Genomic DNA, 288,358 nt, shown 5'->3' with positions numbered 1-288,358 from the left:
ATTAGAAAAGGAAACAGCTCATCCCTCTCACCTCAGTTGTAGCACTCTTCACTCACAGGTCTGTTTTATTATTCCTGGAGGAGAAGGCAGTAATGGAGAGGGACAGGACTGAAAGCTGGCTAACATAAGTAGTGCAGCCCTAAGATGCAGAAGACCAAGCCATGGAAATCAACGACATAGTTAAGTCCTTCTTAATCAGAGATGGAGAGACAATGATTCTGTATGACTACATTAAAGGAAGACCCCCTGCTGCATCCAAGGTGATGAGGCAGTAATGAATGCAGAAAAAGAGAGCGCAGCATCTGAGGAGTAAAGAACCATTAAAAATGTTATTTATCATGGTGGCCAGGAAGGAAAATCTGGTGGTCAGTGACTTAGAGGGAATAGGATTGAGAGATCAGGGTGAATTCTATGGCTTACAAAGCAACATTATATCGTTAATTTCACTTAACTCTCAAAACAGTGAAACAAAAAGCACTGCGTATATTTGTACATAATCTATGTCTTTGTGAAAATTCTTGAGTGGGATGACAATTGGAAGTGCTTATGGTCCTCACTTAGCCTTCTGAGGTCATGATATAATTCAATATGATGAGACTGACCACATGAAGCTGGTGCATTTACTTTAACAACTTAGCAGAAGTGAACCTGGTACCGCATTTTAAGAGGAACCCATAGCTATTAGAAATAGATCAAGCATTAACGTGTTACCTTGCAAAAAAAATACTGCTTCAGTCACCAGAACCCATCTTCTTGACAGTTCAATTATGACACCAATTTTCCTGCCAATGAACAAGTGAAATTTCCATGCAATATCATGAATTGGTTGAGAAACAATCCATTTGTTCTGATAACATGGAAGATTAAGTAAGATCAACAATGGCCCATTGTGACGAAAGTAATAATTAAAAAAAAAGGGGCTCCAGGAATTTTCGAACCTATTAATTTAAAGCTGGTTCAACAGTTGGGGCAATTTTTAAACTTCAAACGGAAAGATGACAGTGTACGTAGTTTCATTTCACCATTTTATGTATGAAAGTCTTGAAATATATCCCAGCAAGTGCAATGCCGAAAAGTTGTGGCATTTCTCTCTTCAAAGTCTCAAGGCTAACATATGAAACTGATGTGACACTTGTTTACATTGAACATTTTGGAGTTTAAATTCAAAAGCCTCTGTAAACGGGCATGGTGTTTGTGATGTGCGATTGATGCACATTGAATGTAAAGCGTGCAGCATGCTACCTAAGAGATAATGGGAACTGCAGATGCTGGAGATTCCAAGATAATAAAATGTGAGGCTGGATGAACACAGCAGGCCAAGCAGCATCTCAGGAGCACAAAAGCTGACGTTTCGGGCCTAGACCCTTCATCAGAGAGGGGGATGGGGGGAGGGAACTGGAATAAATAGGGAGAGAGGGGGAGGCGGACCGAAGATGGAGAGTAAAGAAGATAGGTGGAGAGGGTGTAGGTGGGGAGGTAGGGAGGGGATAGGTCAGTCCAGGGAAGACGGACAGGTCAAGGAGGTGGGATGAGGTTAGTAGGTAGCTGGGGGTGCGGCTTGGGGTGGGAGGAAGGGATGGGTGAGAGGAAGAACCGGTTAGGGAGGCAGAGACAGGTTGGACTGGTTTTGGGATGCAGTGGGTGGGGGGGAAGAGCTGGGCTGGTTGTGTGGTGCAGTGGGGGGCACTGCCACAATGATGCCACCCGAAGGTTGCAGGAACAGCAACTCATACTCCTGCACTGCCACAATGATGCCACCCGAAGGTTGCAGGAACAGCAACTCATACTCCTGCACTGCCACAATGATGCCACCCGAAGGTTGCAGGAACAGCAACTCATATTCCGCCTGGGAACCCTGCAGCCATATGGTATCAATGTGGACTTCACCAGTTTCAAAATCTCCCCTTCCCCCACTGCATCCCTCAACCAGCCCAGTTCATCCCCTCCCCCCACTGCACCACACAACCAGCCCAGCTCTTCCCCCCCACCCACTGCATCCCAAAACCAGTCCAACCTGTCTCTGCCTCCCTAACCGGTTCTTCCTCTCACCCATCCCTTCCTCCCACCCCAAGCCGCACCCCCAGCTACCTACTAACCTCATCCCACCTCCTTGACCTGTCCGTCTTCCCTGGACTGACCTATCCCCTCCCTACCTCCCCACCTACACCCTCTCCACCTATCTTCTTTACTCTCCATCTTCGGTCCGCCTCCCCCTCTCTCCCTATTTATTCCAGTTCCCTCCCCCCATCCCCCTCTCTGATGAAGGGTCTAGGCCCGAAACGTCAGCTTTTGTGCTCCTGAGATGCTGCTTGGCCTGCTGTGTTCATCCAGCCTCACATTTTATTAGCATGCTACCTACTCTGCTTAGTACTACAGAGGTCCTGCAGAGCATTTCAGTTCATAGAGATGTTATTTTGGCGCGTGACTAGTCAGTTCTAACACATTTCATACTATAGTATGGCTCAAATTTTGAGAATCTTAATACTGGGTAACTCACCTCCTAATTCCCCTAAGACTGGGCACTATCTGTAAGACATGAGTCAGGTGTGTGATTAAATACTCTCTATTTGCCTTGATCAGTGCAGCTCCAACAACATTCAAGATACTTGACACCATCTGAGTCAAGCAGCCCTCTTGACTGGTTCACCACCCACCACTTTCCACCATCTGTCCCTCCCTTACTGATGTACAATTTTGTCTGGTATAGTATCTAGTCTGGTGTATTCTTCTAGTGTATTCCAACTCCACCCACATTTATGCTCACTGATGCGTAGCTCCAAGTCATCATCAATAAGCTATTCTAGAAGCTCTCACACAACAGATGGAAATGAATTGAAGGTGATTCTGAGGTAGTTTACTGTATAGATACCTGATATGAATGATTCATCTTATGAGGAAAGGATAAACTTGACTTCACTAGAATTTAGAAGGGAGACACATGAGGATGGTTCTGAAGTTAAAGAGAGCAAATTAATTTGAAAAGGCAGGTAAGAGCAAGTCAGAAAATGAGGTAACTCCGAAGACTTAAACTGCACTTATTTCAATGCAAGGGGTCTTACAGATAAGGCAGAAGAACTCAGGTCATGTATAGGAACATGGGACTTGGAAATAACAACTATTACAGAAATGCGGCTGAGTGTAGGACAGGACTGATGGTTCAATGTTCTGGGGTTTAAATGTTATAAGAAGGATAGAAAGGGAAGCAAGAGTGGAGGGGAAGTGGTGATTTTGGTTAAGGAAAACATACTGAGGAATTGTCCAGTGAAGATATATGGATGGAATTCAGAAATAAGAAGGAGATGACCACCTTGATGGTATTGTACTATCGTCAGTCGGAATCTGAGGAGAAAATATGCAGAGAGATCTCAGAATTCCAGATCTGGAAACAGAAATTTCTGGAGAAAATTAGCATGCCTGTGGAGAGAAAGCAGAGTGAATGTTACAGGTTAAGACCCGCAGATACTGCCAGAGCTCCTGGATTTCTCCAGCAATTTCTAGGTTTCTTTTTGATTTCCAGCGTCTACTGTTCTTTGTTTTATTTTGATGAATTCCAGATGTCTAACTCCCTCTGAATTGGAAAGATTTCTTCATGTCCTATTTAATCCTTTTGCCTACCAACTTAAATATGTGCTCCGGGTAATTGATTTCTCTGCTGAAGAAATAAGTCTATCCCATCCAGTCTCTCTTGGCCCTCACAAATTTATACAGTCAATTAAGTCACTCCTCAGTCTTCTTTGTTCTAAAGAAAATGATCCTGGCCTATGCAGTCGTTCCTCATAATTTCAATTTGCAAGCTCTGACAACATTTTTGCTAATCCTGTCTATACTCTTTCCAGAACAAATGTGTCCTACCTAAAATGTGCACACAGATTCTGTCTGTGACCCAATCAACACTTTAGACAGTTCCAGCATAACATCCTTGCTTTTGTATTCCATACCTTGTCCTTAAAGAAAACCTTCCATATGCTTTCTTTAACACTCTGTCAACTGATTCTGTCACCGTCAAGGACTTGTAGAAGTGCACTTCAAGGTTTGTTGAATATTTTACCCCTCTAAGTATATTCTGCCATTTGTTGTGTCTTCCATAACTTTTGTCTTTCCAAAATGCCTTACACCAAACTTTTCCAAGTTGAATTTCATTTGCCACATTTCCTGCCCACTCAATAAAAATCATTGATACTATTCTGGATTTATCAGGTATCTTTTTCAATATCCACTACATAATCAATTTTTGTGTCATTTTTCAATTATGCCGCCAACATTTATGTCCAAATAATTTATATATACATCAAACAGCAAGAAACCCAACTCAGAGCTCTTTGGAATGTCACAGAAACAGTTTTTCAAATGAAAAATATCCATCAACCATTACCCTTTGTTTTCTATTCCTAAGTCAATCTTGGGTCTAATGCGCCATTTCCCCCTGTATCCCATGGGCCTTTGCTTTTCTGAACATTCTGTTATATAGAACTTTGTCAAATGTCATGAAAATTCATGTAGATTACATCCACTGCAATGTTCTCATCAATCCTCCTTGTTACTTCCTCACAAACTCCATTAAACTAATAAGATATGGCATTCCCTTACCAAAAGCATGCTGACATTTTCTGATTAATCTGTGCCTAAGTAATGCTTTATGCCATCTCTCAGACCTGATTCTCATTAGTTGCCCACTGCTGAAATCAAACTGACAAGCTTACAATTATTTTGCCTTTCTCTCACACATTCTGCAATAGGTAAACTGAAACCATACGTTGGATACAAATTGCTCAAAGTAGCTTGATTTGAAAGATCTTTGAATGTCATGATGGGTTCCCAGAAGTGTCAGACACCTAACTAGCAATAAAGTGTGTGAATTTATGGCATTTAAAATGGTAGGTGTGGTAACTTCTGACATTTAGCATTTGTTAAATTTTATGACACAGGCAATGTACATACACGTATACACTCACCTCATTTTCCCAGAGTTAAGAACAGTAAATGTCTGATTCACTGTGTAAGCCTCACTAGTTCTGTTATTTGGTCTTTGTTAAAAGTTCCTTGCATCACCACTGAACATGAGAATTCATCATATATTATTATGCTTTTCAGCAGTAAGTATTGTATATCTTGAATCTTTGTGGTTTCTTTTTGTTTAACTCAAATAATTGATCCATTACTAATGATATTGATATCAAAATAATATCAGTTTATGTTGGCAGATTTATATATGTTGGATTCAGATGTTTGATTCTTAAGAGTCTTATTTGTCTTCCAGCTATTCACAAAGGGGTGGGAGGTGAACAGTGTCAATAGAAAGTACCACATTACAGAAAACAGACAAATTTCACAAAAATGTAATTAATCTGGCAATTTATTGAATAAAATTATGTGACTGTGTGAAAGCTGGATTCTTTCCCAAGCACTGCAGAGGTGTGTATTAACATCTCTGAGCGGGTTGATTAGAAAAATAGGTTAAATATAAAGAAAACTGGAATCTCAGTTCTACTCAGTGACTGGTATCTGCTCCCAGGCAAACATATCTTCTGGGACAAGGTTCATGTTTTTGATTTTACTGAGCTTTACTGTGATATCCATTTTCACTGCAGCTTCCTTTCTGGATGTATTTTCTGTTGATCTGTCTCCTGGACCAGCGCTCCTTGGCTGGAGAGTCAAGAGCTAAGTATTGTAGTTTTTGGATAAGTGGTCAGCCATTAAAGAATGTGACGCATGTGGAGAGATGTCTTCAGAGTATTGTGATTTCTGGGAATTCTATACCAGAGACCTGTTCACTCAGTGTGTACAGATTTTTGAGACAGGCAAGGGATATAATGAGAATTATGGGGAGCCAAGATACTAGGGAGAATGAGGAGCTTAAAGAAATCAGTTTAATTGAAGAACTAGTATGATGGAAATGAATGGGACTAAACGACAATAAATCCAAATGGACTCCAGAACCTGCACAGTTGGTTTCAAATGAAGTAGATGCAAAGACAATTTTGATTTTCTAAATTCTTTATGCTCTAGGAAGGGAGCAAACGTAGGCCCATTATCTTTAAAAAAGGGGGGAAAATGAAAGATGAGATCAACCAATGATGGCTGTGAATCCATTGTTGATTGTCGGAAAAACCCATGTGGTTCACAAATGTCCTTTAGGGAAGGAAACTGCCATCCTTTCCTGGTGTGGCCTAAATGTGACTCTAGACCGACAGCAATGTGGTTGACTCCGAACTGCCCTCTGGGTAAGTAGGTGAAGAAAAGCAGCAGATGGAACTTATATTGAAAACTTTTCATTGATTGTTGTGAAATCCCAGCTGATATACTATTGCTTTGTTGGGAAGGAAAAATGTCAGCTTGGCTGAAATATAACTGCAGTTCCACTGCAACATCCTCTAAAATGACCTCTCAAGCGCCTCAGTTCAAAAGCAATTAAGAATGGGCAAAAAATGGTAATTCTGAGGAAGGGCCACCGAACCTGAAACGTTAACTCTGTTTTCTCCTCCACAGATACTGCCAGACTTGCTGAGCTTTTCCAGAAACTTTGTTTTTGTTCCAAAAAATGGTAGACTGGTCAGTGGCATCTACATTTCATAAAAGAAAATGCGAGAATATCTTACTGTGATTAACCAGATTTGTGAAAGTCAAGAATGATTAACATAAGAGAAATCAGCTGTCAGAGTTTTGTTCAGAATGCAACTAATAGGATGGGTAAGGGTAACGGTTTCCTTTGTATTTGAATTTTGAAAAACAATTCAGTCAATTGCTACACAACAAATTACTCGAGTTTGAGCTAATAAAGCTTGGATTGAAGTTTGGTGAATGAATAGAAAGCAGGAACGTAGAAATGGGACATTTTCAAGTTGACAAATTATAACTATTGGAGTACTGCAAAGATGAGTACTGGGGCTTCAGGTTTTTACAAACCATAACAATCACTTAGGTAATCACTTGGACTGAGAATGTCACAAGCACTTTTAATTAGATACAAGATTAAGTGGCAAAGTAAACAGTGGAGAAGCAGCAGAAAAGCTGCACACAGACATAAACAGATTAACTGAGTGGGCAAGAACATAACAAATTGTGGCACAATGCAGTGTTATCTCCTTTTGTAGGATGGTATGTCGTTAAAGTGTAGGTGAGCAGGCAACATGGTAGGGTGCCAGCCGAGCAGGGTGGTGGTAATGTAGTGTAGTAATTTGTAGGATGATTACAGCTCTTTTGAATGGTTTGAGATTCCAGGTAATTGCTCATCAGAAATCTGAACTTATCAGTTTATTACCAGTTAGTCAGATAAGTCAGAACTTCTGCAAGGTGTTGACTTGCATCTCTATTCCACGCTATTGCAATGATTATCTTCCCATTGGGAGATCTGAGCAAGTGAGTAAATTCTAGATAGACACGCAATGATTTTGAACACTAAAGGAATTAAACGACATAGGGGTAAAGCAGGATGGTGGGTTTGAGCTGGAAGGTGACCCCAGTACTCATCTTTGCAGTACTCCAATAGTTATAATTTGTTGAATGTTAGATCATACTTAAAGGATCAAATAATCCACTCAAACTCCTACTATCCAGCTTCATGTTTTTCTATGGGGACAGTGCAGTGCAGTGATGTTGATGCAAACCATGAAAACATAAAAAAAAGGAGAAATGATTGACCTTGGGCCTCTCATGTTTATTCCACCATTCAATAAAGTAAACTCCACTCTCTTATCTATTCACCGTATCCTTTGATTCAGGTTTGGGTAGATTTGCAGAGCTAAGACTGAATGCCTTGTGGGCATTTTGCTAGTGTTGCTGGGAAAACATTAAACTAATTCAGCTGGATGGGATAAATAGGAGACAATGTTAGAAAATAACTCCGAGGTTTAGAAAATAATCAGACAAACAGATGTTAATAGCTGAGAATTGTAAAATAATCAAGAAATTCAGAAGATGGGCGCAAGAAATGTTGTCTTAAGCATGGATGCTGTACATGACTGTCAGGCATTAACTATAGTAAACAAGATTGGAGAGTTACATTTTCAGATTGTCATGTGGAAATATGATGTTACAGTGATAAGAGAATTGTCTCAAGGAAGGACAAGACTGTGCATTAAATATTCTTCGGTAAAAGGTATTCAGGAAAGTTAGCAAGGGAAGGAACAGAGTAGTCATGGCAGTGTTAAATAAGGAATACACTGAAGTACTAGGGAAAGAGGATGTCTTAGGGGGTTTAAGAACAGAATCAATTTGGCTAGAACAGGTAGGGTGCAATTCCATTGCCCAGTGTAATCTGTAGACAAGTAAGTGATGAGAAGGATGTGAAGGAACAAATCTGCAAGGAAAGTACAGAGACATGCCAATATTATGGGGTAGTTATAATAAGGGACTTTAATTATCTAAATATAGACTGGAACATAGTATGGGCTGGTGAGTGTAAATGTTTCAAATTATGTCCAGGAGAATTTATTATAGCAGTATATGTCCAGTCTAACAAGAAATAATGCACTGTTGGACTTGGTTCTTCAAGAAAAAGGTAGGCCAAGTAGGTCAAGTGTCAGTGGGAAAGCATTTAGGAAACAATGATCACTATGTAGCAAGATGATGGCAGAGAATGACAATGGTCAATCCAGAGTTAGAAAAATAAATTGGTGGAGAGCCAACTTCAGTGGAGTAAGAACAGAACTGTGCCAGACTGGAATGAAAAGTTGTTGAGAACAATTGCAACTGAACAATAAACTATCATCAAAGAGAAGATGGTTTGAATACTCTTAATGTATATTCATCCAAAAAAGAAAACTTATGACAGACATATTCAGAAGTTCCTCAATGACAAAGAAAATATAAATTAAGATAAAGAAGACAAGTGATCTTATGACAGATGTCAAGTAGAAAATACATCTGAGAACTGAGAGGAATACAAAAGTTACAGAGGGGAGCTAAAGTGAAGTATGTCAGTGAATCAAATAGGAATTATGAGAAAAGATTGTCAGCCAATATAAAGGGGTGTCCCAAATTCTTCTTTGGCAAAATAAATAATAAAAAAAAGAGTGGTAGAAGTAGAACCAATTAGGAACCTAAGAGGAGATTTACAACTGAGTCGGGGCATGATTGAAGCATTAATGAACACTAGATGAGGAGTTTCTGTCACTCATAAGGTTCAAATCAATAAGGGAGGTGATAGAATGTTGGTACTTAAACTCGAGAAGACACCACACTGGATGAGATACATCCAAGTATACTGAAATAAGTAAGACTGAAAATTGTAGATGTACTGATCATAATCTTTTAGTCTTCCCTTGACATGGGGGAGGTGACAGAAGATTAGAGAATTGCTTCAAGAAAGTATATAAGAATCATTAATTATAGATTTAAGCTCAGTGGTGGGGAAGTTTCTAGAAAAAAAATATTCGAGATAGAATGAGTAGTCACCTCGGAAAAGATAGGTTGATTATAAACAGCCAGTAGGGTTTTCTTAGGGGAAAATCACACTTAACCAATTTGCTAGAACTTTTTGAAGAAATAAACAGATAGAGTTCAATTTGGTAACGTTGGTGATATGCTGTACATTAGATACATTGTTGCATTATATATCTTGCCACGTAACATACTTGTCAGAAAAGTCACATCTAATGGTATAAAAAGGCCAAGAGCAATTTGGATAAAAATTCGCTGAAAACAGAAAATGATAGTCAATAATTTTGTTTTGGAATGGAGGAAGGTTTGTAATGGAGTTCCTCAGCCATCAGCATTGGGGCCCTTGCTTTTCTTGTTGAATATTAAAAATCTAAATCTTGGTGGGCCAAGCTCTATTTCAAAGTTTACAAACAATATGAAACTTAGAGGCATTGTAAATTATGAAGAGTACAATGTAGAACTTCAACAGGACATAGGCAAGTTGGTGGAGTGGCAGTTAGGTGGCAAATGATGTTTGACACCAAGAATTTTGAGGTGATGTATTTTGGTAAGAAGAATCTGAACAGGCAATACAAAAAAAGAGTAGAATTCTAAATGGAGAGGACAAGTAGAGGAACTTTGGTGTATAAATAGTGAAACCATCTCCAAGGACAACATGCTCAAACTATTGGACCTATGCCTGACCATCCACTTCACTTTCAATGGCCAAACGTATGAGCATATCAATGGGGAACCCATGGGATCACCTATCTCCAAACTCATAGCAGAAGATTTACAATTATGATTTCAGCAATGGGAAAATTCAGTGATGAGGATAGATTAGAGAAGTTGGAACAGTTGTCCTTCTAGAGAAAAAGGCTCAGAAAAGTTCCCAAAATCATGAAGAGCCTAAATAGAGTAAAAAGGGATTAACTGTTTACAGGCATAAAAAGTTCAAGAATGAGAAGGTACAAATTTAAAGTAGTTTGCAAAAGATGCAAATGTGATGTCATAAAACAAAAATTACTGAGTTGTTCTGGTCTGGAATGCACTGCATGGAAACATGGTGAAGATAGGTTCCATTGAGGTTTTCAAGAGGGCAATGGCTAATTATTTAACTAGGAACAATGTGCAAGGGGATGGGGAAAAAAAAACAGGAGAGTAACATTTAGTCATGTCTATCTGAAGTCTATCTATGATGGGCTGAATAGCCTCCTTTTGCACTGTAATACTTCTACAATTCTGTAACACTGACTCAAATAAAGATGGGCATAGATGTCAGAGATCAGCCACCACTACTATAAGAAATCTCAAATGTATTTACTCTATAAATCTGCTTTGTCCTTGCCATCTCCAACTACTTCATTAATAATTGTCTCTCGATAAAATCATAAGGAAGTCGTTATCCACGAACATGGCCCATAACTCCATAGTTCAATGAAGTAGCTAAATAACATCCAAACCGGAGCTGACAAGTGACAAATGATACTTATATATCAGTGTCTGATCGGAATCAGATTCTTTGCTCTTCAATAGCAAGATGATTAGCGATCCTCGCTGAAAAGATTTTGCAGTATTTTCTTTGATCATGAGTTGAGATCAGGATGAGGCTGGTTACTACAGGCTTGGTCATATATCTCTGTTCCTTCATTATTGTTGAACAACAAAACTGCAATTCCATATTTAACAACAATGTGAAAACACCATGACCATATGAATTCATCTTTCAAAGGAAAAGCTCATTACCACTTGTAAAGGACAAATACGGTTGTCATTGTATAGCCTTTCTGCAGCTACCCACAGATAAAGTGTAAACATATTTCAACAATTGCTATGACATTTTTATACTGGAGTTTGCATTTAAAATGTACACTATAATGTCCAGCAGTAAAATTAAATAAAACAACATTATTGGTGACTTTTTCAATTATGATTTTTGCAAAGCTTGTCATGAACAGTTTGGCACATATTCAAGAAAACCTCAATGAAGTAAAGAATGGGATACATCCAGACGTCCAATCAATCATTCAGAATGCCAGGGTATGTATTAATTTCATATTCTTACTGCTTTTCAATAATTTCTATTTTGTTTTATTTAATAAATTACCAATTTCACTGTTCCAGGTATACACTTACAGTTATGGCTAATCATAATTTCTGATGTTCTTTGTTGTCTTAAAGTCCAAAAATCTTGATGCCCTTTCTTCTTCTTTTGCTGAGACTTAATTGTGCCCACAAGAATGATGGGTTTTCATTTTATTCCCATGACTTGTTCAAGTGTCTTTTGACTGTTGCATTCTTTGGCAGCCAATAGCAGGCTTAACATGGCTGTTGCTTGCTTTTGTTGCTGGTGTAAAGTACACCAAAAACAAGGTTCACTACAGCAACTTGCGTTTAACCATCCTTTAACAGTCCCTCCTGAAACTGTGAGCTCTACCACCGCCAAATATAAGGACAGTGGAAATCCAGGACACTATTACCTGCAAGTTTTCCTCTTGGTGACGCACTGTATTGACTTGAAAGTAGATGGGCTGGATTTTCACGGGGCCCAGGAGATTCCCTGTAGGGGTGAAAATAGATGTATGGACCTAATTCTAGGATTTACAACATCATTCCTGAACCTCCTGATTGAAGGATGTTTTGGGTTGCAAACCCACAACTGATGCTTTTAACCTGGTCAGCTCCAACATAGGGATTGGCACATCTCTGTAATTTTTTTGTTGAGTCAACTTTTCAAAGAATTTGGTTCATAGAATTCCAGGGGTGTCAGGAATCATTGTTCCGATGAGGGAACCTTTTGAAAGGCAAGCTTTGTTGAAATGTTTCTCATTCCAAACTACATATTTTCATTGACGCTAATTACCCTTCGTATCACCCAGATCAAGCTAAGGTATTTCCAGGCCTTATCAAAGATGAGGCACTGTTTCCAATAAACTGTATAATGTTAAAGGAACGTGTGTTAAAAAAGTCATTAGTTCACAACAAAATGCTTTTAATTCACTTTAATAGATGTGTCGATCATTCAAACCATTTGAAATATCAATAGCAGAAACTGAAAATACTTGAAATTTATTTATCTTCTACAAATGAATTTATGTAATGATAGATTGGAAGAGCTTTAATCAGGCAATGTTCTTTTTTTCTGGGTTGCAACTGTTTCAACACTTTAATAGATGAATGAACTATCAACAAGCCATCATTATGCTTTCTGGGGCAGCCCTATATCATCATGGCTGCACTATCCTTGTATCAAAAACCTAAAGACTCCTTCCTAACTGCAGTGTGGATTAGCTCACAGCAGATGGATCGCAGAAGTTCAGAAGGGCAACACATGATCATTTCCTCAAGAACATTCAGATAATAGGGGGTTTTCCTACAATGCACATTCTGTCAATGCAAATTGATGACAAAACGATTGATGAATAGGGGAGTAGTATTTGTAAAATGCACACTTTGTGTTGGCTATAACACGATCTCCACAATGTTTAGTATTGGAGGAACTGGGGCAACAAATCAGAAACACAACTGCACGAGAATATAAGAACATAATGTTCCTATTGTATTATTTCAAAAAGTTACATCAAGATCATTACACATGAGCCTGGGTAATTTGACTGTCATGTAACGAACGTTGACCTTTCAAATTCACAATGGATTGGAATACCAGTCAGATTGATAAAAATAACGAAATTAAGCCTCAGTACAAATTGGGCAATAGGTTTCCCAAACAGCAATCATGAGAAAACAGCTTGAGGAAATAAACGATCATCAATGTCCAGTCGATGAGGGATGGTGACAACATAGTGAAATTGCACATTGGGTAGTTTTGCTGGTGACTGGAAGATGCTGTTGGTGAGCAGGTGATGTGATTGCCAGTGACTAAGTGTTGTTGATGTTTCTGACAGGTAAATGGTGTTACCCATGAATACATTTAGTCATTGGCATCAGGGTGATGTAGTTGGCATTTGCCTTGATATTGTTTCCAATTGGGCTTTGCCCGTTGCTGGTGTTCGTAAAAGGGTTGGTGATTGGGATTTGCTCCAATGACTGAGTGATGCTGCTGGAAATTACACCATTATTCTCAGTGACTGTTTTTGCTGTGGGGTTTGATGCTGCTGAATGCTGCTGGTGTTGAGCACTGGGTGATATTATTCCAGGAAATGCAGGATATGGCTGGTGTCCTTGTGTTTCTGTTGGAAGCTGGATGCTGTTGGTGAACGTAGGTTTTATTTTGCTGTCAAATGGATGTTGTCTGTGGTAGTTCAGACTTACTGCTGACAGGTGATTAATGCTGCTGGTGGTAGCTGCATGTAGCTGAGGGTTTGCTATTCGTGATCATGATGATAAGGATCATTGAAATTTGTGGACGAATGTACAAGGTGTTGTTGTGTGGGAGGCAAATCTATGGCTGCAGTGAAGAGGAATCTGTAAATCTGCTCATTACTGTCTGCTTCTTCAAACTGTGATGCTTTTAGTTGTAACCTGAACTCTGGCACTTTATTGATTGTCTCACTTCTATTGAATTAATAACGCTACTTGCAACTGGAAGATGCATGTGCTAAAGACTGGACGAAGCTGATAGTGATGACTGGCACCAACACTTATAGGAGAGTGGTGAGGGAGAATTTTGAGTGATTCTGAGTGAATTTTTTTGGTGGTCTGTCCTAACACTGTTTTTCCCATTGGTCCCGTTATCTATATCGCTTGATTTTCTATAAGGTGATGTTGTGCTGGAATGCAACTATTGAGTTACAGCAGAATCCCTTGTAGGTAATAAATGCAGGCCTGCCAGAGGTGCTTACATCCCAATTAAATGAATGAATTGTTTTTTTTTAAAGGTGGAGCTATCCAGGAATTCAGGAAGATTGTCTATAAATTGCGATCCACCAGTGCAGATTTTGTTGAAAGTAGCCAGTGCATTAATTTCAGGATGGCAATTCATTAACACGGCTATTCATCTTGTAAGGAAAGATTGACGAAAGCTTGAAACTATTTTAATTCTGATTTTAATTCATTAAAGAAAAATTGGAAGTTCTAGTTAACAGTTATAAAATTGACTGATCAGCAAATTACAAAATCAGCTACTGACTGATCATTATTTTCCTTTGTAAACAACTAATTTTGTAAATAACAAAAGAGCAAAACTTGAGTCAGTCAAATTAGAAGGTCATACCTAGCACAAAAGCTTTCCTGCTCCTATGATGCTGTTTGGCCTGCTGTGTTCATCCAGCTCTACACCTTGTTATCTCAGATTCTCCAGCATCTGCAGTTCCTACTATCTCTGAGACATGGTCATGTTTGTTCGAGTCATCTCGATTTCAGAACATCTTGTAGGAGTTTCTCAGGCCTGGGCCCAACCATCTTCAGTTGTTTCATCAATGAACTTCCTTTTGTCCTAAGAGTAGACACAGAGATATTTGTTGATAATAGAACCATGTCCTGCGCCATTCAAAATTCCTTACTGTGTTGATTGTTGTCCTGATGTTCCATCTAACTATCATTACCAGGGTATGTTATTTCATGTTTGTTGTGCACAATTGACTTTTGTACAGTTTTATACATTTCCCTTAGCTGGCTCACCATTGCACCCTGTACATATCTAAACTAATACGTATAGTTGACAGCAATATTTAGACACAGCCTCTGCCTCAGGTGCAACAGTGCAGAGAGTTGCGACCTGTGGTCACGTGATGACATCTTGGTAATGGCTTATTTATGGTAATTGGTAATATTGCACATCACTACAAAGATGATATGAAAATAAGTACCACTTCAGGATGGGAAATAGCAGTCTGGCATGACTGGTCAAGAGACCGCAGCATGGGTCTTCGGGTAAGGCACTGATAGGAACATAAGTCATCTTGAAAGAGAATGGTGGGTTCATGCTCCATAGCACCACTGCCCATCAGTAATCCTAGTAATCAGTTAGAAGACAGATTACTAAAATGCAGCAAGGACCTAGGATCACAAATGGGCAGAGATCTGCATGCAAAATGGGAGCAATCTCATCCTAATGACACCATGAATGGATTTTGCAATCTCTGTTTAAATTTCCACTGCAGCATTGAAATATTATATAACTTTTTATTGTGCTTCAGAAGAAGCTGAGACAATGGCTACTAAAGACTTTCGTCTTTACATTTCTCAATGCAGCCATCGGCTGGCCGCCATTTCCACAGAAGAAAGCATGTGGTCCAAGTTCTTTGTCACAATTTCTACCATATTGGAGACAGGTTTCTTCATACATCTTCACAGTGACAAGGAGACTGTTTGGCAGGTCTGCGGATGTCCCAAAAATCTAGTGCATGTATATCAGCCTTCTCCTGTTGGCATCTCCATCAAAGGTCTACAGATTTCCCTCTGCCTTATTTGACTCTTGCAGAGCTTCTCTTCCGTGCTCCATCTAATCCATTTCTTGGTCAGTTCACAAACAGAGGGTGCTGCAACACCTGAAAAAACTTCGGATGCTGTAAATCAGAAAAGAAAACAGAAGTTGCTGGAAAAGCTCAGCAGGTCTGGCAAAAACTGTGAAGAGAAGTCAGAGTTAACGTTTCGGGTCGCTGTCTCAGCTTCTTCTGAGGAAGTGTCACTGGACCCGAAACGTTAACTATGATTTCTCTTCACACACACTGCCAGAGCTACAATGCTTTTCCAGCAACTTCTGTTTACATTGCATTGCAACAACTGATGTTGCACATGAGTCAGTGATTCATCTGCCCTTTTTCTTTGCTGGCATTACAATCTGCCAAAATTCTAGAACAGTCCTTCCTACTGACTGAGCCTCAGTAAAAGAGAGTTAAAAGTACATCCCTGGCAATTGCTGATCTGTCCTTTAAATGCGTTTGGGTTTAGGGTCCATACTTCAGCACAATGGCACCCAGCAGGGTCCGCAACCCTGCTACCCCGCTTCCATCATGTACTCCCTACCGAAGATGAATTGGGCTGTCTCCTCACAAGATGTCAATATATTGAGTTGGTGTTAAGTCTTCAACAAATCCTAGTTTCAAGCTTTCGTCAATCTTTCCTTACAAGATGAATAGAAAGGTTGACATGAGAGCGGTTTGAAAAAGGGCAAGTCAATCCTGTGTACACCCACTCCCACAGTGGATCAGGACATATGAAGTGGTTATCAGAAGGAACAGCTTTCAGGCTGTTAGGAAAGGTTAGTGCAAAGGGAAGTACAATAAAGTCTTCCCTACTAAGTACCAGAAGACTCTAAAGGCTTTTTAACACTTTGATTGGTAACTCAATGATGGGCAGCACAGGGCTGAAAACCATTTCTAATGTTCTTCTGCATAGGATATTTATGCCTCAACATATTATAATGTTTTAATACAATTCATGAGACTACTGGTGTACTATTTAAATGTTGGACTTTCAAAATTCAGAGCCCATTCATAATCATACTCAAGCATGGTGGTTTTTCTTTTGCATAACTGCGTGTTATCTTGTGTTTGTACCTGTCTCTGGTATTGTAGCTGGAGACTGAGGATCTAGGTTACCTACCAGACAGTCAGGATTCAATTCCCCATTTTGATAATGACTTAGTATTTTTTTTGTGAAGTGTCCAAGTTTCATCAGTAGGTATTATGAAGCCAGTGTGAATGAAACAATCAATGCTAGGTACTGGGTGAAATGCTAGAATTCATCACATTTGTCAGAAGGGACATCCGACCCACTTGTGATTGAGCAGCCCTGATGACAGCTAAGGAATGTTTCTCTGCCTGCAAAAAGGAATACTTCTAGTAAAGGACAGCAGCTACAAAACACAATAGAAAAAATACACAAAAACAATATCAAACAAAAATCATTGAAAATACATTGCAGGGCCTGAGATTGGGAAATTCAAAGGAATTGAAACCACATCAACTACGACGTTGCAAACGAGCATGGGTTCTAGCCACATTTGAAATTACAGAAGAAGATGAAGGTCCATTCCCTAAATTTGTTGCCCAGGTAAGTAACACAATTTGAAATGGAATTAATGGTAAATTAGTGTCAGATCTGCCTTAATATTCCATTGTGGGGAAACATCTGACCAACCCCACAATCAAAATTGAGTGTTAGAGAGAGAAATTCCCAAGAATTTAGAAAATATTTGGAAGTATGCACCATTAAAATTAATAAAAATCAACATAATCTTGAAATTGAGTTAAAATTTACCAAAAATTACCCAATCATGTGTTCCTAGTAGAAAATTCAAACATGGCGGTTAACAGTACCACAGGATTTTCTGTCTAATAATTCCAATTATTTTAATGGAACTTTACTAAAAAAAATCCACTCTGAAACCAACACCCCCCATCCCCTTTCTCATGAAATATAAATTATTGTTTTCTTTGAAGTATAGCATTTTTTTAATCTGAGGAGGTAGTGATGTAGTGTTTGTGTGACTGGCTAGTAAGCTAGAACCTCAGGTTATTCTTATGGAGGCATGGGTTCAAATTCCACTATAGCAGCTGGTGACATTTAATTTCAATAAAACAAACAAAATAAAAAGCTGACCTAATGGTGACTGAGTACTTACTGTTGATTGTCTTAAAAACTCACCCGATTCGCTTGTATTCTTTAAGAAGGGAAATCTACCATCCTTACCTGGTTTGGCCGACATGTAACTTCAAACCTACAGCAAAGTTATTGGGTGCTAACTGCCTGTTGGGCTATTAAAGAGGAGCAAAAAATGTTTGTCCATTCTAGTGATGCCCACATTGGCTAAACAAATAACAAAATAACTGACCTGATGAATGCAAGACAAAAAGCTTCAACAGCATATCGCTCTTCATAGCAATACTCAGGAAATGCTCAACCAAACTATCAAATTATCACAACAGATTTCAAAAATCCTTTGTCTGTGTGATTGGAGTGCAATGCTGAAACTGCAAGTCAGACAATCCTGTTATAAGTATTTAAAAATAAATAGTTAAAGCTAGTGCTTAAATTATTATCTGACTGTACTGTTTTATTAAATATACATGGGTACCATGCTAGTGATGTGACTAAACACAATATTAATATTTACTCTTGAGTATTAGAATGTGCACTGTCATCTGTGCAGAAGCTGTCACTGCTGACACCAACCCAAACCCCCAACCTCCCAGATTCCTCCTAATTTTCGGGGGCTACGCATCATCTGGTTATTACAGAGTTGTTCCTTTTCTAGCTTCAAAATGACAAAACACAAAACTATTCATTGTGGTATAAAATTATGGGTCCTGGAGTTGATCAAGATCCGGAACGTGGCTTATTTGAAATAAACAAGAACAACGGAAACTTATATGTTAATCGTAAAGTTGATCGGGAAACAACCTCAATATTTAAGGTAAGCATTTTTGTTTTCCACTTAATAGTTAAATTCATTTAACATTTCTCTAAAATTGGTTCTCATCAGACACTTGGAATTTCTGTACAGTTCTGTAGCTGTTCAATGTCTTTTTACAATAAGAAAGCATTTGAAATGGGAAACAATTTGAAATACAAGCATACAAGTTAGCAGAAGGAGCAGGTCACTCAATCCCTTGTATCCTTGCTGTTTGCTAAGATCACGACTGATATGATTGTAATCTCAACATTCTCAAATACTCCAGTAAGTTTTCATGAAATTTCTTACCAAGAATTTATTTACATCTGTTATAAAAATCATCGGAAACTTCTCCACCCCACTGTTTAAAGAAAAGAATTCCAAGGACTCAGCACGTCTGAGAGAAAATACTTTTCTGTGTCCCTGCCTTAAATGGGCAACTCCTTGTTTAAACCATGAGCCCTTGTCCTAGACTCTTCCCCAAGAGCAAACATCCTGCAAAAATATGAACATATGAAATATAAGCAGATGTAGCTGATTTCATCCCTCTGATGTGCTCTACCATTTGATAATATTATGTCTTATCTGACTGCGTTTCAAATACCACATTCCCATCTACTTGCAATTATGTTTGGTTTTCTCGCCTTACAGGAATCTTTTTTATTTTTGCCTTGAAAATATTCAACAGAGGATCCACCACTGCTATCTAATGTAAAAAGTCCACACACCGCTTTGAGGAAAAAAGGAAGCTTCCTCATCTCTGTCAAAAGAAGATAACCCCTTTTCTTGAAACTGTTGCCCCTAATTTGGAACTCCACCACAAGAGGAAAGAACCTTTCCATGCCCATCTTGTCTTAATGTTACCTCTTAATCTGCTGAACTCCCGTGGATATAAGCCTAGTTTGTTCAACCTTTTCTCATAAGAGATACCACCAATTCCAAGTATAAATCTAGAAAACTTTCTTGAAACTGCCTCCAATGCATTTCTGTCCTTCCTTGGATAAGACCATTATTGAACTCAGAGCTCCAGATGTAGTCTCACTAATATCCTGGATGACTGAAACATAACCTCCCTACTTTTGCGTACAATTTTCAAAAGAAAAAAAAATTCTAGTAGCTTTCCTAATTATTTGTTGCCTTATTCAGGGACACTCCTGACCATACAAGAAAATTTGAAGTTCTCCGCCATAGCCTGCAGTGCCCAACCTGGCAAAATCTGATTTTTCTCGCTAATTATATCTTAAAGGGTAATTTTTTAAAGCTACCTGTGGCTGCCAGCTACACCTGATTAGCTTTCTTCCAGGTCAATATGCACAGTATTTTAGGTATCCAATATAAGGGATTAAATTTTCACAGAGTCTGCCATCATTGTCAGTTATAATGTCAGAAAAAAAGTCTTTCAATCCCCAGAAAAAAATGGTCTAAAAAAGATGGTGTTTTTAAACAGTTATTTATTGGTTCCACATACTTACCACTGAAGTTACATGGTGGTTGATCAGGATATGGCTCACATTTGCACATGGAGGTAATTGTTAAAAGTTATTTAAAAGAGCCAAGTCCACATTTTCGGTCATTACGCTAGAACCACATTACATTTTTCAGCATCTAAAAGAGTGTCAGAAATTAAAAAAACTGTTGAATTATCTCCATACTAAAATTATACAAACGCTGCTAAAGATGTTTGATTATCTCTTTTATGTAGGTCACCACTTGCCCTCGAGTGATTTTTTTGCTGAATAGTCCCTTTAATGGACTAGCAGGCCTACCAATATTTCTCATTATTATAAGCTTTGTGGGGGATCATTTGCAAACAATCAGCCATTGATCACATTCACAACACTGCAACCAAGTTTCATGGCTGAATTTTATTTGAAGGTGTGAGCTCTGTCAGTTTGAAAGTCAGGGGCTAGCCCATGTCCCCTTGCTTCAGTTGGGCCGAACAACATAATGGCTGTTAATCTGTTTCATGGAGTGGGGCAAGAATTCTGCACCTTCATCAGGAAGGAAGACTTGCTTCCAAGAGCCGATGACCAACAGCATCGCGTCCAAGGTGGGAGCAGCAGTCACTGCTGAGAATGTAAAAGATGGAGCCGTGCAACCAAATAAATCAGGGCCGTGGGACCAGTGCTAAACAAGGGTGCAATGGGAAGTGGGAGTGGAACAGGATCAGTAGAACACATTAGGTAATGTTGTTGGCAGGTGGTGTCCATTTGGCAGAGGGTCCTGAAAAGAATCATTTCTACCTCTCATCTTACCAAGATGGCCTGGAATGTCCTTCCCATATAACCCCCAACCCTTCTTGTCATGTGGATATTTAATTGCTTAGTGTTTGAATAAGAATTTCTGTTGACTGTTCGCTCTGCTCACTGCTGCTGGCCAGGTCTGTGGGTGTGGTTACTATTTCACGATATCACAGGTTCCAGGCCACACAATCACTGTGCCTTTAAGATGGTCACATGACGTCACAGCATGAGACATTCCAGCTTAAAGGTACCTGTCTTGCGTTCAGTCACCCGCTCCATGTAATAGAGTCAGATATGTATGAGCAGCTCTAAGCAAGAGTCATCTAGACTCAGAACATTAGCTTGCTTTCTCTCTACGGCTGCTGCCTGACCAACTGTCATGCCCAGCTTGTTTGTTTTTAGTCAGATGTGTATAATGTGCAGCAACATCAGTTAGGACAGAACCCAGACTATATGTGTAAGCCCATGGTCATGAAACCTTGTAAATAGTTAGTGAAGTAATTGAACTTCAAGATAGCTAACTCAACAACACCTGACCATCTTGTTTCAGCTCACATACAGTAAATCTCAAATAGCAATAGTTAAAGAGAAATGTGACCTAAGCTGGAGTAAAAAGCTGTAAGCATAAAGACGGACATTTTAAAAGGCATTGTCAAGAGAGTTGTTGAATATATACGACCATCTTTGTATATCTCTGAAGCACAAAGCCCAACACAAGCTGTTAGTCTGTGTACACCTGGAATTTGTAAGTGTCCTCTCAAATTTGTTTCCCAGCAAATAGAAAACAAAAACAATTATGAACAAAGTAAAGACCTGTGATCTGGTTTGACTTCTGCATATTGACAGACTTTATAAGATCTAACCAAACCTCAGCAAAAATGAATATTTTTATCACAAATCCATGAATTGCTATTTTCAGTTATATTTATTACCTCTATCAGTTTCACTTTGGAACTACTAATTGTGGTAATTCATTTAAAAGAAAAGCTTTTTCTTACACTTTAATACATCAGGCAATTTGAGACTTGACAACTTCTTATTATGTTGTAGCAGTTGCAATTCTGCTTACTCAGAATCTAAGCAACAATTTCCTCTATGCTATATTTATAACAACAGTAGCACTGTTGTATATATTCATACGTTCATTTTTGAGATTGTTTCGTACAGTGGGAACTCTAGCCTAGAAAGAGTAATCATCAATTTGTATTTGTTTAGCACCTTTAACTTTGGAGCGTATCATAAAAGTGGATCAGTGGAGCATAGTAAGACAAAAGCTAACATTCAAGCAAAGAGGAAATGATATATGTTTCACAATTCTGGGAGCTTTTCAGCACCTGATGAAAGTGGCATTTTTCATGTCTCATCACAAATCATAGAATTTTAGTTTAGCTTCAACATCTTTATGCAGCATGTTTGCCAAATCCAATCAACTCCAAACATCTTCAAGAAAACTAGTTAAATGAATAGATATCCTGTGGGTCTCTAGGCATAACATTATGAAACATGAATAAGGATCCCTCTAATGGCTGCAGACCTGTACCAGAGAGCATTTTGCAATTTGGAGGTATACTTTTTCTACCATAATATTTAAAGAGAGGTTTTGTGATTTTGTCACATTTTATTACTATCTGTTAAGTTTGTTATTTCCATCACATTGTTTTGAATGGTTGCATTCTAAAATCCCAATGCTTATATGCTTACATACAGTTAACAGTTGACGCTTTGCAAAAACGCACTGGAAATATTTTGGACTCGTCACTGATTTACCAGATCAAAGTAAAAGATATCAATGACAATCCCCCTGTGTTCTCCAATGATATTTACCATGTCCAGGTTTCGGAGTCCACTGCTCCAGGTAAATAGTTCCTCTAACCTATTTTTATTTAAATTCAGGATTATTGAGGTGAAGAAAAATACCATGACAAATGGGCCAGGCGGTGGAATCTGTACCATGATAACCCCATGTTCTTTGATGTATCGCATTCGCGCAACCTTATAGGTGGAATTGCTTTCCTGCACAATTATTATTCTCTCTGCATCCCAGTATGCCCCTCCAATCTGCACAAGCAGCTTCCCAAGCTTCCCTATAGCAGCAGTTGCCCCTGACAACCCACTACGCCATTCAGTGAACAGATCCCAGGACACTTTATGGCCCATCTCCCTGGCTAATATGGGTGGACAGCCCAAACTGATGAGCAACTGGACTCCTATCAGATCTCTTTGCAAGTCCCCAATTGACATACTGCTAATCTCCAGACTGGATGGAATGGACCGGCAGGACTGCAGTGGTCCGTTGCAGTTATACAGAATCCCTAACATGGAGGCCCCAAGCGGCTGATTGACTGTGTCCAAGCCCGTAGACTGAGATCTGAAAATGTCCTTGACTGAATGTGATGGGATCCCCGACTGATGACAAGACCTTGACATGAGTGAGGACTACTCCTTTCAGACTTTGAGGCCTGGTCATTTGGCTGAAGGATGTTTGGTGTGTTTACTGCATACACTGCTAGCACATATAGAAGACTTGATATTGAAATAGCATGGCTCCTAACAGTGTATATGTCCACACCCATTACTGATTATATCTGATGACCATGACAGCCTGCCTGGCTATATGTTTGTGCTAAAACAGTAAGGTGATTACAGATAACAAAGTGTGAAGCTGGATGAACACAGCAGGCCAAGCAGCATCTCAGGAGCACAAAAGCTGACGTTTCGGGTCTAGGCCCGAAACGTCAGCTTTTGTGCTCCTGAGATGCTGCTTGGCCTGATGTGTTCATCCAGCTTCACACTTTGTTATCTTGGATTCTCCAGCATCTGCAGTTCCCATTATCAGGTGATTACAGAAGTGCTGTGAGTATTTAAATTCTGAGTGAAACAGTGAGTGAATGCTGAGAGAGCAACTGAGAAGCCCAGTGATGCATCTTGATCAAACCAATGAGATGGGTAACTGTGCCTGCCTACAAAATGCAAATACCTGACATCAGCATTCCAATGAAAGGTATTAGTGCACTCCAAAGTGCAATATTGGAGTGGAGAACTGCAGTCTAAGTGAGTCAGAGTTGAGTTTTGAGGAATGGTGAGGCTGGTGAGTGTGCAATGCCCATCTACGGATAGTGAATGTAGTTGGTTGCTGTCCATGGAGTTGCCCTATAAGGTTGGAGGTTGCTGTCCTCGGTGCCCTGAGGTACAGTCAGTGACTTGTAGCTGCTTGGTAACTGGTCTGATAACAGTTTGGGAATTGTACAATCCAGTTTCTCTCCAGTGCCATTGAGAGTAGGACACAGCGGATGAAATTTTGTAGGTGGTTGAGCAATTTGGATATTGCAAGATTTGTAGCAGAATCAGATAAGAAGTCATGCAAGGCCTATTTTGATGTCAGGAGAATCTCACTCCATCTTGCATGATTTTGCCAAGAGATGAGTTAAGTTTTTCACTAGACGTGTTGTCAATTAAGGGGTTAAAGCTTATTAAATGCTTCATTATAGCACAACTCACCCCACTAATATTCAGCTTCCTATCTTACCAAACTTGCTGAACAAGTTAGACATTGAGAAATCTCAACACGGAAATTAGAGCAGTTATCTGGCAACTTCAGCTTCCTGCTGGCTGCAGAAAACGTCAACATTATCAGGGTACAATCTGTGGATACCAGTCACATGGACCTCTCATTCCCAATCATTGGCACCTGTCATTTAGCGATTGCTCACAACCATGCATGCCAAAAGAGAGAAAGGATGTTGCAGTCAATGCTTAAAATGATAGGCAATGAGTGAGATTGACTGAAAGTTGACTATGAGTGTTGCAGTAGAATGCAGAATGGTGTGGGACATGGTTGTGGGACATGGATGTCTCAACATCCCCAAAGGAGCAGTCCCAATCTTATGGTGCATAATCAAAGATTCTTTCCTTGCAGAGACTCAGCAGTGTAATTTCAGGCATAACAAGATTCATTCAGGCTGTTTCTGCCCCATTGTGGGCTCTCTTCTCCTGGAATGAGCGAAAGGATGGATTGAGTGAGGTGAAAGTAAGTTGCTGTTAGTGCTGGTGCAGGTGGTGGGAAGATAGTGAGAGACAGTACAGATGCCGTGCTTGGTTAGTGGCATGAGGTTTTGGCAAGTGGGTGAAGGAATATGGATAATAGCAACAGTGGTATGGCATGCGTTTTGGGAGGTGGATGTAGTAGCAAGGATACAATGGTACGATGAACGGCTAAGGTTCCTGGGATTGTATTCATTAGAGAGTTTTGAGAAGATTTATAGCTCAGGTTGAGGTTCTGGATGTAAGTTTGCTTGCTGAGCTGGAAGGTTCGTTTTCAGACGTTTCGTCACCATTCTAGGTAACATCATCAGTGAGCCTCCGGTTGGTGTCACCAACACAGGAAATGACATCAACACAGGAAATGACATCACTATCCCAAGTAAACATAAACACATAAATAGAAAGCAGGACATAACACCAGCACTTCATTGGAGTCTCACTGTTGACGTTATCTAGAATGGTGACAAAACATCTGGGAACAAACCGGCAAGCTCAGTGAACTAGCTTACATCTCGAACGCAATAAAGACCCACTCTCTTGTGGACCTTGAGGAGGAGAGTGCTATCTTGGAGGTGAAAGGAGGACGTTGGGCTGGCTGTGCACCCTTGCGACCAGTGGATCTTAATGCTGGCTTTGGCCTAACGCTGGTTCAGGGGAGCAGCCAACCTGCAACGATGGCTGCGGCAAGTGCTCGTGCCCCAGGTCAGGGGGTCCGGAACACCATCCGTGTTTCTGTAAAGAAGGTGGGTGAAGGTGCGCCTGTGGACCGCACCTTCTTCGTGAAGAGGGTCCTGTTGGACTGTTGTGGGTTCGCTGCTGCAGACATTTACTGCCTGCAGTATTTCCCCGGAGGAGGTTTTTACGACATGACCTTCAGGAGTGCCAAGCTTTGCGAGCGCTTCCTGGAGGTTTTCAAGGAGAAAGGAGGTGAGGGCCCCCTCTCTGTATTGACCGCTGTCCCGCTGTTCGTGATGCCAGCGCAGAGGAGCCGTATGGTGACTGTACACATGTACAACTCGCATGTGCCAGCAGGTGATGTCCTGACCTTCCTCGGAAGGTATGTGAAGGTGGAAGGGGACCTAACTGACATTGTGGACCCCTTTGGCATCTGGAAGAGTAAGAGGCAGGTCAAGGTGACGCTGAGGATGGGCGCAGACGGGAATGTCGCACACCCACCGTCCAGCTTCGCACTCGGCGGGAGCAGGGGCTACCTGACCTATGCAGGGCAACCTAAAGTCTGCCATGCCTGTGGTAGGTCAGGTCACATGGCGGCCGACTGCAAAGCCACCATCTGCAGGAACTGCAGGGAGGAGGGACACCTTGCAAAGGATTGCCCACGAGAGAGAAGCTGCAACCTTTGCGGGGAAGCGGGCCACTTCTATAGGGCATGCCCGCGGCGGGGTACCACCTACGCCCAGGTCGCCGGCAGGGGAAATGCGGGGCCAGCCCCCCCGGAGGAGAGGAAGGCACCAGGGCCCAGCAAGGACCCCACTAATGTGCAGGAGGGCCAGGCTGTGCAGGAGGGCCCAGCCCCGCAGGATGGGCCCGAGGCCAGTAAAGCACCCCTGCAGGCTCCGATCCCCCCCGACAACCCGGAGCCAATGGAGGAGGCGACAGGTGACCCAGGGGAGTGGATGACAGTCCGGGAAAGCAAGGAGGAAGGTGTGTTGACGCGCCCAGGAACCGCAACCATCAGGCGGGAAGAGGCAGCTACAGGGGGGCTATAAGAGCTCCTCTGACGAGGGGGATTCGGAGAGGGCCCACCCAAAGCAGCAGTTAAAGGTCTCGAGGGGGAAGGAAAGCAGCACACCGCTTTCAGGTGACGGGAGGCGTCCTGAGGCTCCCTCCGACACCCAGTCAACTGCTGCTGGGGCACTGGAGGGCCCCCTGGAACTTCGAGGCGGGAAGGAGGAAACAGTGTGTCCCCAGCCTGACCCAGAGACGGACCCTCCTGCCTCCGCACCCCCGACCTGGGGATGCCACCCGGAAGGCTGCACGGATGGTTTCCTGAGCCCGGAGAGCGTCCAGCAGTTAGCCCGGGCAATGGGCATGAAGGGACAGATGGAGGGGCTGGACCTTGGACTTGGGGAGGATACTGCGGTCACTGCCCACAATGGGGGTATGAGTTGCGAGCACTAATGTGCGCAGCGTGAAGTCAACCGCGAGATGTGTGTCCACGTTGGCCTAGCTGACCACCATCAAGGCGGACCTCCTGTTTCTGCAGGAGTGTGGGATACCCCACCTCCGCAGGTACGGGAAATGGTCCGGCGCCTGGACCTGTGGGTCTTCGATCTGGCCAGGGGGTAACGACTGTCGCTGCTTGGGCCTGGCTATTCTGCTGCGGAGACGCGACTTCACCATCTCTCAAGTTCAGGAGGTGGTGGAGGGGCGCCTCCTAGTGGCCGACGTCACCTACTGGAACGCTCCACTGAGGCTGATCAACGTGTACACCCCAGTGGTACGGAATGAGTGGTTGGCCATCCTGCAGCGGCTTCCACCCCTGCTGGTTACGTCCAGGCCGGTCATCCTAGGCGGAGAATTCAACTGCATCATCGATGCAGATGGAATATCGGGCGTGGGGACAGTGGGTGGGGGGAGTCAACTGGACGTCACGTCCAGATTCCTGATGGGCACGGTGAAGGACGCCAAGCTGCTCGATGTCTTCAGCACCCCTGCAGACGGAGCGCAGCAGAGGTACACCTGGTCGCGGCCAGCCGGTTCTATTCACTCAAGGATAGACTTCCTGTTTGTGTCACAGGCGTTCTTGGTCAGGCCCATTGGCGTCGAGCCAGTGTACTTCTCTGACCACTGCCTCCTGCTGGCCGACTGTCACTTACAGGACCACCAGCCGGCCGGCAAGGGGACGTGGAAGCTCAACTCGACTCTGTTGACCCCAGAGAACGTCGAGGAGCTTAAGAGGGAGTACGCCGGTTGGAGAACTGTGAAACACCTCTTTGAGTCTCTGGGCGACTGGTGGGAGACGGTGAAGGAGAACATCAAGAAGTTCTTTGTCCTCAAGGGTGTTCGGAAGGCAAGAGAGGGGTGGGGAAAGCTGTCGCGACTCCAGAAAAGAGTGCAGAACCTGCTCCTTCTGCAGTTGATGGGGGTCGATGTCATGGAGGACCTCCGCGAGGTGAGGGGCCAGCAAGCCTCGCTCTTCGCCGCGGAGGCCTCCAGGATAAACTTCCGGTCCGGGCTCCGCTCCGTGGAGCAGGACGAGACGTGCTTGCGTTTCTTCTTTCAGAAGGTGCACAAAGAGAGCTCTGTGCTTAGCCGGCTGAAGGAGGAAGACGGCTCGGTGACGTCGTCTCGGCCCGATGTTTCGAAGATCAGCAGATCCTTCTATGCCGGACTGTACGACACAAAGCCCACGGACAGCACGGCCTCCGAGTCATTCCTGTCGTCTATCACAGAGGTCTTAGATAACGGCACGAGGGAGTGGCTGGACCGGCCGATATCCCTGGACGAGCTGACCAGAGCCCTCAAGTCCTTGGAGAGAAATAGGACTCCCGGGAGCGACAGCTGTCGAGCTGTATTCCACTCTGTGGGACCTGGTCGGCCAGGACCTGCTGGAGGTGTACGATAGTGCGCTTTGGGCAGGGGAAATATGCAAGTCCATGTGGAAAGGCATCATCACCCTCATTTACAAGAGGAAGGGGGAGAGGGAAGAAATTAAGAATTGGCGTCTCATTTCACTTTTGAACGTGGACTACAAAATCCTGGCCAAGGCCATAGCCAACCGGGTCAGATCTGTCCTGGAGTCGGTGATTCACCCTGAACAAACCTGTGCTGTGCTGGGCAGGGAGATCGCTGAGAGCCTCGCGCTCATCAGGGATACAATTGCCTACGTGCACGACAGGCGGGTGGACACCTGCCTTGTCAGCCTGGACCAGGAGAAGGCCTTCGAAAGGGTCTCTCATGCTTACATGAGAGACGTCCCCTCCAAATCGGGGTTCGGGGAGGGCATCCGCAATTGGATCCGGCTGCTCTACGCCAACATCATTAGCGCAGTCTCGATCAACGGGTGGGAATCAGACAGTTTTCCCGTCAAATCTGGAGTCAGGCAGGGCTGCCCACTCTCTCCTGCCTTGTTCGTGTGCTGTGTGGAGCCCTTTGCCGCATCCATCAGGAACGACGTGAGCCTGAAGGGCGTGACTATCCCAGGCAGTGGAGGCCTTCAGGTCAAGACCTCCCTGTACATGGATGATGTCGCCGTCTTCTGCACCGATCGTCGGTCGGTGAGTAGGCTGTTGGACATCTGCGGCCAGTTTGAACTGGCTTCGGGTGCCAAAGTCAATAGGGGTAAGAGCGAGGTCATGTTCTTCGGGAACTGGGACGACCGCTCCTTCACCCCCTTCACCGTCAGGACAGACTACCTGAAGGTGCTGGGTGTTTGGGTTGGTGGAGCTGGGGCGAGCACTAAGACTTGGGAGGAGCGTATCGCCAAATTGAAGCGGAAGCTGGGCAGGTGGACGCTCCGGTCCCTCTCCATCGCGGGTAAGAACCTGGTTGTCAGGTGTGAGGGGCTTTCGGTACTGTTGTATGTGGCGCAGGCCTGGACTATTACCTGGACCTGCGCCGCTGCGGTCACCCGGGCCATCTTCCACTTCATTTGGGGGTCGAGGATGGACCGGGTCCGCAGGGACACCATGTACAAAGACCTGGAAAATGGGGGAAAGGGCGTACCAAACACCACCCTCGCCCTGATGGCTACCTTTGTGTGCGGCTGCATCAAGCTGTGCGTAGATCCTCAGTACGCAAACACCAAGTGTCACTACTTACTGATGTTCTACCTGTCCCTGGTGTTGCGAAGGATGGGCCTGGCCTCGTTGCCGCAGAATGCTCCAAGTAGTTGGACTGTCCCGTACCACCTGTCCTTTGTGGAGAAATTTTTGAAAGGAAACACCTTTGACCACAAGGCCGTCAGGCAGTGGTCAGCACGTAGTATCCTCGAGACCCTTTGGGAAAAGGAGAGGGTGGATCCCGTCGTGTGGTTCCCCACGCAGACTGCCAAAGTCATTTGGCAGAATGCGTCATCGCCAGAACTTTCAAACAAGCACAAGGACATTGCTTAGCTGGCGGTGAGAGGGGCTCTGCCAGTGAGATCCTTTATGCACGCCCGGAATCACTGTGCCACTGCACGCTGCCCTCGAGGTGGCTGCGGGGGAAACGAGACTGTCGATCACCTCCTTCTGGAGTGTGCCTTTGCGCAGGAGGTCTGGAGCGGGATGCAGTGGTATTTATTGAGGTTCGTCCCGAGCAGCTCCGTGACGCGGGACTCCGTGCTCTACGGGCTGTTTCCCGGGACGCACACCGAGACCAACATCAACTGAGCGCGGAGGACCATCAATGCGGTGAAAGACGCTCTTTCGTCTGCCCGCAACTTGCTGGTCTGCCAGCTGAAAGAACTGACCCCGACCGAGAGTTGCAGACTGGCGCACTCCAAGGTCCAGGACTACGTGCTGAGGGATGCGCTAAAGCTTGGGGCAGCCGCCGCCAAGGCGCGGTGGGGAAAGACCACCGTACGAAATCCCTCGTCCAGAAAAGGGAAAAGAACCCTATCTGGTGACTGGGCCCAGCTGGCGCCCTCCCCAACTGGTCAGGGGGCCAACGGGGACTGTGCGGGGTGACGACTGCCGGGGTATTTTCTTTGCTTTGTTTTTTTTTTCCTTCTTTTTTGTTTTTGCCTTCTAGTTGGTATACGTACCCCCGGGTAACCCGGAGTGGCTTGCGTGACTGTGTAGGTGTATAAATGTTTTTTTTTGTACATTCTATGAATAATGTATATTTTTTCCAAATAAAAAAGTGATGAAACAGCTGAAAACTATATTCATTCGAGTTTTGAAGGTTGAGGGGAGATCTAATAGAAACTAATAGAGATCTAATAGAAACTTACAAGCTAATGTATGGTTTAGAAAGGGTGGACACTGGGAAGTTGTTTCCGTTTGGCGGGGAGACTAGGACCTGTGGGCACAACCTTAGAATTAGAGGGGGTAAATTTAAAATGGAAATGAGGAGACATTTCTTTCGCTAGAGAGTGGTGGGCCTGTGGAATTCAATGCCACGGAGTGCAGTGGAGGCCGGGACGTTGAATGCCTTGAAGGCATTCATCGATAAATTCTTGATTTCACAGGGAATCAAGGGCTACATGGAGAGTGCAGGGAAGTGGAGTTGAAATGCCCATCAGCCATGATTTAAATGGCAGAGTGGACTCGATGGGCCGAATGGCCTTACTTCCACTCCTATGTCTTATGGTCTTGTGGTCTTACAATGAGTGTGAAGTAGCAGAGGGAAAGAGTGTGGCACTTATCCCAATGGAAGTGGTGGTTATTGATATTTTTAGGGCACTGCTAGTCATTGCTGTGCACAGTTAAGAGGATGGTGATCAAGTTGACAGGATCTGGTGGCATGTTTTCCTCTGTTTTATCTCTGGGAAGATGGCTCCCCTTCTTTGTAACATCCCTTCGATAAGGGCCTCCATTTTTCTATTGGAGAATCATGTTACTAACTTTCCTTTATCTGACATCTTCCAACTCCATCCTTGACTGACCAAGGTGGGGTCAGAATGCCAGTGGTTGTCTGGATGGACAGCAGGCTTTCAAATATTGCGTGGATGCCAGAGATGTTGGTCTTTCAGTTGGATATCTGGCAAGTCGTTTGGCGAATGTCATCTGAAAAATTTGAGTAGAATTGGATGTAAGGAATGTCAAGGGGCTAGGGTACCCAGATAATGAGGCATGCTTGGCTAACAATCTCACTGGAACTTGTGGCAACAGTCCATCAAAAAAAATTCATGCAACTCGCACTTGGCCAAAAAAACCTAGCCAATAAAATTTCAGCACTGAATATAAATTAATCAAGATTAGTTACTTAGGCATGCAAATAGTGCAAGTAAGTGCATTCAAATAGGTATTTCACTGCTCCTGATGAAATTCAGACCTCATAGTTCAATGTTGGTTGAAGAATCAAAATCTCTTCTCTCAATATCTATAATCTAATGTTTCCAAACTTGCCATTTTTTCCCAACTAACTCATTATATCCCCCATATTTCAGGGGCTGGAAAAATTTTGAGTTGTGGATCAGTTTCCAATAATTTACAAATGAAAAGGATTTTAAAATATTTTTTATTTAATATTACTATTTTATCAAGGTTTGTTAATCTATTTTTTGTACTTGAATTTGCTTCCTTACTTTCCTAATGTAACATCTCTTTTCTTATTCATTATGCAGTTAGATGGAAAGCTGACTAATGGCGAGTGCCTAGAGAGTGTAAATTGACCATGCCTCTGTCATAGACAACAAAATGTGAGGCTGGATGAACACAGCAGGCCAAGCAGCATCTCAGGAGCACAAAAGCTGACGTTTCGGGCCTAGACTCTTCATCAGAGAGGGGGACGGGGTGAGGGTTCTGGAATAAATAGGGAGAGAGGGGGAGGCGGACCGAGGATGGAGAGAAAAGAGGATAGGTGGAGAGAGTATAGGTGGGGAGGTAGGGAGGGGATAGGTCAGTCCAGGGAAGACGGACAGGTCAAGGAGGTGGGATGAGGTTAATAGGTAGATGGGGGTGCGGCTTGGGGTGGGAGGAAGGGATGGGTGAGAGGAAGAACAGGTTAGAGAGGCAGAGACAGGTTGGACTGGTTTTGGGATGCAGTGGGTGGAGTGGAAGAGCTGGGCTGGTTGTGTGGTGCAGTGGGGGGAGGGGACGAACTGGGCTGGTTTAGGGATGCAGTTGGGGAAGGGGAGATTCACTGCATCCCAAAACCAGTCCAACCTGTCTCCGCCTCCCTAACCTGTTCTTCCTCTCACCCATCCCTTCCTCCCACCCCAAGCCGCACCCCCATCTACCTACTAACCTCATCCCACCTCCTTGACCTGTCCGTCTTCCCTGGACTGACCTATCCCCTCCCTACCTCCCCACCTATACTCTCTCCACCTATCCTCTTTTCTCTCCATCTTCGGCCCGCCTCCCCCTCTCTCCCTATTTATTCCAGAATCCTCACCCCATCCCCCTTTCTGATGAAGGGTCTAGGCCCGAAACGTCAGCTTTTGTGCTCCTGAGATGCTGCTTGGCCTGCTGTGTTCATCCAGCCTCACATTTTGTTGTCTTGGATTCTCCAGCATCTGCAGTTCCCATTATCTCTGATGCCTCTGTCACATTTTCTTGGCAACAAGCTTTTTCTAAACATTTTATTTCCCCACAAATTTATACTTCTTAGAGGGGCAGAACTTTTCACACCAAAGAATAGATTCTGTGGTAGTGTAAGCTGAGTGATGGTATCTCAACAACTTAATTCAGAGTTCACCAACTTTCAAATTAATGTTTTGTCAATTTAAATTAATACATGTAAAATCTTGAAGATATGTTTCATTCTGTCTGAATTTCCAATCTCCCCTCACAGTGCAAGAAGTTTCGAGCCATAAATGTGAAATGTAAAATTTAATGATGCATTTATTTTGCTATGCAGCAAGTTAAATAAATCCGGATTTGTTTTAAGAAACTTAATCATTGTTTAGGGACAGATGTGACAGATTTGGATATCCTTTGTCTTTTGTTTAGGTCAATGTGTTTTTAAAATTGAAGCCATGGATAAAGATGAGAAAAAACATCCCAATTCAATTATTTCGTACTATCTTGTTTCTGAACCGGAGTCACCAGCTGGAGCTATGTTTGCAATTGATCAAGAAAATGGAACAATTACTCTTAAAAATTGCTTAGATTATCAGGTGTGGCAAATATTTTATGGATTTATTTTGAATATGTGGGCTGGATTGTAGAATCTCCAATCAAAGTCATGAATAATATATTATAATTTATAGAAAGGAATTGTGTGTGATGTGATATTCTATGAAACATAAATTCTCTTTGGAACATGATGACATCTTGAGGGTCAATGCTTGCATGGCTATGCTGTGACTTCTTTGACAAGGACTGGACTGTTAGATGTCTACAAGTTGATGCTAATGTGACAGTTGTGGAGAATTTCCAGGCCAACATGTTAAGTGTATTTAAAGTAGATTTGCTCATTACTGAATAACTGAAAACAAAACTGTTAGAAATTACTTTAGCTTGGTTAATTTGAAAGTTAGAAATTTCTTTCTGCTAAATTAAGTGAGATATGAAACAGTTTAATTAACGACAATTTTACTGACATTTGGTTTTAGAAAATCAGCTCATACAAACTTCTCATTCGAGCAAGAGACAATGGTCTCCTAATTCAACATTCCTCCACTGCTACAGTAACTATTAATGTGGAAGACAGAAACAATAACCCTCCTTTCTTTGCCAGTCACACTGTAAGTAATGCTTGTTAAGGGCAATTTGGGAGTATTAACTTTTTCAATCAATTATTTTCAAGATGCAGTGTAGATGTCTGTACAGACTTGATGGATTCAAGTGTCTCTTCTGTACGGTATGATTCTATGACTCTAAGATGTGATATAGCTTTTATTTATATAAACATATTTCCTCAATGTACTTTGTTGCTTATTTAACAGGGATTAACAAGTTATGAAATAAAACTACTGAGCACTGCAATGATGCAAGCACTTTAGAAATATATGTCAGAATGATCTTGGAGGTATATACAAAACTGGAATTGGTGCTTTCTGTGCTTAAGTTTTAAATCTCAAGTTGAAACCATAAAATCACAGCAATTGGTATAAACTTATTTCAGTTCATTAAAATCAAATAAAGTTTCATCTTTAATTTTCAGGCCTCAGCAACTGTGTCTGAAAATAACGTTATGGCAGTTATACTAAAAGTAAAGGTGAGTGACGGAGACCAACCTGGTACCCCAGGTTGGAAAGCAAAATATGCCATTATACATGGGAATGAAAAGGAGAATTACCAGATTGAAACCGAACCAGATACAAACAATGGGATTCTGTTACTGATAAAGGTATGCATTTTAATTAAGCTCTCTTCCCATCATATGCCATTTTTCTTATTCAGAAGAAAAATGCACTTTGAAGACATTGTACTTCCTAAGCATTGCCCTTATCTCTTCCTCTCATCTCAGTTCCACGACAGGATTCCTCCTTGTCTTTCCTCATCAGCTGTTATAGTCAGATTTGTCCCTTTCATAACTTCTTTGTTTATCTCAGCTGAGCCAATGCTCAGCAAGAGCCAAATCGAGTGTTCTTTTAGATTTTTGGCACAATGACATGGGCAGAAATCTAACTTGAGGAATTCCAGCATTGTGGTCCAGTAAACAGATTTTAGAAGTGACACCAAGTCCAAGTACTTTGGAGTGAAAGGGAGATTGGAGGTGAAGGTTTTCAGGGACAGGGTTTTGTTTTAGCACAACATTCGTGGTGACAGATTTGAAGGGAAGATGATAAATACCTCAGGAGAGACAGCTATTATCAATGCCTGCTGACATGGGGGCTAGGAAAGGAAATAATCTTGGTAGCAGCTATTCGGAAGAGGTTCGAGGGAGCACGAGTTGGGTCTCATAGATAGAATGAACTCAGAGACAACTTGAGTTGAGACAGGAGAGAAATGAGAGAAAGATGGTAATTCAGGGCCAAGACAGATGGAACTGTATAGGATATTTGATCCTGTAGATTAGGAGAAAGGAGAAAGACAACCGGGGCAGTTGAACAGAACAAAAATAAAGAGCAACGCAGCACAGGAACAGGACCTTTGGCCCACTGAGACTGTGCCGACGCATGATGGCTTTCTAATTTGAAACACTTTTGCTGCTACACTGTCCATATCCTTCTATTTCCTGCCCATTCATATATCTGTCAAGATGCCTCTTAAATGTTGCTACTGTATCTGTTTGTACCACCTCCTCTGGTAGTGCATTCCAGGCACTTACCACCCTCTGTTTAAAACAAAAACTTGCCACACTCATCTCCTTTAATTTTTCTCCCTTTTACCTTAACCTATCACCTTAGTAATTGACATTTCTGTCCTGGGTAAAAGACTCTGGTTATCCATTCTATCTGTGCCTCCCGGGATTCTGTAAACTTCTTTTAAATCGCCCATTATCTTTCGATGTTCAAATGAAAACAAACCAAGTTTTTCAAAACTCTCCTCAGTTCATATGCCCCAAACCAGGCAATATCCTGGTAAAGAGATAACAAGGTGTAGAGCTGGATGAACATAGCAGGCCCAGCAGCATCGGAGGAGCAGGAAAGCAAATCCCCATTTCTGAAGAAGGGTCTAGACCCGAAACGTCAGCCTTCCTGCTCCTCTGATGCTGCTTGGCCTGCTGTGTTCATCTAGCTCTACGCCTTGTTCTCAGATTCTCCAGCATTGGCAGTTCCTACTATCTTTTTCTCAACATCCTAGAAAACCATTTTTGTTCCCTTTCAAAAGCCTCCACATCCTTTTGGTAGTTTGGTAACCAGAACTGTACACAATATTCCAAATGTGATCTAACTAAAGTTCTGAACAGCTGCAACATGATTTTCCAATTTTTATACTCTATGCCTCGACTGATGATGGGAAGTATGTCATATGCCATCTTGGCCAGCTTATGCAAATGTGTTGCCACTTTCAGCAGACTATGGAACTATACTCCTGGGTCTCTTTTTATGTTGATGCTACTAAGAGTTCTGTTATATACTGTATACTCCTCTCTTGCATTAGATTTCTCAAAATGCATCACCTCACATTTGTGCAGATAGTCTTAATCTTAGCAGTAACGATGTTTATGTGCCATCAGTTATTAGAGGTGACAGTTGTGGAAACACAGGAGAAAAAATGATGGTTTTCAGTCAAGAAAATAAGATGGGGATTACATTTACATTCCAAAATAATCCTGCAGTGGTTAACAATTTTGACAGAGAAAGCAGGACTGATGAGGCACAAAGCTCTGAAATTCCCTTTCTAAACATCTCTGCTTTTCCACCTCTCTTTCCTCTCGTAAGATGCTTCTTCAAGATGTCCCAAATATCAAACTTTTTGTCATTTTCTTCTATGATCTCCATAAGTTATCAAGACTGGAAGGTTTGAGTTATAAGGAGAAGCTGGATAGGCTGGGATATTTTACTCTGGAGTGTAGGAAGCTGGGCAGTGATTTTATAGAAGTTTATGAAATCATGAAGGGTGTGGAAAGGGTGAATAGACGAAGTCTTTTTCCCTTCGGTAGAGGAGTTCAAAACTAGACAGCAAACATTTAATGTGAGAGGGGAAAGATTTAAAAGGCACCTGAGGGCCAACTTCTTCACACAGAAAGTGGTTCACGTATGAAATGCATTGCCAGAAAAAGTGATAGAGGCAGGTACAATTACAACATTTAAAAGACGTTTGGACAGGCACATGGATAGGAAATGTTTAGAGGGATATGGGCAAAATACAGGAAAATTGGGCCAGCGCAGTTTAGGAAGTCTGGTCGGCATGGACGAGTTGGGCTGAAGTGTCTGTTACATGTGGTATGACTCTATCCCCCTTTTGCAGCTCTATGTCTAGTGTTGCTTCGCTACGTTGCTGTGAAGTACCTTGAGATATTTGTCACATTTAATCCACAATATGAAAGCAAATTGCTGTTGAATCAGGATTATTCTTCTTAAATTCTTGGAAGCTACATTGATTGTAAATTTTTTTTGAGGAAAGAGACATTGCTGGAAAGAAAAGGCCCTACTAATAATCACCATCTGACTCTTCACCCTCTGCTATGCTACTGTCAATACTCCAATGTTCTTCTCAGTAATGAAGGGATGTCTTGTGTGTGCATTCTGTACTTAACCTTTAATATATGTACAAAACTATGAAAATTGCATCAAACTGTTTCACTGCATTAATTCTTCAGCATTTAGATTATGAGCATGGTCATGAAGGAATGCTTCAGATTGCTGTTGAAAACGAAGAGCCATTATTTACCTGTCTAGGCACAAATGGTGAAATGAGTACTGCAGAATCACAGATAATGACAGTATTTATCAAGGTGTTGGATGAAAATGACCCACCAGTTTTTGACCCACCTGAAATGGTCGTCAAATGTAAAGAAGGTCTTTTACCTGAAGTTGTACTGGGGAGAATGAATGCCACAGATCCTGATAATATATTTAAAAACCATATCAGGTACGTGAGGATGCAAATAAAACCAACATTTTATTAGAATTACAGTGTTCAAGATGTTGTAAACACATTGGAGATTGGAATAGGTTTTATGGATTTATATTTCTTGACTACAGAATGTCACACCCTTGGAATCTTACCTCCCTGTATAAAAGCAATGAAGTATTGCACAGGCAGTATCAGTACCCAGCTCATGCACAAATGAAGTTTAAAGATTGGTTCCCATATACAATTAAATAATAGCCATATGTTAGCAGTGGAAATGTCACCTAACTGATATAGGGACCGCTGAATATTAGCTCAGTAGTTGAAAGGATGGATAAATTAATGCACTTGATGAACCAAATATTGTAGTCCTGACAATAATTTGTTTTATGAATGACTATCTCTTTTGAAAATCTAGCCAAAAGTCACATGATTTAGCTGTTACCAACTTTTCCATGAATGCTAAATATATGTGTATGCAAATCAATGAGTATGGAGCAGTGGAATCAGTCATCACACTATACCTTCCCTTTCCCACTGACTCGATTCGGTTTTTTTTCTTGTCAAGGCCTTCCACTTCCTCATTCAACTTTGTCAAAACCACATAAATGGTTGAAATGTATTTTGAACTACTTTGAAGTCTATAAGCATGTTCTATCTGCAATGTAACCATTGATCTTTAGTTTCAGCAATGCTGGAATTCACTAAGCTGGTTGTCCATATAAATTTTAAGCTGGTAAGTCACGAAAATCAGCTCACTTCAAAAAATGCATTGAGTTATAGTAGGCTAATTTTGTATGAGCACCTAAATATTAGCAAGAACTACAAAATTAGTCATAGAGTCATAGAGACCTATAGGATGGAGACAGGCCATTCAACCCAAATTGGTCCATGCCTACCAAAATGTCCATCCACACTAACCCCATTTCTTTACACTTGGCCCATATCCTCCTCAACCTTTCCTATCCAGGTATTTGTCCCAATGCCTTTTAAATGTTACTAATATGCCTGCCCCAACTACTTATCCTGGCAACTCAATCCATATACATGCCACCCTCTATGTAAAAAAAGTTGCCCCCCCCAGGATCCCATGTATTCTTTCATCTCTTGCATTAAACTGATGCCCTCTAGTCCTTGATCCACATCACTAGGCAAGAGACTGAGTGCACTCACCCTATCCGTGCCTCTCATGATCTTATAAATTTCTATAAGATCTCCCTCAGTCTCCTACACCATAAAGAAAAAAGTCCTAGCTTGTCCAACCTCTCCCTGTAACTTAGTCCCTTGAGTCCAAGCAACATCTTAGTAAATTTATTTTGCACTCTTTCCAGTTTAATAACATCTTTCCTATAGCAAGGTGGCTAAAACTGAACATAATGCTCCAAGTGTGGTCTCAACAACATCCTATACAACTTCAACATAACTTCTCAACTTCTGTAGTTCATGCCCTGACTGATGAAGGCCAGTGTGCCAAAAGCTGCCTTCACTGCCCTGTCTACTTGTGACTCCGCTTTCAGAGAACCATGCACCTAAACTCCAAGGTCTTTCCGTCCCAAGACACTCCTTCAGGTCTTACCATTCACTATGAAACTTGTACAGTGATTTGACTTTCCAAAATGCAACACTTCTCATTTATCTATGTTAAACTGCATTTGCCATTTCTCAGCCCACTTCCCTAGCCGATCAAGATCCTACTGCAATTTTTGAGCGTCATCCGCAAACTTACTAATCATGCCTTGTACATTCTCATCCAATTCATTGATATAGATAACAAACAGCATGGCCCCAGCACTGACTCCTGAGGCACACCACTAGTCACGGGCCTCCAGCCCCACAAGCATCCTTCCACTATTACTCTGCTTCCTACCATCAAGCTAATTGTGTATCCAATTTGTCAACGCTCCCTGGATTCCATGTGATCAAACCTTCTAGAGCAGCCTACCACATTGAGCCTTATCAAAGGCCTTACTGAATTTCATTTAGACTACATCTACTGTCCTTCCCTCATCAACGTTCCTGGTCACTTCATCAAAGAACTTTAACAAATTTGTGAGCCATGATCCCCTACACACGAAGCCACGCTGAATACTCCTAATCAAACCATGTCTATCTAAATGCACGTATATCTTATTTTTCAGAATTTTCTCAAGTAACTTACCTACCACAGATGATAAGTTTATTGGTCTATAATTCCGAGGGTTTTTCTTTGCAGCCTTCCACGAATAAAGACATAACATTCACTACTCTCCAGTCTCTGGGATTTCACCCATGGCAAATGATGATGCAAATGTGTCAGCCAGAGCCTCCACAATTTTGTCTCTAGCCTCTTGCAGGACTCTTGGATATATCTGATCAGGACCTGGAGATTTATCCACTTTCATACATTCTAATACTTCCAACATTTCCTCTACTGTAATATGGATTGTCTCTAACACGTCGCCACTAACTTCCCCAAGCTCCCAAGTCTTCATGTTGTCCTCCATGGTTAACACAGAGGTCAAATACTCATTGATGGTTTCACCCATTTCCTGTGGTTCCAGTTATATTTTGATTTTGGTATTAGTTTTGGTTCTGGTAATACTTTGATCCAAATGCAACTACTCATCTACACCCAAGTATAAGTGTTCATAAAATGAGCTACTTGTCAGAATTATTATGAGCCAGCTGCTATTGCGTGGAAAATACTGGATTTCTCACGTCAATAGCAGGGGCAATCTGAAAGCTATGATGGTTCAAACAACATTACTCTCAATGGCATGGTCCTTCATAGGAGCATTTAGGAACCAGTGCAGATTTAGATTAATTGCCACCAATTCTAAACAAGTTACAGACAATGACTTAGATACAACCATTACCATCCGTTAAGTATGTCAATGCTAGGAGCAGAAGCTAGTTCACCTAAAGATGACATCTCAACCTGGTGAAGCTACAGCACAAGATAACTTGAAGGTAGAGCAGATAATCAGCATGTAATAGGTAACTGGACAACATCCAGGCTCAGGTCGACAAATGGCAAATAACATTTATGTCAAATAAATACCACTAAAGTGCCATTTCCAACAACAGGGAATATAACCATTGTCCCTTAACAGCTAATGGCATTAGCATTGCTGAATTCCCCATTGCCAATATCGTAGGCTGATTACATTTACCGGAAACTACTCCAGAGACCAGTCATATATACACTGTGGCTATAAGAGCAAGACAGAGATTGGGAATTCTGTGATGAGTAACTTGCCTTTGACTTCTCAATGCTTGTCCACTATTACAAGTCACAAGTCAGGAGCATGATAGAATATCCTCCACATCTGGATAAGTGTAGTTTCAACTCATGACAACCCATCCAAGACAAAGCAGATGTCTAATACCTTCAAGGTTCACTCCCTCCACAACTGGTGTACAATGGCAGCAGTATGTACCACCTACAAAATGTACTGCAACAACTTACCTAGGATCGCTAGAGAGCATTTTCCAAACCCATGACCTCCACTAAGGGTAGCAGATACATGGAACTCCGCCACATGCATGCAAACTACATAAAGCCAGAAACGTTCCTTAGAGCAGCTGAAAGTTCCTTCACTGGGATGGGAATAGGATTGTGCAGAGATCATAGAATCCCCACAATGTAGAAACAGGTCATTCAGCCCAACAAGTCCACACTGACTGTCCAAAGAATATCCCTCCCATACTCATACCCTTACCCTAACCCTGTAATCTTGCATTTCACATGGAAAATCCACCTAACATACACATCCCTGGATACTATGGGCAATTTACCATGGCCAATCTACCTAACCTTTGCACTGTGGGAAGAAACTGAAGCACCCAAAGGAAACATGGGGTGAATTTGGAAACTCCAAACAGATAGCTGCCTGAGGCTGCAATTGAATCCAGGCCCTTGGTTCGGTGAGGCTGCAGTGCTAACCACTGAGCCACTGTGCCACCCATGTGTACTTAGTTAGTGGTGAGAGTCACTGCTGTGCCATTGGTCACATCTCCAGACAATTGAATGAGGTGGAGGATTTGGAATGATGTTCTGGTTGGCATTCTGGTTGCCTGCCCAGAGGATAACAATATATCAGTCTGTTAGGAGATGATAGGTAATTTCATTGCTATGGCCATTACCCATATTCTCAGTAGTGCATGGGCAAGAGTGGAGCTCCTTGAAGAATCTGACAAGGCATGTGAATGGCTGAAGAGTGTGGCACAAAATCTCTCAAAGATAACAATTCGTAAGCTTAAACTTAATACCACAACTTAAGCTGCCTGTGTTGGGTGAGGAGGGTGGGAGCCAGGTAGTCAGGGTGGATTCACTAATGCACAATACTAATCCCAATCCTTTTTGTTCTACTGAGGTATCACTGTATACGTTAATAAGTTACACTTAGTTAAGATTTTAAAACGAAATGATCTTCCTTTATTAATTTTTCTTTTTCTTTTCAAGGTATGTAAAAGCATATGATCCTGGAGAATTGGTATCTGTAGATGAAGTGACTGGTGTAGTCACAACATTGAAAGCATTAGATCGAGAGGCACCCTACATGAATGGAAGCGTTTATGATATTATTATTCATGCAGTTGATGATGGCAAGTGATATTTAAAATGACTTTAATAATTCAGAAGTTTTAATGATGGTTTTCAATTGTTTTGGTGAGATAGCCAAATCTGTGACTCAATTTGAATATTTGTCATACAATGCATGGAGAATCTTTAATCAACGTCTTCAAGTGCTGTTTTACTGATTAAAATAGCTGCCGATAAATATCATGGTGATCTTTGTGTTTCCACAACCTTCTATCTCTTAACACAATAGCTTACACTGTTGAGCAATAGTGGTCAACCTTGTGCAAAGTATAACCTGGTATGGTCAGGAGCCAGCCACGGCAATCTCTGCTACATTTGCTACTGATGAGGAGACCAGACAGGGAAAGTGCATTATGCAATGGTTTCTGTTTTTCTCTGGGCCCTCTCATCAGTATACTGAGTTTTCATTTTCTGCTCACCTCTTTTAATGCTTCCAAACAGTTAGCCTCCAAAGGTCATGGCTGTCAGTGACTCTGCCCAGTTGGCAGTGCGTATTCAGGCAACCCTGTTAGTAGAGGTATGGGCAATAAGCAGAGATCATGACCCAGTGACCAGTTCACTGTGCAGAAGGAGCTGGGGTAAAGGGGCATCATCTATTTGTTGAACGTGGCCATGACAGTGCAGACATTATTGGCTTAGGATTAGGTATGATCTGATGGAATTAGCATGCTGCAGGACCTCTGAATTGGTTACTTACAAGAATTACTGAGCAAGTCTGTGACAATAATGATGGAAAATGGTGCGCCTTTGGTCTTGCTCAGCATATGTTGTCTAGGTTTTACTATTGTAGAGGAATGTACTGAAGATGCAGGCTTGGTAGACTCCCAGTTTGGTGTTCGCTGTCAAGGTACTGATGTTCTACACTCTGTTACTCAGTCAGACATAAAGCTTTTGCAATACTTGTATTGATATATGTGATTGTATAGCCAAATTACGCAAAGCTATCACCAAACTCCAGCACCATATTGTCAATATTGATAGATGGCAGTGTGGGATAGATGGTGATATGGCGATAAACTAGCAACTAAAACAAGCTATTACAGGCATGAGAAAGCCATTCCATGAGTTGCAATCATATTCCATACCAAGGAATGCTTTCTACAAGCGTAACCAGTCTTTATCGTTTTCCTATTTGATTTACTACTGGGTTTAAAAATTTCTGAAAGATGTATTTATACAAAGGAAGAGAGGATTATTGTAAGGGAGCAGTTCCCCAGTTATCAGAAAGATAAGTTCATTCAACTGTAATTTAACTGTACAATTTATGCTGTTATCTCAAAGATAACTTGCTACAGTAAAATGAGTTAGGTCTTTCCCAATGAGTGCCCCAAACTTTGAATATCAGAAGTGAATGAATACTCTCATTTCATGCATTTTTCTTCTAAACATATTAAGCTTTCTGATTGATTTTACCGTTTTAAGATATTGTACATAAAATGGAAAGAACATTATTGTTTTAGAAACTGAAAACAGGAACTTATCAATCTATCAATGAAATTATTCCTATAAAATGCATTTAGTAACTACAATACTTCCAATCACTAAAAAACATTAATATTGATATATTTTCGTAAACTTCATTTAAGGTGTACCACCTTTGACTGGGACAGCCACTCTGCACTTACACATGTCAGATGTTAATGACAATGCACCATATTTAGTCAACAAAAATCAACATATTTGCACAAATGGTAAGGCACGCTCCATCACTATTATGGTAGCAGATGATGATGAAAATCCATTCAGTGGTCCATTCACTTTTGAAATACTGGATACCAAAGTATTTGGAAAGGAGATGTGGAAATTATCAACAGCATATGGTAAGGATTCTTAAAGGTTTTAAGATGAGGGTTTGGTACTAAAGTAGAATCTGAGATTTTCACTTTTATTTCTCTCATTGTTCCTCAGTTTACTCATTGCATAGTGATTATTGTAATTCTTTTTTTTAATGCTCAGGTGATATTCAAATGACATAAATGTATATTTATGCTGATAATTAATATTTCTCGTCACATTGCAAAACAGTCCTTTCATCATTATAAACTATTGCTCCATCTACATCTCCATCTACCCAGAAATTATTATCTATTTAGATTCAGCCAGAGAATGGCTACTCTTCTTGACTTTGCACATTTACCTCTGATGTTCTGCAACGATTGATTCTTGGTCCCTTCCTATTTCTCACCTAAATGCTTCCTTTGTAATACTGTACCAGAACATATCATGAGTTTCCATCTGAACAGTTTCTGGGAGTAAGGCTTTTTGGTTATACTAGGGCTGGGGTGGCAGGGTTGACCATTGAATAAATTTCAGGAAGCACTCCAAACAGTATCAGATTGAAGGCCATGAGTGAAGTCAGGGGTCATGGTTTGGGGGCAATATCTTTGCATTGTTTGCGGATTGGTTGGCAGATGTGTGGCAGAGAATAGGAGCGAATAGATTGTGTCAGTCTGCGGCTAGTCAGGAGCAATGCTTGAACCTCGGCAATTTGCAATTTATGTGGTGGCGTGGATAGGACACTGAGTGTCCTGTGTCCAGGCCTGCAGGCAACATAGGACTAGATGGGGGAGTAGTGTTGGTCTGTTATACAATAAAATCGAACTGAATCCCTACCGTGTGGAAACAGGCCATTCTATCCAAGGGGAGAATGAATTTTGGAATGAATGATGTATTAAACTTGCAGTTGCTTCGCAAAAGTGAAGACGAGAATTCAAATTGTACTCATCTTTAGCGTTAATTTTGAAGTGAGACATTACAAATGTATAGCTCATAACTGTACAACCCACTACCAGTGTTCCTATTCATAGGACACAAGTCATTGACCAAGTAGTTACTAACCCCAATCTTATATACTTTACCTTAATGCCCAAAAGTTAACAAGGTGCGTGGTCTAGGGTGATGCGAATGGGCTGTAATGCAGGCAGACATGAGGTCATTCTCTTTATGGAGAGAAATAGAGGAGTAGAATATTTTTGGATGGTGAGAGAAAGGGTGGTGTTGTTTGGTGCAGCCTACAATTCCTTGTACATGGATCCCAGGATTTGACAGGCAGCTACCATGGGTGGTTTAGGTGGTGGACACTGTGCAAATCTTTATTGCAGCGGGGTTTGGAGAGTAAGCTTGAGGGGATTTTTCTGCAATTATGTGTGGAGTCTTAGTGGGACCACACTAGTAATGCTAGGAAAGGAAGTGTTTGTGTTGGAAGGAGTACAGCGAAGGAATCAAGCTGATTTCTGGATGACAGGGAGGTCCTGTGAAGACAGCATGAGCAAACAAAACCTATATTCAATGAAATTTGGCATAATAAGAAATGAATTCATTGAAACATAAAATTTTAAAGTGCCTTGGTAGTATGGATACTGAGGAACATTTCCTATGCCTGGAACACTGAGAATCGGGGTCACAGTCTCAGAGCAAGAAGATGGCATTTCAGACTGAAGGGTGAGCAAGGCTTTTGTCACTCAGTGGGTTGTGTATCTTGCATGCTCTCTCCCAAGGAGGGATGTGGCTACTCTGTTTTTATGTTTATTCAAAATACAACAATGGAATTTTGGATACCAAGAGAATGAAGGAATACAGAATTATGTTAGAAAATGGAGTTAGGCTATAAACCCATGATGATCATAACAAATGATGGCGAATACTTCAAGAAAAGCTGAATCTAGCTCTTATGTTTTGTAATTTTATGACTCCCAGCTCGATCACCTCTTTCAACTCTTCCACTATCTCTAAATTGTCACTACATTCACTGGAAATCAGTACTAGCTGAGGAGAAATTATTCCAACTAAATAGGGGGAATTTTGAAGCCATTGTCTTTAGTCTCAAGACAAACTACCTAGCCATCAACTCCATTTCCCTCTATAGCAACTGTTTGAGGTAGAACCAGGACCTTGGTGCAGTATTTAACACCAAGATGAAATATGGATCACATCTGCTATCAATAAGGTCAAATCTTAGCGCCCTCATTACATTGCCTGATTCTATCCAGTTCCAGTTCATTTACTGCTGAAACCTTCACGTTTCTTTTCTTAAGTCTAGGCTTGACTGTTTTACCACTTCCAGGCAGCATACCATATTCTACTCAGTGAAACTTTAAGCTCATTCAAACCTCTGCTGCATAAGGACTCTGTACTTCTCCATTTCCAGCCTCTTCAACATTCCCAATTTTAATTGCACTGTTGTTTATGGCCATGTTTTCAAAAGTCAATATTTTGAATCCCCTCATTAAATATCTCTATCTCTCTTCATTTTAAGACACCTCGTAACCTACCTCTTCAATCAAATGTTTGGTCACCTGACCTAATATCTCCTTATGTGGCTTAATTAATAACTCCACTGTGAAGTACTTTGGGGTGCTCTAATATATATAAAAAAAGGCTAATTCAAATTATAAGTTGGTGTTATGGAACAATTTGTAAAGTTCAGTTTTATTCATTGAATGTGCTCTGTGTTCAGGCATGTCTTCACAGCTTATAAGTCTGCAAGATCCCCTACCAGGAGTTTATGCTGTGCCTTTTAAGATCTATGATCGACAAGGAATTAGTAATGAGAATGTATTGAATTTGCGTGTTTGTCATTGCCCAGATGGGGTTACATGTGAAAGCCTGAAAACCCATAGATCAGTTGGTGTTGGCACAGCCATTGGTATTCTGTTTGCCTCATTGTTATTACTCCTTAGTAAGTATACAAATATCCTGGATCTCACATTTATATTTAATTCAAAATATGAATTCCAAGTAATTTTCAACTTCATTTGCTGTCTTTGTTGGTTGAGATATTCCATCATTCCTAAAAAAGAAGTGAAGAAAGTATACTGATGAAGAAAGGAAATTAAACAATCCTATTAATTTCTTCAGAGATAGTAGGAACTGCAGATGCTGGAGAATCAGAGATAACAAGGTGTAGAGCTGGATGAACACAGCAGGCCAAGCAGCATCAGAGGAGCAGGAAGGTTGACGTTTTGGGCCTAGACCCTTCTAAGAAACATCAACTTTCCTGCTCCTCTGATGCTGCTTGGCCTGCTGTGTTCATCCAGCTCTACATCCAATTAGTTTCTTTTTTTTAACAACTATTCATATACTAACAGTAACACAAGGAAAACTAAAATAAATTTGATTCAGTTCAATGTCATGAAATGTAAAGTAATAAGTTTGGAGAGAAGGACAGCAAAAGGAAATATACTCACAAGACACTTAACAAAACAGCTGAACAAAGAAACAGCACAACATATAGAGGTATGAGTGTAGATAGAAAAGACAAGCAAAAAATACGTAAGATTCTGGAGGAGCTCTGATGAATAGTCATCTAGGCTCAAAACATTAATTTGCTGTCTATCCACAGAAGCTGCCTCACCCGTTGTGATTTCCAGCATCTTTTGTTTTTCAGCCAATTGGATTCTGGATTTAATATGTGGCAGCAATTAATATAAGGACATAAACACATGAGGAATTAAAACACAAGAAGGCCAAACAACCCCAACCAGTCTGCTCTCGCATTCAATAAGATAATGTCTGTATTTCTACATCAACTCCACTTTCCTAGACTGTCTCTATATCCCTATCTCATACTAGTAAAATTTAACTAGTTAAAACAACTTGCTACCATGCAAAAATTATGTCTTGCAGTTAAGACAAGTGTCTCTCCCTGTTAAGACTCATGAATGCTTCATCTTTTACCACTGTTAACAGACCTAGACACTTTAGATCCAGTATAGAAAGGAGGAATGTTAATTTACATTTAAAACAGTAGAAAGGAGGAATGCCTGCCTGTACTGAGGCAGCCCTGTACACCAAAGATTGCTGGTAGTGGTTGATTCTGCAGATGCATGACAATTGCCACATGTACCAATGTAATAGGCTAAATAACCTTTCAATGTATAGTAATTTGTATGATTCTGGTCTTGCTACTCAAACAAACTTTTACTTCTGGCTTTCTTAAAATATGTAGAGTAAAACTGTAATTAATAGATCAGATGTTACAACTCAATGTATTATCCTTTTCTTTTTTACAGTTGTTTCATGTTTATTTTTGTTTTGTCATTTCACCAACAAGATGCAAACTAATTTAGCCCCCGATGATAAGCCTAATGGGACATTAATACAATACAATGAAGAAGGAGGTGGTGTACCAAGCTCAGTAAGTAATCAAAATTGATTTATTTTCCAAGCTCCTCTTGTTATCAGGAGTCCTGATGAAGGGTGTAAACTCGAAAAATGGATTTTCCTGTTCCTCTGATGCTGTCTGACATGCTGAATTCCTCCAGCTCCACACAGTATTGATTCTGACTCCTGCATCTGCAGTTCTTGCTATCGCCTCTTGTTATCCTTATCTTAATCTGAGTTGTGATGGCAAAAGATAATTTTATAGAAATGTTTTGCGGATGAAATACAATTCCCATCTCTTTTAGTTAGCAAGTTGTTCTTAACATGATTAGCCCACAGAAAGCTGTGGAAACCGCATCTTTTTTTCTGATAGAGTGAGAGAGAGGGGACACAGAGAGAGACGGGGAGAGAGAGAGAGAGGGAGCAGATGGCTGATTGGATTATTTTTTCTGTTCCCATACTAGTAAAATTTAATATTAAAATCGATTGATGTATAATTTCGTTTGGACTTAAACCAAAGATTTTTCAATACTTCCAAGATACTGACAGAAGAATTAGGAGGTGTTAAAATGCGAACTATGGTTTGGTTTCCAGTTCAAAACAGGTTAGCAATGAGGTTGCTCAAAATAGATGCAGGGTAATCTCCAGAGCAATTTAAATACAAGAATGGTGATGACTTGGAAAGAACACATTGAATGTACCCAAATATCTTTCAATCTTAAAATATGATGAGCAGTGCCTTTGCAATTGACTGCTGTGGCACTGATAATTTTATCGCCATCTGTCCAACTTAGGTGATTGTCCCTGATAAGTGTGCTCTGTGTAAGTGTGGGGATAGCAATCCACAGTGGAAATACTGACCAGTGGTAAATGTCATTTGTTTAGAACATGTAAAGATTGCATTACCTATCATGTTCTCTTCCCAATACTATCTGAGTGTTTTTAGAATTTGCAGTTTTTATTTCAGCGTTATCTGCATATATCTCAAACAATTTATTGCTCCATGAGTAATAGGGATTTTCCTTATATCTCTGCCATTCAATGATTTCCATTTGTTGTATCATTAATTTTCTTCATGTTAAAACAAATTCCAGTTCCAGCATCTCCTTATCTACACTTCAACATTTAATATATCACAGAATAAAGATTTCAATTTTAGGCTGCTGGTACATCCAAGGAGTGAATATTGTGGGCAGCATCTTAAGTGGGCCTCAGCTACCTGGACTATAGGTGAGAAGACCGCCAATGCACTCTCAGTCCTGTCATTGTGATGAGCTCTTCAATGCAGACACACAGACAGGCTGCTGGTCATGCACATCAGCAGGGATCTGTCCAAAGGGGATATTGAGATGGCAGTTGAACACCTGCAGTAAGTGCCAGCTGCCTGTGGAGCAAACACACTGCACATGCATTCAACCAAATGTCAATGTTGGGAACTGGGTGAGGGCCAGTTCTCAGTCAGTCAGGGTGTGAGGTGCACTTTTGGTAGGCGGTCCCAATACTGTCAGATAGGAGCACAGTCTGCACACAGGCTGGGGCTTGGCCATGGTCTGTCATCAACTTAGATGATCAGGGGATCTGTGCAGCTGCAGTCTGGGCAATGGTCAGCCCTGAGTGCCAGCACCAGCAGTCAGAGAAATTATGTATCATCAGTCCAGAGCCCCGAAGACAGAGATCTGGGTCTGCTCAGTCATGTCTACGTGCTGTTTGCTGATGCCAGTCGGAGATTGGGGCTGTATACAATCCTGGGGATCTGTTGTTAATTGTTGAGAAGGGAGACCCATGTGGAGAGCAGGGTGATTATTGCCAAAATGAGTGGGCAGTCATAATTGGGAGTTAGCTGAGTCGGAGGTGGGAACAAAGATGTTGACACGGGATGTGATCTTAAGGTGTATAGAAAGTATGTAGAACAGATTGGGAAGACATAGTAAGCTTTGGGAGGATGAAGGGTGAGGCTATTGACTGTGACAACCTCTATGAACATAAAATGACAGGATGGGCATCATTAAGATGTAATGTCAGGGTTCAGGGGACAGTGAGAACAGTTGGAAGGTCCTAATAAATGGGATTGGGTGTAATGAGTTGTTGGGCTAGTGCAAGGTATTAGGGAATATGAAGCTCTAGGTGAAGGTGATACCTGGCAACCAGGTGGGGCCTAGTGCTGGTGTTGTCCACTACAAGCTGACCATCTGCCATCACTTGCTACTCTCTGGTTGTGCAATGCTACTGGAAAATGGCTTTGACAATGACCAGGTTGGGCCAAATCATGTTATCCATGTTAGCTGAAAACCCCGACTACATTTCATTTGCAAGCATCTTTTGACATATGTACAATGCTTGCTAAGTGTGTGTTAAATGGTGGTCCAAGGCAGATTGTACCATGCTATTGATTTTAGCCAAACTAACATAACAATCTCATTGATGCAGAATTTAGCAACAATAATTTAAAAGAATGTGAATGCTGGCAAATGCACTCCATCACCTGTGGAATTGACAAGGGTGTTGTGGGGCTAGGGGAACATTGCTGCATTATATGTCATGTAAGTATGACCATTTACTCTAATGAACAAAAGAGGAAGTTATAGAGTCATAGAATCCCTACGGTGTTGAAACAGGCCATTTGGTCCATTGAATCCATACTAACCTTCTAAAGAGTATAGCACCCTGACCCAACCCCCTATCCTATCCCTGTAACCCGGCATTTCCCATGGCTAATCCACCTAACCTTCACATCTCTGGATGCAATGGACAATTTAGCATGGCCAATCCACTTAACCTGCACATCTTTGGACTTTGGGAGGAAACTCATGCAGACACAGGGAGAATGTGAAAAATCCACACAGTCATTTGCCTGAGGGTGGAATCGAACCTGGCTCCCTGGTGCTGAGAGATAGTGGTGCTAACTACTGAACCACGATGCTGCTCAGTGGAATGATTAATTTGGGTCTGGGATGGAACAGGCTTAGAGTGCAGTGGGCACTTCCTTTGGGATGTAATGTATTGTGCATTCAGCCAATGTTATACTTTCACCAGTTTGGTGCACATGCTATGATCACAGCTATGGTGGAACAGACAATAGAGCTGCTGAAGGTGCAGTTGTCAGCTTGGAATAGTCTGGGATGGTCTTCCAGTATAATCTAGACAGAATGTGCCATACTGTCCTAACGTGTTGTGTTCTTCAGAACCGGATCAGGCAATGTAATAGATGTTGAGTTGGAGGTTTGGAGAAGAATGACAATAGTGAGTTGGAGGAAACTCCTTGTGGATGTCAAAGCACAAATGCATTGGGCACTACAAGTCAGACAAGGACTGAGTGACACCCAGTTCCAGTAGATGCTAGCTGGAAGCTGAAGAACTTCATGGACTTTCAAGGTGAAGATGTGAGCATTTCAATCTCATTATAGGTGCAAACTGCAGTCTCTATTGATTTGTTTTGTTGTCTCATTGCCTGGATGCCAACAGTATTCACTGTAGAAAACGACAATGTTGTCGAGGAGAATACTGAGATACAGGCTACTAGACTAGGTGGGATTGAGGTTCACAAGGAAGAGGTATTAGAAATCATTCAGAGGGTGAAGATAGCTAAGTCCCCTGGGCTGGATGGGATTTATCCTCAGATCCTCTGGGAAGCCAGGGAGGAGATTGCCGAGCCTTTGGCATTGATCGTTAACTCGTCATTGTCTACAGGAATAGTGCCAGATGGCTGGAGGATAGCAAATGTGGTTCCCCTGTTCAAGAAGGGGAGTAGAGACAACCCTGGTAATTATAGACCAGTGAGCCTTACCTCAGTTGTTGGTAAAGTGTTGGAAAAGGTTATAAGGGATAGGATTTATAATCATCTAGAAAAGAATAAATTGATTAGGGATAGTCAGCACGGTTTTGCAAAGGGAAGGTCGTGCCTCACAAACTTTATTGAGTTCTTTGAGAAGGTGACCAATCAGGTAGATGAGAGTAAACCAGTTGATGTGGTGTATATGGATTTCAGCAAGGCGTTCGATAAGATTCCCCACAATAGGCCATTGTACAAACTGTGCAGGAATGGGATTGTGGGAGATATAGCAGTTTGCATCGGAAATTGGCTTGCTGAAAGACGACAGAGGGTGGTAGTTGATGGGAAATGTTCATCCTGGAGACCAGTTACTAGTGGTGTACCGCAAGGATTGGTGTTGGGTCCACTGCTGTTTGTCATTTTTATAAATGACCTGGATGAGGGTGTAGAAGGATGGGTTAGTAAATTTGCAGACGACACTAAGGTCGGTGGAGTTGTGGATAGTGACGAAGGATGCTGTAGGTTGCAGAGAGACATAGATAAACTGCAGAGCTGGGCTGAGAGGTGGCAAATGGAGTTTAATGCAGACAAGTGTGAGGTGATGCACTTTGGTAGGAGTAACCAGAAGGCAAAGTACAGGGCTAATGGTAAGATTCTTAGCAGTGTAGATGAGCAGAGAGATCTCGGTATCCATGTACACAGATCCTTGAAAGTTGCCATCCAGTTTGACAGGGCTGTTAAGAAGGCATACAGTGTTTTAGCTTTTATTAATAGAGGGATCGAGTTCCGGAACCAAGAGATTATGGTGAAGCTGTACAAAACTCTGGTGCGGTCACACTTGGAGTATTGTGTACAGTTCTGGTCACCGCATTATAAGAAGGATGTGGAAGCTTTGGAAAGGGTGCATAGGAGATTTCCTAGGAGTTGCCTGGTATGGAGGGAAGGTCTTATGAGGAAAGGCTGAGGGACTTGAGGCTGTTTTCGTTAGAGAGAAGAAGGTTGAGAGATGACTTAATTGAAACATATAAAATAATCAGAGGGTTAGATAGGGTGGATAGGGACAGCCTTTTTCCTAGGATGGTGACTGCGAGCACGAGGGGGCATAGCTTTAAATTGAAGGGTGAAAGATATAGGACAGATGTCAGAGGTAGTTTCTTTACTCAGAGTAGTAAGGGAATGGAACACTTTGCCTGCAACAGTAGTAGATTCGCCAATTTTAGGTACATTTAAGTCGTCATTGGATAAGCATATGGACGTACATGGAATAGTGTAGATTAGATGGGCTTGAGATCAGTATGACAGGTCGGCACAACATCGAGGGCCGAAGGGCCTGTACTGTGCTGTAGCGTTCTATGTTCTATGTTAAAAGCTAATGTTTGGTCTTATTTGAATGCTTGCCTGTATGTTCTCTTTCCCTCGTCGACAATGACAAGATGCTGGTGACCACTGGGCATTGGGGGAAATAGTAATGAGGATTCAGAAAAGCTCTTCAGGAGGGATGTAGCTAAGAAAAGGTAACGAGTGTGGCCTATTTGTTACATGGTGACTAGAATGAGAGAGCTGGGTAGCATATGGAAACGGCTGTCAGCCATGGTCAGTGTGGCTTTGTGGTTGCTATGCCATTATACTGCCAACAAAGGTCAACACTGGATTGCAACATTTCATAGGGTCATAGCGACATAGAGCCCTACAGCACGGAGACAGGCCCTTTGGCCCAAATTAGTCCATGCCAACCAAAATGTCCATCCACACTAACCCCATTTCCCTGTACTTGGTCCATCTACTTCTAAACCTTTCCTATCTATGTATTCATTCAAATGCCTTTTAAATTTTGTTAATGTACCTGCCTCAACCACGTTCACTGGCAGCTCATTCCATATGCATACCACTCTCTGTGTAAAAAAAAGTTGCCTCTCAGATTCCCACGTTTTCTTTCCTCTCTAACCTTAAACTGATGCCCTCTAGTCTTTGATGCCCCAACACTGAGAAAAATACAGAGTGTGTTCGCCCTATTTATGCTAGTCATGGCCTTATACACGTCTATAAGCCCACCTCAGTCTCCTCTGTTCCTAGCTCGTCCAACTCCTCCCAAAATTCCATCCCTTGAGTCCTGGCAATATTGTTGTAAATTTCTTCTGCACTCTTACCAGTTTAATTACATTCTTCCTATAGCAAAGTGACAAAAACGGAACACAATACTCCAAGTGTGGCCTCACCAACATCCTGTACGACTTCATCATAACTTCCCAACTTCTATACTCAATGCCCTGACTGAGGAAGGCCAGTTTGCCGACTGCCTTCTTCACTATCCTGTCTATCTGTGAATCCATTTTCCGAGAACCGTGAACTTGAACTCTAAGGTTCCTTTATTCCGCTACACTCCTTAAGGCCCTACCATTCACCATGATGCCCTGATTTGACTTTCCAAAATGCAACATCTCACACTTATCCATATTAAACTCCATTGCTATTTCTTGGCCTACTTCCTCAGCTGATCAAGATCCTGCTGCAATTTCTGATAACCTTACTCACTGTCCACAATACCACCTATTTTAAGTGTCATCCATAAACTTACTAATCACACCTTGTACATTCTCACCCAAATCATTGGTATTGATAAAAAAAAGCAATGGCCCTGCACTGAGCCACAACACTAGTCGCAAGCCTCTAGTCCAACAAGCATCCTTCCACTATTACTCCCTGCTTCCTACCATCAAGCCAATTGTATATCTAATTTGGCAGCTAACTTTAGACTCCAGGTGACAATGAAGTCTTAAAGATGGCACGGGCACAAGGAATGCCAGACCTCCAGTAAATATCTGTTGAGCAATGAGTTGTTCTGGGAATGGTGCATGGTGTGAGGTAAGCTGGCAATTTCACCAAAGGATATAGAACATTTGGATTATAGTGTAAATGTCTCATGGATTGTAAGCTATGAAGGAAAATATCTCCATGCAAATGATACAAACATAAGAAAAGTAATATACAATGCAAATTTGAGCTAATTTATATTTTCTTTCTCTACAGGCTGATTTTATTTTGCGATTTTTACCAGAACAAAATGGTCACTTTTTCACCCATGGTTTTGAGACTTCAGGCACTTTGCGAACAGAGGATGAGAATACGTACAAGCATAAAGTAAACAATTCTTTTCCCAAGTGTGAATCCTCAGTAGAAGTCAATTACTTTACAAAAGCATAATTAAAATATTTGACTGACTCACAAATTCTACCTCCCTGATGCAACAACAGTGGAGTTCCACATAAAGTTGCACAAAAATTTTAGGTCAACCTGAATAGTTATTTCAACATTTCAATAAGTGCCTTTCTTTAGTTGCTATTTTCAATACTCAGTTTCATGTCCCTTCATCAATAAAGTGCTAAATAAGCACAAATGTATGAAAGGTAATTTTATAAAATATCTTAAGAAGGCTCTGGCATTCCTGCGACACTAAGCTATCATTGTTACCATTTTAACTATGAATAGGATGATCAGGCTTGAGCTGCACATCTGCAATCTAATCAATGTGACACATGATATTGATTGTCTACCATTTGGCTAGACAGCTCACAATCTAATAAACACAAAATACTGCGGATGCTGGGAATCTGAAACCACTCAGCAGGTCTGGCAGCAGTGTGGAGAGAGAAAAAAAAGTTAACGCTCCAGTTTGAATCTCCTTCAGAACTCAGTTGAGCAGGCAGGAAATATTATAGCTGTCTAGGACTAACCCTTTAATCATTGCCACTTGTCGCACCACCTCCAATATTACGCACAGTTACCGAAACAAGTACAGGATGATAGCAAATGAAACTTTTCTATCAGAAGTCAAGAATACATTCAATTTTAATTTTTTTTCAAAAGCTTTAAAATCTATGGTTTAACCCATGTGGGAATTTTGCACTTATATTTCTATCAATTTTCCAGATTGAGCCACAATCCCAGTGTATATTCAATCCAGATTAGGAACCCAGAAGTGGCCATGTTTGGATGTTACCAATGATCTTTCTGGAGATGGCCAATTTAAAAAAGCCATCCGAGGAGATTCATCCACCATGAGCATCTGGTGGTCCAGTCAATTGGGAGGCTAAGTAAAAGGGCTCACAGCGATGTCCAGCCAACAGTGCCCAATGCGCTGCTGAGGTAGAGATGAGATGCAAGTGGAACTACAACATAAAAACCCTCCCTACAGGATGTAAGATGTTAAAAGTTCTTCCTGACTCATGGTATTACGCTCATCAATGTTGTGAAGGAAACCTGCCACAGAATGTCAGGCTGTAGCTGTTGAATCCAAGTTGGTTCATAAGAAGGTGATTTATAGAAGGCATTAATAGTTCACCACCTCACCTCCTTGGCCTGCTACCGAGAGGCCATCTTCAGTTGAATGTTAGGATTTGGTCTCAGCAACCATCCCAATGGTCCCAGCTATAACCTATCTCCCCAAGCTTGTACAATTATGGGCTTTAATGGACTACCTGCTCCTGCTCGGCCACAATTCCATACAAGTTAAATGTAACATCTCTGCTTTTTAACTCTAGCCCCTTGAAATGGACCTTCGAGTTTCGTTTGTCCTTTTAATGAATTACTTACTTGCATCACAAACTTCAATGGTTTGTGTATCTATGTCCTAATCCATGAGTTTGTCCATCCCATTCACACTATTATTTTCCAATGTATATGTGGTTTTCTTATGCTTCAATATGATTCAACTATGTTACAATTAATTTTTTTTTACTTCAGGGATTCTTCCAGCCTTCAATGGAAAACCTAACCCCAGTGAACTCTTCACCTGGCTATGGCTTCAATAATCAGAATGGCTTGGAAAATGCTGTAAGAACATGTTTATAATTTATTGATGAAGCATCCCACTGCCAAATATTTCCTTTGACATTAACTTCAGTTGTTTGATACAGATAATGCTAGGCCAAATATGTTCAATTTTTTATGCTTAAAGCATCATACCAAAACATAGCATGTGAGAAGGAATTTATATTTCGGGTCATATCTGATGTTAGTTCAAGACATTTTCAACATATACTACTCAATTTAAATTTCTGAGAGAAGAAAGTGGCATTTGTATAAAGCTTTTCAGGGCGAATGAAGTATTTTGAAGTAAAATCATTGTTGCAATTTACAAAATGTACAGGCACAAGCAGCAATGTGACGGCCTATTAGTCTGTTTCTGTGGTAATGACTCAGGGAGAAATATTGGCCAGGTCATAGGAATAGTGTCCTGTTTTTGTTCAAAGTAGTATCATTGGCTGAATCTTGTTTTTGGCTAAGTCTGAATGGCATTGAGCTTTATGGAGGGGCTACAATGAAGTGCAGAAGCATGATGTAAATGGGTTAAAGGGGTGTCATGAAGGTTCTTAGAGGTTGGCACAGAGGCAGTTGAATACCAGTGTCTATGGACATGAGATGCATGTGATTGGTGCCCACAAAGTGTTCCCAAAGTTGTTGGTGCTCACTGTCCATTATGTAGTCCTTCAGAGCAAGTGGCATATTCAATTTGCCAAAGACCTGCTCTGAATTCCATGTCAATTTATGGCTTGTTTTGTATATTTGGAAAAAAAATAAGCTAATTATTAATGAGGCAAGTTGGCCCACTAATAAGGCCTTTCATATGCAATAATCCCAATTAATTGGTAACTTGCCATTGCTTTACAAGAAACGTGCTGTGTCAGTTGTCAAAAGCAAAATGATGGGGCAAGATGCTCCTGATGTTGATTTTGACTTCATCAGATTTCTCACCTAATTCTGCCACAGATTTTCAAGAATGCCTACAGAATGGAAACAGGGCATTTGGCCCAACAATCCCACACCAACTCTCAGAAGAATGCCTACTCTATCCCTGTAAACCTGTATTTCACATGGTGAATCCAGATAATCTACACTATGGATAATTAGGCATGACCAATCCACCTAATATGCACATCTTTCGACTTTGGACTACCATAGTTGATGCCACCCAGGCCCTGATAGGACTCCACCCATGGAATCTTACACAAACAACTGAGCTGGCCATGGGGCTTTGATTTAACATCTCAATCACAGGATGGCACCCCTAACAGTGCAGTGCTCCTTCAGTAATGCATTGGAGTGTCAATCTTGATACTTACATAGAAATCCTGTAAAAGGACTTGAACCCAAAAGCTTGTAACTCAGAGGCAAGACTATGACAAACTGATCCATGTCTGACATTTTATTAGATGTCTGACATTTTATTAGATGTTAATAATGTACTAGAAATAATGAAACTGTATCTTAGGAAGTATTTTAGTAACACATGATAGCATGAAGAAAGAACTTACTATTATATAACCTTATTCATACTGCCAGGATATGCCAGATTACTTCACAGTTAGAGAGTTGTTGTTTGAATGTTGTCATTGTTTGAATATAGGCAGGTGTAACAATTAATTTTCATTCAGCAAGATCCTACCAATAACAATGAAGTAATGATCAGATAATGTGTCTGTTGATTGAAGGATAAATGTTGGCTAGAATATAGGGGAATCTCCTTGATGTTCTTTCATTAGTATCATTATCTAATGTTATCACCAGCACTATATACAACAGTTAATCACATTTTATAATTGAGAAATACATTTTTAATGTAGAGGCAAACTCTGTCAAGTTTATATGACAATCGCAAAGTTACTACTTTCGGTCTTGATCAGATACTTGGAAATTCAGACTGTATTGCTATTCCATTCTACTGCAATCAATACGCTAAAATACATTGATAATCATGGTTTTAAAGGGAAAATGAACTTCTGTCAAAAGTCATTTGAAAAACTACAACAAAAACAATTTGACTTGATTATGTCTTTAGATATATTTTTATTTTAAGATTACACCATGAGATTATCCATTGAAATCACTACGAATTTTGATTAAAAATGAATAATTTATACATTGTTGGCTAATTTGTCCATCTAAATCCTCAGGTTGGAATAAATTTCTCTGAGTCAACTGTGTCTCCAACTATAAACAAAATTGAATCCAGACAAGTCATGAGCAGTAATCTAGGTGACCTTATTTACCAGGTAGGGGTATAGTGATTAGACACAATGTAAATAATTGCTTATGTTGGCACAACAATACAACATCCACTAATGTCGAAGGTATTTTACAACATCAATGCTCTACGGTTGTGCTACAATGTTCCTTTGCTATTAACATGTGGATGGTGAAATGAAGTTGCTATTCCAGAAGTGACCTGAACCCAATGCTATCTTCCAAATGAGCTTTCATGAGCAAATGTCATTCAGGGCTAGATTTTCAAAATGGTATTGTAGACCATTTTCCACAATAAAAGTGGACGAACGTGGATTAAAGACATTTATAGTTGAAGAAGACAGATATTGTTCCCTGGCAATATTTGCGTGGTATTTCTAAATATACTTATTTTCATTGCGTGTGCAGAACACGAACACAACAAAAATTGTCATCCTTTTTACAGGCCTTGTATGCTTATTTAACACCGTTATTTTTTTTAACAGCTATTATCTAATATTTGTTTTCAGAGAGTTCAGTTCTACAATGACAAGGAAGACCTTCAAGACCATTGCGCACCCCATGTTTATATGCATGAGGGGAGAGCTACAAGTATAATATCCCTTGACAGTCTCACCAATCCTGAGAAAAGAGATGACTTCAATTATCTTAAACAACTAAAACCAAAGTTTAAAACAAACAATGAAATTTGTCAGTGATACCCATTTAAAAAATCCAGTGTAATTATAAAAACTTTCTACAGATGACAAACATGCCCTATCATGGTAAGCCGCTGTTAAGAACAAATTTCAATTTATTGCATAGATTTTGGAAAATGTCTGGAGATTTGATCACGCATATCTATGTTTCAAGAGCCAAATCAATTCTTATATATCCAAAAGGGCAAACAGAGAGCAGGAATGCATTACCCTCTATATCAAACCAAATTACACTGTTGGCATCAGAAGCACACAGCAAAACAATTTGAATTCACAAATGCATTACTTAGTTGGTGAGGATATTTTTATGATTTTCTTCTGCCCCTGCACGTGATTCATTACATGCTGAATTGCCTAAGGAAGACAAACTTCAGCTGTTCTGGGTCTTGCTGGAGATTGCAAAATCTTGATGTGGATCATTATACACTTGTGCCCAGTGACTCTTCATGTGTAGGTGCTGATGGTTACTTCTCACGGCAGCTTCATATTTGAATTTGTATATAACCATTTTTGTGAAAGGAAGTGTGTTTTTGACAGTTTTATGAGAAGTTTGGTAAGACTGGCTGCATGTCCAAATGTTAATCAGGAATATAACATGCTTTTTGAAGGAAAGCTGACAGGTCCACACAATGTTCACCCTATCTGTGCATGCCATTTTAAAACAAGTTTTGAATGCTTGTTTCTATTTCCAAGTTAGAATTTGGAGATTCGAATTTTACAATATATCTACTCTTTTCATAACTATACTTGGCAAATAACAAATTCATAAAGGTACTTTCTTACTTTCTTATTTTGAAACACAGGTGAAGGGTCAATATTCAATAATGAAAGTAGTATTGAGGTTTAAAATTTTAAAAGTATAGCAAAAAAAATGTTTACATGATATTAAATGATGTGATGAAAATGTATGAATATTATTGGATAAAGAGAGGACTTAGATGCTTAGATTTATTAGTTTTTCTTGTGACATATTTGCATTTTGCTTTGCTGCTTTAATATATAAGGAGTGGTGATTTTGGTGTTTAGTTTAAAAGGATACTTTTTATGTACTGTATTTGCATGATGAAACAGCTTTGTTTTACCGAAATACAAGGATCTTTCCAGTTCCTTAATATGCTGGAAACTGCAAAATGCGTTAATTGTATTATCACAGAATCTTCTGGGTCATTCTAGATAAATATTTTATGATGTTGCTATGGTGAATTGTTTACTGGGTTTTCTTTCAGATGTATGGACATGTTTTTGGGACATTTTCCAAAAATGTTACTTTTTTGCTGCTTATACAATATTAAACTATTTACTTTGCAATTAGTGGAACATGAACTATTGATTTCAATATTATGTAATTGTGATCACAGTGGATAAATATTTTGATCTTTAACCATCTTTCAGTGGTGGTCAAACACACTACAGCATGATTCAATAAATCTCTGTGCTGGGATTTGGATTGATTTGTTAAATTGGCTTATAATCAGGTGGAGAATAAAAAAGCTGCATTGGTGACACTCTCAGTACAAGTAAGCAGGAAAAGATATCTATGGCAGAGACAAATCAGATGATGGTTCAATAGAGGAAAGGTATTCTGTTAGGACTGGTGAATAGGATAGAGATCTAAACTTCAGCGGCAATGAGAAGAAATATGCTTGGCTCATAATAAGAATTGGAATACTTGCTAGGTATTTTTATTCTCATGACTTCAAATATTTTGAACCTACCCCCAGTTTGTGTAATCTAAGTGGGAAAATGTGGTCATCTCCAGGAACATTTTGGCTGGGACCCAATAACAAGAAGCTATGTTCTTTTTTAGTTGTCTTTGCAGCTTCAGCAGAAGCTCACATAGTTGTCATTGAAACTATGGAGAGACCCTTATACCAAGTAGCAATAGGTTTTCAAGACTTTACCTGTTGCAGTAAATTAACTTGGATTGGTGAGTCTCAAACATATAAGAGTGGGATTCAGATAATAGGAACAATATATCCCTCACCTTTTGGATGTCAGCATATCTACTCTGCCAAATTTTCCAATAACCTCCATGACACCAGAAAGTCAGCATTTATAAACTGCACTGGCAACAACTGAATTATTGAGATGTGATTATCAAAATAATTTTGTTTTCAAACAGTCTCTTTTTTAATTCATACATGGTACGTTGGCATTGCTGGCTGGGCCAGTATTTATTGCCCATTCCTAGTTTGTCTTGTGAAGGTGTTGGTGAGCTGCCTAACAGTGTGATGTAGCTGTGAGAAGCGTTAAGTATTGCAGGGTGAATGTATTAAGACAGCTGTCTGTGAAACAGGAACAGATTTGTAAGAACCATTTGCTGTAATCACCCACCAGCTGGATATTAACTAAGCAATAGCTTTTCCTGCTGAGAAGTGCTCCATTTGTCTTTTGGTGCCTTGATATCTATATAAGTGTTGTTCTTGAATATCATGGACAGGAAGACAGCCAACATCTGCTCCAAATCTCATTTCCTCATTTTGACAGTTTCCACCCATGGGAAAGGCTTAGGCAAATAAGTCATAGCAGATTATTTGGTTCAATTAGGTACTGCAGAGTGAAAGATAGAGGTGAGTTCCCTAGTATCAATCTTGAACAGAGAAACAGGCAAAAATGGTACATTTCTGACATTGTTTCAGAGATAGTAGGAACTGCAGATGTTGGAAAATCTGAGATAACAAGGTGTAGGACTGGATGAACACAGCAGGCCAAGCAGCATCAGAGCAGCAGGAAAGCTGATGTTTCAGGCTTAGACCTCCACTTCTGAAGAAGATTTCCTGGTCCTCTGATGCTGCTTGGCCTGCTGTGTTCATCCAGCTCTACACCTTGTTATCTCACATTTCTGACATTGATAGCTGCCGGCTAGGTATGGTTATCCGGGTCAGAAATCAACCTGTTGGTGGTAGGAGGGTGCACTGACAGTAACTATCATCATGGTATAGCTCAGTTTAACACCCCCACCCCTGAGCTTAGGCACCCCCTTTCCCTGCTGCTGGATCCAAACCTCTTCTCCTGTTTCAACCCTAAACACATTCCTGCTGTCAGACCTAAGCCCAAACCACAATGCTGGCCTCAATTCTTGCTGGTCTAGATTCAATAACATGTGTACCCAACCCATTCTCCATCTGGACCAAATCCTCCTAAATCCCTCTCCTCTCTTTTGGACATGAATCCCCATTCTCCAGGCCCTGACCTGACTCGCCTTTACATACTCCTGACCTGATGACCCTAACCTACCCTGCCCTGGAGTCCCTGGAATCACTCCCTCTGAGAACTGTTAACCCCCACCCCATCACTAATCCCCATCTCCCACACCCAAGGCGCAGAGGTGAGATGCTTGAGATTGCCATTGTTTGAAAAATCCAGCTTGATTATTTCTAAGTAGTTGAGTATCCCTTTAAACTAGATAATGGAGGATAGTTTCAGTTGTAAGGAAATTTATGGAAAAATTTAAAAGGGGAGAGAGCTCAGCATATGTTATCGGAGCTTCCAGGAGAAGTAATAGGGCAGAGAACAGGGAAGGGCCCAAGAATCTAACTTCAGGCATAGCAGATAGAGAGGCAACTATGAGAAGGGAGGAGTCAATAAATGACTGAAGGTGTTGTACTTAAATGCATGCAGTATACAGAACAAGGTAAATGAAGTTGTGCTGCAGATTGAAATTGGTGGGTACAGTGCTGTGGGTATCACAGAGATGTGTCTGTAAGGGGATCAGGGCTGGGAATTAAGTATTGAAGGATATGTCCCCTGTCGAAAAGACAGACAGATGACCACAGGGATTGGGGTTGCTTTGCTGGTAAGAAATAAAATTAAATCAATAGCAAGAAGTAAGATAGAGATGAAGGTGTGGAACAGAGTCTGTGTGGGTAGAGCTGAAGAACAACAAAGGGTAAAGAACCCCCATGGGAGTTGTGTACAGGCCTCCGAGCAGTAGTCAGGATGTGGAGAAGAAAATAAATCAGGAGATAGAAAAGGCATGTGAAAAAAGGCACGATTACAATAATCATGGGGGGGAGCGCTTTTATATGCATGTGGATTGGGGAAATTAGGTTGATCAACAGACCTCACAGAAAAGGATTCATAGAATGCTTACGAGAACATTTATTGGAGCAGCTTGTAGAACCCACTAGGCAACAGGCAACTCTGGATTCGGTAATGTGTAATAAGACACACTTGATTCGGGAGCTTAAGGTGAAGGAAGCCCTGGGGGCAGTAACGGTAATATGATAGAATTCACCCTGAAGAATGAGGGGGAGAAACTTGAATCAGATGTAACAGTGATACAATTGAATAAGGGTAATTGCAAAGATGTGAGGAGCTGGCCAGAGTTGATTGGAAGGGGAGCCTAGCAGGAAGGATGGTGGAGTTGTAATGGCAGGTGTTTCTGGGAGTAATTCGGGACACCCAGCAGAAATTTATCCCAAGGAAGAAAAAGCATCCAAACGGGAGGACAAGGCAACAATGGTTGATGAGGGAAATCAGGTACAGCATAAAAGCAAAAGAGAAAGCATACAATGTGGTGAAGATGAGTGGGAAGCCAAAAGATTGGGAAGCCTTTAAAACCCAACGGAAGATAACTGAGAAAGCATTAATGGGGAGAACGTGAAATTGGGTTAGCTGGATTGTAATATAAAAGAAATTTCCAAGTTTTTTTTTAGATATAAAGAAGGTAAGAGAGAGGGACATGGACTGTTGGAAAATAAGGATGCAGAAGTAGTAATTGGGAACAAAGAAATAGTGGAGGAACTTTGAACAAGTAATTTGCAATGGTTTTCACAGTGGAAGACACCAGCTGTATACCAGAACATTAAGATAGCAAAGAGTCAGGGGTTAGTGGTGAGTGTAGTGGCCATCACTGAGAAGGTGCTGGGGAAGCTGAATGGTATCAACATGGATAAATTTCCTGGAACAGATGGACTATAACCCAGGCCTCTGAGTGAGATAGCCGAGGAGATTGTAGAAGCATTAGTGGTGATCTTTCAAGAGTTACTGGAGGCAGGGAGGGTCGCAGAAAACTGAAAAACACTCCTGTTTATGAAAGAACGAAGGCAGAGGATGGAAACTATAGGCTGCTTAGCCTGACCTGCATTGTTGGTAAAATTTTAGAGTCCATTATTAAGACTGAGATAGTGGAATACTTGGAAGTATACAGTAAATACGGTTGAGTCCGCATGGCTTTGTCAGCGGGAGGTCATGCCTGACAAATCTTTTAGAATTCTTTGAGGAGATGACGAGCAAGTTAGACAAAAGAGAGCCAATGAACATGATTTATTTGAATTTCCAGAAGGCCTTTGACAAGGTGCTGCACAGGACGCTCCTAAATAAGAGACTATAGTGTTATGGGTAAGGTACTGGCATGGATAGAGGATTGACGTACTGGCAGAAGTCAGAGAATGGGAATGAAGAGGTCTTTTTCAGTATGGCAGCTGTTGACTAGGAAGCACCACAGAGGTCAGTGTTAGGGCCACAACTATTCACATCATACATTAGTGATCTTGATAAAAGAACTGACAGCATTGTTGCTAAGTTTACAGCTTAAGAGTTATGGTGTGCGGGTGGGTAAGTGGAGCTGAGTCTCAAAAAGATCAGCCATGATCTTATTAAATGGCATGGCAGGCTCGAGGGGCCAGATGGCCTACTCCTGCTCCTAGTTCTTATGTTCTTAAGATACATAAATAGGAGGATGAGGGGCTGGTGGTGTTGAGGAAGCAGGGCGGTTGCAGAAGGACTTGGACAAGCTGAGAGAATGGGCAAAGTGACAGATGGAATAAAATGTGGGAAAAGTTGAGGTTACACACTTTGGTAGGAAGAATAGAAGCATAAACTATTTTCTAAACAGGGAAAGGCCTCAGAAATCTGAAGTGCAAAGGAACTTGGGAGAACTAGTTTAAGATTGCCTTCATGTCACCAAGCAGGCTCAGTTGACAGTTAGGAAGGCAAATGCAATAGTAGCATTCATTTCAAAAGGGGTAGAATACCAGAGCAGAGATATACTGCTAAGGCTTTGCATGGGTCTGGTCAGACTGTATTTGGAATATTGCAAGCAGTTTTGGGCCTTGTATCTAAGGAAGGATGTAGTGGTATTTCAAGGGGTCCAGAGCAGGTTTACAAGGATGGTCCTGGGGATAAAGGGCTTGTCATATGAGGAACAGTTGAGGACTATCTATTTGTGCTCAATGGAGTTTAGAAGGATGAGGGGGGATCTGATTGAAGCTTATAGAATGCTGAGAGGCCTGGATAAGTCGGCTTGGAGTAGATGATTCCACAGGCAAGAGACACTAGATCCCAAAGGCACAGCATCAGAGCGAAGGGACAACCATTTAGAACTGAGAGGATGCAATTTCTGCAGCTTAAGGGTCGTAAATCTATGAAATGCATTGCCAAAGGATTTGGGGACCAAATCATTGAATGTATTTAAGATAGAGACAGATCGGTTCTTGATTGGTAAGGGGATCAAAGGTTGTGGAGAGAAGGCAGGACAATGGGGTTTAAAAACATATCAGAAATGATCAATGTGGAGCTGGAGGAGCACAGCAGGACAGGCAGCATATGAGGAGCAGGAAAGCTGACATTTCGGGTCAGGACGCCGCCTTCTTTTCTGAAGAAGGGTCCTAACCCGAAACATCAGCTTTCATGTTCCTCTGATGCTGCCTCTCCTGCTGTGCTCCTCCAGCTCTATACGGTGTTATCTCTGAATCTGGCATCGACAGTTTTTACTATCTCGGAAATGACCAAATGGCAGAATAGAATTGATCAGTCAAGTGGTCTTATTGTGTTAATATTTTAAATAGGAGTTCCATTGTGTCAGCCTGTCGCTGAAACCACGCCCACAAGGATCTAAGCAAAAGTGTGGCTGCTGTGGACAGCTTCTTATTTTATTACATTTTTTATACGTGGGCCTTTGAATAAAGAAGTCAAGAGAGATTATATTAATGAGTGTCCATCAATAATACGCGTTCAGTTTAGATAAAGAAAAACTATGTAAAGACCACCACGAAACTTTGCTCCTGTACTAATTGATAGATTATGTTATGAAGCATGTATTATCAAAACACTAAAAAAAGTTGCTAAAAGTAAAGGGTCCAAATTTAGCTCTTACTAAATACTGGAAATATAGAAAAATACAGGAGCAACAGGGAGATTTTGCCCCCCAGTTACTCATGAGAATGATGCCAATTGAAGATTAAGAGTTTGGGGATGATTGCTTTCCAAAATTCTTACCTCCTATTTTACAGGACAATTGGCTAATACAATCACAGAGTGTGATATCTTTGGGAATCATATTTTCCTAAGCCATCAATCTACCTTCTGCACTAACATGCTGTTGTAAGACAAATAGGTTTCTGGTGGTAATCATGTTATCTCAAGTAACTAAAGCACAATTCTCTCCACCATATACCATGAAACCTGACAGTTAAATGATTACCATTAAGAAAATATGCCAAAGAGCAATCTAAAACAGACTACAGGTGAAGGACAAACATTTTATGCTGGAATTTACAACATTTTAAGGTATTTCTTGTCAGCTGTATCACTGCCTTTCCCTGGAGCTCCCAACAGAATTTTTGCTTTCACTGTTGAACAAGATCTTTAACATCCACACCTTATTGCGGGTCATTGCATGACTACCATGGACAGATGATAACGCTGTCCCATTGGTTGAATGTGTACTTTTCCACTACATTTCCCCATCTAAGCCCCTACAATCATAGAATGACCCTTATTATCAAGTCTCTCCTTCAAGTTCTTGCAGCTGTCCTCTCTTAAGTAACTTCACTATCCTTCAGTGATGTTGAAATAACTCCACCCAGGTATCCAATCATTAGGTCACCCATTGTTTACATATGGAGAGTCCTTGACACTATTTCAGCTCCCTCAGAGCCAGCTCTCAGACTGAACAAGATGTCCAATACTTCTGTGCTTATCTGTCAGCCAGGCTCCGTCATTGGAGCATGTTAACAGCCCCAACTAGGGAACTCATATTCTGAGTTCCACCTGGCGGACCCTGTTACAGCAGTCACCTCTCCCTTAAAATGACAAGAACTGAACTGAAAAAATACTTTTGATGAAATATACTGTATAGCACGTTTGATGAATTTTAATGCTTTAGCTAAATAAAGGAAGAGAGAGGTCTACAAGAAGGGTGGCCAGAGCTTTAATTATTCAGCAATTTTACTATTAAATGTTCTTGAGGTCTTCCTGATTCAGATCAAATGTAAATCCTCTGATATTTCTTGATGGAAAATCGTTTTGTGAATGATATGGCTCATCAGAATCTGCAAGCTTATTTATAATTCTAATATGTAACGTAATTGCCCAACTTACTTGTGCATCAAATAAGCTAGAAATCACAAAGAGATTGTGTTCTGGAGTGCTGGACAAAGTGCAGGAGAAACTCAACAGGTCTCGCAGCATCTGTCAACAGAGAAATAGAGTTAACATTTCAAGTCTGTCACAAGAGTTCTGAAAAACAGCCTAAAATTCAAAATGTTGACTTTTTAAAATAACTTCACAGAATCATGATTGGTGAATTCAAATTGAGTAGGTATTAAAATTGAAGGTAACTCAGTTGGTTACAGACAGAGTCTCAATGTTTGATCTAACTAATTAAAATTAGACTCTGTCAAAGCTTTGATTCCAACATGTCTTAGGTTTTCCAAACAAACATTCATGAGCTGAATTTCCACAAAGATATAACAAATAATATTTATGTTATTTTACAGAGCTTCTGTTAATTTTCTACTAAAGTTACAGTCGACAAGTAGGAGTGCAATTTAAACATCTTAAATGTAAACTGAATTATTTCTAAAACATAGTTGCCTGACATATTCTAAGTAAGCATAGCTTTTATTTTATTCAAAACAATTAAAATATATTTTAAAAAGTTCACACAGTTTTATTCCACTGGTGGCTCATTCAATTTTTCTGATGCATTTTACATCTAAGGTCGTTCTCGTGAATAAAAGCAGCTATGCAAAAACATACTGTGTCAAAGCTCAACACACACACAAGAGCCATATTTAACTAAACATGTGCAATATTCTACAGAAGGTCATAACTTCTTAAAATTTATATGCCAAGAATTCCAGTGCTTGGAGTGGAGACTGAGAAATTCCAGAGGCAATTATAGGTGGCTCTAACACTTTACTGACCTATTGTCAGGAGGTAGGGTTGGGGAACTTCAATGGCTACTCTGTGTTCCTAGTCATAGTTCCAACAGAAAATACAAGCGCTAGGAGGTAAGGGTGTTCAAATGCACAGACTTGCAAATATTGTGCATGCAAGCATGCATTGTAATTAGTGCTTAGTATTTATTTCAGTTAGTAGGGAAAGCAAGTAATGTCAGCAAAAGAAATAGATGACTGAGCCTGGACATAGCTGGTTGTGTACTTCTCCTCTGTTCAAGCTTCAGTCTTGATAACTGTGGAGTAAAAATGTGAAATAAATAAAATGAAAGCAGGATGCATCATGGTAGCTTTTCTGAGAACAGATCTTTCTGTCCAACTCATTCCTCTTTCCACTAAAATATTTCATGGAAGCTGAGGTGCAGGTCGTCAGTATGAGAGAAAACTCAAATAGTGACTGATCACATCCTGAGGATAGGCCGACATGAGTACAACAAATGAATTATTTTGGAAGTGCTGTTGATATATTGGTGAACACAGCAGCCTATTTGCCAAGAATAAAATTTCACATACAACGAGTGAAAGGATAACAAAAATAATCTATTTTTAGTGAAATTAACTGAGGAAGGAACCTTGACTTGATTACTCTCTGTTCTTTTACGTAGTGCTAGTGGATAATTTGGCTGTGCAGATAAATTGGATCCAACACAAGTAGCCACTACACTACACAGGTTAAAGCTGGCTCACCAAGCTAGGAGGTACATGGACAGCTTTTGCATGGCATTTGTCATTAATATCATTGACAACCCCTGTGTGGTCATGGGTACAGGCACGCCCTTAGGAATCAATAGAAGTCTATATAGCAACTGTGGACCAATTTCTCTCTCAAAGTAGATCAATGAGCTTTAAGGCAGCTGATATGGATGAGCAGATAACACACACTGGAAGCATTCTGCTTGTTATATTCTGAAAGGTAGAACAAAAGGTGTCCAGCCAGGGAGCTTTTGGCCCTTTACGTATGCAAACAAGAGTTAAAAACTTCTTTGAGGTCCATTTATGAAGGGTTTGTTATCAGCACAAACATTGAGAGAGAATTAATCAACATAGAGAACAACAAGCATTGAGAAATAAGAACCAAAACAATGTGCCATGAAAACTCAGCTTAAAAAACACCTGAATATGGAGCTGGAACAAACGCTAGATTTCCAATTGGTTGTTTCTAATATGAGGAAGCTGTAAGCCTCCATTTGAGCCCATTCCAATCATCCTTAGCCTCACATCCATGTCCCCGGATTGCTTCCCACCTCATGGCCAAGGCAATGCAGTGGGCCGGATTCTAGGAGCAAATTATTGCAGATGTTGGAATTTGTGCTGAAAAAATAAACAATTGCTGCTGATCACAATGGGTCAGACAGCATCATTGGAGAGAGAACAAGCTAATGTTTCAAGAGTAGATGGCTCTTCAGTGCTCTGATGAAGAATCATCTAGATTTGAAACAGTAGATTGTTCCCTCTCCACGGATGCTGCCTGGCCAACTGTGATCTCCCGCATTTGTCCTTCTTGGGCCAGAATCTAGTGTCCATTTGCAGACAAGCAGCCTGGTGGTGGTTCAGCATGTATCTCTAACTTGCAGGTCTCAGCTAAATGAGGCTTCAGGTAGCACTGAAACTAACTGAAGTTGTCCAATCACATTCCCTGCATTCAATTCAGCCAGTGTAACCTTCAGAGTAATCTTCAATCTAGTCAATATCTTCAAAAATGTCAGCTCATCTTTAATTCTTCAACTTCATAGTGAAACTCAGAATCACAACCTCTAACTTTTATCTTCAACTTTGTGACTCAGGGGAAAATAGTCCAACTTCTTACAATGATTTTCTTCACCAATTCAGTTATTGCCTACTCATGTTCTTAATGCTGATCATAGGGGTGATGATGAAATAGTGGTAATGTTATCTGACCAGAAATCCAGGCTAATGTTCCGGTTCAAATCCCACTACAGCAGATGGTGAAATTTGAATTCAATTATTAAACAAAAAAATCTAGAGTTATAGTTAGCCTAGTGGTGAGTGTGTTGCCACTGTTGATTGTCATAAAAACCCACCTGGTTCATGAATGTGCTTTGGGAAAGAGATCTGCCATTCTTACCATGTCTGGTCTTTATATGGCTCCAGACCCACAGCAATATGGTTCTCCCTTAACTGCCTTCTGAGAAAATAGAGAAATGGTTGTCCAGCAACAAATTAAAACAGAGTCATCCACAATTTTGACGAATGGATCAAAAATCCGAGTATACTTTCATCTGCTCATATACTTGTATCCTCCAGGCTTTGGTCATGTTGCAAGAAAATGCTATGGCCCTTTAATGGCTGTAATTGCAAAGGTTCTGTGAAAATGATAGGTGGAATCTTCCAAGCCCCTCAATGCTGTAGGCATTGCTGATTATTGAGAAAATATGGTGAGATTGGCAGAAATGAGACTTCTCAACATTGAGAAAGAGAACAGTTCCATCCAACCACCAAATGTTGAACAGTGAGATGAGAATCTCACTAGGAAGTAGCGAGAGGCCTGTTTCCACGTCATTGTTTCTTAAAACCTCATGCCATGAATACGCAGTTTCCAATTCTCCCATTGGATAGAAACTTTACAGCGACTATGAATGCCAGAGCAGGTATCTTGTGGCTTCTTCTCTGGCACAGCAGTCATTAACATGTTAGGTGATGCTCCATGACTAACGACTATCCAAATTCCCTAACCACTATCGCATCAGACATACCTGTCTTTCAACACCCTCATGGCACGTCTCTGATCCATTTACATTACTGTTCTGTTCTTCTATTCTACACCTTCCGTTACAATGATACTGTTGCATCACTTTGAGCACAGGGACAAGCCCCCAGCTCATGCATTTGACCAGGTTACACTAAGGGCTCTTTGGTTGTTTTCTTAGCACTTACCACACCTATTTATGCTCACAACATTTCTTACCTTTTCACACTTCACTCAGAATTACAACATTTACAATACTTCTGTGTTGCCTTGTCATTTAGCACAGACCTGAAGCCAGGCAGATTTCCAAAGTTGTCAGCAGTAAATAGTCAGAGGGGTGGACCTGTTGTACAGCATTGTGCTGCATCAATGTTATATCTACACAGTGTACCAGCAATGTGCATGGCATATACACTGTATGTGCTGCAACCAAACAACCGTGCCTCAAAGGCTAAGGGGATCAGTCTTCAGCCAGGCCAAAGGAGACAGATATCAGTCAGGGGTCCAAGGCAGGCAGTCAGGCAGGTTGTCTGTTATCAGTCTAGGAAGGTGGACATGTTCAGTCAACATCTAGTTGTGGTTAGGATCAGTGGGTTCACATCCCTACATTCCAGAGAATGGGCTACAAGATATTCAGGATGCATAGTGTAACCACTCTGAGGAGCGATGGTAAGTCAGGAAGCTGTATACAGATCTGTCAAGGTATGGGCCACAGTCAGTCAGTTCAGTGAAAATTAAGGAGTGTTATCAGCGGATACTATGTGGCTGTGAAGTTACAGAAGTTAATTCTGGGGATTAGATGCAACAGTTAGATACAGAGGGGATAGTAATTGTAAAGCGACAACTTAACATATAAGGGGGAAAACATAGTGCAGTGGAGGACATGGGGTAATGCAGCAGGGGACCATAGGTGGTCATCCATGGGAGGGCAGTAATTCACAAGGGTCCTCTGACAGCACCTTCCAAATCCATGTCATTTACATTTGGAAGGACAAATGCAGTAAATACACACCACCTGCAAGTTCCCCTCTAAGCCATTTAACATTCTCACTTGGCAAAATGGCACTGTTCCTTCAGTAACGTTGGTCAAAATCTTGTGGTCTACCTACACCAAATGGACTTCAAAAGTCCAAAAAGAAAGCTCACTACCACCACCTTCCCATGGACATGTGTAATAAATGCTGACCGATGATGCCCACATCCCATGAATGACTAAGAAAGAAACAGTGCAGCACAATGGCTGTTAGGAATAAGCTGTAGGTCTGGGGCTCAGGGGGTGATGTTTGAAGATGAAACTGTAATTCAAAGAGTATGTAGCAACATGTAGAGGCTCAGTACTGCAGCGCTCAATATAATGTTTAAGGAAGAAAGGAGCGTAGAGATCGATGGTGCCCATTGTTTACCAGGCTGAACCTGAGCTCACTATTTACTCTCTGAGATAACAAGGTGTAGAGCTGGATGAACACAGCAGGCCAAGCAGCATCATAGGAGCAGGAAAGCTGACGTTTCGGGCCTAGACCTAAAAACTGTCTGATCTTGCAAGCTTGACTTGTGAGCAATGTGACACCCAGTAAGGAGTAATAGCATTAATCAGGCACTTCCACAGTACAGGCTAAAGTTATGTGTGGTTATAGTATACTGTGTATAGTCATATGTATAGTAAATAAAACGCGTGCATTGTAGGATACAAATCCTAGTCTCAGCCAACTTGACCATGATAGAGTTGTAGCATTGTTTAGTAGGGAAACAAACCCTTCAGTCCAATTTGGCCATGCCAACCAGATATCCTAGATACATTTAGTCCCATTTGCCAGCATTTGGCCCATATCCCTCTAAACCCTTCCTATTCATGTACCCATCCAGGTGCCTTTTAAATGTTGTAATTGTATCAGACTACACAAGCTCCTCTGGCTGCTCATTCCGTACATGCACAACCCTCTGTGTGCAAAAGATGCCCCTTGAGTCCTTTTTTATACCTTCACCTTCTCACCTTAAGGCCATGCCCTCTAGTTTTGGACTCCCTTACCCTGGGGAAAAGGCTTTGCCTATTTACCCTATCAATCCCCCTCATGATTTTATAAATCTCTATGAAGTCACCCTCAACTCCATCATTGATGGGAAAATAGCCCCAGTCTACACAGCCTCTCCCTGTAGCTCAAACTCTCCAAACTTGGCAACATCCTTGTAAGTCTTTTCTGCATTTGTTCAAATTTAACAACTTCTTTCTGATAGCAGGGAGATTAGAGTTGAATGCAATGTTCCAAAAGTAGCCTAACAAATGTCCGTTATGGCTGCAACATGACATCCCAACTCCTACATTCAAGGTACTGGCCAATAAAGGCAAGATTTTTAAAAATTCATTCATGGGATGAGGGCATTGCTGGCTAGGCAGCACTGACTGCCCATCCCTAATTTCCCAGGGTGCAGTTAAGAGTCAACCACATTGTTGTTGGTCTGGAGTAACATGTAGGCCAGGCCAAGTAAGGATGGCAGTTTCATTTCCTGAAGGGCATTGGTGAACCAGATGGGTTTTTCCTAACAATTGACAATGGATTTGTGGTCATCATTAGATTCTTAATTCCAGATATTTATTGAATTCAAACTCTACCGTCTGCCACAGCAGGATTTGAACCCAGGTCCCCAGAACCTTACCTGGGTCTCTGAATTAACAGTCCAGTGATATTACCACTAGGCCTTCGCTCCCCCCCCCCCCCACCCCGCAACTGCTTTCTTCACTACCCTGTCTATCTGTGACTCTACCTTCAAGGAACTATGAATCTGCATCCCAATGTCTGTTTGTTCGGCAACACTCCCCAGGATCCTGCCATTAAATGTATGAGTCCTGTCCTGATTTGCCTTACCAAATTGCAACACCTCACATTTATCTGATATTAGTTCATCCTGACTGATCATTGTCATCTCTGTGAAGCAGAAGTAATCACTCGCAATGCCAACACTGCCATCTGCAATTCACAAAGACTATTCAAGGAGACAATTCAAAGCATCATAGGCTGCACAAAGGCAATGGCATGGAACTGATTTGTTCTCAATTTGAGCTGTACTTAGGGTGCTGTGGGGAATGGGGCTGGGTGTGGGCTATAAGGTATCAGTAATCATACAGCACTTTCCATCTCCTATTGTAATCATATGACATGACTTATGCTGCATTCTTCAGAATAAGGTCCCTATGGCAAAGGCCCATGAGGAGGCATTTCCTGGCCCTCTTTATGGAGCCTCTATGTCCCATTCAGTGGTGAGATATGATTACCCACCAACTGTATGTGATGTAAATGCTGACATCTCACATTAGAGATGACCTTTCCTGTTCCTGCCACTCCCCACACAGCTTTATTCCAACCATGATCGATAGGTCCAGACACAGCAGGGGTCTTCATTGCTGTTGCTGAGATGCAACAAAATTACAGAGAAATTGAAGAGGAACAGATGTCCTAGCAAGCCTAGGACCAGAAGAGGTTACAGCTGTAAGTCACTTCAGGATGTGCTGAGGTTCAGAGTCTAGAGTCCTGAATGCTGTTTTCTTCAAGTGAGTGAAGCACAGTATCACCAGTGACTATGAATGTCCCAGGACTCTGCCAACAAACAATGCCAACTGCTGAGGGATTTGGTGGACATGCTGCTGTAGGGGTCTTCAAGAAGATAGTTGTGCTGTGCTTCTATGCAACTAGCAGTATCCAAGGTTCCACTGGGGACGTTGTGGGATATCACTATCCTCAACGCACCATGGTATCCAGGCTGTTACTGATGTAATTTATGTCAAATCACATGCCTTGAACTTGTTTTCCACTGATGAGGTCAATGTTGCAGCCTAGGCAGTAGGCAGTAGCACATCTCTGGCAGAGTGTGCTGCATAATCCTAACATGCTGTGCTCTGAACACCTGGGGCAGGAAGGAGAAAATGTGCAGGACTCTGAAGGGCTGGGAGAACAACTACGACCTTTTGAAGAGGAAGATGAGGATTGAGCAGGACTTTTTGCTTAATAAAGCACTGTAGGCTCAGGCAAAACAAAGCAGACGGGACTTATGTGATACCCCCATTCCAAAAGTTTTCATTTGGGTGCAGTGATCACCCATTGACTGTGCATTTGTTCCTGCTTGAAAGGCAGGTGTGTCTGCTACTTTTGCAGTTTTTGTTTGCTTGCTGTTGCTGAATAAAAGTGAATATTTCAACCATTTGAGTACTCTGCAGTTTGTGATAGTCACACATTGAACAACGCAAAGATTTTAGGCTGCAGTGGATACTAGCAAAAGAGTAGCATTCCCTTAGATAGGGTTCTAAGATGAGATTACTCTAAGGAAGATTAATCTGCGTTCTTTGGTTCTTAAATAGCAATACTTGTACAAATTTGCCTTAAAGTGTCGGCCAAGCCACTAAAGGCCCATCAGAAACATCTGTTTATTACCCCCACTCAGTAGGTGCACTCCAGAAGAAGGCATTTGACGTGGTGTATGTCTGAGTTTTAAAAATGATGCCTATGCTGATAGCACAAGTGGAGCACCAACGATGGAAGCTAATTACAGGTTCCACAAAGAGATGGCACTGGGTTGGTTGCAGTTTCAAATTGGCGAAGAACATCATGGAGTTTTGGATTACTCATCCAGGAATATTACCATTATGTCACCGCTTTCCCAACTGTAGGGAGAGAGAAGTTGAAGAGCTAGAAAGTTAGCTTTATTTCTTTCCACGGGTCTAACTTGCTGAATTGTTATAGTATTTCCTGCTTGATTTGTAGCATTAATATTGTTTTCTTTTTGCTCTACAATTTCATTTGTTGTTATGTTAAACTATGAGTCATATCTGGCAATAAAACACGACAAAGAAACAGAAGTTAAACATATTCCATCAATGGCCTTACCAGATGAATTGTGATCAACTTCTCTGCTTTATGTAACAGTGCCATCTCCTGACGGAACTAAGCACAGAATGTACACTTAGGAGCAAATTACTACAGATGCTGGAATCTGTGCTTCATGGATGCTGTCTGACCCACTGTGATCTACAGCATTGGGTGTTTCCAATCATCTTTGTACATTTGATCACTACCTAGGCCTCATCTGTTTTTATAACCTGATTGTGATGTTTAATACAGTACTTGGAGTGATTTTTCACAAGGCTTTTCTTTTAACTTTTTTGGAAGCACAAAAAATCAGCGGACGAAACAAAATAAAGAACTGCAGATGCTGGAAATCAGAAACGTAAACAGAAATTGCTGGTCAATGTTCTGAAGCAGGATCACTGGACCAAAATTCTTATCTCTGCTTTCTTTCCACAGATGCTGCCAGATTTGCTGCATTTTCTAGAAATTTCTAATTTTGTAACAAATCCTTTTAAAAAGACATGAACATCACCAGTGAGAGAATCCATTTGCATTTCATGTTTAATAGTGGATCCCTCAGGGTTTACACGCAGCAAGTCAGAATATTCAGCTATCTTCGTTTCTTGCAAGGTCTTTCTTCTGCTGTTCACTCACTTTCGCCTTATCCCTGTTTCTCCACTTTATTTTTCTTCTCTAACTTCCCCTCTCCGAGTCTTCTTGTTTTGTTTAGTTTTGATTTATTTTCAGGTAGGAGTTCATGGGTGATGTGTCATGTTAAAAAAGGAAGGAGTCCACACATTTGAGTCAAGGCTGGAGAATGCCTATTAGAGAGCATGGTATGAACAGGTCAGAAGATTATGGGTGAAGGGAGGGTTTAGGCTGGAATGCAGGTCTACTTTCAGGTTACGAGTGACAGGAGCAGAATTACTGAATAACAGGTACTGAAAAGGGTCAAATCAGGGTCTTCTGAGAGACAGGTACAAGGGATGGGTGTGAGCATATGAGGTCCATGTTAAGAACTGGAAAGGCTAAAAGTATCTATTGGAAGATTCTGGTCTGTACATCCCTGGATACTATGGGTAATTTTGCATGGGTAATCGCCCTAAACTGCTCATTTTTGTACTGTGGAAGGAATCTGGACCGCCTCGAGGAAACCCACGGAGACACAGGGAGAATGTGCAAACTCCAGACCATCACCCAAGGCCAGAATCAAATCTGGGTCTCTGGTGCTGTGAGGCAGCAGCGCTAACCACTGTGCCATTGCGCAACTGCAATTTTTTTTTAAAAAAGGCAATCAAAAATTAGGAAATGGGTTGAAAAGAATTGAACGCCTCACAATAGTGCATTCCTGGACACTTATTGCTGGCGAGTGTGGTATAGTCGTATCTAACACATAGGAAGATGGTTGTTGGACGTCAATAATCTCAGCTGCAGGACATCTCTGCAAGAGTTCCTCAGGGTAGTGTCCACGGCCCAACCATTTTCAGTTGCTTCACCAATGATATCCCTCCTTCATAAGGTCAGAAGTGGAGACGTTCGCTAATGTTTGCACAATGTTTAGCGCCATTTTGACTCCTCCAGTACTGAAGCCGTCCATGCCCAAACGTGGCAAGACTTGAACAACATCCAAGCTTGAGCTGAAAAGTGAGAAGTAACATCCATGCAACAGAAGTACTGAGCATTGGCCATCTCCAATGAGAGACAATCTACCATTCCACCCCTGACATTCAGTGACATTACCATCACTGAATTCCCCACAATCAACATCTTAGGGAGTTACCATTGATCAGAAATTATATAGGGCTAGCCACATAAACACAATGGCAACAAGAAAAGGTTAAAGGCTAGGAATACTGCAATGGGTAGTTCACCCCATGACTCCCCAAAGCCTTTCTACCATCAATGTGCTACAAGTCAGGAGTGTGATGGAAAAATCCCTGCTTGCCTGGATGAATGCAGCTCCAACAACACTCGAAATCTGACACCATCCAGGATAATAAAATGTGAGGCTGGATGAACACAGCAGGCCAAGCAGCATCTCAGGAGCACAAAAGCTGACGTTTCGGGCCTAGACCCTTCATCAGAGAGGGGGATGGGGAGAGGGAACTGGAATAAATAGGGAGAGAGGGGGAGGCGGACCGAAGATGGAGAGTAAAGAAGATTCCATCCCCTATTCCCAATTCCTCCACCTCCGCCACATCTGCTCCCACGATAAGACATTCCACTCCCGCACATCCCAGATGTCCAAGTTCTTTAAGGACCGCAACTTTCCCCCCACAGTGATCAAGAACGCCCTTGACCGCGTCTCCCGCATTCCCCGCGACACATCCCTCACACCCCGCCCCCGCCACAACCGCCCCAACAGGATCCCCCTCGTTCTCACACACCACCCTACCAACCTCCGGATACAACGCATTATCCTCCGACACTTCCGCCATTTACAATCCGACCCCACCACCCAAGACATTTTTCCATCCCCTCCCCTGTCTGCTTTCCGGAGAGACCACTCTCTCCATGACTCCCTTGTTCGCTCCACACTGCCCTCCAACCCCACCACACCCGGCACCTTCCCCTGCAACCGCAGGAAATGCTACACTTGTCCCCACACTTCCTCCCTCACCCCTATCCCAGGCCCCAAGATGGCATTCCACATTAAGCAGAGGTTCACCTGCACATCTGCCAATGTGGTATACTGCATCCACTGTACCCGGTGCGGCTTCCTCTACATCGGGGAAACCAAGCGGAGGCTTGGGGACCGCTTTGCAGAACACCTCCGCTCAGTTCGCAACAAACAACTGCACCTCCCAGTCGCAAACCATTTCCACTCCCCCTCCCATTCTCTTGATGACATGTCCATCATGGGCCTCCTGCACTGCCACAATGATGCCACCCGAAGGTTGCAGGAACAGCAACTCATATTCCGCCTGGGAACCCTGCAGCCTAATGGTATCAATGTGGACTTCACCAGTTTCAAAATCTCCCCTTCCCCTACTGCATCCCTAAACCAGCCCAGTTCGTCCCCTCCCCCCACTGCACCACACAACCAGCCCAGCTCTTCCCCCACACCCACTGCATCCCAAAACCAGTCCAACCTGTCTCTGCCTCCCTAACCGGTTCTTCCTCTCACCCATCCCTTCCTCCCACACCAAGCCGCACCCCCAGCTACCTCCTAACCTCATCCCACCTCCTTGACCTGTCCGTCTTCCCTGGACTGACCTATCCCCTCCCTACCTCCCCACCTACACTCTCTCCACCTATTTTCTTAACTCTCCATCTTCGGTCCGCCTCCCCCTCTCTCCCTATTTATTCCAGTTCCCTCTCCCCATCCCCCTCTCTGATGAAGGGTCTAGGCCCGAAACATCAGCTTTTGTGCTCCTGAGATGCTGCTTGGCCTGCTGTGTTCATCCAGCCTCACATTTTATTATCTTGGAATTCTCCAGCATCTGCAGTTCCCATTATCTCTGACACCATCCAGGATAAAGCAGCCGTCTTGATTGGCACCAGATCCACAAATATCAATTACCTCCAACACCAATGCACAATTGCAGCGTGTGTATCATCTGCAAGATAGCACTGCAGAATTTCACCAACGATCCCAAGACAGAAATTTTCCATATCTACAATCACTACCATTTGGAAGCACATGGGCAGCAGATACATGGGAACACCACTGTCTGCAAGTTCCCCTGCAAGTCACTCATCATCCTGTTTTGGAAATATATCACCATTTCTTCAGTGTCTTTGGGTTGAAGTTCTGGAATTCCCCCCTAAGGGCATTGTGCTAGGAATGAACAATAACACCTGTCCCAATTAGTGACACCCACATCCCATGAGGGAACATAAAAAAAACACAACATGATAGAAAAATAAGGTCTGCATTTACATTGCAACTTTAATGTGGCAAGACATCGAAAGACACTTTGTAGCAGTGTGATCAAACAATATTTGACACTTAACTAGATAAGATGTATTAGTCAGTTGCAAAAAAAAGGCTTAATCAAAGTGGTTTCATAACACATTTTCATAGTGAATACATTAGTTTCTGTTGTTTAGCCAGTGCAATGATGATCAGCACTGGCAATAAATATGGAGAAATCTGCAGCCCAGATACCTTTGCTTTTTTGGCAGATGAATGAACAGCAATAACATAGTCAGTAAAATACACTGAAGATACAGTTGCATTTCTTTGGCTTCTACTCTAAAATTAAGTGGAATTTCCTGTATTCCCTTGCAACCAGACAAGAACATGCACTATAAGCAAAAGCAGTAGAGACCACAATCTTGCTTTATTCTCAAAATTGTATGAGCTGATGCAAACTGATGCATTACATCATCACTGTTTTCAACTTTATTATTCCTAACTTTTACCCATATTCCCTCATTGTGTGAACCCTCCAAGATGCCCTCTCTTAGCACAGCTGTGACATCCTCCTTAATCAGTAAAGCAACTCCTCCACCCCTTTTCCATCCCTCTCTATCAGGCCTGTAACATCTAAAGGCTGGAATGTTGAGCTGCCAGTCCTGCCCTTCTATCAACCATGTTTCTGTAATGGCTACAACATCATGGCCCTATGATCCAGGCTCAAAGTTCATCTACGTTATCTTTATTCTCTTTGCATTAAATAAATATTTTTCAGACTGCTAGTCCTGCTGTTTTCTTACCTGGCCCTGCCTGTTCTTGCAACTAGACTTATTTGATTTAGGCTCTCTCTTCTCTTGAAACACACCACGAGCTGAACTTCTGCTCCAGTTCCCATTCTCCTGTCACATTAGTTTAAACCCTCCCTAACAACCTGGTGCCCCACCAGTTTAGATGCAACCAGTCCTACTTGTACAGGTCCCACCTTTCCTAGAAGAGATTCCAAAGACCTAGATATCTGCATCCTTCCCACTTACACAAGTTCTTTATCCACACATTTAACTGTATTTTCTTCCTATTTCTGGCTCACTAGCACATGACATAGGGAGTAATTCCAAGGGTATAAACCTAGAAGTCCTGCTTTCCAACACTCCTACCTAAATCCCTGGTTTAACTTTACAGGACCTCACCTCTCTTTCTATCATCAGTATCAATGTGGATCACGTTGTTAGGTTAGTCACCTTTCCCCTTCAGAACACTCTGTTGTCTGCTCAGAGACATCCTTGGTCCTGACACCAGGGAGGCAACACACCATCCTGGAGTGTTGCTCACAGCCACAGAAATGCCTACCTGTGCCCCTGACTATAAAATGCTCTATCACTATTGATCACCTACATTTCGACCCTCCTGCTGTACAATAGTGCCAGTCATGTTGCCCCTGATCTGGCCGCTATTGTTTCTTTCCCCTGAGAGGCTATTCCTCCCAAAAGTTTCCAAAACTGTGTACCTATTTGAGATGGAATAGCTACAGGGGGCTCCTGCATTGCCTGTCCACATTTACACATCTTCCTGGTGGTCACCCAACTCATCTCTGTTTGTGTAGCCCTTACTGGTGGTGTGACCAGCTCGCTAAAAGTGCTATTCACAACCTCCTCATGGATGCTCCATTGTGAGTCCATCTGCAGCTCCAGCCACTCCATGCGGCCAATCAGGAGCTACAGCTGAACATATTTCCTGTGTAAGAGGTCACCATGGACACTGAAAGTGTCGCTGATTTCCTACATCTTGCAGGAGGAGCGTTCCTGGGAGCTGAGTTTTCCTGCCATTTTGAACCTTATCAACTGCAGACGATAATCTGGGAAGTAATCACTCAACCTTATCCATGACTTGCTAAGATCAATTTTCACATTCTCACTCTCTATTCCTAACAAACTGCAAATCACAAAAATCAATACTTTACACTCTATCAAGCCCTAGATACGACTTAGTCTCTAGACCTGGTTCCTGAGCAGTCAAGCCTACATCACTTTTTGAGTTGTGACATCACATCCGGAGCTACACCTCTGGATGCAGCTGCACTCCCACTGCCACGTCTCAATCCAGGCCCAGAGATAACAAGGTGTAGAGCTGGGTGAACACACCAGGCCAAGCAGCATCAGAGGAGCAGGAAGGCTGATGTTTCGGGCCTAGCCCCTTCTTCAGAAATGAGGGAGGGGAAGGGGATTCTGAAATAAATAGGGAGAGAGGGGGAGGTGGATAGAAGATGGATAGAGGAGAAAATAGGTGGAGAGGAGACAGACAGGTCAAAGTGACAGGGATGGAGCCAGTAAAGGTGAGTGTAGGTGGGGAGGTAGGGAGGGGATAGGTCAATCCGGGGAGGACGGACAGGTCAAGGGGGTGGGATGATCTTAGTAGGTGGGAGATGGGGGTAGGGCTTGGGGCGGGGGGATGGGATAGGTGGCAGGAAGGACAGGTGAGGGAGGCGGGGATCAGCTGGGTTGGTTTTGGGATGGGATAGGGGGAAGGGAGATTTTGAAGCTAGTGTAGTCCACATTGATACCATTGGGCTGCAGGATTCCCAAGTGGAATATGAGTTGCTGTTCCTGCAACCTTCATATAGCATCGTTGTGGCACAGCAGGATGCCCAGGATTGACATGTTGTCTGAGGAATGGGGGGGGGGGAGTTGAAATGATTCGCGACTGGGAGGTGCAGTTGTTTGGTGTGAAGAGAACATTCGCGTTTTACAAAGCAGTCCCCAAGCCTCTACTTGGTTTCCCCAATGTAGAGGAAGCCACAACGGGAACAGCAGATGCAGTATACCATATTAGCAGATGTGCAGGTGAATATCTGCTTGATGTGGCAAGTCTTCGTGGGGCCTGGGATGGGTGTGAGGGCTAGGTATAGGGGCAGGTGCAGTACTTCCTGAGGTTGCAGGAAAAAGTGCTGGGTTTGGTGGGCCTGGAGGGGAGTGTGGAGCAGACAAGGGAGTCACGGAGAAAGTGGTCCCTCCGGAAAGCAGATAAGGGTGGGGAGGGAAAAATCTATTTGGTGGTGGGGTCGGATTACAGATGGTGGAAGTGTCGGAGGTTGATGCACTGGATCCGGAGATTGGTGGGGTGGTACGTGAGGACGAGGGGGTTCTGTTTTGGTTGTTATTGTGGGGAGGGGGTGTGAGGGATGAGTTGTGGGAAATGTGGGAGACATGGTCGAGGGCGTTCTCGACCACTGACGAGGGGGGGCAGTTGTGGTCCTTGAAAAACGAGGACATCTGAGATGTACGGGAGTGGAATGCCTCATCCTGGGAGCAGATGTGGTGGCGGCAAAGGAATTGGGAGTAGGTGATGGTATTTTTGCAGGAACATGAGTGGAAGGAGGTGTATTCTAGGTAGCTGTGGGAGTTGGTGGGCTTGAAATGGATATCAGTTTCTGGGTGGTTGCCGGACATGTCCTGAGTCAATCCAGGGCCAGGTATCTATCGCTGCAATATTCTCTTCTGTCGCGCGTGGTATTGCTCTGGCGGTAGAAGGCGGCATTTAAAATGTAAATAAGGGCCAAATACTGCAGATGCTGTAAAGCCGAAATAAAAACAGAAAATGCTGGAGAAACTCAGGTGTTGTTGAAATATTAAATCTACTTCTGTCTCCACAAATGCTCCCAGACCTGCTGAGTTTTCCAGGATTTTCTGTTTTTATTTATAAAGTAAACTCTGGTTATCCTCAAAATAGGGCAATTTTAAGCATTGTTGTTCTATTCTTTAAAAACATAACTGACATTCACATGTCAAAGGGACAGTCATCAAGGCCTATTGGAGTTCATTCTTGTGCCATATCCAGATGAAATTTCCAGGAGAGGTTAAGAAATCTATGATAATTATTGAAGTAACAAGATCAGAAAGCTGACCAGAATTAGAAATAGTAGGAACTGCAGATGCTGGAGAATCTGAGATAACAAAGTGTAGAGCTGGATGAACACAGCAGGCCAAGTGGCATCAGAGGAGCAGGAAGGCTGACGTTTCGGGCCTAGATCTTTCTTTCTGAAGAAAGATAAAATAGATGCTACATCTCTTGTGATGAATATTCAGTCCCTACAATCCAAACCTTGTGTTATTTAACATTCATATGGGCAGACTTTATATCTTCACATTCTCAGCACGTGCTGGGTGCACAACAGCAAATTGCATGTGCCAGCCTCTAAACTGATCATTTTCAGGTAAAGAAAATGATGGAACAGAATAATGGGAGAAAATTTTTCTCATTTGATTGATGATATCTTTGATGCTCTTATACTCAATGCACCAATCAATAAAGGCAAGCTTTCCAAAAGCCTTCTTCACTATCCTATCTAACTATGACCCCACTTTCAAGGAACTATGAATTTTCACTCTAAGGTGTCTTTGTTCAGCACACACCGTGGGACCTTACTATTGCGTTTGCAAGTCCTGCACCGACTGCATTCCAAAATGCAGCACCTCACGTTGATCTAAAATAAATACCATCCACCACTCCTCGGCTCGTTGGCCCATCTGATCAAGATCCTGTTATACATTGAACCTTCTTTGCTATCCACTACAGCTCCAATTTTAGTGTCATCTACAAACTTACAAACTATATTTCATAGCCATTTCATTGAAATAAATAATGAAAAGCAGTGGACCCAACACTGGTCTTCGTGGCACACCACTGGCACTGGTCACAGGTCTCCAGTCTGAAAACAACCCTCCATCACCGCCCTCTATCTTCTACTGTTCCTTCTCATCACCCTATCTTTTCTGCCTGTCCTTCCAATAAGTCATTTACCTTTGTACATACATTTCCCAGCTGTGATATTCTTGTAACTGTGTTTCCATGAAAGTGACAGGATCATATGTGTTAACCTATATTTGTTCTGTTAATTCATTTATTTTAGTTTGAATCGTGCATGCATTCAAGTACAGAGCCATTAAATTTGCTGCTTACTATGTTTTACCCACTTCAGCCATATATATTACTGTTATTATACGCTTGTACAGTTTGTCTCTTCCTGTCCCACTTTGAATATCATTGTCCAAATTGCTGCCCTGCAATTCTTCTCTTGCTTTATAAGCCTATACATTTCCTCTCTCAAACGCTCCCCATTAGGTCTGCTCTACAGCCTTAGTTATTCGATTCACCAGGACACTGATCCCACCATGGTTCAAGTAAAGTCCATCTCGTCGGAACAGCTCCCCTCTATCCCAGTAATGATGCCACTGTTATTGAATAGCAAAGAGGCATGCATTGCATAATGGCAGAAGAACTCACATTATTTTAGCATCTCATCTCTCTTTGTATTTAAACACCATGGAGAGTATACAGAGCCCAGCTTTAGCATCACAAGTGCAGTCTGCAAGCATCGAGGTCTGAAGGCAGTGAGTTCATGTTCCAAAAAGTAATCTTCATTAAAATCACATTTATTAGCACTTCAGGTATTCTGAGTTAAAAATGATCAAAACTGCCGAATGATTTTAAGATTATCGCTAATAGGATTTAAATTCAAATTGTGAGCAATACATAGCTAAACTCATAAACCAATGAATGTGAATCATAATCCATTCTGAATCTGACACAATAAGCATAAAACTAGCAAGCATTGTGTGATATCTGTGTGATATTGCACAATGCTGTGTGATATTCATTCCTATAAAACCATTCCCACAATAAGATTACTCATTTCTGAATGTTGGTTACAACCCTATTCAAAAATCAGGGAGGTATAACTTATAACAAAGTGTGGAGCTGGATGATCACAGCAGACCAAGCAGCATCTTAACATGCTGCTTGGACTGCTGTGTTCATCCAGCTCCACACTTTGTTATCTTGGATTCTCCAGCATCTGCAGTTCCCATTTTCTCTAAGGTATATCTTATGACTACAAGCCAATCACACTAACCTTAGTGGTAAGCAAACTCTGGAGATCACTGTCAAAGAGAAAATTATCTCTCACATAGAGAAACTTGAGTCATTAAAGCAAAGCCAGCATAGATTTTTAAAGACAAAACAATTCTGAAAAACTTAATTGAAATTTTTATTCAGTGACAAAGAGGCATATATTCCAGGCATTGCAAGAATGGCACAAGTCCATCCTTAAAGGGCATTAGTGAATCCAATTTGTTTTCTTTTATAGCGATCTGGGAGCTTTCAACCTAGTCTACAAATTATTAATATTTTAACCTCAAGAGCATTATCTAGTTTAAATACATATTCCCATATTTAGGCATAAAATGTTCAAAGTTCAATTTTCAGCTCAAAATTTCAACAAGGAACACAATTGGTCAGAAGCTGGCAGAACAGCTTTCAGCCAAATTTCCATCTGCCTGCCTATAATGCCTGAAATAAAGAGAAACTGTGGCTCAGTGGGTAGTACTGCTGTCTCACAGTGCTAGGGATCTGGATTCAACTCTACCGTCAGGTGCCTGTCAGTGTGGAGTTTGCATGTTCTCCCTTTTTCTGTGTGGGTGTCCTCCCACAGTCAAAGATATGCAGGTTAGTTGGATTACCTGCTGGAAATGCAGGGATGGTAGTGGGTCTGGGTGGGATGCTCTTTGGAGAGTCAGTGTGAACTTGATCAGTTGATTAGCCTGCTTCTAGACTGTAAGGATTCTATTAGGATGGGTGCAAAACAATCCTGCCAACCAGATTTCTAAAACAAAGAGATTTTTTAAACGGTTCAAAGATAGCTTCAAACATCATAAAGTACATTTGTAAATTAAATATACTGAATGCACTGAGGCTTTTTTTTAATCATGCAGGTAAAAACGTTTCTCATTATTTTAATCATTAAGTCTATTGTAAATAGTGAAGTTGATTATCTCAGAACAGCAGTGGTCATGCTGACTCGGTAATTACATACAAGTATGTGGTTTCATGAATTAAATGCTTTCACTTAGTTGAACTGAGAAAAATGTAAGATGGCATCCAAAAGCGCAAATGCAACACGACAGGATTAAAGTGTTACTGAATGCTTGCAGTGTCATTGACTAACAAGGAAAGACAGATCAATGCAATGCAGTTATCATGTAGATAGGCACATTTATTGTCTTGCAAATGCAGATCTAGGATTCTTTCATTATCAGCACCCGAATCCATTTTTAGTTACATTATAGTAGGCATCTGACTTTTTAATTGTTCAAGAATTATTGATGCTTTATTCTGCATGAAGAGCTCTTGATTTACTGTACCCAACATAAACTGTGCCTGACTGTTGAGATAGTATAAAAGAACTATAAACTATTTTGAGGATCAAGTCATCTGAATCAAATAAACAGTTCATTGAAACAATTCATTTATCATTAACATTCAAAATTTGGCCTCTTTAGTTATATCAGAAAATATGATTATGTGTAGAAACACAGTGTTGATTTTGAACTATATCATGAAACAACATCATAGTCAAGCCTTTTGAAGTAATTTGTTTTATAATATGTTTTTCTTTACAAATTCTCAGTCTTCAATATAATTGATTACAAAATTGATGTATAGTAAACATAAAATCCTTAAAATATGATTTCATTACACAGTTAATAGAAGAATGTATTTTTCATACATGGTCAGTCTGATGTTTGTACCTGTTCCCTCTGTTCATTTTCAAGAGTGGACCCCAGTCAGGAGCAGGTTTGCACGATGCAATAAATTTCTGTGCAAAGGATAAGAAAATGGTTGATAATTGGTAGACAATTTTTATTGATTTAAGCACCTAACCAAAAAAAAGTCCTGATCAGGTCATACTTTAATTTATTCAAACTGATTTCTCAATGGCATTTCAACAATCAAACACCCATAAAAGGCTTTTTCTATTTTCACAAGTAACTCGACTGTTCCTGTCAAAGTTCTAGGTAATAATCTCAGGATTAGTGGTAATGATTCATTGGGTGCCATTCAGTACATTACTAACCACACAGTAAGACAGAGAATAAATTAAGGAATAATAGGAATTTATTAGAAAGGTATGGTAAAGTAGGGCTAAGTCAGCGCTGCTTCATGAAGTGGAGTTCATGCCTGAAAAATCTGTTAGAATTATTTGATGAGCAAATTAGAGCCAGTCAGCACTATCTACTTGGATTTCCAGAAGGAATGTGACAAGGTACCGCACAGGAGGCTGCTAAATAAGGTTAACGTGCTGACATGGTTGAGGATTGGCTGACTGGTAGAAGGCAGAGAGTGGGGGAAAAGAGATCTTTTTCAGGATGGCAGCTGGTGATGAGTCGAATTCCTCAGGAGTCGTTGTTGAGGCCACAACTATTCATGTTATATATTAAGAATCTGGATGAAGGAACAGAGAGTATTGTTGATAATATTGCAGGTGATACGAAGACAGATGGAGGGACGGAACGTATTGAGGAAGTGTTGCAGGCTGCAGACGGACTTAGACAGGCTAGGAGAGTGGGCAAACGTAGCAGACAGAACACAATGCGGACAAGTGTAAGGTCATGTGCTTTGCTCAGGAGAACAGAGACATAGACTGTTTTGCGTACGGGAAAAGATTTTGGAAATCTGAAGAACAGATAGTTTTAGGAGCCCTAGTTAAGGATTTTCCTAGGGTTCACATGCAGGTTCAGTTGGCAGCTAGGAAGGCAAATTTCAATAGGAATAGAATACAAGACAGGGAAGTACTGCTGGGGCGATATAAGACTCTGATCAGGCTGCATTTTGAATATTGCGAGTAGTTTTGGGGCCCGTATTTAAAGAAGGATGTGTTGGCGGTGGAGGGCATTCAGAGGAGTTTCACAAAAATGTTCCTGGGGATGGAGCCATGTCATGTGAGGAGCAGTTGGTTCTGTACATGATAGAGTTTAGAAGGATGAGGAGGTTCACAGTAAAATTACAGATTACAGAGAGGTCTGGATAGACTGCATATGGAGAAAATGTTTCCAATATTAAAAGCACATAACCTCAGAGTGAAGGGAAGACGCTTTAGAAATGAGGTGAGGAGGAATTTCTTTACTGAAAGGAGTGAATCTGTGGAACTCATTGCCGCAGAGGCCTGTGGGAGCCAAGTCACTGAGTGTATTTAAGACAAAGATAGTAAGAGGGTCAAGGGTTATTGGAAAAGGCAAGGGTTAGGAAACCTATCAGCCATGTTCAAACCAGCCATATTGAGCCTGGTGCAGGAGACTCGATGGGCTGAATGGTCTACTTATGGTCTTAATGTATGCTAATATCATAGAGGATATGAATCTATATAAAAACTGGGGAAAAAATCAGATACGCAAAGGATATTTACAAAATTATTTTAGAAATGTTTTTAGGATGGTTTCTTAGAACGACATACGTGGGAGCTAACCAGATAGCAGCCTATACTAGACCTAATATCATGTAGTCGAGAGCATAAATGAACTTGGTTAAATAAATAAATAAAAATAAAAAAGGATAAATAGCATAAAAGTTGCTCCTACATAGGCATTTATAGGACCAACGTTTTAAACCTAATGAAGAGCAATTTTAAAGGCAAGGAAGCAGTACATGCTAATTGGCAAATTAGTTTAAAGGATAGATCTGTAGTAATTCAGTGATGAATGTTTAAGAGGATATTTTAGAATACACATAATAAATACATTCCAATGAAAAATTCCAAGGAAAGAACCACCATCTGTAGTAGTTAACTAAAAAAGTTAAAGATAGAATGGTAAATGGTACATTGGTATTCACTGCTAGACGTTTCAAGTACAGAAGCAGGGTGTGTTGTTGCAGTTGTATAGGGCCTTGGTGAGGCCACACCTAGAATACTGTGTGCAGTTTTGGCCTCCTTTTCTGAGGAAGGATGATCTTGCTTTTGAGGAGTGCAGCAAAGGTTTCCAGGCTGCTCCCAGGGATGGCAGAGGAGAGATTGACTAGGTTGGGATTGTTTTCGCTAGAGTTCTGACAAATGAGGCGGGGGGGGAGGGGATCTCATAGAGACTAACAAAATTCTAACAGGACTGGACAGGGTACATGCAGGGAGGATGTTCCTGATGGTGGGTGTACCCAGAACCAGGGTTCACAGAATGAAGATTCGGGGTAGACGATTTAGGATGGAGATGAGGAGACATTTCTTCACCAAAGAGTGGTGAATCTGTGGAATTCATTACCAAAGGCAGTAATTGATGCCAAAACATTGAATGTATTCAAGAGGCGACTAGATATAGCACTTGGGAGTGAATGGGATCAAAGGTTGTGGGGAGAAATCAGTGTTAGGCTATTGAGTTAGATGATCAGCCCTGATGGTGAAGAATGGTGGAGCAGGCTCGAATAGCCGAATGGGCTTCTCCTGCTCCTATCTTCTATATTTCTAATTTTAAACTTTTCGAAAATGTGCTTAACTGTGCAAAGACTAGTAGTGAGATAGCAGATTGGAAAGAACATAAATAAAGAATAATAAATGACTAAAAGATAAATGCAAAGGAAAATTTAGAATAGAAAGAAAAAGCTAGCTAGAAACATAAAAATATAGAAATATAAAAAGTTTCTCAAGGTATTTTTAAAAATGCATTAAAAAAGTGGGCATTGGTTCTACAGAATGTGAGACTGGAGAATCAAAACAGAAAATAAATTGAAATGAACAGGTATTTTGCGTCAATTTTTACTATACAGGATATAAGTGTTACCAGAAATCATAATAAGTTTCGAAATGGAAGGAAAGGAGGAGCTCAACAAATTATAATCTTCAGAAAAATGTCAGTTAGTAAACTGTTGGAGCTGTGGGCTGAGGTGTCACTGAGTTCTGATGGATTTCATTCTACGGTCATAGAGGAAGTGGCTAATGAAACAGTTGATATGCTTTAACTTTCAAAAGTTCACTGGATTCAGGAAAGGTTCGATGAACAAATCTCCTTTATTGAAAAACAAACCAGAAAGCCGGAAACTACAGCCAATTCACTTAAAATCTACTGTAAGTAAATTCTTTGGTGTTTGCATGAAACGCATCACTGCAAAGCTCTTAGAAAAATTCAATTACACAATGTCAACATTATTTTGTGGAGGGAACGTCATTCCTACTATCATTTATTAGGTAGATCTAGGCTGTAGTGGTCTGTATCTACCTCAATACAGGCTGCAGCAATTCAAAATGGCAGCTGCCCACGAGTTCTCAAGGACGATTAAGAATGGGCAATAAATGCGAGCTCTGCCAGCAACACCCAAATCCCATGATCAAATAAACTGAGAGCTGTAAAGTGAGATTATGCCCGCTAGCAGTTTGTAAACTGGCACAGTAAATGGGCCAATTGGTTTTCTCCTTCAGTGTCATTCATTTCTCAGATTCAATATGAATAGTTGTTTCATGTTTAAGATAGTTATACAGTTACCTCATAAATGTTGGAGCCCTTAGCTTGGGTAATTTTCACAACTGCCAAAATTGGAATCCAAATAATACAGAGGAGAAATATACACCAGCCAAATAGCACTGTCCACATTGGGTACTCAAACGATCCATAACGTGGTTGGTGAAATGAGATAGACGACCAGAGTAAGATTCCCTGTTTGAAATGATTCCACAAAGATTAGATGTAGAATAAGTGAGCATGTGCATTGAAATAGCACCACAACAGCCAGGCTTCCGTCACCAAGTCACCCTTTATTTAGACGTGCGCAGTACATGATACTGACCCAGCTAGCTCTAAGCTGGCTCCAAGAATGAGCAGAAACCCTGACACTGCTGTTTTTATCTGTCAGCCAGGGCTCCCTGATTGGACCAAGTGAACAGCCCCAACCAGGGAACTCATATTCTCTGAGATTCAACATTCTGATATTGTTCCACCCACTACACATACACATTTTTAAAAAAATCTTAAATCACTAAATGACGTAAACTTCCTTACTGTTATCAGGCAAGGAGTAATTAAAAACCAACATATTCTCCACCACAGCCAGAAGTACCAGCTCTTTTTACCAATCATCATTTCAATGTCCTCAATGAATCTGTTTCCCCCTGTGTGAGATAAGAAGGAAAAGATAATCACCAACTTTCTTTTTCCGGTGACTGCTTACTTCGGTTGTGTGACACAAATATACATGCAAGAAAACAGTTCATCAGAGCTGCTGGAAAAACAACAGTGTACTCGTACTGAATACTGTTCATAATACTTGAATCAACCAGCAACTTATGATGTAGAGATACCATGTAAATATCCATAAATTATGATGTTTCTTAAATTCCTGGGATGTGCACTGTTAAAGTAAATTCATGAAATCGACATCTTAGGTTTAACCACTTCATGACTTTCATGAAGTTGTTGCCTGTGCACATTAACAAAAATGTAATTGTCTATGGCATATTCAATTTAAACATGAGTAAACTTTCAACAATACAATCACTAATGATGGCCAAAGAATGCCATGTCCAGAAAGTAAACACGTAATTGTTGGAATCTCATTTCTTCACCTTATGAATAATTTTAAGAAAGATTTTAAACATTAAATTTTAAAGCTTCTTTCTTACTCTTGGCTTTTAAAAATTTTTCTTGCTCATAACTCAATTTTAATGCCCTCTCTGCACCTGATTTGACACTAAATTTGCTAGCTTCTATTAATCCTCCTTATCAGATGTTCCTGTTTATTTCTCCTAATTTAATCACATTTAAAGGCATACACAGCTTGCTCTGTTGTTCAGGTTTCAACCCTTGCCATAGTATCAAATGGTTCATATCAAACACACAAATGATACCACATGTGACAGAGACAAAGGCAGACTGGCTCTCCTCATTTTTTGCAAACTGTCTGCAGCTTTTGAAACCACTGTCGGTATCCTACTTTTCCAATACCTCTCCATCATAATTCAGATGGATATGTTTGCACTCGGTTCCCTTAGTATCTCCCCAGTTGGAGTCAGCACATTACCTCCAATGATTTCTATTTCTGATTATACACTACTAGTTCTCATGTCAACCAAAAGCACGTCTTTGCATGCTTCACATTTCTCATCTCCAGGCAGTTCCCAAAAATATTATCCAAAAACATGTTAGGTTCTACTTACACAATGATGACAACCAACTCTAACATACCACCACTTCTCTCCAAACTCCACTGAGTGCTGGATCAGCTAAAATTTCCTTTAACTAAATATTGGAAATACCAAAGTATTTGGAAATAACAAAGTCACTTTTGGCTTCAAATTCTATTCCCTAGCTACGAAACAATCCCTCTCCCAGGCAACTGTCTGACACTGAACCAAATTATTCTTGTTGACCTTCCAATCACATACCCATGGCAATGCTAAAACACTTCTTTGAACCTTTATACATAGCCTCACTCTACTACCGCATCTCATCTGCTGCTAATATCCTTATTCATGCATTCCGAATGATCACATCTAGAAGGAACAATGCATTCCTGACCAAGTTCCACAGTTCAAACCTGAGGCAATCTAAAACATTGCCCTCCCCATATCCTAACTTTCATCAAATTTAATTCCCCTATCATCCCTGTGGTCATTAATCAATATTGGTTCATGATTAGTACCACCTTAACTTCAAAACTCTCAACCTTAATTTCAAATTCTTCAATATTCTTCTCCTTTGTATTTCTCTCCTATTTTACAGATCTATAATATTCTTAAATGTAAGTACACCTCATTTTTTGCCTTTTGAGTTTCTAATTTTAATCAGTTTCCATGGTCCCACGCTAAATTCCCACCTTAAACTTCTCTTTCTCTCTTTTTTCCTTCAAGGCATTCTTATAATCTATTTCTTTTGCCAAGCTTCTGGTCATCCTTCCCAGGATCTCTGTTTATGGCTCAGTATTTTTGAAGAACATCGAGACATTTTGAATGTTAAAAGTGCTTTACTAATACAAATTGTTGCTTTTAATATGTGCCAAAAGCAACTCTGCAGATACTTTTTTAAAAATTTAGTCGTCCATGAACAAGTCTAACAGGGCCATTCAGTGAGATAGTCTGTACCATCGATTCTGGAAAACATTTTAGATTGTTTTGTCACTAGAAACCATACAGTGTAGCAGCAGGCTATTCAGCCCATCAAGTCCACACGGACCCTCTGAACAGCAGGCTGCACAGGCCAATGCCCCTATCCTAATCCTGCATTTCCCATAGCTAACCCATTTAACCTACACATCCCTGGATACTATGGGCAATTTAACATGTCTAATCCACCGAGCCTGCACATCTTTGGACTGTGGGACGAAACTGGAGCAGGTGAAGGAAATCCACATAAACACGGGGAAGATGTGCCAACTCCACACAGACAGTGGCCTAATGGAGGAATTGAACTTAGGTCCCTGACGTGAGCCACTGTGCAGCCCTGAGAATTGTAAACGAATATTTAGCAGTCACCAGGCTCAGCTGGCTTATCTATTTGATTTATTCCAGCCCTGAAGAAGTAAAAAGAAATTTTTGCATTGCGTGGTACTGCATTATACTTACCATAAATGAAGATTATACCAACAAGTTCCAATGCAGCTATTATAAGTAGAGTCAAACCAGTAGAGTAATAATCAAGTAATTGCAACCAGTAAATACCAGCCTAAAAAAGTAATATTGGCAAAAATGTTTAAAAAGTCACACCATTCAAAATATTATATACATTGTACTTTATCAAATTTAAAATAAAAGCTCCTTTGGGCAATGCTGGATAACCACTGGCACATATTTATCAGTATTCTAATCTGTTCATTCGGGTGTCAAATTATTTGCTGTGTTTGTCTTCTAACAGACAGTACAGCACTTATAAAACTTAAAATATTTAGCGTGATTGGTTCATTTCAAGTCAATTTTTGTCAATATCATGGAGCACTTCCTCTAGTGTTAAATTCCATCATGATTCTCAACTACTCATAGTTGATACATCAAACTATGCAGAAAAGCTGTTAAATTATCAGGAACTGCTGGAAAGCTGTTAATATTTATAATTAATGCATTCAATAAGTATGGAAGAACCAGTGATCTACAAGGGGAGGCGATGGCCTACACTATTAATCCAGAAACTCAGCTAATGTCCTGGGGACCTGGGTTGAATTCTGCTACAGCAGATGGTGGAAGTTGATTTCGATAAAAAAAATCTGGAATTAAGAATCTACCGATGATCACGAAAGCATTGTCAGTGTCGGAAAAACCCAACTGATTCATTAATGTCTTTCAGGGAAGGAAACTGCCATCCTCACTTGGCCTGGCCTACATGTGGCTCAGTCCCACAGCAATATAATTGACTCTCAATTGCCCTCTGAAATGGCCTAGCAAACCAATCAATTGCTACTATGTCTCAAAGAAATGAAACCAGATGGATCATCTAGCATCAACTAGGCACCAGAAAAGACAACAACAGAGACAGCTGTCGACCTTCCTCACTAATGGCTAGTGCCAAAATTGGGAGAGCTGTCTCACAGACTAGTTCAGCAAGCGTGTGACACAGTCACACTCATGGTATCATACCTTATAAACAATGTCCCAGACACCACTATCACCATCCCTGGATATGTCCTATCCCACTGACCGGATAGACTCAGCAGACATAGCAGCACAGTGGCATATGGCCGGGAGGGGTTTGCCCTGGGAATCCTCAACATCGACAATGGACTCCATGAAGTCTCATGGTTTCAAGTTAAACATGCGCAAGGAAACCTTCTACTCATCGAGCTGGTTGGATGCTAAAGAACATAGCCAAATGATTGCGTCTACAGCAGGTGGTGAGAGAAACAAGAGCGAAAAACATACTTGGCCTCATTCTTATCTGCCTGTCACAGATTCATCTGTTCACAACAGTGTTCGTATGAGCGACCACCGTACAGTACTTTTGGGGACAAATTCTCATCTTCACATTGAGAATAACCTCCATCGAATTGTGTGGCACTGTCACTGTAGTGAATGGGACACACTGAACAGTTCTATCAACTCAAGAATGGGCATCCATGAGGTGTAGTGGACCATCAACAGCAGTAGAACTGTACTCCAACACAATCTGCAACCTCATGTCTCTGCATATCTTTCACTCAACCATCACCATCAAGCCAGGGGATAAACGCTGATTCAATGAAGAGTGCAGGAAGGCATGCCAGGAGCAGCAACAGGCATAACTGAAAATGAGGTGTCAACCTGGTGAAGCTACCCAATAGGACTATCCAAAGAGTTTGGATGCCAAATAGCATAAGCAGCAAGTGACAGATACAGATAAGTGATCCCACGTCCAATGGATCAGATCTGAGCTCTACAATCCTACCACATCTAGTTGTGAATGGTGGTAGACAGTTAAACAACTCACTGGAAGAGGAGGCTCCACAAACATCCCCATCCTCAATGATGGAAGAGCCCAGCACATCAGTGCAAAAATTAAGCCTGAAGTATTTATTGCAATCTTCAGCCAGAAGTGCTGAGTGGTAGATTCATTTCAGCCTCTTCCAGTAGCCTCCAGCATTATAGAGACCAGTCTTCATCAATTCGATTCTTTCCATGTGATATCAAGAAATGTTTGGAGACAATAGATACTGCAAAGCTATGAGCACTGACAACATTCCAGGACGAGTATTGAAGACTTGTGCTCCAGAACTTGTTGCTTCCTAAGCCAAGATCTTCCAGTGTACTACAATGCTGGTATCTACCCAGCAATATGGAAAATTGCCCAGGTATATGTCTTTACACAAAAAGCAGGACAAATCCACCCCAGCCAATTACCGCTCCATCAGTCTACTCTCAATCATCATTAAATTGATGAAAGGTGTCATCAATATTGCTACTGAGCAGCACCTGCTCAGCAATAACCTGCTTAATGACACTCAGTTTGAGTTCCTCCAGGGCCACTCTGTCCCTGACCTCATTACAGCCTTGGTTAAAATATGAACAGAAGAGCTGAATTCAAGACGTGATGTGAGAGCGACAGCCCTTGAGATCAAGGCTGCCTTTGACTGAGTATGGAATCAAGGAGCCCTAGCAAACTGGAATCAACTGGTACCAGGGGAAAACTCTCCAGTGGTTAATGTCATACCTGACACATAGGAAGATGGTTATGGTTGTTGGAGGTCAGTCATCTCACCTTCAGGACATCTCTGCAGGAGTTCCTTGTGGCAAGTGTCCCTGACCCAACTATCTTCAGCTGCCTTATCCATGACCTTCTCTCCATTATAGTCAGATGTTTGTTGATGACTGAACAATTTTCAGCACCATTTGCGATTCCTCAGACACTGAAGCAGCCCATGCTGAAATGCAACAAGATGTGGACAATACCCAGGCTTGGACACTTAACTGGCAAGTGACATATGTGCCACACAAATTGCAGTCTATGACCATCATGAATAAGAGAAATCTAATCATTGCCTTTGACATTCAATGGTTTTACCATCACTGAATCCCCACTGTCAACATCCTTAGGGTTACTGTTGACCAGAAACACAAGTGGACTCACCACATAAACACAGTGGCGAAAAGAGCAGATCAGGGACTGGGAATACTGTGGTGAGTAACTCAACTCCTGACTTCCCAAAGCCTGTCCATTGTCTACAAGGCTCAAGTCAGGTGTGTAATGGAATATTCCCCACTTGCCTGGATGACTGCAGCTCTAATAACACTCAAGAAGATTGACAACAGGCAGGACAAAGCAACTTACTTGATTAGCACCACAACCACAAACATCGACTCCCTACACCACTGACACTCAGTAACAGCAGTGTGTGCTACCTACAAGATGCACTGCAGAAATTCATCAATTATCCGCAGACAGCACCTTCCAAACCTATGACCACTTCTATCTAGAAGAACATGGGCAGCAGATATATGGGAATGCCATCATCTTCAAGTGCCTCTTCATGCCACCACCATCCTTACTTGGAAATCTATCACCATTCCTTCACTGTTGCTGGTTTAAAATCCTGGAATTCCCTCCCCAATTGCATTGTGGGTCAACCCATAGGAGGTGGACTGCAGCAGTTCAAGAAGGTAGCTCACCACCACCTTCTCAAGGGCAACTAGGGGTAGGCAATTAATATTGGCCAGCCAGTGATGCCCACGTCCCACAAATGATTTTTTTTAAAAAGTGGTTTTATCCTAAAGTACTTGACATCACAGCAATCACTCTCTATTATGAGTGATTGCCCACCTAAACCATCAATCATTCAACTATAACTTTGTTTTATCTCTCCTTCATAATCATAGAGGTACCATTATATTACAAAATGTTTCGTATCAGTCACCAATTAGTGGGAAAAAAAATGATGAAGCACATTTTCAGAGTTCTGCCAGAATAGATGGAGAGAAATATTTCCTACTGATGATGTGGCTGAGAAGCAGAGGAAGGTGTTTTAAGGTAACTGGCAAAAGAACAAAAAGCAATGTAAATTTCATATTTTCTACAGTCAGATCTTGGAATTGGGAATGAACTTCTGGAAACTGTGTCAGAGGCAGATTCAGCCACGATTTTTGAAAGAGGCCGGAACCACTAATGAGAAAAAGCAAGGGGAGTTGGACTATCAAAATTCCCCTTGGCCTCAATGGGTGAAATAAACTGCTTAATGCTGTAACCATTCTGAGGTTCTATGATAATTTTTCAAAAATAATAGCAACTATCCATATTACAGATATTTCTACTGAAAATAATTTATATTTACTGTCTGGCATGGAATTTGCTACAACTTGCATAAAGAGGAACAGGTACAGATACTCAGCTTGTTTACTCAGTTGCAACACCATGTGGGACAGCTATAAATGCCATATATCTTACATGGATAGAATTTACATACCTGATTTAAATATGCAGGACATATTCGTTGAACTATATAAATATTTGAGTTGATTTTCTATGAGCAAATTTCTGCACTTAATCAATATTTTTCATTCTCTTCAAGTAAACATGTCCACAAACATTCCAGGGTAGAAATCACTGTTAATGATATTGCTCGATAAATAATTAACCCCACTAAATTACCATTAAAAATTGAAGAAAGCACATTAGGCCTTGTACAATAACAATAGCTTTCTGCTCATATATCGAATGCATATTTAACGATTTCTAATTGCCCATTTCTTTCAGCTAATCTCAGCGGAACATGCAATGGATCTGAAATGGATCCCTGTGAATGCTGGCTAGTGAAAGGGCACTGCCACACATTAGTAATGTAAGCCAACGGGTAGAAATCAAATTGTGGCAGATCAGCATAAACAGCAACAGAAGCGCTTTAGAAGAATGGACCCAGACTGATAGAAAATCTTGTTACATCTAATACTTAAATATATTCCCAAACAAGCATCTGTTCGAAATTTTCAGATATTTCTTTGGGCGTCAGTGGGATGGCAAGTTGGTGGGGGTGGGTATTTATCAGGAGAGTTGGAGACTGAGACTGTGAGGCCAGACGAAGGGGAGGAGGGTTACCAGAGAGCAGTTGGTAGAATGATGTGCTGGTGGGAGGTTGTGGTGGGGGAGATGCCTATGATGGTCACAGGTGACTTCTAACAACTGCTTCAGTAAAGACTGCCACAGTATCTTACTGGTATGGACTATGGGAAAAGCAGTGACCGAGAGATAAGGTACGTAAGCGTTGGGACATCTGGTTAGAAACTAAATTTTACTCATGCCTCCTCACCCATCAAAACTGCCAGTGAAGTGGGGGATGGGGGCAGCACATAGATTCTGAAATTTATTTGCATGATGTAATACATAGATTGAGAAATAGTGCAGCCAAGTTTGCATCATGGAGGACCTTCAAACATCTGTGGACTTGTCTTTGGCATCCTCTTGTGTTTCATCTCGATAGTGTCCATCAGATGTATTGTCTGATAGTAGAGAGATTTTTCCGTGCATGTGGATGGCACCTCATACTTTTTCATCATTGCCTTTGTCAACTCTTCCACTGTGGATAAATTATCAGATTGGCTTATCTGATATCCTGTACTGGATGAACAACAACTTCTTCCAATTAAACGTTGAGAAAACCGAAGCCATTGTCTTTTGGTTTCTGCTCCAGGCTCCATTTCCTTACTGGGTGTATCCATCTGCTGTTAGCAATGTGAAATTAATCTAGTCTGTTTGCACACATTGATCATAAATTTCTGATCTCATTTTGGTGTCATCATTGAGGCTGCCCATTTCCAATTCAATAAAAAAAAACCTGACTTTATCCCTGCCTCAGCATGTGGAGCTGAAACCCTCATTCATGTTATGTTGCCTCTAAATTTGACAATTCCAACTTACTTCTTGCTTGTCTCTCATAACAAATAATAAATTGAAGATCATCTGATTCTCTCCTGTCTCTACCTTTACTCAAAGCGGTGGATAGAGTTGTTAAGAAGGTGTATGGTGTGTTCGCTTTCATTAACAGAGGGATTGAATTCAAGAGCGATTAAGTTATCCTCCAGCTATACAAAAGCCTGGTTTGGACACATCTGGAGTATTGTATCCAGTTCTGGTTGCCTCAATACAGGAAAGATGTGGAAGCATTGGAAAAGGAGATTTACCAGGATGTTGCTTGGAAAGGAGGGAAGGTCTTACGAGGAAAGGTTGAGAGATCTAGGGCTTTTCTCTTTGGAATGACGAAAGATGAGAGATGACTTGATAGAGGTGTACAAAATGATCAGAGGTATAGATACAGTAGACAGCCAGAAACTTTTTCCTAGAGTGGAGGCAGCTATTACGAGGGGGCATTGTTTTAAAGTGAGTGGAGGTAGACATAGCAGAGACATCAGAGGTAGGTTCTTTACTCAGAGAGTGGTTAGGGCGTCGAATGCCTTACTGGAGAGGGTAGTGTCGGCCTCATTAGGGGCATTTAAATGGCTATTATGTAGGCAGATGGATGATAGTATAAGGTAGGGGTTGAGGTTAGATAGACCTTAGATTTAGGGTAAAAGTTCGGCACAACATTGTGGACCGAAGGGCCTGTACTCTGCTGTACTGTTCTATGTTCAATGTTCTAAAACAAGTCTAGTTACTTCATGTTCCATCCACCCATTAACCTTCATTCACTCCCTGACATGCAGTATGATTGTTTCCAAAGTTTCATTCTTATTTTCAAACCTCTCCATGTTCTCCTCTCCCTATCTCTGTAATCTCCTTCAGCTCCACAACACTTTACAATATCTACGCTCTTCTAATTCCAGTCTCTTGTACATCTCAATTTTAATAACCCAACTTTGATGGGCCTGCCTTCAATTACCTAGACCCCAAGCTTTAGACTTTCCTCTGCACAGTTCTTCGCCTCTTTACCCCATTTTTTTCATTTGACTCTGACTCCAGCATCTGCAATTCTTGGTATCCTTGAGGTCTTTCTCCATTAAGACATCTCTTTGACCAAGTGTTTGGTCCCCGATCTAATATGTCCTCATTTAACTTAGTCTCTTATTTTGTGATGCAACTTGAGACCCTTCTGTACAACAAACGCACTAGACGTGTAAGTTTTGTTTTAATGACATATCAAGTTGATCATAAGCCTGAAAATTCCGATTACCATGTCATGAAAGATAAGACCAAATGTAAGGCAGGCATTGTTGCAGTAATATAAAATAAATAAAGTTTATTCAAAGGTTCTCCATCAGCAAAACCAGATATTAAACTATGTTACTTATAGCCAAAACACATGTGATACAGTCAGTGACTAGGCAAACTACAGTCATATCAGCCTCTACTTGATTCTAGTTATAATGTAAACTGAAGATTATGCCCTAGAGAAGCAGAGACCAAGCCCTCGTTACAACTTCCCAAAACCTATCTAAATTTCCCAGCACAGTTGTAAATTAGTATGTGAATGAAGTCAAAATCAAAAATTGATCATTATTATTAGAATATTATAGCAGCCGATTCCACTTCAGTTTCAAAACTTTTTAAACTGGCTCACAACTGAAACATCTCTAGCTACCATCAGTTCGGAGGACGAGTCACTCAACCCAAAACGTTAACTCTGATTTCTCATCACAGATGCTGCCAGAACCAGTGAACGCTTCCAGCAATGTCTGTTTTTGCTTGTGAAGAATCCCTTTGTGGTGATGGGGCAGCAGATGTTTGTATTCATTCTGAACATATAATTTGAGCCCACAGAATGTGCTGTCTCCTATGTCATTTATCCTTTACTCATGTTTCACCTTAAGAAATTCTTAATGCGAAGAGATTCTCCAGTTTTCCTGAATTTGTTCAATGGGGATTTTTTAACATTTTCTTTGGTTTGACATGGGTGTGAACATTACTGAAGCTTGCTGTGAATGGTACAGGATTACAGCATTAAGAGGTATTGTAACCATTTATGCTCACTTTCCTCATTTATAGTTAAATAAAACATTCTCTGAAAGTAGATGATGCTGGGCATTTACTGCCTAGCCAAATTGCTCTGAGAAGGTGATGGTGCGCTTTCACCTTGAATCATAAATGTATTTATGCTGATGATGTTCCCATGACATTGTTAAGCAGAGGATTTTGCCTGCATAATCCAATAGGTTTCTCTCTAATGTACACTTAGTTTTTTTTTTGGTTTTGTCTGTTGGTTTTTTTCTCCCCATCTACAATGCATCATATGACCACAGAGGGTCTCGGCACATGTTTGTGTGATTATTACATCAGCTTTAACTTGTCATCACATAACTTGACCAAATAATATGCATATCATAATTGCATGAACAATTTGCTAATTAGTGATCACTTAAGTACCTTTTCACTCTGTCACTGTTTTTCTCACAGCCTATACTAGTAGGGTACTGTGGCAGCTTGTACTGGTGCAGTTGGTGGTGTAGCTGTATATATGAACTACTTGGTTTATCAGCCATTGAAAATGTACTAAAGAATAGCATTTATTTCTACAGGTGGACCTTGATCAGTTATACTTATCTTAATTTTAGCAAGTGAAATCTCAAGAATTGTACCTTTCAAAAGTCACATTTTCATTATAGTAGATTAGGCTCACTTTTATAAAAATATTATGTTTTAATACACGCTATTTATGATCATTCTATTTTTAATTTTAAGAATGACATTTTAAAATAATTGGATTCCATACCTGTGTTGCAAATATGAGACCAAGGAAATAGAATGATAGACAAAGGAAGGTTACCACTGAAAAGTATCTTGATTGCATAAAATTTGGCAGTGCATCTGCTATACTTGTTGTAATTGTTTCTGGTAAAAAAAATCAAATATCAATCATTGATTCATTTTCTAGATCATATGTACACTTAATGCTCTTTCTAAGTAATCTAAAACAATGCAAACTGGAAGACAGAATGAGTTGCCTTGCCAAAGCCCAGAGTTCATTCTTCAAAACATGAAAAAATAGTCAGTTTTCATTTTACTATATTGGGGTTTTCAACAAGGGAAAGTTTCCTGTCGTCTGCCAAAATGTACCTAATGTGTAGAGTGTGGTCATTGTACAACTTGTACTTTCAAAATTACATTTTCTAGTTCTGAGTTTTGACATTTTTTGAATTTTATGTTTACTCACCTACTTGTCATGTTTCCTGTTTATAATGCGCAAGACTTTGAATTGAAAAGGCACTTTCCTCTCAAGAAGGAGTTTGACAGGTAAAAGTACATTTCACATACCTCTCGGAGATTGACTGAAAGGGATGCCAATGTAGCAGAATGATCAAAAAAAGCTGATTTTGTGATGCATAAAGTTGGCGTGTTGAGCAGGGGAAAGAGGTCAGGTCACAAGAAGATCACTGTGAGTAAAGGACCGAGTGTGTCTATTTGAGTCACATAAGCCAGCAGCCTCAGAGCTTCTCACGGTCTCTCAGATGTTTGTTTCAGCTTCACGGCTTGGGGTCCCCAAGCTCTTTTTACTTTTATTCATATTTTTTCTTATTCTTTTCCTTCTTTATTTCTCAAGAACAAGTTGTATCATTTGGTCTCTGGAGGCTGCTTCTTATGCCTGTATTGAGATATTGCGATTTTTTTAAACTCCTGCCTTCAGTTTGCCCAGCCTGCTTGGTTTGATCCAGCTGGTAATGATACTGAGATAAGCCAGGTCCCAGAGTGAGACCTTGGCTTTTATTTTTGCTGCTATTAACCATGATGCTTGGTCACTGAACATATTCACAAGTAGCTGTTAATGTAATTTCCACAAAATAACATCAATGTTCATTGCACATAAAAAGGAAAAACAATGAACTACTTTGAACCATGTTGTTATAAATATCAGAAATGAAATTTTGATCCTTTTACCCTCAGCAACAACCTTACAAATAGTCAAACCTCAGGGAAGGGTCATCCTGTTGCACTTTAAAGTTCTTTGTTCAGCTGGTGTGGTTCATTTGATTTCTGCAACTTTCTTTTTCTGACTTCTAAGAACTTTCAGAGCAAGCACAAGGGTTTTCTTTTACTCTTTCATGAGATGTGAGTGTCAATAGCTGGCCCAGAATTTATTGCCCACTCCAGTATGCCCTTGAGAAGGTGATGGTGAGCTGCCTTTTTGAATTGCTGCAGTCTATGCGCTTTAGGTTGATGCAAAATGCAATTAGGGAGGGGGGTCCAGAACTTTTATCCGGCAACATTAAAGGAATGGTGAAATATTTCCAAGTCAGGATGGTGAACGGCTAAGAGGGAGACTTGAGGTGCTGGAATTCCCATGTATTTGCTGCCTGTATTCTTCTAGATAGTAGTGGTCACAGACAATGCTGTCTGAGGAGTCTCAGTTAATTACTATTGTGCACCTTGTGGATGGTACAGACTACTGCTACTGTGCGTTGGTGGTAGAGGGAATGGGTGTTTGTCTGTATGGTGCGAAATCAAATAGGCTGCTTTAGCCTATTTGGTGTAAAATCTCAAGTATTCTTTCAGGCAAATGGAGGATATTCAGTTATATTCGTGGCTTTTAGCTTGCATATGGGGGCATAGACTTTGGTCAGTCAGGAGGCAAGTTACTTGGCACAGGGTTGTTAGCATCTGCCCTTAGCCAGTGCAATCATTTGAATAATCCAGTTCCATTTCTCGTCAATGGTAACCCCAAGATGTTGACTGAGGGGATTCAATGATTGCTATTCCTTAATGAACATCAAGCGGTTATGGTTCGATTCTCTCTTGTTAGAGGTGGCCATTATCTGGCACTTAAGTGTTCTGTATGTTACTCGCTCTTCAGTAGCTTCTTTTCCATTCCAGCAGTTTTCTCTTTCTGGAGTTTTCTTTGAAACCATTCAGGATATTTTCCCCAGCTCTGGCATCTTTTTGGAGACTGCTAAACTAACAGCATGCTTTCACTCTGACTTAGCAGCACTGTGCATTTATTTACTTAACATGGATTGCGGGCATTTTTAAAAAGCAGCTCACCACCACCTTCTCAACAGCAAGTAAGGGCAGACAACAAATGTTGGTTTGACAGTAACACTCTGACCTGTGAAAGAATTGTTTTTAAAATTAGATATTAATGAGCCAATCAAGATGACTGCAACTTGGAGAGCTTGGTTGATGTTTCTACAGATTTGCTGCCCATTCTCTTCTAGGCATTAGAGGTTTGGAAGGCATTATTGAAGGAACTTTGGTGATTTACTGCGATACATTTTGTGGATATGCACACTACTGCACTGGCGTGGGCAGTAAAGGCAATGAACATTTAAGTTGGTGGATTAGGTGATGTTATCTGCGCTTTAGACCCTTGCATCAGTTTATGTATGAAAAACATTTTATCTGTGTGCTCTTGTTGATGAGGCAAAGGTACACAGAATTCTTTTTGCAGTCAACTTGATTTTATGATTAAAATATTCCTTGTTAAAACACTATGTCAGTATTTCCCAAATTCCCACAATATTCACTCTCTGTCTAGCTCTACCCATCTGTGAAATGATATCACCCACAATGATCTGCACGTTTGAGCCGGTTCCATTGGAATCTCCTCCTTCTCCAGCGTCGGGTTGGCACTCTTCTATGAAGCTTGGTCAGGCAGATCTTCTCCCTGGTCTATTTGGATTGCTGCACTGGCTTGAGGCACAAGTCTTGTAAGTCTTCTCTGCGAGTCTTTGCTGAGGCCTCACTGAGGCTGTATCCAGATGTGTGTTTCTTTCTAATTTTGGGCCCATGGTCACTTGGACAGTGACAACTAACTGGCTACTTTGTCCTGCATGGTGTTGAGCTTCTTGACAGCATTCAAAGTTGCTCTCTGTTGGGAAAGAAAATTCCATCACAGAAGCTGCTGGAAGCATCTGTGAAGAGAAATCAGAGTTAAAGTTTCGGGGTCCGGAGATGGTGGCTCGGAAAATGCCAGTTTATACGCACAAGATAAAGTGGGGGAGACGATAAGGACAAAATGATAAGTAGGGATAGAGCTCAAAACAAGAACTGACAGTTAGGCAGACAAAGGAGTGGGTAACAATCTGGCTAGGAGAATGAATGGCTGTTACTGGCGACTGTTAGTGGCTAGCAATAGGCAGTGTGCAATGGCAGACTGTGTGCCAACAAGACCTGGTGTGTGGGGTTGGGCGCGAGGGCACAGGAGAGTTCAGGCCATAACATTATTGAATTTGAACAGTCTTCTCTCTCTTTGGGCTCGATCTCCACTGATCATATTCTCCTTAATCCCTCCCCCCAACCCTACCTTCTGCATATAAACCAACATTTTCCTAGCTACCATCAGTTCTGAGGAAAGGTCATCAGACTCAAAATGTTAACTCTGATTTCTTTTCATAGATGCTGTCAGACTCGCTGAGCTTTTCCAGAAACTTCTGTTTTTGTTTCTGATTTGCAGCGTCTGCTCTTCTTTCAGTTTTAATATTCCATCACATTCTTGCCATCTGCCTTGTAGACATTGGATTGACTTTGAGGAGATAGGAGGTGCATTACTGCCACAAAATTCCCAGTCCCTGACCTGCTTTCATAGACAATGTATTGATATGGCTGATTATGTGAGGTTACTGGTGTCACCCAAGATATTGATTGTGCAGAATTCAGCAATGGTGATGCCATTGTATATCAAAAGGAAATGGTCAGATTCTCTTTAATAACTGATGGTCAATGTCTGGCATGAAAGTCACAAATATTATTTGTGGCTTATCTAACTAAACTGTTAATATTGTCTGAGGGTTGTTGCATGTGGGCATGGATTGCTTTAGTACCTGAGGAATTGCAATTTGTATTAAACGCTATGTGATCACCAGACAAGATTCCTACTTCTGATCTTGTATTTAACAGAAGGTCATTGATGAAGTATCTGAAAATGGTTGGGTCTGGGCAATATCCCAAGGAATGCCTGCAAAGATATTCTGGGGCTGAGATGATTAGCATCACAACCATCGTTTTTTTTGTTCTTGGTGTGACTTCAAGCAGTAATGAGTCTGGCAGTATCTACGGAGAAAGAAATATTTCAAGTTCAATAACACTTCTTCAGAATTCAATGTGCAATGCTGCTATCACTGTCTAGCATGCACACAGTCCGATGTTGGAGCTTCAAGGTTAATACTTCATGTTTACACGTGCTTACTGCTGCCCCTGGTATGCTCTTTCACACTCTTTACTGAACTAGGGTTGGTTCACTGCTTTAAGGGAATGCTTGAGTAAAGCATGTTGTCATACCATGAGGCTGCAAATTGTAGGTGAATACAATTCTGCTGTTACTAATGGTCAATACCACATCAGTGTTGCTGAACAGAAACCTTGGAGTTCAGGTCCATAGTTCCTTGGAAGTGGATTTGCAGATAGATAGGATGGTGAAGAAGACATTTGGTATGATTGTCTTTATTGATTAGAGCATTGAGTAGAGGAGTTGTGGGGGGGGGGGGCGTTGGTGGTGGTGGGGTCATATTGTGGCTGTACAGGATTTTGGTTAGGCTACTATTGGAATACTGCATGTAATTCTGGTCCCTCTGCTGTAGGAAGGATGTTATGAAACTTGAAAGGGTTCAAAAAAGATTCACAGGGATGTTGCCTGGGTTAGAGGGTTTGAGCTGTAGAAGGTGGCTGAATAGAATGGGACTATTTTACCTGGAGCATTGAGGCTGAGGGGTGAACTTATAGAGGTAATGAATAGGTGAAACAGATAAGATTTTTCCCAGGGGTTGGGGAATCTAAAACTAGAGGGCATAGGCCTAAGGTGACAGGAGAAAAATTAAAAGGGATCAAAGGACAGCCTTGTAATGCAGAGGGTGGTGCATGTATGGAATGAACTGCCAGGGAAAGTGATGGAGGCTGGTACAACATAGAACATAGAACATTACAGTGCAGTACAGGCCCTGCGGCCCTCGATGTTGCGCTGACCTGTGAAAACAATCTGAAGCCAGTCAAACCTACACGATTCCGTTATCATCCATATGTTTATCCAACGACCTTTTAAATGCCCTTAAATTTGTCGAGTCTACTAGTGTTGCAGGCAGACCATTCCATGCCCTTACTACTCTCTGAGTAAAGCAACATTTAAAAGGCAACTGGATGGGTACATGAATAGGAAGGGTTTAGAGGGACATTGGCCAAATGCTGGCAAACAAGACTCGATTTATTTAGGTTTTCTGGGCAGCACGGATGAGTTGGACCAAAGGGTCTGTTTCTGTGCTATAAAACTCTGTGTCTCAGGAATGTCCAGTTTGAGATCTGGGGGAGGGGGTGAAACGTCGAAAGCAAAAGGTAAAGTCATCATGTACTTTTATTGTTTAAATCAAATTGCAATGCACTCTGGTTCAGTCCAAGTATGTGTACAAAATAACATACTGCAGCTATGAAGCATGTTTTTAAAATTGCCACTTTTTACAACTTAACATGTCAAAATTCAAAGTGAACTTCATGAAAATCCTTACAAGGCCCATAGGGAAATGACTACTTAATCTCCCTATTGAGATTGTTGAGTGTGAGTTCCCTTGGTAACAGGAAATAGCCTGCCCAGCTAGAATTCACAAATTGACCACTTGATAACGCAGACCCACCTCCTCCAACTCCATTTTAATTTAGTCCCTTTCCTCTCTCCCTACCTCTCACTCATTTGTGATGGTTTGCATTGCTCATACCAGGCTTTGCTGTAAATAACTGATTGGTGATTACTGGTTGTGGTGAATCATTTAAAGCGAATGAAAAGAGGAGTCATGGTGATTTTGGTGATGGGAATGTCAGTTGTGCATAACAGCACCTCAGAGTATACTAAAATTAAAAACAGGCCAACAGATAAAGAAAATAGAGCAGACCTATTGCCCTTAAATGCCTTCATAGAGAGGTACACATCGCGGGGGATACACAGTGTAATTTTCCCCTCCAACTCCATTTTGATATAGCCCTTCCTGCTATCTCTACTGCCCCCATCACTGTTGATGGTTTATGAAATAACTCCACAGAGGCTGGTATCCAGTTATCAAGTCACCCTTTATTTAAGTGGGAAAATCCTCAACCCTGATCCAGATCCCTCAGAATCAGTGCAGCAAACAGGATGTCTGACACTTCTGTTCTTATCTGTCAGTCAGGACTCCCTGACTGAACCAAATTAACAGCCCCAATCAGGGAACTCATACTCTATGAGGTCCATATGGCAGACCTTGTTATAATCACTACAGTTTGCACTGCCCATAATAAGCTTTGAATGTAAATTTCTCATTGGCTGCACCAGTGATTACTGGTGATGACTAATACTTTTAAAAAGTCACGGTGATTTGCTGGGAAAGCCATTTGTTTGTGTATGATGACATTTCCAGGCAAAAACAAAAGTAAGGCAAACCCCAAACCATTCAGTTATGTAAAGGAGCACTTCTGGGTAGAGATAAAATTAAAATAAACAAAGTAAAGCAGTCAAGAGGGTTCGCGTGGCACAGTCATAGCTTCCCTAATACGAGGCCAGAAGGCCTGGGTTTGAGTTCTACCTGTTCCAATATGTTTTTTCTCTCTCACTGGCTGGCCAGTATTTATTCTCCATTCCTAGTTGCCATTGAGAATGTGGTGGCGAGCTGCCTTTTGAACCTCTACAGTCCATGTGCTGTAGGTTAACTCACGCGGCCCTTAGGGAGGGATTTCCAGGATTTGACCCAGTGATAGGAAAGGAACAGTGATATATCTACAACTCACAAAGGTGAGTATGTGTATGCAGATCAAAGCATTGAAGTGGAATTTAGAGGTTGATGTGTTCCAGCTGCCTTCTTAACTTTGAACTGCTCTGCTTTTGACCCCCACCATCCACACTCAACTCCATATGCTCTAAGATGTTAACATTCATGCTTATGGCTCCAGTTCTCTGGAAATGTATTGCCTGATCCCTGTGCTGTGCTTCTTTTCTCCATTTTACTTCAACAATCTCTACTTTCTCTTTACCATGCATTTATTGCTCAAATATAATCCACCCCATTCTCTACACCCTGTTGATCCCTTCTCACAATTATTATGTTTTCCATAAATATGAAGTGCTTTCAGACATTTTTCTGTGATTGACACATTTACAGTTTGTTGCGATATTTCTCAAGTTGACCAATTTCCCAGTTTAGGGCGGCACGGTGGCTCAGTGGTTAGCACTGCAGCCTCACAGCGCCAGTGACCCAGGTTCAATTCCAGCCTCGGGTGACTATCTGTGTGGAGTTTGCACATTCTCCCCGTGGCTGCGTGGGTTTCCTCCGGGTCCTCCGGTTTCCTCCCACAGTCCAAAGATGTGCAGGCGAGGTGGATTGGCCATGCTGAATAGCCCATAGCGTTCAAAGTGGTGTGTGGGTTATAGGGGGATAGGTGTGGGTGGGATGCTGCAAGGGTCAGTGTGGACTTGTTGGGCCAATAGGCCTGTTTCCACACTGTAGAAAATCTAATCTAATATGCCATGCAATTGCTCTTTCAGATGTGGGTTTGCTCGCTGAGCTGGAAGGTTAGTTTTCAGACGTTTCGTCACTTTTTTTTATTTGAAAAAAAATATACTTTATTCATAGAATGTACAAAAAATAAAACATTTATACACCTACCCAGTCATGCAAGCCACTCCAGGTTACCCGGGGGTACGTACACCAACTAAAGGAAAAAAAACAAAAGAGAGAAAAAAAAACAAAGCAAAGAAACCACCCCGGCAGTCGTCACTCCGCACAGTCCCAGTTGGCCCCCTGACCAGTTGGGGAAGGCCCCAGCTGGGCCCAGTTACCAGATAGGGTTCTTTTCCCTTTTCTGGACGAGGGGGCTCACACGGTGGTCTTTCCCCACCGCGCCTTGGTGGCGGCTGCCCCAAGCTATAGCGCGTCCCTCAGCACGTAGTCCTGGACCTTGGAGTGCGCCAGTCTGCAACACTCGGTCGGGGTCAGTTCTTTCAGCTGGCAGACCAGCAAGTTGCGGGCAGACCAAAGAGCGTCTTTCACCGCATTGATGGTCCTCCAGGCGCAGTTGATGTTGGTCTCGGTGTGCGTCCCCGGAAACAACCCGGAGAGCACGGAGTCCCGTGTCACGGAGCTGCTCGGGACGAACCTCGACAAATACCACTACATCCCCCTCCAGACCTCCTGCGCATAGGCACACTCCAGAAGGAGGTGATCGACAGTCTCGTCCCCCCCGCAGCCACCTCGAGGGCAGCGTGCGGTGGTGCAGAGATTCCGGGCATGCATAAAGGATCTCACTGGCAGAGCCCCTCTCACCGCCAGCCAAGCAATGTCCTTGTGCTTGTTTGAAAGTTCTGGCGATGAGGCATTCTGCCAAACGACTTTGGCAGTCTGCGTGGGGAACCACACGACAGGATCCACCCTCTCCTTTTCCCAAAGGGTCCCGAGGATACTATGTGCTGACCACTGCCTGACGGCCTTGTGGTCAAAGGTGTTTCCTTTCAAAAATTTCTCCACGAAGGACAGGTGGTACGGGACGGTCCAACTACTCGGAGCGTTCCGTGGCAACGAGGCCAGGCCCATCCTTCGCAACACCGGGGACAGGTAGAACCTCAGTAAGTAGTGACACTTGGTATTTGCGTACTGAGGATCTACGCACAGCTTGATGCAGCCCCACACAAAGGTAGCCGTCAGGGCGAGGGTGGCGTTCGGTACGCCCTTTCCCCCATTCCCCAGGTCTTTGTACATGGTGTCTCTGCGGACCCAGTCCATCCTTGACCCCCAAATGAAGTGGAAGATGGCCCGGGTGACTGCAGCGGCGCAGGTCCAGGGAATAGGCCAAGCCTGCGCCACATATAACAGTACCGAAAGCCCCTCACACCTGACAACCAGGTTCTTACCCGCGATGGAGGGGGACCGGAGCGTCCACCTGCCCAGCTTCTGTTTCAATTTGGCGATACGCTCCTCCCAAGTCTTAGTGCATGCCCCAGCTCCACCAAACCAAACACCCAGCACCTTCAGGTAGTCTGTCCTGACGGTGAAGGGGATGAAGGATCGGTCGCCCCAGTTCCCGAAGAACATGACCTCGCTCTTACCCCTATTGACTTTGGCACCCGAGGCCAGTTCAAACTGGCCGCAGATGTCCAATAGTCTACTCACCGACCGACGATCGGTGCAGAAGACGGCGACATCGTCCATGTACAGGGAGGTCTTGACCTGAAGGCCTCCACTGCCTGGGATAGTCACGCCCTTCAGGCTCACGTCCTTCCTGATGGAGGCGGCGAAGGGCTCCACACAGCACACGAACAAGGCAGGAGAGAGTGGGCAGCCCTGCCTGACTCCAGATCTAACAGGAAAACTGTCTGATTCCCACCCGTTGATCGAGACTGCGCTAACCATGTTGGCGTAGAGCAGCCGGATCCAATTGCGGATGCCCTGCCCGAACCCCAATTTGGAGAGGACGTCCCTCATGTGAGCATGAGAGACCCTGTCGAAGGCCTTCTCCTGGTCCAGGCTGACGAGGCAGGTGTCCACCCGCCTGTCCTGCACGTAGGCGATCGTATCCCTGATGAGCGCGAGGCTCTCAGCGATCCTCCTGCCCGGCACAGCACAGGTTTGGTCAGGGTGAATCACTGACTCCAGGACAGACCTGACCCGGTTGGCAATGACCTTGGCCAGGATTTTGTAGTCCACGTTCAATAGTGAAATGGGGCGCCAATTCTTAATTTCTTCCCTCTCCCGCTTCCTCTTGTAAATGAGGGTGATGATGCCCTTCCTCATGAACTTGCACATTTCCCCTGCCTGAAGCGCACTATCGTACACCTCCAGCAGGTCCTGGCCGACCAGGCCCCACAGAGCGGAATACAGCTCAACCGGTAAGCCGTCGTTTCCGGGAGTCCTATTCCTCTGCAAGGACTTGAGGGCTCTGGCCAGCTCGTCCAGGGATATCGGCCGGTCCAGCCACTCCCTCGTGCCGTCGTCTAAGACCTCCGTGATAGACAACAGGAATGACTCAGAGGACGTGCTGTCTGTGGGCTTCGTGTCGTACAGTCCGGCAGAGAAGGATCTGCTGATCCTCAGAATGTCGGGCCGAGACGACGTCACCGAGCCGTCGTCCTCCTTCAGCCGGCTAAGCACAGAGCTCTCTTTGTGCACCTTCTGAAAGAAGAAACGCGAGCACATCTCGTCCTGCTCCACGGAGCGGACCCTGGACTGGAAGATTATCCTGGAGGCCTCCGCGGCGAACAGCAAGGCTTGCTGGCCCCTCACCTCGCGGAGGTCCTCCGTGACATCGACCCCCATCAACTGCAGAAGGAGCAGGTTCTGCACCCTTTTCTGGAGTCGCGACAGCTTTCCCCGCATCTCTCTTGCCTTCTGAACACCCTTGAGGACAAAGAACCTCTTGATGTTCTCCTTCACCGTCTCACACCAGTCACCTGGAGACTCAAAGAGGGGTTTCACAGTTCTCCAACTGGCGTACTCCCTCTTAAGCTCCTCGACGTTCTCTGGGGTCAATGGAGTCGTGTTGAGCTTCCACGTCCCCTTGCCGGCCGGCTGGTCGTCCTGTAAGTGACAGTCGGCCAGCAGGAGGCAGTGGTCAGAGAAGAACACCGGCTCGACGCCGGTGGACCTGACCGAGAACGTCCGTGTCACAAACAGGAAGTCTACCCTTGAGCGGATAGACCTGTCTGGCCGCGACCAGGTGTACCTCTGCTGCGCTCCGTCTGCAGGGGTGCTGAAGACGTCGAGCAGCTTGGCGTCCTTCACCGTGCCCATCAGGAATCTGGACGTGTTATCCAGTTAACTCCCCCCACCCGCTGTCCCCACGCCGGATCTTCCAAATGCATCAATGATGCAGTTGAAGTCTCCGCCTAGGATGACCGGCCTGGACATAGCCAGCAGGGGTGGAAGCCGCTGCAGGACGGCCAACCGCTCACTCCGTACCGATGGGGCGTACACGTTGATCAGCCTCAGGGGAGCATTCCTGTAGGTGATGTCAGCCACTAGGAGGCGCCCCCCCACCACCTCCTGAACTTGAGAGATGGTGAAGTCACGCCCCCGCAGCAGAATAGCCAGGCCCGAGGAGCGACAGTCGTTACCCCCCGACCAGATCGAAGGCCCACAGGTCCAGGCGCCGGACCATTTCCCGTACCTGCCGAGGTGCAGTATCCCGCACTCCTGCAGAAACAGGAGGTCCGCCTCGATGGTGGTCACGTAGGCCAACGTGGACACACATCTAGCGGTTGACTTGACGCTGCGCACATTAATGCTCGCAATTCGTACCCCCATTGTGGGCAGTGACTGCAGTACCCTCCCCAAGTCCAAGGTCCAGCCCCTCCATCTGTCCCTTCATGCCCATTGCCCGGGCTAACTGCTGGATGCTCTCCGGGCTCAGGAAACCGTCCTTGCTGCCTTCCGGGTGGCATACCCCCGTCAGGGGTGCGGAGGCAGGAGGGTCCGGCTCCGGGTCAGGCTGGGGACGCGCTGTTTCCTCCTTCCCGCCTGGAAGTTCCGGGAGGCCCTCCAGTGCTCCAGTGGCACTTGACTGGGTGTCGGAGGGAGCCTCAGGACGCCTCCCTTCACCTGGAAGCGGGGTGCTGCTTTCCTTCCCCCTCGAGACCTTTAACTTCTGCTTCGGGTGGGCCCTCTCCGAATCCTCCTCGTTAGAGGAGCTCTTATAGCCCCCCGTAGCTGCCTCTTCCCGCCTGATGATTGCGGTTCCTGGGCCCGTCGACGCACCTTCCTCCTCGCTTTCCGGATTGTTGTCCACTCCCCTGGGTCGCCTGTCGTCGCCTCCATTGGCTCCGGGTTGTCGGGGGGGGGGGAATCGGAGTCTGCAGGGGTGCTTTGTTGGCCTCGGGCCCATCCTGCAGGGCTGGGCCCTCCTGCACGGCCTGGCCCTCCTGCACGGCCTGGCCCTCCTGCACATTAGTGGGGTCCTTGCTTGGCCCTGGTGCCTTCCTCTCCTCCGGGGGGGCTGGCCCCGCATTTCCCCTGCCGGCGACCTGGGCGTAGGTGGTACCCCGCCGCGGGCATGCCCTATAGAAGTGGCCCGCTTCCCCGCAAAGGTTGCAGCTTCTCTCTCGTGGGCAATCCTTTGCAAGGTGTCCCTCCTCCCTGCAGTTCCTGCAGATGGTGGCTTTGCAGTCGGCCGCCATGTGACCTGACCTACCACAGGCATGGCAGACTTTAGGTTGCCCTGCATAGGTCAGGTAGCCCTTGCTCCCGCCGATCGCGAAGCTGGATGGTGGGTGTACGACATTCCCGTCTGCGCCCATCCTCAGCGTCACCTTGACCTGCCTCTTACTCGTCCAGATGCCAAAGGGGTCCACGATGTCAGTTAGGTCCCCTTCCACCTTCACGTACCTTCCAAGGAAGGTCAGGACATCAACTGCTGGCACATGCGGGTTGTACATGTGTACAGTCACCATACGGCTCCTCTGCGCTGGCATCACAAACAGTGGGACAGCGGTCAATACAGAGAGGGGGCCCTCACCTCCTTTCTCCTTGAAAACCTCCAGGAAGCGCTCGCAAAGCTTGGCACTCCTGAAGGTCACGTCGTAAAAACCTCCTCCGGGGAAATCCTGCATGCAGTAAATGTCCGCAGCAGCGAACCCACAACAGTCCAACAGGACCCTCTTCACGAAGAAGGTGCGGTCCACAGGTGCACCTTCACCCACCTTCTTTACAGAAACACGGATGGTGTTCCGGACCCCCTGACCTGGGGCACAAGCACTTGCCGCAGCCATCGTTGCAGGTTGGCTGCTCCCCTGAACCAGCGTTAGGCCGAAGCCAGCATTAAGATCCACTGGTCGCAAGGGTGCACAGCCAACCCGACGTCCTCCTTTCACCTCCAAGACAGCACTCTCGTCCTCTCGGTACACAAGAGAGTGGGTCTTTATTGTGTTTGAGATGTAAGCTAGTTCACTGAGCTTGCCAGTTTGTTCCCAGATGTTTCATCACCATTCTAGGTAACATCAACAGTGAGACTCCAACGAAGCGCTGGTGTTATGTCCCGCTTTCTATTTATATGTTTAGGTTTCCTTGGGTTGGTGATGCCATTTCGTGAGTTGGTGATGTCATTTCCTGTTCTCCAGAACATTTCCAGACTGGAAATGACACCATCAACGCAGGAAATGACATCACCAACCCAAGGAAACCTAAACATATAAATAGAAAGCAGGACATAACACCAGTGCTTCATTGGAGTCTCACTGTTGATGTTACCTAGAATGGTGACGAAACATCTGGGAACAAACCTTCAAGATCAGTGAACTAGCTTATATCTGAAACAAAATAAAGACCCACTCTTGTGGACCGAGAGGAGGAGAGTGCTGTCTTGGAGGTGAAAGGAGGACGTCAGGTTGGCTGTGCACCCTTGCGACCAGTGGATCTTAATGCTGGCTTCGGCCTAACGCTGGTTCAGGGGAGCAGCCAACCTGTAACGATGGCTGCGGCAAGTGCTCGTGACCCAGGTCAGGGGGTCCGGAACACCATCCGTGTTTCCGTAAAGAAGGCAGATGAAGGTGCACCTGTGGACCACACCCTCTTCGTGAAGAGGGTCCTGTTGGACTGTTGTGGATTCGCTGCTGCGGACATTTACTGCCTGCAGGATTTCCCCGGAGGAGGTTTTTACGACGTGACCTTCAGGAGTGCCAAGCTTTGTGAGCGCTTCCTGGAGGTTTTCCAGGAGAAAGGAGGTGAGGGCCCCCCCCTCTGTATTGACCGCTGTCCCGCCGTTTGTGATGCCAGCGCAGAGGAGCCGTATGGTGACTGTACACATGTACAACCCGCATGTGCCAGCAGTTGATGTCCTGACCTTTCTCGGAAGGTACGTGAGGTGGAAGGGAACCTAACTGACATCATGGACCCCTTTGGCATCTGGACCAGTAAGAGGCAGGTCAAGGTGACGCTGAGGATGGGCGCAGACGGGAATGTCGTACACCCACCATCCAGCTTCGCGATCGGCGGGAGCAAGGGCTACCTGACCTATGCAGGGCAACCTAAAGTCTGCCATGCCTGTGGTAGGTCAGGTCACGTGGCAGCTGACTGCAAAGCCACCATCTGTAGGAACTGCAGGGAGGAGGGACACCTTGCAAAGGATTGCCCAAAAGAGAAAAGCTGCAACCTTTGCGGGGAAGTGGGCCACCTCTATAGAGCATGCCCGCTGCGGGGGGAACCACCTACGCCCAGGTCACCGGCAGGGTCAATGTGGGGCTAGCCCCCCCGGAGGAGAGGAAGGTACCAGGGCCCTGCAAGAACCCCACTAATGTGCAGGAGGGCCAAGTCGTGCAGGAGGGCCCAGCCCTGCAGGATGGGCCCGAGGCCAGCAAAGCACCCCTCCAGGCTCCGATCCGCCCCCGACAACATGGAGTCGATGGAGGCGGCGACAGGCGACCCAGGGGAGTGGACAACAGTCCGGAAAGCGAGGAGGAAGGTGTGTCGACAGGCCCAGGAACCGCAACCATCAGGCGGGAAGAGGCAGCTACAGGGGGGCTATAAGAGCTCCTCTGACGAGGGGGATTCGGAGAGGGCCCACCTGAAGCAGAAGTTAAAGATCTCGAGGGAGAAGGAAAGCAGCACCGCCCTTCCAGGTGACGGGAGGCGTCCTGAGGCTCCCTCCGACACCCAGTCAAGTGCCACTGGAGCACTGGAGGGCCCCCCGGAACTTCCAGGCGGGAAGGAGGAAACAGCATGTCCCCAGCCTGACTCGGAACCGGACCCTCCTGCCTCCGCACCCCTGATGGGGGGATGCCACCCGGAAGTTAGCATGGACGGTTTCCTGAGCCCGGAGAGCGTCCAGCAGTTAGCCTGGGCAATGGGCATGAAGGGACAGATGGAGGGGCTGGACCTTGGACTTGGGGAGGGTACTGCGGTCACTGCCCACAATGGGGGTACGAGTTGCGAGCATTAATGTGCGCAGCGTCAAGTCAACCGCGAGATGTGTGTCCACGTTGGCCTACCTGACCACCGTCAAGGCGGACCTCCTGTTTCTGCTGGAGTGCGGGATACTGCACCTCGGCAGGTATGGGAAATGGTCTGGCGCCTGGACCTGTGGGCCTTCGATCTGGTCGGGGGGTAACGACTGTCGCTCCTCGGGCCTGGCTATTCTGCTGCGGGCGGCGCAACATCACCATCTCTCAAGTTCAGGAGGTGGTGGGGGGGGGGGGCGCCTCCTAGTGGCTGACGTCACCTACAGGAATGCTCCCCTGAGGCTGATCAACGTGTACACCCCATCGGTACGGAGTGAGCGGTTGGCCGTCCTGCAGCGGCTTCCACCCCTGCTGGCTACGTCCAGGCCGGTCATCCTAGGCAGAGACTTCAACTGCATCATTGATGCAGATGGAAGATCCGGCGTGGGGACAGCGGGTGGGGGGATTCAACTGGACGTCACGTCCAGATTCCTGATAGGCACGGTGAAGGATGCCAAGCTGCTCGACGTCTTCAGCACCCCTGCAGACGGAGCGCAGCAGAGGTACACCTGGTCGCGGCCAGACAGGTCTATTCGCTCAAGAATAGACTTCCTGTTTGTGTCACGGACGTTCTCGGTCAGGTCCACCGGCGTCGAGCTGGTGTTCTTCTCTGACCACTGCCTCCTGTTGGCCGACTGTCACTTACAGGACGACCAGCCAGCCGGCAAGGGGACGTGGAAGCTCAACACGACTCCGTTGACCCCAGAGAACATCGAGGAGCTTAAGAGGGAATACGCCGGTTGGAGAACCGTGAAACCCCTCTTTGAGTATCCAGGCGACTGGTGTGAGACGGTGAAGGAGAACATCAAGAGGTTCTTTGTCCTCAAGGGTGTTCAGAAGGCAAGAGAGAGCCGGGGAAAGCTGTCGTGACTCCAGAAAAGAGTGCAGAACCTGCTCCTTCTGCAGCTGATGGGGGTCGATGTCAAGGGGGACCTCCGCGAGGTGCGGGGCCAGCAAGCCTCACTCTTCGCCGCGGACGCCTCACGGATAATCTTCCAGTCTAGGGTCCGCTCCGTGGAGCGGGACGAGACGTGCTCACGTTTCTTCCTTCAGAAGGTGCACAAAGAGAGCTCTGTGCTTAGCCGGCTGAAGGAGGACGACGGCTCGGTGACGTCGTCTCGGCCTGACGTTTTGAGGATCAGCAAATTCTTCTATGCCGGACTGTACGACATGAAGCCCACGGACAGCACGGCCTCTGAGTCATTCCTGTTGTCTATCACGGAGGTCTTAGACGACAGCACGAGGGAGTGGCTGGACCGGCCGATATCCCTGGACGAGCTGATCAGAGCCCTCAAGTCCTTGCAGAGGAATAGGACTCCCGGAAGCGACAGCTTACCGGTCGAGCTGTATTCCATTCTGTGGGGCCTGGTCGGCCAGGACCTGCTGGAGGTGTACGATAGTGCGCTTCAGGCAGGGGAAATGTGCAAGTCCATGAGGAAGGGCATCATCACCCTCATTTACAAGAGGAAGGGGGAGAGGGAAGAAATCAAGAATTGGCGTCCCATTTCACTTTTGAACGTGGAGTACAAAATCCTGGCCAAGGTCATGGCCAACCGGGTCAGGTCTGTCCTGGAGTCAGTGATTCACCCTGACCAAACCTGTGCTGTGCCGGGCAGGAAGATCGCTGAGAGCCTCGTGCTCATCAGGGATACGATCGCCTACGTACAAGACAGGCGGGTGGACACCTGCCACGTCAGCCTGGACCAGGAGAAGGCCTTCGACAGGGTCTCTCATGCTTACATGAGGGACGTCCTCTCCAAATTGGGGTTCGGGGAGGGCATCCGCAATTGGATCCAGCTGCTGTACGCCAACATCGTTAGCACAGTCTCGATCAATGGGTGGGAATCGGACAGTTTTCCTGTTAGATCTGGAGTCAGGCAGGGCTGCCCGCTCTCTCCTGCCTTGTTCGTGTGCTGTGTGGAGCCCTTCGCCGCCTCCATCAGGAAGGACGTGAGCCTGAAGTGCGTGACTATCCCAGGCAGCGGAGGCCTTCAGGTCAAGACCTCCCTGTACATGGACGATGTCGCCGTCTTCTGCACCGATCGTCGGTCGGTGAGTAGACTATTGGACATCTGCGGCCAGTTTGAACTGGCCTCGGGTGCCAAAGTCAATAGGGGTAAGAGCGTGGTCATGTTCTTCGGGAACTGGGACGACCGCTCCTTCATCCCCGTCACCGTCAGGACAGACTACCTGAAGGTGCTGGATGTTTGGTTTGGTGGAGCTGGGGCGTGCACTAAGACTTGGGAGGAGCGTATCACCAAATTGAAGCAGAAGCTGGGCAGGTGGACGCTCCTGTCCCTCTCCATCGCGGCAAGAACCTGGTTGTCAGGTGCGAGGGGCTTTCGGTACTGTTGTCTGTGGCGCAGGCCTGGCCTATTCCCTGGGCCTGCGCCGCTGCTGTCACCCGGGCCATCTTCCACTTCATTTGGGGGTCGAGGATGGACCGGGTCCGCAGGGACACCATCTACAAAGACCTGGAAAATGGGGGAAAGGGCGTACCGAACGCCACCCTCGCCCTGATGACTACCTTTGTGTGCGGCTGCATCAAGCTGTGCGTAGATCCTCAGTACGCAAACACCAAGTGTCACTACTTACTGAGGTTCTACCTGTCCCCGGTGTTGCGAAGGATGGGCCTGGCCTCGTTGCCGCGGATCGCTCCGAGTAGTTGGACCATCCCATACCACCTGTCCTTCGTGGAGAAATTTTTGAAAGGAAACACCTTTGATCACAAGGCCGTCAGGCAGTGGTCAGCACGTAGTATCCTCGAGACCCTTCGGCAAAAGGAGAGGGTGGATCCCGTCGTGTGGTTCCCCACGCAGACTGCCAAAGTCATTTGGCAGAATGCGTCATCGCCAGAACTTTCAAACAAGCACAAGGACATTGCTTGGCTGGCGGTGAGAGGGGCTCTGCCAGTGAGATCCTTTATGCATGCCCGGAATCTCTGCGCCACCGCACGCTGCCCTCGAGGTGGCTGCGGGGGGGGACTAGACTGTCGATCACCTCCTTCTGGAGTGTGCCTATGCGCAGGAGGTCTAGAGGGGGATGCAGCGGTATTTGTTGAGGTTCGTCCCGAGCAGCTCCATGACGCGTGTCTCCGTGCTCTACGGGCTGTTTCCGGGGACGCACACCGAGGCCAACATCAACTGCGCCTGGAGGACCATCTATCAATGCGGTGAAAGATGCTTTTTGGTCTGCCCGCAACTTGCTGGTCTGCCAGCTGAAAGAGCTGACCCCGACCGAGTGTTGCAGACTGGCGCACTCCAAGGTCCAGGACTACGTGCTGAGGGACGCGCTAAAGCTTGGGGCAGCCGCCGCCGAGGCGCGGTGGGGAAAGACCATGGTATGAAACCCCTCGTCCAGAATAGGAAAAAGGGCCCTATCTGGTAACTGGGCCCAGCTGGCGCCTTCCCCAACTGGTCAGGGGGCCAACGGGGACTGTGCGGTGTGACGACTGCAGGGATGTTTTCTCTACTTTGTTCTTTTTTTCCTTTGTTTTTTTTCCTTTAGTTGGTGTACGTACCCCCTGGGTAACGCGGAGCGGCTTGCATTACTGGGTAGGTGTGTAAAAATGTTTTTTTTTGTACATCTTACGAATAAAGTATATTTTTTCAAATAAAAATTAGTGACGAAACGTCTGAAAACTAACCTTCCAGCACAGCGAGCAAACTCACATCCAGAACCTCAACCTGAGCTACAAATCTTCTCAAAACTCGCTGCTCTTTCAGACTTAATGATCTACTAATGTTCAATAGTGAGATAAATCTATTTCCAATTGCATAAAATTTAGCATAGCAATTTTAATGGGAGGAAAATACATTTTAACACTTGACGATAAATAAAGGCAAGACATGCTGTCGAAAGATTATTTAAGTTAAAAAAAACACAAAACTGGATTATATAGTTTCCTTTCATAAAGATTGAAACGGGTAGACAAAAATGAAATGTTATTCTTCTTACCCATCATTGCAAACTGACTGTCAATTCCCAGCGTTAAAAGCATGAAGAAAAATATTATAGACCACAGTGATGATACTGGCAGGAGTCCAAGTGCATCTGGGTTGGCAATAAAAACCAAACCTAAACCTAAACCATAAACAAAGTGATATGGACTCATTAACAATCCTTAGGGGGAGAAAGATGTAAACTGTTATTTATCTTAAAACAGAAATCATAAGTGATATTTGCAACACCCAAGGGGTGAAATCTTGTTCACCATCAACAAGTCAGGATTGTCGTGAAGTACTATCCATTTGCTTAGATTAGACTACCTTCAATAAAATTCAAAAAGCTCAACATTTTCCAAGGCAACGCAGCCTGCTAGATTAGCATCATATCGAACAATTTGAATATTCAATCCTTCACTATCACTGGAGAAATATGACAGTAGAGTGCAGTATCTACACAATGCCCTGTAGCAACTTGTCAAACCTCTTTTGACAACAGTTTCCAAAACCATTAGCTTTATCACACAAAAGAACAAGGTAAAATATGAATGGGAACATCACCACCCCACAAGTGCCCCTCTAAGTCACTCACAATCCCGACTTGGAACTAACTTGCTTTCACTGGATCCAGAAGCTGGAGCTCTCTCCCAAAAAGTCGTGCTGATGTACTACACTATATGGGCTATAGGGTTCAAGAAGGCAGTTCAAGTGCAATTTTGTGTAATTTTGGGTGGAAAGTAAAAGCTGATCCTTATATCACATGAAAGAATAAAAATAAACACCAATGCCATTGCAATTTGTATCATTATCTCAAGAGGGTTGGAATATAAAAGCAGCGATGTGTTTCTCAGGCTTTATAAAGCTCTAGTTAGGCCCCATTTAGAATACTGTGTCCAATTTTGGGCCCCACACCTCAGGAAGGACATACTAGCCCTGGAGCGTGTCCAGCGGAGATTCACACAGATGATCCCTGGAATGAATGGCAGGTTTAACGTATGATGAATGGCTAAGGATCCTGGGATTGTACTCATTAGAGTTTAGAAGGTTGAGGGGAGATCTAATAGAAACTTACAAGATAATGTATGGCTTAGAGGGGGTGGATGCTAGAAAGTTGTTTCCATTAGGCAGGGAGACTAGGACCCGTGGGCACAGCCTTAAAATTAGAGAGGGTAAATTTAAAACTGAAATGAGACGACATTTCTTCAGCCAGAGAGTGGTGGGCCTGTCGAATTCATTGCCATGGAGTGCAGTGGAGGCCAGGACGTTGGATGCCTTCAAGGCAGAGATCAACAAATTCTTGATCTCAGAAGGAATCAAGGGCTACGGGGAGAGTGCAGGGAAGTGGAGTTGAAATGCCCATCAGCCATGATTTAAATGGCGGAGTGGACTTGATGGGCCGAATGGCCTTACTTCCACTCCTATGTCTTATGGTCTTATGGTCTTATGACTTTCCTTAGCATACTTGGATATACCTCCTCTAGTCATATGGGCTAATCAAAGTTAAGCTCAGCTAACCTAGCCCATACCTCATCTTAATAATTTTCTTTTTATCTCATCCAGTGTCCTTACTTCTCAATTTTTTACTGAAAGACAAAGTACCCATTTCTTTTTACATACACAATTTTTTCAAGCTTCGTCTTACTTTCACTTTCAACATCGACTGAACTCTGAATTTTTGTCCCTTAAATGAATCTATTTTAACCGTATCAGAACTATTTCCAGTGCTCCTTTGTAATTTTATTTCAAGAGTTTCAACTGTAATTTACCAGAGCTAGATCTGCCCTCACTTTAATGATGTTGACCCTCCTCCAATTGTATATTTTTATTTCACCTGCCCCTTTTTCTTTTCCAAAGAAAACCTAATCATTTAATACCATATTAACTCATCACTCACATAATTTCCCACTACCACCTGATCCACTTTGACCTACTTTAGTCCCTGGTATCAGATCCAGTGATATCTCCTTACTCATTGGAAACATACTGTAGAATTTTCTAAACATGGAAATAAAGGAACAAGAGTAGGTCATTCAGGCCTTATAGCCTGCTCCACCATTCTAGATCATGGCTGATCTATCCTAATGCCATACTCCTAAACTATCTGAAAATTTCTTAACAATATTACTAAATCAAAATCTATCTGCATCTTGAACTGACTTGATGACTAAGCTTCCACAGCCCTCTTAGGGTTGAGAATTCCTAATATTCACCACTGTGTAAGTGTAGAACATCCTCCTCATCTTAGTCCTAAATGGCTTGCCCTTTATTCTCAGACTGTGATGCTCAGATTCTGCTTCCAGATCCCACAGTCAAGTGAAACATAATTCCTGCATCAACTTTGTCTACCTCCAAGAATGCTGCCACTTTCTTTTGGACTGTTTCTCATTCTTCTAAATTCTAGAGAATGCAGACACAGTCCCCTTAGTCTCTTATCATAGGATTAACCCAGAAATCAGTTTGATGAACCTTTACTGTGTTTATTCTATGACAAATATATCTTTCCTCAGGCAAACTGCATACAATATCAAAAGTCTGGCCTCATTGTAGTGTTTGATACAACTCAAGAAAGACTTGTTTGTTCTTGTATTAAAATCCTCATGTGATAAAAGCTAACATGCAATTTGCCTTCCAAATTGTTTGTTGCACTTGCATGATAGTTTTCAGTAACTTAAGAACAAAGATATCAAGGTCACTTTGGACATAACACTTTTCAATCTCCCTCAATTCATGAAAGGCTCCTGCACCTTTGTTTCCACTACTAAAGTGGATGGCCTTAAAGTTAACAGATTAAATTCACAAATTACATACCAAACAAGCTTTTCATCATTTGCAAACTTGGGCTCATTACAGTTGGATCCCAATCTAAACAATTGAATAGACTATAAAGATCTGAGGTCCAAGCACTGATCCTTGTGGTATCCTACTGTTCAGAGCTTGCCATACCAAGAATGACCCACTTATTCCTTATCTCCACTTTTTGTCTGTTAACCAATCCCCAGTTTGTGATAGTATACTCTAATCTGTCCAATTTGTGATAGTACACTCTAATTTGTCCAATTTCAAGTTTATTTACTAACCTCCTGGAGAACTTCATCAAAAGCTTTCTGAAAAGCCAAAACATCGCAGTCACTAATTCTCCCTTATTGGCCCTGCAAGTCACATCCTCAAAATGGTCTAATAGGTTTCTCAAACATGATCTGTACATTTTTTCTGGCCGCTGTCCAGGAATTCCCAGTCACTTGCATACAAATCCACAAGACCAGTCATGGATAAGCTGCTTCACAGTGCAGATTAACATGTCAACATCTGTGAAGACACTAGCTATAATGAGCGTCTGCTTATTTTTGTGTTTCTGGTGGATTTCCACAGGTGCAAGGTATTATTGGCCACACACATAAAGCAACTATGCACACCTCCACATCAACCAGTGACAACTACAGACTAGAGTAAAACAAAAAATACTGGAAAAACACAGACATCCAACCGGCATCCATGAAGAAGAAAACAAAGTTATTATTTCAAGATAAGCTTTTTTTGTCAGAACTTTATTTCTCTTTATTTTCAACTGATACTGCTGAACCCACTCAGTATGTTTGGCATCTGCAATGGTTGCTTTCAAACCACAAGGTATTCCATTTGATTTTTGTTCAATTGGCATGCAAACCAAAGAAAAGTTTTATCTAGTTGTGCAACAGATTATGATATTCTGATAACTCATGAACAATGTAAAAATCCATGTTCCCTGACATCTTTGGGCCTGCAAATAAATTTGAAAGGTGGCTTCTGTTATAACAATAGGTTGGAACCTTGAAACACTAAACCTATTTTAAGCCTTTCATTCCAAAATAAACATTTTTTTCAAAACTGTTACAAACACAAATGCAGGACTAACTTCAGTGGTTAGCTTGCAAAAAATCTGTATGGGATGGATGAACACCTTTCGCGCTGGAGTTATGGTGGTCAAGTTAGGGAATTCTTGCAGAAACCTTTCCCCAACCCACTCCAATCCAGTATATTGAAACTGAAAAAGTTACCTGACTCCACAATTTCTTGAACAGGCCTATTCTGTACATAAGCCATGTGCCCTAGGATAGCGAAGGTGGCAAATCCAGCAAACAGACTTGTACCACAATTAACAAAAGAAATAATGACTGCATCTTTGTAACAATCATTGTTGAATCTGTTGTAGGATGATAATGCAGTTATAGCTCCGAAAGCCACGGAAATAGAATAGAATATTTGTGTTGCTGCATCTTTCCAAACCTGATGAATGCAAGATACAATAAATTAGAATTGAAACAACATAGGCATGCTCTCCCCTGCGTATCAGGAGAAATTATTTTAATACATAATTAAGAAATAAATTAATAATGCAGCTCATTCATTCTGAATGGATTATTTCTAATCGTTACCGTTTTTGCAAATATTAAGATACTTCATCTCAGCCTTTCATTGTTATAAATGCTTAAGACAAAAAGCGTGGAAGTTTTTTGCTTTCAGTATTGATTTATCTGTGGTTCATTTGCTTAACTGCAGTGGTTGCACAGGATTTTAATAATGTGAATATCAGAGAAATAAAAGGGTTGTTGTGGTTCGGCAGTAGCATCCCTATCTCTAAGCCAGGAGGCCTAGGTTCAGGTTCCACTTGTTTCAGATGTACGTAGTATAAACAGTTTGATTAAAAATATCCTACAGGGAGCTAAAAGGAATCCTGTAGTGCAAATTTACTGTCCTTACCTTACAATTCAAGAGGCCCGAGTTCAAGTCCCACCTGCACCAATGGTTTGTCAGAACATTGTCACTTTCATTGGCTCATGATAAACATAGACATCTTTTATCTAACATCATGAGATCACATTAATATGGCTCGTTACTCCATTTGGTGTCCCCTTAAGCCTATGGTAACTCATTATTCCCTATTTGCGCAGGTTGATTAGAAAACACCTGATAGATAAGTAAAGTTGGACACATGTACTGTTTACTTCCAGCCCCTGACTCTCTTCAGCTTTCTTTCCTGCACACTGCTTGGTTTTTTGTACCCTAGTTTCTGTTCTTGTAACTTTCCCTGAAAGTTTCCAACTTAAAAACACAACTTACTATCACACTTCAGACTCCATCAGCTCTCATCCCCAGTCTTCGGAGTCAAACAAATAGTAAGATCAAATTTAACACTACTTATGAAGTATTGCAGAACAGGTAATAAAACCATGAGCAACAAATCCACGCTAATGGAGAGAAGAGATCAGAAAGAAACATTACAACTAACTGAGACTAAAGGTGTGCCACAGATTAAAATGTAACTAAGGTCAATTAGATTGACTAAAATGTGAAGTTTGCAAGTTATATATGCAAAAATAGCTCAGAAAAATAAGACAAAATGTATAATTGTTTCGAAAGTGTTGATAAAATCTACAGATGATTTTGATATGCCTACCTCAGCTTCAGCCAATTTTGAGAAATCTGACTGCTTTCCAATATAGTACTCAATTCCATTCTGGGCACCCTCCAGGGTAGCTCCTCGAATCATTAGCATAAATATAAGCAGGTAAGGGCATGTTGCGGTGAAATAAACTACCTAACCAAGAAAAATAAATTCTTAAACTTCCTTACCATACTGTTGATCTAATAGGTTGTTTAAGATTTACAATTTTGAAAAGCGAATAGAATTATATTTTGAGCTAATATAGTTGTTATCAATGCATGGAGGTTAAATAGAACACTTCTACAGGGATAAAAAGTTTACATAATGTCAAGGCTTACAACAGAAAATTAAACATTAAGCAAATTTATGCACATATTCAAAAGACTACTTTAACAATTAACAAATCAGATACAACGGGCCAAGTACAAAAAACATATATCCAGTCCTTAAACCAATGACTTAAAATCAGTTCATGTCAAATGGAGTCCTTTGTCACTTTCATTGGCTCATGATAAACATAGGCATCTTTTATCTAACATCATGAGATCACATTAATATGGCTCGTTACTCCATTTGGTGCCCCCTTAAGCCTATGGTAACTCATTATTCCCTATTTAGTATTACCAGTGCAGTATGAGACGACATCTAATGGTATTTCAGTAGTAACTAAGCTTCTATCAGCATAAGCAAAAATTCTGCAATTCTAAAAATGAGTCATATCAAACTCAAAACATTATCTCTATGTTTATGCATACATGTTGCCAGATTGGCTGAGTTTCTCCAGTATTCTCTGTTCTTGTAAGCAAAGATTTATTTGGCATCACACAACACTATTACAAGCACAGTATTGTCCAAAATAAGAAAGTTTTATTCATAAATGCATGAAGACTAATGTTCAAATTGAGGTGGGCAAGGAGAAACAGGTCATCCTGGCACCAACAGCAGCTGCCTATGGTCACTGGCCAAGAGGGGATTGACAAAGCAGAGACAGTCAATGCTCAAAGTAATGTACATTAAAAGAGATAAGTGAGAAGATAAGTGTATAAGCAAGGGCGCAGGAATGCACCATCATCTTCATGACAGAAGACCAATAGGTCTCTGGCATCAGCCCAACTGATGAACAAAGATGGCTCTCACCAAAAGACTGCAAGACATTTGGGACATTCGAGAACACTGCCTCTACTCCTGTATTTTACACGATAACTTTGGGGTCAATGGGACATTCTCAATTGTCAGGGTCGTGTACTTTCTTTACCCAATTAACTGAGGTATTTGTAACTAAACTGCCGTTTCTTAACAAACTGAATAAACAACTCCAGATTTGCTATAAATCTTCGACTGCCTAGATTAGATAACTCTGACTATGAACCTCCAAAAATGTCCTCCCAGCCATGAAAAGCTGTACGTTTTAGCACTTTATACAAAAATCATAAACTATAACATGATACAAGCCAAGTGACCTGATCAAGAGAAAGAGAAGATAATCAAGATCCAAAAAAAAAGATAGTTTTGTCTTTCTTCATCACTGTCTCATACACACCACAGACAGAGGAAACAGTTAGTGCGGACTGCACTGCATTTGAAAATTGCCGGCAGTTACTTTATTTTAAATATAATCTTTCATGGGATGTTAGAATCACTGGCTAGGTGTCTTCCCAGATTTGTCAACACACATCCCTTAAATCTGATCACACCGAGCACCTGACTGACTGACTAGGGGTCTAACAGCATAACATCAGGAAATGAGAGATTTATAAGAAAACATATGGAAAGAAATTGAGAAGAGAGTTGTAGACATTCAGAGGTAATAAACATTAGGTGGACAGGACAGTACAATAAGTCAGGGAGGAAGGCAAAAGGATTGGAGAATGAGACATAAAGTGAGACAGAAATCTTAAGGATACAGAAAGAAACAGAACAGTTTTATCAATAAATTAGACATATTGGTGCAAGAATCTACACCTTCTTCGCAAAATTCTAATTCTGTTTTGCTAAATACATTTACCTTTCCTGAAGATCTGATTCCTTGACATAGCACAACCACAGTTATCAACCAAGCCAGAAGGTAGCAGAGGGCTAAATGCCAGACTATCCCACCGGTCTCATCAACTGTATTTGAACGTTGCAAAACTGCTTTACTAAGTAAAATGACAAACATCCAACTGTAAGGATATTGCCCATCACACATTTTCTAGCAAATATAAAGGTTTTGTGTTTAAAAGATAATTGCTTTTTTTTAGATTTGTTCTTTTTATTCTTTTCTGATATTTGGGTGTTGCTGACCACTCATAATTACAGTTACACTGAGTAGCACATTACACCATTTCAGAAGGCAGTTAAAAGTCAACCACATTGATCTGTGCCTGTAGTCGCATTAGAATATTTTCATTTCCCAAAGGACATCAGAATGTGAGCTGGATTTTTGCAACATTAATTATTGTTTCATGTTCACCATTATAGAGACCTTTATGATCACAATTTATGAATTGAATTTCCATTTCATCATTTATCATCATAGCATCTGAACTATTGCCGCTACAGCATTAGCCTCGGCCATTGGATTGCTAGTCCAGTGACATTTCAACTATGTCAACATTTCCCCTTGAAAGTAATGTATTTGTCATAAAATTAGCATAAGTTTGATTCTTGTTATTTAAAGAAAACCTTACATTTAACACATTAATATTGTTACTTCTATAAAACATGCTTGAATATAATACTATAATCACTCAAACCTGTCCTTCCTCTTTCTCATCTAAAAATCTTAAATTATTCACCGAACAAACAGATGCCTAGCAAATTTTAGTTTAATTCCTTATAAAGGTTTTAAATTAGTCTAAAGTTTGGCACTTTCTCTCATAATGCACATGAAAGCAGCAGGTGAATGACATTGAAAATGTTTCTTCGAGGAACATTTTTTGATAGAGTTATCAAGTATTGTTAAATAGTAGAAATCACAATCAATTTGCTAATTTATATCTGTAAAATTAATAGGCAACATAGTTCTGTCCAAATCACCCAATCCTTACTATTCTATCAACACAATATATTGAAATAGAAATAAAGAAATGAAGCACATGTTCATTTTATTGCTTTGGTTTTCAAATGCACTAATAGTGAGGCTTCTTTAAAACAAGATAAAAATTTGAAATGTAAAGTTCCACCATTCACAGGGGGTATATTTCTCAAAAACCTCAAATAATTAATCTGCAAAAGATAGAACGCAAATTTGCACAATGTGAGGCATGCACAGTCTGCATACTTTCTACTTAAAGAAATGTTTCTGTTTTTTCCTTTTTTTAAAACCACAGACAGCAAAGACTGGACTCACAGATGAAATGGTATACAGTAACACTGGCATGAATAGGCAATTTCACAAAAGGTGGTCAGGCAAACAGAGCTTCACTCATTAAAAGTTTTGCTATCTGAGTACAATTTTTTAAATTCAAAATATTTATTCAAAATCATTCCTTACTTTAACATTATTTCTTACTCATTCATGGGCTGAGGGTGTCGCTTTAGACATTTATTGTCCATCTCTAATTGCCCAAAGGGTAGTCAACTAAATTGCTGCAGCTCTGGAGTTAAATGTAGGACAGCCTATGTGAGAATGGCAGTTTTCTTCCCTAAAGGACAGGAGTGAACCTGGTAGATTTTTTCAAACAATTGATAATACATTCATGGTCATCATTACACTTTTAATTCCACCATCTGCTGTGGTGGGATTCAAACCCGGGTCCCCAAAACACTACACAAGCTTCTGGATTAACAGCCCTGTGATAATACCTGTAGGCTGTTGCCTCCACTTTTGCAATTAAAGTTTCATTACATTAAGTCATTTTGTTAGAGTTGTTTAAATGAAACCTTAAAATTTATCAAAAAGCATACTAATTTTCTTAAGTCATCAAAAATGAAATTTCTCAATGCAGGTACTGAGCCATTTTACTTACAGCCAGTATTGTTCACTCGAGCTTTGAGTTATGTAGATTTGACTTTTATTTGCGCAAATTTCACCATGTTGTACTTGAATAGTTTCATTAGCCTGTGTAAAATTGCAGGGAAGATCTGTAGTAGGTATGATAAATAAATTTTATTTTATGTTATAATTAGTTAAAATGTTTAATTTAGCTTGATTATCACTAAAAAAGCCATATTTTGTCAAATTTTTCAACTGAAGAAGAATTCTCAAGAATACCATTAGAAGGGAAAAACATTCATTTCTACCAGAAGTTATAGATATTGTTACAGGTTTCCAGCTCTTTGTGCATATATAATGCTTGGTTCAACTCAACTAAAAGTTGGCAGCCATTTGCTTAATTTCTCTAAGAAATTCCCTAACCAATCAAAATCAATCTTCCTGGTTTGAAAGTTAAATAAATCCTGGCTTTTAACTGGCAATCATCATTATTTGCTGCTCTCACTTGGTAGCACCTCTACCAATCAGGATCCAATTGGCAACCAATCAGCAATCTCCTCTCTTACAGTACAGATCGTTGGTATTACCCTTTATCAGTATTCTTGTGTATTGACGTGACGAGTAGAAAATGAAACGCTTCGATAAGGCGCTTCTTTCTTTTGTCAATACACAAGTTCTGTTGTACCAATTATCTTCCTAAATTGCTTAACTTATATGAAGATTATCAATGGTAAAATTAGGTTTAATGTTTTCAAGCTTCCATCAATTAATTCTTCCCCTACCTTTATTCCCAACTAGTACTTCAGCTAACTTTGAATACCACACTGGAGTATTTTATATTCACCAAAGAAGGAAGGCACCCTAGTTTTATACCCCATCTGCAAGATGCTCCTCTGATAGTGCAGCACAATGTCAGTACAGCAGTGAATTAACAGCGTGAATTATATGCTCAGGACTCTTGAGTTGGCATTATACACAAGATCCTCCAACTCAAATTATGCGAATATTAATAGAATTAAGGCTGATATCATTGGAAAAAAATCGTATGTCCAATTTTCCATTTTCAACATCTTCTCTCTATATATGTTGCCAGACCTGCTGAGCATTTCCAGCAACTTCTGTTTTACCTTCTGATTTCCAGCATCTACAGTTCTTTGGTTTTTCTAATTATCTCAAAATTGTTTTGTGTATTGATATACCAGCCTTCACCATCAGGGAAGATATAAATGGTGATAATTTATTATATATCATGATTGTTTTGCCACTGGAATAAAAAAAGGGTATCTCGACATGTACAGATTAAATTTTCCACATTTGTAATATGTATCATATTGTAGATTTGCTGCTTCCTGTGCCGCTTTTCTACATGTAATCCAATGATCTTCATTATCATTTTCAGGTATTAAGTTGCAACGAGCCTGTTGAAAATCACCTTATGCAGAACAAACTTTCCTTTTGCACTACGAATTCTGAGAATATTCTAATCAGTTGAAAATAGTAGCAATTTAACCTCCACCTTCTCTGCATCTCACTTACATTGTATTAATTGTTTGAATTGACATGCAATCATGTACAAATGTCCTTTTCTGTCTACCTTAGTCAACCTTAATTCAGCAATTACATCCAAAGCATGAACACAAACAAGATTAAACTGCACCCAGGGTGCAAAAGAGTGCCCAGCCATTGTCTGTGCCTGTGAACATTTTCATCAGTGCTTACCTGGAAAAGACAATGTGACAGTTGAGTCTGATCACAAGCCATAGAACATAGAACATAGAACATTACAGCCCTCGATGTTGTGCCGACCTGTCATACCGATCTCAAGCCCATCTAACCTACACTATTCCATGTACACCCATATGCTTATCCAATGATGACTTAAATGTACCTAAAGTTGGCAAATCTACTACCGTTGCAGGCAAAGCGTTCCATTCCCTTACTACTCTCTGAGTAAAGAAACTACTTCTGGCATCTGTCCTATATCTTTCACCCCTCAATTTAAAGCTATGCCCCCTCATGCTCGCTGTCACCATCTGAGAAAAAAAGGCTCCCCCTATCCACCCTATCTAACCCTCTGATTATTTTATATGTTTCAATTAAGTCATCTCTCAACCTTCTTCTCTCTAATGAAAACAGCCTCAAGTCCCTCAGCCTTTCCTCCTAAGACCTTCCCTCCATACCAGGCATCATCCTAGTAAATCTCCTCTGCACCCTTTCCAAAGCTTCCACATCCTTCTTATAATGCGGTGACCAGAAGTGTACACAATACTCCAAGTGCGGCCGCACCAGAGTTTTGTACAGCTTCACCATAACCTCTTGGTTCCGGAACTCGATCCCTCTATTAATAAAAGCTAAAACACTGTATGCCTTCTTAACAGCCCTGTCAACCTGGGTGGCAACTTTCAAGGATCTGTGTACATGGACACCGAGATCTCTCTGCTCATCTACACTGCTAAGAATCTTACCATTAGCCCTGTACTTTGCCTTCTGGTTACTCCTACCAAAGTTCATCACCTCACACTTGTCTGCATTAAACTCAATTTGCCACCTCTCAGCCCAGCTCTGCAGCTTATCTGTGTCTCTCTGCAACCTACAGTATCCTTCGTCACTGTCCACAACTCCACTGACCTTAGTGTCGTCTGCAAATTTACTAACCCATCCTTCTACGCCCTCATCCAGGTCATTTATAAAAATGACAAACAGCAGTGGACCCAACACCGATCCTTGCGGTACACCACTCGTAACTGGTCTCCAGGATGAACATTTCCCATCAACTACCACCCTCTGTCTTCTTTCAGCAAGCCAATTTCCGATCCAAACTGCTATATCTCCCACAATTCCATTCCTCCACATTTTGTACAATAGCCTGTTGTGGGGAACCTTATCGAACGCCTTGCTGAAATCCATATACACCACATCAACCGGTTCACTCTCATCTACTTGTTTGATCACCTTCTCAAAGAACTCAATAAGGTTTGTGAGGCACGACCTTCCCTTCACAAAACCGTGCTGACCATCCCTAATCAATTTATTCTTTTCTAGATGATTATAAATCCTATCCCTTATAACCTTTTCCAACACTTTACCAACAACTGTGGTGAGGCTCACTGGTCTATAATTACCAGGGTTGTCTCTACTCCCCTTCTTGAACAGGGGAACACATTTGCTATCCTTCAGTCATCTGGCACTATTCCTGTAGACAATGACGAGTTAAAGATCAATGCCAAAGGCTCGGCAATCTCCTCCCTGGCTTCCCAGAGGATCTGAGGATAAATTCCATCCGGCCCAGGGGACTTATCTATCTTCACTCTCTGAAGGATTTCTAATACCTCTTCCTTGTGAACCTGAATCCCACCTAGTCTAGTAGCCTGTATCTCAGTATTCTCCTCGAAAACATTGTCGTTTTCTAGAGTGAATACAGTTGAAAAATATTCATTTAGCGCTTCCCCTATCTCATGTGACTCCACACACAACTTACCACTACTATCCTTGATTGGGCCTAATCTTACTTTCGTCATTCTTTTATTCCTTAAATACCTGTAGAAAGCCTTAGGGTTTACCCTGATCCTATCCGCCAACAACTTCTCATGTCTACTCCTGGGTCTTCTGAGCTCTCTCTTTAGGTCTTTCCTGGCTATCTCATAGCCCTCAAGTGCCCTAACTGAGCCTTAACATCTCATCCTAACATAAGCCTTCTTCTTCCTCTCGACCAGAGATTCCACCTCCTTCGTAAACCACGGCTCCCGCACTCTACAGCTTCCTCCCTGCCTGACAGGTACACACTTATCTAGGACACATAGGAGCTTTTCCTTGAATAAGCTCCACATATCTAATGTGCCCATCCCCTGCAGTTTCCTTCCCCATCCTATGCTCCCTAAATCTTGCCTAATCTCATCGTAAAAGCCACCTCAAAGCCTTTTCCTCAAATGGCTATCTGTTCTAATGAATCATTAAAGAATGTTACTCCAGATGTGGAGGCGATCTGGATGTGACACACAAGCAAGGGGATGATATGTACATTGCTGACATACTGTCAAAAGCAGCACTCCCAATGACAAATGTAGAGGGTGCATCAACAAAGTGCAAAATTTTCCAAATCTAACAATAAGCAGCAGCTAATCATACTCTGAAAGATGTCAATCTAGGACAAATGTTGAATGCAAAAGATAAACAGTTTGCTCAAATCAAATGAACTATCCAACAAGATGCAACCAATCAAGCGATGCAAGAAATAGTGATGAAAGGATGGCACAAAAGCATTGAAGTCTCGCTTTTGTCAGAACAGCATATTGGGTGAAAAGGTAAATTGTCAGCATAAGGTGGTATATTGTACAAGGAAAATAGGATTAATGCCTCTAAGGAGCTGAAAGTAGCAATGGTAAACTCTATACATTCAAGCCACAAGGAACTGAGTCAAATCTAAGATAAATGATGTGCTCTCCTAGCTAAGGCTTTCTACAGGTATTTAAGGAATAAAAGAATGACGAAAGTAAGATTAGGCCCAATCAAGGATAGTAGTGGTAAGTTGAGTCACATGAGATAGGGGAAGCGCTAAATGAAGAATGAAATCAAGGACCACATTGGCCAGTAATGAGTATCAAACCGCACAAGCCAGAGAGCTGCTAACGACACATGATATCTGGACAGACCATGGATGAAGCTATGAATAGACCTCTTCACACTCATAGGTCTGATTATTTGGTTGATGTAGTCTACTATTCTCACTATTGGGAGATGGACCCACTGACTGCAATGAACACCAGCGGGATTATGGAATGACTGAAAACAAACTTCAGACATTTCTAACGTTGTGATGAGCGGCAATGATCCTTAATTCACAAGTAAATAATTAGGCTGCTTCATAAGGATTTTGGAAATTGAACACCACACACCATCTCTTCAATATCTGCAGTCAAATGGAAAGACTGAGGCAGTAGTGAACATGGCCAAACGAATCACAAGCAAGCCAAGCAAATCCAGTGCAGATGTACACAAGGCAATTTTCAAGTGCAGAGACATAGAAAGCGAAGGAATGGAAAGTAGTTCAGTACAAAAACTATTGCCACACGATATCTAAACTACCCCAACCAACAGCAAAAAACATGGCTGAAGACTGAAGTAGCAACAGGTGAGAGTGACATTATCAAGGTGGTGTGACAGAAAGCAAATATATTTCGACAAGAATATCAGAGTTGACCAGTGGAGAGACAAAATACCTTATATTCTTTCAACAAAAGTGGGCCAGAGTAATAACTTAGAGCCTGCATGGAGTAGTTGTTACTTCAAATATACAGAAGAGGAGTGAATGACCAGATACACTGTCACAACTGCAGCATATATACACAACTGAAGAAGCTGTTCTTCAACTGCAAGTGGCTGAATCAGGAAAATATGAACTCAACATTCTGTACAACCCACCGATCAAACCAAGAGGGTCCAAAGCAACAGAAACTAAACCACAACAGATACCATGCGACATTAAATGACATAGCAATAACAGTCTTCCAGGGTAAAAACGTCACACAGCTGAACAGTCAAAACTGTTAAGAGATCATTAAGTTTTAAAGAATTTGTACACAGTGCACCTACAGAGATGATGAGAATAATGAACTGTCAATGCATGAGAACAGCCATATCTATCCTGGGTAAAATTGACCAAATCAAAATGTCCATGATAATGCATTCTTTTTTGTATAAAAATGAGTAACATTTAGATTGAAATGAAAATACATAAAAATGCCATTGTTTTGTGACCTGTACTATGAAGTACGCACATCTTGCAACCACCTTACAGGCACTTCATTAAAGATTCCATTCTGACCAGATTATTGCCTTGCAAACACAGAACATTAACTATTACCGATGTACCTCTCTAGTATCTGTCTGGGTCCACTTGAGAGGCAAAAGTTTTGTTTTGGATAATGCAAAGAAAAACAAATAGAAAAACAAAATATTGGGGTTGCTGGAGAAGAAATCATATCGGTCTCAAAATGTTCACTGTTTTTTCTCCTCAGATGCTGCCAGATATATTCAGTTTCTTCAAAGACAAAATGTTAGTTTAACATGCCCATGAGCATTAGACGTATTGGTAGAACAGTCAATATAAGATGTGCAATTCCTTTTTTCAATCTCTTTCCAATTAGCTTTCTCTTTAGGTCATGGCTGTAATTTCTCCACAAGTTGAGACAGTTATTAATGCAGGAAGGCAAGAAATGCTCTTTGTTTGGCAGATAGTTTGGAGCAAACATTTGGGTCCATGAAATCCAGTTAAGAAAACAAATACCATACCAAACAATTTTTGGAGTTATGTGTCCATATGTTAATCATTTATTAGATGCTGCAATTCTACCACTGATATGACTAATGCATTTAAGCATAATCTCCTTCAAATGCATCACTGTAATTAATACCATTAAGCACATATCAAAGCATAAAAGACTAAAAGAGATTTCAGGTTAGTTCTTCACATAGTTCACCATAAATATTGCAGAGAGGTCCCAATGACCCTGCATTTTATTTTTAAATTGAATCATTAAAAAGGTACATATAACTAAAAGCTAATTATTCATATATTTTCTCTGCAAATTCCAACCCATTTCACCTGCCCTTATTTCTCCAGAAACAGAAATACTATGGCTCCTATTCAAAACTTATTGGATTAATTTGTTTCCTCTTGACATTAAGAATCAAAATGGCTTACGATCTCTGAGTAGAAAAAACATCAGTGGGATCTAGGTGTACAGGTCCACAGTTCCCCGAAAATAGCAACATGAGGGTTGTACGGTGGCTCAGTGGTTAGCACTGCTACGTCAGTGTACCAGGGACCCAGGCTTGATTCCAGCCTCAACTGACTGTCTGTGTGGAATTTGCACAGTCTCTCCAAGTCTGTGTGAGTTCCCTGTGGGTGCTCTGGTTTTTCCCACAATCCAAAGATGTGAGGGCTAGATGGATTGGCCAGGCTAGATTACCTAAACTACACAGGCTAAGTGGATTAGTCAATTAAATACAGGGTTATAGGGTGGGTCTGTGTGAGATGCCCTTCAGAAAGTCAGTGTGGACTCAATGGGCCAAATGGCCTGTTTCCCCACTGGAAAGGTTCTGTCGATAAGGTGGTCAAGAAATCATATAGCACTGTTACCTTCACCAATCAGGAAAGTTATATTTCAGCTGTATTGAATTTTAGTTCGGTCACATTTGCAATATTGTGTTCACTTCTGGTCTTCATACTCCCAGGTAGATGTGGAAGTTTTGGAGTGGGTACAGAAATGGTTTCCCAGGACATTGCCTGGTTTGGAGGGTATCACTATGAGGAGAGATTGGATAAACTTAGTTTGTTTTCAACTAAACATCAAAGGCTGAGGGGCAACCCGAAAGAAGTTTACAGAATTATGAGAGGCATGGATGCAATGGATAGTTGAGTCTATCCGGGGTCGAAACATCAATTACTAGGGGACATAGGTTTAAGGTAAACCTAAGGGGGAAATTTAAAACAGATATGAGAGACAAGTTTTTGTAAACAAAGTACCCTTTGTGCCTGGAATGCACTGCCAGAGGAGGTGGTGGAGGTGGATGCAAAAGCAAAGTTTAAGGGATATCTTGACAGATACGTGAATAGGTGGGGAACAGAGAGACATGGATGTGGTCATGTGCATAAAGAATTTTTGTTTAAAAGGGTATCATGTATTGGCACAGTTTTAGTGTGCCAAAGGACCTGTTTCTATGCTGTACTGTTCTTTGGTCTTGTTTACTTATACAAATTATGGCCATTAGAACTATTACATTTTCTTCACTCAAACTGGAAAAAAAGGTCAACTATTCAATTAGCAAATATTTTATTCAAATCAAAACGTCATCAGAATACCTGTTAGCTCATTGCTGCAGCTTTCATCAGCACCCCACCATTCAAAACAGCCTGACCATGGCAAGGGATATTGGAAGGAAACAATAAGATAGTACAAAATGTAGCCTATGATGCAGTTGTAGTAGAGGGCCACAAATGATGACACAAAGACCATTGCGACACCCACACCTTAAAATACACAGGGAAAGAAACTTAGGTGAGAAGTAATTTATTTGTTTGCACCAAATTTTTTCACACAAATTAATCAGAGAAATCAATTTTTCAGTTCAATGAGATTATTGACATTTAATTTTTGTTTGCACAGTACGATTTTGTCAGTTTATCCAATTAATTATCCCTTGAACAAATAACTGCAAATCATTTTTTTTTATACAGCAAAACTGTATTAATTCTAACTGTTGGGTTTCAAAAAGTAACTTCTACTGAAACATATTTTGATTATTCTTCTTTGTGACAAATTGGGTTGATGAGCTGTAGACACAGACAGTCACAAGGATGTAGAGCTCTGCCAACAAAAAAACCTGAATCAAATAAGGGAATAAATGGTCTCTTAAAATACCTAGTTTATAACATGTTCTGTAAGATAAGGAAAATAGTACAAGGTGGATGAGGGCGTGATATTGATAATATTAACTAAAGACATCAGCACTTGGGAATAAGTGATTCAAAAAATCTACTTGGTTAAAATTAGGAAGAGGAAAGATGAATGTCTCCAAAAGGTCATCAAATAGTGGGAAGAAGTACTTGTTCTGGTAAATTGCAGAAAGATGCCACAGTATTAGCATAATGACAATGGGGTCTTCATTTCTCCTGTAATAGACTTGGAAGATAAACTTGTGGAAGGCCAAAAAGGAAGTACTGCTAAGTACCACCAACAAACAACTGCACCTCACAGTCGTGAACCATTTCAACTCCCCCTCCCATTCCTTAGACGACATGTCCATCCTGGGCCTCCTGCAGTGCCATAATGATGCCACCCATAGGTTGCAGGAACAGCAACTCATATTCCGCTTGGGAACCCTGCAGCCCAATGGTATCAATGTGGAATTCACCAGCTTCAAAATCTCCCCTCCCCCCACTGCATCCCAAAACCAGCCCAGCTCGTCCCCGCCTGCCTAACCTGTTCTTCCTCTCACCTATCCCCTCTTCCCACCTCAAGCCGCACCTCCATTTCCTACCTACTAACCTCATCCTGCCCCCTTGACCTGTCGTCCTCCCCGGACTGACCTATCCCCTCCCTACCTCCCCACCATACTCTCCTCTGCACCTATCTTCTCCTCTATCCATCTTCAGTCTGCCTCCCCCTCTCTCACTATTTATTTCAGAATCCTCTCCCCATCCCCCTTTTCTGATGAACGGTCTAGGCCCAAAACATCAGCTCTTGTGCTCCTAAGATGCTACTTGGCCTGCTGTGTTCATCCAGCTCCACACTTTGTTATCTTGGATTGTCCAGCATCTGCAGTTTCCATTATGTCTGTAAACATTATTGCTCAGAGTAAGGGTAGAATCTTTCTTTTTCCTGTTTATGAGTTGCCTCATAAGGTATGCCAACATGATGGAGGGGGGGACATATTAGTATGGATAAATAATTAGGTGGACACCAGCAAACATAGAGAGTAGGGATAAATGCATATTTTTCAGGTTGGCAAACTGTGATCAATGGAGTGCCACAAGTATTCGGTGTGGGCGTCTCAACTATTTAAGATGTCACTCAAATTTGGCAGGTCAAGTATTAAATGTGAAAATGAAAACTTGTCGACATAGGCAGAAAGAACAGAAAGCAGTACATTTTTTAAGGAGAGAGATGACAGAATCTGATGTTTCAGAATGATCTGAATACTGATACTGGTATCACAAAAAAAAATGCAATTGATTAGGAAGGTACATTGAATATCAGGGAATACTAAAGGTGAGAAGTTTTAGTGTAGCAGTACACTGCATTGGTAAAATTGCATCTGGAGCACTATGTGCAATTTTCATCCCTTTATTTGGAAAAAAAAGACAGAATATTATTAGAAACAGTTCATTAGAGGTTTGTTTGACTCATTCCTGGGATTAATGGCTGAACTTAAGGAAGATTGAAAAGCTCGGGTCTGTATATATAGGCAGAATGAGAGGTGATCTGTGCACGTTTTTTGAGGGTACATAATAGGGTCTTAATATTTATTCAAAGAGTTTTGGAGGATAAACAGACAATAACCAGATCAAGCAGGATCTTATTGAATTGTGAAGTAGGCTTGAAGGGACAGCTGGTTTTCTCCTGCTCCTACGGTCCCTAACCAGAGAGCACAGATTTAACATGATTGGCAAAAGAATCATAAATAACAAAGGAAGAAAAATTACAAAGCACATTATAATGGTCCAAAATACAATGACCCTCTCAAAAGGAATCAAATAACTCTTTAAAAAAGCACAATGAGTTTTTTTTTGGCCAGATGAAAAAAAAAGCTAGATCAGCTAAATGATATCCTCCTTCCATGCTGTACTTTCTAAGGTTATCTGACAATAACAAAAGCTTTGGTCCAAAGTGCTATACTGTGGGTGAGGAAAAAATGGACAAAAAAAGGTTACTGAATAGATTGCATTAATCAGTGAATGAAGAACTAAGACTACAAAGTTGAAACAAAAAATACATCTCCATGCATAGCACTATAATTTTAAATAATTCTGCAGCAAATTAACCGATCAATGTGATGCACGTGATAACCAGCAAACCATCATTCCACTAACAATACTATTTTGGCTGGTCTTCTGTTTAATTTATAGGACCACTGACAAAGATGTAGGACATAACATTGAAACTCAGCCATTTTTCTGAACTTTCACTGTGAAAACTATGGACCAGCAAGGGAAGAGATCTGACAGAAGTTCAATAGATGGATTGCAATGTACAGATCTACTTACATACCCTGCTGGCACAGCAAGAATCTAATAACATTGAATTGACTTCAAACAGAATGTATTACACTTATAAAAGCAGTAACACAATTTAAATGCTCTGATAACAATATTGCTACAACAGAACTAAGAGTAACCACAGAAAGCATTGTGTTCATTTTTTGAAAAATGTCATGAAAATGTTCAGCATATTTGCTGCTGTTTTGTATTTCAGTTTGTGGACAGTATTTCATTATATTTAACAATAACAGTCAAACAAAATATTGAAATTTTAAGACGAATTGAAATCACCTGATGTTTCCTTTCTACATTGTTAACCATCTTTACAATCACCCCTTCCCCAAAAAGTAGAGCAAAAGTAATCCTTAAAAAGAAGTGTTGTTGCTTTTCAAAACCTAGTTAAAGACATCTTGCAGAAAATTGTGCAGTTTTCTACTGGATAGACTCAAAATATTACAAGTAATTAACACAGGCCAGAATTGAAGATAACAGAAATATAGAGGAGTTAAACTCTTAGAATCTTAGTGCAACTGTTACATTGTGCAATTTAAATCCATCCTTCTTTCAGGGATTTTTATTGGACAAATCAACCAGCCTACTAATTTGATTTTGGCTAGAACTAACACTCTGCATTCAGCAGCACTTTACTCAGCTCACCACACTTCCATTAGGGGGATCTCAAATAATTGGCAGTAAACTGTTCAAAAATCCTCATGCTACTTTTGCATAGGAGGGGAAAAAAAGCTTCCACTTGAATGTTTAAATAGATCACAACAAGGAGCTAACAAAGTAAAATTTACCTTTAATTCTCAATACACTGTATGTTAACTTGAAGTAAACTTCTGATCTTTTCATGGTCAATTTAAAAATTAAGAGGTTCATCCAGCATGCAAGGGCAAATGTTTCAGTTTTACTGGCATGAATCCATAAATAAATGCTTCAAAATCAAGAAATGATCACAGTTTTAAATATAGTTGTACACATTCATTGCTGAATTTAAATTTCCTCCAGTTTCCTGCAATGCAGAGATGGATCCCTGTCCTCATCTGTTGCTGAAGATGCTATATTCTTGTTACGCAACTGAACACATACAATAAAAACTATTTCAGATGATGCCTGACTAATTTTATTTGCAAAAGAAAAGGACAAAGGAAAATGTACGTATTCAGCAGGAAATCTATTTAGCACTTCCAATTGTTCATATTGAAGTAATTTTTGAAGAGTAAAAGTTAACACACAATTTACAATGATAAAATGTGGCATGTTGCTACATAAGACCAACCTTGTAGGATTGGCACAGCTTTCCATACTAAAACTGGTCCCAAGCTGGAAAACTGTCCAAGTGAACACTCCAAGAAAAAGACTGGCATTCCTGTGAATGCCAGCATGGCTACATAAGGAACAAGAAAAGCACCTATACAATCAATTAAAAAAGAACCAAAATCAGACAGATAGTATGAATAGGTTTACTATTTAACTTTAAAATATAGACTAGAGGTATCATTTCTATGTTAAGCATGAATATATTCCTGTCAATACAACAGTACTAGTCAAATTCAATATAAAGATGATGCTTCATACAATTTTTAGTCATTGAAAGACAAGCGCAAGCAATTTGTTGTCCTCTCTCGTTACGGGTTGTCAAATTATAAGTCTGTTTTTTTGCATGACATCCTTGCACTTAAATGTTTTAAAAGAATTTCTAACACCCATAAAAATGGTCTACTTCATTAATTCAAGTAATCTACACAAAATTAAGTATGTGGGTGTATTGAAAAATAAAAAACACCTCAGAAATGGCATTAAACATAATTTCAAAACTAAAAGCAAGTTCAATGAGCTTCAAGTATGTCAGTACAAAGTTTATAGTAACACTTTCTTTCATAATAAAAGTCATTATTATTTCAGTTAGCAGTACATATTAAAACCCCAGGTAATCTGCACAATACAGGTGAATGTTAAAAATACAACACTGTTTAATACTAGTGACAAAATTAACAGCAATCCTATTGATTTTACCTTGTCTACATTCTGCTCAGATTCTACACATTGAGGCATTCAAGAATTTAAAGCTATTTTTGAAGTTCTTAGCATGAATATACATGAGTCAAAAGGACTCATTAATGTTTGGACAGGATCAGAAAGAAAGGAGGCAAGTGATGGAGCTGAAGCAAGATTATGATTGTGTTTTATGATAGCTTAATACTTTATAAATCAATTTTCCAGCACATTTAATTTGAACATAATTATCTATGACCCTTTTCTACATGAGTTTTATTACAGCACCTCCTCCATTTTTGTAAGTTAGATAAGGGAATCGCCAGATGTTCCCAAGTCCTACAGCGTAACCTATCATTGACAACAAGTAGTCGGTTTGAGAAGCCCAGACATCTCGCAATGCGCTTTCAAATCGTTGAAGTTTAGGTGACTCACTGGAACTCTGAAAGAAGTGTGAAAAAGAAAATTGATCAGGCTTTTCTATAAAATAGCTCAGAACAATTATTATCATTGTAATGAAAAACGTCATAAAGGGAATCGTTAAATCCGTGTCTGACTCTACAGATGCTGAAAGAATTGCAGTGTGCTGCCTGCATTTTCTGTTTTTATTTAATGTTTGCAATAGTTGAAGTATTCTGCTTTCTTATTGCCTTCATGTACCCGCTTAATGAAATTCCACAATCTATAAGCCCTAGGATCAATTCTATGTACTCCAAAGGGAGCAAGATCATATTGAATACCTGCACTTAACTGTAATGTTCAACTGAGGCGAGCCTAAGCTGCTACTGGGAAAGTTAAAGCAATACAAAAAAAAGGACTGAAAATATGTGCAGTGCTAACACTGAGTTCTTGCAGTTATGTCAGAAATCATAATGGCTAAAGACTTCTAAATGACTCAAAGATTATGAAGGAGCAGAAGAGTAGAATATAATTGAGGTATTAAGCAGATAGCAAAGATAATGGTCCATTTTTTTCCAGTAAAAATAAATCAGCCTATCTGCATTCACCATTGTCAGAAAGTACATTGAAAAACTAATTCTAGCAATTCCATATGCACAGGTAAACATGAAATCAAGAAGTCACTGTTGTCTTTCAGAAGTTTCGCTATTGTAGAATCATCTTGAAATAAGGAGGCATGAGGCTGTAGTATTTGCGTGACAGATATCTAATAAACTTGTAACAAAAAATTTGATCTGTCAATTCCGGTGTAAGTTTTATTGATGTGTTTAGTTTCCATTACTAACAAGCAATTTCTCTTGGCCTGAAAATGAATTTGATGTCAGCGATGTTCATTCTTTTATTTTAGTGGCTCAGGAAATTTCCGAAATAAGAATGAAATACATTCTGAGAACATTTTGTAGCAACAGAATTTTTCCTGCCAAAAAGAGTCAGGAGGGAAAGATAATCAGGAGGGTTGGCTTCCCCACTGCTTTGTGTCACCACAGGAATTAGATTCTAGGCACTATCACTAAATGACCCTTAAAATAAACACTTAAGGACGTCTTCATGCCACCAACACAATTAATTCTATTCCCAGCAGGCTATTCTCAGCCAGTAAAGAGCAGTATGCCTGTCAGTTTCATGACAGCATCAATCTGAGGATGACGAGGTCATGAGTAGGCAGGTGAGCAGCAGGAGGGGGCACTGAAAATCACCCCTTGCCCTTGCTCTGACTCCGATCTCCTGACAAGACCTAACCCACAATCCCTCTTGCAAAATTATCTCCTGTGCTCAATGCTCCTGGACTTTGGTTGCTGGATCATTGGCAACTGTGGTTCACACTGTCTGCTGGCCTCTGATTGGCTGGACAGGATATCACTGCTCCCCAGAAGCGATTTTGCTGGAAAGCCCACCATGTGACCAATTAAGCCTAAGATCCAAAGATTTTTCCAATTGTTGCTGCAGGACATTTTATTCCTTTAAATGAGACCCTTAAAGGGTTGATAAACAACCAAAGACCTTAGATATACTTAGAACAAGAAGTTGAAACATATGTCTATTGTCTATATTCTAATTTTTCTTCCTTTTTATTGAGTTTTCTAAACATTATTTGCCATTGAATTAACCACTTTAAAAGACACTTCCTGGTTGCAACTCTATACTTCAGCAAAGATTCTTTAATTTTATTTGGCAAAGATTTCTCAGCTCAGAAAGGAAGCAAATATTCATGTTATGCAGACATAAGTGTAGTTCTACACGGATCTGAGTTGGCTTGATTGCTCTGCACTATCTTTGTTTATGAATGTGTTGAGATGAAATCTAGATTTGTTAATGATGCCAATACGGGTAGTGTTATGACCAGATACTGGGGAAAGGTTCCCAAGCTATTACAGTTCTGATGGGATACTCCAAATTTTCAAGTTCCCAGATATGGGAGAATGAATTGCATTTCCTTTTCTATTGGCCTGCACCCTCATTTGGTCAGAATAAGGTTAATTTATAAAGAATCCACTCCCTTGTAATGCCTTCCTTTTAGAAGTGAGGAATTTATTGTTAAAAAGTAGGTAATTTAAACAGGCTCTCTTATGTTAACAAAGAGTGAATTTCTTTGTTACTGAAGTAAGAAGAAATAATAACACCACACACATACACACAGATTAGAAATGAGAAGTGAGTCTTAAAAAAGATACAAGTCAAAAGATTACAGCTCAGTTTCCAAGACCGGATAATGCAAATAATGCAGTACAGATCTTAAAAGTCATTTGGGTTATAAGAATGGAAAAATCTGGGCTCAAGTTTTAGCTGTCATCTTACATCCTTCATTACGACAAAGCTGCAGATATCCTGGAGTCCAGTGAAGAGTTGTTGTTCCAAGTTGCTTTTCATTGGGTAGCTTATGAGTTTAAGAGAGATGGTGAGAAGACATACAATATACTTGCTGATATCAGTCTATGCTGCTTTCTTTCTCTTTTGCTGCCAAACGATTTCTGTTGGTAGGTCATTTTCTGGGTTTGGGTGCATATTATGGCCTACAGCAGTCCAGATTGAAATGAACAAATTTGATTTGCTTCTTTCAAACCAGTATGCTGCAGCCAACTGTACCACCTACCAAGTGCCACATTGGCTAAGATCAGCTAGTTTACTGTATATTGGGAGTAGGACTTTTATTGTGATATCAGGTGCATGATGTAACACTTTATCAATACCCAAAGTGCCATTGAGATAATGGCTCAATTCTACCTGATTATCAATCTGGGAACTGTCTGTATAGATGTTTTTACAGTTGATACATGAGGGTAAAAGTTTTGGAAGGATAATGACTGCAATAATTCCCAAAGTAATATGTTTCCTGCCTGTAGTCAAGTGGCATCTGTTAAATCTGACTACTTGAGTGACTCTCCCAGTGACTAGTTGGTTTGCCAAGTTGATGAACAAACTATGAAGATTGCAAGTTTAATCCGAGTTTGTGCCAAGCTTTTTGGTGACAATGGCCATTAGAGGATAAAGAAACTGTTTGTTGGAAGGAGCACTTTAAGGATCTCTTTGACATGGGTGCTCTCTATCAGATTCTAAAGCATACTACCACTTCAGTGCAACCTCGACCCGACAGCACTTGGCTTGCTTGCTTCATTGATCAGGGCATTGAATATTTGGAAGTCATGCTGAGGCTGTACAGGACATTGGTGAGGCCACTTTTAGAATACTGTGTGCAATTCTGGTCATCCTTCTATAGGAAGGATGTTGTTAACTTTGAGAGGGTGCAGGAAAGACTTACAAGGATGTTGCAGGGACTGAATAGTTTGCGTTATAGGGAGAGGCTGTATAGGTTGGGGCTGTATTTCCCTGGAGCTTCAGAGGCTAAGGGATGACCTTATAGAGGTTTATAAAATCGTGACAGGCATCGATAGGATGAATAGCCAAGGTCTTTTTCCTATGGTTAACTTAATCCAAAGCTAGAAAACATATGTTTAAGTTGCACTGGGAAAGATTTAAAAGGGATCTGAAGGGCAATTTTTTCCTACAGAAGATGGTGCATGTATGGAACGAGCTGCCAGAGGAAGTGGTAGAGGTGGTACAATTACAACATTTAAAAGGCAGCTGGACAGATATATGAGTAAGAAGGGTTCAGAGGGATTTGGGCCAAAAACTGGCAAATGGGACTAGGTCAGATTCAGGTGTTTGGATGGCATGGACAAGTTGGACAAAAGCATCTGTTTCTGTGCTGTATGACTCTATGACTACCTACATGGACTTTGAACTTTCTCCCCTTGTCTGCGTGAGTTTCTGCTGGGTGCTCCAGTTTCTTCCAACAGCCCAAAGATGTGCAGGTTAGGTCAACTGGTATGGGAAGTTGCCCCACAGTGTCCAGGCATGTGCAGGTTAGTTGGGTTAACCATTGTAAGTATGGGATAGGGTGGGGGTTGGGTCTTCAGAATGTCAGTGCAGACTTGATGGGCTTCATGGCCTCAAGGGATTCTAAGACATGAAGAGTGGGGAAAAGTGCACTGAAGTAGATGATCAGCCATGATCTATTTTTCCCCTGTTGTGGTGCGGACCCCAAAGGTCTTTGTGCAGCAGCTACTTTCAGAAATGCAAGTCAATGCATCTGCATGCTGATTGGCTTGCACAGACCTTCTAAGCAATGACATGGCCACAGCTTACAGGAAACATCGCACATTATCATATTGAATGGTAGAGCAATCTCAATGGCTGAATAATCTATTCTGGTTCCTACGTACATCCAATGGGACCAATCTCATTTATTCACATAAGATCACATTTTCAGTGTGAGTTGCTTGAGCTTACTGGGTGATCGCAGCAGTTACTTTGAGGTCAGTAGCTTTCCTTTAAAATATAATTTTAGTACAGGAATGTCTCAGAAAACTGAAATTAAAGAAACACAGAAAATGCTGGAGAACCTTAGGGTTCTGAAAGCATCTGTGGAGATAGAAACAGAGTTAACAGAATTCAAAACATTAACAACAAAGTTGCTGGAAAAGCTCAGCAAGTCTGGCAGCATCTGTGGAGGCGAAAACAGACCCGAAACGTTAACTCTGTTTTATCCTCCACAGATGCTGCCAGACCTGCTGAGCTTTTCCAGCAACTTTGTTTTTGTTCCGGATTTACAGCATCCACAGTGCCTCTCGCTTTCAAAACATTAACCAAGTTTCTTCCTCCACAGACGTTGCCGGACCTGTGAGTTTCTCCGGTACCGGCAGTACTTTGCTTTTATTTGACTGACAAAAAGTTGAACATTGGGAGCCCACTTTCACTGCGTTCATATAACACAGAAAAAAAACTTACTTAAAAAAAAGCTTACGTTTCTAATTACTCGGGACGTTAAAGTTTGCTGGAGACAAAAGAAAAACAAAAATAAGGATAAAAAAATCTTCTTTCACTGTGACAAATTTCCACTTGCATCAATCGTCTGACTTCAATACACCCAACAAAAAATAACCTCATTCAGTACAAATGCGCCACGTTGCAAAACCCCCGAGAACATCGCAGGCATACATGAAAAATAAAGATACCGTCCTATCTCGGGCACTAAGAATCGAAACTAGCCACATCCCGCTAAATCCACAAACTACATGCAAAACCAAAAAAAGTGCTGAAAACACTCAGGCAGCATCTGTTCATGAATGAAGTACAACAACCGTTTCAGATCGATCGTCGTATCTTTGAATTCTGATCTGCAATTATTCGGAAGACTTACTTCAGCATCAGCTCACCGGGTCGTATTTATGAGTACACACGATTTCTTGAGCTCTTAAGATTGGTTTTGAAATTAAATAAAAATACTCACGTTTTCTGGATGTGTTAAGCGTATACGACGTGAAATAATGGGGAATACCTTCTTGAACATTGTCTCGATATTTCAGGGAGAGGTTTCCAATGCCAAAGGTCGATCTTCTGATGGGATGCTTCAGGAGGCTTTTCTTAAACAAGCAGAGATTTGGAGAGGGGAAAGCAAGGAGTTAAACCTTCAGTTTCCCAAGCTTTGGGTACAGTCCAACTTTCAAATTTAGAAAACTCCAACGTAAAGCATAAATCTGAGAGGGGCAATGGAAGTGTGTGATAAGAGCACAACAGCTTCGTCTGTTGTCATAGCTCGTTCGGTCAAATAGCCGTTTAACTGCTACGTCAGCAGCATTTTTAGATTACTTAAACCGTCATCTGAGGTTGTCCATTTTCAATTATGTCCTGAATTTAAAGATAAATATCAAAAAACTTTTGTTTTCTTCTTATTTAACGGAAGTCATTGTTCTATAAAGTCACATACAATTTGTTATACTCCAATAGACAGGTTAAATTCACTGCACACAAACTGATTCGCTTTCCAGTCAAGTGGAGGAACAACGTCTTTTCCCCTTTTTAATACCTATGGTGCTCACCTGCTTATATTTTTTTGTTCTTGTATTTATTCACGTGTTTTCCCATCCACTGCTCTGATCGGCTCCCTCTTTGCGCGTCGAACTGGCTCCGATCCTGCCCAACCCCGTGTGGACTGCAGGTTACTGTCCTCTGAGATCAGAGGAAAGCAGAGAAATCCGAAATTTGTTGCAGGCCCTCCCAAAGAAATTTCAAAGAGGTAAGGGAGAAATTACAGCGAACGCTTATAAACCAGTCAAGGCACATTGCCAACTTGTGCCGAAAAAGAGAGTATTTTTGGTTGCCCTCTGTTGAGATAAAGCTGTGCTCTAATCCATCCTATAGGGAAAGGAATCCTGCAACCGGCCTCACCGGTTATGGTCGAATTTTAGTCTAATAGTCTCTGATAATTCCCATAGAGTTGGGCAAAGTTCTGGATAACTGTAGTTCACAACCTCTCAGGCAAATCGTGAACCACTATTTGGATATGGGAAGCTTTGAAAAGTAAATTGATCTAAAGCCCGTTTTGTGCACCCATTATTCAATCCAACACAATGCCAACTCATGCTAACTTACCCCTCCCACCAAACTCCCAAGCATCCTCATGTCCATCATGGCAATCCACAAACATTTCACCCAGTAGATACATTGTGCAAAACTTTTAATCATATAGTAGCAATAGAGCAACCAGTTTAAAACAAAAACCACCCATTTACAGATTGCCTTTTAGAAAAAAAAGTAGATTTTTCCTACTACCATATAAAGAGGTCACTCAGACAGGCAATTAAAGCTTTACTTGATCATGGACTGCTTCAGTATCTGAGGAGTTGTGAATGGTGCTGAACATTGTGCCATCAATGGCCAACATCTCCATTTATGAAATTATGATGGAGGGAAGATTATTGATGAAGCAGCTGAAGATGGTTGAGATGAGGACACTACCCTGAAGAACTCCTGCAGAGATGACTGACTTCCAACAATCACAGCCACCTTCCCATGTGTCAGGTATAACTCCAACCAGCAGAGCTTTTCCCCTGACTTGCAAAGAATTTGGTTTTGCTAGGGCTCCTTGATGTCACATTAGATCAAATATGATCTTGAATTCATGGGCAATCACTCTTACCTAACCTCTGGAATTCAGCTGTTTTGTCCATGTTGAACCAAGGCTGTAATGAAGTCAAAAGGTGAACCCAAACTGTTCATCAGTGAGCAGGATATTGTTAAGCAAGTGCTGTTTGATAACACCTTCCATCACTTTTCTGGTGATCAAGAATGGAGTGATCAAGTAATTTGTCCGTTTGGATTTGTCCTGTTTTTGTGTACAGGGTATTTATGGGCAATTTTCGACATTATTAGTTAGATGTCTATGTTATTGCTGTACCAGAGCAGCTTGGTAATGGGTGTGGAAAGATCCGGAGCACAAATCTTCAGTAGTCTTGCTTGAATGTTGCCAGGGCCCAGAGCCCTTGTAGTATCCAATGCCTCCAGGCATTTTCTGATGTCATGTGGAGTGAAAGGAACTGGCTGAAGACTAGCATTTATAATACTGGGGACCATTAGAGGACGCTGAGATGGATCGTAAAGATTGTTATGAATGCTCCCATGTTAGCTTTTGCACTGATGTGCTGGGCACTTCCATTATTGAATATAGGGATCTTTCTGCAGCCTCGTCCTCCCCCAGTGAGTCAATTAATTGTCCATCACCGTTCACAGCTGAATGTGGCAGGACTGCAAAATCTGCTTAAATCTGATCTGTTCATTGTTTATTCTTTTTACCTAACTCATGGCAGACCCAGGACCATCAACTTCACTGGGACAACATAACCATGTTAACCCAAGTCAAACATAGGCACACACGTGAATTCCTAGAGGCAAGGTTCTCAACCCACAATGCAAACAGCAAACGTATAGAATCAGACCCCATATACAAACGCTTACAGAACAAAACCCGAAATGACATTACCCACCATAACGGACCAGAGGATATAAATTCCAAGTGGAGTGAAACAACATCGCTTCATTGGAGGCCTCACTCATAATGGTGACAAAACATCGGAATGAAAACAAGCCAGCTCAGTGAGGCAGGCAACAACCTTATTCTCTGTGTTTGTTTCAGGTTCAGCAGTACTTTGTTTTCATTTTTAAGTTTGCCTATATTGACTATAATTTATCAAGTTATTAATATCGCAGTACTTGATAAGTTTATTTCTTAAGAATTATTACATTCAAATCCACAGAATCAATCTGGAGTTGCCTTGGATATCTTGTGACCATTTTTGAATATGGGCATCATGCTAAGCTGCTTCTGGTCATCCTGTATATTGACTCCCTCAGAATGATTGTTCAGAAATCTCTTCCCTACCATGTCTCAACAATCAAAAAATAAAATATTTGCCCCCGTAATTTATACACTTTGAATCCTTTTAGCCTCTCTTAAACTTTTACCTCATTTATATTTCAAATGAGATCAGATGACATCTACATTAATGGTAAATCTAATCTCATCAGTTTCCTGCTGGGCTTCTTACATTAAATTATCCCCATAAATAGAAATAAGAAATTGTCAGATTTCTCGATGGTTCAGTGAATAATTTCATTATGTACTCTCCTGATGATTCCGATTTGAATGGTATAATGAAACGAAGCTGCAACTTGTTTTCCTGACAAAAAAATACTCGGTCATCAGGCAGTCAGTTTTGAAATGACAGCTTTCATTGGGCAAAACTCAGGCCTCATTTGAATTCCATCAGTGAGTTGCTCATATTGGTGCTGCAGCTCATTAACTGCAGGAAGATAGAAATCCGGTAGATCCATTACAGAACTCCACAATTCATGTGACACAAAATTCGAGCTGTTTTGGGGGAAGACAATGAAGAGATGAACATGGGGAAAGGGCCCTTTTCCAAAAAAAAGTTAAATAAAAATGGTTTTGGGGCAGCCTTAAGTTGTTTATTCAAAGTACTAATGAATAGAATGCTCTTCTCATTGATATTTCAAAATTGAATCATAATTCTATACATAAAAAATGTAAAAGTTTAACTAGCATTTGAATTCCACTTTGCATGACTTAATGAAATTCATAACTATGATTTTCATTGAATGATACGATTGTGTATATATTTATCAGTTCCCAGCAGGTACCATACCTGGGTCATCCGTTTCAATGTTCCCATCTGATAGCATTTGAAACGTTAGCAGAGCCAATGGCAAATGCTGAAGTGCCATTTGCATTATTCCATTGCTTCACCTCCACCGAGGGGATGAAAAGCAGCTATGAAAATTAATGTCAGTGTTGCTGTCCTCTCAGATGTGAAATCTTTCCTGCCTTTAATAATAGAATCTACCAGAATGGTTGGTTTTTGTGTGGGCAGTGAATTGATATGCTGTCATGCTCGTCTGCCAGGAAGCCAGAAGCAATATGCTGACATTCACATTAAGGCTCAGAGTATTTGTCAGCATGTTGGAAATCCCCATGGCACTGAAGAGTTAACATTTATCTGTTCTAAATGGCTATTAACCATAGTTACAACCCTACATTCTGTCTTTAATGCCGAGCATGTGTTCCTGGACTTCCCGGAGCTTGCTTGATTGAGCAAGGTGAAATGACGGCAGGAATTGATAGCGCTAAGCATTTGACAAGCCAGAAAGCCTTTAGTTACTGAAATATGACAACTGCTTCCTTCCTTCAGTGAAAAGATTCTGTTTGAAGGACTTTCTGGAAAAAAAAAGCCAAAATACTGTGGTTACTGGGATGAGACTGTTCCCAGTATTTGGCAGGTTATTTCTGTCACCTCAGAGTTTTGTAACCTGCACTTCATTGTAGGTAACAGAGCAACCTGACAGCCAGTAATGCACCTCTAATTCTGACATTTTCATGAGGAAAAAGCAACTTTCCCCTCGCTCATCTGTGGGTGCTCAAGAAGCACTGCAGAATTCACCAAAGATCCTCAGACAATACCTTCCAAACACATGACCACTTCTGTATTGAAAAACAAGGGCAGTACATACACGGGAACACCACCACCTTCAAGTTCTCCTCCAAGTCACTCATCATCCTGACTTTGGAAACATCACCATTCCTTCACTGTCATTGCGTCAAAATCCTGGAATTCCCTCCCTTATGGCATTGTGGGTCGACCCACAGCAGATGGACTACAGCAGTTCAAGAAGGTAGCTTACCACCACCTTCTCAAAGGCAACCAGGAACCGGCAATAAATTCTGGCTAGCAAGCAACACCCAAATTCCACAAATGAATTAATTAAGAAGAAAGTCCACAGGTGAGATGACATGAACACAGGGCTCACGCTCATAGCAACTAATATACCCAAAAATGGATATATAGGCAAGTGACTTGCTTTTGAAGAATGCCTCAGGGAACATAGACTTTGCAGTTAGGTAATTGAAAACATTTGCAACAATCTGGAAGAAGACCTACAAAGTGGATCAGGTGGACATGTATTGTCTTTGGGGTCAGAGTCATGACAGCACTTAGTTCAATGCCTCCAGTTCCTTGCTGTGATCTGAAGAAATTAATTGTACAAGCTCACAATCTGCTGACCAAAAGTTCAAATTCCAAATAATTGATGGCATGTATGTACTTGGCTAGTGATGAGGATGGTCAGAAGGAGAAGGTGCTTAGATGTTCTAATTCCTCATTAATTACAGACTGCTTTCACGTGGCAATTAAAATCATCATACAGTTAAAGAAATTCCATTCTACCAATGTTCAACTAGTGTGCAATCACTGAGAGATCATCTTGCACATCTGTGCAAAGGGACTGGTGCCATGCTTTCATCTCTCACCAATAATGTCCTTGACAAATGTTCACATGCCTGTGCTGACCCAGCAGATGGCTGCTTAAAGGACATGACTGATGATAATTATGAGGAGCCCTACTGCTTATGCCCAAGCTACAATCAAAGCCATATTAGCACTCGAAGTGTTATTGAGCAAACCATCAATGTGGCGAACATACGGTTGAGGTGCCTGGACAAACCAAACATGCCTTTCAGTGCACACCAGCAAGGGTTTCCAAATTGGTTGTGACATGTGCAAAACATTATTTCAGCGTGAGGATTGCAGCTCTAGAAAGAGGGAGGTGATTGTGCAGGTGATCTTCTGCATCTTTGAAGGAGAAGAAGTGTTGATAAGCTGAGAAGGAGACACCTGAAATGGCAAGGGGATTAGCATCTGCACTGACCTATTCCTAACCAGTGTCTCAGGCTGAACCATATTGTTTGAAACCTAGATGTCCCATTCAGAACCCTAATTTCTGAACCCATGTCCTTGCCACCACAAAAGTAGCCAACTGGGTTCAAGTTAGTCGATAGAAAAATTGTCTTGTTGATATGATGTTGTGTACATCGCAGCATTGAAATAAGTCACAATTAGTTTTCCAGGCAAGGAAATGAAGGGTTAATGGATGGCTAATCTGTTGTCCATTCTGAGCATGGATCATCACATTATATTGAACTTTCTACCTAGTTCTGTCCTGCATGGGGTGAAAAGCCTGTTACAACCATGTAGCCATTATTGATGGTTGTGAAAACCTACTTGATTCACTGATATCTATTAAGGAAGGAATGTGGCTCTCCCCACCTGGTCAGATCTTCATGTCTCACTCCAATGTGGATCATTCTTAAATGTCTGCCAAAATTGCCTAACAAGCCACTCAATTGTATCAAACTATGATGAACTGTTAACAAAGTGTCACTTGCAACTGACCTAAACACCAGAAATGACAATGACAAATGCAGTCCTGTTGAGCTTGCAAACTCTTCTTTTAAGACATCTGGGTCTTGTGACAGATTTGAAGGAGCAATCCCTTAGACCTGTCAAGGAAAAGTCTAACCTAATTATACTCATGGAATTATAGCTCGTAGACAATACACTACAATTCATCCCTGAGTATACCCTGTTACACTAGCAGGACAGACCCACCAGAGGAGGTATGTAATTAAGACCATAAGACCATAAGACATAGGAGTGGAAGTGAGGCCATTCAGCCCATTGAGTCCACTCTGCCATTTAATCATGGCTGATGGGCATTTCAACTTCACTTACCCGCACTCTCCCCATAGCCCTTTATTCCTTGCGAGATCAAGAATTTATCAATCTCTGCCTTGAAGACATTTATCGTCCACTGCACTCTGTGGCAATGAATTCCACAGGCCGACCACTCTCTGGCTGAAGAAATGTCTCCTCATTTCCTTTCTAAATTGACCCCCTCTAATTCTATGGCTGTGCCCATGGGACCTAGTCTCCCCGCCTAATGGAAACAACTTCCCAGCGTCCACCCTTTCTAAGCCATGCATTACCTCGTAAGTTTCTATTAGATCTCCCCTCAACCTTCTAAACTGTAATGAATACAATCCCAGGTTCCTCAGCCATTCATCGTATGATAGGCCTACCATTCCAGGGATCATCCATGTGAATCTCCATTGGACACGCTCCAGTGCGAGTATGGCCTTCCTGAGGCGTGGGACCCAAAATTGGACACAGTATTCTAAATGGGGCCTAACTAGAGCTTTTTAAATTCTAGGAAGCACATTGCTGCCTTTATATTCCAATCCTCTTGAGATAAATGACAACATTACATTCACTTTCTTAATCACGGACTCAACTTGCAAGTTAACCTTTACAGAATCCTGGACTAGCATTCCCAGATCCCTTTGTACTTCAGCTTTATGAATTTTCTCACTGTTTAGAAAATAGTCCATGCCTGTATTCTTTTTTCCAAAGTACAAGACCTCGCATTTGCACACAGTGAATTTCATCAGCCATTTCCTGGACCACTCTCCTCAGCTGTCTAAATCTTTCTGCAGCCTCCCCACCTCCCCAGTACTGCCCGCCAGTCCACTTAACTTCATATCATTGGCAAACTTCGCCAGAATGCCCGCAGTCCCTTCATCCAGATCATTAATATATAAGGTGAACAGCTGCGGCCCCAACACTGAAACCTGTGGGACACCACTTGTCACCAGTTGCTATGCCAAAAAAGAGCCTTTTATCCCAGCTCTCTGCCTTCTTTCAGACAGCCAATCCTCAATCCATGCCAGTAACTCACCTCGAACACCATGGGCTCTCACCTTACTCAGCAGCCTCCCATAAGGCACCTTATCAAGGGCCTTTTGGAAGTCTAGATAGATAACATGCACTTGGGTTTCCCTGGCCTAACCTACTTGTTACCTCTTCAAGAATTCTAACAGATTTGTCAGGCACGACCTCCCCTTACTAAATCCATGCTGACTTGTTCTAATCCGACCCTGCACTTCCAAGAATTTAGAAATCTCATCCTTAACGATGGAATCTAGAATTTTACCAACAACCGAGGTTAGGCTAATCGGCCCATAATTTTCCATCTTTTGCCTTGATCCTTTCTTAGACAAGGGGGTTACAACAGCGATTTCCAATCATCTGGGACTTTCCCTGACTCCAGTGACTTTTGAAAGATCACAACCAACACCTCCGCTATTTCCTCAGCCACCTCCCTCAGAACTCTAGTATGTAGCCCATCAGGGCCAGGAGATTTATCAATTTTTAGGCCTTTTAGCTTTTCTAGCACTTTCTCTTTTGTAATGCCTACCATACTCAACTCTGCCCCTGACTTTCCTTAATTGTTGGCATACTACTCATGTCTTCCACTGTGAAGACTGATGCAAAGTGCTTATTAAGTTCTTCAGCTATTTCCTTATCTCCCATTACTAGCCTTCCAGCATCAGTTTGGAGCGGCCCAATATTTACTTTTACCTCCCGTTGGTTTCTGACGTATTGAAAGAAGTTTTTACTATCATTTCTAATATTACTAGCTAGCCTACCTATTTGATCCTCTCCTTCCTTATTTCTCTCTTCTTTATCCTTTGTTTGTTTTTGTAGCCTTCCCAATCTTCTGATTTCCCAGTGCTCTTGGCCACTTTATAGGCTGTCTCTTTTTCTTTGATAAATTTCCCGACTTCCTTTGTCAGCCATGGCTGTCAAACCCCTCCTCCCCCGGACAATCTTTCTTTTCTTTGGGATGAACCTCTGTACTGTGTCCTCAATTACACCCAGAAACTCCTGCCATTGTTGCTCTACTGTCTTCCTCACTAGGCTCTGCTTCCAGTCGACTTTTGTCAGTTCCTCTCTCATGCCCCTGTAATTACCTTTATTTAACTGTAACATCATTACATCTGATTTTGCCTTCTCTCTTTCAAACTGCAGACTGAACTCTACCATATTATGATCGCTGCCTCCTAAGTGTTCCCTTGCTTTAAGATCTTTTATAAAGTCAGGCTCATTACATAGCACTAAGTCCAGAATAGCCTGCTCCCTTGTGGGCTCCATCACCAGCTGTTCCAAAAAAGCCATCCTGTAAGCATTCCATGAATTCCCTTTCTTTGGATCCACCGGCAACATTATTTACCCAGTCCACCTGCAAATTGAAGTCCCCCATGATCATCGTGACCTTGCCTTTGTGACTTGCCCTATCTATTTCCTGGTGCATCTTGCGTCCCTGGTCCTGACCACTGTTAGGAGGTCTGTACATTACTCCCATTATGTTTTTTTTTGCCTTTATGGTTCCTCAACTCCACCTGAACTGACTCCACATCATCTGACCCTATGTCATTCAGTGCCATAGATCTAATTTCATTCTTAACTAACAAGGCAACCCTGCCCCCTCTGCCCACCTCCCTGTCTTTTTGATATGTTGTAAATCCTTGGATGTTTAACTGCCAGTCCTGAACCCCCTGCAACCACATCTCTGTGATGCTTACCACATCATAATCATTCGAGATGATTTGTTCCGTGAATTCATCTACTTTGTTACGAACACTACGAGCATTTATGCAAAGTGCCTTAATACTAACTTCCTTACCATTATTAGAGATATTGGAAATCATATGATGTCCTAAGTTATCCTTCCTTGTTGCTGCATTCCTAGTCTGCCTCGAGCTTAAACCCACCTACACACATGTTATCCTGGTGCTTATCTTTCCATTTAACTCCATACTCCCGGTCGCTGTTGCTTTCGCTTTCTCTTCCCCCGACTCAGAATTTTAAAGTCCTACTGACCACCCTATTTATCTTTTTAGTTATAACACTGGTTCCAGGTCAGTTCAGGTGGAGACCGTCCCAACGGTACAGATATCCCCGGTTCCAAAACTGATGCCAATGCCCCACGAAATGGAATCCCTCTTTCCCACACCAATCCCTTAGCCACGTGTTTATTTCCCTAACTTTCTTATCCCTATGCCAATTGGCACGTGGCTCCGGCAGTAATCCGGAGATTATGACCTCTGAAGACCTGTCCTTCAATTTCCTTGCTCGTGCTGGATAATCCCTGAACAGGTCCTCTACCCCATCTTTGCCTATGTTGTTAGTCCCAATTAAGAAGGAGTTGCACTGATTCTCCTGAATATTGATTTCAGACCCCATGAAATCTCATGGCCCAATATCAGCCATGGGCAAGGAAACTCCCTGCTGATTACCACCTTTCCGCCTTCCACTCCCCACCCACCACTTCATTTGACCAAGCAGTACAATAAGCACGTGTCAACATTGGACAACACTTTGACCAAGGACTGATAGTAGCAGTATTTGAAGCAGTGCCATCACACAGCCCTTACGGAGGCAAAATCCTGCCTTCATATTAAGGATACAGTTTGGTTTGTTGTGTGATGTGACTGAATTGCTAAATGGTACAGATTTCAAACAGTTGTAGAAACTTGAGATGGGCTATATTTGACACCCTGTTAGCAATCAGCAACAGCAGAACTGCATTCAATGATAATGAATAACTTTATGACCTGGCAGATCCCTCATTCCTAACAGCATTGTGAATATCCCTAAACTCAAAGAACTGCAACAATTCAAGAAGGTAGCTCCAGGGGAATTAGGGAATGTGTAGCAAATTCTGGTCTCTTGAAATACACCACAGTGCATGAATGAATAAAAAAAGCTTGATCTTTACTATCAAGCCAAAACATCAATCCTGGTTCAATAAGGACAGTGGAGGGCATGCCAGGAGCAGCACCAGCAATAGCTAGTGAAGCTATAGGACTATAGGACCCTGCAGCCCAATGGTATCAATGTGGACCTCACCAGCTTCAAAATCTCCCCTTCCCCCACCGCATCCCAAAACCAGCCCAGTTCGTCCCCTCCCCCCACTGCACCACACAACCAGCCCAGCTCTTCCCCTCCACCCACTGCATCCCAAAACCAGCCCAACCTGTCTCTGCCTCACTAACCTGTTCTTCCTCTCACCCATCCCTTCCTCCCACCCCAAGCCGCACCCCCATCTACCTACTAACCTCATCCCACCTCCTTGACCTGTCCGTCTTCCCTGGACTGACATATCCCCTCCCTACCTCCCCACCTATACTCTCTTCTCCACCTATCTTCTTTTCTCTCCATCTTGGGTCCGTCTCCCCCTCTCTCCCTATTTATTCCAGAACCCTCACCCCATCCCCCTCTCTGATGAAGGGTCAAGGCCCGAAACGTCAGCTTTTGTGCTCCTGAGATGCTGCTGGGCCTGCTGTGTTCGTCCAGCCTCACATTTCATTATCTATAGGACTGTTTGCCTGCCAATGAGCAGAATCCGTCTGCTCTTGATAAGGCTAAGTGACTGCACAACCGTCGATCAGATCTTAGCTCTACAGTAGTGCTACAGTGAGCCTTGAATGGAGGTAGATAAGTAAACAAATATCTGGAATACATAATGTACATAAGTTTATTAGTGTTGAACGTGCTATAAAGGTCAGCATAATATTTCTTGAAATTTGTTAGGCGAAGAAGTAATCAGTTTCTTTTCGTTTATCTGATGTGAATGTCACTCGCCAGGCAAACATTTATGGCCATTGCTAATCGCCTTGGAGAAAATGGAGCTAAACTGCCTTCTTGAGCAGCTGCAGTCACCCAGAAGGTTTATGAAAGAAGTTCAAGAAGTTTCACCCGCAACAATTAATGAATGGTGATATAATTCCAATAGAGGATACTGTGTGGCTTAGACAAGAACACTTTGTAGTTGGTACATGGGGCTTTTAAGTTTTGGCAAAGATCTGTAGCTCGGGTTGTAGATGAGGTTGTTGACTTGCTCGCCGAGCTGGCTAGTTTTTGTTCAGACGTCGTGTCACCATGCAAGGTAACATTGTCAGTGGGTCCTCCGATGAAGCAATGTCATTCTACTCCACTTGGAATTTATACTGTCCAGTCTGTTCTGGTGAGTACTGTCATTTCTGGTTTTGTATATCCCTTGTGATATACCAATAGAAATGCAAACAGATCTACGATACACCAGTGAGGTCACCCATCTCAGGACTCGTTGCAGAAGCAGTCATACAAAGACTAGAACCCATCACCCACCCCCACATTCAACCTAAACTGTGGATCTGGTACATAGATGACACCTTTTTATTATTTAAAAATTTTGTCATTATTAAATGCAAAAAATTAGAAGAGACCCATCAGCTCATCAACAGTGTGTTCACCATGATTAAATTCACAAGGGAAGAAGAAACCAACAATTAACTTCTGTTTCTGGATGTTAAGGGCAAATGATTGACAAACGGGGTGTTCCAGATCTCAGTATACAGAAAAGCAACCCATACAGCTCAAATTCTGAACTTCCACAGCATCCACCCCAACATTCACAAACAAAGCTGCATTAGGACACTATTTAAATGGGCCTGGACATATTGCAACACTTCAGAATTACACCAGGAAGAAGAAGAACACTTGTACAAGATCCTCACTTGAAACAGATATGCCCACGACTTCATCCACAGTCATCTACAAAACAGAGAACAACAAGAGAACAGTACGACCTATCACTCTGGCCACACTGCCCTACATCAGGGACATATCGGAACTGACATCAAGACTCCTAAGACCACTAGGAATCTTGTTGGCCCACAAGCCCGCAGCCACTCTACGACAAAGGATTAAAGATCCCATTCCCATAAAATGCAGAACGAATGTGGTTTACAAAATACCATGCACCGAATGCCACAAACATTACATCAGACAGGCAGGAAGAGACTAGCCATCAGAATAGATTAACATCAGCTAGCAGCAAAATGGCACAATGAACTCTCCTTCATATCTGTACATTCAGACAATGAAGGCCATCAGTTTAACTGGTACAAGGTAACCATAGTAGTCCAAGCCAAAAATAGATACACACGGGAATTCCTAGAGGCAAGGTTCTCCACCCGTAATGCAATCAACAAACATATAGAATTGGACACTTTATATAAACCCATACAGATCAAAACCAGAGATAACAAGGTATAGAGCTGGATGAACACAGTAGGTCAAGCAGCATCAGAGGAGCAGGAAGGCTGACATTTCAGGCCTAGACCCTTCTTCAGTGATTTTTTTGAAGAAGGGTCTCAGCCAGAAACATCAATCTTTCTGCCCCTCCGATGCTGCTTGGCCTGTTGTGCTCATCCACCTTGTTATCTCAGATTCTCCAGCATTGGCAGGTCCTACTGTCTCCAGATCAAAACCAGAAATGACAGTACTCACCTTAACAGACTGGACAGTATATATTCCAAGAGGAATAGATCAGCATCGCTTCATTGGAGGCTTCACTAATGATGTCACATAGCATGGTGACAAAATGTCTGAACCAAAACAGCCAGCTTGGTGAGCAAGTCAACAAGCTGGTACATTGCAGCCACTGCAGTGGATGGTGAAGGAAATGAATGTTGAAAGTTGTGGTTTAGGTGCCCATCAAGAAGCTGCTGAGTCCTGCACAGCTTTGAGCTTTTTTTTTATGCGTTTTGGAGCAGCGCTCGTCGGGAAAGGGTACAGCATTGCTTCACCTGAATTGTGTCAGAAGGTGGATAGACTTTCAGAAGGCAACAAATAAGTTACTCACCATAGAATTCCCAACCTCTGGCCTACTCTTGTAGCCACTAAATTTAAGCAGCTTATCAAATTCAATTTCTAGTCCATGTAACTTCAGGATGTGAAAGTTGGGGACTTGGTGATGATATCGCCAGTGAATGTCAGGGGGCAATGGTTAGATTCTGGCTTGTTGGAAATGGTTCTGCCTGGTACTTGTGTGGCACAAGCATTACTTACCACTGATCAGCCCAAGTGTGATGTTGTCCAGATGTAATTGCGTATGGACACTGACTACTTTAGAATGAGTCATAAATAGTGCTGAACATTATGCAATCATCAGCAAACATTCCATTGCTGAACTCATGATGAAGGGAAGGTCATTGATGAAGTAGATGAAGCTGGTTGAGCCTAGACACTAAAGCAGAGGAAAGTTTGCAGCAATGTTCCTGACCTTGGTTATTTGAACTAGAATATCCAGAACTATGCTTTTTCGCACTGGGTATAACTCCAAAAAGCAGAAAGGTTTCCTCCAATTCCCATTGACTCTAGTTTTACTGGGGCTTCTTGATGCGTTACTCAGTAACTCAAGCAGTCACTCTCACCTCAACTCTAGAGTTTAGCTGTTTTGTTCATATTTGGGCCAAGTCTGTAATAGGGAAATGATTGGCCTTGGCAGAATCTGAATCAAGCAGCAATGAATATGTTCAGAGATAATGGGAACTGCAGATGCTGGAGAATTCCAAGATAATACAATGTGAGGCTGGATGAACACAGCAGGACAAGCAGCATCTCAGGAGCACAAAAGCTGACGTTTCGGGCCTAGACCCTTCATCAGAGAGGGGGATGGGGAGAGGGAACGGGAATAAATAGGGAGAGAGGGGGAGGCGGACAGAAGATGGAGAGTAAAGAAGATAGGTGGAGAGAGTGTAGGTGGGGAGGTAGGGAGGGGATAGGTCAGTCCAGGGAAGACGGACAGGTCAAGGAGGTGGGATGAGGTTAGTAGGTAGCTGGGGGTGCGGCTTGGGGTGGGAGGAAGGGATGGGTGAGAGGAAGAACCGGTTAGGGAGGCAGAGACAGGTTGGACTGGTTTTGGGATGCAGTGGGTGGGGGGGAAGAGCTGGGCTGGTTGTGTGGTGCAGTGGGGGGAGGGGCCGAACTGGGCTGGTTTTGGGATGCAGTAGGGGAAGGGGAGATTTTGAAACTGGTGAAGTCCACATTGATACCATATGGCTGCAGGGTTCCCAGGCGGAATATGAGTTGCTGTTCCTGCAACCCGAAGGTTGCAGGAACAGCAACTCATATTCCGCCTGGGAACCCTGCAGCCATATGGTATCAATGTGGACTTCACCAGTTTCAAAATCTCCCCTTCCCCTACTGCATCCCTAAACCAGCCCAGTTCGTCCCCTCCCCCCACTGCACCACACAACCAGCCCAGCTCTTCCCCCCCACCCACTGCATCCCAAAACCAGTCCAACGTGTCTCTGCCTCCCTAACCGGTTCTTCCTCTCACCCATCCCTTCCTCCCACCCCAAGCCGCACCCCCAGCTACCTACTAACCTCATCCCACCTCCTTGACCTGTCCGTCTTCCCTGGACTGACCTATCCCCTCCCTACCTCCCCACCTACACTCTCTCCACCTATCTTCTTTACTCTCCATCTTCTGTCCGCCTCCCCCTCTCTCCCTATTTATTCCAGTTCCCTCTCCCCATCCCCCTCTCTGATGAAGGGTCTAGGCCCGAAACGTCAGCTTTTGTGCTCCTGAGATGCTGCTTGTCCTGCTGTGTTCATCCAGCCTCACATTGTATTATCTAGCAATGAATATGTTATTTGTTTGAGAATGCCATTTGATAGCATTGTCATGACCCCTTCCGTAACAGTGCTGATGAACAAGTGTAGACTGATACAGCAATGATTGATCAAGTTAGATTTGTTCTAGTTTCTGTGGAAAGAACATACCTAGGCAGCATTTTCCTATTGTCATGCAGTTGACTGTGTTTTGACTGGAACAGCTGAGCTGGGAGCGCAGCTAGATTGGGAGAAAAAGAAATTCAGTACTATTGAGTGTATGTTATCAGGACCTAAAGCCTTTGTCATATCCAGTGGAAAACAATACAGCCATTCCTTAGTATCATTTGGCATGAATGAAATTGAAGACTGGTGTCTGTGATAATGCAGACTTAAGGAGAAGGTAGAAATGATTCATCTTAACACCTCTGGCTGAAGATGGATGTATATTTTACATCCTTGACGTTTGCACTGGTGTGCTGGACTCCACCTTTCTTGTAGATAGGGACATTGTGGAGCTTTTCCTCCTAATGGTTTTGAATTGCCTACTACCATTAACAACTATAATTTGCAAGACTCTGTAGGTTAGATCTGATTCATTGGATGTGGGATTGCTTAGCCCTCTTATTGTATCCTGCTTTTGCCTATTTGACTTCTTGTCACTGACAGACCAAAATCTCACATTAGATCCTTCCAACTTAATCAGGGATGCTTTTTCCCTACTTCAGGAGTCTTATGTTGATAATCCCCTGATTATCTGAGCTCCCATGATCACAATACCTGCTGTCCTGGATTCCATGAAATTCAGCCCTTAGACAATGTATAGCACCAAAGGAGGCATTTGTCCCTTTATATGTGTTGTTAGCTGAAATGTAGTTATCCAGCCTAATTCACCTTTCCAGCATGTAAGTGGCTTGTGGTCCTGTATGTTATGATAAGCTAAGTACATATTTAAGTATTCCTTAAATGTGAAGAGTCTTTTTCCATCCACTGCCTTTTCTGATATTGAATTCCTTTTTAATTTCCCTTTAAGCTGGCTGCCAATTGCTTTAATTGTAAGCCCTTTTGGTAATTGACAGTTCTACAGATGATAGGTCCTTTCTATCCAATTCTTAATTTGATTATAATTTCATCAAGATAAATTAAATATCACATCTGTTCCAAACAGCATCACCAGGTCATCCAATTTTCTTTTTTCATTGTTAAAATTCATCATTCTTGGTAAATCGCCTGGTGGATTCCTGTTGACAGATACTTTGTACTCTATGACAAGACCAGGCATTGTGAAGGGATGAGGCTTACCATTCTTTACACACGTGCCGATCCCCATCCAGCCAATACTCATTTCGCATCCAGTGTCAAAATTGGGGCTTGGCCTCTGCACAATACTAACAGCAACCATGGCTCCCAATGACACTGTCTGCAATGGAGAATAGCTGGCATCTGATTGTCAGCAGCTTGTGGTGGTGGAATTTCTACCCTTCAGGGTCTTTAATCAGGTGGAAGGCCTGAGCATAGTCAATGAAACGCTTGATTGGTACTCAATTCCATCTGGGCTTTTGGAAGTAGCAGGGGTTTCTCGATTGTTTACCTCTCAGCAAAGGAGACCCGTGTTTCTATAACAAAATCCAGCCCTGTGTTTCTAGATCAACAGAGATTTGTTGAACTGCTATCTTAAACAAATCCTGAGACTATTTTGGCTTCTGTGGCTGGAAACCTATCCTGTTAACTTTGTAAGCACAAATGGTTTGCAGTTAGAAAGTGGTTATGTGATGGAATCAATGCTATGCTTAATGTATATTCTGATAGATTTTTCTGTTCCTGTGTCTCATTGTATTCAACCCCATGAACACCACATATGTGGCACAGTGAACCAAGAATTATCCTATAGCAACTGTGTTCCTCCCTAGCAGTCTTCCTTCTAATTGTTGAACCCAACAAATTTATTTACATTCAAGAATAGGTAAACCTGCTCAATCTGATCAATTTTGCTGGACGTTTCACAGATAGGACGTTTTCAACAACAAGAGTTTGATTATAACCCTGCCTGCCCAATGGATGTATTCTAGGTGAACAGTTAAAGAATTGGAACCTCCCTTTGATTCTGACTATTTCTAACCTGCTGGATTTTGGCGCTGAATGTGTACACTTGACTAGAGCAGGTCCTGGAAATGTACAGATATCCGTCTTATGTCTAAAGTATCTGGATACAGTTTTAACTGGCGCCTGAATGAGGAAAGCATTATGGTTTACCCACTAGGGAGAAGCCAGGCTGCAGATGTTCTGATTACAAAAGTGCTTACAATAAGTCTGAATTTTTTTATTATTAGGTCCAGAAGGATTAGCTATGCTTCTTCAGGCCTCAAAAATAAATTCATATCCTCTCCTGGTGAAGAGTTCCAAGCAGCTGTGTGGATTCAAGTCATAACATTTGAAACTTGTACTCAGTTAATAAACTGAATATATAACTTATATACTAGTCTCAGTGGATGTTGGCAACTATAATTGATTGTTGTAAAAAAGCTATCTAGTTTACAAATATCTTTTGTAAAGGAAATCTGCCGACTCCCCTGGTTTGGCATATATGTAATTCCAGAACAATAGCAATATGGCTGATTCTTAGTTGTTGACAGAAATGGCTAAGCAAGCCACTTGAGTTCCAGGAAAATTACGGATGGGCAAAAAATATGGACCATGCTAAAGAAGCCCACATTCCGTGAAAGAATAAAGAAAACAAATCCTCCCCACTATGTATTTGTAACCTGACAGACAGATGAGAACATTTCCATTTTTTTCCTGCAGTGTATATCCTGTGGTAACACACGTCTCATGGCTTTGGCGACTAAAGTCTTGTGCAATTAATAACCTAACCACAACATTACCATGATTAATACAAAATATGTGGGAAGGTCCTGAATTCACAAGGAAATTCAGTAGTTTTTTAAGAAGAGCCCTAGATTTTCCCCTTCTGCAGAATCTGGTGACATTTCTTTTAAAGGTAATTGGGCTAAAACTAAGTGCAAACCATTTACTGAGAATCATATTGTCAAGAACAGATTGCTGAGCTCTGCCTAATCAGTCTTAGAGAATTTTCAGTTCAAAATTTCATGTCAAAATCAATTTAGCGATGAATCATCATGAAATTAGCACCCCTGTTTTCATTTGAAATATGAATTGGTAACCACTTCCCTACATTAAACCCCTACATTAGTACAAATTAAACACTTAATTGGTCACACAAACTGATAACTCATAATAAAATTAAACGTTCAATGGGTGAGACCAGGACAGAAAATATTCAGCACTGTGTTTTCTCCCACAAATAAAGTTACGTGACTGAAGATAACAAGGTGTAGAGCTGCATCAACGCAGCAGGCCAAGCAGCACCAGAGGAGCAGGAAGGCTGACGCTTCGGGCCTAGACCCTTCTTCAGAAATCTGCAGTTCCTGCTATCTCTGAAACCCTTACCTGACTGAAGTTCAGTATTTAATATAAAATTCCCATCTGCACTTAAAATGACTCCTAATTAGCTCTTATTTTGATGCTCTGCTAATTAAGTTAACCCATTACATCATCAACTTGACAGGAATATGTTTTTGACCTGTTATCAGTTTTTAAGAATAAGAAAGCACATTAAACATCCGATTACAGCAGGACCCAAACGCGATGGAATTAAGAATTAAGCTGTATGAGCCAAATTCGGTTTCTAGTACAAGATATATGGCAAGCACATCACTCATTCATCAGAAATAGAACAAAAAATGCAAAGATGAAATGAGAAAACACTTTCTTGAAGCAAAACATTTATGCAACCTGGATTATGAGCAGATTTAGTCATAATATTCCAAAGAGAATTGGATAAATATTGAAGGGAAAACATTTGTAGTGTTATGGGGAATGAGCTGTCATAGCAATGAAGGCTTGAGCAACTTTATTCTGCACTGTGTCACTCTGTGATTCCATTCTATGACCGTAACCATTCTGCGGATAGGTTATACATTCCCTGATTACGGCAGGAATTAGATAATATTTATAACTACTGTAAACTAATTGCACATTTCCCCATGATAAATGTGATAGGTTAAAAATGATCTTTGACAGTGAAGCAAAGGCAATATACTTTCAAGTCAGGATGGTGAGTGACTTGGAGGAGAACTTGCTGGTGGTGGTGTTTCCATGCTTCTATGTCCTTATCCTTCAATGTGAATTTATGGAGAGTAATGACATGAATGGAATTAAGGGAGATAGTGCTCATTTGGAAAAATGGCATTGAGGAGATGATTAGTCATGCTCTAGATTTAGATTTAGGTTTTATTGTTATGTGTGCCCAAGTACAGGATACAAGAGTACAGTGAAAAGTGTGCAACATTACCACACTCGGTGCCATGCACCTGGGTACAAAATCTCAGATACAGACATAGGAAAATTAAGAAATAAGTTTAAAAAGTTCTGCACTACAGTCTTCTTAGCATAAAATTAGAAAAATAAATAAAATTAAAATGTCAAACTTAATAGTCCTTTCATGAGCCATGGGCCTGCAGATGTTCTACGCAGGGCTTTCCCCAAAGAGGGCTTTTCTCCCCCAGGCTTTGCCACCACTTGCAAGGCTATGGCCCCTTATAATTTAGCTTTATACGTAAGGAAGTGCCGCAGCCACCATCCCACGTAGCCAACTATTGCTGACACCATCCTTCTCCACCGCCTGGTGATCGCCACCTCGCCACTGCCACCATCCAAGCTAGTGCTGGGCCCCAGCCGCTGCCACGGTCTGTGGCCACTGCTGCCTCCACAGCCTCCTAAAGGTATTTAAGAAAGACTATAAACTAAAAAAATACCCTGAGGGAAAAAAAGGAACGCCGATGGAATGGATAAGATCCCGGCTCAAGAGCCTACACCACCGCTGCCATCTGTAATGGTGAGGCTGGCTCAATGGGCTTCATATCCCACTCGTATCATTATGCTCTGAGGCAGTAGAGTGCATGGATTTGAAATGTGCTGTTAAAGGAACCTTAGTGAGTTGCCAGGCAGATGGGTGCCAATCGGGTTGGCAACTTGTTCATCGAAGGTGTTAAGCATCTTGAGTATTGTTAGTGCTGCAGTCATCCAGGCAAATTGAGAGTATTCCATCACACTCCTGACTTATACCTTATAGACATAGACTTTCTTCGTAAAGGCAGAAAATGAATTACTCAAACAGAATTTCCAGTCTTTGCTTTAGTAGCAGGTATTTATACGTATTTATATGACTGGTTCAATTTTTCTGTTTAATTGTAATCCCCAGTTTGTTGACAGTGGTAAGATTCAGCAAAGGTGCTGCTGTAGAGTATCAAGAGGCGATGGTTAGATTTTCACTTGTTGTGTCCTATTTACAGGGAATTCCTTATGTATAAGGCTAGATAATGAAAAACTACTTTTTTAAATCTATAAAAAACGTAGACAAAATATTTGTTGCATTTTTAATGGTGAATAGCATCTATCTGTGGTAAATATATTTGGACCAAAATTCCTTTAATTAATTTTAATATAGTGCAGATAGACATATTATGTTTCTGGCTTTAAATAACATAACTTTTCAATGCCATTTATGGAGATTAATTCTTACAATTAAAAGAAGTTGTTGTCTACAGTAGTTCACTGTATTACTGACAAACTGTAAAATACTAAGTCTAGTGATCTTATGGGTCTGCTGATGAGACACAAACAACAGTATGTTGCATCACATTATGATGCATGTTTAATGTCAAAATAGAATTCTTAGCTATGACTGTTATATTTACAATAATTGTTTGATGCATTTAGTACTTCCAACAGTGCGTAAATAGTAATTTGTTAAATTAAATTGTGCTACAATATTTATATTTACTTTAAGTGATTTAAAAATAGGGATCTGTTTAACAGAAAGTACATTTTGTTAATGGGGTCTTAACAATCAACAATCTTAGAAAAATATCAATAATATGCATTGTACAATATTAGAATATATTATACAGTAACTACCAATTACTACTTGAGATTGAAATAGAAACAGGATTAGGTCTTTCACCCCTTCAAAGCTCCTCTATCTTTCATCAAGATCAACATCTTTCCCCACTTACTCTTAAGTCTCTTTTTAACAAAAATCTATTGATCTCTAACATCATTGTACGCATTGACTTTGACTTCCACATTTCTTTGGGGTCAGACATTCATCATTACATTTATTAGCCTAGTAATGGGAAGTACATCATGCTTTTGGAAGGAGACTAAGAGGAGATACAATGGCCACCACTAGCAGGTTTACAGTAAGGGAGTGTGTAAAATTTGCAGGATGGTCTTCCAACCACTCCTTCACCTACGCCTGATCTATCTGCAATTTTCCATGGGTTTGCCAAGACTTTACTTGTCTTGCCTGCTGTCACACAATTGAGGCTTTTAAGATGCCAATTATAGACCACGTCAGGGCCACTTCCCTGAGGCTGGCCTCACCAGAATGTTCTACTATTAATTTTCTATTGACACCAGCAGTACAATGTTAAGTGTCAACTATACATTGCTAACCTCTGTTTTATTTCAGACTGTCTACGCGCATACACGATGTAAAGCCAATCATTTCCTTCTAATATTATATGTTGCTGAAGATTCTACCCTTTACCAATCTATACCTTCACCTTTTTACGGTGTAAAGAGTTTTTTTTTGTTTTTACCACTCTTTATTTCAATTTATTTCAGAGATTTTCATTGCTAATGTGTGTATTCCGTTGAGTCAGCAAATATAACATTGTATAATTGCCGATTCCAGAATTTAGGCCAGGTAGGCTAATACCTCAGTAACAATTGTATGGCACTGTAACAAGTTATGTTCAATATAAAGGCAACTACTTCACTTTGTGTCACACTCTCTATATAATCATGTCAGTGCATTATATTCAATCAGCTAAGGAGTATAAATTAACTGGAGACAATAGCGCTTCACTTGATTGGATGTTTGTCACAAAGAACTGACCTCTGCTGTACTAGTGCTGAAAATTGGATCTTGGGATACAGGTAGTAATACTGTCAGTACTGAAATTAGTTGGATGGCTCTATGATCTGTGACATATCTGGTTCAGATGAATCATGTATTACCAAAGTGCATGGCTGAGTCACCTCTTCAAATGTGGTATATAATCATTTCATAATATATTCTTTAATTAAGGTTTACTTACGGTAAAGTATTAACTTTGTTGTATACACAGATGTTATGAGTTCATTGTCTCAAAGGTTGTTTTTGACCATCACATGTTCTCTGGAAATGTCCCAGTTTCTTAAAAGAGTTACATTGATGTGTTAAAGGTAGGCATTACCGTGTATAAAGTTTTAGTAGCTCCATATTAGAACAGTGAGTTTTAGACACAAAGGATATTTTTTTTTTGTTAGTCTATCATGTGATGTTTTGGTATTTTTGCAACTTACAATGTTGAAAGAAATCTGATGATCTTCTTGAGATAAATTGATCCCCTGTTCCTACTATTTCCTTGCGTTGTTTTTCTATTGTAGCTTCCACTACCATTTGGATGACTTCTTCCAGTATGAAAACCTATTTTGATGGTAAAATTTCTGAAAGAAATGTATCAAAAATTCCAATGAGAATTATGTCACAAATTGATTCTGGTTGTAATGACAATAATCATAAAATTCTGAAACTGTGTAAAGGCCATTAATACTTGTTATTTATAGTCATTAATAACTTGTCAATAGGTTCTCCTGGAGTATATATTTTTCTATTAAATCTTGCTCCCTCCAATATATGATTGGTATTTAATATAAAGTAATGGTCAAATGTTCAAGAAATGTTGTCAAAAGCTTCTGTCTTTTCTCTTACATTATGTCTTTTTAAAACATGTCCTGCTTTTGGCCTACAAGATAAAGAAATGTATACATTTGCTTTGCCCTGGGATTCTTTTGTAATCCTGAATCAATTCTATACACCGCATGAATTTCTTTTGTCAACAATTTTATTCCCTTTAAGTGGTTTATGTGATCTTAAATCTGCTTAGAGTTATAATATCTTTCTCTATTATCACTGTATTTAACTGTGGTTATATCTACGATATAAATGATTTACTTGAAAGCTGTTGCAGAAGATTCTACCTTTGCAGAACTAAAACAATATCTAGAGCTGGTCCTGCTGCTCAGTATTTTCTGTTATACAGTTTCTTAGATTTTATTAAGTGTTGAATATTCAGCAAGTCTTTTCTTAAGCAATATATTTTTTTATTTACTGGATAATAAAGAATTGCCAATAAAATATTATAATTAAAAAGGCTTTTTTGCTGAAAGATTTTTAAATTTCTGTCCTTCAAGGAGGTAGATATAACTCACGTGGCTAAAGGGATCAAGTGATACGGAAGCAGGTCAAGATTAGGGTATTGAGCTCAATGCTCAGCTATGGTCATAAGGAACTTTTACTTGAGAAGGAATGTACTGGCACTGGAGGGGTGCAGAGGAGGTTCACTAGGTTGATTCCGGAGTTGAGGGGGTTGGCTTATGAGGAGAGACTGAATAGATTGGGATTATATTCATTAGAATTCAGAAGATTGAGGGGAGATCTTGTCGAAACATATAAAATTATGAAGGGAATAGATAAGATAGAAGTAGAGAGAATGTTCCCACTGGCAGGTGAAGCTAGGGCAAGAGGGCATAACCTCAAGATTAGAGGGAGCAGATTCAGAACTGAATTCAGAAGGAACTTCTTCACCCAGAGGGTTGTTAATCTATGGAATTCCTTCCCCAGTGAAGTAGTTGACACTACTTCAGTAAACGTTTTTAAAGCTAAGATAGATTATTTTTGAACAATAAAGGAATTAATGGATATGGTGAGAGCGCGGGTGAGTGGATCTGAGTCCATGAAAAGATCAGCAATGATCTTATCGAATGGTGGAGCAGGTTCGCAGGGCCGGATGTCCTACTCCTGTTTCTAGTTCTTATGTTCTTATGAATGGTGTGGCAGGCTTGAGGGGTCAAATAGCCTACTCCTGCTCCTATCTTCTGATTTACCCTTTCAGAAAGATTCTTTAATTTCTGTCCATGTTGTAAAACCTGAAATTATCTTTCTACTTATGCTGAATTAAATAAAGCATGTATTAAAAGTTTGTTAATATGTTTTAAAATTTGTGTGTGTGTGTGTGTGTATCTGTGTGTGTGTGTGTGTGTGTGTGTTAAAACCTGCACCACTTTTGGCATGGTATATCTTGTGGGCATATTCACTTGATCCACTTGATCTTTTCATGATTCCTTGGATAGATTTATTGCCATCAATCCTTCAATTGTTCTTATTAGACTAAGCTACTGATGCCAAGTAGTGAAAGATGTCTGCATGATCTTGATAAACAAAACAGGCTTATTACATATCACTTAGATGTAACAAAAGTAGTCACTGAGTTACTCAACAGTCTCTTGTTAAACATCAGGCCAAACTTAAGAGTAATATATGTATTACTGTTAACTTAATGGAAGTAAACACTAAGGCAATTCCTGGAATATTATTATTTAAAAGCACTGGTTAGCTCATTTTGAGGAGCTATTCTTTATACTCTGATAGGCAGAACTTATCTTGCAATCATAAGTAACTTCTTTCAGACACTAACTGCCTTATACAACATTTCCAAGTTCACCCTCCTTGACACAAAATAATTGGTTAATAAAGTTTGTTTACCACAGGAATTGGTTTCATAGCAGTGTACAATTAATATTAACTGCAAAATGGAGTAGGACAGAATATTTCAGTACCCTGCTCAAATGAATGAGCATTGAGACTAAAACAAAGGTAAACAGCTAACTTTTTTACACTATGTTTAATTGTGCATTGTCCATTGCATCATTTGTTGTTGTTCAGTGAATGTTTGCACTGACTGTTGTAATATAGTAGACTACTGTACCTCTCCTACAGCTAAGAATTGTAATATGCAAAGTGGTAGATATCTGTGAGATCATACAGGAGTCATCAGAATATATTTCATTGGATTTGCATGTCTAGGAAAGGGAGATCACACAACTGATATTCATGCTTCTAATGTCAAGAGAACAATGCAAATGAAACAATACTGTCTGTTTCTATGTGTCAGGACAATACTTCGTTGGGTGACTTCATGTGGAATAATAGACCCTGATGTTAACTCGAAGTAGGTAGAATCTGTTGAATGAATAGCAATTATAAATGTTGTAATTCTGCTGTGGAGGTACAAGCTTTACAGGAAGTTGAACTACTTCTACGAGTCTGTTGTCACCAGGCAAAATGTGTTGCTCATCTCATTATTAATTTGAAAAATTGAATCTGTGTTTCCCAGTCATTAGACAAGTATTAAAAGCTTAATGATGAGGAAGCACTGAGTCTGTTTAATTTTCAAATAAATTATATACAAATTAAATATTATCTGACCACTCTAAAAGAACAAAATTGTGAAATTTTCCTTTAATAGATGCATAAACTTGTTTTCAACTGTTATGATGGTAAGCCTACAAAACGAAATGAGCACAGGTTCCTTCTTACTTAATACAATCCAATATACAGTACAATATAATTGGCAACATTTGTAAAAACTCAATAACAATTAGTGTTAACAATCCATAGTAGGTATGTGAACCATTTTCTTTGCCACCTTCTGAATTGTTGTATCTCAGATAATAAAGTGGTGAGAAATAGAACACCAGGTGCAGAGAGATCATCGATCTGCAGAAATAACATTCTCTGAACTTTCTCAAAAGAAACTGACCAAAGATTCGATTAAAATGTGAGTCTACACCACAACTCTAAAAGAAAAATCATGCAGTGATGGAGTATCATTTGAAAACAAACTTTTACTTTTTGGAAATAATGTTTATTTTTTTTGTGTGCTTTGGATGAGTGACCAGAAGATGACTAAATATTGAGAAGCTAGCAATCATAAGGTCTTCTGTCTATCCTTCTATTGATTAAAAATATTAAGAGTTTAATTATAATCTCAACATGGGACTCTGGTTTCAATAATTTAGTTCTGTTTCCAATATAGGAATAATCATCACTGCAGCAAACTTTTAATGAACTCCCATCACACATCTGTGATAATGTTTAGCTTTAAGTTGACACACTAAAACTAATGTAATTTCCAGAATATCTTATTTAAAAGATATCAAAGTAATGGGGCTGACATAAAACTAGAAGTTGTTTTCAAAAATGTTAAATTCTGAAATATCAAATTCATCACCTTTGAAAAATTGTCAATGCTGGAAATTTGTGCAAAGGTCTGTCATAAATATAAATGAATTACTTTGGACTGATAAATAGCATTGAACAATACAAATAAACAAAATCACCGCTGTATTATTTCATAACTCTGATCTGAGATAGTCAAACATCCTCGGTGATAGTGGCGAAGCTGTTAATGAATAGTAATAGGATAATGGGATGAGACAGGTTCATATGTGGATATCCAGCTTTACGCATGGCAAGTAAAAATTTATACAGAATGAAATTTAATTTTTTGTGGGTAAGCCATCAATATTTGGTAATGATATTCATTACAAATGTGATTTATTGGCACAGCATCTTGGATAACAGTATGAAATATTTATTAATGACAAAATGTTGCAATAAGCAACTAACAATCCCTGCTGGAAAAAAAATATTTCCTGCAAAAGCAAAGTTTAACACTATTTTAAGCACATAATGAATGACATATCGAATACTTGGAAGATAATCGAAGGGTATACCATATCTACTGCAAGATATTGAGTCTGTGGATTATATTAAGTAGGAAGGAACCAGTGTCGTCTCTGTATAATTCCTGTAGGCTGACCCTCCTAACAGACCAAAACAAGTGATACACGTGCTTAAGAAAGATTTCAGTTTTATTCCTTTAGTGTCCAGGTAGTACTGACTGCTTAATGAATAATAAAAATGATTAACAAAATGAATTTTCAAGAATCAATAAATATGCTTAGACAGAGAACAACTTTGTAGTCACCCTCAGTTCTGCCCTTCTGAGGGATTGGACCAGGAGTGTGGTCACCAGTTCTTCTCCTTTTGTTTTCAATGTGTTTGTGCGAGCTAGTGTTTTTAATAGCACTCATTTTCATGTCAGGAAAAGCACCTGCCATACAAATGGTGAGCCTTAGTGGTAACATATGTTACAAATAGAACCCCAATGGCAATTTAATCCCAGATCATGCAAATTGTCCATGGTGACTAACCTGCAAGTCAAGCTGTCAACAAGCAGCAGTACAAACAAAGCAGGGAAGTTTAATCTGTAAATTCAGACTTTGACAATTATTGGGTGAGAGAAGTCAAAGGACACACGGCGTAATGGGCTTGCATCACTCTCTGATCGCCCTTCCTGTCTCCCCATCTTGATTCATTCACAGGATGAGGGTGTCACTGTCCAAGCAGCACTCATTGCTCATCCGCAATTACCCAGAGGGCAGTTAGGAGTCAACCACATTGTGGGCCTGGAGTCACATGTGAGCCAGACCAGGTAAGGATGGCAGTTTCCTTCCCTAAAGGACATTATTGAATCAGTTGGGTTTTTCTAATAATTGAATTCAACAAATATCAGGAACAACTAATGCTGACCATGGTGGGATTTGAATCCGGGTCCCTGGAGCATTATTTGGGTATCTAGATGAACAATCCAGCGACAATACCACTTGGCCATCGCCTCCCCAATAAATAATAATGGAATAATAATGGCCCAAGTGAGCTTGTTGCCCACCCTACTCCTGCATTTATGATCCAACTTAAGATTATTGGAGCTTCTGATACTGAAGCTTTGATACTTGCAAAATTTAATTTAGGACATCATTTCAATTTGAACTCAGCATATAAATCAGATGAATTTTAGTAGGCTAACTGACCAAAATGTCCCTCAGTAAACAAGACCATTAGACCAAGGAGCAGGCCATCTGGCCCCTTGAGCCTGCCCCGCCATTTAATAAGATCATGTCTGATCTTTTTGAGGCTCAGCTCCACTTACCCACCCACTCACCATTACCCTTAAATTTTTGAAGAGTAAAGGAATTATCTAGCCTTTCCCTAAAAACATTCAGCGAGGTAGTTTCAACCACTTCACTGGGTAGGGAATTCCACAGATTCACAGCCCTTTAGGTGAAGAAGTTCGTCCTGACTTCGGTCCTACATCTGCTCCCCTTTATTTTGAGGCGGTGCCCTCTAGTCCTAGTTTCACCTGCTAGCAGAAACAACCTCCCTGCCTCCACCTTGTTTATTCCCTTCATAATTTATGTTTCCATAAGATCGCCCCTCATTGTTCTGAATTCAAATGAGTATAATCCCAGTCTACTCAGTCTCTCCTCATAATCCAACCCTATCAACTCTGGAATTAACCGAGTGAATCTCTTCTGCACCTCCTCCAGTGCTAGTATATTTCTTCTCAGTAAGGAGACCAAAACTGCACACAGTATTCCAGGTGTGGCCTCACCAGGACCCTATACAGCTGCAGCATAGCCTCCCTGTTTTTAAACTCCATCCCTCTAGCAATGACAGACAAAATTCCATTTGCCTTTTTAATTACCCGCTGCGCCTGCAATCCTACTTTTAGTGATTCCTGCACAAGGACACCCAAGTCACTCTGCGCAGCAGTGTGCTGCAATTTTTTACCATTTAAAACATAGTCCATTTTGCTGTTATTCCTACTAAAATGGATGACCTCACACTGATCAACATTATACTCCATCTGCCAGACCTTTGCCCACTCACTTAGACTATCTATATTCCTCTGTCGACTTTCAGTGTCTTCTGCACACTTTGTTCTACCACTCATCTTAGTGTCATCTGCAAATTTTGACGCATCACACTTAGTCCCCAACTCCAAATCATCTACGTAGATTGTAAACGATTGTGATCCCAACACTTTACCCCTAGTCTTTGCTTTCTACTGATCAATCAATCCTCTATCCATGCCAATACATTACCTCTAATACCGTGCAACTTTATCTTATGTAGCAGCCTTTGGTGTTACACCCTGTCAAATGCCTTCTGGAAATCCAGATACACCACATCCACAGGTTTCCCATCAGGGGCCAGGAGACTTGTCTACATTTAGCCCCATTAGCTTGCCCAGCACTGCCTCCTTAGTGATAATGATAGTTTCTAGGTCCTCAACTGCTATAACCTTCTTGCCATTAGTTTTTGGCATGTTATTTGTGTCTTCCACTGTGAAGACTGACACAAAATAACTGTTTAATGTCTTGGCTATTTCCTCATTCCCAGTTATTAAATTGGCCTTCTCATCCTCTAAAGGACCAATGTTTACCTTCACCACTCTTTTACGATTTACATATTTATAGAAACTTTAGCTGCCTGTTTTTATATTCTGAGCTTGTTTACTCTCAATCTATCTTGCTTTTCTTTATAACTTTTTTTGTGGCTTTCTGTTGGCCTTTAAAGATTTCCCAGTCTACTAGTTTCCTAATACTCTTTGCTTATTAGTATGTTTGTTTTTTCAATCTGATCCTTTCCTTTATTTCCTTAGACATCCATGGTGAGCTCTCTTTTCCTACAGTTCTTCCTTATCACTGGAATATACCTCTGCTGAGCGCTGTGAAAAATCATTTTGAAAGTCCCCCACTGTTCCTCAATTGACCCACCATAAAGCTTTTGCTCCCATTCTATCTTAGCTAACTCCTCCCTCATTCCTTCATAGTTCCTTTGTTTAAGCACAGGACAAAGGCATCGGATTTAACCTTCTCATGCTCCATTTGCATTTTAAATTCAACCGTACTATGATCGCTCCTTCCGAGAGGATCCCTAACGGTGAGATCACTGAGACCAAATCAAATTAATTAGCTACTTTTATAATTTAAACAGCTATTGCTGGAAATATGCCAGCAGACTACTCAGCTTCTGTGAAGTGAAAATACAAACTACCCTTTTTATTAGAATGTGTTCTGATCATCAAAAGAACACAAATACAGGTATTATACTGAGGCAATACAAAAAGGATAGGAGAGAACTTACGAATATGCCAGAGAGAGAAAATGACTGACAAACAGACAATACAAAAAAATCTTCATTGAGATCAAGCACAAACATGAAAAGGCAAAGAATATGCAATAAGAGTTAATGCTGCAACCAGGAATATCATAGAGTAGACTCCACGTCCTTAATAAATTCTGCTACTGCCTGAACTACTTAGGAAGAACCCTCCAGTATTTACCAAATCATTTGGGCTTAATTAGTTGTAGTAGCTTAGTTAGTTGTTGACATCTGTCTCCTCTACATCTTGCTATCCCTCAGCCCTTGCCCCTAGGCCTATTATTGAAGTGGAGGAGGAATCCAGGGTATCGTCATTTTCAATTGGTCATCCATGAGCACCCTGAAATAAGTCATAAGAAACTAATCATTCCATGCTGCACTTTATCCAATGTTCAACACTGTTTACAATATGCAATAATTACTTCCGTGCATTCTTGCGTGCTGGGCGTGTTTGCCTGGCCACGTGTTCGCCTGGCCTCATGTTCCTACATGCTGCTACCTCAGAGGATGCAACATTGTTGGTGAAAAACTGATGGATTTCAGTGTGCTGCTTATGCCTTGCCAAGATGCCATCAAGCAGTTTTGAGCCAGAAAGGCCTGGCTTTGCATTGCAACACCTTAGCATTGGCATTAATAGTTTTGCTGGGCTGGTTAATAGACAACGGCAGAGCACTGAAGTAGTGGCAGCAGTGAGAGGGGATATGTCGACCTAAGAGAGGACAGAAGATTTGGGTATCAAATAGTCATTGACACCCATTTGCGACTTTAATCAACGTCCATTCAGAATGGAAAGGAAATCTGCCAATCTTACCTTATCTGACTTTATTTGACTCCAGATCTATTGAAATATGTTTGACTTAATTGTCTATTGAAATGGATATCCAGCAACTTAGTACAAGGGCAGTTAGGGTAGAGTCAAAAGTGTTGGGTTTGCCAGCAACACCTGTACCCCATTTTTTAAAAAAGTAGCAATATTTGTTGTCTTTGGGTATATAGATTGCTGGACTACAGTTAAATTTTACAAGTTCCTTTAAGCATTGGTATTCCAGCCAGGATTGCAGCAGAATAAGCCTGCAGGGCAACAAGCTGCATTTATATGTCATATAACTCATGTATCTCATGTTTCAGTCCAAGCTTCCATTGCTACATTCAGACATTCTGTGGTTTCTCTTTCCTCTGTGGTAGCTGAGCCAACTGATGGTTCATGGCTGGGTGGCTAAGCCCTGCCATGGAGCTGGCCACTGTTTCCATGCGAGGCAGGCTGAGTACCAAGTTCAGTGCACAATCTGATGCCTCATCAGAAAAGGGAAACAGTAAGGGATAGAGGGAGAATTGTTGCAAAGGAATGAAAAGAGGAATGGAGAGGTGAAGAATATATAGCAGTGATAGGAGAATTGATAGAAGTAAAGAAATACTGGAGAAACACCCTTGAAAGGTGAAGACTGATGTAGATATTTTAGTGGTATTTTACACAGTGAATGGTATATATAGAAACAGAAAACTTGAAAAAAATTAGTGTAGGGAGAATGGAGTAATGTGATATAAACAACTAGCAAAACATAAAAACAGAACTGCGGATGCTGTAAATCAGGAACAAAAACAAAGTTGCTGGAAAAGCTCAGCAGGTCTGGCAGCATCTGTGAAGTAAAACAGAGTTAACATTTTGGGTCTGGTGATCCTTCCTCAGAACGAGCAAAAGATAATGTTCGAACTAATGTTAGTAAGTACTTCTTTGCATAACGATGAACAACATGTGTGTGCTGTGTTGAGATTACTTAACACTGTTGGTTACTTTGTTTAATACTACGCCACAGTGGCTTAACTCCTCAAGTGCCAGATTGAGTTTGGTTGGATAATTATGATGGGTCCAAACTATCTCAGTTCCCATCAGCTTCCTACCACAATGCAGCATCTTCTGTTGCTGAGTTTTCTTGTGGCTTTGTTTATAAGAAATAAACAAACCCTTCCTTAGATATTAAAATTGGTATGTATGTTTGCTGTATCATTTGGGAGGGCAATCGTGCGCCCCACAAGTCAAGGCAGACAAACAACCTTTATCCCTCAACGAGCAGAAAAAAATGATTTGGTAGTTTTAATCTCCTTTGCATAGTGGTGATAAACAGGCTTAAATAACTGAACTTGTCAGCTCCAGGTGGGCAGGAATCAGAGTTTCTAACTGATACAAGCAAATTTGCCCAAATGATATTTCTACAGAGATAGTAGGAACTGAAGATTCTGGAGAGTCTGAGATAACAAGGTGTAGATGAACACAGCAGGTTTGAAGAAGGGTCTAGGCCCGAAACATCAGTCTTCCTGCTCCTCTGATGCTGCTTGGCCTGCTGTGTTCATCCACCTCGACACCTTGATATATCTACAGTCACATTTTGAAGTGTCTGTCCATATCATGCTTGCCATGCCAAGCTCTTCTACTGATCCCACAAGCTTCTGAAAATGCTATCCTGGCATAAATGCTGAGATTGCCAATTGAAAATATCAAGGGCAATGGGTTTAACTTAAATAGGATCTACACGTGTTATACATAAAGTGCATTACCATTGCGTGCATCCTGTAAAACCAGGTATCAATAATTCAATAGCATCCGTCTTTTACAACTGGCATTGTTACCACCTTAGTTCTGGCAGAGTACAGCAGAAATCAACTGACATTATTTTGAAACATTTCCAATGAATTTTCACTGCATTCTCTTGGAACTGAAGCAGTGCCAGTGTCAATAAAATGCAAACTGCTGGGAAAATCTCTACTTTGTACTTTATCACTTCATTGTGGTGAATGGAGCTGGTGACCATTAATCTCGCTCTACTTTTGATGCTTTCTATTCAAGCGAACCTCAAACAGGTTTAGAAAAGAAACACTTTATATTTATTAACTGTTTGTGGTGCAATGTATATTAAATAACATTAGCTTTTCAAAATGAATAAACATAATTGCCTGGATATTAACAAGGACAAGTGAAAAAGAAAGAGTTGGTATTTCAGAACAAAGCTTTAAATCCAAGATTCTCTGTCCTGTGGAGTTTTAGCTCTATTGGTTCTGGAAGTCAGTCGAACTGACAGATGTGGCTTCCAGTCAGAAAGCAAAAAAAAAATGGATGACCCAACCCACCACTTTGTTGGGTGGGGTCCAATTCATGACTCAGTTTAAAAGTTCAAATCTTGGTGTGGTTTTCCAATCCCAAAGGTGAAATGGAATGGTTGCAAGTATGAAAAATGGGTGATTTCTGACTCTTGGTGTTTAAATGGGAATGAATGATGAGTCAGATGCTGGTGTCAGGATAGGGTAAAACAGTCCTGCTGTTCCTGGTCTGCAAAGTGAATGATAAAATCTGAGGAGGACACATTTAAAACTGTAAGACATAACATAAGAGGTTGCCTACCTCTGAATTACTTAGAATCCCTACAGTGCAAACAGAGGCCAGTCAGCCCTTTGGGTCTGGTCTGGTCCTTTTGAAGAGCATCAAAACCAAACCCAGCTTCACCCTGTAATCCTGCATTTCCCATGGCCAATCTACCTAAACTGCACACCTTTGGACTATAGGGGGAAACCAGAGCACCAGGCGGAATCCCACACAAACACAGGGAGAATGCGTAAACACTACACAGACCATCACCCATGGCTGGAATTGAACCCAGGTCCTTGGTGCTATGAGATGGCAGTGCTAACCACTCTGCTACTGTGCCACCTAAATATTTTACTTTTTACACTTGGAATTATCGCCAACATGTCAGGTGGATTTCTAGTTGTAATAAATGCTTGGATATTATAGGGATTGTAGTATTGGATAACGTACCCTCTGGATGTAATTCACATCAAGGTTTATTGCTAATACCTGGGCAGGGGGCTTATCAGGAGGAAGTTCATGGCTATCTCAAGACTGGGTATGGGCCTTACTGCACTGAGAAAATGATAGGAACCAATTGGAGATAGTAGGGCTGGACTTGATAATTAGTGAAAGACTGTTGGGAGTTGTTGAAATGGGGGTTTGACCAGAACGTGGTTACTCTGGCCGCTACATGGAAAAAGTGGAGGGTCACAAGGACAAAGGTACTTACAAAGTGATGAGCTCTGGAGATAAAGCAGGCACATTGCTGGTGATTTAATGGAGCTCAACTAAATTGGGAGGAGGCTGGAAGGTTATTGGAGCCATAAGGCCTCAGCAATATGAGAAGGAATGTTAAGAATTGGGGGCAAGTTCAAAGGTCACAGGCAGTGTCTTCAAGTCACTCACGTGAACACAAAGTTGGAACCTTACCATAATTAAAAGAAAAAGTCAACTATGCAATAAATTCACAAAGTAGCTGAAACTGCAGACAGATTGGGAGGTGTAAGTTACTACATTTTTTATCTACAGGGTGGAGTTTGCATATGTATTTTTGAAACCACATGTAATAGAGAAGTGTATGCTAATCGAACCATATGAAGTAAAGTGGGAAGAAGCACATGCAGAGCATAAACAGCATGATAGACCAGTGTTGACCTGTATCTTGTATTGTAAATTCTATATAACAGACTATAATAAATCTGATACAGAAGTCGCAGCATATTTCAGAAGTCACCATTGTCTAAAATTTATGTTCCTTTGTCAAATTTGCTGCAATGTTTGATTAGATTGAAATACCGTATGGAGGATTAAATGACCTGTCGTTCAAGGATTTACAAATGGACTGCGTTTATCTGCAAATTTCAGAAATCATGGTGTAAGCATGAAATTCTTTGCAAAACCAGGAATATGTGTATCAGGACTGAACTGAAAACGGCAATATTTGCATAAAATAGCTGGAATAGGCAACAAATACATTATAATCCATCATTGTCTGCTGGACCTTTAAGGCATTATTTGAAAGCACTGGTTAAAATGGCAGATTTATTATTAACTTAGAAGTCTTTGGGTGAAATAGTACTAGCCTTCTGAAAATATTCCTGGCAGACATTTTAGAGATAAGAGAAAGCAATTATAAATGCTAATAAAGCTTTTTCTCCCTCTCTCTTTGAACTAATGCTATTACAGCCCATCAAAGACACATAAGGATTTAGTTTTGGTGCATCCCACTGTTGTAAGCTATTTCACACTCTCAAAACAAACTGTCCATTATTTTTGCATATATGACTTTTGTCATTCTTTTTTTGTTTTCTGTAACAGACATATAAGTAGATGACTGAACCTCAAATAATTAAATCATGACTTTCCATCTTATTGTTTCAAAAAAAGGTAGGATCACAAGATCCTTTGTTATTCTTCACTGTGGTGGTTGGCTAGTTCAGTTGGCTGGGCAACTAGTTTGCAGTTGCAGAGTCGAGCCAAAAGCATGGGTTCAATTCCTATATCAACTCAAGTTATCATGAAGGACTCTGCTCCTCAGCCTCCGGTTAGATTACCACCAGGCATTTCTCTTCCTCATGAAAGAACAGACCTGTGGTCCTGTAGGATACTCATGACTACATTTTTATTCACTGTAAGTACTTTTTCATTTATCTACAAAAATAAAATTCTTAAGCTGACTTTTTAAAACCTGAATGAAAACAATAACTGTAAAAATCAATAAATAATACTGTAAATCATCAATATTACTCATACAGGAAATGATTAAACAACTGATCACCATTAAAAATCTTCTAAACTGGAAATGTCAAATACTAACTGCAATTAAACAGCTGTTATAATAGTTTCAAAAATTATTTGAGTATCTGATCAGAACTAGATAATACAGTTTAAGGTAGTTGCTTAAAAAAGAAAGATGACGACAGAGAGTTTGAAGTAGCAACTTAATAGTGATTTGGAATGATGAGATAGTAGTGGAAGCAAATTTAATAGCAACCTTCGAAGGGAATCTTAAAGGGGAGAAATTGCAAGTCAATACAGTAAGAGCAGGAAAGTTTCAAAAATTGCATACCTCCTTCAAAGGACCAGCACAGGCTCAATTGACCAAATTATTTCATTTTGCAGTGTAAGATTCAGAACTGGAAAACAGCCAGTCTCTTACAAAGGCTATCTGTGTTTCACTATGCAATTCAGTAACACAAAACAGGAAGGTACCACATGTAACTAAATTAACAAATTTAATAAATCTTTTCCATCTTTGAGTATCATTAATGTTGGTCTTGGTGTCCCTGAACTAAAAAGAACAGAAAATCAGAATTCATACAGATGAGGGGAGTTGCTGAGCTTGGATGGCTGGATTGCAATGTATCATGATGCTAACAGCATTGTTTAATTCCTGCACTGATTAAAGTTACCATGAAGGATTCTTGTTCCCAACCTCTCCCCTTGTCTGATGTGTGACAGCTCCGCCGGTTAAACCACCCACCAGTTGTCTCTCTTTAATAAGAAGGCAGCCCTAATGTGATTTACCCTTTCCCTTTACATAAATGAAAGATGCAATTAATAAGAAAAGTTGTTGTCATTTTTAGCATATTTGAGACTTTGTGTTCGTGAAGACATCATTTATTTTCTGTAGTAGTTTTACCTTCCAGTTTTGAAAAAACTGCATGTTATTACTTACAAATGAGTTGAAGTAGTTATCTGGTGATACTTTACACGCAACAACATGCTCTGTTGTCGTATGGTTGAAATATGACAGATTTGTGAATGGTGGTGAATAACTAAACAATTAATTGGAAGAATAGGAGGGTCCACAAATGACCAAATCTTTAATGGTGGGCAGCCCAGAATATCAGTTTTAAAAAAAAGCAGCAGGTAACATTAATTTTAACAATATGACCATCTTGATAAAGAGAAATCGAACCATATGCTCTTGACATTTAATGACATTCTCATTGCTAAATTCATAAGACCATAAAACATAGGAGAATGAAACTATTCAGCTGATTGAGTCTGCTCCACCATTTGATCGTAACTGAAATGTTTCTCAGCCCTATTCTTCTGTCTTCTCTCTCTAACTCTAATCCCCTTACCAAACATGAACCTATGTATCCCTGTCTTAAATAAACGTAGTGACTCAACCTCTACAGCTCCTGGTGGCAATGATTTCCACAAATTAATCACAGTCTGGATGAGGAAGTTCCTCCTCAACTTCATACTAACAGGTCATCCTTCATTCTAAGGCTGTGCCCTCAGGTCCCAGTCTCTCCTACTGGTTGAAACATCTTCTCCACATGCATTCTATTCAAGACTCTCAGTATTTTGTAAGTTTTTCAATCAGATCCCCTCTCATCCTTCTAAACTCCATCAAATGCAGATCCAGAGTCCTCAACACCAATGTCAAATGAAAAAATAAATCAATGAATTCACATCTATAAGTTAGTGTTAGTAAGCATAAGTGTCAGCCCTACCTACCATTTGTACTACTTAGAGATTTTGTTTTAAAGACTCACTCATGGGATGTAGGCATTGATGGTTGGGCCAGCATTTATTGCCCTTTCCTACTTCGCCTTGAGAAGGAGATCATGAGCTACCTTCTTGAACTACTGTGGTCAATGGGTTGTAGGTAAACCACAAGGTCCTTTGGGAGATAGCTCCAGGATTTTGAACCAATAACAGTGAAGGACCAATGATAAATTTCCAAGACAGGAGGGTGAAGGCTTAGTCCAGATTGGCATAGGTGATTTCATTATTATACCTGTTTTGGATAATATCTATAGCAATCACAACACTAACAGATTACCACATACAAAACTGAGACAGAGACAACATTAGCATAAAAATAGAATGAAATGACCATGAGTGGAGGCATAATAAATTTATTTCACAAATTATTGAATATTATTTCAAAATATTGTTTTGCCTAGGCTCGGTAGATGATCCTGACACATTCTACAATCCTTAACTGAGACTGGTTTACACATTTTAAGGACCCCACTTCATATGGAAGTGGTTATCAATTTCACTGCTTCAGCAACAGAATGAATGGTGCTAAGGAATGTTTAGAAAATAGCATTGACTTGCATAAATTCCACAAAAGCCTACTAATATTAAATGCAAAGGATTCACAGACTCTTAAAAGTGAAAATGAAAAAATTGTATTTTTGACTTTTTTTACTTCCATGTCATTGGAGTGCATTTGCCGACCAGCACACAACCGCCATTTCTAATGTCAAGAAAGTATTATGATACATTTCACGTCCTGGGTTGACAATAGATGCTTTGGGAACTTACATCATTTAGTAGTCAGTGTTATTTCATGTGCTACTTTGAGATCAAGAGTCATAGATCCATAGCTCAGACTATTAATGTTGTGATGTGTTTAATACAGTTAATGCAATCTAGTAAGTCAACATAGTCCCAGAGAACCACAGGGTTGCTGTCTCATTAGAGACACTGTTAGTGTTAGTGTTGATGAACTCAACTGTTAGAGTTTAACCTGAGAGTCACCACATCAGAGAAGGTGCACAGTTAAGGAGGTAAGACATTCATGGTGACCTCAGCAAGCACAGGAATTGGAGTTTACTGTATTGCAAACCACCCATCCAACCAACTCAACTAAACAGTCCAAACATATGCAAATAACAGTGTTGGAGATGGCCACAAAATCTCCTGTCTATGCCCCTAACAGGAGAGTTCCTTTTATAACAACTTCTTTTTTAACCTTGACAGACCCCAATTAATAGATGATTCATTCTTGGTGCTCAAGATCTGGCTGCCACTTCTTTTTTCTGAGAGACTTTCTGTCCCAAACAGTACCCAAAATGGTATTCCTGTTTGAGAGAGGAATAGTCACAGAAGACTCCTCTATTATCTTCCTACCTACCCTGATAGACAACCATTTATCTGAATATTGACAGTATGTTTTCTTTGAGAGAATCTAGGACTAGAAGTCGCTGTTTAAACATAATGGAGGCTCCATTTAAAACAGATATGTGCTCCTGAGATGCTGCTTGGCCTGCTGGGTTCATCTAGCCTCACATTTTATTATCTCGGATTCTCCAGCATCTGCAGTTCCCATTACCAATGGTGATTTTAATATCTGAAGATCATGAGTCTTTGGAAGTCTTTTCCTTAAAAGGTGGGTTAATCACAGAACTTGAGTATTTTTAAGGCAGAGATGAATGGATTCTTGGGAATCAAGTGAAAAGTTATCGGGGTAAAGTTGATTTGAAGTTACATTTGGATCAGACATGATTTTGTTGAATGGCAGAGTAGGCCTGAGAGGCTGAATAGCCTACTTCTGCTTCCTATTTATATGTCACAGTGAAAGATAGCTAGCTAGAAGTAAAACAAAAATAGGTAGTAAGGAATTCTACAGATACTTAAAAAGGAAAGGACATGGAAAGTGAGTGTTGGTCATTTAGACATTGAGAGTAGGGACTTAATAGTGAATGTCAAGGAAGTGGCAGATGAAATAAATATTTTGTCTTCTGTGTAGAGGATACAAAAAAAAACTTGGATAAATGTAAACCTAGAAGTGGAAGGGAGTTAGAAACCTGGCGATGTCATAATCACCAGGGAAACAGTACTGAGCAAACTGGAGTTGAAGGCCGGCAAGTCCCATGGTCCTTATGGACTTCATCCCAGGATTTTAAAAGAGGTTTATAATGAAGGAGTAAATGCATTCATGTTGATTTTCCAAAATTCACCACATTTTGGAAAGATTCCATCAGATTGGACAGTGGCAAACAAGCAGAACACATCAAACCAGTATTAATGTTCATTGTGGGGAAGATGTTAGAATCAATCACTAAGAAGTTATAGTTGGGTAATTAGAACAACTCAAGGTGTGCAGTTGTTGGAAGACAACAGGCCAGACAGCATCAGAGGAGCAGGAAAGCTGATGTTTCAGACCTGAAACGTCAGCTTTCCTGCTCCTCTGCTGCCTGGCTTGCTGTCTTTGTCCAGCTACACACCTTGTTATCTCAGACTCCAGCATTGGCAGTTCCTACTATATCTTAGAATAACTCAAGATAATTTGAAGAGTCAGTATGGTTAATGAAAGGAAATCATCTTTACTGAATTTAGACTAGCTCTTCAAAGAAGTAACGTTTGTTTTTGATACAGTAAAGCCTGCAATCTTGGGTTTCTAGAAAACATTTTACAAGTACCACATAAAAATGTATGTATAAAATAGGAACTCATGGTGTGAAAGTCACATCGTAGCATGAACAGAAGATTGGCTGTTTGACTGAAAACAGAAACTACATATAAATGGGAGTTTTGCTGAATAGCAGCATGCAATGAATCGAATCCTGCTGAAATCCGTGTAACATTCCAACTTTTTACAAGTTACCTCCCTCAGTGTTTTGGAGAAAGGGAAAGTAGGCATGGTAGCTAAATTTGCAGATGACACAAAGATAACTAGGAAAGCATATTGTGAAGAAGATAAAAGAACATGCAAATGATATATGGAAATGTTGGAAATGAAGTTGTTCTCTTTTGGTGAGTATTACTTAAATGGAAAATGACTACCAAATTCTAAAGGGCAGAGGTATCTGTGTGTTTGAGTACATGAAAACAAAGTGAGTTTTCAGGTATATCAAATATTTTGCAAGGCTAATAAAACGCAACTCTTTATTACAAAATGTGCTTAAGATAAAAATAAGAATGTTATGCTTTGGTTATACAGAGCATCAGTGAGCCTACATTTCAAATGCTTTTATTAATGGAAAGATATAATTGCTTTAGAGTAGATCACAGAGGTTTACTAGACTGATAGTTCTTAAATATTAATATTAATGCCCAAAAATGTCACCTGTGAATCAGAACTGTAAAACACACGTCAACAGGTTTTTTAAAATTTTTTGTTTGACATTAAAACATTCACAGCTTTACATTTCTTTTATTATTGTGTTCAAATTCAACATTTCAGAACTAGCACTGGTCTACACTGTGTGCCTAATTCATCTGAATATACACTGGAATTGCTCCATGCTGCCTTTAGATATAACATCACCTATCTGTGATTAACTAGCATAATTATCCAGGGTGGCAGTAACATTCCCAAAATTGGATTGTTGATTTGGTTAATCCAACTCTGTTTATTTACTAAACTATATTTAAAAGCTATTCAAAGCTGACTCCCAATTTTAAGTTCCAGTCTCATTTTATGAATAAAACTTCCCAATTTCTGCAGTATTGCCCCTTAAGAAATCGTCAACTTGCATCATGGAGACGCTTGAAAGTTTTCCATGATGCCAATAACCATTGCAGCATCTGCTTCAGTTGATCACAGCTCTTTTCAATAATACAAGGGATATTGGTCTTTTGGTGGATAGCTGGAAAGCAGCAAGATGTTCTGCGAATAGCGCATTGTAAGGTAGGAAAGAATCAAACCTGAAGAATGCCATAAGGGTGGGCACTTAGTTAATGAGACATGTTTGCTAAGCTATGGTGAGAAATGTTGCTGGGGCACAAGGCAAGAATCCAAAAAAAAAATCCAATTAACTTGTACTTAGCCAAAAGAAATGCAAGATTCAGCTCAATGCAATAGACTTACACACATAGTTTGGGTCCTGTGCTTACTGATATTGTATGTTACACACATGTACAGATTAAACTGACTCCATTACCACAAGAGCTGCAGTGGGTGTCTGTTTACCTGAGTGTCATATGTTGTAATATTGTGTCAGCTGTTTTAAAGATACAGACCAATCTGAATGCCATAATACAACAGTTCACATTTCAGCATCATTGCCATCAATAATACATTCCCTCCGTCCTCTTTTTTTTGAACCATTGCTAATGTTTGTCCATTCATATTGATAATTATATTTATCAGTATCCCATCTGCCTGTGTCTCTGACTTCACAAATTCAGGTAGCTTGGAGTTTTCACAATTATTGCAGAATGCATTATCTTAAGACTTGAAAGACTGGTAGGTCTTTTTGAGCCCTGTTGGCCATGATTTTGATCTTAAACTTAAGTGGTCTGAAAACTGTCATGTAAATTTTGCTTTGTGACATTTCCAATGCTGTGACTTTGGTATAATGTCTGCCTATGACCTTTTGGTTTCCTTGCTTTGTAGTCATCCTTGAAGTATCTTTTCACTGAATCAATGCTCATTGTGAGCTGTGCATCAGTTTTTGTTAAATTCTAGCATTCTCACCCTTAATTTTGCACCATTAATTTAAAGTTTCTCACCTTGTCTAACAGGGATTTTTAACTTTATTCTCAGAGCTCCTAAAAAAGATCAAGAATGAAAGAGCACAGATTATTTTTCTAGCAAATGTCATGAGAGGAAATTTTGCACCATTAATTTAAAGTTTCTCACCTTGTCTAACAGGGATTTTTAACTTTATTCTCAGAGCTCCTAAAAAAGATCAAGAATGAAAGAGCACAGATTATTTTTCTAGCAAATGTCATGAGAGGAAAAATAAACTTCTTCTTCAAACAGCAATTTGTTTAGGTTTAGTGTTGGTTTAGCTCTACAGGCTGGATAACTGGTTTACAATACAGAGTTATAGTGGTTTCAATTGCGAAATCAGCTGAGGTTACCATGAACGACTCTCCTTCTCAACCTGTCCCCTTGCCTGAGGAGTTATGGCTCACAGGTTAACCTTGTTGTCCCTATTTAATGAAAGATCAGCCCCATGGTCTGGCAAGACTGTGATCATTTCACTTTCTTTTAGTTTAGATCTGAAATGCACTACATGGAATAATGGTAGAGGTAGGTATATTTGAGGCATAGAAGAGAGCATTATACAAGAATTTAAATAGTAAAAATATGCAGGGTTACATGAATAATGCAGGAGAATAGTGCTAAACAAGAAAGTTTATTTGGAGAGTCAGTGTAAATATGATGGGCCAAATAGCTGCCTTCTGCATCATAACAATCCATTGAAGCTCTATTACATTTTCTTCCTTGAATGCTTCTATTGATACATCATAGAATCCCAACAGTGTAGAAGCAAGCAACTTGGCCCATAGAGTCCACCCAATCCTCTAAAGAGCATTCCACCGAAATTCATCCCATCTCTATAACTTTGCATCCCCTGTGGCTAATCCACCTAGCCTGCACATCTCTAGACAGTATGAACAATTTAGCATTACCAATCCACCTACCCTGCACATGTTTGGATTGTAGGAGGAAACTGAAGTACCCAGAGGAAACCCACACACAAGGAGAATGTGCAAACTCTACATAGATGCCCAAGGGTGGGATTGAACCCAAGTCTGTGCCACTGTGAGGCAGCAATGCTAACCACTGAGCCACCGTGCCACCCTAAAATGAAGTTTGACTAGTCTTTAACCATTTTTTAAAGCTTTGAGCTGGGAGGCCTGATCCAGACCTGCACATTAATGTATTTCTTAACAAGTGATTAGAACATTTTGCACACTTACTGCTTCTTCTACACTTCTCACCAGGTCTGAATTAAATGCTTTGTCCCAGACTCCTTTTTCTCCCCTGTTTGTCCCTACATGACTCCTTGCTGACCTCTTATTTGTTCAAGTGCTTATAGCTGCTGACTGTCTGAGGCTCTTCAATGAGATCATTACTGCTTGTTCCAACCTTCAGTGGATAACCTTTTTCTCTTTTACTCATCAAGAGCATTCCTACTTCTGCTTAAATAATATAAAAGTCTTCATTTGCATGATCTTTTGAAGAGATTGCAAAGACTCTCAACCCTCTGTAAAAATAAATTTCTCCTTATCTCTGTCTGAAATGGGAGCCCACATGAGGGACTCATAGTGGTAAAGTTAACTAAAAATTGCCCAAGGAGTTTCCAGGAGTTTTGAGGAGCTCCAGTATGTGTTCTCACGTAACTTTACACTAATCTCATTAAGTATGCATCACACCTCTGTAGCACAGAGCTCATTCTAACATACAGTCAGCAGTGGTGGAAACTCTTGCCAAGCAGTGACATTCCGGGATTTCTGGTGTTGAAGCCATATTAAAAGTACAGCTGTACGCCAAGTCAAACACTCTAGTTCAGGGATAGCCTTTTACAGGGCACGTGGTAGAAGGGAAACAAAAAAGAAAGCTGAAGTGTAAAGGGTGGCATGAGTGATACTTGATTTGAAATTCATGCTTACTTTTATGAATATATTGCCTCTTTTCAGATAGACTGTTATCTTAGAACCCTGTCTCCGCAAACCCTACTGTCTCCCTACTGCCCAAGATAGCATAACATGCCATTGAAGAATATGAGGCATCCCACGTTGGGAAGCCTTCAAACAGATTATAATGTCATCCTTTACTGAATAACAGCAAAAGTGGAAAAGAAAACCAACTAAATGCCGCAATTTCCTCAGAACAAACAGGGATCACTTTTCCTTTGGGTAGCAACAGATTGAGAACTAAAGAAAGATCATCATGCCCAGCTCACATCTGTTGGACTGGGTGTCAATTAAACCCTGCCAGGCTTGCTGTGCTCAATGCTGCACCATTGTGTATTGCAGAAGACAGTGTATTTTTTGTGTGATAATCTGATTTTTGAAAGCCTACTGCTGCTCTCCAAGCTCTTCAGCACTCATCACTTCACCTCTTTTGGTATCTTTATTTACACAAAGATCAACATTGCACAGTTATATGGCATCATCTATCTGGACTATACTTCAGGGTACCACCCAGATTGATCTAAGCACTGGAAACTGCTTTTCAGTATGTCTGTTATTTGCTCCATGATGGCCCTGGTTGAAGAATGGGTTGCATCATATAATGTTCAGCTTCAGTCACAAGGTTGTGCAATATTATAATCAAACAAGGTTGAAGAGGGTAGTCATTATCTCCAAGTAACCATCTTTTTAAAGCATGAGTGCTTGAAGTGAAGCAGGAACACTGGAGGCAAAATATAGGCATCCTTTTGCAGACTACCTAATGCAGACCTGGAAGATGTGGTTTGGATGATCTCAGGTGACTTGTCCATTTGCAGAACGTGAGCAGTCAGCATTCACATCAATTACTAATAATGGCTCAGCACAATTCTCTAAAAGGTGGGACATGGAGGACTCTGACAAGTTGGGAAATGGACTTTTCCCATAGGCTAATTGATAAGACTATATCTTGCAGCCATCAGAAGTGATTTCTTTATATGAATCAACCCTAAGATGCTGGTGTGGTTTAGTTGATCAGCAAAAAATTTATGCAGCGTTTCATGGATTACCGCTGAAAGGGCTTTCACCTGTGGTGTTCATGAGCATGATGTTCACCTTGTCACATGTCAGATATTGGCATTGGCAAACTGCTCTCTAGTACCAGTCAAACCTAGCCAGTGTTTCAAACCTGGTCTTGTTCATTGGCAGTAATTTCATTTGCAATTGTGGTCATGAACAGACCTGGTTCAAATATATTGAACATTGCTCAGGACTCTTAAGCGAAGCTGGTTTTGGTTTTCTTCAGCCTCCCAAAGCTCTGTTGGAGGGATTGGTGGGGGTGGGAGGATGGTGTTTGTGTAGTTCCATTGCTTGTAGTAGCCACTCCGCATTAGGTCTGGGTGCCAGCACTCTGCACAAGCCAAGGATAATCTAATCTGTTTGGATGCCAATATAACAAAAAGCTGCTGTTTCTAATTTTCTAATTAATTTTTCTCTTTAAATAAAAAGTTGCTAAGTAGACACTTTCATTTTGAAACACAGTCCCAGTTACCTGTGATTTATTTCAGCCTGTTGTTCCTCTACATCCTCTACATTGAGGAGTGTAGAGAGCTACTGAAATTGGATTGGCTTCCTGGCTTCAGTAGTCTACTTGCTGCTGTTTATGAGGCAAGAGACATGGCTGTTCAGAAATGAAGAGAATTCCCCAGTCAAAAAAGCTCAAAATGACCTCCAGGTTGGGTCAGGCTAAAGAAACAGTCCATGCAAAAGGCTTGCACTCCCAAAGTGAAAGCTCAATCCCATTCTACATACTTTTGTATCATTGTTCTTTTTATCCTTGTGAGCCATTACTGTAAAAAGACTAAATCTGGTTGCCAGGTCAACCAACTGTAGAATGAAAATATTTTTGTCTTTCCTTCATGCATTTAGATCCATAGCAACGCTTTCATTGAAATGACATATCAATGGAATGCCTTTAGTTAGACGTGATGGACTAATCTTTTCTGAGCCTCATTATAGTCTTCAACAATCCTTTAGAGAACAAAATTGTTTGAATGCTGGTGTGAGGTACTTGCACAAATTTTCTTGTGTCCTGATACTTTCACTACAATAACATTTCCATGTAGTTTTGAATACATTACAACATTGTTCCTCTTGATAATTTTCAGTTGCTGGTTATAGTCAAGTGGCAAACCACATATATAAAAAACGCCATTTGTTACAGATTGATGCTATCAGGTTCCAGATGCATGGCCAGTTAAATTATGCTCTATGTAAATGGAAAGTGTGTAGTTGCAAGTATGTGTTCTAATGAAGCATATTTAATGGGATCCATGGAGGTTATACTTTTGTTGACCTTTTTTTCCAAAGTAGTTTGCTTCATCCGGTTGAATACCTTTTGGATCTTCTGTAAATTCTCTTTTACTTAAAAAGAAGTAAACCAGCTAAATTCAGCATGAAGAAAGATGTACACAATTAACAGAAATTATGAACCAAGGCATTAATTCAGAATATGCCTGAGAGCATTTTGCTGTCGAACTAGTGTTTTGATTCTGAAGAAGGATGGGAGTCACAGTTCCTTTGCTGCAGATAGAACCAAGAATTATTGCATTGAATTGCTCAGCTGTACAGGGAGAGAGGCAAAAGATCAAGATGATATTAACTATAGATGATTCCATTTCTAAGGCAAAAAATCTCCAGTTTCTCTAATAACCAATATGATTCCAGAATGTTACATTGCCTCCCTCAGGCCAGGGTTAAGAAAATCAACAAACAGCTATCAAATACACTCAAAGAGGAGGGTGAGCAACCAGATGTCATGGTCCAGGAAAGTACTTTGCCCTGGAACGTCAGATCAGAAAGGGTTCAGGGATAGTCAGGAGGCTATTTGCGGCTAGGGGGCCAGTTGTGGGTATTGGGGTTTTAATAGGGGGACTTTAAGGAAGTAATCAGAGGCTTGGGTTTGGGGTGCTTGGAGTAGGTCAGTTCTAATAATTTTACTTTGAGTTAGATTATGACTTTGCTTATTGATTATGTGCCAGTAAGCAAAAACAATCAGTTTCCAATCGCAAATAATCACAAATAACAAACAATTGATAGTGTTTGCTGTTGCCCTTTCAAACACTTGCAGCGTATAGGGTTTTCATTGAAAGATACCTGATTTCACCAAATGAGAAACAAATTTATAATACATCCGTACAAACTCTGAACCTAACAAACATGAACAGTAGTGAATCAGTAACAAAACTCATCCAGCAGATGGCAGTTGCGCATTATATATTGTTTCTTTAAATAGTAATATGCTCCTTCTAATTGTTTTATTGTACAGCAAATTGCTACTAATCCTCTTCAGTTGCATCTTGGCATCTTGCCTTTGAGCACGGCAAGATCATTGCGACATAGTGTCCTAATAATTTGACAAAATGCATCACAACAATGTGAATATTTAAAGTATTACGTTTCTTAGACATCACTGGCAATGCTGCAGTGACCCTTTAAAATAGGAGCAGTATTTCTTTTTTGGTTAGAGATCAACTGCGAGCTATTACCTGTCAAAATGAATTTATCTAATTTATGAACATTATGATGATAAGAAGGAGTTGCTATAGCTGAGCTAGACTTGGGTAAGCTGTGCAAATTTCCTCGGTTTATGACGGTAGTTGGAGACAAGACTCAGATGAGATTGGAGAAAGTGCCAAAAAAAATCACTTGCATGATTTCAGCAATTGGGAACTTCAGTTATGAAGATAGATTGGACAAGTTAGGATTGTTTTCCCTGAAGAAGAGAAGGCTGAAAAGAGAAATGATTGAGGTATGCAGAATAATGAAGCTCTGGACGGAGTAGATGGGGAGAAGCTGTTCTGACTAATAAGAAGATTGAGAATGAGAAGAGACAGATTTAAAGCAATTGGTAAAAGAAACAGAAGTGACAGGAGGAATATCTTTCTCATGCAACAAATTGCTTGGCACTGGATTGTGCTGCCTGAGAGGTTTAATCAAAGCGTTCAAAAAGAAATTAAACAGTTATATGAGAAACAAAAATGTGCATGGTCATGAAGAAAACAGGAGAATAGTATAAAGTGAGACGCTCATTCAGACAGCCGATGCAGTGTGATGGGCATCCTGCACTTTAATAATGCTATAACTCTCTGAAGTATAGCTAAGGGCGGCTGTTTCACTTTGTACTGGTACCTGAATATAGACGTCTATTGCCAGTACTTTGTTGACAATATTGAAATCTAAACAGTCAGCCTCTTATTTGGTAGAATTTTCCAGGGCAGCCTATGTGTCAATTTCCAGGAATCATTCTGCCACAGGCCATTTTTTTGGGGACAGCAAGCCACATGCAAAAGTCAATTAAATTCTATTATCAGAAGCCAAATGGAATTTTCCAGTTAACATCCGGACCATTGAGTTGTTGAGGAGTAAGGAAGCTGTCTGAAGATGGTATCACTTCAGCTGGCCGATTGGCAGAGTGAATGGGCACTCAAGATCCAATTTGAGGACCTCCCTACACCTCAAGCCTGGCTTCTGCTGCAACTGCAGACCTCTCTGTGAAGAAGTTAAAGTTAATAAAGTTGGAGGTAAGGTACTTCCATCTTGGGTCTCATATCTCTCTCCCACTCTCCCACACCACAGGACCATGCACCCCGACCATTAGATAGGTGATTGACAAGATTAGACAGGATGTTAGGATAGAAATAATAGCTGACAAAGTAGATAGCTGATTAAGTTATCAAACTAAAATGAGAGCACATGCAGTGCCATAGGGAGTGACCACACTAGCAAGGGAGGGGGGGTGAGGTGGAGATAAACCGCTGATGATTGCTAGACAGTTTGTTTATTTCTGTGTATAGAAAGCTGTAAATCGTGCTCATGAATCAGAGTGAGTTTTAGTATTCCTGCGTGTCTACCTAGATCTCTTCTCCCTGTATTTATCAGTAATTGCTTGTAATGAACCACTCGACTTGCTTAAATGAACTCCACTGTCTGAGTTCTTACAGCCTCTGAGAAGGTCATTCTTACAAAATCCAGAAATGTAAACAGTTTGTGAGGCCTTGGGGCTTTTTTCCAAAAGTTGGAACAATAGAAGCAGACTGAACAGGCAGGGTCAAGCTTCCAGGATTTTTAGTTTTAGCTTTCTGGAATTTGAGGGCCTTGAAGCTGGATGTGGAAGGTCTTATTCCTCTCTCTGTTACACTTAAACGCTGGGGTTCTCATCTTGCTGCTAGGATTGCATGTGAGGCAGTTTTACTGAATTTGCCTTTGCCATGGGTTTGTTTAGGGGATGTTACTATATTGCAACAATCAATTAGTTGCAATTATATTATATATTATCTTGCTTTGTTATCTTGTTAAGCATTGATCATTGGTATTCCTTCCCTTCCATCCCTCCTCTTGCTAATGGGCCTTCTCAGAATTGTGCCACTTCACACAAGAGATTCCTCCAACTTAGTTTCTTCTGAATGAAGGCACTGACATCTGATTTGCATTTCTTGAGGTAAACTTTCAAGAAGTCTTTAAAGTGCTTCATCCATGTGCCTTCCTTTAGATAACTGAAGATTTGAATCCTAAGCATGTGCTAGGACCAGTGAAGTTGGTTTTGAATGATCATGACCTCTATGCTGGCACTGAAAGCTTCTTCAAGGATGCTGATGTCAGTATGCCTGTCCTCCCAGCTGATGCAGACGATCCATCTCAAGCCACATTGACAGTGCTTTCCTGGGCCCTGATGTGGCTTCTATTTTCTGAGCCATATAGAAGAGCTGGAAACATGACTGCTTTACACAGAAGAATCTTATGATCAGTAGAAATGTTGCATTCATCAATGACTGTCATCCTTAGTCATAAAAGATAGCATTGGTGGATTAGTGCAGTGTTGGATCACCAGCCTTAGATGAGAAATGGCTTACAGGTAGGGAACAACCTTCCAGTTTGGGATTTCTTCCCAATGGAAGGAGAGATCTCCTATCTTCTGGTTCCCTCATGGATGAACAAGCTAGGAGTTGAGAACTTCATGACACTGAGATCAGTGTAATGCCCAAGCCTCTCCACGACAGCAAGGTGGCTCTCCGTGGAAAAGTTTGGCGCCTAAAGCTCATTCGATAAGTCCTGTCTTTAGGGCCTTCATGGAGAATTAAATCAAAAATTCCAAGATCGATTAAGTGGCAACAATTAAGCAACTCAATGCAGAGACCTCCTTTTGAATAATTAGCTTAATATGAGAGTTGCTCAGGAGGCTTTAAACATAAGATTAAACATCACAGGGAAGTTGGATATAATTCTTTAAATCAGAATTTCTGTTCAACAACATCCCAAATAGACAATAGACAATATACAATAGGTGCAGGAGTAGGCCATTCGGCCCTTCGAGCCAGCACCACCATTCATTATGATCATGGCTGATCATCCACAGTCAGTATCCTGTTCCTGCCTTATCCCCATAACCCTTGATTCCACTACCTTTAAGAGCTCTATCTATCTCTTTCTTGAAACTATCCAGAGACTTAGAGACTTTAGCTTTCTGGAATTTGAGGGTCTTGAAGCTGGATGCGGAAGGTCTTATTCCTCTCTCTGTTACACTTAAACGCTGGGGTTCTCATCTTGCTGCTAGGATTGCATGTGAGGCAGTCTTACTGAATTTGCCTTTGCCATGGGTTTGTTTAGGGGATGTTACTATATTGCAACAATCAATTAGTTGCAATTATAGTATATATTATCTTGCTTTGTTATCTTGTTAAGCATTGATCATTGGTATTCCTTCCCTTCCATCCCTCCTCTTGCTAATGGGCCTTCTCAGAATTGTGCCACTTCACACAAGAGATTCCTCCAACTTAGTTTCTTCTGGGCAGAGCATTCCATATATCCACCACTCTCTGGGTGAAAAAGTTTCTCCTCAACTCTGTTCTAAATGGCCTACCCCTTATTTTTAAACTGTGTCCTCTGGTTCTGGACTCCCCCATCAACGGAAACATGCTTCCTGCCTCCAGAGTGTCCAATCCTTTAATTATCTTATACGTCTCAATCAGATCCCCCCTCATCCTCCTAAACTCAAGTGTATACAAGCTCAGTCGCTCCAATCTCTCAACATATGATAGTCCCGCCATTCCAGCATTTGACCTCATGAACCAATACTGCACTCCCTCAATAGCCAGAATGTCCTTCCTCAAATTTGGAGACCAAAACTGCACACAGTACTCCAGGTGCGGTCTCACCAGGGCCCTGTACAGCTGCAGAAGGAGCTCTTTGCTCCTATACTCAATTCCTCTTGTTATGAAGGCCAGCATGCTATTAGCTTTCTTCACTGCCTGCTGTACCTGCATGCTTGCTTTCATTGACTGATGTACAAGAACACCCAGATCTCGTTGTACTTCTCCTTTACCTAACTTGACTCCATTTAGATAGTAATCTGCCTTCCCGTTCTTGCCACCAAAGTGGATAACCACACATTTATCCACATTAAACTGCATCTGCCACGCATCCATCCACTCACCTAGCCTGTCCAAGTCACCCTGTATTCTCATAACATCCTCCTCACATTTCATACTGCCACCCAACTTTGTGTCATCAGCAAATTTGTTAATATTACTTTTAATGCCTTCATCTATAAATAAATACAGGAAGATCTTGTCCATCCAATTGATGATAAAGGCCCTAAACAAAATACCGTGAGGATTCACAGTTCAATTCAGAGCTTATGCAAACATAAACAAACAAAAATTCCAAAAAGTGTTCACAGTCAATAATATCAGTAAAGTGGGATTTACATGCTGTCACAACAGCAAGAGCTCCACTGCATACCAAAATTAGATATCAGATGCAGACTGGGAGTACCCAAGGACAATTAAGAGACATTGATAATTGTACTGATATTTTCATTTATGACATTTGGCAGTAAGCAATTCAGTAGAGTGCACAATTCCTGTTAGCAAATAATTGGGTTCCTTAAAGATAGTCAGGAATTGATGTTTAAAGTAGCCCCCGGCCACATATTTCACAAAAGATTAGTTAGAATAATTATCTTTGAACTAGATCTGTTAAATAGAAATCTTTGCAGTCTTTTGACTTTAAGCAGGCACCACTTTGACTATGCTAGTGCACACTTAGGAATGATAATGCCATCTTTCCTTTTGTTATTGAATATCATTTTTCGGAGGGTCTAATCCTTGAATTACTTGATGCTAAAGGACCTGGAATGCTGCATACCAAGAGACAAAAATCTATATTCTTTTGCAGTTATTTGATTCATGTAGTCAAACTGTTTTTTTTGTTGTGTTGACATTCCTAGCTAGCTTGATTGTATTTTCTAATCAACCTGGTTCACAGATATTATAGTGCACTTCTTCAACAGATAAGCCTTGAAACTTGATCCTCTTGCTCTGAGGTAGGGGCACTACTACCGCACAAAAAGAACCCTCCAACCAGTATATGTAAAAGGAGGATAAATTGGGGATGGTCCCTGAAAACAGATTTGGGTGTTGCCACATGCCAATATGACACTTTCTTTCAATGCAATAAAGGCATCATGCCAATTTTGTTCTTGTTCATTATTTATGGTTGTTGACTCTGGCCAGGGCTAATCACAATGTTTATTGGTTAATCAGGGCTCCTCCAGAGAAATCCAAGTAGGATTTTTCTTTTGCTTAAGCATGCCAATGGTTTGCAGTATTATATTTCCTTTGGCAACCTGATTTTCATATTACATACTTTGCGCACACGCATGGATTGTTAGGTTGCGAACTGAAATTGTGAATCATCTTGTCATTAAATAGCACTTTTCTCAGAAGGGATCATGACTGCTGCCAACATATTGGCCTACTTGTTGCACCGTCTATAGTCACACATAGCTGGGCAGTGCACATTGTTTCGGTTTAGAGTACACAAAGAAATATGGTGTAGTCAATGGCATCCTGCACATGGGGAACCATACAAATCTTGAAAATCCTTAATGCTATTTGTTTATCTCTGGTAAAAATGAATAAAATTAATTGTTTATAAAGTAATCTTCCTGGAATAATAGTAGACATCAAGTTATAAAATGCCAGTATTGACCTGCCACCATTGTGTGGGCTTTGCCTCCAACAGGGTATTTGTGCCTGGAAGTAATTGGAAGTTGAATTGTTGTTCGGCTCGTAACACAAGAATCAGACTTGGGCATGTACTACAAAAATAATTCAACAGATATTTATGACAGCTTCTAGTTTATACATACATTACAAACACAGGCACTTCAGTGCACTGTTATTGGGGCTAGTGGTGAGCTATCTGTTACAAACAATAAGCCGCTTTCATCTGTGTCATGTTTCAAGGAACCCCATTGAAGGTGCCTGAGACCTTTGTACTTTCAGCAGAAATGCTACGATGATCTAACAATATGTGCCTTGAAGGTTTACTGCATGTTTGGCATATAACACAATGGCTTATATCTCTTTCACCATGCAGGAAGTGGAGAATTGCTTCTGATTTCACAGCTAGCCACCTTCACACGTGCTAACAAAATAGTCTTTTCTATGCTCTAAAGTTAGAGTTGTGGCTGCAGCAATTTCAATTTAAGGCCGTGATGGTCTGATTTAGCGAAGTGCAGCAACTCAAACAAGTTGGTTATTTTGTTCTTTATTACGCTGGTTGATTACTCCTCCTCTTCCAAAGTCTTTTCCTGTTCTGAATTGTCACATTTCCTCATGTTAACAGAAAGTAAAACAGATTAAACAGTATAGATTCAGTTTCCTTAATCTTGACAAGTTTACGTGCATTAAACAACATATCAAGATATCAAAAGTGTACATTTTGTACATTTCTTGGGATGTGAGCATTAATGATGGTATTTGTTATCCATCCATAATTGCCATGGAGCAACAGGTGGTGAGTAATTTAAAACTGAGAGGTTTGCAAGGTCACTTCAAAAGACCAGTTAAGAGGTAAGCATATTGCAATGGATCTTAAGTCATATATGTAAGTCATATTGAGTAAGGATGGTATTTTCTCTCGTGAAGGACATAAGTGAGTGATTAAGCGTGTTGCTGACCATCTGGAGATTCACAATCATTACAAATGAGGCTATCACTTCATAGTTACTGAATTAAATGGCCATTGTGTAATTAGAAAACTTATTTCTGCAGCATTCATTTAGGTTTCATGAGCATAAGGCTTGAAGAAAGAGAATCAATTGTTTAAAAATTATACTCCCTCATTTAAGTTTTAAAATCAACCTTACTTGACTTAAACATGGCTGCCACAAATCACATGATGCAGCTTGACCAGTTTCTGAAAAGATTCTGACCACCAGTTCAGAATTTGAATATTATCCTTCCTCACGCTGAGGGGATCTTGCATTCAAAAGGATCAACAGACAAGATATATCCCATTTCAATTCTGAGCAAAAGATAACTTGAAACTCATAATGCCTGAAGTGGTGCTAACAGCTCAGCATTCATACTATACTGAGACTCTTGTCAGAGCAATCAAAGCCAATTGCCATGTGGAAACTACTTTGCTAAGTCAAAACTGGAACCCTGTTATACAGTCAAAATTCATCTCCTTTTGTGAGATAAAGATTGCTGAAGTGTACAATTCCTGAACTCCTACTTTCAGTCTAAGAATCTACTTACTGTTAACCTGATTTTGTTCCGAAACTACTATTTGTAACACCTTTCTTGATGTTGTATAAGCAGGACGTTCAATGGTGTGCCTTGTTCGAGGAGTATTTTCAGCATGTTGTACATGGAGTTACAGTCAGTGATGATACTTTAAAATCGACTGTTTTTAAATTCTGGAATTGGCTTAGTGATAATGTCAAAAAAGATGAGCATGTGAAAATAAAAGTTAATCAATAGAAACAAATTTCATTGACGTGATGTCTAAGCATATCATGTTGCCATGAAACATTTAATCCTTCAGACTGATACAATCATAATGCCAGCGATTGTACTTTATTCAGTATGAAGCATTTTGGAGCATCCTCATAATATGATAAGGTTCTACATAAAAGTTCCTTCTGTTGTAAATTGCAGTGGTTTCATTGCAAAGTATTGGTGTATACCTATCGATTGTCTAACGTGCTATGTTGACCTTCAAGATATGCATCATGCAGTTCAACCAATTAATGTCTAATGTAACACCTAGTGCCATGATACATCGTGGAACTCAATTCTGTTATTCATCACAGCTGGTCTGTCAGCATTTGCTGTTATTTCGGAGAAAAGCTGACAGCATCTTCTGGCCTCTACATATACAGCAACATCTGGATTCCCAGCTTTAACTATGTAACTAATAGTTTATTCCACCACGCGGTGTGCTCTTGCAGCTTTTGCTGATGGAATCTGCACAGAAATCACTGCAGTGTCATGAACCTAGGATTATTTACTAACTGTCTCCCACTAAAGGCAGATTAAAGAGGTTAAGGTTAGTAAGGCTAAGTATGGCTAAATATAACTAACAACTAAGTATGATTTCATCTGTGTAATCATCGATATTATAGATTAACAGCCTCCAGCTCTGAAAACTAATAATGGAAATGTGAACTCCCATTTAAAGGAAAATTAATATTGCAGATTTATGTATACTATAAAATAAAGAACTGCAGATGCTGAAAATCTGAAACAAAAACAGAAATTACTGAAGAAACTCAGCAGGTCTGGCAGCACATGTGGACAGAAAACAAAGTTAACATTTCAAGTTCAATGATGGCGTGGTTCTCGTTTCCATCGAAAAGTCTTCCAAGCTTTGCTGGCTTGCTGCACTGTGATTTATGCAGCATTTATAATTCTGATTTTTCACTTCTTGCTTTGAATAACTGTGTCAAGGATCATTATATAATCTTGTTGTTTAAAATGCTTTGCAGTTGTGTTTCCTGCTCACAGACCCTTTGGAACACTTGGTTTAAGAACCCAGGCATAGAAATTGGGCTGACAAGCACACAGTAACTGTTCAAGTAAATGCTGAGAAGTCATTATTTCATCACATACAGCAAAATCCAGGGTTGTCATTTTCAGTAAATGACACTTTCACTGATGCTGGAAAGCAAACAGCATTTGTATAGCAAGGAACATACTGTAACATCACTATTTTGAACGTTCTATCCTCAAGAGCCAAAAAAATCATAGCAAGTAAAAAAATCCTCATTCCTCAACTGCAATCTAAGATTACGGATCCAGGAAAATTAATTCCCTGATCAAATGTCTGATTGGTTTCCCAACAGATTAGTTTGGAAGACATTGATGGGTGAAAACACAGACTAGTATGCTTGTTATGTGATTATGCAATTGTTGTTGATATGACTGCCTTGTTTGGCACAAATGTTAACAATAAACTTAACAAACATCATGCAGGCGGTATCTATAAACAGTTATAATTCCAGTTATCTAAGGACATTAGATCCATCTACCAGCACTGCCATTGTTTACAATCACCACCTTTCCATGAATAGAGGATTTTGAGTTATTTTGTCATAATCTGTTCATAAGACATTAGAACCACTGTTCCCTTGTGTCATCATTCACATTAAGGAAGAACGAAACTTGCAATATATAACGTAATTTTCACAATCTTCGGACATTCCAGAGACCTTCATAGACAATAAAACCCTTTTTAAATTTGGGAAACGCAGCTGTAATGCTGAGTGTTATATCCTGTTTTCTCAGAGGAAGTCTTGTTGTGAAATTGTTTCAATACATCGAGCATTCATCATGTTTATCAGTTGCCTTACTTGCTTTGTAAATATGGTTATTTATGTTTATGGACAGGGATTTTATGTTTTTTCAAAAAGAAAACAATAAAATATTAATTTAATCTTAATCCAACAAAATGCAAGACATGTAGGATTGAATGCTCATTTCATACCTCATCCAAATTCAAAATCAGGCAGGCCACATGTGCGACAGAGTTGATCTGATTGCCTTATTTTCTGATCTGTAAGTTAATTTAAAATTAACCCTTTCAGTTTTAAGTGAAATTTTGATATAGAACAGTTTTGCAGAACAGTTAATAAAGGGGTATAACGTCATGACTCCATTTGCTACTTGTTCATTTTTTCTTTGCAACAATAGTTAATCTTTTAACTCCAAAATGTCATTCCCACTTTTTTTATCTGATGTTAATGGCCATGTCATTTATGAATAAAAGGATTAAAAATCATTTGTCAAAATATATCATTATTGTTAAACTTAATCTAAGCCAAGTCTACTATTTAAAGTTTCATCCAGACAAATATAATTAAGCAGAAACTGAAATGAATTCACCTGTCAGATGGTTTTCAGTGTAACTGCTTAATCATCTTGCTGTACAACTAATGGCAGGTGAAGAGGATTTAAAGAACGATTCACCAGTTACTTACCACTGCAAACACTTTTTTGTCACAAAACATCAATGGAGTTTATCATTAGTTATATTTTTCCCTTTGGTTTGGGTCACACTTCCTCTGATGCTTTAATCACTGCTGAAGTTCGTCATAATAACTGTGCAGAGATAATTCAGGTAATAACAAATAATTGAAATTAAATTCCTCCGAGACCCTCCTTGTCTGTATCCACCTCTCTGCAGTCTTTAACAAGCTGATTTATCTCCACCTGCCTTTTTGGTTCTCCTTAAGAAAGCACATTTGTGGATGATTTTTGATCACCTCTCCCTAATCCTTCCTTGGAACTGTTTTTGGTGCTGTAGTAATGTCCCTACTCCTGGTCTAGGAGGCATGTGTTAAGTCTCACCTGCTCCAGAGGTGTATCATAAGATCTCTGAACAGGTTGATTAGGAAAAATAGAATAATAAACACAAAGCTCTAATTCTTCCTTTCTGTCCAAATGCCCCTTGTCTAATAATAGCTTTGTGTATCAGTTGGGACATTTTCTACATTATGATAGAGAAAATTTTTCTAGTTCAATGACCAAAAGATAGATTTAAGTGATTGTAGAAAGAAGCAGAAGCAACATGAAGAAACATTTTTGCACACTGACTTATAGCCTGGAACGATTTTCCTGAAAGATGGTGCAAATAGATTCAAGAATATTCTCAAAAAAAAAACTTGAAAGGAAATCATTAATAAGGTTGTAGGGAAAGAGGCGGGCAGTTAGAATAATTGCACAGCTTTACCAAAGTACAGGTTTAATGGACCAAATGGCCTATTAATGTGAGCTATCATTCTATGATTTTATGAAGCTACTTCATAAAGACAGGTTGTTACAGCAAAACCTTTCTGGTTTTAAACCACCAAGATAAACCAGAGGTAACAACCAGAAAATAGAGCTTTCATTTGATAACAAAGCTCAAGACTCTGCTGATAACACATTGGCAACAAGCTTTTAACAAAACCCGTGACATCACTCAAACTGAGAGGAGACCATTGTAATACATAAATAATGTTTTTGCTGGCTGGACCACTCTAGAGGAGCTGCGCAATACTCAGTAGAGTACGTATGAAAATTTGTGGTGATGTGATGCATGCTACATATACTTGACATCATGTGGGGTAAAGCTCTTGTTGGTAAAGCAAAAGAAAGACTAGATTTATATGTCAAACCAAACCTATTACATACAAATTTAAACGAAATAGCTTTGTACATTCCCATAGTGCCTGGCTTCTATGTGTCTTTGTCTGCCCTATTGTCCTACGGATTCAGTGGTGGTAAACTGCTGTTTACGATATATATTAATGACTTGCAGGAAGGAAGTAAATTTATTGTAGCTAAATTTTCAGATGAAACAAACTATTAAAACACTAAATTGGCCAACTGTATATGACAGACTAATTCAGGGTAAAAGAAATGTGCGCACCAGTTCTTGTGATTAACAAGAAAATGACTATTAATGTAAACAGTGTTTTTTTAACCATGGCAAAATGTAGACAAGTTAACTAAGTAATCTAAATTCCATAATTTAAATGTTATCCTTAAATTTCTCATTCACATACAGAGAGATAAAGAGACAAGACCACAAACAAATGTGATGGGTGGGGAAGGAAAACATGTCATAGAAACACAGTTCAGGCAGTCGTCTGGCTGTTGAATATTGATGAGTTATTTCTTTTGGTTTTTTTAAATTCCTTCTGAATTTTTGTTGATGACACAAAATTGTGGACCAATTCTCAGTCTTTCATTCACTACTTGAGGTCTCACCCCTTTAGTTCATCCGAAGGTGGGCTCTCCCTTTTTCTTTTAACAGGGGACTTGCAGACAGAGCAGCTTACAGAGAAAACTGAAGGAGAGTAGCCAGTTACTGAGGAATTTTCTTTTACATCCCCAAATGGCGCAGGAAGAGAATCCATTTTTCTTCTCATAGGCTGTGTGTTTTTCTGCTATCGATATAAAGGGATGCAGCCACCTATCCATGAATCATTCAGAGGTTGCTATTATGCTGAGCCCTCTTGGGTTCATAACTGGTGCCAGTTGAAAAGCTAATCAAAAGACTGTTTCCGGGCAAAATGGCCCTTTACACACAATCAGTGCCAATTTGTGTGGAATTCTCCATCCCTGCTTGAATAAGGCATTGTAAATTTGACTCAGTGTGCTCCAGTAATTCCTTTTTATAACCACTAATATCTTTTCACATAGTTTCATTGGGTTAAAACAATTTCTTCTCCTATTATAGTTCACAGTCCAAAAAAATTGCGGTCTTCACACTGAAAACACCTTTGAAATCTAGTACCCACAATAAATATTGTCACACCTATTTATCAGTTTAGAATCTTTTTGACCACTCTTTCCATCTTTTATATTAGGAACCTTGTTGCACTTTATTTCAGATGGAACTTATCCTAACACTACAGATCTTTCCCGAACCAGTACTGCTACCTCTGTCCCATGAGATGGAACCCTTCATTCTGATATCACTCCTTAACCTAATCCTCCTCTTCCCTTGTCTACATATTCCCTGATCTATATATTCAGATACCAATTTCCACAATGCATGGGTTATAATGCCGAGAATATAGCCTTTAAAATAGTCTTCTTTGGCTCCTAGTTTCTGCTAATCTCCAAAAGGATCTCTTGCCCCTGTCTTCCCTGTATGTTAGTTCCAGTATGGAACACACTGAAGTCCATTCTGCTCAATGACCTTCAAATCACTTTCAGGTTTCTTGACACGAGACAGTCAATATGTAATGAGGACTCTGATTCTCTTACAGAGGGTGACATCTGTCCCTCTAATTACTGAGCACATCCTAAGTGTAATTTTTCCACTGTTAGCAAGGTAATTATTCTGTTAAGTACTCTACTTTCTGTGACAATTTTAATGGAGAACTAATGAGCAAATGCATCAGCTTCATGAGAGTTTTGTCCATGCTTGGACACTTTGATCACTTTATGTACGAAAAATACTTTATCCAAGTGCTGTTGTTGATGAAATAGACAAATGGACAGAGAATTTAATTTTATTCACAAATTATTCCTTGTTAAAAATGTAAGCATTTCTCAAATTTCTTCAATATTTACTGTCTATCTAGCTTATCCACCTGAGAAAGGATATTTCCCACGACAATGCATGTGTTTAAGCTGGGCTTTTAGAAACTCCTTCCTCTCTGACATAGGGCTGGCTTCCTTCCACAAAGGTGAGTGTCACAGATCAGGATGGATCTTCTCCTGTGCCTTCTTGCATTGCTCCAGGGTCATGAATAACACATGTGTCTTGCCGTGATTTTTTTTTCTGAAGGTATGGTTTTCATGGGTGCGGGTGCGTGTTTTATCTCCTCTCACAACGGAACTTCCAGAATGTTCTGCGGCTTTTGGCAAATGAGGTCATGAGGAGGGTTCAGAGCCTCCAATGGGGTAGCACCTATACTCTTCACTTGTCATGCTGGAGAGCTGTAAAATACACATGTTCAGGCAGTGAAGATGCCAGAATGTCTAATTGACACTTCTCCAATTGCCACCTCTTCCAGCAGCTGGACATAACTGGCTGTCCCTGAACATTTGTGACCCCGTTGATCTTAGTTATCCAGTGTTCTGTGGAGCTGGTAGCTGCTGTTTAATTTAGTTTGGCCTGTTTTCTGTCAGGCTTGTATTTTGCAGCTACGGAGAAATTTAGAATCTCCAATGTTGGGCCTGTGGTTTGCTTGACCGGAAGAATCCCAGAAATGTTAGGTGCAAAGTTAACTTCTGGCGTTTCACAATTCATATAATATCTCTTCCTTGTGACAAGATGCTTGCCAATTTGCACAAGATTACAGCATGCACTATTTAGATACTACTACGTTTTCAGCATCTGGAGATTTATATACTCTTACGCTTGTCAGACCCTTCTCTGTTTATGCTAATTTCTTTTATTGTACTGCCGACCTTCTCCCTAATTTCTATATTGATGTCATCCCAGTCACTAATACACACTGAGACAAGATACTCATTTATAACCCTACGTTAGCAAATCAATTCTGTGCAAAGGAATTTTTTCCAATAGCTTCTCCGTCACTGAGACTAGACTGACTGGTCTAAAGTTTCCTGGCTTATCCCTCAGTCTTTCTTGAATAATGTTACCAAGTTGGCTGCCCTCCAGTCCTCTAGTTCCACGTGATAATTACTGCTGTGGTCTTTAATGGACCGTACTCTTTCTTTCATTATCCTTTTATTCTTAATGAACCTGTAAAACAACTTAGGATTTTCCTTTGTTTTATCAGTCAATTATCATTTCATGTTCCCTTTTAGCTCACAGTCTCCTTTCTATGGTCCCTCTTGCACATTTGCAGACACATCTTCCATGAAACTGACAAACTGTGAAGGATCTGATCCATTACACTGTCAAGTTCTAACCATAGCCATCGAGAGATTGATGTTCAAGGCATATCTTCTCACAGAGATTTTATTTATTGTTTGATAGTTGATTGCCAAACTCTTGGTAGGTACTTCTTGTCCAGCACTTTAATTATTCCTCTAATGCCAGCCTGCACCATAGTTTGGAAGCAGCTTAACTGCTCTACATATCACGTATGTTGAGGGTCAATAACGGGGGCTTTATCACTGTCAGTATCTGCAGCAACAGCTCAACTCCTGGTCTCTTTGTCGGGCTCAACATGGCATTGAATAGAACTCTTTGACTCCAGGGGGAGTACTGGTAGGAGTTTTGGCGTTGTTTCTCTTTAGGAAGCCGGATGTAATTATCAGATATGTAGATATTTAGCCTGGCAGTAAAGAAACAAAAGTTACTGGAAAAGCTCAGCAGGCCTGGCAGCACGTGTGTGGGGAAAAAAAATGTCAGAGTTAACGCTTTGGGTCCAGTGACCCTTGTTCAGAACTAATGGTAGTTAGGAAAATGTTAGCTTATATTGCAGAAGATAGAGTGGGGGAGAAGATAAGTAGTAAACAGTAAGTAGGGATGGAGCTCGAAGAGAGAGAAGAACAGCTGGACAGACAAAGGAGTTGATAACAATCTGGCTAGGAAAGCTTTTGTTTTAGTTCCTGATTTACAGTTCTTTCGGTTTTCAGTTAGCTGAGCACTGTCTGGTCCCCAACTCAATTATTCCTGCCTTAGAGCTGCCAGAAAATTTCCCAATACCAGCAATACTGCCGAGAGCCAGAACTACCAGTACTACACTTGCATCCACGGGAGGGGATAACAATGCATCACTAGGAATAGGTGAGTGTGGACTTGAAGGGATTCAGGAAGGGAGCACTATTAAGGAGGTGGAAAGAGATTGAAAACAAAGGCTTTTTGGGGCAACAACCATACCCCACTGCTTCATTTTCTGGACACATTGCCTAGAAATGAGACACCTACTCTAGAGAGTCACGGACAGCCTGTCAACAAGAATAGCCTGCCTGCGGATGGTTGATTTGCAAATGGTGGTGGAATATGCTTCTCAAATGGCCAGTTAATTGTTTCAATCAGCTTTTGAGCAGAATCTCTTCCTGCCTAGAGCTCAACTGAGGGAATTGGGAAGATAGAAGGGGCCAGTTTTCACTCTTCTCTCTCCTGCCTTATCATATACCTCTTACCTGCCTTTGAAATTAAGTTGGGGAGGGTCAGTAAATTCCATATAATGTTGCTATGCCATGTCAAGGAAGCTTATCAAGCTGGAACTCTGTCCATCCTTTCTGACCTGCGGGATTACAGGGGAGGCTAGAGAGAAAGCAGCTGCTGTTGTAGCTGTTACTTGCACAGTTGGTATGGTTTGTGGCTGCCCCTGTTGTTCTCTATCCTTGCTACACTTTTATATAAGCTGCTCCCATGCTGCAGTGAAAGCTGACAGCAAGAAAGTTTAGATCTTGGGAGGCAAAGTCAAAGGTACATAAAATGACTTCAAGAAATTAGAAATCACCCAGTATCGCAGTGAACTCAGACACAAGCATTGCCTACAAGTACACAATGAGCTGTTTAGATTCAGGGTTTACACTTTCAAACTTGTCAGTTTTATTGCTTAATGACTCCCCTCTGTGCTCCCACCTTGCTCAGTCTGACAAGTTTTATTTACCAACCTGTGCACTGGCTGCTAAAACTCAAATTCTAGGTAAAGGACTTAATTATTTAAAAACTAAAATGCCTGATCTAACTGTTCTGCAAGGGAGCACATTGGAGAAGCAGAGATTTAGGTGGGATCTTATTGGCTTTCTGACCTGTAGCATTTTTATGGGACTTTTAACCCCCCCTCCCTGCCTGCACCCACAACCACTCACTATTCAAATTAAAACAGTGCCTGGCAACTTTGATCTTATCCCTATAGATACTAACCGTTCTAGTTATTTTAAGCATTTTGTGGTTTGTTTCAAATTACCTGAACCCACAGTATCTTGTTTTAATGTTCATTCTCAGTAGCTTGAACCTTGGTAGTGATTTTATTTTATGCTACATTGTCTAAAAATACTTGGAATACATGGCAGGTCAGACAATATCTTTAGAGCAACACCGGTTTATATTCAACTGGACCTCTCTTCAGAACTGAAACAGAAGAGACAGACAGGAACTTTAATCCAAGTGGAGTGAGAGAAAAAAATATAAAAATAAAACTTATATGTCAGCATCATATTGGAGTCTGAGTGACATGAACTGTGGCAATATCTTTGGAAGATTTGGGCAAGAATTCAGCAATGCCTACCTTGACATCAGAAACATCTTGCTCCATTTGTTATGTTTTTGACAAGTTGTGAAGCGAATTTCTCTCTAGATAGTGGTGAATTGCCAATTGTTTGTTAAACACCTGGTTAACAACACAATTCACCTTATTAATATTCAGCTTTCTGTCCTACTTAAGATGCCAAACAAGACAGATGATGGATGAGGAAATCAGAGCGGGTAGCTGGTAGCTTCAGCTTGTACTTGCTCAGAAAGACCTCCATATTGGATACCAGGCATCAACATCTCAAAGTTAATGGGGAATTGTCCCAAGCAAGTGAGAAGACATGCATAGTCAGTGATTCTAGGGTTTGGAATGGTTGTCATCAAATGAGGAAAGATGTTGTGGGCAATAGTGAGAGGGATAGATCATGACCCTCAGTGGGAAGTGGGCATAGTAGCAGAGATAGAGGGAATGTGAGGTGTCAGAGAGAAGTTGGTGGTGGTACAGAGAAAGCATTTCTCCGAATGGCTGAGACTACCTTAACCTTTGGACCAGACTGTCCTAGTCTGGTTTTCTGGCATCCACTGCTAGTCCTGGGAGAAGATAAAATCTCATGTCCGCACCACTCCATTCAGCTACACTTGCAAGATCCTGCCCAGAAAGTAACATGGTGCATTAATTTCTCCTGTTGGCTGTGTTGGGGCAGGTGTCAGGAACTGTGCAGGGCAGCTTCAGGCTGAGAGTGCTTGTCTGGATGCACGACAACTTTTTCAAGATTGTGCCAGGACCAGAGATACAGTTTGATTCTCAGATGTCCAAGCTGTGGAGAGTTTTTCCATGAATGGCATGTAGTAAGATGAGGCTGGAGCCAAATATGATGGACATCATGAGGGTGAGATGGGCTTGCTGAGAACCATCATCCTGCCCTTACCTCTGACATTCACCCTCTGACCTCCATCCCATCTTCACTCACCTGTTAGCTAACTCCCTCACTGATACTAGACCTTTGGAGGATGCGTTACCAATGGCTCACTGATGCTGCTATTTGAAATAATGAGCAACTGGCCTCTGAGTGACTAACAGCTGTGATCAAGTGACCACAGGCCCAAAATTGGACTTTCTAAATTCACTAATAGCTGGGGGAAATCAGGCCTGATAAGAAATTGGCCAAGCAAAATTAAACAGTATCCAGCAGCGATAATGGGAGCTGCAGATGCTGGAGAATCCAAGATAACAAAGTGTGAAGCTGGATGAATACAGCAGGCCAAGCAGCATCTCAGGAGCACAAACGCTAACACTTCCATTACATTGGGGAAACCAAGCGGAGGCTTGGGGACCGCTTTGCAGAACACCTACGCTCGGTTCACAATAAACAACTGCACCTCCCAGTCGCGAACCATTTTAACTCCCTCTTCCATTCTTCAGACGAAATGTCCATCATTGGCCTCCTGCAGTGCTACAACGATGCCACCGGAAGGTTGCAGGAACAGCAATATTCCGCTTGGGAACCCTGCAGCCCAATGGTATCAATGCGGACTTCACAAGCTTCAAAATCTCCCCCTCTCCCACTGCATCCCAAAACCAGCCCAGCTCATCCCCTCCTCCCTAACCTGTTCTTCCTCTCACCTATCCCCTCCTCCCACCTCTAGCCACACCTCCATTTCCTACCTACTAACCTCATCCTGCCTCCTTGACCTGTCCGTCCTCCCCAGACTGACCTATCCCCTCCCCACCTATACACTCCTCTGCACCTATCTTCTCCTCTATCTATCTTCTGCCTCCCCCTCTCTCCCTATTTATTTCAGAATCCTCTCCCCATCCCGCATTTCTGATGAAGTGTCTAGGCCCGAAACATCAGCTTTTGCACTCCTGAGATGCTGCTTGGCCTGCTGTGTTCATCCAGCTCCACACTTTGTTATCTAGTATCCAGCAGCTATCAGTTACAGTGGAAACCTACATTGAAGTGGTTACACAGATTAGGGGGAACCAGTTACAACCCACCTGAGGGTTATGTATTGGAGAAATGTTGATTAGACTTTCTGGCATCTTGACTGCCTGAGCATGTTACACCTTCCGACATGGCAACAGTGAAGGGTGTTGGTGTGACCCCACTGGATGACTTGAACCCAGCTCATGACCCAAGCAATCAGGGGCTAGAAGAGACATCACTACCTCAGCGAAGACTCAGTATAGCCTTATCAAAGACTTACAGGGAAGATTTGCAGCAAGATTCATGCCAGAAGACTGTGCAGCAACCCAAGAAGACCCAGGAGAAGACTTGCAAATGACTCCTAGGAGACCCATCTTTGTGGAAGAGAGCCAGCCCTATGTCAGAGAGAAAGGAGATTCCATCAGTCCAGCTCAAACACATGGATCTTTGTGGGTAATTTCCTTACTCAGACAGATGGAGCCAGAGAGAGTAAGTATTGTGGGAACTTGGAAAAGCTTACATTGTATTTTAAAGTTGAGTTTGTCTGCCACATTAGCAAGAACATTTGGGTAGAGATTTTCCTCTATATAGACTGGACAAAGCGTCCAAAGCACAGAAAACACAGTTTTCGGAATTGAAGGGCTTGGTGAAAATCTACCATAGGTATCCTTGATTCGGGGAAACATCCACTGCTGATCACTGAAATAACCGATTGACACTGGATATGTTAAGGCTTCCCCAAAGGAACAATGCCTGATTCACTGTAATGGGCCTACTTGCCTTACTGCTGAGAACGAGTGATTGCATCAAAATGTTCTCTCAAGTCCTGGTTTCTCACAGCCAGAATATTACACAGCTTAAAATTTAAAATGACTGCTACCCAAAACTGTTGAATCATGTGTCCAAAGGAAGTTTTGGCCTAGCTTAGCTCTGAGACTCAGACGCATCCATCGTCTTTTGGTTAAGACAAGTAACATCTCAATTATCTGTTACCTTCCTGGACCTCTCAGTCTCCATCTCAGGCAACCAGCTTGTAACTGATGTCCATTTCAAGCCCACCGACTCCCACAGCTACCTAGAATACACCTCCTCCCACCCACCCTCCTGCAAAAATTCCATCCCCTATTCCCAATTCCTCCGCCTCCGCCGCATCTGCTCCCACGATAAGACATTCCACTCCCGCACATCCCAGATGTCCAAGTTCTTTAAGGACCGCAACTTCCCCCCCACGGTGATTGAGAACGCCCTTGACCGCGTCTCCCGCATTTCCCGCGACACATCCCTCACACCCCGCCCCCGCCACAACCGCCCCAAGAGGATCCCCCTCGTTCTCACACACCACCCTACCAACCTCCGGATACAACGCATTATCCTCCGACACTTCCGCCATTTACAATCCGACCCCACCACCCAAGACATTTTTCCATCCCCACCCCTGTCTGCTTTCCGGAGAGACCACTCTCTCCGTGACTCCCTTGTTCGCTCCACACTGCCCTCCAACCCCACCACACCCGGCACCTTCCCCTGCAACCGCAGGAAATGCTACACTTGTCCCCACACCTCCTCCCTCACCCCCATCCCAGGCCCCAAGATGACATTCCACATTAAGCAGAGGTTCACCTGCACATCTGCCAATGTGGTATACTGCATCCACTGTACCCGGTGCGGCTTTCTCTACATTGGGGAAACCAAGCGGAGGCTTGGGGACCGCTTTGCAGAACACCTCCGCTCAGTTCGCAACAAACAACTGCACCTCCCAGTCGCAAACCATTTCCACTCCCCCTCCCATTCTCTTGATGACATGTCCATCATGGGCCTCCTGCAATGCCACAATGATGCCACCCGAAGGTTGCAGGAACAGCAACTCATATTCCGCCTGGGAACCCTGCAGCCATATGGTATCAATGTGGACTTCACCAGTTTCAAAATCTCCCCTTCCCCCACTGCATCCCTAAACCAGCCCAGTTCATCCCCTCCCCCCACTGCACCACACAACCAGCCCAGCTCTTCCCCCCCACCCACTGCATCCCAAAACCAGTCCAACCTGTCTCTGCCTCCCTAACCGGTTCTTCCTCTCACCCATCCCTTCCTCCCACCCCAAGCCGCACCCCCAGCTACCTACTAACCTCATCCCACCTCCTTGACCTGTCCGTCTTCCCTGGACTGACCTATCCCCTCCCTACCTCCCCACCCACACCTTCTCCACCTATCTTCTTTACTCTCCATCTTCGGTCCGCCTCCCCCTCTCTCCCTATTTATTCCAGTTCCCTCCCCCCATCCCCCTCTCTGATGAAGGGTCTAGGCCCGAAACGTCAGCTTTTGTGCTCCTGAGATGCTGCTTGGCCTGCTGTGTTCATCCAGCCTCACATTTTATTATCTTGGAATCTCCAGCATCTGCAGTTCCCATTATATCTGTTACCTTGGATGGTTCTCATTCTGTCAGGTTTTGCTAAGACAGGCTAAAGCTATTCACAACTCCAACTTAATGGGTAAGGTGTGTCAGCCTTTCAAAAAGTTTATTATGATTTCTGCTTGAGGTAAGCACCATTTGGTTCCAATATCAGGTGCATCCATCAGGTGACTTCTAGGAGCCTCTTTATGTCCATTTTAAAGACAGATTAGTTTTCTTTGCAAAATATGTAACATTAAAACCACATTTTTGGTGCTGATACATTGTTGGCATATTCCTGTTGAACTAATAGTGTCTATTGGTACGTGTCATGATTTATGTCTAAAGATACAGCACCTCCAAACATGGAAGAAAATGTCCAGAAGTATGTGAATATCCAACACTTCCTGTGACCCCATTCTGATTCACATCAACAAATCCTTGCTTTCACTCTCAATCTCACCCATGGCATTCATTGAGTATTGTGAAGCTGTTTGACTTCCACAGTAAATTTCATGACCACATAATTACAAGCATAATTGTCCAGTTAACAATGTTATGTATGCTGACGGCTACCTTTTGCCACTAAAGATAAATGACTATGTAGGTGTGGAGTGATATTCCTTCAGAATTTGAATTTTTATTGAAGATTTAAAATGAATAATTTTTATTACTTTTCCAGTTCATTTCTTGCTTTTTTAATCAAACATTTATAGTCCTCTTTTATTTGTTTTTCTGTATTCATTTGAAAATAATCCGCCCCCTTTATATCAGCCTTATTGCATCCTTTGCTGTGTATTTCCCATTTCATATCTTACATAGATTAAGGATATTTCTTGTTGGTTGTTCAGTTCAGTTTTAGATATTTTGCTTACTTCACTGTATTACAAACTTGGGTAGAGAATTTGTGGTTTGGCAGGCAGGGCATTAGAATTTGGTATTTGTGAAATGGTGTTTGTAAAATGTTATGGGAAGGCAGTACGTGGTCCCTTTAAGATATGATGGGCTTTTTCTCTGCTTAGAGATTCAAAAGTAAGTCTGTAGCTTTGCAGGTACACGGAGTACCTGAATAGAAACATTTGTACCAAAGGCTATACTGTTATCAGGCAAAGCAGCATTTTAGCAGGGAGATAGCAGGTTTTTGAATTAGCCAATTAATTTAAACCAGGCCCTTAGATACCAAAAACCACTTAAATTTAAGTCTAATGGTTCGGAAAACAGAGGACCAATCCTATTGTAAGAAATTGCTATGTCATCAAGGGTATAAAAGATGAGGACATTTGGAAAATTAGGAAATAGCTAATTGCTATTTACCAAGAGAACAGCTCACAGCTCTACAAGAATGAATCACTGGCTCTCAGAGTATTCTCTAAGCCTTAGAGAAAATTCTATCTGAATTAAAGGTACCTACGACACAAGGTGTTAACGTTCCTGAAAAAGAATTAGATGGAGAAGGTGTTCCTGACAGAAGGATTCACCAAGAAGGTGCTCCTGACAGAAGAATTTGTCAGAGAAGATACAAAACGTTCGAGATGACATAACCTAGTTGTAATTTTGAAAGGCTGAATTCTATCATTTTTAAAAATATCTTATTTTATGTAAGTAGTATTTGTATCAATTACAACAGCATAACATTATAATTTTGTTTTATTCAGGAATAGTTAATAGTTAGAAAGGATATCTGGTTTGTTAATAGTTCAGTTAGTTTGTTCACTGTTAGAGTTAGATAAATAAATTGTTGCTTTTTTAAATTATAAAGAGAATGTCAGGGGTTTATTTTTATTTAACCACTCCTCTCACTCTTTTTTTTAAAAGAGTTTCAGGCAAGGCATGCATCTCTGGGTGTTTTGGCTTTAGTTATCAATGGTGGATTGGGGGGGAGTGTAAACCTCTGCTTTATAACAACTGCACTGTACTTTCAACATCTTTTATATGTGAAGCTTTTGCCTTTAGCTGAAGGATCTAGGCAAGTCTAGCAAATGACAATAACTGTTAGATGCCGAAGTAGAATCTAGTTGATTCAGACATCAAAGAAACACAGGATGAATAATAGACCAGAAAATAGGAGGCAGCAAGAGATAGAAGTGTGGAGGTTAGGAAATAAAATAGAATACAGGTATAAAGATGAATGGCTGGCTCAAGTCTGAAGTGAATAATGTCAATTTTTGGACTTGATGATTCAGGGTTCTGGCAAGAAAAATGCAATAACTGTTATTGAAATTTCAATATTGACTTTAAGCAGTCCACAGAACATCCTAGAGATAATAAGAAATATATTATTCTATTTCACTTTACATTAGAAAGCTGGTACTGCAATCAATGCCCTCTCAAAATTAAACATTATTCACCAGCTATCCTTTTTGGCATGTACACAACATGACCAGTTGGCAATATAGCTTGGATGTGCCAACTGCACACAATATTTCACTTCAAATCTGAGACCAACATCTGCAGTATAACTGCAGAATAATAAAAGTGTCAGAAAGAAAAATGTAGTTGCAAGGTTAGTCCAAAACAGATCATGGAAAAGAGAAAACTGAGCCAGATAATATGCCTATTCTCTTGTTGTTAATCGTCTCCAAATGCGTTTTCTCTTGACTTATAATGAAATATTACAAGATCACTCCTACTAGAAATATGCCTTGTCCAAAGCATCTTAAAAATTCTAGTATGATATATTACCAAGCAGTATTGTTTTAGTATGATAAAACCTTCTCTACTTTTTTTTTCTTTGCTACAGTGTTGTTGAATTCCCATCCTTATTATGATTTATTAACAAGTTTGTTTTGTGCTATGTGTGGTCTGTGAAGGATTGGATAACATTTTTGAATATCTTCTAAACTACAACCCTACATTGGACCTTACAAATATTACAAATCATTTCAGTTATCATATATCTTACTCTCTCAGCAGTCCAAACCACACTAAACGCCTAATGATATTCTGCCACTCCACTCATAGAAGCATTCTGGAGAAAGGTCACTGAAGCTGAAACATTAACTCTGCTTTCTCTCAACAGATGCTGGCAACCCTGTTGAATTTTTCCAGTGATTCCTGATTTCCAGCATCTGCAGTTCATTGTTTAACATTTCAAGTAACTTTGTTTTCCTAGTAAGCATAAGTCAGGACCAAAGACTTATTGCTTTCTTTATCCTATGTCCTCTTGTCTAAGAAAAGTGATTCTTCTGAAAATATTTTCAGAATACAGTTTGATTACTTTAAATTATATAAACACTGAAGGATCTCATCTGTTTACAGGCATCACTTTGTCATCTGTGCAGTTGTCATCATTGTTTCTTATGTATTCAGGATTTAGCTTATGAAAGCTCACTTCAGTCTGTTGACACAAACAATTCTTACATGAAGCATTCTGGGAAAATAATCAAAGACCACAATGCTACCCTGCTGATCTGTTGTTTTACTTTCAGTTTATAGGTATCACCTCTCTTGTGCCTTCTTTAAAGCAAACGCTTAAAAGTATTGGTAGTTGGAAGTTATGGGTTGAACGGTCTCTTTCCTGTGATTACTGTCAAATTTGTAACAAAAGACACAAAATCGTTCAGCATCTCTCAGGATGAAACCTTACTGATTTTAAACTCCTATGCTTCATTATGATATGCTTGTCAATGTTGCTTACACGATCACTTTTTGGAAAACAACAAGTAACTCTTTTTGTATGCAATGTCTGTAAAAACTCCCAAGGTTCATTTAAATTAGGAATGAGCCTCTTAAAGTAAGATTTTATTCGTGACTTTTAGACACTTATTCCAAAATTGTGCGGATGTAATTTACATAAGACTAATGAGCCAGAGACTGTCCTCGGTTTTCTGCTGTCTTGCTGGAGGTTCATCATAAATTGGAACAAACTAATATTGCCCACCAATTCCCATGGATTGTGCCCAAGATGTTGGCGCTCACTGTCCAACATGGAGATGAAATTGTATGAATGGAGATCTTTTCGAACAAGAAACGTGTAGAACCCATCAAGATTTCTCATCAAGAGAATTCCTAATGACTAGTTTGTCTGTCAAGTTTGGTAAGGTTGCAACCTATGGTGAGTTGGCTGTTAACAAGAAACAATGTCAGTTGGGAATTTGATACCACCTGGTGAGAAGCTTGTCACATAAGGAAAATATACACGTTGTAGTGTGATGACCTTAATGTTCGGATGGGCCATGCCAAATACCTTGCCCAATTCTCCCATACATTTAACCATAACCTATGTGTCTCAGACCATGATAAAATTCCTCCCTGTGATCCACATGAAGATGTGTCTTTTTAAGAAGGCCTGATAACTCAAACCCTGGTAGGTTTTTGATTTGGGTGAGATTCCTTTGACTTTGTGTTAAAATAGATTCAGCATCCTAATTCTGTCGCAGTAATGGATACATGTTTCCACAATGCTCCTGCCAAATTCTACTGGGTATCTTGGCCAGCTCAGAAGAAATTACAGTTAATATATGTATATTACCTCAAATGCAACATTCTCTGGACAATTAATAGAACATAGAACATAGAACATAGAACAGTACAGCACAGAACAGGCCCTTCAGCCCACAATGTTGTGCCGACCATTGATCCTCATGTATGCACCCTCAAATTTCTGTGACCATATACATGTCCAGCAGTCTCTTAAATGACCCCAATGACCTTGCTTCCACAACTGCTGCTGGCAATGCATTCCATGCTCTCACAACTCTCTGTGTAAAGAACCTGCCTCTGACACCCCCTCGATACTTTCCACCAACCAGCTTAAAACTATGACCCCTCGTGCTAGCCATTTCTGCCCTGGGAAATGGTCTCTGGCTATCAACTCTATCTATGCCTCTCATTATCTTGTATACCTCAATTAGGTCCCCTCTCCTCCTCCTTTTCTCCAATGAAAAGAGACCGAGCTCAGTCAACCTCTCTTCATAAGATAAGCCCTCCAGTCCAGGCAGCATCCTGGTAAACCTCCTCTGAACCCTCTCCAAAGCATCCACATCTTTCCTATAATAGGGCGCCCAGAACTGGACGCAGTATTCCAAGTGCGGTCTAACCAAAGTTTTATAGAGCTGCAACAAGATCTCACGACTCTTAAACTCAATCCCCCTGTTAATGAAAGCCAAAACACCATATGCTTTCTTAACAACCCTGTCCACTTGGGTGGCCATTTTAAGGGATCTATGTATCTGCACACCAAGATCCCTCTGTTCCTCCACGCTGCCAAGAATCCTATCCTTAATCCTGTACTCAGCTTTCAAATTCGACCTTCCAAAATGCATCACCTCGCATTTATCCAGGTTGAACTCCATCTGCCACCTCTCGGCCCATCTCTGCATCCTGTCAATGTCCCGCTGCAGCCTACAACAGCCCTCTACACTGTCAACGACACCTCCGACCTTTGTGTCGTCTGCAAACTTGCTGACCCATCCTTCAATTCCCTCGTCCAAGTCATTAATAAAAATTACAAACAGTAGAGGCCCAAGGACAGAGCCCTGTGGAACTCCACTCACCACTGACTTCCAGGTAAGCATTTGTCCCTCGCTACAGGTCAACTTGTTGAAACAATATAACTGATAGATTTGTTGTTACCACTGTCTTTTCTGGTAGAGATTTACAGAGACTGATTGGCCTAATGTGATAGAGGAAAACCACTTGCTAACCTAATGGAGAAGAGATTTTTATCTGAGACAAAATGTGGTTTTATTGCATGATAGCAACTATGGACAAGTTTCATTGTGATTCAGCATAGCAGATATTGTTACAAGACTACTCTTATTACTAGAGGGAAACTTCTGTTACATTTTATTCATTTTGAGATACAAAGCTGTTCTCCCACCCAACACCATTGACAGCACAATATTAGTGGCAATTACTAAACTGTTTTAGCATTAATCCTTTCAGACTCCTATTCTCTTATTCGATATCCCCCCTCTGAAAAGGTTTCATAGCATTATTCACTTGAGATATTTGTGTGTGTAACTGCATTTACCATTATCTCATCTGTCTCTGGGTCTCTGAATTCAAATAAATAGGGAGAGAGGGGGAGGCGGACCGAAAATGGATGGAGGAGAAGATAGCTGGAGAGGAGAGTATAGGTAGGGAGGGGACTGACCTATCCCCTCCCTACCTCCCCACCTATACTGTCCTGTCCACCTATCTTCTCCTCCACCCATTTTCGGTCTGCCTCCCCCTCTCTCTCCCAATTTATTTCAGAATCCCCTCCCCATTCCCCTTTTCTGATGAAGGGACTAGGCCCGAAACATCAGCTTTTGTGCTCCTTAGATGCTGCTTGGCCTGCTGTGTTCATCCAGCTCCACACTTTGTTATTCACACAAAAGTGTATTTGTTTATTCTGCTTCTGATGTTATCTAGTTTGGAAGCAAACCTGAGTCTTAATTTTCTTCGCTATCAAATCCTGTGTTTGATTGATAATAATTTACCTGACATGACTCCCTAGTGTGAATAATTATTCTCTTTGCTGAAAAGGATTTTGATGCTATGGCATAGCAATACTATGTTTCAGGGTTAACCCGTGCTTTTGCAGTCAAAATGGAAGATTCCCACTTCCTGCAGCAAAAATGGAGGATTTATACCTCCTGCAAGTAAAAATGAATTATTCCCAGTTTTTGCTACATAAATGCTATTATCTGCATCATTAATAAATGTTGTCATAACAGTGTCAATTAATAAATTCACTGCTTGTGGCTTTAATAAATAATTATCATTCTCTTAATCATGTTACTGAATGAATCGCACACTTCAACGCTCTGTTCAATGAATACCATTCCTTTAATAAATTTCCCTAAATTTGCTATGCTGTACCTGTGGTGCTACTAATAGTTCTCTTTGTGGTTATTTTCTGGTTGAGTCTTGCTGTCTATAGTTGAAAGAATTTATTTAAAGTTTTACCACCATTTTAAGTAATAGACCAAGCATCTTTTTGCAACCTCAAAACTTTCTTCCATTAGACCTTGTCTGTTTTTTTGCTTATAATTTGACATTTTACAACTTTAATTCTGGCTTTGCAACAATCTCAGTCTGCAACCTTATTTTGAAACTATTTTGAAACCGTTGGTTTTTCCATACTGTAACCAAGCTTCATGGTGTCCTTCTGCTATGTTAGTGATACTCAATACACTGTAAATATTTTGATTATTCCTAGCATTTTCAAACAGGACTGAGTCCTTTTAAAAATGTTTTTTCCACTGCCAACCAGGGATTTGAGTTCTTCTCACAGAGCCTCTAATATCCATTTGTTGTCCCACTGAACCTTGACCTGGGACCATTCATAGATTATTGACTCCTGATATAACCTGTAACCATCTACTTGTGACTATTGTTTCAGCTCATGTTCATTGTTGCATAGCTCTTAACAGGTCTGACCCTTTTCCCCATTAACTGCCTTGTAGAATATTGTCAGAAATTTCTCTTCTGTTCACCTCTTTCAGCTGCCGTCTGTCCAAATGAGCAGCACCCTCAATCTGGATCTGAAGATTCTTCAGATTTCCACTACTTGCTAAAAGTGAAACCCACCATTGGCACTGTGTTTGATGCATCCTCATCAAAGCTCCTCTTAGTGAAAGATACATCTGGTAGATTTACTGCCATCATCCTTTATATCGAAAGGCAACTACAAGGTTTGATTGGTTTAGACATGATGAGGAGAAACCCTTCTCATTCTAATTAGAGGCTATTGCCTTAATGAGTTTGTTTATTGTATGATAGGCATTCGATATAAATGACATGTTAGGCATTGTTGTAACACCATGCCAGACATTGTGATGCCAGGACTAACTTCAAGGTCCAAAGATGTTTTCCAACTGGAATCTGTGCATCACCCATATATGGCTTAATTCAGTCCTTACCAGTAATCCTTTCAGATTCCTATATCATGCCATGAACATTACTCCATAAGATTCTCAATTATTCCTTTTCTCCAGCCTGAATCTTAGCTGGAACCAGAACATGGATTTAATAAGGGAAAAGGCACTGTATGCCTGTTAATGGACAGGCTGCATGATCAGAAGACATAACTGGGGATTTTGGCCTGATATTGGATTGAAGTTAAACAGCTGCCTGTTTGTATTCTGTTATGACCAACTCGGGAGGAGTACATTAGCTCCTTGCTTTTAAACTCCAATGTTTGGCTGCAAGAAAGAATTTTAATTTTAGCACAAAGATATATCACACTTCAATTAAATACAGTACTAGTAAAACTATGCCATACTACCAAATGATTAAAATATAAGATAAAATACACACGTAGGGGGTTTCAAGAGGGGATAAAGCCTAGTACAATAGGAAGACAGAATATAGAGCCATAGAAAAGTTAAAGCTCAGAAGCATTCAGTCCATCATGCCTGCCCTGGCTGAATAAACTAGCTGCCATTTCGATCCCATTTACCATCACCTGGTCAGTAAGCTTGCAATTTACAGAGTTTCAATTGAGGGAAAAGCCACCTCGATTTGAATGCTAACAAATCTGGGAGCTTTACTTATGACCAGATTCCTGCATTCTTGGTTTTTGTTCCCAACAGCATTGTTCCTAACAATCATTAATGCACTACAACTGACAAAAAAATAGCGATTATTGAGCTTCTTTTCCTGATAGCTGCGTTTCATCCATTTTTCGTAGCCATACATAAATACTTCAGTTTGGGCACCTCTCTGGTGACACCATTGGTGGGGAATGTGGAAAATATAGAATGCAATGTGTGAATAATGGATTGGGCACTCATTAGGACATTTTCTGAATCTGATACAACAATGCTAGGTCTAAAAATCCTTCTGAGGCCCATTTCCGCTATTCTTTTGACATTGTGTTGCTGTTTTCCAGTTTATTTAGTACAGAAAGGTAGAGGCAATGAGTAACAGTGTCATTGCAATGAAGAAAGAGCCTATTCCAACCATCAAGTCTATGTTGGCTCTCTGTAGATCAATTCAGTTATTTAATTTCCCATTCTTTCCATGCAGGCCTAGAAATTTATTTCATCAATTCTGCCCAATAATTTTCTTTTGAAATTTTTCATTATCGCCACTTCCATTATACTTTGTGGGTGGCATGTTCCAGATCATTTCCACATGCTGTGTACAAAAGTTCATTTTCACATTCTTTCTGCACGTCTTGCCTCACAACCTTATATCAGAGCTGCATAGCCCTGGAGCAACTGTTAATAGAAGTCATTTTTCTTTGTTTGCCTTATCTCAACCTTATCTAAACACCACCATCAGACCTTCTCTCAAACTTCTTTTGTTCCTGGGAGAACAACCCTAAATTTTCTGACCTAAACTTGTGGCTAAACTTCCTCCTCCCTGGAACTATTGTGATAAATCTCCTCTACATCCTCTTTTAGGACATAGGAATACTGGATTTATGTGAAGAAGTAGAGCATTTGGTATTCTGTGCTTGTTTCATTCAAATAAGATCATGGCTGATCGGTTTAAGGTGTAAGCTACGCTTTGCTGTCTGCACCCCATAATGTTTGAGATATTTATCTATCAAAAGTATTATCTTACTCAACCTTGAATAAATGTTAAATCACACCCATCTCTTCACAAAGGAGAATTCCACATTCTAACAACCCTCAAAATTCTCCTACTCCCTGTTTTAAAAGTGAATACTATCAATTTTAACCTACCCACTAGTATTAATCTCCACCACAAGAGGAAACCTCCACTCTTTATGCTATCCAGTCCATGAAGAATGAGATATGTCTCAATAAGATCACCTTTAATTCTTCTAAACTTCAATGGATATGGGGCCAACTTGTTCAACTTTTAGATTCTTCTCAAAGTATGTGAACAGGAATTGGATGCAGTATCATAGTTGTGTCCTAACCAGAGCTGGATAAAGGATTAGCATAACTTTCCTGCTTTTGCCTTCAGCACATCTATTTTTGCAAACCAAAATCCATATGCTTTGTTAGCTTTTCTCTCTATATGGCCCACCACCTTCAAAAGATTTGTGCACATGAGTCCACAGATCCCGCTGTTCCAATACAGTCTCTAGATCTGTGCATTAAGTCGACATTGTCTCTTTATCCCTTCTCGCAAAATGCATCATCTCACATTTCTCTGTATTGAATTCCATCTATTAGTTCTCTACCCATTCAGAAAGCTCATTCATGTCCCTTTGCAGCCAATTGGTATCATCCTCACTGTTTGTTACTCTTCCACATATGGTATAATTGCTAAACTTTGGCACTTTATTTTGTATTTCGATATTCAAATCATTTAGCTATGATGAAAGGCTCCTATACCTCCAACCCTTGGGGAGCACCACTGTTTACCATTCTCTAGTCTGAAAAACAATATCTACCATGATTCCAAAGTGTGAAGCTGGATGAACACAGCAGGCCAAGCAGCATCTCAGGAGCACAAAGGCTGACGTTTCGGGCCTAGACCCTTCATCAGAGAGGGGGATGGGGAGAGGGCTCTGAAATAAATAGGGAGAGAGGAGGAGGTGGAATGAAGATGGATAGAGGAGAAGATAGGTGGGGCGGGGATAGGTCAGTCCGGGGAGGACGGACAGGTCAAGGAGGTGGGATGAGGTTGGTAGGTGGGAAATGGAGGTGCGGCTTGGGATGGGAGGAGGGCATAGGTGAGAGGAATAACAGGTTAGGGAGGCAGGGATGAGCTGGGCTGGTTTTGGGATGCAGTGGGGGGAGGGGGAGTTTTTGAAGCTTGTGAAGTCCACATTGATGCCATTAGGCTGCAGGGTTCCCAAGTGGAATATGATTTGCTGTTCCTGCAACTTTTGGGTGGCATCATTGTGGCACTGCAGGAGGCCCATGATGGACATGTCCCCCACTGCATCCCAAAACCAGCCCAGCTCGTCCCCTCATCCAGCTTCACACTTTGTTATCTTGGATCCTCCAGCATCTGCAGTTCCCATTATCTCTGATCTACCATGATTTTCTGCTTTCTATCTTTTTTGTGACATTTCCAGACCCCGCTTTCATCAGGCTCATGTTATGATCAATCTTTTAGGTCAATTGTTAAAAAAAATTAAGTCAAATTCTATACATTTCTTTCATTAAACTTCTCTGCTGTATCATCAAAAACTCGACTCAATTAGTTAACATTATCTACCTTTTTTAAATCCATGCTTGTTGTCCTTGATTTATTCCTGTCTGTCCAACAGCATTATTTTTTTTTTTGTCGAACATTCTTTCCAAAATCTTACCCAGAATTTATGACAAACTGCCTGGCCTGTAGAGTGTTCCCATACATTTTCAAAAGAGTATGTTACATTTATCACTTGCTTTTTCTCTTGCATGTCCCCTATATCTAAGTAAGTTGGGACAATATGGTAACATCAAAGGCTATCTCCACCCTCATTCCCCTAGCAACCTGAGATTTCTGGCAGCTGTTGCCTTTCTACCAACGTGCTTCTCCCTTAACATCAGAGCACAAATTGGAAAGCGAGCAGTTTACCTGCCCTTCCCCAGCCAAAATTCCCCAATGGGCATTTCCAGAGATCTGGCTTTTTCATGTCCCATCTGCCAACTCATTAATGTTGGCTCTCGACAATCTTTTTGATATTAGTTCTTCATCTCCAACTCCTAAAGGAAAGTTGGAATGACAGTCTGTTCTAGTGCATTTCTTTTATTTCTTTAATAGTCAGTGACATTTCTGAAGCTGGTTTTGGCCAGAATCGCAGGTGGATGCTGTTTATTCATCTGCCTGATTGTATAGCAACAGGCTGATATGTCAGTTAGTTATTCCCCAAGTCTTGTCTCTGTTACCTAAATATTCAACATCACATTTGACTATTAAGTTCATAGAAATCCAGAATGTTGATGGAGCAGCTAATAATATAAGTTATATATCCAGCATGAAACACATGGCATAGAAAGGGAAAGTTCTCAATAAAATCCAGTATTTACATAACACAGCAAATGTCACCACAGTTACACATAAGATGAAAAGTGGAAAAAATTTAGCTGTGGGGAGGACTATGACGGTCCAAAAAAATCCATGCAGAGTTCATTTTAACAGTGAGCATAAGGGAAATGGAAATGGTACTGAATGTCCACTGCTTCATCTGTAATTACTATAATTCTCACTGTGAACACAGAACATTTTATGGTCCACTTTCACAGTGTAAACATTTCAGAATTATATATTTAAACAACCTACTCTAGATGAATGTTGATTTAATTAATGGCATTAAGTTTAATGTCTGTAAAAAGATTTAAAAATCTATCTAGTAAGAACCTAGCCACACAACAATCATTTAACATAGAAATGATAATCTTTTTGTGTTAACATCACTGTAGATCCTCATCTGAAATATATTGAAAGGGTTTGTGCATAGAATGCAGTGGCATAATTTCTGTAACCATTTAGGGTCTACCATTTCATGTAATGTATCCATGTAATACCTAGATAAAGCAATATATTTTTTAGTGCACTGCCCAGATGAAAAGGCACCCGGGGACATATTCACTGGTTAAAGAACATTTAACCTACCTATGCAATATGTTGTAGTACTGTTAGAATTAAAGAACTGTTGCAGGATGGAAGATGACCATTTGGCCCGTTGTGTATGTGTTAATGCTAATCCAGCTCACTAGCGCTTTCTGCAATTATTGTTCTCTTCACGTACTTCTCCAATTCCCTTTTTAAAAACCCTCATTGAATTAGCCTTCAACACCCTCTCAGGCAGTGCATTCCAGATCCTAATCGTTTGCAGTGTAAAATAAACTCCTCTTCATGTTGCTATTGGTTGTTTATCACTGTCAAATTTCTGTTCTGCCACTGCACATATTACTCACTTTGCCTCAATTTTAATTCACTCTAATTCCTTGAAGGTTTTCACCAGTCAGAACACTCACATATCAGAAGGAGAAAAGACATAACATTCAGTTTGTAAAACGGAAATATCAGTAAGATGACTTTCTTCATCCTTCCAAAATGGCAACTTCTGCTACCCAGAAGATAGCAGTTGAATGGGAGCAGTACAATCTGCAAGTTCCCCCCAAGTCACATATCAGCTTGATTCAGAACTATATCACTGCCTCGTCACTGTCACTGCTTCAAAATCTTTGAATTTCCTCATGGACAGCATTATGGGTGTTCCTGCAACCCAAGGAATGGAACAGTTCAAGAAGACAGTTCACCACCACCTTCTCCAGGGCAATTAAAGATAGGCAGTAAATGCTGGTTGCTCACATTCCATGTACATGTGTTGACATATAAACAAACTTTGGCACACATTTTGCAGAGAAAATATACAGTACAGATGCAAATGCAGGGTACTTTCATATTCACTTTATGGACATTTGTAATCCAGTCACCTCTCTCTTTTTTTGGGTTATTTATCAAATTTTGTTGGATTTTGCTTATTATCAACAGCACATAACAAGTATTATCCTACAGACAATGGGGGTGGCCATGGGTACCCGCATGGGCCCAAGCAATGCCTTCCTCTTTGTAGGTTACATGGAACAGTCCCTCTTCCGCACCTACACAGGCCCCAAACTCCACCTCTTCCTCCGTGACATTGATGATGTCTCCCAAGAGGAGCTCAAACGGTTCATCCACTTCACCAACACCTTCCACCCCAACCTCAAGTTCATCTGGGCCATCTCCAACACATCCCTCACCTTCCTGGACCTCTCTGTCTCCATCTCAGGCAACCAGCTAGAAACTGATGTCCATTTCAAGCCCACCGACTCCCACAGCTACCTAGAATACACCTCCTCCCAACCACCCTCCTGCAAAAATTCCATCCCCTATTCCCAATTCCTTCGCCTCCGCCGCATCTGCTCCCAGGATGAGGCATTCCACTCTCGCAAATCCCTGATGTCCACGTTCTTCAAGGATCGCAACTCCCCCCCCCCCCCCCAAATGCAGTGGTCAAGAATGCCCTCTACCATGTCTCCCACATTTCCCGCAACACATCCCACACACCCTACCCCTGCAATAACCGCCCAAAGAGAAACACCCTAGTCCTGACATACCACCCCACCAACCTCAGGATATAACGCATTATCCTCCGACACTTCCGCCATCTACAGTCCGACCCCACCACCCGAGACATTTTTCCATCCCCACCCTTGTCTGCCTTCCAAAGAGACCACTCTCTCCGCGACTCCCTTGTCCGCTCCATACTCCCCACAAATCCCACTACACCCCGCACCTTCCCCTGCAACCGCAGGAAGTGCTACACTTGCCCCCATACCTCCTCCCTCACGCCCATCCCAGGCCCATTGTGGCTTCCTCTACATTGGGGAAACCAAGCAGAGGCTTGGGGACAGCTTTGCAGAACACCTCCGCTCGGTTCGCAATAAACAACTGCACATCCCAGTCACGAACCATTTTAACTCCCCCTCCCCTTCCTTAGACGACACGTCCATCCTGGGCCTCCTGCAGTGCCATAATGATGCCACCCAAAGTTTGCAGGAACAGCAACTCATATTCCTCTTGGGAAATCTGCAGTCCAATGTTGTCATTGTGGACTTCACCAGCTTCAATATTTCCGCTTCCCCCACTGCATCCCAAAACGAGCCCAGCTCGTCCCCACCTCCCTAACCAGTTCTTTCTCTCACCTATCCCCTCCTCCCACTTCAAGCCGCACCTCCATTTCCCACCTACTAACCTCATCCCACCTCCTTCACCTGTCTGTCCTCCCTGGACTGAACTATCCTCTCCCTACCTCCCCACCTATAGTCTCCTCTCCACCTTTCTCCTCTATCCATCTTCGGTCCGCCTCCCCCTCTCTCTCCCTATTTATTTCAGAATCCTCTCCCCATCCCCCTTTTCTGATGAAGGGTCTAGGCCCGAAATGTCAGCTTTTGTGCTCCTAAGATGCTGCTTGGCCTGCTGTGTTCATCCAGCCTCACACTTTGTTATTTCTTTATTCCCACAAACTGCAGATACATTTACCAGAATAATAGTTCGTTACTCCTTGTGACATTAGATAATTCTCAGGTAGTTGGTCCACTGAATAAGATATTTTCATGTCTTCAGTGACTGACCAGATCACTCTGTTCTTTCTGTATCTCGTGGTGTTGACAGTGATAATCTTCTGCAGGTGTGGTAACTGTCATATGTGTTTGAAATTGTAATAATCTCTGACACCTGTCTATAGTTCTGCATCACAGATATCACTGCATCAAATTTCACAATCTAAATCAGCAACTAACAAGCTAGGCTGTGCAGTTTTATAGTTTAAATCATATCTTGTCAATAAGTTAAATTGCCCAATTATAAGAAAGAGCATCAGTCTCTTATGATCCCATTGAAAACAATGGAACAAGTAAACACATCCAGTTCTTTTCACATCCTTCAGCTAACATTACACTTTAATCACGTAATCCTCTATGTTCCTACTGTGGACCACAGTAATGGTCACTGCCAATAACACCACTCCTGGAGCACACTATACCTGATACTTATATCTCCTTATACCTTGAGTTTTGTTTCACCATTGTCCTTCTCACTAGCTCAACACATCCCTTTGCTTTATATCTAGCCTTAACTGCTCCTGCCACATTTGGAAGTGACATCTCCTTTGCCTTACAGATTCCCCTTGCATTGTACTCAATGACCAATGCATAGACCCGAGGAAGGTTTCCACTGCAGACCTCTGATCAACTTTGAAAAGCAGCGTTTATATTGTCTAGAACAAAAACAGAAGTTGCTGGAAAAGCTCAGCAGGTCTTGCAGCATCTTTGAAGAAAAAAAATCAGTGTTAACGTTTCGGGTTTGGTAACCATTCCTTAGAACAGGGGAAGTTCTGAGTTCTAGATCATAGATCATCTAATCCCTACAGTGTGGAAGTAGGCCTTTCAGCTCAACAAGTCCATACTGACCCTTGGAGCATCCCACCCAGACCCAAGACATTAACTCTGATTTTTTCTTTCTTCATAGATGCTGCCAGACCTGCTGAGCTTTTCCAGCAACTTCCATTTCTGTTCCTGATTTACAGCATTCACAGTTCTTTCAGCTTTTATCTAGATTACCTGCATGTCTGCACAAGAGAGCACATCAAAACAGTAGTAATGATAACATTTAGTCTCTGTTGAAGGCATCAACACACTAACAGGTATGACACAGCAAGAAAAGACAAGACAACATTTTGGATGCTGTGAGCATGCAGTACACATTAAGTGAATGTGCACTAAGCAAGCAAGCAAGCAACCCTGAGATGCAACCTGGTCTAAGTCATGATAGGGTGCCCTATCCCATGTGCAAAGCATCCCTGCAGATTTTCAATGCTAATCACTGGTACAACCTACAGTGCAGATTGTGCTTCCTAAGCATTCTGCAAACGGAGGAGTGATGTACCATAAGGATCCTGAAAATTTGGGAATTATCAGATGTCAATATCTATTGGTGAGGGGTGTATATGGACAGAGCTTATGGACCATGTCCTGAGGTGCTGTTGAAAGCTGAGAACATGGAAGCTGTTTGCAGCCACTGATGAGCTGAAGTTACCGGGTACCCAATCTGACTTCAATGTTGAGGTTTACATTTGTAAGTAGCATGTTTTGTAACTTGGTTTTTAAAAAAAATCCTTACACAGGGATTCAGCAAAACTGTCACAAGCAAGTAGTTTGAAAAATTGAGTGAAACTTCATCCCTTCTCTCACACTTCATTGATCAGAATTGAATTTCTTCTGCAGCAGTATCCAACAGTTGGAGACAAGAAGAAATAAAATAACTGATGTTACTAACTCATATTCTCTGACCTACATTTATTGGGAGTAGTGCATCAAAAAATCAAATATTGGTACAGGAATTGATAGCACAGCAGCATGCAATCAGGTGGCAATGATCCTGAGAATGGTGGTATAGTCATAATATTACTTAAACTATCAAAGTAGAGGCCAAAGTCAATGTTTTAGAGACATGAATTTAATTCCCTCCACAACAACAGACTGTTTAAATTTAAATAATTAATATGGAATTAAAAGCTACTCTAAATAACAATGACCATTCATCTAATACGCTTCAGAGAAAGAAAAAAATCTGCTAACCCAAACCTACAGGTAACTGTAATTACAAAGCTACAATAAAAATGATACGGGAAAGATTACCTTGCATCACCCTAGGCGGTACAACAATGACATACCAAAAATCGCTTTACTAACATCTGGAGACTTGTACCAAGATTGAGACAGCTGTTCCACAGTCCAGTGAAGCAGCAACATGACAAAGTCAAAGTCACAGAATTATATCTTGTAGTCAGCAACCCAAATTCTTCATCATTTTTTATTCATCGCCATTACCGTCCTTCTCTATTTCCTGCCCCAGTGGCAAAACAGGCCATGTGAAATGTCAGCTCAGTGTTAGACAGTGAGCTGGGAGTTCCCCTTGGAGAGTTCTCTCGGAATCAAGTCAAATAATGGTAAGGACACCTTCTGCTGATTACCATAACCACCCCCCCCCCCCATCCCCCTCAGTTGATGGATGATATTCCTGCTTATTGCATATTATTTCCGCAAAGCACTGTGGGTAGCATGGGCAGAGAGTGCTTTTAGGTGGGGCACAACCATGTCAAACATTAAGAATAGTTCAGCAGCACCCCATCAACAGAGATTTGACCACATGGCAACCAGGCTCTAGCTGGTATATAATATGTGTGTGTCTCTGTGACTTGTTTCTAGTGCCAACTTGCTGTAGCTGAGAACCAATCAATTTCCCTTGTCTGTCACCCTTCAGCTCCTGATTGTCTACATATTGCAGGAACCCATAGCAACAAAAGAAAACAATTCACAATAGCTATTGCGTTCCTTGCTGTGAAATTATGCAGTCATCTTGGTAAAGCCCTTCTGAAAAAAAGTTCTTTATCCTTGATCTCCACAGTTTTTAAAGTCTCAGAAATAAGAAAAAATATATAGTCCTTACATGTACTACAGGACTGCAAATGCTCCACATTCATTTACAGAGACAGCCATATGCTTTGTTTTGCTTTTGAAAGCCTATGGTGGCATCAGTTGAGATGATGCTACCCAAATGGGTAAAACTGCTTGATGATTTTCAACTCATTCCATGGTACAAATTCTTGATGGATGCCATTCTTCTTGGGTGCAGGCTAGAGAAGGGCTTCATTTTACTTTAAATTGTTTTTCATTCTGAAAGCAGTGCACTCTGAAAAACATGCCATTATATGTTACTGGTAAAAAGCAAACTGGTTGTCCTGGGTCCTCCACATTGAAGTATTCACGATGCGTTGCACCATTAGCCTCATTTGCCAGTTTTACTAGTTTTTCCATCTGTATATGCAGCTGTAAAATGTACATAACTAATTGTAATTATGGAAATGACAAAGATATTGCAATAACAGACAATATTTAATATTTAATATTTATTATTATGCAGCCCTTTATTCTTTGCTAGGGCCAAGCCTCATTGCATGGTTAATTTTACTCTGGCATAGAACTGGAATGAGCAAGTTGAAAATAAAAATCAGCTTCATTGTTTCAACACAATCAATTTTACTTTCTATGGATTATCTAAAAATAAACATACATTGGCCTTGTAAAATGATTTTTGATTGATCTTTTTGTTCAGAATGTGTGTACAATTGCTTGATTATAATCAATTCACATTTGAAGTATTTTACGCTTTATTGCCCTCCAATAATAAGGACATGAATTGAAGATTTTCTGTTAAAGTAAAAGGAGGGATAACAGAAAAAAAGCAATTAAGTTTACATTAATTTCAGTCAAATGACCTCCTTTGTAAAATGACAGAATCTTTTCAAGAAATGTCTATCCTTTGTTAGGTCAAGTCATTTCGTAGAGGGTTCATTTCGATGAAGTAAGTCGACCAATTTTTTTTTTGCTTTTGAATAGTTGTAGTTTTCGCATAATGAACTGAAAAAGCAAAGTTTATTCAACTAAAGCACATGTTTTAAAAGTTAAATCATGCTAAATCCGACTATATTATTCCCACAAGATCCACAATTATTCATACACACAGTACAAACATGAGATCATAGAACTAGAACGTAAAACTGACACACATCAACCATCTTGTAACTGTGAATGAAGCAGCACAGAAAAATACATTTGTTCCAGTTTATGATATATACAAGATGATGTTGAACATTTGGGCATAGATAGCTCATTCATATTACACGGAATTGAAGATGGGGGTTAAAACATCAGTCTTACTCATTTTCTGGATGAAGAGAAACAAGAGTAGTCCAGATCTGCAGACTGAAGCATAACAAATGTTGCCTGCAAGAGAATTTGAGGCTATTAACTATAGACCATTATATCAGATTACTGAGATACTGGGAACTGCAGATGCTGGAGAATCCAAGATAATAAAGTGTGAAGCTGGATGAACACAGCAGGCCAAGCAGCATCTCAGGAGCACAAAAGCTGACGTTTCGGGCGTAGACCCTTCATCAGAGAGGGGGATGGGGTGAGGGTTCTGGAATAAATAGGGAGGGGGGGGAGGCGGACCAAAGATGGAGAGAAAAGAAGATAGGTGGAGAGGAGATTATAGGTGAGGAAGTAGGGAGGGGAGAGGTCAGTCCAGGGAAGACGGACAGGTCAAGGATTAGGTTAGTAGGTAGGAAATTGAGGTGCGGCTTGAGGTGGGAGGAAGGGATGGGTGAGAGGAAGAACGGGTTAGGGAGGCAGAGACAGGCTGGGCTGGTTTTGGGATGCCGTGGGGGGAGGGGATGAGCTGGGATGGTTGTGTGATGCAGTGGGGGGAAGTGACGAATTGGGCTGGTTTTGGGATGCGGTGGGGGAAGGGGAGATTTTGAAGCTTGTGAAGTCCACATTGATACCATTGGGCTGCAGGGTTCCCAAGCGGGAATATGAGTTGCTGTTCCTGCAACCTTCGGGTGGCATCATTGTGGCACTGCAGGAGGCCCATGATGGACATGTCATCTAAAGAATGGGAGGGGGAGTTGAAATGGTTCGCGACTGGGAGGTGCAGTTGTTTATTGCGAACCGAGCGGAGGTGTTATGCAAAGCGATCCCCAAGCCTCCACTTGGTTTCCCCAATGTAGAGGAAGCCACACCGGGTACAATGGATACAGTATACCACATTGGCAGATGTGCAAGTGAACCTCTGCTTAATATGGAAAGTCATCTTGGGGCCTGGGATGGGGGTGAGGGAGGAGGTGTGGGGGCAAGTGTAGCACTTCCTGCGGTTGTAGGGGAAGGTGCCGGGTGTGGTGGGGTTGGAGGGCAGTGTGGAGCGAACAAGGGAGTCATGGAGAGAGTGGTCTCTCCGGAAGGAAGGCAGACAAGGGTGGGGATGGAAAAATGTCTTGGGTGGTGAGGTCGGATCATAGATGGCGGAAGTGTCAGAGGACACTGCGTTGTATCTGGAGGTTGATGGGGTGGTGTGTGAGAACGAGGGGGATCCTCTTTGGGCGGTTGTGGCGGGGGCGGGGTGTGAGGGATGTGTTGCGGGAAATGCGGGAGACGCGGTCAAAGGCGTTCTCGACCACTCTGGGGGGAAAGTTGCGGTCCTTGAAGAACTTGGGCATCTGGGATGTGCGGGAGTGGAATGCCTCATCCTGGGAGCAGATGCGGCGGAGGCGGAGGAATTGGGAATAGGGGATGGAATTTTTACAGGAGGGTGGGTGGGAGGAGATGTATTCTAGGTAGCTGTGGGAGTCGGTGGGCTTGAAATGGACATCAGTTTCTAGCTGGTTGCCTGAGATGGAGACTGAGAGGTCCAGGAAGGTGAGGGATGTGTTGGAGATGGCCCAGGTGAACTTGATGTTGGGGTGGAAGGTGTTGGTGAAGTGGATGAACTGTTCGAGCTCCTCTGGGGAGCAAGAGGCGGTGACGATACAGTCATCAATGTAACGGAGGAAGAGGTGGGGTTCGGGGCCTGTGTAGGTGCGGAAGAGGGATTGTTCCACGTAACCTACAAAGAGGCAGGCATAGCTGGGGCCATGCGGGTGCCCATGGCCACCCCCTTAGTCTGTAGAAAGTGGGAGGAATTGAAAGAGATTCCTTTTATACCAGATTGCTGAGTCTGTTTTCACCCAGGTGGCAGCCTCAGAGCAGGCTGAAATGGTTTGGTGTCTTGGTCTCCACAGCTGATCATGGGAGATAAAAAAAAGACATCTTGTGTAACCACCTCATCCAGCATGATTTGCAGGTCCCTGTCCACAACGTGGAGTGCCAATTTCCTTTTGTCTGTCACGTGCAAGACAAATGTCAGGAAACATGCAGGCAGCTCCGGACTAACTGCTTGTCTCAGTGCACATGAGCTTTTAAACATGGTGGGGGCACAAGGAGTGACAATGAATTTCAGGATATCATCTTAATGTTGAGTTGTTCTGGGAATGGCACATAGCAATATGGGACAAGAGTTGGCTCGGATGGATGTCACAGAGGCAGGGTATGTAGCTAATCAGACAAGTTTGGTAAATTCAGCCTTTAAGTCTTGTTTAACTTTATGACATAAGGATGAGAGAAAATAGACACACTTCTTGAGAAAACTGTTAAGTTTATTTACATATTTTACAGTGTACAAGATGTTCTAACAGTTTTGTTTCATCCTTTATAGTTCAACTTTCAAACGTTTGGAGAATGCTTATTGTAGCACACACAAAAAGGGAAGTGTCCAGTGGACGAAGAACTCTATGTGAGTACTTCTGACGTCATACCTTTGATTAGATTTGGAGCATCAAATAAACATTCCCAAAATTAGGAAATTTTATATTTCATAAATTTTCATAACAATTCTAGTAGTTTATAAGATTACATACTGTTAAGTATTTCTGATTGACGTGGTTATCAGTCTGAATTTTCAAACAGCCAGAAAAAAATTCCACATTTAAGCCAAAATTGCATTGGAGCCCTGATCTAGAAGCCTTGACCCTAAGCTCAGGACCCTCATTGTCATGTGGGGATGTATGGAGGCACATATTCCATGCATCCATGATTCATGGAGGTTGTGCACATTTGAGAATGGAACTGTCTTTGAACAGAAGCAATTTTGATTGCTGAGATTTCTAAACCACCACTCAGGTTTTAAACACCTAAGGAAGAGATCTGAACCTAGGGAAGACTGGTAAGGTACCTTTTGGAAATATCAGGTACACCCTTGGGGGAGATCAAGTAGCCTTTTCGAGATTTGTTATGCAAAGACTTGAATGTGTACAAAAAGTAGTTAAGTTCCGTGGAATGGTCGAGCTGTCAAGTCTTTTAGTCTCTGAGGCCCTTAAATTTTTGGAAAGAATCCAAGCTAAAGTTGGAAAAATATTGCTTGCTATTTCACCACTTGTCAACAATATTATTACGTTGCTGTATACTCTACCGTTATTACAGAGTGAGCCCTGTAAATTCAATTTGTTTGACAGGTCCATTAGCTCATAAAGAATTGTCTTGACCAATCAAAGTCAACTTGACCAGTTTAAAACTTTAAAAAGGCTTTGCAGTTAAACTTGTCAATCTTTATATAACTTGCGAATTCTCCATGGCAATGTGTCTACCAACTATAAGATGCAACTTTCTCATGCAGAGGGTGGTGCGTGTATGGAATGAGCTGCCAGAGGAAGTGATGGAAGTTAGTGTAATTACAGCATTTATAAAGCATCTGGATGAATACATGAATAGGAAAGGTTTAGAGACTTATGGCCAAATGCTGACAAATGGGGCTTGATTAATTTAAGATATCTCATCAGCTTCGACAAGTTGGACCAAAGGTCTGTACATCTCTATGATTACTACTCACCCAATCAGCACTCACTTCTTAGAGAGTATTAACTGGCGTTTTTCCTTTCTATTCAGATTCCTGGAGAGTTGTCAGCGCTATTAAAGAAATATTTGATATGAAGAGATAAAAAAAGGGACAAAAGAAAAAAAAAAGAACAAAGTCCATTTTGAGTTAAATATTTTAAAAATATCCAATGGCTGGAGGTCATGCAATGTAATAGATAGCATCCCTCCATCCAAGCCAGAATCATTGGCCTCAAGTTGTATTCCATAACTTGATGGCCACAGAGGGAGTGTTCATAATATGGCCAAATATGTTTAGGTTGCTCATTAAACCCCTGGCAGAATGGGAGAACTGCCTGGTCAATTATGCTTGGTATGAAGTGATGTCTCTCAAGCAATAGTTTAAAGTGATACATTTGCAACCTGTTCCAGCCAACATGTTTGCTTTGTAATATATAAAAATGACCATTTGGTCTGACTCATGTTGTGTTATGTCCTGTGCACACTGTACCTATATATTTATGACAATATACATTTAAGGGTCATTCTAACGATATTAACACTGGTGAGTTTTGAGAAGATTTGTAGATCAGGTTGAGGTTCTAGATGTGAGTTTGCTTGCTGAGCTGGGAGGTTTGTTTTCAGACGTTTTGTCACCATTCTAGGTAACATCATCAGTGAATCCATGGACATGACCCACTATCGCAAGTATCCTTACATACAGATGAGGAAGGACACCACTTTGATTGGGACAACACATCCATCCTAGGACAAGCCATACAGAGACACGCACAAGAATTCTTAGAAGCATGGCATTCCCACCGGAACTCCATCAACCAACACATTGATTTGGAGCCTATCTACCATTCTCTGAGAAAAAGAACAGGAAATGACATCACCAACCCAAGGAACCCTAAACAGATAAATTGAAAGCGGGACATAACACCAGCACTTCACTGGAGGCGCACTGATGATGTTACCTAGAATGGTGATGAAACGTCTGAAAACAAACCTTCCAGCTCAGCGAACATACTCACATCCAGATATTATCACTATATGATCTGAGAGTATAAAAGTTACAGAAATTATTTTACTAGGGACCACTTATAACATGACATGCTACTAAAAATATACTGCATTGCATAACTTGACAGCTTAACTTTAGCCCAGGAACTGATTGCAATTCCGACCAGTTTCGTATGCTACAAGAGATACCATAAACATTGCCACATCATGACAAACATCCTGCTAGAAGCAAATCCAACATCAGCTCATACATCATAAGCTGTTGGCAACACTGGACAAGTTGGATCCCAGACCAAGCCTGGCTTGATAGATCCTATGTTAACTTTTTGTGTCTAGTTAACATAGTGGTTAGTTACAGTAACTTTTCAAATGCAGCTGCAGATGTTCTTTAACAACTGAACAGACGTTAATTATACCAAAGAAGAAATAATCAAACAGTGCTTTAAATATATAGAAATCAATTGACACAAACATTAAAACAAAGATTAAATCTGTTTCACAACATGATTTACTGCAGATACTCAACCCCAGAGAAATTTTCCTCCAATCACTGTTTTTAAAACCTTTACTTAACTTGACATATTCCAGTTTCTTTCCCTTGGTCTGTCAAAACTTTTGAAATTAGATTTTGCTAGACAGATGGCATGAACATTTCACAACTGCGATGGCCTCAATTTTATCAATTCTAACAGCTTGGAGATGTCTATCCAGACTCACCTGGTTTGGAAGCTCCACAGACCATAAATCACTTCAGCTGAAGTGATGTAAATGTAACAAAAAACTTGGTTCTCCTGCCTGGAGAAAAAACTATTCTCTTCTGAGCTGACCTCTAAAAACTTGAACCTACTGTTTGAAACACAAAGCTAAATTAATTGTCTTATTATGTTCACTTTGTCTGCATTAAACCCAACATTTTATGCATTTTAATTGTTAGTAGGTATTCTGTAGTCTACCAGGCACTCGACCGCAATCACGTGCCTTCTTCGAACCGATGTATTTCAGCCACTGTCGAAACTGACTTTCTGACATTTAAAAAGCTATTCGTAGGATTAACAAAATCCTCTGCTTGTTATTAAAAATATCAAAATTGCAAAAATGATAATAAAACATGCTATGGAACTTCCATTATAGCCACTAGATGTAGTTCAGCCTCTTCATCTAAGTGAAACACTCAAAAAAACTTAAAACCTGTTGAAATGAGACTCCAAAACTTGTATAGTTAATTTTCATTGCCAGAGACATTAATAGAAGTAATGAACACATTACTTTGTTGAAAGAATCCCTGACAGTGAAAACTGATTAAATTTAATATGTATGCACTTTTAATGATTCTAAGATAAGTTCCTCGCGTTGTTTCTTTGCCATATTGTTCTCTTGAGGTTTTGAGTTCTATCATGTGTAGTTGGATGCTCAGATTCACATAGGCAGTTTGAAGAAACAAACAGGACCGGAAAGTAACTGCACGTTACTTAACAAATAAACCCAAACAACTGTGGTTGTTGGAAATCAGAAACAAAAACAGAAATCACTGTAAAAACTCAGCAGGTCTGGCAGTATCTCTGGAGAGAAAGCAGAGTAACAGTTTAGGTCCAATAAGCCTTCTTCAGAACTTTAGCACAGATGCTGCCAGACCTACTGAGTTTTTCCAACAGTTTTTGTTTTTGTTTTTGTTTCAGGGAAGTAGTTTTTTAAATTTTTTTTCATTTTATGCAAGTGTGTAATAGCTAACTACAAACTAACACTCTTTATTAGTCAGAGTCAATAAAACATTTTAAAAATGATACTCAAGCTAGAAGGGCACAGTTATTGTCACCAGATAAACCCTTTTTTGTTTGCTGATTACTATGGAGAACTCCATGAGCAGTCCTTAAATAATTAATACTTCTTAATAAAGGTCAGCAAGGAAAAGTTGAAATAAACTATCACTTAAAATTTAATCAAAGGAATATATGAGATTTCAGAAAGTTGACAAATAAAGAACAAGTTTAATCTCAACCTGTCAGTTGGAATATCAGATCCATTTTCCCATTAGATTCACCATATTCATAAATTATATTAAAACGCTAATCCATGGAGTAAAAATCAATAACTTTTCAAAGGCAATAATTAAAACTTAGAGTTGGATCATGATATGCTTATACTCCTTACAGTGCTTCCAAAATTACAACGGGAGTACACCATCAAGGTAGTTTATTGACTAGAAAGTGCTTGGATTTTTGAGTAAGTTTTTTTTACCAACTTTATTCCTTCCATTTATGTAGAAATTATTTGAAAGTAGATAACACAATTTAATTATAAAACAACTGAATTGCTTTGCAGGGGAAAATCTATTAAATTCATTGATAATTAAAGTTTTGATTTTGTTGAGGCAACAAAAAGTTGAAGCATAAGTTTTTGTGTTTAATGTAGCTGTCACTGGAAAAGTAAATATTTCATTATGTGATTTTCAAGCATCACTGTAGCAGAGGTACTGTGAGACCATGGGATCTGTGTTAAATTTGACCAGAGAGTAGGTAATAACCGCTTAACATGTAAAAAAATGAAACATTTTCATTCCACAATACTGACATCTCACCTTGATTCATGCAACGCAATAAGTAGGTAAGTATGAATTTAAAATAATAAACATATAATAAAGACTAAAACTAACAACACTGGAGTCGGAAAATGATACAGATTTTCTAACTCTTCATTCCTGACTAGCAAAACATCACAGAAGTGTACTCCAGAATTAAATTGCTGTTATTTTCACAGCATGGTATCTTATGCTGGATATGTGGCAGTGCATCACTTTAATCTCTCTGGAAACCTCTTCACAGACTTTATGAAAGCTGCTGTCTTTTTTTCATGTTGCTTGAACAATAGTATCAATTTTATTTATCAGTAATCACTAGCTGAAGACTTATCAGTTCAAGTGATTCAGATGAAAATACTCCGTCATGCTGACTGTTCGGCTAAACATGGTTACTGTTTCAGTGATATGATTAACAATTGGAAGACTTTCTTATTCTCGAAAAGACAAATTAAAACTACAGGGTGAATATATTGATTGAATAAATAGATCAAGTCTTTTCAGCGTAGGAAATATCTTGCAATATCTTAGAAAACATACTTATAAGACCAAGCAATACTTCATTGGATGAATTATTCTGTGTAACCAGCAGATACTGTCTGCGACGCAAGTTGTTTCCATAGCAATACAATTATCATGACATCATCCACAAAAAGGACAAAAAGAAAATAACTTGTGTTTATATAATGCCCTTTTCATCCTTTGGGACATTCTAGAGTGCTTCACAACCAATTAGTTACTTTGTCATACAGTCAATATCATTATTTAGACAAATGCAGCAGAAAATTTGTACATTGTACGGTCCCAAAACATACATAAATAATAGACGCCACAGAGGCAGCTAATGCATCCAATCTCTCCCAACATGGACATGATCTGTAATGCTTCCTACCTGCAAGCTACATAGTATTTTTCTAGATGATTTAAAAATATAAAATGCCCTTAGGTCAATTTAGGGAAGAAACAAATCCTGGAAAATTCCTCTTTCGCACCAGATGTTGATCAAAATGCGTTCCCGGAGCCCATACAGACAATAAGCTACATTATCCAATATCCTACATACTTCTCACACTGACTACAATTGTCCTTTATGAGGAACTTGTCCAGCTCCTTTTACCTGCAAAACCCTACAATTTTCCAGAGCTCAATGATCTACTACGTAAATAGAAATATTACAGTTAATGTTAATATATCAAGAAATTAAGCATGTGATTGTGGTTAATTGATAAATTAATTAGCTGACAGCTATAAAGAAAGAGAATCAGTGGGTGAAAGGAACTGTAAGTCTGGGTATTTAATAAACTCTGTCCACAAAGAAAGTTGTCTCATTAACTGGCTTGGATCCAGATTGACATTGGTAGCAGAAGATGGTTGCCGAAAGTGAAGAGTGAAGACAAAGAATTATTTTCGACAGAAAATTGTAATTGGAATTAATCTGGAGAAGTTTAGCTGAAATCAAGTGCAGAGTGTTGGGAAATTGCTGTCTAAAAATTATTTATGAAGCTGATGGGAAAAATGAAGTGAATATTTGGCTGGGGTCACGTCTTTGGCAAGGAAAGAAATAAGGCACAGCCTTAACACCATTGCTTTGTACTGGAGATTATATCAAATTACAAAGTATTCTCAAAGCTCGAACTGAACAATTGTATAATGAGGAAGTTTTGGAAGTTCCCTTAAATTTATGACCAACATTTAAAGAAAAACATGGACTACTAACTAAACAAAAGATGGCCAGAATTTAATAAATTTAAACAGCAAGGTGCAGATTGTTTGAAAAAACATATAATGGAATTTAACAGGCTATTCATAAGATTGCAAAGTTTCTACATGTAGATTATTAAATTAGTACCTGCCTTTGAGTTGTTGGCCTGTATTGGGTGTTGACTGAACTGGGGTTATGTTTTCATCAGGAAATATCATTTCAAAGAAAACATTCCGGGGAAAATAAATTTCCATGGCTCAATGAGAACATTCAGCAGTAACACAAAGAATGAGCAATTCAATGCTAGTGACAATGTGAAAACACACAGATACGGACCAAAAGCATCAATACAAAAGAAGAATCATAACTAACAGAAGTGAGGGTATTGATAACCTTGGCAATTATGCTAGACGACACAAATTGGGAAATTGTAACAGAAGAATCAACCCCACGAATGCTCAAGCTGTGGTCAGCATGTGTTTTAGTGCATCCCAAATTACGATAAGCAATGAATTGCTCTAAATGGAACAATAATTAGAATTGCACAGCGATTCAGTGGTTAGCATTGCTGCCTCACAGTGCCAGGGACGTGGGTTTGATTCCACCCTCGAGCGACTGTCTGTGTGGAGTTTGCATGTTCTCCCCATGTCTGCGCGGGTTTCCTTCTGGTGCTCTGTGGTTTCTCCCCACAGTCCAAAGATGTGCAGGCTAGGTGGATTGGTCATGCTAAATTGTGTTCAGGGATGTATAGATTATGTGGGTTATGGGGTGATGGGTCTGGCTGGGATGCTCTGAGGGTTGATGTGGACGTTTTGAGCTAAAGGTCTGGTTTCCACACTGTAGGATTCTATAAATATGGGTTTTGAAGGGGAAAATGGTGATATGGGTCAGGTAGAGGGAATTGTAGTAGTAACAGGATGCTTCAGTGCACTAATAAATGTTTTAGTCACAGACTTATTGTTCTGTTAGTCATTGGATACATGTCAATACTGAGTTGAGTGGATTAGTGAAATAGCCTCTTGATCCTTTTAAATAGTAAGGGTAAAAACATGAGAGCTCTGCCTGTTTCAAGTTTGGGGATGACAACATTCTGAAATCACTAAAAAGAGTGCTGATTCCCTCTAAAAACCTGGAGTAAACCAGTTTGTAAGTGCATACATAGAAGCCTCTTTGTCAGTGCAGACACAGAGCCATGCAAAATACCCCGCTGTTGAGCAGGCTGTCTATGAAAAAGATTCAAAGTAAACTGGAGCTGAAATCCATGAAAGAAATTGTTTTTGGGGAGGCAGTAGATTTGCCCGGCATTTGTAAATCATGTACTTTTAACAAAACTTCATATTCTAATCAAAATGTTAATCAGCTGTAACTAACATCAGGAGATAGGAATTCAAGGAATAGACATTAATTATTTTAAAACTGTATTGGAAGCTTGCCTATCATTGTCTCATAGATTAAAAATCCTAATAAAGGATAAGGGACATTTATACATTAAATATCATAGATCAGATCAGTGAAATATGTGATTTGTGTAAATATATATGAGGATAGATCCCATTTGCAAGAGACTATGACAAACTTAAAGAAATGGACTTGAAGATATGGGATAAGAAAAACACGTTTATCATGCAACTCATATTCCGCTTGGGAACCCTACAGCCCAATGGTATCAATGTGGACTTCACCAGCTTCAAAATCTCTCCTTCCCCCACCGCATCCCAAAACCAGCCCAGCTCGTCCCCTCCCCCCACTGCACCACACAACCAGCCCAGCTCTTCCCCCCCACCCACTGCATCCCAAAACCAGTCCAACCTGTCTCTGCCTCCCTAACCGGTTCTTCCTCTCACCCATCCCCTCCTCCCACCCCAAGCCGCACCTCCATTTCCCACCTACTAACCTCATCCAACCTCCTTGACCTGTCCATCTTCCCTGGACTGACCTATCCCCTCCCTACCTCCCCACCTATACTCTCCTCTCCACCTATCTTCTTTTCTCTCCATCTTCGGTCTGCCTCCCCCTCTCTCCCTATTTATTCCAGAACCCTCACCCCATCCCCCTCTCTGATGAAGGGTCTAGGCCCGAAACGTCGGCTTTTGTGCTCCTGAGATGCTGCTTGGCCTGCTGTGTTCATCCAGCCTCACATTTCGTTATCTTTTATCATGTTGCACTTTGTCAAAATGGCAACTAAACCTGGTTAGTCTACAACAATAATGTGATAAAGAGAAAATCGTCATTGTGGAGGAGGAAATGGAAAAATGGTTAAGTGTTGTACTGGGGCAAATTCCATTCTGACATTAGAGAAAATTTGCAGTGATGTCTTTGGGGATATGTCTGAATATGCAAACAAGGTGCTTTGAATATGACAGCAGAAATTCCCTTGAGTAATGGAATGCATGGAAGAAATCAAGTTGCAATGATGAGATCCATCTTAAGATCTTGACAGAACAACCAATTTTAAATTAACATCTGCATTGGCATGGGCAGTGCATTGTGAAGAACTTACTGTAAATGGATGGGGGTGACAGATGGCAACAATTGGTTTTGGTAAGAACTCCAAAAATTGCTTCAGTAATAAGTGATCATTCAGTAGTTTGAGAAAGGTGTTCATTAAGGCAAAGGTTTTAGAAATTTAGTGAGCCCCATGTTATTGTAAAAAGCCATCAAAAATAAATTTTAGCTCAGGGAATGAAAATTAAGGTCAGAAAGAGGAGAAAGGCCTAGATAAGGTTATAAGTACTGATGGAAAAATGGGAATTCTACAACATAGCAGCCACACTGCTAAGGTGCATTACATTAATTAATTTGGCATTGATTACACACTTACATTCTATGATTTTTCATATCCTGTAAAGAGGCACAATACTATGTATTGTGTTCACACACATATTAGACAATTATAAGCACCACGTTATATTTGACTGAATATGGACAAAGTGATACAGAAATATAAGATATAGCTTTTTGCCTCAAAGGATAACAACTAAAAATTGGTACCAGCACAATATAAGGGAAAAAGAAGGGGCCCATGCTGGATGAGTGCTTCCATTATAGGGTAAGGAGGGAAAGCTGCTGGCAAGTACAAACCTTGAATAATTGTGCAGGTTGAGCAACAGGAGGTAAGATCGATGGATTGGAAAAATGAGGTAAAGATGTGGCAGGCCAGAAAATGCAATGCATGTCCTGAAAGTGGGCCTGAAGTGATCATTATCTTGGGAAAAGTTTTCAAACATGCAGAAGGAATGATGCTGTAGCAGTATTCCAGAATGAGATAAAAGGATGAGTAGAGGTCATAAATTGGCAATAATAGAGACTACAGAACAGGCTAGGAATTCCATGAGTCAGAGAAATCTTTTTTCATCAAGATGCTTCAGTGGTTACAAACAAGATATAAGTTGTGTAAAGAAGAATTATAATAATATATTACTATTATAACTTGGGAACTTGATCTAAATTAGAGGTAGAAGAGCTCTGTGAAGTTGACTTCTTTCTTCAAAGGGACAGAAACTAATTTCTAAATAATCATGTGAGTTAAGCTAAATGGTTAGCAGATAATTGCTGACGTGTTCATTATGTTGAGCCCCTATCACCTAAGGACAAAGTGGCCAGAGGCCAGAAGCAGCTTCAGTTCAGATGAAAAGATCCATGCCAGCAGATGTGTAGCTTAGCAGCCTCAAGGTAATCAAAATAACTAGAAACAAAAGTAGTTTTCTTTTCGTGACAGTTCAATGAGAAAAACCAATGAGTTCACTTGCATTTGATGTCTCAGGAAGAAATGGGGAGAATCATGATTGATGCACAGAAAGTTCTTGAAAGGAAATATTTGCAACCTCATCAATCGAGTAAGAAATTAAAGAGTGAAAATACAAATGATATCTCACAGGGGTTGAGTGTTTGCGAAGTGTATTACTGGGTAAAAAGGGAGAAACTCTATTTGACTGTTTATGATAACATCTTTCCAAATTATCATTTTATGTATAGCTTTACTTTATTCTTCAACCACATAAAAAGTTTTCTTGGTTTCTGTCTCAACAACTGACTTGGATTCAAATTGACATCTAACCTTGTTCATAATTGATAAACAAGTCTCTTGCTCACCCCACCAAATCTTTTCCAAATAATCTAAATCAATATGAAAAGATGAGTCCCTTCATTATTTAAAACACCTTTCAATCATACATCCCAAAGTCTATGCTTTTGTGACTCATAAATGCAACATATCATCTAATGCAGCTATGGTAAACAAGGATACTGAAACTAGGTGTTTATCCATTGATGAGGTTCTAATCACTTTGTGATTACTTGGAATCTATTTTACTGACAAAAAATATGAAAGATCTCCCAGAACTAGAAATTGAAGAAGGTAGGGAGAATAGGGAGTTGAAGAAAATTAGCATTAGTACAAAGATTACACTGAAGAAATAATAGTGGTGAAAATTCATAAATCTGTAGGGCCTGAAGGTTTACATTCCAGAGCATGAAGAACATGTCAATTGAGATAATTGATGCATTGTTGTTATCTTCCAAAATTCTATTGATTCTGCAATGATTTCTGTGGATGTGAAAGTAGTAAACATCACCCCACTATCTAAGAAGTGAAAGATAAAACAAGAACTATAAACCTGTTAGTTTTATATCAGTAGTTGGGAAAATGCTATCAACTATTAGATGGAAAGCAATATATCTTGCACCCAAAACTGGAGTCAATGGAAAGAAGATGAAAATTCTCTGCTAGTTGGTGTCGTGGCTAGCACAATGGAAGATGGTAGTGGTTGCTGGAGAATAAGTCATCTCAGATCCAGGACCATCACTGCAGAAATTTGTTGCACCCAACTGTCTTGAGCTGCTTGCATGATGACCTACCCTCTATCATAATGTCAGAAGAAGGGATTTTTGCTAATTATTGCATAATGTTAAGCAGCATCCATGACTGAAGCACTTTGTGTCCAAATGCAGCAGGATGAGGAACATGTTTGGGCTTGTGTTGATAAGTGGCAACTAACATTTTTGCCACACAAATGTGAAGCAATGACCATTTCCAATAACAGAGAATCTATCCATCCCCCCTTGAATTTCAATTACGTTATCATTGCTGATTGCCTCACCACGAGCATCCTGAGTATTACCATTCAGCAGAAACTATACTGGACTAGCCATATAAACACTGTAGCTACAAAAGAGGATAAAAGGCTATGAATTCTTCAACAAGTAACTCACCTTGTGACTCTGTAAGAAATGTGATGGAATACTCTCTACTTGCCTAGATGAATGCAGCTCCGATAACACTCAGAAAGCTCTACACCATCCAGGATAAATAGACCTATCCCCTCCCTACCTCCCCGCCTATACTCTCCTCTCCACCTATCTTCTTTTCTCTCCATCTTCGGTCCGCCTCCGCCTCTCTCCCTATTTATTCCAGAACCCTCTCCCCATCCCCCTCTCTGATGAACGGTCTAGGCCCAAAACACCAGCTTTTGTGCTCCTGAGATGCTGCTTGGCCTGCTGTGTTCATCCAGCCTCACATTTTATTATCTTGGAATTCTCCAGCATCTGCAGTTCCCATTATCTAGGATAAAACAATCTGTTTGATTTGCATCCGATCTAATGCCTTCAGCATTCACCCCCTCTATCACTGAAACATAGTGGCAGCAGTGGACGCTATTTACAAGCTGCACCACAATAAGTTCCTAAGGATCCTTAGGCAGCACCTTCCAAGGCTACAATTTCCACGATCTAGAAGGACAAGCGAAGCACATATATGGGAACAAAATCCACTTGCAAGTTCCCCTCTGAGGCATTCACCATCCTGAATTGAAACCATATTGCTATTCCTTCTCTGTTGGTGTGTCAAAATCCTGGAACTCTCAGAAATTGAATTGTAGTGTTTCAAGAAGGCAGCTCATTACTCCCTTCTCAAGGGCAATAATTGATGGACAATCCATTTGAATAAACAAACAAAAAAAGTTACCTTATTTTTAACTTGTTTGTGAATTATCCATATCAAGGGTATAATGTTCCGCAGCTTACCAAAGTCTCAAAAGATTCTATTGTTAAAACAATTTTTGCTGTAATTGTCCTTTCTAGAAATATTCAAGTTTATAGAAGTTGATATAAATTATTACTTAAATAAAATCTATTGCTAAGTGCATTAATTCATTAGTTAAAACTTAATCAAGTTTTGTTACTTTTATAATCATCTCTTCCATAAACAGCATGCGTATTAAATTGGAATTAATGTAGTTCATTTAGAATACAAAATACAGAATGTGGAATGGCTACAGAAGCCACTTGTTAGTTTTAAAATTACTTCCTTGACCTTGTTACTTATTGTAATGCATAAAATGATTGCTTTAGAACCTAAAACTGATCAGCCGTGTCCACCTACATTGTCCAAAATTATTTAAGAAATTATTGTTCATAATACGTGTTTATAATAAAAGAGAGTAGAGTAAGTAAATTTTCATCTGGTGACCCATGACGGGAAATTCAAACTGGAGGAACCTCATTTTCCGCTTGGAGACCCGACAGCCCTCTGGACTCAATATTGAGTTCAATCATTTTAGACCCTAAACTCCCCCAAGTTCCAGCCCCCCACCTCACATAGCCTGCCACTACACACCCCCTGTTGTTAGTCACTAACAGCCCCCATTAACAACTATTCACCCTCCTCGCCTGATCGTTAGCAACTCCTTTGTCTGTCCAACTGTCTTTCTCTCTCTTTGGGCTCTATCCTCTCGTTTACTCCATACCCCACCCACCTCCCTATTTTCTGCATATAAACTGATGTTTGCCCAGCCACCATCAGTTCTGAGGAAGGGTCACCAGGCCTGAAATGTCAACTGTCTTTTCTCCTCCACAGATGCTGCCAGACCTGCTAAGCTTTTCCAGCAACTTTGTTTTTGTTCCTGATTTACAGCATCTGCAGTTCTTTTGGTTTTTATTTAAGATGAAACCCAGCTGGACTCTGCAATTTGCAAACTGCAGACCTGGTACAGGCAGTATTCAAGCAGCCATGTCTTAGACAATCATCCTCCTGCTGAAACCAGACAGTGCTATAACTACCTGGCCATGTGCTGACAGTCATATCGTTTACACCTTCAGAAAACCTGGTTTGTGAGAAGAAGAATGCTACACAGACTCTATGTGTAGCCAGTTCAAGACGAGGCCAGAGGCACAGCATTGGCAAGGTCAGCGCTTAACAGCTGAAGGTTCAAAACCGTGTTCTGCAGCATCCAAATATGGAAACTAGTCACCGCATTGCATCTTCATGCCCTGCATCTGATACTAGCATTGAACACAGGCCACAAAATCTTTGACAAAGGGTTGAAGAGGCAACATGCAGCCCCAATTGCCCCTGCTTTTTCCACCTTCTCCAGACAGCGCCTTCGACTGGCAGCCGAGCTGCTCAGTAGTGGTCGATACAGAGCTAGATTGGAAAGCAAGCTACAAGGATGACTTAGGGAGGCCCATTACTGACACTGAGTGTAGTTCTGGGTAGATCAAGAGGTTATATCTCAAAAGATCAAGATTTTCAAACTGTTATATCCGGGACAGATTCCTAGAAACACTTAATCTCACCCATCATTGAAGAATTCTGTGCAGAAAATTATATGACTTAGCTTTTTTTATTCAAAGTTCTTGAATGAATGAATGAATTAAATGTATCATTTATTATCTGTTATAAAAAGTTATGATATTGTGGATTATGATTGCAATTTTTCTTTTCTATTCTGGAAGAGTTTGTTTCTTGTGGGCCATGACTTTTGCAGACAATGGTGGCTGAAAGACACATTGATAAAAAGGCATTATGATGCTTCAACTCTGAACAATGAGTCTACAAGCTTTGTTATCAAGTGTTTATGAACAAACTATTAAAACAAACACTCACTTTCCAGACAGTGACCAGGAAATCAATCTTGATTAATCTTTCCTGTACCTTCATCCAGAATGGTGAAGCTAACTGCAATAGTTCCACCACCACTCCAGCTGAAATGAGCTGAAATTTCAGTTCAGGGAGTTGAGTTAGGATCATTTTAAACTAAATTACTCAGTACTCCAACATGTTTACATTTATCTTTGGAGTACTTGCTTTGCTACTCGAGGGAACTGGCCTTGTAGACTATCAAAGTATACATGCACTGTAGCAGACAGTTCCTAGGAGCAGTTTCATGTGAAGTGCACATGTAATTGCATTTATAGTAATTGTCTTGTATGTACTGCATTATGTGTAACAAAAGTTAAAGCTAGAATTGCGTATGCATTGCTGCCAATACTGGGCAGGGTGTTATATGTCCCATTTGGGTACATATTTGGTTGGGCACCATGCAAAGTCAGGAGCCAAGCCTGTCACCTTTCTGCTCCCACCACCACCCCCACTCCCACCCCCGACATCATCTCCATAAAGTGCGGGGTGGGCATGCACTGGAAACAAAAGCTCATCCAGCATATGTAAGTGAATAATTAAGAGTTACCTAAGTTTGTTAAAAGTTTAATTAAACTCATTAAAACACTGCTAGTACCAAAATATGGTTGACATGAACAATAGGGTAAGACTGGACAGTGCATTTTTTAATGCCTGTGTGAGGAAAGTTAGGAAGGAAGGGGACATTTTCATTCAGAAGGTGCCCTCCTCATGCATCAGAGCAAATCTCTAAGATGCACCTTTAATTTTATGCTGAGCACCTGAAATGATAAGCCATCCTTAGTCCCCTCACACCTGCCCCTAGGCTTTAGGATCCCTCATCATCATGCTACTTCAAGACTTGCCTTTCTGTGGCAGCAATGATGCCCTCTGGGCCTCCTCCTGCACAACCAGCTGTGCCCACTATTGATGAAAGAGCAGTTCTCCGAAAGCTTGTGATTTCAAATTAACCTGTTGGACTATAACCTGGCGTTGCGTAACCTCTGACTCTGCCCACTGTTGAGCTCTGGTACTGCTGGGTTTGGTAGAATTGAACACATCACAAGAAGTGATTGAGCATTGGGCTTCTTCCTGAGAGAGGGATGGAAGTCCTACAGTTAGACATTTTGGTCATCTCACAATACGTTATAGCTGCTTCCAAAGGATGAGTTTGATTGCAATCAATGATTGTGGCGGGGGAGGGGGTTGAAGAACCATCTGCACATCCGCTTCCCATAAATCTTTACATTGTGAAAGACAAGATAAAATTTATTTTCTAATTATTTCCTTGTGCACAACATTTAGTGAGATTGCATTTGCTTTCTTACATCTGTGCACAAGTACTTGAACTGGCTGTAAAGTACTGCCATAAATATCAAACGGCAGATAATTATCTTTTAAAGAACATTGGTTCTGCTTTTGAGTGAAAGTGGAGAGACTGCTATTTTTTGTATATAGCATTTTTACATTCAGTTGGTTAGTGTAGTATGATAAAGATAATGTGGTACAGCTGCAATTATGTTTTCTTTCGGAAAAATACATGATGTTGCCTTTAGTTTAAGTGCAGCAGCTAGTTGAATTGCTTTAGTCTTCTCTGAGGTCTTTTTATGATGAACTGCTGCCTGCTAACGATGACCCTGAACACATCAACGCAAAAAATACACTGTTTTCCAGTTACCATAGCAATAAGCCTAGCAACCCACTTTATTTTTGCAGTTTCAGAGTGAATAGCATACATTTGTGAAAGCTTTACTCGGTTTATATATGAAATATCTTAGAAAGGATTGGAATCAAACATTCGGTTAAGATAAAGTGCATTTTTAAAACTGTGGATCTTGGGTGCCAAAAGCGATTATAATTTTAACCTGTCAGTAGCAAAAACAAAATCACGGTTCGAAAGTCCTATGTATTCCCTTACTCTATAGTAACAGCAGTAAATAGACATAATTCAGGAGTAGGACTCATGCCGTAATTCAGAAAGAGGTGAAAATGTAAACCATTGTTCAATTGTATGATTCTAACTTTCAATATGGTAACATTATCTTTGAAGACAACACAGGTTGAGTCTGACATCGAAATCTCATAGAACGCTAATTCAAGATTTCATGGAATAAAACGTAAGTTTGTTATCATACATATACACATATATATCCATAATAAGGTACATTTTTACAATAGCAAAGCAAACTTCTACAAGTCTAATTGTGGAATCATTTTCTCGATTCTACTTTTGATGTATATTGTTATGTTATTTATTTAAGTCTATGTGTAAAGTTTTCTCATTTTTCACAAACGGCTAGTGATTATTTTTATGTACACATAGGTGTATTATCATCCCACAATAGTCAGGTACAGAGCAAAAATATATCAGTCCACCAGCCACATAGAGAACAATAAAACAAAACACTGCATGAAGATCCAGCTAATTCACACACAGAAAATTCCCAAAAGAAGAGTGATTATTATTATCATTGCTACATTAATCTGCAGAAAAATCAGAGGTAATTTTATTGAAATATAAGATCCAGAGAGAATTTGATAAGGTCAACACAGGGAGGATATTTTCCCTTGCAAGGGAAGCTAAAACTAGGGGACATGATTTAAAAATAAAAAGTCTCCTTTTTAAGATGGATGTGAGTTTGTTTTGCTCTCAGAAGGTTGATAGTCTGTGCAATTCTCTTCCCCAGAAAACAGTGGCAGTGGAGCCATTCAACTTATTCAAGTCTGAGTTAAATACATTTATGGTAGATAAAGGAGTCAAAGGTTTTTGTGGCTGAGACTGGAAAGTGGAGTTGCGATCATAAATATATCAGTCAACACTTCATTAAATTGTATAGAGGCTCAAAGGACCAATTAAGCTATTGCTCCAGGTCCCGTATTCCGATATGTACTACTTTGTGGTGATAATTTAGGGATGGCTGTTGAGCAGGTAGGTGAGGAGGAGGAATCATAGGCCCTTTCACTTCTCTGTTACTGGGCCTTGATCATTCCCTCCTCCCTTGTTGAATCCTTCCTTTCACATCCTTTGGATATACAATTGGGAACCATAGACATGATGGGGTTGAACAACTTTAAATCAGTTTAGAAAACTTAAGAGCTTATATACTTTATGTCTCTATTAATAAAGTCCATTTAAAACTTGGATTTTAGTTTGATACACTTTAGAACCACTGTTTGCAGTTGCGTACAACCTGGCCATTCATATCATAGAACTAGCACCGTTCCTTAGAGTCTGGCCCTACATCTGGACAGCAACAACATCCAAATGACATGAGCCTCACAACAAGCATGATAAGTAATCCCATGAACTAATGAGAATACCTTGAAAGAACAGTGAAGTAATCTATTCTTGCACAGCTCCTGGTTACCAAAGTTTAAAAATGGCAAAATACTTGCAGTATGCTAGTACCAATAATTTCACCTGAAATAATGTCATATCTATCTACATAAGTGGGCTTTGCTGACATAAAAAATACATTTTGTAACTGAGTGATAAGTATTTTCTCATTTTAATTTGAAATTAACGACACTTTTAAAAAATCCCAGCATTGCACAAATAAAATGAGAGCAGATTATTATATGTGTTGAAAATAGAATGCAATTTATTTTTCTACCTGAAGGCACATTTTGATTTTCAGAGTCTCCTTTTTATTCTCACTAGGTGATGCAATCATTCAGAGCCAAATGTTCCCATATTTTGGCAAAATGTCAAGTTTTGGGAGTTCCGAAAGAACTACAATTGCCCTCTGTGGCAAATGTTGTCATGCAAGTCTCTGCTGCTCACCTGGTGTGCCTGACCTCTACAATCCGCTTTCAAGCAATCTTGCACTTGGCAGCAGTGAAAGTTCTTGCTGGTGCCGGAACCTTCTCGCGTTCTTGCCACTGAAACAATACTTAAACTCAGGGCACACTGTTTCAAGTGCTGCAATCCAGGAGCTAAGATTAATGCATTCACAGAATCCCTACACTTGTGGAAGCAGGTCATTTGGCCCATAGCATCCACACTGACTCCCTGAAGAGCGTCCCACCCAGACCCATATCCCTCGCATTTCCCCACAGCCAAACCACCTCACCTGCATGTCTTTAGAGTGTGAGGGGAATCTCACACAGATGAGGAGAATGTGCAAACTCCACACAGATAGTCGTCTGAGGGTAGAATTGAAACTGAGTGCCTGGCACTGTGAGGCAGCAGTGCTAATCACTGAGCCACCATGCAACTCCATTATTATACAATTCCCAATACCATGGCTGTGAGGGGGAATTTAGCACCTTGTTTTGCTGTCAGTGCCTTCAACGTCCTGGTACACCAAGTGTTGGAGAGTAGAACTGTCCTCTTTCCTCATGGAGACCACAAAGCTTTGTGGAACACTTACTCTCAGTTCATGACAAATGACTGCACCTCACAGTCGTGAACCATTTCAACTCCCCCTCCCAATCTTTAGATGACATGTCCATCCTGGGCCTCCTTCAGTGCCACAATGATGCCACCCGAAGGTTGCAGGAGCAGCAACTCATATTCTACTTGGGAACCCTGCAGCCCAATGGTTTCAATCACAAGCTTCAGATTTTGCACACCGCCCCCTCCCCCTCACAACTACATCCCAGAACTAGCCCAGCTCGTCCCTGCCTCCCTAACCTGTCCGTACTTCCTCCCACCTATCCAATCCTCCCACTTCAAGCCTCACCCTTATCTCCTACCTACCAGCTCATTCCGCTTCCTTGACCTGCCTGTCCTCCCTGGACTGACCTATCCCCACCCTAACTCCCCACTTATACTTACCTTTACTGGCTCCATCCCCGCCTCTTTGACCTGTCTGTCTCCTCTCCACCTATCTGCTCCTTTATCCATCTTCCATCTACCTCCCCACCTCTCTCTATTCATTTCAGAATCCCCTTCCCCTCCCCATTTCTGAAGAAGAGTCCAGACCTGAAACGTCAGCCTCCCTGCTCCTCTGATGCTGCTGGGCCGGCTGTGTTCATCCAGCTCTACACCTTGTTACCTGTTACAATACTTTATGCTGCATATTGGATATCATTCTCAGATTTATATTTAACAACTGTCAAAATGTATGTTACAATAGCATCTAGTGCAATTTCACACTGTAGTGGATTCTGATCATATGCACCTTTTAATTAGAGATTCTGCATTTATTCACAGGTAATATATTATCTCAGTAATTTCAAGTTTTCCTGGATTGTTTTTGTTTGCAAGTTAAAAACTGTATTCATTTCTTAGCAGAATCTATCCAAATCTATATTGGCATCACTGCCTCCTTGTGACTTTCCCATCCTTAACCCATTCCCCCGCAGCTTACTGTTTTTTCCTTATATCATCCCTGTCTCCTCCCATTCTCCTGCAGGCCCCCTGCATCTTCCCATTCATACTGCAGCCTTTCTTCTCCCCAGACGTCTTACAGCCTCCTCCCTCTCTAACTCCTTGTAGTTTCCTTCTGCTCCCACCCCTCTTGCAGCCTCCTTCTCCCATGTGACCTATTTATTAACCGTCTTCTCCATCTCCAGTCTCCTCATCTCCATCCCTCCATTGACCTCTTTTTCTGTACATCCTTTATTCAAACCCAGTGTAATCCAGCCTCCAGCAATAGCCAAGGCTCTCCTAGGCTGGTATCTGTGTTCTACCCTCTGACAAAAGGCACTTGCTCTGTGACTCCCTTAGTGCTTGCACTTTGTTCCTAACTGATTGCGACTCACATAATCAAAGGCTGCTTCTCTCATACAGTTATTGTTGATGGGCTGTTTATTTAGCTAATCAGTAGCAGGCACAGGAGAGAAACAACATGTAATAGGCTCTTCATTGTTCCTCACAGGGACAGTTCTTCTCCAATTAGTCAGGCTATGTTTAAATGTTCCAGTACCCTCCCTTGGAGCCTGTGGGTATTTGGAGAGTTAGCAACTCCTGTTATTCTTCAGTAGAGCCATATCTCTATAGGATAGAGCATGATAAAGCCTGGAATAAGTCACCCAGAATGCATCCTGGATGTTCAAACGAATGACCACAGGGACTCAAACTCTTGGTCCAGGAAAAATGGGTCTCAAACATTAGAACTTTTTCCTCAAGCAAGGCACCCACCAGGGATCTGTCTGCAAAACATCAAAGTCAGTGAAGGGGGCAATGTAGTGAAGGTGAGGGCCCTCTGCATGGGATCTCGTGATGAGCACTGTTTGTACTACACTGTCGAGGGCACTGTGGGCAGGGCACCATGCAGAATCCCCCTGCTTTTCTTCAAGTTAACCACATGACTTATTCCTTCCATCTTAGAAAGCAGGCATGTTTGTTTTCACATCTCCTTGAGAGACAGTGCAGAATTATCTACTTAGAATTTTATGCTTAGACCTTTGAAATGGGACTTAAATCCACAACCAATTGTGAACAGGCAAGCACACCCAGCAACATTGTAGATGTTAGTTTTAAGACAATTTCTCATTTCCGTCATAAATGTTGATAAGTCGACTGCATCTGTCTTCCTAAGTTTATTATTTGCTAATATTGGTGATTGGACCAACCACTGTCAGTCACATCTGCATTTCTTGAGCAAAATATTATACCTTTTTGCAAATATTTCCAGGGGTATGTTACCAAAGCACTCCTAATAATGCTTTACAACTTCAGCACACAAAGTTTTGCAATGTTTAGTAATTCACTTAATAGTTTATGATAAGAAAACAGACTGTGAATTTGATTTTTAAGAATTCTATTTAAGACTTTTGTCATCATACATAAATCATTCAAGGATGGTCTTTAAGTTCATGACTTCAGGGTTTATGGTTAGATTTAATCTTCATATTTACCATGAGGAACCTGTTATTCTATAACATGGCATAAATTTTTTGCATATTGTATGCACTACTTGTAATTTCAAGAAATAACATGCAATTATTTCCTCTTGTCATGCTATTTCTGTCATACCTATATATCCCAACTAAATTATATCCATCCATGTATCCAGGTAACTGAGTGAATTGTCATTTTTTTCATTTAAAGACTATTTTATCAGCCCCTTAATGGCCAATACTAAATTCCTAATATCAGAAATGCATTTTGTTTTCTTATGCACTTTAAAAAACAAACATTTGAAGTGCATTCAAATTTGAAGAAATTTACAAGTTGATTCTAGTTTAAAATGAGAATCTTATTCAAAGTACAAGTACAAAATCCTTAAAGTGTTTTCTGCTATCATTGACCATACTGTACTTCAGCTGGCAGGACCCAGCTTCTTTATTACTCATCTGTTGCAACCTTAACCAGGATCCCAGATGTGGTGCAACTTTCATTCCAGCCCTTTCATTAATAAAACAGAGCTCATGTTGTAGCTTGAGTGTTTTAAATTACGATTCAATCTCCCATGGTAATGCTGTCAGGAAAATAAAACCTAGGCACTCCTGAAAGTATTATCTTGTTATTCCCAAATGACAAGACGACAACACAGTTTGAAACAGAGAAGAGTAGCATCTACTAAGTTAATAGCGTGGGGATTAAAACCTAACATTTTAACTGAGATATTAAATTACAATAAAATATGCTTTATGACACCGTGGAAAATTAAACTCCCAAACACCAACACAAACGCTATGCTTTATGATTTACTGATGTGGACCACAACACTTTAATAAGCATTGCAGCACATCTAAGTAGTCACCAGTGAATTCAAAAATGAACATTGCCAGAAAATGAATAAATTACCTTCCACAGTGAGCAGCAATTAATAAATGAATATAAGTAATAAGCATAAGTACATGAAATAGAAAACTGAGCAGCAGTAAATTGCTGTGTTCATTGGTGTATGAACTTAGCAACAAATTAATCAATGAACAGTGGATACATTAGACAAGTCTACAAGGGGTACTTTTAACCCTTCCTGTCTGCTAGTAATGCATCAGCTAGACAATTAGCATCACTACAAAGGACCTGCTTATTAAAGTGATGTGGTCCACATCAGTAAATCATAAATGACCTTTGTTCATTTAGTCCTGCTGACTGCTATTTTCAATGCATTATTTTCCATGTTGGCCAGGCACACATAGTGATCTTGTGAGCATATGTAATCACTATTTTGACATTAAGTCGGCATCCAATACCCAATCCACCAAGATATATTTGTAGTTGGTCTATCTGAGCTAGTGAGGAAGTATTTAATGGACATCATGGAGCAGTGAACTTTGATTAGCAGAACACACCTCCTATCATAGTCATAGTAAATTATGGGAACTTGGCATGGGACTTTTGGAATGGACAATGTGAGATTGGATAGCAAAAGGGCTTTGTAAAAGATAAAAAAATCACCGATATCAGTTTTCTTGTATTTAAAATAAAAGTAAGGCAGCATTGGAAGCAGCTGAAACTTAATTAGACCTGGAGAAGAATCCCTGACTACTTCACAAGTTGTAATGAAGTTGACAATAATAGAATTGGCAAACATTGAAATTTCTTGCAAAAATTAAGAAGGCAGAGGTAATTGAAGCACTATCACAACATTTGGGATTGGTGGAAATATAGAGACTAGGTATTCCAAGTAGTGAATTATCAGAGTTAGCTATTATTGAGTTATGGTTAAAGTAGCTGGAAAAAATATATATAAAGCATTTCAATGTAGAACTTGAAAGAGTAAAGAAAAAAGTAGGAAAGAACATTAGAATCAAAAAGCATGGGAAGATAAACTAAGATTAAAAGGCTTGGATTTGCAGCAAAAGTAGAAGACATCGTTTAAGAAACTGGAATTAGAAATGCAGAGGAATATAGAGATACAGAAAAAAAAGTGAAAGAAAGGGAATACCAACCTAGGATGATAGAAAATGTTCTTTAAAACCCTCAGATGTAGAGGAATGTTCTGATGAGATTGAAGTCAGCTATAATGCAATGTTCTATAAGGAAAGCATTAAATTGTGCAAATCCAACTAAACTGTGAGGGAAGTATTTGTCAACATGTTTTAAAAAGTTGCAAAACAAATGAAATAGCCATAGGAAACATGGAAGTTGCCCATTTAGAGCAGGTTGAAAGGTAGAGTGAACTAACTCCACAGAGGCAGGTATCCTATCACCAAGTACCCTTTATTTACACTTGGAGAGCCCCTGACACTAATCCAGTTCCCTCAGGCCAGCTCTCAGAGTAAACAGAATATCTGACACTTATGTTTATATCTGTCAGCCAGGGTGACCTGATTGGGCCAGATTAACAGCCACAATTAGTGAACTCATCTGTGACATCAACCTGTCTGGCCTTGTTACAATCACCACATCCCTTCCCCTCTGAGTCTGGGGCCAAAGAACAGTTCTTTTTTTTTGTAGCTCCTCTTGGAATATTTTAGCACCAGGTCAGGTTCCTCCAACTCTGCATCTGGTATGGGTGATGTGCAATACACAGTAGCTCGCTTTTTTCACTCGGAGTTTCTCATTCTCTTCTTCACATGGCAAAGGCATCAATGCTGTGACATCGGCCACGTCCATCTCAGATTCCTAAGTATCTTCAGTGCTTGATAGAGAGGGAGAACCCATGAATTCCAGGATAGTTGGAAAGCCAGCCAAGGAGCTGGGAACATTTTCTCCCCCGCACTGTTTGCAAGTTTGCAGCTTTCATATGGTCCACGTGCTTGTTCAGGACTGTCTCACCTACTCAAACTTTATGTGTCATTGGATCTGCCCTCACATTGACAACGCCTGTCACCCATGCAAGGCCATTCCCCTTGTTCCTACAACTAACTTTGTCCCCTGAAGTAAATTTTCTCTTACACTTAGCAGAGTCTTGTGTTCAGCATTGGCATTTCTAATGTTGTTTCTCCCTCCCTCCCAGGTCTGGGAAATTTAATCTGGCGTGGGTATTTTCCCCATTTGTACCTCTGCTGCTGCTGTGCCTACAGTTGCATGAAGGATAGTGTGATAATCAAATAGGAACCAGAATAGTTTGTTATCTACTGAAGTTGTGGACTGTTAGTTTAAGCCTGCTTTCAAAGTTTAGACTGCTCTTTCTGCCAGGTGATTACATGATAGATAGTATAGAGCTATCCGTATATGTCAAATATCATTTGACTTTATAAAATACTAAAATTCCTTGCTGGTAAACAATGCCCCATTACCTGTGACCAAAATCTCTGGGAGTCCGTGTCACAAAAGTCCTGAGCAGTTTTTCTGTCGTCATCTCGGTATTTGAACTTGGAGCAAATCTAGGTAGTTTGAATGGGTGTTCACAATGACTAGGATCATTGAGCCCAAGAAAGAACCTGCATTGTTGACTTGTGACTGTGTCCATGGCTTGCTAGACCATTCTCATGAACTTGGGGGAGCAGCTGTTGATAATCTTTGTCCATGTTGGCACCCTTGTCATTGGCCCACCAAGACAGCTCTGTCTGCATTCAATTCTGGCCATCAGACATAATTTCCTGCCAACATCTTCATTTTGTAAACCCCCTGGATGACGCTGATGGAGATCAGCTAGTATCTGGCAGTGACCTTTGCTCGGGACAATCAATCTTGCTCCCTGTAATAATATGCAATCCTCTACTGTGGTCTGGCCTGTCTAGGTTCAAAATAAAATCAGTTTGGTTGTGACAGTCCTTTAGTTTCCCTCATCAACACTAGCTGTTTCAGTTTTACCAGGACTGGATCTTTCTATGCCCAAAGTCTGATATTGTCAGCTGTGGCTGGAAATGTGCACAGAAAATGTAAAGCTATCATGGAGTCTTCCAGGTGCTACTACTATTGTATTTGCCAGTGGGAGGCATCGCAATGCATCCACATTTGTTACTTGCCCTCCTGGATGGTGTTCCAACTTGTAATTATTTGCACCTAGTATTAGAGCCACCACTGAACTTAGCCTGAAGTTATGGGCAGCACTGTCTTGACCTCTTTAAACAGACCTAGCAGCATTTTTTTTGCCCCTTATTATAAAAAAATTATATTCATGAACATATTGGTGGAACGCCTTGACTCCAAATATAACCGCCAAATCTTACTTCTCTCTCTGGGCACATTTAAACCAAATCTCGGCATATTAGCCAATCAATCTGGGCATATCAGCCAAAGTCCTGGGTGCATACGCTTTTGGTAATTCCTCTCCATTGGGCGACCTTTGAGCTAATACTACCCCGATGCCAAACTGGGAGGAATTGCACGTCAATACCAGATCTCGCTTGGGACATAGCATGCCAGCACCTTAGAGGATGAAAGATGCTTCTTCACTTCCCTGAAAGTTGTGGCTTGGCTACGCAACCATTTCCATGGCTGAACCTTTTTAAACAGTTGATGCAAAGGTGCTAGGATACAGGCCAGGTTATAGATGAACTTCCCATCATAATTCACCAGCCCAAAGAATGACCTAATCTCAGGTACAGACATGGGAGCCAGGGCACCTTTGATCATCCTGACTTCCTCTTCCAATGGGTATAACCTGGTTTTGTTGATTCTGTAGCCCAATGAAGTCACTTGGGGTACCTGGTTTACACATTTTTCCCTTCTAAGGCAAACACCCACCTTCGAGAAATTTTGAGGGATGATGTTCAAGTCCTCTAAGTACTTTTTATTGGTCTTCCTGATTATTAACATGTCATTATCACAAATGATGACCTGGGGAAGACCTTGTAAAATATTTTCCGTTATCTGCTGAAAAAATTCACAGGCTGAAAATCATCTAAAAAGGTAGTCTCATATATTGGTATGAACTGTTTTGCGCATTAATAATAGCATTCTTGTGGGAATCCTTACTTAGCCGCAATTACAAGTACGCATCGCTCATGTCCAGTTTTGTGAAGGATAGCACTCTCATCACCCCCACCAGCTTGTGTATAAACACTCAAAACAAGAAATTGAGCATTTATGCAGCAGCAAAAAAACAGTTTACCATTTGTTTAAATTCCCTACAAAGGTATGCTCAGCTGCCTGGCTTCACAATCACCATGACCAGTATTGTCCATTTCGCAAACTGTACTTTGATGATTCCTTCGCTTTCCAGCTCTCTGATTTCTAACTCTACTTTTGCCCATAAAGCAAATTGCACTGGGTGGGCCTTGCAGAATCATCAAATTACTTCCTGGTCAACATGCAAGGTGGCCTTGGCTCCTTTGATAATTCCTGGACCTTCTTGAAAAACTTTTGGAAATTTAATGAGGATGCCATTCAGGCAGCCATTTTCTAGTCAAAAAATGTCAAGCCAATTTAGATTTTTTTTTCCTCAACCAATTTGACCCCACCCTCGCTTGAGCCTGAGCCTTTTACAACAATCAGTGATAACTGAACCTGCTTCTCATAAGAGACCAGAAGCTATAGCAACCCTCAAACAGTAAAGGCTCCCTGGTGTTGGTTGTCAGTCTAGCCAAGGTCTTTTGCAAAATTAAGAATGAGAATCCAGAGCAAAATCAGTTAAAGACTGATTTAATGACCACTGAAATGACCAACCGGTATTGACCTCCATCGGAATCGGGTGACCATTTAACGAGACATTTATTTTAATTGATTCTAATTTGAATGCTACTAAGCAATTTAACTGTTTCCAGCCAGACATAGGTGGACTTTCTTGCACTCTCCTGGATAACAGCCTAACAGCTGTCTTAATCAAGATAACAAAGTGTGAACTGAATGAACACAGCAGGTCAAGCAGCATCTCAGGAGCACAAAAGCTGACGTTTCAGGCCTAGACCCTTCTCTGATCGTCAGCTTTTGTGCTCCTGAGATGCTGCTTGGCCTGCTGTGTTCATCCAGTTCACACTTTGTTATCTTGGATTCTCCAGCATCTGCAGTTCCCATTATCAGCTGTCTTAATCAATTCAGGCATAGTGTGGCTTTTTAGCTGTTTCATGTCCTCATACTGGCAGATGCTAAAATGACTTGTCGGCCTGGATCTTAAAGAAAATTTTAACTATTTGGCTGATGTTTGGCTTTGTTTTGGGCTTTTTTCTATGGGCTGACCTAAAGTCCCTTTATTCAGGATGTTTCTTGAATGAGGCTGTGCTATTGCCTTCATTTAATTGGTGTTCATTAAGCTCAGTTGGACTGATGATGGTGTCCACTTCCATTGGAATACCCTGCAACTCAAATGCTTCACTTGCCACATTTTCTAATGATAATGTCACTTGTACTGCCTGTTTGATGTCTGCTTCAGCTAGTGGGCACTTTTGCATGGCTAAATCATTCATCTCAAATACCAAACAGTTTGTCAGCATCTCATTAAGGGTTAAACCAAAGTCACAAGCCTCTGACAGATGTCTTAACCTCGTCAAAATTCCTGATATGAATTCCCCTCGTTCTAGAATTGCTGAGTAAAACTGATAATATCTCAGGCTTACAGGAGGTTTGGGGTCATAAACTTCCCTAATGACATCTGTCAAGTCTTGAATGGTTTTAGTATCCAGTGTCTTAGGGAAAGCGAGGCTCCCAATAACTGGAAAAGCTGTGGGTCTACAAGCTGTCAGGAAAATTACTCATTGCCTTTCATCTGCCCCAATGTTTTTATTTGGAAAAAAACATAATGTGTCCTTTCCACATATTGGGCCCAAGTCTTCGACAGCAGGGTCTAATGAGTCAAGCTTCCCAAATAATGGCAAGATTCCAGAACTGCTTACCCTAAGTCAATAGCAACTGTTATGAGCCCATTTCTTCAGGTGCATGCTTTTCTCTTATCGCCACTGAAATAATTCCACAGAGATGAGTATCCTGCCACCAAGTCACTTTACTTACACATGGTGAGTGCCTGATACTGATCCAGTTTCCATGGAGCCAGCTGACAGAGTGTACAGGATATCTGACACTCCAGTTCCTATCTGTCAGCCAGCACTTCCTGATTGAACTAGATTTACAACCCCAATCTTGACCTTTTCTTGGCAAATAAGGCAGGGCAAGTGACTGATATGATAATAGGGGAACACCTTCGGACTAGTGATCGTTATTCTATTAGTTTTAAAATAGTTATTGAAAAGTTTAAGTCTTATGTAAAATTTAAAGTTCTTAATTCGAGTAAGGTAAATTTTAATGGTATGAGACAAGAACTTTCAAAAGTTGATTGGAGTGGACTGTTTACAGCTAAAGGGATGGCTTACAAGTAGGAGGCTTTTATTAAGTGTGATAACAAGAGTTCAGAAACATAAAGTTCTGTTAAAGTGAAGGGAATGGCTGGTAAGAGTCAAGAACAATAGATGAATAAAGATATTGAGGTTTTAGTCAAGAATAAGAAAGATTAGATGTAGACAACTGGGATTAAATGAACATTCTTGCAGTGTATAAAGCATGCAGGAGCATTCTTAAACAGGAAATCAGGAGGGTAAAGAGATAATATGATATGGCCGAGGCTGATAAATTTGAGGATAATCCAAATATCTTCTACAAGTACATCAAAAGAAAAGGAACAACTAGAGAGAGAATGATGCCCCCTAAAGAACAATAAGCTCATCTGTATGATGAACATCAGGAGACAGGAAATATACTAAATGAATATCTTGTGTCACTTTTACTGTGGAGAAAGAAGTGAGGCTAGAGAACTCAGCAGAAAAGATAATACAATGGCAGATGCATTTATCGATGCTGGAATAGTTTGGAGATATGTAAAGAAGTGCCAAAAGTTGTACACATCTTGTACAAGGGGTAAATGAGGGTGAAATAGTCTGATTTTTGTTTTTTTTTGTTATGTATGTGGCATGTCTATGTTGTAATGAAATACATTTGGGAATAACATTTTTTCTACCAAGCGTGAAGACGTGTTAAGTCATGTACATTTATGGAATTACATTGGACGATTTGTGTTGAAGAAGTTTTATCATACGAGTTTTTTTGGATACAAAATTTTAAGAAGTCAAGAGAACCATAGATTATGTAGTGTTTACTATAGTAGTAAACAATTTTGTGAAAATATTCCATTCATACCTTTTAAGAGAGAGTAGTCTTGAATTTAATGGCTGCAATTGCTGGGCGAACAGGCTTGGAAAAACCTTAAAAACTGGGCTTTTTGTTCTCTCACAATACTCTCAGGACTGAAGTTGCTGTATGTGTTCACAGACCTTGATATGGGCAGCTGGAGGAGCTTGCAGGCACAAACAGAACTGTCTTGCTCTGTGTTGGTAGTAGACAAAGTAAGAGCACTTAAAAGACTTCTCAATGAAGTATTCACAAAACCTAAGTAAATTTTAAAATTAGAGTTCCTAACCAATTGGTTTTCTGTCTGAATATGAAGTGTAGTCTGAAAACCTTCCATCATATGATGATGGTCAACAAACTGATTTTGTTCACAAGAAACTAAAGGAACTCTGAGAAGTTGACACATTTTAAATCTGTGATAGATAAAGTTTTGTTAAGTAAAAGCATTTAAGACATGGACCAAATACGGAGTTAGGCCACACATTAGTCATCTTCTCAATGAATGATGGAATAGAGGTGCTGAATGGCCTACTCCTATTTCTGTGTTCCATTCTATTTTCTTAATTCATATGCATGTCTTATGCAATCGATTTGACACTTATGCCTTTTTTCCAAACAGATAGTATCTCTACAGAGCTATATTTTCTTGCCTTGCCTGTACAAGAGTGTGTGTGTGTTTGGTAAAGGGAATGTAGTTTAATTTTGAATAGGGGTTCTTTGTTATTAACCATTTTGTCACTTGCTTGAAGGATAGCCCTTGCTTATAATAGTTGAGTTATTTTCAAGTTCAATAAAAAAGCCTGGTAGACATTGCTTTTTCTGTGGATAACAATAACAAAGAGAAACAAATCAACAATTTTGTTGATTCAGTAAGATATCACACTTTTTGTGCAGCTTCTGGAGTAGTGGGATGGATTACCAATGCATTTCTTCTAAGTCATAACAGGGCATTTTTAGGGAGCCTAACCTTTACTGTGTTCATTCTCTTTAGCAGTTTCCTTGATATCGTATGAAGTGAATCAAAATAGCTTGAAGCTACTATCTGTAATATTGTGAACGTGAGAAGGAGGGTAAGAAAGAATGTATATTTGGCACTCCTTCCTGAAGATAGTTGCAAAAACCTCAGCTTGCTATTTTGCACTGACATGTTAGTGCCCCCATCATTGTACGGGGATATTTGTGAAGATTCTTCTCGTGGTTAGTTGTTTGACTGCCACTGGCATTCATGGCTGGATTTAGCAAGATTGCAGAACTTTGATCTGATCCATGGGTTATATATGTCTTTCAACATCTGTTTCGAGCCATAAGGCACATAGAGCAGGCAGAACCACATAAGATTGTTCCCTTTGTGGGTTAGACAATTAAAGATATCAGGCAAGGAAACAATCACAGAATATTGATGCTGTGCTAGCTTGAGCTGCATTATTACAGTCTATATTAGTCTATCAGACCACTAGTCTGTAACACTGCCAGTCCTCTGCACTTTTGTAATAAACTCCATGTAGCATTTATTCTCAAATTAAATGTAATTATTTTCTTTTCAGTCACGTGGGAATATTGGTTTCATTCATTCTGTTCTGTAATTAAGGGAACATATTAATGTATTCCTCATTGTGGTACCTGAGCCGAATAATAGAAAAAAAACTATTGCCTTCTATGTAGGTTTTTTAAATTATTCATATGAGTCAGTGGAATAATTATGATTAGGAGCAAATACTCTTTATTTATCATTGTAATTCCTGTAAAAGTAATAAAGCAAAACACTGGTTCTATTGTTGTTGGTTAACCCATGTTATAGGCCCTCTAAAAATGTCTGAGCTGTCCATTATTTATGGAATAAAGTCTAGGAACAGAGTGTAAAAATCTGGCTATGTTAAAAATTTTGTTACATTGTTATTTTTGATGGACATGAAACCATATGCCATATTATTGGCAACAACAGAACATATTTCAATGATGCAAATATGTTTTAATACATGCCCAGACAGTTTTTCATATTCAATTTGACAACAAATAGGAATGGGCTTTTCATTGAATCCCTGCTTCATGGAAGCAGGCCATTCAGTCCACACCAACCCTCCAAAGACTATTCCATTCCAGCCCAACCCTGCAGCCTAATACTGTAATCCTGCATTTCCCATGGCTAACCCACATATCTCTGAGCACCATGGAGCAATTTAGCATGGCCAGTTCATCTAATCTGCACATTTTTTGACTGTAGGAAGTAACCAGAGCACCTGAAGAAAACCCACACAGACACAAGGAGAATGTGCAAACTCCACACAGGCACAGATTTGTACTCAGGTCCCTGGTGCTATGAGGCAGCAGTGCTAAGTACTGAGCTGCTGTACCACCTATATAACAAAGTGTGAAGCTGGATGAACAGAGCAGGCCAAGCAGCATCTCAGGAGCACAAAAGCTGACGTTTCGGGCCTAGACCCTTCATCAGAGAGGGGGATGGGGAGAGGGTTCTGGAATAAATAGAGAGAGAGGGGGAGGCGGACCGAAGATGGAGACAAAAGAAGATAGGTGGAGGGGAGAGTATAGGTGGGGAGATAGGGAGGGATAGGTCAGTCCAGGGAAGACGGACAGGTCAAGGAGGCGGGATGAGGTAGTAGGTAGGAAATGGAGGTGTGGCTTGAGGTGGGAGGAAGGGATGGGGGAGAGGAAGAACAGGTTAGGGAAGTGCAGACAGGCTGGGCTGGTTTTGGGATGCAGTGGGGGAAGGGGAGATTTTGAAGCTCCTCCTTGTTCTCACATACCACCCCACCAACCTTCGGATACAACGCATCATCCTCCGACACTTCCGCCATCTACAATCCGACCCCATCATCCAAGACATTTTTCCATCCCCACCTTTGTCTGCCTTCCGGAGAGACCACTTTCTCCGTGACTCCCTTGTCCACTCCACACTCCCCTCCAACCCCACCACACCCAGCACCTTCCCCTGCAACCGCAGGAAGTCCTACACTTGCCCTCTCACCTCCTCCCTTACCCCCATCCCAGGCCGCAAGATGACTTTCCATATTAAGCAGATGTTCACCTGCATATCTGCCAATGTGGTACACTGTATCCATTGTACCCGGTGTGGCTTCCTCTACATTGGGGAAACCAAGCAGAGGCTTGGGGACCGCTTTGCAGAACACCTCCACTCGGTTCGCAGTAAACAACTGCACCTCCCAGTCGCGAACCATTTCAACTCCCCCTCCCATTCTTTAGATGACATGTCCATCATGGGCCTCCTGCAGTGCCACAATGATGCCACCCGAAGGTTGCAGGAACAGCAATTCATATTCTGCTTGGGAACCCTGCAGCCCAATGGTATCAATGTGGACTTCACAAGCTTCAAAATCTCCCCTTCCCCCACAGCATCCCAAAACCAGCCCAGTTCTTCCCCTACCCCCACGGCATCCCAAAACCAACTCAGCCTGTCTCCGCTTCCCTAACCTGTTCTTCCTCTCACCCATCCCTTCCTCCCACCTCGAGCCACACCTCCATTTCCTACCTACTAACCTCATCCCACCTCCTTGACCTGTCCGTCTTCCCTGCACTGACCTATCCCCTCCCTACCTCCCACCTATACTCTCCTCTCCACCTATCTTCTTTTCTCTCCATCTACGGTCTGCCTCCCCCTCTCTACCTATTTATTCCAGAACCCTCTCCACATCCCCCTCTCTGATGAAGGGTCTAGGCCTGAAACGTCAGCTTTTGTGCTCCTGAGATGCTGCTGGGCCTGCTGTGTTCATCCAGCCTCACATTTTATCATCTTGGATTCTCTAGCGTCTGCAGTTCCCATTATGACTGCTGTACCACCAATGTTGCTTTTGCAGAAAAGATGAGCTGTACTTAAATTCCAGGCTGACATATTGAGGCAAAAAACTTTTTAATGTTTCGCCCAATTTGTAGCAAATAAGTTCACAAAATCCTTTGCAAATGCAAGGAGAAAACAGTAAGATGTCGCATGAATTGCTAAATCCATATAAGTGTAGACATGAACATCAACAAATTTAAGCTTAAAATTTTCATCTTGGCTTGGTACAAACAACTTTGTATCAATCATAGAAACATTGAAAATACGGGTAGAAGTAGCCATTCAACACCTCATACCTGTACTTTTATTCAATATGATTATTCAACTCATCACCCTGTTCCCACTTTCTCCTCATACCCTTTGTCTCTAAGGACTTTATCCTTTGTCTCTAAGAAATATATCTAACTCCTTCCTGAGAACATTCTATGTTTTGACCTCAACCACTTTCTGTGGCAGAGAAGTACACTCACTTACCACTCTCTGGTGAAGAAATTTCTTTTTATTTCAGTCCTAAATGGCCTACTGCGAATCTTTAGACTGTGACCCCTGGTTCTGGTCTCCCAGGTCATTGGGAACATCCTTCCTGCATTTACCCTGTCTAATTCTATTCGAATTTTATATGTTTCTATGTGATTCCCCATCTAGTATTACAGTCTTAACTGAACCAATGTCACCTCATACATCTGTCCTGCCATGCTAGAAATCAGCCTGGTAAACCTTTATTGCATTCCTCCATAGCCTAAACATCCTTCCTTAGATAAGGAAAACAAACTAAACATAATACTCCAGATGTTGTCTTACAATGGTCATATACATTCACATCAAGACATCTCGGCTCCTATATTTGAATCTTCTCGCAATATAGGCCAACATACCATATGCCATCTTCACTGCCTCCTACACCTAAATGCTGACTTCCAGAAATTGGTGTACTAGGACAACTCTGTTTGCACCTCTGCTTGTTCCAGTCTAACACCATTCCAATAATAATCTGTCCTCTTGCTTTTGTGATGGAAGTGGATGACTTCACATTTATCCACATTGCACTTTGTCTGCTGTACATTTGTCCATTCACTCAACTTGTCCAATTCACAATTACAACATCGCTGCATCCTCCCATAGTTCAGTCTCCCACTCAGCTTTGTGTCATCTACAAATTTAGAGATATTACATTTAGTGCCTTCATCTAACTCATTAATATAATACTAATATATAAAACTAATGTTTTAGCTGATAGATTTAAATATATTTACGGTGCATGATAGTTGCATTATGAATTCCATTCAGGATGCACCCAACTGATGAATTCTCCTCAAGAGACAACTGAAGTTTTTATTTTGTATCAATCGATCCTTAACCCTTTTTTAGCCCTTGCTTTATTCAGTGAATTCCTACAGAAAAAGCCAAGGGTGGCAATGGGAAAATAAAACACTTGTCACACATGCAAAGAGTGGCATCAAAATTCAATCAGACCTTAGGAAGTACCAGGACTCTTTATTATTCATTGTCTTTACACTGCTGGGGATCCAAAAAAAATGGTCATTTCTGAAACCATGAAAGACAGCTGACATCTCTTAAAGGAGAAATGCATTCTGATAGCAGACAGGGAGAAATATTGGGCTTAATCTTCTGGTATCAGGGTAGCCATACATTCAAATTAAGTCGCTATTGTGTCAGGACCCTGAGGAAATCTTGACACATGTGCATGCTTTGAAATCAAATGAAATGCTTGCACTGCCCCAGAGACAATACAAATATCTATTACACTGATTTTAGGTTAGAAACCGGGACTAGGTATGTGCTACCTACCTGGATACTTGCCCAAGAAATGCTACACTCTTTGGACTTTGGTGCAAGTCAGTGATTAATAATTTAACTTAGCCCAGCACCCCAAATGATCATCAAACTCTTCCAACCTGACTCCCAACCCAATTACGCACTACCTCACAACATAACGACTCATAGACCTGCTGATCCCCGGACACAACTCAACAAACTGCTCTTATATTCCACCTACTCACACACTCACTCTCTCCCCAACCTGGTGTGGTACAGGCTGTGCAAGCTCGTTTCTCTTAAAGTTCTGCACGTGTTCAGCCACTCAGAAAAATATCCCATACGTTTAAATGAATAAGTTATGCAAAACAAGTATAAAGTACAGCAGACAATACACCTAATGCAACCCTCATTTCTCTACAAACTACATCTTACATGCTACATGCCAATAATTATATTATGACAGACACATTCTCTGGGCACTCCAGACACTCCCTTCTTGTTTGCAGAAGATTGCACACAACTGACAATTGGGGGTTCCAGCCAGAGAATGCTGCAACTTTGTGCACCCTTGACTCTCTGTATAAGAGAATGTACAAGTTGTCATTGAAAAGAAAAATGCCTTGACTACAGACACGAGGTGCAGGGCTGTTTACTCCTTAACTTTCTCCCTTTTCATGCTACACTCTGAATTGAACGGTTTGATAAATTTGGTTTTCATACTCAATCTGCCATTGGTATTTATATATGCAATGCACAAAGGACCAGCCCCGTAAGACTGCACAGAAGGAAAGAAATTGAATTTGTCTGTAAGATTGGGATATTTCACATAATGTTCTTCGATGACCTTCTCCCGGTACTCTGCCAGTGAGAGGTATTGCTGATTGATACCACTCTTGCTTCTGCTCATTTTCATGCTGCTCTTTCTCCTGATGCACTTTATCCTGCCCAAATAGTGGCAAGGGCTGACCCTGCAACTTGTCAAACAGATGATATTGAATCTGGATTGTCACTTAGTGCTGCACTGCACAGATTCCTGCAAGCATTCATGGCACAAACAGTGTCACCTGACTTCAGCAAAATCTCCATAATTGCTTTTCTTGTGGCAGCATGGCTCTGCAGCTGTACCAGGATCCCTGACAGTCATCATCAACTGAGCCTGAGATAACAAGGTGTAGAGCTGGATGAACACAGCAGACTAGGCAGCATCAGAGGAGCAGGGAACCTGACGCTTTGGGTCTGGATTCTTCTTTAGGAATGGGTGACGGAAAGGGGATTCTGAAATAAAAAGACAGAGGGGGAGGCGGTGATAGAAGATGGATAGTGGAGCAGATAGGTAGAGAGAAGACGGACAGATCAAGCAGGCGGAGATGAAGCTAGTAAAGGTGAGTGTAAGTAGGGAGTTGGGATGGGAGTTGGTCAGTGAGGAGGGAGGGGCGAGTAGGTGGGAGGGATGACAGACAGTTCAAAGAGGTGGGGATGAAACTCGTAGATGAGTGTATGCAGGAAGTGGGGATGGGTGTTGGTCAGTGAGATGGGAGGAGTGGTTAGGTAGGAGAGAAGATGGACAGGTCAAGGACTTGGGGATGAGAGGGGGTGCTGGTCTTGAGATGAGGTCAAGGATGGGGAGATTTTGAAGTTTGTAAAGTCCATATTGAGACCATTGGGTTGTAGGGTTCCAAGGCATAATATGAGGTGCTGTTCCTCCAGTTTTTGGGTAGCATCGTTGTGGCACTGGAGGATGCCCAGGATGGACATGTTGTCCAGGGAGTGGGAGAGGGAGTTGAAATGGTTCGTGACTGGGAGGTGTTGTCATTTGTCATGAACCAAGAGTAGGTGTTCCACAAAGCAGTCTCTGACCCCCCCGCTTGGTCTCCCCGATGAAGAGGAGGCCACATTGGGAACAGCGGACAGAATAGACCACATTAGCAGATGTGCAGGTAAACATTTGTTTGATGTGGAAGGTTTTTTGGGAGGCCTGGGATGGAAGTGAGGGGAGAGGTGAAGGAGCAGGTGTAGCACTCCTCGCAGCTGCAGGGAAAATTTCCAGGGGTGGTGGGGCTAGTGGGGACTGTGGAGCAGACATGGGAGTCATGGAGAGAGTGGGCCCTCCAGAAGGTAGAAAAGGGTATTGAAGGAAATATATCCTTGGTCTTGGGGTTAGATTGCAGGTGGCAAAGGTGGTGGAGAATGATGTGTTGAATCTGGAGGTTAATGGGGTGATGCATGAGGATGAGGAGAATTCTGTCTTTGTTTTTATTGCGGGTAGGGGTGTGAGGGCTGAGATGCAGGAATCGTAAGAGATGTAGTTGAGGGTGTTTTTGACCGCTGTGGGGGAAATTCGGGTTCTTGAAAAGCAAGGTAACCTGGGATGTCCAGGAGTGGAAGGCGTCAACTTGAGACCAGATGCAGTGGAGGAGGAGGAATTGGGAATAGGGGATTGCATCCTTGCAGGAAGGTGGGTGTGAGCAGGTGTAGTCTAGATAGCAGCGGGAGTCGGTGTGTGGATTGTCGTTGTCATCCAATTGTCAGCCTGACAAACCGCCTTGCCCAATAGTGGAACAGAGCAAAGGTGAAGTAAATATACATTATGACTGCTGTTTAGAAATTGGGCATTAATCTACACACGCTGTTGCTTGTAGTTGCCAATAAACTGGGCATTGATGAAATAGAATCCCTTTCTGATAACAAAGTTGTTAGACTGGTCATAGAGAGCGTCAAGGCAATTTAGAGATAGTAGGAACTGCAGATGCTGGAGAACCTGCGTTAACAAGGTGTAGAGCTGGATGAACACAGCAGGCCAAGCAGGAAGGCTGACATTTCAGGCCAAGACCTTTCTTCAGAAATGGGGGAGGGGAAGGCGGATCTGAAATAAATAGGGAGAGAGGAGGAGGCGGATAGAAGATGGATAGAGGAGAAGATGGGTGGAGAGGAGACAGGCCGGTTAATGAGGCGGGGATGGATCCAGTAAAGATGACTGTAGATGGGGAGGTAGGGAGGAGATAGGTCAGTCCAGGAAGGATGGACAGGTCAAGGGGGCGGGATGAGGTTAGTTGGTAGGAGATGGGGGTGGGGCTTGAGGTGGGAGGAGGGGATAAGTGGGAGGAGGGACAAGTTAGGGACCCGGGGACGAGCTGGGCTGGTTTTGGGATATGGTAGTGGGAGGGGAGATTTTAAAGTGTGTGAAGTCCACAATGATACCATTGGGCTGCAGGGTTCCCAAACGGAATATGAGTTGCTGTTCCTGCAACATTTGAGTAGCATCATTGTGGCACTGCAGGAGGCCCAATCTGGGCCTTTACCCCCTAACACATCCCAAAACCAACCCAGCTTGTCCCCACCTGTCTAACCTGTCCTTCTTCCCACCTATCCCCTCCTCTATCCTCAAGCCTCACCACCATCTCCTATTTACTAACGTTATACAACCTCCTTGACCTGTCCGTCCTTCCTGGACTGACGTATCTCCTCCCTATCTCCCCACCTACATTCACCTTTACTGGCTCCATCCCCACCTCTTTGACCGGTCTGTCTCCTATCATAGAACATAGAACACAGAACATTACAGCGCAGTACAGGCCTTCGGCCCTCCATGTTGCGTCGACCTGTGAAACCAAACTGAAGTCCAAATCTCATCTATCTTCTCCTCTATCCCTCTTCTTTCCGCCTCCCCCTGTCTCCCTATTTATTTCAGATTCCCCTTCCCCAACCCTGTTTCTGAAGAAGAGTCTAGGTCCAAAATGTCAGCCTTTCTTCTCCTCTGATGCTGCTTGGCCTGCTGTGCACATCCAGCTCTACACCTTGTTATCAAGGCAATTTAGACGCAATACGCGTGAAGCTGAGAGCTCACAGATCCTGCCCCAATCTCTCCATGATTAAAAAAAAATCACTTCCGTTGGTGTAAGGAGCCTTGGTAGACTTCTTGATAGACCAATGGATAGAAATATTAGTGAAGCCACCGGCCACAGCCTGTAAGAAACCAATGGTATAAAAATTAAGAGCTACAGTTATCTGGATTATTAGAGGCAGACCCTTTTTGTATCCTGATATGTAGTTGAGGCTGCAGCAGGGATATGAACTTGCTCAGCGACAGCCATCTTTGTAAAGCAGTGTACCTGACTATCAGAGAAGTTCAGGGTGGCAGAATGCTCCCTGAAGCCTTGGGTATGGATCCCTATGTGATGTTAGATTCAGCAAGGTGTTTCTGCCCATTTCTTACTGCTTTTGTCCTCCCCCAGATACAAAGTTATCCCCATAAGACCTTCCATGGCAGTAGTATAACTGGCTTTAACAATAAGCAAGAAAAGATTGCAATCAACAAAACCATCTTGGCATACAGTCATAGAGACATACAGCATGGAAACAGACCCTCAGTCCAACCCATCCATGCTGACCAGGTATCCAAAGTAAATCTAGTTTCATTTGCCAGAATTTGTCCCTATCCCTCGAAACACTTCCTATTCATATACCCATCCAGCTGCTTTTTAAATGTTGTAATTTTGTTAGTCTCCATCATTAATACTGGCAGCTCATTCCACACATGCACCACCCTCTGCATGAAAACATTCTCCACTATTTCCCCTTTAAATTTTTTTCCTTTCACCTTACCAATGCCTTTTAGTTTTGGGCTCCCCCACCCTGTGGGAAAAGATCTAATCTATTTATCCTATGCATACCTCTCATGATTTTATTAACCTCTATAAGGTCACCTCATATCCTTCGACACTGTAGGAGAAATAGCCCCAACTTTTTCAACTTTTCCCTGCAGCTCAAACCCTCCAATCCTGGCAACATCCTTGTAAATCTTTTCTGAACCCTTTCCAGTTTCACAACATACTTCTTATAACAGGGAGACCAGAATTGCACATAGCATTCCAAAAGTGGCCTAATCAATGTCCTGTACAGCTGCAATATGACCTTCCAACTCCTATAGTCAATGCACTGACCAATAAAGGCAAGCATGCCATTATGCCTTCTTCACTCCCCTGTCTACCTGTAACTCCACTTTCGAGGAACTATGAACCTGCACTCCAAGGTCTCTTTGTTCAACAACACTCCCCAGGACCTTACTATTGAGTATGTAAATCCTGCCCTAATTTTCCTTTCCAAATAGCAGCATCTCACATTTATCTAAATTAAATTCTTTGTCTATTTGGCCCATCTGATCAAGCTCCCATTGTACTCTAAGGTAACCTTCTTTGCTGCCCACTATATTTCCAATTTGGGTGTCATCATTCAGTTTTTACAATCAGAAAACATTGCCAAAAATGCCCACAAGTTGACCACTCACCACAAGTAACAAGCCAACAACCAACCTGAAGGTAATGGATGAATAGTTTTTCCGAATGTGTGCGGAGATGTTCTTCCCTTGTGTTAGCACCAGGAGTTGCTGAACAAGTTTATTGTCTAACGTCAGAAGTCATACAACTCCAAGTTGTAGTCCAACAGGCTTATTTGGAATCACACAAGCTTTTGGAGTGCAAAGTGTGGCGCTGGAAGAACACAGCAGGCCAAGCAACATCTCAGGAGCACAAAAGCTGACATTTCGGGCCTAGACCCTTCATCAGAAAAGGGGGATGGGGAGAGGAATCAGCTTTTGTGCTCCTAAGATGCTGCTTGGCCTGCTGTGTTTATCCAGCCCCACACTTTGTTATCTTGGATTCTCCAGCATCTGCAGTTCCCAATATCTCTGATCACAGCTTTTGGAGTGCAGACCTTTTGTCACGTACACCTGACGAATGAGCTGCATTCTGAAAGCTTGTGTGACTCCAAATGAACTTATTGGACTATAACCTTGTGTTGTGTGACTTCTGACTTTGTCCACCCCAGTCCAACACCAGCACCTCCACATCAGGTCTGACTGGTCCATGCTGGGTCAGATCAATATCAGAAAATTAAGCAAAAATAGGACTACAATTTAAATATATCATTCATTGATTTAAATAATTCTGGTGTGTGTTTTGAATTCCAAAGAAACAGCTCAGCACAATAAGGTGAGTGATGCATGCAATAAAGTTGACTGAATGGCGCATCATGCTGGATGCTTACAGATTCATTTTAGGGTGTGGCATCATCAAATTTCTATGTTAGTGTATCTTTTTCTTCTGACCTTACTGACCTGAAAATTAGCTCTCAGTAAATGAACAATTTTCAGATGCCACTAGGAGAACAACTCGTGGATTTACAAGCAATTTTTCAACATCTGCATGTTCATTTGCCAAACAAGTGTAAAGATTAAGGTATTTGAGACTATAATGTTGAGTTTCCTAAAGTTGAAAAGTTTAGCAAAAATCTGAATGTGCAGAAAGGCTTACTCGAGTATCTAATGGCAACATTTAATGCTTCTTTAAGACTTCTTTATCCATTAAAAGTGGAATAATTTTTTTTTCTTCTAGTTCCCAGTAGTTCAAAATATCATACTCCTAGTCATAAAACAATGTATTCATGTGTTTTCAATTTTCCAACATGTGCTACCCATATGCCTTGGTCATAATCCCAGCTACATTACACAACACATTTTTCATGATTATTTATCTTATGGGATAGATTTTTGTCTTCATCATTTGAACTGTAACCTGAAGTATTAATCTCTTGCTGCCCATAGAAGTGGCTCAGTTTTCATTCTGTTCACATCAATGGAGCAAAAATCAGGTGGATACCATAATGATGGGTAACCTGACCTGCCACATTACCAATAAGGTAGTGAAGAATATTTCTACGTATAGTTATTTTTTTTAGAAAAGCCCATTGAAAAACTGTAGCTCAGGTACAAAATGACTTATGCGATAAACAGTGGCACTTGAAACCCCTCATGCAAACAGATCTTTGTAAGCAGAGAAGGATTTTTCACAATTTACAACAACGACTAAAGCAAAGTTGCTAGAAAAGTTCAGCAGATCTGGCAGCATCTGTGAAGAAAAAAATCAGTGTTAATGTTTTGGGTCCGGCAACCCTTCCTCAGTTCTCAGTGACCTCAAGATCTCTTGATTATCTGTGGGAACCGTTCTTTTACATAGTTAACATGGATCCACCAGGAAATCTTTTCAACTTGTTTTGTGCACAACAGTATGTCTGGAAAAGTACTGAAAGTACAACAAAATAGAGACTCAACACATAATTTTATATTCATAATAGTATTAGTAATGGGGACTTTGCCCCATTCATTGGTCTTTTCACTATCAGAATAGCATTCGCGAGAGCAGTGCCATGGAATCTGAGAGAGAGCTCTGAGTGCCACTTTTGCCAAAGTCCCCAGTGGATAGAAGGCAGTGTCAGACTCACTGGATTTATATATGCATACTTTGTAGTTTAAGATACTAGATTCACTCATTAGTTTGCATATTTCACTAATACATATTAAATAGATTAAGCTAATAAATTTGCATTGTATTGTAGTGTATGTGTCATCTTGTAATCATTGTGGTCAGACCTTAAAGACCCCATTAGGTACTTTCAGCCGAACAACACAACACCAAATGAGCTTCCTCCCATTCCTCTTCACTGAGCTTCATCTGTATAATATTATATTCTTTCTCCCTCACTTTGTTTCATAGCTTTCCTTTAAATGTCTACTTTCTTTGTGTCAGTTGTTTCTCATGGTAGTGAGTTGCATATTGTAACCATTCTATTAATAAAAATATTTCTCATGTTTGTCCTTTTTTGTCTCTTCTGTCTCTCTCCTTAATCTAACCTAATTTTCATTTTCCTCTCTTTAGTATACTCTCTCTGCATAATCTAAACATGAATTCACTTTTCTAAGAATCAATGCTTTATGTTTCAGACACTGTACTGCTCATTATCAATTCTTCAATTTATTTTGTTCAGCAGGTATAGGACTAGATATTCATGTAGTTGGGAAGACCCCATGGACATGTGAGAAATGTGCCTGATGCCCAAATTCAGAATTCCTGACCTATTCCCAAGGTTCCCAACTTTCACAAATATGGCTGAAGTGTGTGGGCTGGTTTGGGTTGTGAACAAACTCCTGCATCCTAATATTGCCCACTCCAAAGCAAAGATAGGCATGTCCTAGTCCTGTGCATTTTGATAGTACTCCAGGAAAACAGTTCTGCCCTTGTGATATATTCTGTCAATTGCACGATGTTTATTTGTCTCTGGGGTAGGCTGCAATGTAACTGTGCCATCAGTTGTTATGTGTCAGTATACTGCTAAGATGGTGGAAGCTATACAGCTCAAAGCATGCTGCTGTGTAACTTATCATCATGCATATACTTTTAATAAACGTTACATAACAATAACCTGGGAGACTGGCCTAAGCCTGTATTAGATTCTAAAAACCCAAACAAGAATATATTGGATATGCCTATGTTAGGTGGGTATTATTTCTCTTGGGCGAATCCAAAGAACCACAAGACAAAATTAAGCAGCATGATACAAAGTTGAGAAGCCATGAGGCAAACAAATGAATTGAAGACTTTCCACATATAGTAACTCAAAGACTCACCTGAAATAAGGACAGGTCGTTGAAGGTTTACCCAAAATGGGGTCCACTCCAAAGAAGCAGTATGTCCCACCAGACCCTCCCCTGCTGAAGGAGTGATATTATAGAAAATGCACTTCTGCAGACACAGAACAGTGTCTGGTCTTCATTTGAAGAACTAATAGTTCTAGATCAATACCTTCCTATACATAGTAAGCCCTATTGCCATGGAAATCCTTATTAGGCAAGGTTTTGATGGAATGTCAGCAGATTTTCTGTTAGTTCCATCAGCTTTCCTATTCAGTTTAGTTTTGAGAACCTCAGTATATCTGGAGTGCCAGAATCTAGAGGTGACAGAACATTCATTCAGGATTTACATAGTGTAGCTAATCTGCACAATGAAGTTGTGCCTTTGCTCATGTGAGCACACTCAAATTCTTAACAGTATTGTTTCCGATTTATTGCAGTTTGAAGTAGGGTTGACCTTTGAATAGTTGATCCCATATAAGAAGTAGGCAGTTCACAAAGTGTGATGGAAGTGCACTGCTCAGTATAAGCTCATCTGCAGGCTAGCCCAAAGATGTCTGCCAACTACCAAGAGCCTCCTCAATGGAGAAAAATCAGGAACAATCTTGTAGTGCAAGTGACAAGCGGTATTGACCAGCAAGAGGCATTCAATGCCTAGAGATTTGTTGATCTTCAGATATTCTGCAATTTAAGATCACCTCTTAAACACAAATCACACAGATTACTCCCAGAATAAACAATAATAAATTGAGCAAGACAAAAATATGTGAAAATTCCACATTTCTTTCGTCAAACAGATATTGTTGGCTGTACAGCAAAAGAAAATTATTTGGTCTGGTTTATTGATCCAGATATTGACCTTGAAAGCCAAGAATTTTACTCAAGTTTTTCTGATTTCAGGATCAACTATTACTGTCCTGCCTGATACTTTAGAATGGCTCTACACTGTACAAACTCAACCATTATTAAGATCCAGACTGCATTCTTTCAGCCACAAGTTGTTTGCAAGCAACACTTACCTAAATTGGTTATGATATTAAGGAAACTATTGAACCTGTGCATATCCTTGTTGACTTGGCACTGTTGGCCAGTGTTGTCCTCGACAGTGGCTACCAGGGGTCCCAGCTCAGGTGGAAGACAATCCACCTCAGCACAATCATGGAATCATAGGATCCCTATAGTGTCCAAACAGGCCCTTTGACCCAACAAATCCACACCAAACTTCAGAGCATCCCACCGAGACCCATCCCCCTATAACCCACAATGGCTACGTTCAATTCTGTGATGAATTACTTCAGCCTTTCCAGGAACATGAGTTATTATTTGAAGAAAATTGAATGATATCCTGTGAATATTTCCCGTAGCTTTTTCATAGCATCATGATCCTCCTTCAGTTGGGTTAGAAGAGGATGACTCTTTTTGTTCAGACATTCGTAAACAGAAGTCATACCCAGGGATGAGCCTGATGGGATATTACTGTCTTCATTCCAGGAAGAAACACTTGTGTTGTTGCACTTCATTCAATGCATCAATCTCTCTCTGATACTTTTTTGAGATATGACTGAGCAGAATTCTTCCTCTAATCCTATGGTGATGGCAGTTTATGTGTCTGACAGTATTCATAACGAAGCACTATATGCGACTATTGTAGATGTGATGGAAGTTCCAGTAATTTCACAAGTAACTTTACAAGTTGTCACAATGCTCCTTTAACTGACTGTGTACTGAATTCTGGTGACACTTTTCAAGATTAAAGGGAGATGATACATCTATTGTTGTAGTAAATTCCTTCAGCAATTCTGAAGCATGACAATTATGTTCTACTTTATAGTAGACCTGGGAAAACTCTTTATCTTAATTTAGTGTTGCAGAGATTCTGTCCCCAAGAAAATGAGAGGAATGGTGGCTATTGGCCTTCATTGGGTTGTCATAGGGATTGACAGTGATTAAACGCTCCCGATGGGTCATGTAATTGCTACTTCCTCTTTATATTGATATGACTTTAAATGATGTGCACGGTTACTTGCACTTACATTTCTACAAATAGAATTAATGCATTTAAGCATATGTAGGCATGCTCTCTCCAACTGGAATCTGCCAGTCAGAGGGCAGCTTATAGTTCAAAGGCGGGCTTTAGTGTGCAATGCAAACAGAGATCTGCCTATAGCCTGAACAGAAAGTTTTGATGCATGTTGCATTGTGTGCTTATCACTCCACTGCATACATCCACAAGAAAAAGCATTATCCAAGTGGCAAGGACTCCCATAGGCGTTGAAGTTGAGCAGGAATAATTTGGGCAAGGTATTCTCCAGTTAGCCTGAGGGCTAGAATCCAGTCAGCGTGAGGTGGGAAAATGTGTTCTAGGCACTTGGGAGGATGAAGAAGTGTGCTGTAGTTAGTCAGGCTAGAGAATGTGCTTCAATCAGTCTGGCATGGGTGGGGGGTTTGCTAGTCAGTCTGAGATGGGTGAATGTGTGCAGACATTCGTAAACAGAAGTCATACCCAGGGATGAGCCTGATGGGATATTACAGTCTTCATTCCAGGAAGAAACACTTGTGTTGTTCAGTTTAGGGTTTCGATTCCAGTATGTCTGGATCTTGTTGGCCTGCAGTCAATTTGGGGGTTATAGAGGGTCTGTTCAGGCCATCATTCATACTGAGGCTATCTTGTATTTTATGTTCATTGGAGTGGAGGGGCATGGTTGGTGAAGCAGAGGGAATCAGCATAGGGTGCTGTGGTTGTGTGTTGCCATTGATTTGAATGTTCAGGGTGGGGAACATAAAATTGCATAGAGAAGGATCAAAAAGAGTTATAATGCAAGTGTCTTGGACCAATAGCTAAGCAAGGCTGGTGGAAAGTTTGATGGTGATGGACTTGGGAAAGGTTGGTTATCTCAACGGTGACAATGATTGTCAGAGCATTAAGGAGGGGAGGGTCGACAGTGTCCTCTTAGTAGCATATTAGAAGTATGCATCAGATAGTGTATACTGTCTCTTAGTATATCAGAATGTATTTATTCTTCTGTGTTATAATCTACACTCAATCTTAACAGCAATATTAAACAGTTGTGTATTCAAGATCATTATCATGAATTAAGTATTACATCAAGACGATACTTGGTTTGAAACTTTGAAACTTTGAGGTTTCATCTGCTAGCTTTGGAAAAGTTAATATACTTAGCACCATCTTTCAAGGCTAAAGAGTTCTTCATACTCTGCTGATGGTATTTTTCACTCAATTAACACTGTAACAACTAAAATCATTCATCACATTTGTATTTGCACTTTTTAAAAAAGAAATTGCATGGCATCATCTTCATTGATACTTTAGAGTTACTTAATTGTTTGTAAAGTGCTTTGAAAATGTAGTAAGGTGATATATATATTCTTCCATTACTTACTTGTTAATGTATTGGAGCTCACCAATGTTGGCCATTTCCAGTAATGCTCAATCCAGTTGCCTGTTGGCATAGGAATGCTATCTAACTACACGCTTTAAAAAATTATTTTTATCAATTTATAAATTGCCAACGCTTTGAATTGGTCTATTAGGACTTCTAACGAAATGTTGCCAATGAATTATCAAACTAAAAGTATCAATTTCCTGAAATAAGAAGTAGATGATCTATCAGTTCGTGCCTGAAAGTGATCTATATTTTAAATCCATCTTCCTATTGAACTCTTAAATTTGTCATAGTATTAATGCTCCTCAGAAATGAGTAACATGTTGTGATCCTGCAAATCCAGGGAAGCATGCAATTGCCTTGTCTCCTGCTTGTCTTTTACTAGTGTATCTAAATATTTTGAGAGAATAAAAATAGCAAAGGTTAGCGCAGAGGCTCATTTTATCAATTTAAAAGATTTCCATCCTACAAAAAAATGCAATTTGCAATAAAGGTGGTTAGACTAGGTTATGGTTCTTTTTATTAAATTTGTAGAAGGGCAGAATATGTTCAAAACACTTTATTCTAGGTGTATAATGGCTAAAATGTAGTTTAGTGCTGTGTGCTGAAAATTAAGCTTTTCTAAACCAAACTAGGCCCGAAACGTCAGCATTCCTGCTCCTCTGATGTTGCTTGGCCTGCTGTGTTCATCCAGCTACACTCCTTGATGTCTCAGTTAGCAGTTTACCAAGTGCATCTGATAAATGCATAATTTACATATATTTCATTTGTGCATCAATGAAAGGAATCAAAACGAAAGTAGACCCAATTCGGAATTATAAAGCATTTGACTTTATTCGACATTATTTTGTTGGAGACAGAGTTGGGATGTTTCAACCCAAGATGGTTGCAGAATAGGGCTCCTGGGCCGGAGCTTGTCTGCTCTGATCACTTTTTCCCTTTACTTGTTCTTTTTTCCCTGTTTTTTTATAGACTTACTGACTTGTTCTGAGCTTAGATCGCATCAGCAGCAGGGACAGCGCAGCACATGGAGCTCAAGCAGACCCAGGCCACTGACTTTGAGTGGTCTCGAGCCAGCCCCAGGGTACAGGGAATGGACCTTGACGGGAGTGAGTTCCTACTTAGTTTTTCAGAGCAAGCGCAGGTCCTGGAATCAGTGGCTGCTACATTAGGTAATGTCGATGAGTTAGCCCAGTAGCAAATGGGGATGCATGCAGCTCTGGAGTCGAAATTTCAAATATATGTTCTAAGTGTATTGCTTTTTGCATGTGTTATCTG

General features: G+C 41.1%; 2 protein-coding genes across 5 annotated transcripts; one reads left to right on the top strand and one right to left on the bottom strand.

Annotated features, from left to right (window-relative positions):
* The first annotated feature begins 4,976 nt into the window (after window positions 1–4,976).
* Window positions 4,977–61,398, top strand: LOC125461483 (cadherin-like protein 26). Of its 4 annotated transcripts, none has more exons than XM_048550315.2 (17): window positions 4,977–5,093; window positions 11,302–11,397; window positions 17,185–17,313; window positions 18,518–18,676; window positions 22,606–22,753; window positions 33,498–33,664; window positions 34,103–34,234; window positions 34,654–34,839; window positions 37,702–37,973; window positions 42,400–42,542; window positions 44,127–44,360; window positions 47,126–47,218; window positions 48,552–48,676; window positions 55,439–55,549; window positions 57,152–57,241; window positions 59,362–59,460; window positions 59,941–61,398. In XM_048550315.2, the coding sequence occupies exons 1-17, from the start codon at window positions 5,058–5,060 to the stop codon at window positions 60,127–60,129; spliced, it is 2,409 nt and encodes an 802-aa protein (XP_048406272.1). In that variant the 5' UTR covers window positions 4,977–5,057; the 3' UTR covers window positions 60,130–61,398. The 4 variants fall into 4 exon arrangements, with proteins under 4 accessions (XP_048406272.1, XP_048406270.1, XP_059508615.1 ...); XM_048550313.2 differs by having other exon boundaries at window positions 46,997–47,218; XM_059652632.1 differs by lacking the exon at window positions 47,126–47,218.
* A 26,803-nt stretch (window positions 61,399–88,201) lies between these two features.
* LOC125461585 (sodium- and chloride-dependent neutral and basic amino acid transporter B(0+)-like) lies at window positions 88,202–264,237 on the bottom strand. The gene is made up of 14 exons (XM_059652647.1): window positions 264,151–264,237; window positions 145,092–145,245; window positions 144,088–144,219; window positions 139,908–140,075; window positions 132,081–132,195; window positions 130,136–130,268; window positions 128,143–128,283; window positions 126,743–126,971; window positions 122,722–122,847; window positions 103,615–103,733; window positions 95,084–95,183; window positions 92,526–92,635; window positions 92,013–92,183; window positions 88,202–88,366 (listed from the first exon to the last, which is right to left on the bottom strand). Exons 1-14 carry the CDS (start codon window positions 264,235–264,237, stop codon window positions 88,271–88,273), a joined length of 1,881 nt encoding a protein of 626 aa, XP_059508630.1. The 3' UTR covers window positions 88,202–88,270.
* Window positions 264,238–288,358: the final 24,121 nt, after the last annotated feature.

Source organism: Stegostoma tigrinum, chromosome 19 (assembly GCF_030684315.1).
Source record: "Stegostoma tigrinum isolate sSteTig4 chromosome 19, sSteTig4.hap1, whole genome shotgun sequence".
Lineage (NCBI taxonomy): Eukaryota > Metazoa > Chordata > Chondrichthyes > Orectolobiformes > Stegostomatidae > Stegostoma > Stegostoma tigrinum.
The sequence above is the reverse complement of the archived record's forward strand: the minus strand, read 5'-3'. Positions and strand labels throughout refer to the sequence as shown.

Excerpts from the sequence above, each read along its gene's own strand:
- LOC125461483 (XM_048550313.2), top strand. The coding sequence starts at position 5,058 with ATGAGAATTCATCATATATTATTATGCTTTTCAGCA. Across the intron at positions 18,677-22,605 it reads AAACAACCTCAATATTTAAG|TTAACAGTTGACGCTTTGCA; the intron begins GTAAGCATTTTT and ends GCTTACATACAG. Across the intron at positions 47,219-48,551 it reads CTCATTGTTATTACTCCTTA|TTGTTTCATGTTTATTTTTG; the intron begins GTAAGTATACAA and ends TCTTTTTTACAG.
- LOC125461585 (XM_059652647.1), bottom strand. The coding sequence starts at position 264,237 with ATGGACGTGGCCGATGTCACAGCATTGATGCCTTTGCCATGTGAAGAA. Across the intron at positions 128,284-130,135 it reads GAATCAGATCTTCAGGAAAG|GTAGTTTATTTCACCGCAAC; the intron begins GTAAATGTATTT and ends TTTCTTGGTTAG. Across the intron at positions 92,184-92,525 it reads TTACTCCTTGCCTGATAACA|GGAATCTTACTCTGGTCGTC; the intron begins GTAAGGAAGTTT and ends CATTTCAAACAG.